General features: G+C 33.7%; 31 protein-coding genes, 2 long non-coding RNA genes and 1 other non-coding gene across 64 annotated transcripts; 18 read left to right on the top strand and 16 right to left on the bottom strand.

Moving 5' to 3' along the window:
- The first annotated feature begins 2,710 nt into the window (after positions 1 to 2,710).
- LOC18100052 (probable galacturonosyltransferase 7) lies at positions 2,711 to 9,804 on the top strand. Of its 4 annotated transcripts, none has more exons than XR_008059498.1 (10): positions 2,711 to 3,320; positions 3,518 to 3,558; positions 3,709 to 3,777; positions 4,664 to 4,721; positions 4,846 to 4,895; positions 4,992 to 5,290; positions 6,927 to 7,284; positions 7,372 to 7,917; positions 8,327 to 9,063; positions 9,339 to 9,804. XR_008059498.1 is itself a non-coding variant. In XM_024604188.2 (9 exons), the coding sequence occupies exons 1-9, from the start codon at positions 3,176 to 3,178 to the stop codon at positions 8,603 to 8,605; spliced, it is 1,845 nt and encodes a 614-aa protein (XP_024459956.1). In that variant the 5' UTR covers positions 2,711 to 3,175; the 3' UTR covers positions 8,606 to 9,301. The 4 variants fall into 4 exon arrangements, 1 of the variants encoding a protein (XP_024459956.1); XR_008059497.1 differs by having other exon boundaries at positions 9,335 to 9,804; XR_002982582.2 differs by lacking the exon at positions 9,339 to 9,804 and adding an exon at positions 9,220 to 9,301.
- A 3,592-nt stretch (positions 9,805 to 13,396) lies between these two features.
- Positions 13,397 to 17,368, bottom strand: LOC18100050 (protein SCARECROW). The gene is made up of 2 exons (XM_006381232.3): positions 14,581 to 17,368; positions 13,397 to 14,087 (listed from the first exon to the last, which is right to left on the bottom strand). The coding sequence occupies exons 1-2, from the start codon at positions 16,626 to 16,628 to the stop codon at positions 13,592 to 13,594; spliced, it is 2,544 nt and encodes an 847-aa protein (XP_006381294.2). The 5' UTR covers positions 16,629 to 17,368; the 3' UTR covers positions 13,397 to 13,591.
- Positions 17,369 to 33,848: 16,480 nt separating this feature from the next.
- LOC18100049 (bifunctional protein FolD 1, mitochondrial) lies at positions 33,849 to 36,176 on the top strand. The gene is made up of 5 exons (XM_006381231.3): positions 33,849 to 34,152; positions 34,235 to 34,563; positions 35,097 to 35,333; positions 35,452 to 35,619; positions 35,849 to 36,176. Exons 1-5 carry the CDS (start codon positions 33,969 to 33,971, stop codon positions 36,017 to 36,019), a joined length of 1,089 nt encoding a protein of 362 aa, XP_006381293.3. The 5' UTR covers positions 33,849 to 33,968; the 3' UTR covers positions 36,020 to 36,176.
- A 5,050-nt stretch (positions 36,177 to 41,226) lies between these two features.
- Positions 41,227 to 48,208, top strand: LOC18100047 (ethanolamine-phosphate cytidylyltransferase). Its single transcript, XM_024604077.2, has 8 exons — positions 41,227 to 41,978; positions 42,062 to 42,243; positions 42,656 to 42,727; positions 43,855 to 43,922; positions 46,358 to 46,478; positions 47,483 to 47,548; positions 47,633 to 47,755; positions 47,938 to 48,208. Exons 1-8 carry the CDS (start codon positions 41,408 to 41,410, stop codon positions 48,007 to 48,009), a joined length of 1,275 nt encoding a protein of 424 aa, XP_024459845.1. The 5' UTR covers positions 41,227 to 41,407; the 3' UTR covers positions 48,010 to 48,208.
- Positions 48,209 to 48,807: 599 nt separating this feature from the next.
- Positions 48,808 to 49,973, bottom strand: LOC18100046 (protein LURP-one-related 5). The gene is made up of 2 exons (XM_006381228.3): positions 49,409 to 49,973; positions 48,808 to 49,292 (listed from the first exon to the last, which is right to left on the bottom strand). Exons 1-2 carry the CDS (start codon positions 49,706 to 49,708, stop codon positions 48,885 to 48,887), a joined length of 708 nt encoding a protein of 235 aa, XP_006381290.2. The 5' UTR covers positions 49,709 to 49,973; the 3' UTR covers positions 48,808 to 48,884.
- A 13,071-nt stretch (positions 49,974 to 63,044) lies between these two features.
- LOC18100045 (uncharacterized) lies at positions 63,045 to 65,367 on the bottom strand. Of its 3 annotated transcripts, none has more exons than XM_024603592.2 (3): positions 64,993 to 65,262; positions 64,664 to 64,905; positions 63,045 to 63,353 (listed from the first exon to the last, which is right to left on the bottom strand). In XM_024603592.2, exons 1-3 carry the CDS (start codon positions 65,117 to 65,119, stop codon positions 63,303 to 63,305), a joined length of 420 nt encoding a protein of 139 aa, XP_024459360.2. In that variant the 5' UTR covers positions 65,120 to 65,262; the 3' UTR covers positions 63,045 to 63,302. The 3 variants fall into 3 exon arrangements, with proteins under 3 accessions (XP_024459360.2, XP_024459361.1, XP_006381289.1); XM_024603593.2 differs by lacking the exon at positions 63,045 to 63,353 and adding an exon at positions 63,886 to 64,240 and having other exon boundaries at positions 64,993 to 65,259; XM_006381227.3 differs by lacking the exon at positions 63,045 to 63,353 and having other exon boundaries at positions 64,504 to 64,905; positions 64,993 to 65,367.
- A 321-nt stretch (positions 65,368 to 65,688) lies between these two features.
- On the bottom strand, positions 65,689 to 70,155 carry LOC18100044 (probable serine/threonine-protein kinase PBL8). Its single transcript, XM_024603591.2, has 6 exons — positions 69,559 to 70,155; positions 68,980 to 69,329; positions 68,725 to 68,860; positions 67,677 to 67,813; positions 67,439 to 67,562; positions 65,689 to 66,436 (listed from the first exon to the last, which is right to left on the bottom strand). The coding sequence occupies exons 1-6, from the start codon at positions 69,608 to 69,610 to the stop codon at positions 65,952 to 65,954; spliced, it is 1,284 nt and encodes a 427-aa protein (XP_024459359.1). The 5' UTR covers positions 69,611 to 70,155; the 3' UTR covers positions 65,689 to 65,951.
- Positions 70,156 to 71,814: 1,659 nt separating this feature from the next.
- On the top strand, positions 71,815 to 73,038 carry LOC18100043 (50S ribosomal protein L17, chloroplastic). Its single transcript, XM_006381225.3, has 2 exons — positions 71,815 to 72,184; positions 72,513 to 73,038. The coding sequence occupies exons 1-2, from the start codon at positions 71,920 to 71,922 to the stop codon at positions 72,920 to 72,922; spliced, it is 675 nt and encodes a 224-aa protein (XP_006381287.1). The 5' UTR covers positions 71,815 to 71,919; the 3' UTR covers positions 72,923 to 73,038.
- Positions 73,039 to 89,167: 16,129 nt separating this feature from the next.
- Positions 89,168 to 90,849, top strand: LOC18100042 (protein LURP-one-related 8). Its single transcript, XM_006381224.3, has 2 exons — positions 89,168 to 89,805; positions 89,922 to 90,849. The coding sequence occupies exons 1-2, from the start codon at positions 89,518 to 89,520 to the stop codon at positions 90,288 to 90,290; spliced, it is 657 nt and encodes a 218-aa protein (XP_006381286.1). The 5' UTR covers positions 89,168 to 89,517; the 3' UTR covers positions 90,291 to 90,849.
- Positions 90,850 to 92,703: 1,854 nt separating this feature from the next.
- LOC127905491 (uncharacterized) lies at positions 92,704 to 94,884 on the bottom strand. Its single transcript, XR_008059586.1, has 2 exons — positions 94,457 to 94,884; positions 92,704 to 93,267 (listed from the first exon to the last, which is right to left on the bottom strand). It is a non-coding gene; the product is annotated as an uncharacterized LOC127905491 (long non-coding RNA).
- A 4,253-nt stretch (positions 94,885 to 99,137) lies between these two features.
- Positions 99,138 to 103,853, top strand: LOC18100041 (2,3-bisphosphoglycerate-independent phosphoglycerate mutase). Its single transcript, XM_006381223.3, has 9 exons — positions 99,138 to 99,481; positions 99,623 to 99,750; positions 99,887 to 100,037; positions 100,142 to 100,345; positions 101,097 to 101,521; positions 102,050 to 102,242; positions 102,323 to 102,418; positions 103,157 to 103,312; positions 103,435 to 103,853. Exons 1-9 carry the CDS (start codon positions 99,317 to 99,319, stop codon positions 103,597 to 103,599), a joined length of 1,683 nt encoding a protein of 560 aa, XP_006381285.2. The 5' UTR covers positions 99,138 to 99,316; the 3' UTR covers positions 103,600 to 103,853.
- A 1,024-nt stretch (positions 103,854 to 104,877) lies between these two features.
- On the top strand, positions 104,878 to 107,226 carry LOC18100040 (cyclin-dependent kinase B1-2). The gene is made up of 4 exons (XM_052453515.1): positions 104,878 to 105,801; positions 105,892 to 105,961; positions 106,107 to 106,245; positions 106,813 to 107,226. Exons 1-4 carry the CDS (start codon positions 105,135 to 105,137, stop codon positions 106,903 to 106,905), a joined length of 969 nt encoding a protein of 322 aa, XP_052309475.1. The 5' UTR covers positions 104,878 to 105,134; the 3' UTR covers positions 106,906 to 107,226.
- A 619-nt stretch (positions 107,227 to 107,845) lies between these two features.
- LOC18100039 (serine/threonine-protein phosphatase PP1) lies at positions 107,846 to 110,057 on the bottom strand. 2 transcript variants are annotated; one of them, XM_024603578.2, is made up of 3 exons: positions 109,437 to 110,057; positions 108,566 to 109,143; positions 107,846 to 108,453 (listed from the first exon to the last, which is right to left on the bottom strand). In XM_024603578.2, the coding sequence occupies exons 1-3, from the start codon at positions 109,654 to 109,656 to the stop codon at positions 108,277 to 108,279; spliced, it is 975 nt and encodes a 324-aa protein (XP_024459346.2). In that variant the 5' UTR covers positions 109,657 to 110,057; the 3' UTR covers positions 107,846 to 108,276. The 2 variants fall into 2 exon arrangements, with proteins under 2 accessions (XP_024459346.2, XP_006381283.3); XM_006381221.3 differs by having other exon boundaries at positions 108,566 to 109,125; positions 109,437 to 110,054.
- Positions 110,058 to 113,768: 3,711 nt separating this feature from the next.
- LOC18100038 (uncharacterized) lies at positions 113,769 to 118,783 on the bottom strand. Of its 3 annotated transcripts, none has more exons than XM_006381220.3 (8): positions 117,690 to 118,783; positions 116,858 to 117,005; positions 116,569 to 116,719; positions 116,340 to 116,465; positions 116,170 to 116,250; positions 115,668 to 115,860; positions 115,316 to 115,586; positions 113,769 to 114,281 (listed from the first exon to the last, which is right to left on the bottom strand). In XM_006381220.3, exons 1-8 carry the CDS (start codon positions 117,888 to 117,890, stop codon positions 114,037 to 114,039), a joined length of 1,416 nt encoding a protein of 471 aa, XP_006381282.1. In that variant the 5' UTR covers positions 117,891 to 118,783; the 3' UTR covers positions 113,769 to 114,036. The 3 variants fall into 3 exon arrangements, with proteins under 3 accessions (XP_006381282.1, XP_052310178.1, XP_052310179.1); XM_052454219.1 differs by having other exon boundaries at positions 114,206 to 114,745; XM_052454218.1 differs by lacking the exon at positions 115,668 to 115,860 and having other exon boundaries at positions 115,316 to 115,644.
- Positions 118,784 to 122,631: 3,848 nt separating this feature from the next.
- LOC18100036 (uncharacterized) lies at positions 122,632 to 123,252 on the top strand. Its single transcript, XM_006381218.3, has one exon. It carries the CDS (start codon positions 122,632 to 122,634, stop codon positions 123,250 to 123,252), a length of 621 nt encoding a protein of 206 aa, XP_006381280.3.
- A 6,349-nt stretch (positions 123,253 to 129,601) lies between these two features.
- On the top strand, positions 129,602 to 130,213 carry LOC18100035 (uncharacterized). Its single transcript, XM_024604805.2, has one exon. It carries the CDS (start codon positions 129,602 to 129,604, stop codon positions 130,211 to 130,213), a length of 612 nt encoding a protein of 203 aa, XP_024460573.1.
- A 4,018-nt stretch (positions 130,214 to 134,231) lies between these two features.
- On the bottom strand, positions 134,232 to 135,771 carry LOC18100034 (cyclin-dependent protein kinase inhibitor SMR11). Of its 2 annotated transcripts, none has more exons than XM_024603171.2 (2): positions 135,550 to 135,771; positions 134,232 to 135,242 (listed from the first exon to the last, which is right to left on the bottom strand). In XM_024603171.2, exon 2 carries the CDS (start codon positions 135,232 to 135,234, stop codon positions 134,590 to 134,592), a length of 645 nt encoding a protein of 214 aa, XP_024458939.1. In that variant the 5' UTR covers positions 135,235 to 135,242; positions 135,550 to 135,771; the 3' UTR covers positions 134,232 to 134,589. The 2 variants fall into 2 exon arrangements, with proteins under 2 accessions (XP_024458939.1, XP_006381278.1); XM_006381216.3 differs by having other exon boundaries at positions 134,232 to 135,246; positions 135,550 to 135,766.
- A 3,389-nt stretch (positions 135,772 to 139,160) lies between these two features.
- Positions 139,161 to 140,227, top strand: LOC18100033 (calcium-binding protein CML42). Its single transcript, XM_006381215.3, has one exon. The coding sequence runs from the start codon at positions 139,415 to 139,417 to the stop codon at positions 140,003 to 140,005; it is 591 nt and encodes a 196-aa protein (XP_006381277.2). The 5' UTR covers positions 139,161 to 139,414; the 3' UTR covers positions 140,006 to 140,227.
- A 3,252-nt stretch (positions 140,228 to 143,479) lies between these two features.
- On the top strand, positions 143,480 to 145,833 carry LOC18100032 (uncharacterized). Its single transcript, XM_024603513.2, has 2 exons — positions 143,480 to 144,520; positions 145,243 to 145,833. The coding sequence occupies exons 1-2, from the start codon at positions 143,979 to 143,981 to the stop codon at positions 145,736 to 145,738; spliced, it is 1,038 nt and encodes a 345-aa protein (XP_024459281.1). The 5' UTR covers positions 143,480 to 143,978; the 3' UTR covers positions 145,739 to 145,833.
- Positions 145,834 to 152,387: 6,554 nt separating this feature from the next.
- Positions 152,388 to 157,600, top strand: LOC18100030 (protein PIN-LIKES 6). Of its 2 annotated transcripts, none has more exons than XM_024603495.2 (10): positions 152,388 to 153,652; positions 153,759 to 153,829; positions 153,935 to 154,059; positions 154,244 to 154,365; positions 154,737 to 154,922; positions 155,374 to 155,448; positions 156,011 to 156,111; positions 156,600 to 156,652; positions 156,805 to 156,993; positions 157,354 to 157,600. In XM_024603495.2, the coding sequence occupies exons 1-10, from the start codon at positions 153,467 to 153,469 to the stop codon at positions 157,473 to 157,475; spliced, it is 1,230 nt and encodes a 409-aa protein (XP_024459263.1). In that variant the 5' UTR covers positions 152,388 to 153,466; the 3' UTR covers positions 157,476 to 157,600. The 2 variants fall into 2 exon arrangements, with proteins under 2 accessions (XP_024459263.1, XP_006381274.1); XM_006381212.3 differs by having other exon boundaries at positions 152,391 to 153,652; positions 153,759 to 153,838.
- Positions 157,601 to 160,415: 2,815 nt separating this feature from the next.
- Positions 160,416 to 164,163, bottom strand: LOC18100029 (uncharacterized). Of its 2 annotated transcripts, none has more exons than XM_052453937.1 (2): positions 163,687 to 164,163; positions 160,416 to 163,554 (listed from the first exon to the last, which is right to left on the bottom strand). In XM_052453937.1, the coding sequence occupies exon 2, from the start codon at positions 162,412 to 162,414 to the stop codon at positions 160,723 to 160,725; it is 1,692 nt and encodes a 563-aa protein (XP_052309897.1). In that variant the 5' UTR covers positions 162,415 to 163,554; positions 163,687 to 164,163; the 3' UTR covers positions 160,416 to 160,722. The 2 variants fall into 2 exon arrangements, with proteins under 2 accessions (XP_052309897.1, XP_024459787.2); XM_024604019.2 differs by having other exon boundaries at positions 160,416 to 162,414.
- A 6,844-nt stretch (positions 164,164 to 171,007) lies between these two features.
- On the top strand, positions 171,008 to 176,218 carry LOC18100028 (uncharacterized). Of its 3 annotated transcripts, none has more exons than XM_024603357.2 (11): positions 171,008 to 171,488; positions 171,599 to 171,898; positions 172,597 to 172,663; positions 172,752 to 172,811; positions 172,900 to 172,978; positions 173,206 to 173,251; positions 173,336 to 173,434; positions 173,583 to 173,651; positions 173,762 to 174,086; positions 174,732 to 174,826; positions 174,935 to 176,218. In XM_024603357.2, exons 2-11 carry the CDS (start codon positions 171,611 to 171,613, stop codon positions 175,991 to 175,993), a joined length of 2,187 nt encoding a protein of 728 aa, XP_024459125.1. In that variant the 5' UTR covers positions 171,008 to 171,488; positions 171,599 to 171,610; the 3' UTR covers positions 175,994 to 176,218. The 3 variants fall into 3 exon arrangements, with proteins under 3 accessions (XP_024459125.1, XP_024459124.1, XP_024459123.1); XM_024603356.2 differs by having other exon boundaries at positions 171,010 to 171,488; positions 171,604 to 171,898; positions 174,693 to 174,826; XM_024603355.2 differs by having other exon boundaries at positions 171,010 to 171,488; positions 174,693 to 174,826.
- Positions 176,219 to 176,739: 521 nt separating this feature from the next.
- Positions 176,740 to 180,636, top strand: LOC18100027 (uncharacterized). Its single transcript, XM_024603089.2, has 6 exons — positions 176,740 to 177,249; positions 177,848 to 178,015; positions 178,116 to 178,235; positions 178,775 to 178,951; positions 179,377 to 179,541; positions 179,775 to 180,636. The coding sequence occupies exons 1-6, from the start codon at positions 177,001 to 177,003 to the stop codon at positions 180,426 to 180,428; spliced, it is 1,533 nt and encodes a 510-aa protein (XP_024458857.2). The 5' UTR covers positions 176,740 to 177,000; the 3' UTR covers positions 180,429 to 180,636.
- Positions 180,637 to 185,061: 4,425 nt separating this feature from the next.
- On the bottom strand, positions 185,062 to 192,580 carry LOC18100026 (uncharacterized). 4 transcript variants are annotated; one of them, XM_024604219.2, is made up of 9 exons: positions 192,128 to 192,580; positions 191,340 to 192,056; positions 188,922 to 189,007; positions 188,628 to 188,796; positions 188,189 to 188,277; positions 187,166 to 187,330; positions 186,929 to 187,006; positions 185,685 to 185,788; positions 185,062 to 185,547 (listed from the first exon to the last, which is right to left on the bottom strand). In XM_024604219.2, exons 2-9 carry the CDS (start codon positions 192,028 to 192,030, stop codon positions 185,442 to 185,444), a joined length of 1,488 nt encoding a protein of 495 aa, XP_024459987.1. In that variant the 5' UTR covers positions 192,031 to 192,056; positions 192,128 to 192,580; the 3' UTR covers positions 185,062 to 185,441. The 4 variants fall into 4 exon arrangements, with proteins under 4 accessions (XP_024459987.1, XP_024459989.1, XP_024459988.1 ...); XM_024604221.2 differs by having other exon boundaries at positions 191,340 to 192,022; positions 192,128 to 192,579; XM_024604220.2 differs by having other exon boundaries at positions 188,922 to 188,998; positions 192,128 to 192,578.
- Positions 192,581 to 198,411: 5,831 nt separating this feature from the next.
- LOC18100024 (uncharacterized) lies at positions 198,412 to 200,826 on the top strand. 3 transcript variants are annotated; one of them, XM_006381207.3, is made up of 2 exons: positions 198,412 to 198,932; positions 199,556 to 200,826. In XM_006381207.3, exon 2 carries the CDS (start codon positions 199,561 to 199,563, stop codon positions 200,509 to 200,511), a length of 951 nt encoding a protein of 316 aa, XP_006381269.2. In that variant the 5' UTR covers positions 198,412 to 198,932; positions 199,556 to 199,560; the 3' UTR covers positions 200,512 to 200,826. The 3 variants fall into 3 exon arrangements, with proteins under 3 accessions (XP_006381269.2, XP_052310250.1, XP_024458554.2); XM_052454290.1 differs by having other exon boundaries at positions 199,294 to 200,826; XM_024602786.2 differs by having other exon boundaries at positions 198,413 to 198,932; positions 199,578 to 200,826.
- Positions 200,827 to 202,272: 1,446 nt separating this feature from the next.
- On the top strand, positions 202,273 to 204,974 carry LOC18100023 (uncharacterized). 3 transcript variants are annotated; one of them, XM_024602659.2, is made up of 2 exons: positions 202,273 to 203,631; positions 204,747 to 204,974. In XM_024602659.2, exon 1 carries the CDS (start codon positions 202,509 to 202,511, stop codon positions 203,595 to 203,597), a length of 1,089 nt encoding a protein of 362 aa, XP_024458427.2. In that variant the 5' UTR covers positions 202,273 to 202,508; the 3' UTR covers positions 203,598 to 203,631; positions 204,747 to 204,974. The 3 variants fall into 3 exon arrangements, with proteins under 3 accessions (XP_024458427.2, XP_024458426.2, XP_006381268.3); XM_024602658.2 differs by having other exon boundaries at positions 204,553 to 204,974; XM_006381206.3 differs by having other exon boundaries at positions 204,478 to 204,974.
- Positions 204,975 to 210,150: 5,176 nt separating this feature from the next.
- LOC18100022 (KH domain-containing protein At2g38610) lies at positions 210,151 to 215,801 on the top strand. Of its 6 annotated transcripts, none has more exons than XR_002982238.2 (8): positions 210,283 to 210,477; positions 210,641 to 210,729; positions 211,814 to 211,965; positions 213,820 to 213,945; positions 214,072 to 214,188; positions 214,356 to 214,499; positions 214,768 to 214,868; positions 215,198 to 215,345. XR_002982238.2 is itself a non-coding variant. In XM_024602661.2 (8 exons), exons 1-8 carry the CDS (start codon positions 210,398 to 210,400, stop codon positions 215,200 to 215,202), a joined length of 759 nt encoding a protein of 252 aa, XP_024458429.1. In that variant the 5' UTR covers positions 210,283 to 210,397; the 3' UTR covers positions 215,203 to 215,801. The 6 variants fall into 6 exon arrangements, 5 of the variants coding, with proteins under 5 accessions (XP_024458428.1, XP_006381266.1, XP_024458429.1 ...); XM_024602661.2 differs by having other exon boundaries at positions 214,775 to 214,820; positions 215,198 to 215,801; XM_024602662.2 differs by having other exon boundaries at positions 214,775 to 214,868.
- Positions 215,802 to 217,831: 2,030 nt separating this feature from the next.
- Positions 217,832 to 217,915, bottom strand: TRNAY-GUA (transfer RNA tyrosine (anticodon GUA)). Its single transcript is given in 2 exon segments — positions 217,832 to 217,867; positions 217,879 to 217,915. It is a non-coding gene; the product is annotated as a tRNA-Tyr (tRNA).
- A 758-nt stretch (positions 217,916 to 218,673) lies between these two features.
- LOC18100021 (protein RETICULATA-RELATED 3, chloroplastic) lies at positions 218,674 to 220,468 on the top strand. The gene is made up of 2 exons (XM_006381200.3): positions 218,674 to 218,972; positions 219,063 to 220,468. The coding sequence occupies exon 2, from the start codon at positions 219,070 to 219,072 to the stop codon at positions 220,141 to 220,143; it is 1,074 nt and encodes a 357-aa protein (XP_006381262.1). The 5' UTR covers positions 218,674 to 218,972; positions 219,063 to 219,069; the 3' UTR covers positions 220,144 to 220,468.
- Positions 220,469 to 221,485: 1,017 nt separating this feature from the next.
- LOC18100020 (putative zinc transporter At3g08650) lies at positions 221,486 to 227,255 on the bottom strand. Of its 2 annotated transcripts, none has more exons than XM_024604796.2 (6): positions 227,003 to 227,255; positions 225,790 to 226,454; positions 225,035 to 225,319; positions 224,052 to 224,180; positions 223,803 to 223,900; positions 221,486 to 222,579 (listed from the first exon to the last, which is right to left on the bottom strand). In XM_024604796.2, the coding sequence occupies exons 2-6, from the start codon at positions 226,279 to 226,281 to the stop codon at positions 221,766 to 221,768; spliced, it is 1,818 nt and encodes a 605-aa protein (XP_024460564.2). In that variant the 5' UTR covers positions 226,282 to 226,454; positions 227,003 to 227,255; the 3' UTR covers positions 221,486 to 221,765. The 2 variants fall into 2 exon arrangements, with proteins under 2 accessions (XP_024460564.2, XP_006381261.3); XM_006381199.3 differs by having other exon boundaries at positions 225,790 to 226,449.
- Positions 227,256 to 229,211: 1,956 nt separating this feature from the next.
- On the bottom strand, positions 229,212 to 238,535 carry LOC18100019 (probable LRR receptor-like serine/threonine-protein kinase At1g06840). Of its 4 annotated transcripts, none has more exons than XM_024603148.2 (21): positions 238,260 to 238,535; positions 237,817 to 237,919; positions 237,336 to 237,486; positions 237,109 to 237,180; positions 236,913 to 236,984; positions 236,358 to 236,501; positions 236,194 to 236,265; positions 236,014 to 236,085; positions 235,684 to 235,758; positions 235,304 to 235,372; positions 235,118 to 235,183; positions 234,848 to 234,919; positions 234,635 to 234,721; positions 234,434 to 234,502; positions 233,365 to 233,882; positions 232,442 to 232,600; positions 232,067 to 232,347; positions 231,366 to 231,417; positions 230,736 to 230,986; positions 230,042 to 230,176; positions 229,212 to 229,833 (listed from the first exon to the last, which is right to left on the bottom strand). In XM_024603148.2, the coding sequence occupies exons 2-21, from the start codon at positions 237,908 to 237,910 to the stop codon at positions 229,468 to 229,470; spliced, it is 2,877 nt and encodes a 958-aa protein (XP_024458916.2). In that variant the 5' UTR covers positions 237,911 to 237,919; positions 238,260 to 238,535; the 3' UTR covers positions 229,212 to 229,467. The 4 variants fall into 4 exon arrangements, with proteins under 4 accessions (XP_024458916.2, XP_052309434.1, XP_006381260.3 ...); XM_052453474.1 differs by lacking the exon at positions 238,260 to 238,535 and adding an exon at positions 238,116 to 238,157; XM_006381198.3 differs by lacking the exon at positions 237,817 to 237,919.
- Positions 238,536 to 257,083: 18,548 nt separating this feature from the next.
- Positions 257,084 to 257,534, bottom strand: LOC127905496 (uncharacterized). The gene is made up of 2 exons (XR_008059597.1): positions 257,430 to 257,534; positions 257,084 to 257,345 (listed from the first exon to the last, which is right to left on the bottom strand). It is a non-coding gene; the product is annotated as an uncharacterized LOC127905496 (long non-coding RNA).
- Positions 257,535 to 259,484: 1,950 nt separating this feature from the next.
- LOC127903883 (acid phosphatase 1-like) lies at positions 259,485 to 265,519 on the bottom strand. Of its 2 annotated transcripts, XM_002308228.4 has the most exons (4): positions 265,377 to 265,519; positions 264,964 to 265,285; positions 264,667 to 264,879; positions 259,485 to 259,796 (listed from the first exon to the last, which is right to left on the bottom strand). In XM_002308228.4, the coding sequence occupies exons 2-4, from the start codon at positions 265,239 to 265,241 to the stop codon at positions 259,619 to 259,621; spliced, it is 669 nt and encodes a 222-aa protein (XP_002308264.3). In that variant the 5' UTR covers positions 265,242 to 265,285; positions 265,377 to 265,519; the 3' UTR covers positions 259,485 to 259,618. The 2 variants fall into 2 exon arrangements, with proteins under 2 accessions (XP_002308264.3, XP_024459069.2); XM_024603301.2 differs by having other exon boundaries at positions 264,964 to 265,513.
- Positions 265,520 to 274,083: 8,564 nt separating this feature from the next.
- Positions 274,084 to 277,480, bottom strand: LOC7484640 (proteasome subunit alpha type-6). Its single transcript, XM_002308227.4, has 9 exons — positions 277,298 to 277,480; positions 277,117 to 277,211; positions 276,930 to 277,011; positions 276,699 to 276,795; positions 276,412 to 276,470; positions 276,139 to 276,221; positions 275,473 to 275,568; positions 274,874 to 274,933; positions 274,084 to 274,487 (listed from the first exon to the last, which is right to left on the bottom strand). The coding sequence occupies exons 1-9, from the start codon at positions 277,371 to 277,373 to the stop codon at positions 274,395 to 274,397; spliced, it is 741 nt and encodes a 246-aa protein (XP_002308263.1). The 5' UTR covers positions 277,374 to 277,480; the 3' UTR covers positions 274,084 to 274,394.
- Between the last annotated feature and the right edge of the window lie 5,125 nt (positions 277,481 to 282,605).

Genomic DNA, 282,605 nt, shown 5'->3' with positions numbered 1-282,605 from the left:
CCACACATAAAAATTCCACATCGAGGTCAAAGAATTACACCTTAGATAATCTTGTTGCTACCCGTCCTCCCAACATTATTGTGGGGTATTGATTCCAACCTCATCACACCTTGAAAAATAAATCTCCATAGACATCATACCATCAGGTTCACTATATAATAATGCAAACCTTAACACTTGAGGTATTCATCACAATACATTTACAAATTAATAGTACATTAAAAGTTATTTACAAAATAATAATTCATTTGGGATTCAAAAATGACATTCATGATTTGCTGGAGTCGACTAAAAGTTACTGGAAACTAACTAGAACAATGGAGACATGTAATTGCCACACGTGGATGTATGACATGGATTGTGGAGAACAATAACATGTTTCGATGAAGGGAAAAAACATGTGAGTTAATGGACCAAACGCGCCTCCTCTCCCTCATCTTGCTTACACAAGTGGTGTAGCCCACCACTGCTCGAGGTGGGAGATCAATGTCAAGTTTTGGATTATTTTCTTCATTCTCTTTATGGATTATGCTATTGTTGTTGTCTACCATTATTTGTTTCAAGTGAAGAGAAAAAAGGATTATGGTGGTTTTTTATGGGTAGTGGTTATAGTGTGAATAATTCCTATCGGTGGTGATGGTTGACATGGAAGATAAGTTGTTGCTATGATGGGTTGGATGGTGCTCCTAATCATGGAAATGGCTAGTTATGAAAGTGGAGAGAGGTCTATGGAGTTTCTGCATTGTTGTCAGAGATTGATGGGAAAATAAGGAAAGGGTGGTGACTGGTTCTATTTAGAGTGAGTTTGTTTGATTTTTCTTTCTTTTTTTAAAAAAAAGTAATTATGAAGGATTTTTTTAGGAAAGAGTTTGTTTTATTTTTCTTATTTGTTTTTCCTTTGTCCCTTTTCCTTTTTAGGTCTATATTTCTCTATGACTGATTTATCTTGGGTATTTCTAATATATTTTTCTTTTGTGCACCCTGGACCTTAATTTATAGTGTTGGGTTCCTATTAAATTGGAAAAATAAAATATAGGTAAATTTTTATATTCTTTCATTCTTAAATAAGAATCTCTAATTTGGAAATTTTTCATTCACAAATTATTTTTTCTCCCCTTCCTACAAGTGCAAAATCTCTTCCAACATTTTTTAAGGTTTTGTTTTACCCTTTATTTTATGAAAGATGATCCTTATTTATAATTTTCTTTATTTATGTGATCTTTCATTATATTATTTATTTTATTAAATATGTTTAACTTATCTTTGGTATTTATAGTGTGTTTTTCTTTTATGTACTTGAGACCCTATTTTATAGTGTTAGGGACAAATAGAAAAAAGTAAAAAATACATAAATTTTTATATTCTTTCCTTTTTGAACGAGGATCTCTAATATGGAAATTTTATGATCAAAGCTTTTCTTACTCTTGCAACCCTCTTTCTATATTTTTTCTAGTTTAGCTTGAATCTCTATTGAATGAAAGATAATCCTTATTTATTTATTTTTTTTATTTATGTGATCTTTCATTATATTATTTGATCTTTGGTCCCCTTTTCTTCTTTGCTCATCATTTCACCACCTAATATTTTTTTAAAAAAAAAACTTACATGAAATAAAATAAATAAAAGTGTCAAAAGTCATGAAATTATCATATTATTTTTGTAAATTGAATTGACATACATAATCAATTCCTTATTACACACACACACTCACACTAGTTTACAGGCTCGCATAACACTACAAGTCAGATCAGAATTCTTTTAAACATAAAAAAAATATTCAGGTTATAAGAAACTATTTAACAATGTTATTAAATTTGGCACAATGATTCAACTTTGAAACCTCTCAACTCGACTTCTAAAGTTTAAAACTAAACCATGTGGGAGTTCCCTCAACATGACTTGGTAGACTTGACAGGTCCAGCGGCAACCTGAATAACAAGTAAAAAACATGGTTTAATTAAAAAAAAGATTTAAGATGATATTTTTTTAATATTGAGACAGTGACACGTTGGATCAACTCGAACATCGTGGGTTAACCCATCAAATCCACGATTCGAGTATGGACTCCACCAGGTTTGATCATAGCTCGGGTTTAAAATTAAACCGTATGGGAGTTGCTCCAATGTAACCTGATCGACTTAGCAAGTCCAAAAACAACCCAGATGATAAGTAAAAAATATGGTTTGGCTTTAAAAGAAATTTCAATATGATATTTTTATATATAAATAGTGAGACAACGATATATTAGATCGATCCGGGTCTTTTGGCTTAACCTAACTCACAATCCAGATCATGGACTCTTCTAAATTTCATAACTTATTAAAAAAAACTATTTTTTATTTAATTATACAATATAAAAAATATACACTCATAAAATTAAGTACAAATCAAATGTTAAGATGTTTGTTTGAAACTATGATAGTTTTATATAAAATAAACCAAAATTAATTATGAAAATTAATTAAATATTAAAAAATAAAATTTAAAAAATAAGAGCTCAATTCAAATCCAATATTAAAGGAAATAACAAGAAAAAAAATTAAAAAAAAAACAGACAAAGAAAAAAAGAAAAAACCATGCCAAGCGAGTGTCTGGGCCTTAGAAAAAGCCTTTATTATAATGACTTGACAAAACAAATAAAAGGGGGAACTAACAATAATAAAGGATGGAGGAAAGGAAGGTAAAACGATGCGTACGAGGACGAAAGTAGTAGCAGTAGATACTAAATAGGTAGAGGAAAAGAAAAAAAAAAAGAAGTTAGTTTGAGAAACTGTGTCACGTGCAAATTTCCAACTGCGTGTGTGTTCTCACTATCTCTCTCTCTGTCTCTCTCTCTCTCTCTCTCTCTCTGCTGTATCCAGAAGAGATCCTTCGCATTGTGGAGTTGTAGTTTGTTTCTGTATTTGGAAACAAAAGGAGGAAGAAGAAGAGGTTGAAGAGGAGATGCGGTGCACAACGATAATAATAATGGCTTGATGAAGTTTTTAATAATGTGAATGATTTGTTGATTGCGATGGAAGGAAAAACCCTGAAATTTGAATCCTGCTTACTGACATTACACTGCAGCAGCAGCAGCAATTAGATTAGACTAGACTAGATAGGAGAGGTGACAGGAAGAAAGGACAGAAGAGAATCTCCTCGGACGGAGAGGAGGGAGGGAGGAAGGAAGGAGGAGATGAAAGGCTATCATAATAATCACAATCAAGGGAAAAGGCGATGGAGGTGTCTGGTGATAGGCGTGCTGTTCCTGGTGCTGCTTTCAATGCTCGTTCCTCTCGTCTTCTTGCTTGGCCTTTACCACAACGGCTTTCACTCCACCGGTAACTCTTTTCAATATCAACATCTCTCTTTCCCCCTCAGATCCAGATTTTTTTTATTTAATTTTAATTTCGAATCGAACTGATGCATAATACATACGCACTTTACTTTTTACTAAATACACGGCAACCAGATCTCTTTCTATTTCCCGTTAAATCAAATCAATTATTCCATCATGTCATTTTGTCTTCCTCCGCAGGACACCCCTCTGATCCACAAACTTCTTCTTCTGCTTCGTATGTATGTATTTCTTCTATTCAAACTTACTCTTTTAGTTTAATTTAATTATTAGGGTTCTCATTGATATTACCTTTTATTTTCCCCCATATTTGTTTGAATATTGTTTTCATTTGACGGACTGATTTTATTTTTATTTGTCTGTTACTGTAGACAGATCAGTCAAACCACGTGAAGCAACTTATCGAGAATTTTGCGCCATCTCTTCCTAATATTCATCAAGTAATGTCCTTCAGATTTTTTTTTTCCTTGCTAAACTTTGGAACCATGCTCCGATTTATGACCAGCCTTGGTCTACTTGAAAACTGCTTTGCACTCTACTTGTGGAACTTAATTGAGACTGGTAGTTGTTCGGGTTGGCTTCTAAACATGTAATTTAGGTGGTTGAACCTCTCATTGCATTTTTATAGATTATCTAGTAATATTTATGTAGAGGACATAATTCTGTTTCCATACTGAGTAGTTTGTGTGCCTTTCAATCTGTCTGATTTCCTACATTTCTTTTAGCTTTCAGATCGGTTCCTGTTCTCTGTTATGCTTGTCCTCCTAGAATATCTCATTATTCATATTAGTGTAAGCTTGATGCATTTTGTTACCTATTTCACGTTTGTTCCCCTTATTCAAGTTCAATGGCACTAAAAAAGTTGATATTTCAGTTTTGTTAAATCAAGAGATCTGCAGTTCTACCGAAGTAGCTTGGATGAGAAGAAAATGTTTTTAGTAGGGATATAGTGTAGAAGAGTTCGAGAGACTGTTTGGATAATCTTTTGAAAAACAGTGGTGGAAGCTAAAAATGGATGTGTGTATTTTCTGCCCTATGTCATGATATAGGCAAACTTTGAGTAGCAGAATAGATGCTAGTCTTGTAGTGATTTATTTGGGAGTTGGATTAGGGATTAAAGTGAGCAGACTAGAGATTGATTAGCAAATGTTTCATAGTGGGATAAAATTTTCAAACCTGGAATTTTGTTTTGTTAGTGGAATCAGCCTATGAAAATTTGATAAACATATGATCTGATTTAAACTTATTAACTTTTTTAGCTTAACTACAGGTATCTAAATCTGTTTTTAATCCACTGTTTTTCTTTTATTTTGTATTTTATCCCAGGTTATAAACTTTACAAGTGGAGCAGAAAATAAGACCACAAGTTCAGGTTCTATTCATGGTAGTCAATGAAACGAAGATCTTGTTGAGCTCTTTTCTCTAAAAGTTTCTTTTATAATTGTTGATGCCCTATTATATGACTTAATGTTAAAAAAAGGCTTATTCTCCTTTCCAATGACTAACAGGTGCTCCTGCGGTACCCCCAGCTGTACCTCAACCACCTCTCAGGAGAAATGTACGTATGCACACATCAGAGTGTTTTCCTGAAAATGTTATTCATTTTGTAATGCTTTTAAAGCCTCTGGAGTTTGTTTTTAATATGCTGTGGCAGAATGCTGTAACTACTGGTACAGATGAAATCACCAAGCACAAAAGAAGTGCATTTGAGGAAAGTGAAAAATGTGAGCTCAGATTTGGAGGCTATTGCCATTGGTGTGACGAGCATAGAGAAAGTATGAAGGATTTTATGGTGAATAAATTGAAGGACCAGCTTTTTGTGGCTAGAGCATATTATCCTACTATTGCAAAGCTTCTATCTCAAGAGAAGTTAACTAATGAAATGAGACAAAATATTCAAGAACTGGAGCGTATTCTTAGTGAAAGCTCAACTGATGCTGATCTTCCACCACAGTAAGTCACTTTAAGTTTCATATGACTTTTATCTTCCATTAGCGTGACTTCAATGATGTGAGGAAGTAAAGATATCCATTCTTACCATTTTTTATCTATCATTATTTCCATTTTAAGTACATAATAAACGTCATCTAGTGGAATGAAGCTTATTATGTGAAGCTAAATGTCTCGATCCATACAACAAAGGATGTTTGTTGACTCTTCCATTGCTGCTTGTCTCCTCCTGGTATTAGAAGTATCAGATCATTATTCTTTGCTCTTCCTGGACATCAGACTATGCCTGTTTTATGCAAAATTAGTGTTTTCCACATTTTCTTGGCTCATAGAAATTTATGTCTGTGTTCCTATCTGCTCTTGACTCCTCTTTAACGTGTTTTTCCTTCACTAGCAAAGTACATATTGTACTTATGGTTCTACTCTTTAGCATTACTGGCTTCCTGATTGTCTATAATAAAATTGTAGCGCCAGTGGTAAGCATTTGGGATGTCATGAACATGTGCATGGAGTTAATGTCTTGAGACTGGGACAAGAACTGGGGGTTCTTACTGCTTGTGCACATGTTGAGCTGCTGGTGTTCCTTGTCCTAAATATGGATGCTTAAGGCTTTGTGTCCATTCTCACCAATGGTTATCATTCCTCCTTGAAAAGCTTTAGCCATTTGCTTTTGGGGGGCTCGGTTGCCATTGGGTTCAAGTTTGTCCTGTAGCATGATGCTGTGGTCAATGCCAGATGTAATCCATAGCAGTACCCAAAAAGCTTCCATCCCATGGCACATTTATCCTCTTTTCTTTCATTTTTTGGGTTTTAGTTCTTACATCTTGATGCAGCCTATGGATTTAGCTGTGACAGTACGTGAATATTTAAGCAAGGCAAGTTTGTGATAGCAGTAAAGTTTTTTGAAAGATCAGTGATAGCTATGTGTAGGAAATATAAAGTCTCACTCCCTGTCATTTCTCACCTGGTTAAAATTGGAATTTTATGTCTTATATCCTAGTCCTTTAGGAATAGGAATATTTCAAGCTTATAAACATGCTTGTATTCTTTCAAATCTAGCACAGAGACTTGTAAAAAAGGTGTAGCCTATTGATTTATGCTTATTGAGAGTGTGATGGAACTTTCATTCAAGGATCGATGATTCCATGATCCTTACTATTTGATGCTTAGGTTTTCATTCAAGGAGTGGTTCCTTGAACCTACTGGTGTGAGAGTAGTAGTTTTCCTCCTTTTTTCCCCTTTATTCTGCATAATCAAACCTGTGTTCAATTTCCAAGTCCCAAAGTCTCCAAACTCCACAACCTAACCCAAACAACAAGTATCTGCTTGTCCTGCTCCACTTTTTTAGCAGCACTGACATAGAGAGGAGATAAAAAGGCAAGAAACGTAGGGTCTACAAAACACTATATGTCAAACAATACTACAAATGCTGAAGCAGAAGTTGATAAAGATCTGTTGAGCTTGTTGTTCCAGGAAGGTGCTGGTGTTCTCACACATGTTGCTATATGACCTCATTGTTGCTTGCTTTCTCCTTTGATGTGGACTGTCACTCATTCTTAATTTATCTTTGCTAGTGTAACAGATACTGCTTAACAAATTTACATCCTGCTCAAGCACACTAATTTACCTGTTTCATCAGAATTCAGAAGAACTTACAGAAGATGGAAAATGTGATAGCCAAAGCTAAAACATTCCCTGTGGATTGTAACAACGTTGACAAGAAATTGAGACAGATACTTGATCTAACCGAGGAAGAAACTAACTTTCACATGAAGCAGAGTGCTTTCCTTTATCAACTTGCAGTGCAGACCATGCCAAAGGGTCTCCACTGCCTCTCTATGAGACTGCTCGTGGAATATTTTAAATCTTCTGTACATGATAAGGAGCTCCCTCTGTCTGAAAGATATTCAAATCCATCGTTGCAACACTATGTTATATTGTCCACAAATGTACTTGCTGCTTCAGTTGTAATCAACTCCACTGCTGTGCATGCAAGAGTACGTTGCAAGTATTCTCCCATGTACTCCTTAATTTTTTTTTTAAATTGAATTCAAGTTATCTAATTGTTGACCTTCATGCTTCAGGAAAGTGGGAATCTGGTTTTTCATGTTCTGACAGATGGACTGAATTATTTTGCAATGAAACTATGGTTCCTAAGAAATACTTACAAGGAAGCTGCTGTCCAAGTTTTGAATGTTGAAAATGTTACCCTGAAATATCATGATAAAGAGGCTCTGAAAAGCATGTCTCTGCCTTTGGAGTATCGTGTGTCTTTCCATACTGTTAATAATCCACCAGCCACTCATTTAAGAACAGAATATGTATCTGTTTTTTCTCATACTCACTATCTCATTCCTAGTATATTTGAGAAGTTGAAGAGAGTTGTAGTTCTGGATGATGATGTTGTAGTCCAGCGGGACTTGTCTGACCTATGGAACATCGACATGGGAGGGAAAGTAAATGGTGCTTTACAGTTATGTTCAGTGCAGTTGGGTCAGCTAAGAAATTTTCTGGGAAAAGGCAGTTTTGATGAAAACTCATGTGCTTGGATGTCCGGATTAAATGTTATTGATCTGGTTAGGTGGAGAGAGCTAGATCTTACTAAAACTTATTGGAAGCTGGGACAAGAGGTGAGTGATTTAACGCTGCCTAATATGTTTTATGAGAAATTACTTTTGTGAGTATTTTGTTGTTTGGCAGTTCTAATCATATATGAGGAAACTAGCTGCATAGTATCATATGAGATGGTAAACCAACCCTCCTTTGACCCAACGCATCCACCATAGAGCTATAGCAACTTTGGCAAAAGGATTTGGTTGACCAGTATGATTTGTAATCGTATCCAAGGAAATTACCTGTACAGTAAAATATGAAACCTTAATCCTATGCATCACACCACAGTGCTTTAACAACCTTGGCAAAAGGATTTTTGTTGACCAGTATGATTTCTGTATTTTTATCGAATATTTTAGTTATTATAATGAGATTTGACCGTTTACATCTCATTTGTTTTCCTACGTTACAAACATGGAAAACCAGGTAAGCAAGGGAACAGGATCTGCTGAAGCCGTTGCATTGAGCACAAGCTTGCTTACCTTTCAAGACCTAGTATATCCTCTTGATGGTGTATGGGCTTTGTCTGGACTGGGTCATGACTATGGGATTGATGTCCAAGCCATTAAGAAGGCTGCAGTGTTGCACTTTAATGGACAAATGAAACCATGGCTTGAGCTAGGAATTCCCAAGTATAAACAGTACTGGAAGAGGTTTCTCAACCGAGATGATCTATTCTTGGGTGAGTGCAATGTGAATCCATAATAAGCCAGTGGTCTAATCACAGTCGTAGTTTGTGGAGAACATTCATGAAGCATGAATTTCCAGATGTTTGTTAATTGATGCTCGTAATTTTTCTGAGCTTAAATTCCAGAAAGATATTGGGTTGCAACAAATTATAGCCTTCTGTTTTTTTGGTAAATAAATGGACGAATATTTTTTCAAGTTTCTAGCAAGCAGAAGGGAGTGGACACCTTGGGGGCAGCTCTAGTTGCCAGGAATGGAGAATTTGGAATATGAAATGCAATTTATTGGACATTGTAGTGAATGGCAGGAAGAACTGCTCTGCTTCTTATTTGTTAAGTTGTACGTGGGAGTCAAATGCATGGCAATATTACTGTACACGAAAAGGGCCCAGATGTATGCTAATTTCAAGAAGATTGGAATAGCCATTTGTTTTGTAAACGGTGGTCGAGAAAGCAGGTTGTCTTGTGCCCATCAAAGTAAGTTGTTCTTTTCTCAAGTTGTTTGTTGCTTGATTTAGAAGTGCGATTAATTAATTGTGATGAGAAAATTAGAGGGATGATTTTTTTTTTTTAACTTTTTGTATCGATATTTCTCTTCATGTATTAACTGAATTGGCATTGCCGAAACTGTAGCTTGTCAATTGAGGACCTGGCATGTAATTGGACATTGCTTAGTGTCGGCAACAAATATTTCAGATACCAAGCATTCTTGTTACCGTGCTGACATAAACTTTCTTAAATTCCTAAGGCAGAGTGAGCATGGTATAGTAATATATCCACTTCATAGGGATGTTCCCAAAACCCAGAAGTTGGAGGATGACAGACTGGCTATAAAGTGTCTCCTGCGTAAATTCTTCTTTATCTTGTGATGTGATTGACTGGTATGCTAGAAAGTTTGCGTTTCCATGCACAAAGTTGTGAATGCCAGTAGTTGGAGACTGAATAAGACAGTTGCAATTGAGAAGAACAGGTATACAAGGAAGATGGATGCCTGTTTGAGATGCAACGGTTATGGGTACATTACAATTACACTTATAAATTACATCACAAATAAAAAAAAATAAAAAATAAAAACCCGATGGGTGTGGGAGATTCACTGTGGAGGTAGGGAGAAAACACCGGATTGTAATAATGTTTCATGGTGTTTTCTTTCTTTTTTCTGGCCCTTTGGGATTTTTTATTTTGGTCTTTTAATGTCTTTTCTTCTATTTGTTCCTTTGATGATGTGTTTATTTGAGATTATGCTTACTAGTATTTTTAGCTGCCTGGATTAGGAGATCTTGTGGTGTCAAAAAAAAATAATCCATCACTAGATTGATACTTTGTGTAGCAAAATTAAATGAAAATTTATTGATATAAATAAAAGAATTAAATCTATGGGACCGAATTTGAACAATAGACAAATATACAACTCTTTTTTCTTTGCTAAAATGAGAGACTAAAATGCATGGGCAGGGAAAAGGTTTAGATATTTTTTTGTCATGATTTTTTTTTTTCAATTCAATCCTTTTACGTTGAGCATATTTAGAATTAAGCTTAATATATTTTTTTGTTGCCTACGAATGAATCTTGCAATGTCGAGCAAAAATTTCATGATGCTTAATTTTATAAAATAAAAATTGATTTTATTGATCTAAAACAATTAAGACTTGGAAGATCAATTTTAAATTAAAAAAATACAAAGGATTAAATTTCAAATTGAAAACAATTAAGGCTTTCACATTGGAAAAATTGTTGGTACGTGCATTTCATGCACCAACATGTTAAGGAAGCTATTGTGTTCTGGTGTCATTAGCGGCTTCCTTCATCAATGTTGGAATGCCACTTTCCTTAGTAATGTTGAAAGCGTCTCAGTGAGGTCATTCAGGTAGGGTGGCACGTGTAATTGATGGAGGTGTGTAGTGGCTCCTATTTCTTTTTTTCTTTTCCTATCTTTTCTCTCTCATCTCTTAGTTTTCATGCCCATTCTCTCTTAAATAGCAAGCAAAAGGTCCTATCATTTTATATTTATGTCAAAAGTAGTCATATTTTTTTTTTATTATTATTTGTTTTTATTGAATACTTATTTTCAATTTCGTCACTTGTTATTAGGTTGATTGATAACTGGTTTTCATGGTTTTTTCTGACATTACCTTTCCTGGGGCTTGAAATGCTAGCTCTAGTTGACTTCAGTTTGTCTAGGTTATTTTTTAAAATTGACTTTTTTTTCAATTTTATCTTTTTACATTGAAGATCAAGCTTCATAATTTTTTCCACCTTTCTTTTCTACGAGGTTATCTTTATTAAATTACATGGGTCACAAGTTTGGTAGGTTATCCTAAGTTGACTTCGAGTTTTTTTTGTCACCTTAAAAAAAGATTTTTTTTTCAATTTTCCCCTTCAACAATGAGTTTATTTGAGAATTAAGCTTTATAATTTTTTTAATTTGCTTTCTATAAGGTTATCTTAATCTCACGATCTGGGTCACAGGTTTGGTAGACTTACCTGAAGTGACTTGGGTTGGTTTTTTTATCCTTTTTTAACATCATTTTTTTAATTTTATCCTTCATCATTGACTTGGTTAGGAATTAAGCTTTATATATTTTTTTTTGTTTCAATGGTGTTATTTCATTCTCATGAGTCAAGTTGCGTATTTGGCGATTTAACTTGAGTTGACTCGAATTTTTTATCCTTTTTATTAATGAGATGTTTTTTTCTCGTTTCGCCCTTCACCATTTTGTTGATTAGTCTTTTTTTATTATTATTCTTAGATGACTTAAAATTTTGTTTTAGATATTATTTTATTAAATTGTATTTAATTTTTGCTTTGTTATCAAGTAAAATTATAGACTTTTTCATAATTTTGGCAAAATAGTTTTTCATACTATTGACAAGAGTTCATTTTATGCAGGTAATTATTGATATATATTTTTAAATTTATTGTCATTACACTTTTTTTAGTCATGTTATTCAATTAACCAAGCTCAATAAACCTTATCGAGTCTATGACTCAAGTTTCTGATTTTTCTTCTAAAAAATCTTGTTCTAAGTTAAAAAAAAATGGTCTGGCTCACGGCATAACGTGGTCACCAATCTAGCAATAAGCTATCAAATGTGTGAAGGGTATTGATTTGGTTTTAATAGTGTGATATTAATGTGATGGTATAATGATTGGGTTTTATCGGTGGTGGTGGTAGTTAGTGTAATCAAGGTTGTCAATTTCATTATGTTATGTCTAGAATAGTCGATATATCTCATACCATTTAAAAAAAATAGAATAACTCAAAGAAAATTTCATCTCGCTCTGAATCTCGATCCATTCTGGATTTCTCAACCAAATTCTAGACGAGATGTTCCAGTTTCATTTCGTCCGTTCTATTTTATGAAGTGTTTTTTTTAGAAAAAAATCTATGTTTTTCCCCTAATGTTATACTTTAACACTTGGTTTATTAGAGATTGAACTTCATAATTTGTTGTGGTTTGCTTTCTTTGTAGTTATCTTAGTCTCATTACATATGTCATGGGTTTGACAGGTTAACACAATTGACTCGAGTTTTTTTTTATCTATTTGTTAATTAATATTTTTTAAAGATTCATCATTCAACATCTTCAATATTTGGTTTATTATGAATTAGGTTTTGTCATTTATTTTAGTTTGTATTCTATAAAGTTATCTTAGTCTCGTGACTTGGGTTTTGCCAGTTAACATGGATAGACTTTGGTCGTTTTATTGTGTCCTTTTTTTAGACTAATTTCTTTTCAATTTCATCATTCAACAATGGATTTATTGGTAATTGAGTTTCATAATTTGTTTTGATTTAGTTTATCTGGGTTATCATGGTATCATAACTCGAGTCGTGATATGAAATGTTGACCCGGGTCGATCCAATATGTTGTCGTCTCAATATTTTGAAAAGGGATGTTATCTTGAATTTTTTTCAGTCAAACGATATTGTTATCAGTTATCAGGTTGTCTTCGGATATGTTTAGTTAATCGGGTCATATTGGATCAAGTTCTACACGGTTGAAATTTATTTTTCACTAGAAAAACAATAGTTATGCTTGGATGTTTCTTTTTACATTAAAAAAATTGATCTGATTCGTAACATAGCGTAAGTCAACAATCTAGTAGTTACTAAATATGAAAGTTTAAATTTTAAAATTATATTTAAATACTTGACATTGTATTTGAAATTTAAATTATATAATTTCAAGTTAATTTATCTTTAAATTTAAATTAAAATTATATATGCTGAATTAGTATTTTGAATTTTTCTTATATATATAACACAATCTAAAACGGCACGTTAAAATACTTTAAAATCAAAATATAAAACGCGAACCGGAAAAAACTTTGGGTGTAATGGGGGTAATAATGTTGGGTAAGCATTGGTGCGTTTCTACTTCAGAATCTCAATCTGGCCCTAATATCAGAACTCAAGGTTAATCATGTTGGAAAGTACTTGAACTTAGACTACCTTGTCAGGTTGCGTCAATAAGTTATCATTTTTTATTTGGTTTTTCACGCGGGGGGGGCGGCTAGATGCAAGGGAAACCTTGATCCAATTGAATTTCACCAAATCCTTCAGTCCCATATTAAGCCATTTTACTTCTTTCTTTCTTTTTTTTATCGTTTTACCTTCTACGAAGTTCAAAAGGGTGACATTTAGCCCAATTAGAGCCAGCCCAAATACAGCCCTTGTCTCCTCCTCTCTTTTTTTCCCTTTCATTTTCATGATATATTTAATCTGTGTGGGAATTCATTGCTTTTTTTTTTTAGCTTGTATGCATAAACGAGGGTAACTAGGATTATACACAAAAGGGAAATCGATGGGAAAAAAAATGCATCTGCTTTACATGTAGTCCAAGGAAGGAAAGGAGGAAAAGGGATAGAAAGAAAGAAAGAAAAAATTAGACAAAACACAAATCCCCTAGTGAACCAATGGGATGGAAACGAAAAGGAGGGCTTTTAATTCATGCTCTATGGTAACAACATCGAAAAGTAGGCAACCAAGACCAGCTATGGCTAGGCTGTGACAAAGCGGTGGTGGTGGTGGTGGTGGTTGATGGTGGTAGTAGCAGTTTCAATACTAACATGGAAAGGTCTCCAGGCTGAAGCGGTGAGCAAGCAAAGGTCTTTCCACCCAAGCTTGAGGGTGCCCTTATCCTCTGCTAATGTATAACCATCAGAGGGAAACATGCCAAGTAGCAAATTGGCCTGGTTAGCAGCATTTCCAGCAAGAGAGATGCATTTGAACCCAGACTGTTGAAGCTTTTCCCTCCAGTTGTGGAACTTGACATCCCCACTTCTGGAAGGCCCTCCCACAGCCAATACATTGCGTATCTCTCTCGATAGCAACTGCTGTTCCACTACATGCCTCTCCTCGCTCTCTTCCCCGTAGCTTGCTCCCAAGGAGTCGAACAGTGCGGAATAGTAATGTACGGCCTCCACAAACCTTCCCAGGAAGGATCCCGCATGGCTCAGGTCCTGTTCCACCACTGTCACTACTTTTGGTGCCAACCTGCAACAAAATCCACCCGCCCCATCCCATTAGCAACTGCGAGCATGGTGCATTTAGAACCATTATTGCTATATATGTAGTGCGTGCATTGGTTTATTATTAACAAACTAACCTAGCTCATGGATACTGGAACAATGGCTGGCTATTTTATGTAACAAAATATATACATGGATATCATCAAATCATGGACTTCTCAATGCAAATTCAATATATATAATATGGTGATATGTATGTGAATCCATAATCCAATATTTCCAAAAAAATCATACTCCAAGAAAGGGAATAAGTTTGTAGTTATTATCATTAGCATCTACCCTTTTGATATGAAAAGAAAACTTAATTAGCTGATCAGCCGCTACAATTTACAGTCACTGCTATGAGTCAAAAAGAAATGCTTTTTTTTTTTGTATAAGAAAAGAAAGGAGGAGAGACTTTATTTGTTATGGGATCTTGTGAGTTGTGAATAGTAAAAGATGATGAAGCACATATTTACCTTTGCAGCAGATAAAGCATATTTGTATCGGAACCAGTGACATCGTAGAGCGAGTGTTGCAACCAGTGGACGGCAACAGCCTCACTCTTGCTAACATTAAGCCTCTCTGGGTTCAAATTTCCAACTTTTTCGGCCACTGGAATGAACTCGAAGGGAAGTCCCAGTTTGTTTGCAAAGTCAGACAAACGTTTCCCAGTTGCTTCAAGAGCCTCCGTGGAAGTCCCCAGCCCCGTCAAGCGGACATATGGTGGTCCACCGGGCCTAGATGCTAGGATATGAAATAGGCCAGGCCACTGCAAACCTTGCATGATGTCCAGATCTATGATGTGAACTCTCTCTTCCCTTTCAAAAGCTTCTTGAATCGCTTGGTTTGCTGTGAAATGAGAGAACTTGACAAAAGGGCTAATTCCATTGAACACCTGAAAGGCCGAAGCCATCTTCTGGGTATGGCTTTGAGGCATCGAAGGAAGCGTCGCGTATATCCCCAAGCATGAGCTGACCAGCCTCGCTGACATAGCCTCTGAGAAGTACGCAGCCACACGCTGCGCTGAAGTTCCGAAAGGCGTGGACAGCTCCGAGATCTCAAGTAGCATCTTGTTAGCTTCCTCAAAATTATCAGCTGAGACAGCCTCCGCGCATTGGAGGAGCAAGGTCAGAAGGTGCAAGCCTTCTTCGTTTCTCTTTTGCTGCCGCATCTCCTCTTTCTTATCTCGGCTGGCAGCTACTGATGAAGAGGGAGGAGGTGTGCTACTGGCTACTTGTGTCTCCGCAGATGATGATTTTTCCTGCTGCTGATCTTGTGCTTGTTGTGGAGGATGTCCTTGATTTAATGCTAGAATAGTTGGTGTAACATTGGAAGTTGAAGATGGACTCTCTTGCTGTTGCTGATCATGAACAAGGTGGGCTTGTGGCTGCTGGTGTTGCTGTTGGATGTTTGGTTGGCAAATGAGAGGTGGCGTCGGCCCCCAGTTAGAGTAGTGACTTACAACATGTGAAGAAACTGGAGGAAGAGCGGAATTGGAGACATGATCAAGATCAAGAGAGAGGCCGGAAGGGGCATGCCCTTGAATATAATTCCTCTGAAACGGCAATGGCACTGCTGCTGCCTCCTTATTCCTTCTCCTCTCCACCGGGTAAATATTGGCCGGGATTATCGGGTCTGTCAGGGACCGGAGCCTGTACTCGAGAAGGGAGGCTAGATTGGGGTTGCAAGGGTAGATAATCTCCCTCACATTCTGAATGAGCTGAGGAACGGACACGTTGGTGGAACTGTGGAGCAGGTCCTTTATGATGCCATCAATCCAGGCAGTGGCGGGTGCGGCATCTTCCATAGAAGGAGGCGTAGGGGTAGAAGCAGAGCTGGTAGTGATAAGGCCGGGTGGAGGGACGGCGTTCGAACGGACAATGTTTCTTTCTCTTTCAGGAGGGAACAAGGGCAGACCAGAGAAACCACATACGGCTGGGAGTTGGGATTGGTTGTCATTACAGCTAGTGGCTAAGTTGGTCGATGGCGTAGAGGATAAAAACCCAGAAACGGACACAGAAGCAGACCCGGCTGATGTAATAGCTGTCAAGTTCGTGGAAGAAGGTAACATAGAAGTCATAGTGGAGTAGTTGAGGAGTGGATATAAGATTGGGTTGAGGTTATTAGGGTTAATATTGTTGTTAGAACAACTAGTAAAAGAAGAGGCACCGATACCTCTAGTCATACCAATAACATCATCATTATTATTGTCTGATATTGAAAGTGAATAGACGTTGGTGTTACCACGAGATAACCTCTGATTTAGAGGAGTCATTGTTGATTGCACTTCCATCATCTCCGAAGCCATCCTCTTCCTCACCATCCTTCCAGTTGCTGCTTCTATTACTGGTATTGTCGTTGCTTGGTTGCCGCCGTTGGTAAGCAAGGAGGCACTTGTCAATGAAGCAGTACTGGCGTTGTCGATGTTGCTGCAGCTGCCACCGCTATTATCAATGGTGATGTTATTGATACTAATGTTGTCGTTGCTAAGTCTACCGAGTAAATACGAGGCCGCTGCTGCCATGTTGAAGCAACACTATGCTGGTAGTGTGAGGAAGAGGCTCCAGATTATGAGAAGATGCACCCTGAATAAGCCTCAACTGGCTGTCCTTGATCTTCATGGATATAAATAAAGGAGGAGAAAGAAAGTCGCTGGTATTCGTGTGTAGGTGGGGATTCCAAATCTTGCTATAAGCTAGCGCCTAAAAACACAAACACGACCTCCGAAAACTTTTTGGTGGTATAAATTCCTTCGATCTACTACTAGAATTTAAAATGGTATGTGTGGCGTAGCCTTGCCTTTTGGATGCTTCTGATGAGTCTTCTCGTAACTGAGAAATATTGAAAGGGTAACTTATTTGAGAGTGGTAGGAGGGAGTGCGCGCGCGCGTGTGCGAGGTGGTGTCGCTGCTCCTTCGCTGCTAGTGGCAACGGGGAATGTGGGTGGGCAATTGCGGATGGCATTTAGCAAGGTGTCTTATATATACGACTACTTGTATGCAGAGAGAGAGAGAGAGAGAGAGAGGAGAGGGAATGCTCATAAATTTCTAGCTTAGGCAGCCATGTTGTGTTTCTTATTAATTTCAAGGGATTTAATAATGTTAATTAATCCTGTAATTAATGCAAGAAAGAGCAAGAACATAGAGGGGAGACACAGGGACATGTAACAAAACAAAGGCAAAAGCAGAGCAAGCAAGGGCATGTTGGAGATGATGGGATCTGTTCGTAGTTCGTCGTTGCTTGTTTGACATTTTCACAATCACATCCCCACCAACGGCTATTTCAATGATCTTAGAAATCAAGACCGCCACCACCCCCAGACCAATGCATGCCCAATCTCTTCCCTTCCTCTTTTATTACTATTAATATTTTATTTTGTTTTGTTTTGTTTCTGTCAACCAGAGTATCAAACCACGTTTTACCAGTGGCCGCTCTCTTACTTCCCTTCCCCCTTTGGATTTTCCCTAAAGTGTAGTCAATTTTATATACCTATATATTTAGAGTCTATCTATTTATTTAATATTGTGATTGTAGTTTTTATTTTAATAGTTTTTTGATTAAAAATATATTGAAATATTATTTTTTAAAAAAATTATTTTTAATATTAGTATATCAAAATAATATGATAATACCAAAAAATAATTTCAAGTAAAGAAAAAAATAAAATAAAAATTTAATTAAAAAAAATATTTTTAAAATACAAAAACAAGTAATGTTTTAGTGATCTAATAATACTAAAAAATAATTTGAAATAAAAAAAAATTAATTAAAAAAAAACATTTTAAAAATATAAAAACAAGTAATTTTTTAATGGAAAAGCAAGACTCATGGCAAATCTTCTTTTTCTTGTTTTTTTTTTTTGGAAAATCTGACACAACAGATATTTTATCGATTGTTTATTATTCAAAATTTTTTTGAATATGTATAGCAAAGTTGTAAGAAAACTTGTAAAAACTCATTATTTTATTACAACTCTTTAAATGAGAATAAAAAATATTAAAAAAATAATAAAATAGGTATTTGGGAATCTGGTAATTGTTATTTTTCAAAGTGTTTTTTTCTAGGAAATGAATCAAAATAATAATTTTTTTATTTTTTAAATATAATTTTTTTATATTACCACATCAAAATGATCGAAAAACAATAATTTTTTTATCTCATAGGCGCCTTAGAGATTAATTTCTTAATAACACTTGCCTAGTTAAATAAGAAATAATAAATTCTAGAAAAAAATTATCAATCAAATAAATATTATAATATAAATAATTAATTTTAAAATTATGAAAAATGCTCCCCGCGTCAAAATTCACAAAAATTAGCAAATTATTTGTGAAACTCTCCAAACTCAAAATTAAACGAGCCACTTTTCTTCTCTTTTTTTGCAAATTTATGAGAAAAGCCCACAAAATTAATAATCAGTAGATTAGAGAGTTCTTTACATTTACACAGAGTTCCAAAAAACAACAGTGATCTCTTGATTTTATTGAGCTAATCAATTACATAATTTCCATAAATGTATGATTATTATTGCTATTTCCACAAATTGAATTACATTGTGGACTCAGAAATATTTATTTATTGTGGACCGTAGTAGTTGAGATGCATTAATAACAGTCGTGCTCCTTCTCTTCGGCCTTTACATAATTTCCATAAATGTGTGATCTCTTTTTATTTTTTTTTTTATTTTATTGTAGGTTTTTTATGATAATCATCTAAATTATTTTTAAACCGCCGGTTAATTAAATCACTTTATAACAATTCACATACAAATTAATTTTAAACTTAAGTTAAGATAACAATTCACATACAAATTAATTTTAAACTCAAGTTAAGAAAAAAGCAATTTCCTCCTTATAATTTTCTTATAAGTCAACAAGGTTGTTTTTTGACTGGTTAAGTTGACTGGATCATGTTGGAATAATTTTAATATAATTTAATTTTAAATATAAACTCAATAAAAATCAAATTGAAAAATTTTAAAATTAATTGTCGCATCATATTTAGTATCAGTATCAAATAATTTTTTATAGTATAAATATTTTATTTCTTGTTAAAAATAAATTTATGATCATATCCATATTGCAACGCCAGGCTGCAAACTAGCAGTGGCTAACTAGTTGGCTGTTTTCTATATATGGAGTAATATTGCAATAGAAAAACGAGAGAGAAGAAATTAGAGTTGAAAATTTAGTGTTTTTATTCTTTCCTGGTTTAAGCTGGTTGATAGGTATTTGACTTCGAATGTCATTCTCAAATAAATATATGTAAAACCTTTGAACCTTAATTGACTTTTAGATTGTTTGAGTTAGAGTTTCAACTCTCTTTTTTTAATTTAAATTTTATTTTTAATATTTTTATATCATTTTAACTAGTTAATATAAAAATTAAATTTAAAAAAATAAAAAATATTATTTTAATATGTTTTTAAATAAAAAACACTTTAGAAATAAATATACTCCCTCAAGAAACACATGCATCACCGACCACAGACATTACATTCCAATTTCGAGATCATAGGGCATGTAATTAATATAAATAAAACACTCCTCCCTGGCTAGGCGGCTAGGTGGCATTATTTATACACTTGTAGGGGATGTTTTGTCAATGCAATGCTTATGTGAGAGACCTTTTTCTCCGCCCTCATTGCACCATCATTTCAGCCTTTGGTAATAATAATAATAATAAAAACAAATAGAAATTAAGCAGTTACACGCCCGAAATCTAAATTAGCAGCGGAATAAGTAAGTTTTCGGAAGGAGGGGGGAGGGGGACAGCCTCAAAGGTCAACAACTCTTTTCGAAAGGGTCAAAAACTAGAACGAATCCTCGTAGACATCCTTTGACCAGGAGGGTGCACGGTCCCTAACATTTCCTAGACCTTTTCCCTTTGCAAAAGCTTCTGCCTTTTTGGTGTTACAGAGAAAACAACTGGTTCCATAATTCTGCATATAATTTTTTTTTTATAATAGTATTTTTTAAGAATTATTCTTAACATCAGTACATCAAAATGATATGAAAACACTAAAAAATATTAATTTAAATAAAAAAATTAATTTTTTTCAAAAACACTTTTGAAATGCAAATATTTATACAAGGAAGGAATTGGGAAAATTAGTATCAGCCTAAATAATTTTTTTATAGTATAAATATTTTAATCACGTTAAATATTTTAAAAAACTGTAAAATTTTAATAATTTTATACAATGAAGGAGTTGGGAAAATTTTCCTTGCAGGAGCGGGGGCTCCTGCCAACTCCCCTGCCTCCGCCACTGTGTCCATGTTATATTGTTTTCCATTTGGAGAAAAAAGGCAAAATGAAAATCGTGTTCAAATTAAACTTGTTTTCTATGATATTTTTTACATTTAAATAAGTAAATGCTATTGTCACTTTTTTTAACATAAATAGACACCATTTCAAGTGAATGCATAGATAAATATAGATTCATTTTACATGTTTTGTTAAATAAATAAATTCAATAAATCTCAAATGCTTGCTTATGGAACCTAAAAAATGCCACACGTGTATAAATTAACTGCATGTTAAAATTCAAACTTATATAAAAAGCTCACAAATAAATATAAAACTAACATATTTGAAATATAAACTTAATATGAATATTCTAAACAAGTAAATTAAATACATGACAAGTTAAAATCCAAATTACTATCCCAAACATATAATTAAATATAAAACTAAAATATTCCCAAAACAAAACTAATACAAACATTGCAAATAATTAACTTAAACATCAATAATTAACAAGCTTATTCTAAGCTTTTATGCCAAATCTTCCTCCTAATAAAAGACATTTTCACAAACATTTTTCTCTAATTCGGATCTTTAAACTTTTCAAGAGCTGTGATGTAAGAAGCATTAGACACGTCATCAAAATTCTCCAATACATCCGTACACTCATCAATTGGAAATGGATTAGACAAAAGACTTGTAGCTTTGCTGGGCATTTCTTCGTATTTTTTTTGCTTTATCTAAATCTCGTCATCTTCTGGATGTTTCCTTCTTCATTCCCATCATAAAACTTTTTTCATTCAGTGACATGAACCCCTCAGCTAAAAAATTCTTTTTTTTATTATTATTATTTTTATTACAGACATGCTTTAATATGCCATTTAGAAATAATCATTTTCGATTAGGTTTTTTTTTTTAAAAGCAATTAAATCAAATTTTTTATAAAAAAAACAGAAACTGAATTGAAACCGGTTCAAACCGACTGGTTTCAGTTCGGTTCGGTTTTTTATGATAAAAATCGGTTCAAACCAGTTTGGCTTGGTTTTTCCGGTTTGGCTTGGTTTTTTCAATTTAGCTCGGTTTTTTATCGGTTTGGCTCGGTTTTTTTTCGGTTTGGGTTCGGTTTGGTTTTTTTGGTTTTAGGCTATAAAACCAAAACCGAACCGAACCGACCGGTTTTTTTAAATTTTTAATCGGTTTAATCGATTTTTTTTCACGGTTCGGTTTTTTTAATTATTTTTTTTTCTGATTTTCTTGATTTTTCAGTTATTTTACTCGGTTCTAATGCCATCCAAAGGTGGGTAGCTACTCTTTATAATCAAATCACGGAAAAAAAAATCCATCAACTCAAGATCCTATTAGCGATCATATATTTATGTGTGGGTTAAGGTGCACAGTAAATCTAAGAAAATCACTCATTCTAGTACTATTCTATACTATGCATGTTAACTTTAGAGTTTTTATGGATTGGATGCATTAATGCAAATTCTTTTTGTATTTTGGATTTCTTCATTAGAGCTAAAGGGTAACTAAGCAGATGAACGACAAACGAGTCCAATTATCATTGACTTGTTAAATATTTGACTAAGCATCTCATAATTGCGATATCCTTTTAATTTGTATGTGATGAAGTCCTTATGTTTATGCAATTTAGATTAGATGCATTGCATGAAGTATGCACAAGTTTAAAATAAAAGATATTACTATTAAAGTTTATCGAAGAAAATAAAATAAGATATTCATTATCATCTTAAATATTTATCAAACATCCTCGGTAATAAGTATTTAATTTCACCTTAAACAACATGTAACTTCATTTTAATTTAACAACCCATAAAATTGATGATGTTTTATGGCGTGTTTGGGGTCCCTTAAAATTCAATTTTTTTTGCTAAAAAATAAAATAAAATATATATATATATATATATTCAGATCATTTTAATGTGTTAATCTCAAAATTTCTAAATAAAAAACACTTTAAATCATAACCATTACTATAATCTTAAACAGACCATAATCTTTGATGGTTGTAATTTTCTTGCAACCTATTTGCTCTATATTTTGCCCGCTGGCTAAACATAATTCCTCATCTATTTAATGTCAATTTGTTAGCTTAAAAGCTCGGTGGTGTATCAATTGGATCCTTGAGAAGTCTCCTGTATAAAATTGTTACAAAAAACATCCTTATTATTTTCAGACCATTTCATATATTTCCTCATTTAAACACCAAATAAAAATACCATAGTGACGAGAGTTATTATATTAATTATCAGTTGTATTTTTATTTTTATCACCTTCAACAACCTTGAAAAATGTAATAATAGACACATCTCAACAATAGAACCACTCATGACAATCTAAAAATAAATAAAAAATATCTTTTCAAAACACACTATTAACAACCACCAAAATGGCTGCCAAAAACAGCCTCACAACGTACAGCCCTTAAAAACCACTAATTTTTTCTTCTTTTCGTCAATTTGTAAAAATACATTATTTGAACACAAACTCTCTCTCTATTCTTAGAAAAATAGAATAGATTTCCATTACTAAACAGGCTCTTTAACTTGATGTTCCTTCTCCATGTCAAAAGCCTAGCACCAAAAAATTGATTTCTAAGTGCTTTTCAAGCCGAAATATATTAAAATAATATTTTTTATTTTTTAAAAAATTATTTTTAAAATAAATGCATCAAGACGATCTAAAACATATCAAAAAATAAATTTTAACAAAATATTTTTTGAATTTTAGAAAACACAGTTTGTACCACATTCCCAAACGCTCTTGTGTGAATACACAAGTTTACCTTCAACCTTTCAGTTTTTTTTCTTCTTTTTTTAGCATTTCAACCTTCAAATTTATTCCCAATAAACATGTTTTTTTCCCTCTCTTCTAAATATCAATTTAAAATGTCAAATTAAATAATTTTTTTACGTTTTATTTCAACATTATGGCCTCAATTAAAATAATGAGGCTAACATCCAAGGCAACTAGCTACCATTCTTTTACTACAAAAGACGTATAGTATTCATGATATTCATATTTAGGATTTCACAAATAATTTATTTAACACGTTTATAGCTAATAACTTAAAAATCTCTCGACTCTCTTACTTATTTTTCATTTCATAAAATAGTATTATTGGTAGGATGTAACTTGCAAGGCAATATATTCCTCTGTACCTCGTCACCAATAAGAAAACCTTGTAACAAACAAAAAAAATCCTATTTTTTCCTCTATGTCTTGCTATTATCTAACAAATAAATGTAATATTCTGCTTAACAATGCGGGTCTCATAGTGATAGAAGCAGTTTACTTATTGTGTATAATAACTAGATCCTGACTCATATGATAAAAACAAACCTACATCGATCCTACATACAATACAATTGGATACATACTATAGTGCAATGCGTAATCAAATCCTCAACCTTGTTCCTTCTACTAATATACTTAAAAATATGATAGAAATTATTTTTTAAAATATATTAAAATAATATTTTTGATACTAGGATATTAAAAAAATTTAAAAATATAAAAAAATAATTTAAAATTAAAAAATTTAAAAATACGATGGGATTACAATGTCAAATAAGATTCTATATATTATAAGCGTGTTTAACGTTGTGTTTTGAACGTTATTTGTCACGAATTTAATTTTTATTTTGTTAATTTTTTTTTAATGTTTATAAATTTTTTTATATGTTAATATTAAAAATAAATTTTAAAAAATAAAAAAATTTAATACATTAATACCTATCACCTGCCAATACGTACTGCTCATTGAATGAGAGTTTCTCACGGTAATGGATGTACCTGCTCTCGGTTCAACTGGTACAATATTAATGATGACAGCTGCCAGCTGGCTTGTTTTTCTTTTTTGCAGGGAAGGAAGGGAGGATAGATACATGTTGAATCAGTAGCAAAAACTGCAAGGAGAAGTTCTTTGCACGTAAAAATTAAAATGCAAAAGCGAAGAAAAAAAATAAGACGCGTCGTCTCTCAGTATTAAAATGAAAACGAATATTGAAAAGGGAAAGAAGCAAGCATGTTTGGGTTGGGCGGTTGGGCGGTGGGGCGGGGCGGGGCGGGAGGGGCAGGTGATGTAATTAAGAGGAATAGGGTAGGTAAAGCTGGTAGCGTTGGAGTCGAGGACATATCAGTTCCCAGAAATGAAACGTAGTTTTTGACATTTTGCTTTCATCTGCATCAGGACGATCTGTACTCGTCAGCTTTTCACTTCTTCTTCTTTTATTTATTTATTATTATTTAATACTATCATCATCAATCGCTTTGTATATACATACATCCATCCATCCAGAGAGGAGCTGGCTTTTATTTTATTTTCTCGGGTGAAGGGAAGGAAAATTGAATTAGCTTGGGTCTACAAAAGTAGAACAACACCATTCATCGGTTATGGCAGCAGAAGCAATAGTAATAACAGATGGATTTTGTAGCCATCGACATGGACAGTACGTAGCAGCGAATCATAAGGGAACAGATCAATTGTCAAAGAACACATTTTACGAGAAATAGTTAATTATAACTGTACTCCTAGTCCTAGCCAGCTAGTAGAGAAAAAGGTATCCTACGTGCTTTACTTCAAGTATTATACCACCACCACCGCCACCACCGTAGACTATGGGAGGAATAGGACGTGGGTTGGGGGTTTTTAAAGTTTCTAGGGTTGTAAAAGTCGAACGTCTTTTAGGGGATGCTCCCTTTTAGCTGAGAGAGAGAGAGAGAGACAAAAGCAGAGATGGAGGAGGAAGACACAGAAGTCTTCTCCTCTCTCCTCTCTCCTCTCCAATGGCTGGCTACAATTGCGAACCACAACACGTGAGGCAGAGAGAGAGAGAGAGAGACAAAAGCAGAGATGGAGGAGGAAGACACAGAAGTCTTCTCCTCTCTCCTCTCTCCTCTCCAATGGCTGGCTACAATTGCGAACCACAACGCGTGAGGCAGAGAGAGAGAGAGAGAGAGAGAGATGGCTCGCCCTTCGAGGCTCCAAAATATGATATACTTACTTAGATCTCCACCGCATCAGTCATTATCATTTTCATTTCAAACCTTCTGATATATTTTGGTTTTACTTGCCATCATATATATATTTTAAGCCTTCCCATCAGATCAGAGCCTGGCAGCCAAAGGTAAAGGTTGTGGTCCCTTTTCTTCTGTCTCATTACCTTCGATCTGTTTCCATATATTTTCCATAGGATATGCTTCCTCCCCTTTTCTTCAATATTTCTTAAAAAACAGCGAGTGCATGCCTCCCAAATTTAGCAGCAGCGGCAGCTGCGTTATTACTATTTGTGAACAAGTCAAGTGATGTACTCTCCATCCCTCGGATTAATGTTAAATTATCACTTTCAGGTATTATTAATGTGATTTTCATAAGGTAAAGGTTTTCGGCAACTTTGGGCTGCCCTGAGTTTATGAAAAATTTAATTTTTTTAAGTTTAAAATTAATTTTTTATATATTTTTGAAACGTTTGATACGCTATATCATAAATAAATTTTTTAAATATATATATATATATATTATTTTAATATATTTTAAAATAATAAATATTTTTAAAAATAATTATAATATTAAAGACTAAGGTGTCCTATTCTGACCAGCAGTTTGTTTCTTTATATTCTTGTTTGGGCTTATGGCCCTGTACTTGTTCCCCAGCCTTATTCGTATTTGAAGTTCTTTATTGTTCGCTTTTTTGCATGATCTTTTTAAATTATTATTTCTATTTAAAATATATTTTTAAATAATTTTAATATGTTTATATTAAGAATAAAAATATAAAAATATTATTTTAATATATTTTTAATTAAAAATTATTTTTAAAAAACACTTTGTACTATAATACTAAATATACAATTAACTCACGAACTGGATTTTATTATAAAAAAATTCATTTAATTTCTAGGAGCCACAAATTAACAGACGGTGATTTTTTTTATGAGAATGAATTAACAAATCATTTCTATTTCTATAACCAAGTGTAAATATTACTAAATAGAAAAAATGAATTTAAGTCTCAAATTAAAAAACCAAATAAAACGAGACAACTAAAAATAAATAAATAAAAAAAGAAAGCTAACATTAATGGGATGGAGAGAGTAATTATGTATCACACAAGAATTGCCTCGGGCTCGAATGTCACGAACCCCACCACTATTTGAATTCTTTTTTTTCCCTCTTCTTCTTCCTCTTGATTTACACATATCTATCAAAACAATAATCCACAGAACAGGAGCATTTGTTTGTTTTGTTTCCCTTGACTCTAAATTAATTAAGAAATTGAGATGCTAGATAACTGGGAATTGATGTGTTTATCATGTCCAGATTCAGTCAGATTCGATGGGGTCAACGTACCATCAAGCTAAAAGCCTTTAAATTAATCGAAGAACTGTTTAAAAATACAGCTTTCACAGAGAAGAACTCATAATTGATATTCAAAGGGTCCACCAGGACGAAATCCGTGGATTGTGTCTTGTGTTTAGTTCTGGTAATGGACTCGCGAAAGGTACGAGATATAATGGATGGGATGCAACCAAACACTTGTATACTTTTAAGCATAAATATCGAATAATGACCAAATTATTGACACCCCCTCCTTTTTCTTTTTTTCTTCTTTTCCTCTTGGTTTTTTCTACCCAGTACTTGGCAGCCGGATCTCAGTGGAGAAGAGGAGCTAGGGACTGTGGGATATTGTAGCTGCATGCAGGTGGGCATGGATTGTATTTGGGAAGGGTGGCAAGCGGCGGACATGGTTTAGACAGGAATGACCATGTCTTGTGGTGATTTGAGACGTGATGGCAGGCAGGAAGATCGTAGATCATGCATCCACATGATCAATCGAGGAGGAGATAAATTATTCGCATTACGTTAAAATTAATGTATATTCATACACAGAAAGGATAATCAGTGTTGATAGGAAAAGGACGGAAGAACTCCCACCAAACATTCGAGCTTTACAACAAAACAACGGCATAACTATAAAATTAACAGGGAAAAGTGGATACGGCTCACAGCATACGTTAAATTCTCTCTTGCATGCCGATCCTTTTTAAGTACATTAATAATATATATAAACCAGCTAGCCCAGCCACCATGAATGCATCCATCCATTGATTTAATTTGTATCGCCATGTTCTTGCTGGATCTCCATGTCTCGGTGTTCGATCCAGGTGCAGGAAATCAATCATAAATCCATGCAATAATATTGATCATAGAACAACAATTTGATTACGAGACAATACACAATCCATCCCTCTTGGTTGTATTCGCATGCCTTTAACTGAGTATAGCAAAATGATGATGATCACTTTCCTCTTGGATCGATCTGTTCATACATAGTCATAACTAGCTAATCTTACATGATAGTATTACATATATAATTCACTTATAATCATCCAAAAAACACCAATCATTCATTCAACGAGTCTCTCGTATATTCAATTATAAATGGATATTCTCGTGCATTGATATATATATATATATATATATATATATATATATATATATATATATATATCAGCTTCTCGCAACAAAAAAAGAAAAAAAAAAACAAAGAAGCTTAAGGAACTATATATTATAAATCAAAACCTACCAATAAACTCAAAGAATATAACAAGTCAAAATAAATGATTTGATGCAAGTGGAGAAGTGATTTATATCAATTCACAAAAAGAAATCAGCGATTTTAATCATGATTTGTTATTTTCTTCTTGTAATGGTCCGATCGTTTTATTCTTAATATTCATGAGTTGATTGTAGTTTATCATTAATGTTACCAGAAAAACAGGTATCGATCGATGGATAAGGGTTTAATTTGAAGCCTGGAATATTCACATGAAGATAAATTAATACTAACAAATATAAACGTACGTAGTAATAAATTGAAAGTAAGTACTGTATATGCTTTAATTTTGTGCCCTAGCTAAGGAAGATCTTAAAAATACAATATTGGAATAGGCCCTCGGTTTATATATATATCAAACATAGTTACAGAGAGCCTTAAAATTCATTCACATTTTTGACCTATAGGAATTATCTTGTGAAATCTTAGCAGGAAGACTCCAGTCTAAGTAGTGTTTGATTTGTCCTTCAGTTCCCCAAGTACAAATAAAATGCGGAAGCTTATGGTTTATAAACGATTTTTTTTCATGAGAATGAAATATTGATACTAAAAAAAATACAAATACATTTCTATTTTTATATATTTAGAGAGAAATTAATTGCTTTTTGGTGTTGCCCAAAATATGTTAGATGATTAGACAAGTGAGCATCATATTTGTTTGGTTTATAATCATGCAATGTAAAATATCATGGTAAATTTAAAATCATAACAAAAGACTGGCATGCTTACTATCATCACTTATTTTTTACCTCTTGTTTTCAAAAAAAATGAAAAAAATATAAACAAATAACAAGATTCTCGAAAAATATGTTTTTAATGCGATTTGGCCAATTTCTAATCATTTCAAAATTTTCGATCATTTTGCTTATTGTTTTCGTATTGGTAATTGTTTTTAAAAAAATTAAAAATTAAAACAAAAGGAAGAGAAGGAAAAATCAATCAAATAAAAAGAAAAAAAATAGTGATTAAAATGTAATTGGAAAAATAATAAGGATTAGTTTAGTTTAAAAATAATAAGTGTAAAGAAAAAAAAGGAAAAGCAAGGTTGTCTCATAAGAGAGGAACTCTTTAAAAAAATTTAAAGGTTTTTTGAGGTAATACCTTTCATTTTAAAGGGAGTGAAGATGCACCACCCACACAGTACCATGAAGAGGGGAAGGGGATATACCTATTCTAGTAGGTCACTTGCCAATTAGGTCACCAGAGCGTCTCCATCACACACCACCGTATACAGCCACACGTCACCCCGTGCACTAACACTGACATCTCCAATTCTAGCAACTCCAACTAACTCTAGCTACTATAGAAGGTTGAGTTTTTTAGCACTCAACATCTTGAATTCATTTTTTGTATGGATTGTGCTTATATTGTTGATAATTGTTGTGTATTTTTTAATGGTGTTTGAGATGATTTGAGAAGATAAATGTTTGTCTTAGATTGTGGATGGCAATTTGATAAACTTTGATTTAGTTTGTGTTTATATATTTTGGGTTAAGTGGGCGAGTTATGTTAACCTAAAGAGATTTCCTGCAAGAATTCTTGCTTAAACTTTATTTCTGAAACAGAATATATATACATAGAATTGTACAACCTTACTAGTTGTGTTTGGAAAGAAATCAACTATTATCCTATAACAATCGAGATTTACATAAATAGGAGATATATTTGAATATGATAGCTATAGTTTCCTATTATATATAGATTTGTACAACTCACGCCAACACTCCCCCTCAAGTTGGTGTAAAATTGTCTTTGATACCCAGCTTGTCAAGTGAGCTGTGAAAGTTTTTGTTGGAGACAGCTTTTGTAAGCATATCAGCAAGTTGATCCTCTGGCCTGACGAAGGAAAAACAAATCACCTTTTCTTCAAGATTCTGTTTAATAAAATGCCAGTCTATCTCAATGTGTTTTGTCTTGTCATGCTGGATTGGGTTCTGAGATATTTCAATTGCGGCCTTATTATCACAATACAAATTCATTTCTGAGTTAGGAGCAAAGCCCATTTATGAGAGTAGTCTTCTAAGCCATAGAAGCTCACAAAGCCCCTTCGCCATACCTCTAAACTCGGCTTCAGCACTTGACAGTGCTACCACTTTCTATTTCTTACTCCTCCACGTAACCAAGTTACCTCCGACAAACGTGAAGTATCCTGATATAGATTTTCTGTCAGACAAGTTTCCTACCCAGTCAGCATTCGTATAACCTTCAATGTCTAAGTGACCATTCTTGGAAAATATAAGCCCCTTCCCTGGAGCTGATTTCAAGTACCGAATAATTTGAACAACTGTATCCATATGGTTTTTACTAGGACAATGCATAAATTGACTGACTACGCTCACAACATACGAAATGTCTGGACGAGTATGAGATAAATAAATTAGCTTACCCATCAGTCATTGATACCTCTCTTTATTGGTTGGTTCTTGATCAGAGGATTCCCCAAGTTTCTGATTCTGAACTGTTGGAGTATCCACTGGCTTGCAATCAAGCATTCCTACTTCAGTAAGTAGATCAAGTACATACTTTCTTTGTGATAGAAAGATGCCTCGTCTTGATCTAGCCACTTCGATTCCAAGGAAATACTTAAGTCCACCGAAGTTCTTCATTTCAAAATCTGTAGCCAACTGCTTCTACAGTTTGCAGATTTCTTCTGTATCATCTCCTGTAATTATCATGTCATCTACATAAATTATCAAGGCAATTATCTTACCTTGTCGTCGTTTTAGAAAGAGAGTATGATATGAGTTGCTTTGTTGAAAACCATACTTTCTCATAGCCATGCTAAAACGACTAAACCATGCACGTAGTGAATGTTTCAATCCATATAAAGCCCGTTGTAACCTGCAGACAATTCCAGGGGAGGATGTCATATAACCCGGTGGGATATCCATATATACTTCCTCATTGAGATCTCCATGAAGAAAGACATTCTTCACGTCAAATTGATGTAAGGGCCAATCTAGATTTGCAGCCAATGACAATTTTCCATGTGCATGTGAACCAACTCGAAACCATCGTATACGTAGAAAATTCAATTATAGTCCACATCAAAGCTATCTTTATTTGAAATTCTACTTTCTTGAGATATTATATATTAGAGCCCCAACTGATTATAATTGATTCAACTTATCAATCAACGGTCAAAGATAACATTTATATTCCTATTTGGATTGTAAGGAATAGGCATGACCATAGATAAGATATAAATTTTGGCTTCATACTTTACTGAAGGCAAGTTGTAAATTGTTAGAATGACTGACCAACAAGAATAGAGTGCGACAAATAATCCAAATAAATTAAATCCATTTGTATATAAGCTAATATGTATATTCTTTAATCCCATTAAAAATTGAGGATGCATCATATTAAACTGTTTCTAAGCTTTACCATCAAAATGATGTAATATGACTCCATCCATCTCATCATATGAATGATGTCATGTTATGTGCAGTCTTTAGAACATAAATAACCTTTGTAACATAAAAATAATTGAGAAGTATCTTAATTTTTTATATGCGATAAATGTATTTTCTCTATCATTATTGGGTTTATACCATACATACTGAAAAGTTTTGCACTTTATAAAATTTGTATATTCACCGTTGTACAACATGAAGTTTGGACATATTATTTTTTTGGTATCCTAAGCCAAGAGGTTTCATCATGGGTTTTGCTGTATAGAAGTCATCTTTCAGCCTATTACCTTCAGGTAACATTCATTTCTCCCATTTCAAGATCCTATCATAATCGGCATCACTCGACCTATAACTTGACTTGATCGTGAACACCTGTGTAATGACTAACAATTTACTGTGATTTGTATACTCATTCCATCATGTTTCATCATAATCTTTAAAAAATTTAAAAAACCTAGCTCTATTTATATTTGGTTCTTCATCTAAAGAGATGTTACGTTAACCTTTTCTGAATAATCTTGTTTTACTTTCATTGCGTCCATCACCATCCTCCTATAAAGATTATTATTATCATTCATAAACCATATATGTTACTAGAACTAGAAGTTACTTCAACCATCTTTTCTAATATGATTTCGTAAGGCACATATGGTTTTTCATGTGCGAACCAACATATGTATTTCTTAACGAATTATTTTTTAAGTATATGCATCATCACAACATCTTGATGATGAAACTTTTTATTCTTACACTTCACATATGAACATATAATTTCACCCTCAGTAATATTCTTCTAATTAGAAAGTAAGAAATTAATAAAATCTTCAACACCTTTAAGATAATCTTAGTTATACAACTTTTCAAAAGAATCTCAGTACATCTAAAAATGATCACCAATCACTTTTGAAACATATATAGAATATTGATGACAACATTTATTAATACTGTAAGTATCAATTCAAAATTTAAACAATTATTCAAAATAAATTCATAATCCAATAACTAATTATCATTTCTACATAAACTCAATTTTGCGTTAAAATGTGAACTAAAAAAAAATAGCAAAACAAAATTAGTACATAACTAATTATCCATTGTTTGTTCAATTCAAACTTATTCAACCTAAATTAATACTTTTAATTATTATCAATTCAAAAAAAAAAATTCAATTTCCCAAGTTTCCTTAAATTTTCAACTTGACAATAAAATCAGCAAAATAAAATTGGTATCTATTTAATAACTCATCATTTCTTCAATTATAACACACCTAATTTATTAAATCAAATTTAATTTCATCAAATGAAAAATGAAATCAATTTCTCCCAATTCCCAAACAAACTCTAACATACAAATTATATATTAATACAACAAAATTCTCTATGAAAAAACTGTAAAACACTGATATATACAAGTAAACTACAAATAGTACAAGTTTTATTTTAATAAATTAACCTAAAATACAAATGAGTTAAAAAAAGGTTGGTTTACCTACTTGATATAGCGAGGCTTCACAAGAAATTGAACCAAAAGAGAGAATGTTCACACTATTTATAGATTTAGGATGACATCGGGGGTTTGGGTGGCTGGATTTGTGAGGATTATGGCCTGAGTTGTGAGAAAATAGAGGAAGGGCCTACTGTTTTTTTATGTCAGGAAGAAGAAAAGGATGAAGAAGATGAGAGGAGGGACTATCGAGTTTTATTTTATTTATTTTTTCCGAGTGAATTTCCGTCAGAATCGTTGACAAAATATTTATTATTTTTTTAGTTTCTCTATTCCATCAAAAATCTCTTTAGTAATTATAGATAAAAATTATTCATTGCTCTTTATGTCAGAAATTATAGACGGAATATTTTTTGTTAGAGTTTTTTTTGTTATTTGTCAATTTTCTGGTAATGATTTTGATAAATTGTTTGATAATAGCTTAGAAACTTTAGGTTTAGTGTATATTTAGATTCTTCATTTTATTTTATTTAGGATTCTTCTAACTAGAAATTGGTCCAACTCCAACTTACGGGATGAATTATCATTACAAATCACATGAACGCTAAGTGGAGTACAAATAATGCCAGATTGCTAATCTTTCAAGGTTGCAGGTGATCAGGTTGGTAAATCCTCTCTCCCTGCAAACTCTAAAAAAAAAAAAGGATAAACACAAGAGAAAAGAGAGAGAGAGAGCTCAAATCTCTGTAAAGGAAAAGGAGAACTATCATCTCACAAACAAAACAAAAACAAAACCACCTTGGCATGCATGCAATCAGTACTGAGCTGTACTGGACTGGATATATACTCAAGTTTGGGAATATGGGCCTCAAGCAGCAGTAGTATTGGAGTGGGAAATTGCCCATGAGCCCAGAACTCTATTTTCCTAGACCCTGGAGAAGAAAAGCCCAGTTGGAATCACTGGCTGCAGCAGTAGTGGGTGACATGTCAGTCAGTCAGTCACAAGCTAGCTTTTCTTCTAACAAAAAGATTGATCGTCGACATCAAAGTGAAAATGAGGTTTAGGGTTTAGGTTGAAGCTCATCTCAGCTGAGAGTGGAAGAAGAAGAGAAGACGACGATGATGATAGTGAGGAGGACAAGTGTTATTACTAACATTATCGGCCAAAGAGTAAATAACAATTGCTTTACATCATCATCATCATCAATAAGCAGCAGCCCAATTCTTAAGTTTCCTTCATCTCTACTCTCTCTTGATCTCCCTGACATTTGGCCTCCATCATCCCCAGCAATTAAGAACTGTTGTTAGTCATTTTCCCTAACTTTTTCAATAACTAGCTAGAAAGAAATTAAATCTCTATTAATTCTGTTATTTTAAATACACAGGCACAGCTAATGACCACCCTTCTTCTGCTCTTGTAATTGATGGCAAGTTGATTGCGGATGAAATAAGGTTCAGAATTGCTGAACAGGTTAGGAGGATGAAGGATTCCGTTGGAAAAATTCCTGGCTTGGCTGTAATTCTTGTGGGCGACCGAAGGGACTCTCTTACATATGTTCGCAACAAGGTTAAAGCTTGCGAGGATGCTGGAATCAAGTCTCTTGTCACACAGTTCCCGCAAGATTGTAAACAAGATGATGTTATTCATGCCTTGTCCGCTTTTAACGAGGACCCATCTATTCATGGTATTCTTGTGCAGCTTCCTCTGCCCCAAGTAATTTCCACTCACCATCATTTTAATGCTTTGGCTGTTTTATGGTTTCACTCCTGACTTTGGTGCGAATACATGGATCCCACAATTATCCCTATATTTGGCTTCCCTTCCCTGTGACTGAAAATCTTAGTAATATTTTGAGGTTCATTATCATCTAGAAATGCCAGATTATGGTGCCAATACATGTTGCTTTGTCCTTTCATATTTCCCATGTCAAAGTAATTTGTTTTGAAGAGTAAGCGGTCTACTACTTTGAAGTTTGTACCTTGGAATGATGATGATGATGATGATCTCCATGTTACACCTTAATGCATTTTGCTGTAAGATATTTGATTAGGTATACAAAATTCCTCACAACAGCATAATGAATTTATTCTTACTATGGGATATCTAATACCAGACATTAGCATTTTATGGTAGTTGGTCATGTTAGCTACTCATATATAGCATTGAAATAGTTCAGGATTTGATGCAAGCCTATTTGAGAAGTTGGTGTTCTATGGATGACTTAAAACATTTGTACTATGGGCCAGCATTTGGACGAGGGGAAGATTTTGAATGTGCTCAAGTTAGAAAAGGATGTAGATGGCTTCCATCCACTCAATATGGGGAACCTTGCAATGAGAGGAAGGGAACCGTTGTTCATCCCATGCACTCCAAAGGGTTGCATTGAGCTATTAATCAGGTCAAGTGTCGAAATCATGGGGAAGAATGCCGTGGTTATTGGGAGAAGCAACATAGTTGGACTGCCCATATCCTTGCTGTTGCAGGTACCCCATGTTTGCTATAATTAAATCCTCGTCTTAATCAGCACTTTCACTGTTTCTTTTTGGGATAAATAATTACTTGCACTGTTTTATTAATAGGTTCATTGAAAATGTTTTGTAGAGGCATCACGCGACTGTCACCATTGTACATGCATTCACAAAGAATCCAGAGCAGATTGCAAGGGAAGCAGACATTGTTGTTACTGCTACTGGAGTGCCCAATCTGGTCCGTGGCAATTGGTTAAAGCCTGGTGCTGTTGTTATTGATGTAGGAACTTTCCCAGTGGAGGTAAATATTCCAACTTCTTTCTGTTTGCATTTTGTCAAAGGCTAGCGTATATTTTCAATGGACGAACAACATTTTGTGGTTAAACCATTCTAAAGAAACAACCATTAATAAGTTTTTTCATTAATTTTGACAACCAAATGGGACAAGGCCAGTAATTGATGTGCAATTCATTGGGGGGAGGCAGTTGTTTTTATAGAGGTTTTACAGATTTGGACATATTGGTGGGCAGGACCCCAGCTGTGAGAATGGTTACCGTCTCATTGGAGATGTTTGCTATGAAGAAGCATCGAAGGTGGCATCAGCCATTACTCCCGTGCCTGGAGGAGTTGGACCCATGACAATCGCTATGCTTCTCTCAAATACTCTGGATTCTGCCAAGCGGGCTTATGACTTCACTTGACCACTTAGTTTATTCTTGCGTTGCCTTTCTATCATCATATTTGTTTTAACCACTATGAATGATATTTTGAGGAAAGGTTAATCAAGACACTCATACTGGCTGGTTGCATCATTTCAAGCTTAACCACGTGCCATTCAAACGTGATTTCTTTTTTTCAGCTTAAGAGGAAGCAAAGATTGTCTCCAGTCTTTTAGCAAGTGGCCTGTTTTTTTTTTCCCTCTGTCAAAGATGGATAGATCCACTTCATAAACAAAGAATTCAAGATTGTCTTCTACGTATTTGTTGGGACCCAATCTTGCAGTAAAGAATCTAAAGATATTGATCAGAATCAAGATTCCCACTTATGGCCCTTTGTGCCCTTGTCTCTTCTAGACCCGTGCTCATTCTGACAGCACCTGCTACACATTTGCAGAGACACTTGCCACCATATGGAAGGATGGAACTCTTTTGAGGTGTGTTTGGTTACGATTTGCAGCTTCAATGACCGCCTCAGCATCACCTTCTAGAATAACCTTCTGAATTCCTATTTCTGCTACACACAACACAACCGCTTCATCCAATTCTCAAGCTTCAACCATAATAGTGTTTGATGTATATTTTCATGTGTTTATCTCAATTAAAAAAGGACTTCAAAATTAAAAATTGGAGTTTTAAGTTAACTAGTTTAAACTTGGAATTTAGTTCTAGATCTACTTATATAATTTCAAATTTTTATTATAGAATTACATGAATATTAATATGAATAAATTTACTTTCACAAACAATAATTCAACTAGAGAAATAATTACATAATAACTAAAATAACTTGAATGTGAATGTAACGCAAACTCAATAACTTAGTAAATGAATAGTGTTATATTTATAGAGAGATTTATATTCTCATTACATCCACGAATTGGAACTCCTGGATAATGGAATATCTTTTTGATATTTCTGGTTTGTGGAGTTGAAATTACTAGTCTGCTGATTACAAAGAAAATTGCAAGCCTACTTAATTATCGCCTATTATTATATCGTCTATAGAGTTATCACCTATAGAATTATTGCCAACAAGTTATTGCTTATTAGTTATTAGCCTATAATTATATGCCTACTTGATAAACATGTTTTGAAGATACTATGAACTTAATTGAAATGCAATACAATTATTGTTTTTAAGTTGTTTATTGTTTATTTTCATCTTCCTTACCGTATGTCTTATATAGTCGAGTGATATCAACAGTTACTAACCTCTTATTTACTATATATCAATTGCTAGTAACTTTCATCTTCTAGAGTTGCTTCCATGATCTTACTGTCACATGAGTTATTATTGCCTTTTAATTTACATGGTTTATTGTAATTGTTCACGTTTTGCTTATGTTTACATTCTTTTTTATATACTCTTGTTTTCTAAGTTTTATTTGATTATCCAATTATTAAATAATTATTTTTTAACCTTATCTATATATATTATGGTAAAACAAGTAGGATCATAAATCAAATAGTCATTGCCCCTGGATATATGCAGTAATCTCATTTGGTGCAGCAAGCATCCCTTAACAAGTTCATAATAATGTCTCGGGAAATGACAATTAACATAACCTATTTGACCAGGGAAAGCCATTGTAGAAATGTCTTAATTCACTATGGATTATAATATTGGATTCATGGTTATCCTTTAAAAAAATTATATATAACTATTTTTTTAGGGTAAATTGATCTTTTCGCTAGGTTTATTTATTATTTTAGATTTGTTTATGGATATCTCGATCTTTTCATAATTTTTTGCACATTGCAATTATTCTATTACTCTTAAAAGCAAAAAAAAAAAAAATCAACTTTAGTCCAGAGGCTTTTTCAAAAAACAAAATTTACTTTAACCATGCACAACGTAACTACTCTATTATCCTTGAAATAAAAAAAAATCTTAGGCTTGGATTTAGGGGCATGTTTGTGATTTCACAATTTTTTTTTTTACAATAATCATGTGGTTCCAGGGTGATTTGATAATTTAATTGATAAAAAAAAACTGCTAGTGTTTTTCGATTCGCAACGGCAGGGGCTACTTTCCTAGGCAGCGTGCGTGGCTTAATTCCGAGTGGTTTGGTGACGGTTGACTTTCTTCTTTTTCACCCCTTCTTTTCTCTTGTTTTATTTGGTTTTCGTGCTTGCCCTTGCAACATTTCACAACAATCCTTTAATCTTTTTTTCCTTAGGATTTGATCCTTGTTTTTTGTTTTTTTAATTTCACCCTCTATTTTTTTTTATTTTAGAATTGGTCATCATTATTTTTATTACTATTTATTTTATTTGGGATAATTTTTAGAATTGATTTTTTTTTTACAATTTCATCCTCCTTCACTATATTTACATATCATATTTTACCATCATTCTTTTGATTGCTATTTTTTAACCTTGACAGGTTTTTAAAATTGAATTTTTTTTATTTCATTATTCAACATTAAATTGAGCTTCTTGATTGATCCAGAGTCTATAATTTAATGGGTTATGAATTTGAGAGATTAACCAAGGTTTAGGAGATTTGTTATGGTTCATTTGTTGTTGTTGTTATTGTTTTTTTTTCTTTTTTTTAAACTCATATTTTTTAATTTTATCATTTGACATTTGATTTAATTGGATATTGGGCCTATTATACATTCTTTTTTCTCTTTGTATAGGGTTTTCACTATTTTTAAAAATAATTTGGGTCTTTTTATATTTTGTTCTTTATTGGATTTAATTTTTTTAAGAGTTTTTTTAATTAAATTAAATTAATTGCTCAATATTTATTTTTAAAAATATGTCATCCAGTATGTCATCATCTTTAATTATTTTAACATTTTTTTAAGGATACAAAAAATATTTAACCAACAGCATAGCGTGAGGTAAAAAATCATTTATTTTTTCCTCTTTTTAAGATCATGTTTTTTCGGTTTTATCTTTTAGTATTTAATTTATTTAGAGATTAAGCTTTTTTTTTTTTGTTTCTATATGATTTTTCATTAATGAAAATGACTTGGGTTATTTCGGATCTTTTCTTAATCTTATTATTAAATTAATCTGACTTAATAGATCCAGTTATGTCAATTACCCGAGTCTTGAATTTTTCTTTCGTCTTTAAAAACACTGATTTGAACTGCGTCATAGCTTAGGCCATCATTTTAGGTTTGCTCAAGTTATTTTTATAGATCTCTTTTAATTGAAAGGTTTTTTTTTTCATTTCAGGTCTTAATATTTGGTTAATTTGAATTGGAGATCCTAATTTGTTTCGAATTTGATTCCATGGTCTTGTCATGGGCTTATGCCTCAAATTGAGAGTCTCGCGGGTTAAATATAGTTGACCTTGATCGATCTAATGTATTAATATTTCAACACACACACACACGAGAAGAATGGATGGCAATTTTGTGAGGTCATGTGCAAGCATATCAATACAAGTTAGTGTAGTCTTGGATTACACCTTGTTGTGTTTTAAAAGTGTTTGAAAAAAATTAATTTTTTTTAATTAATTTTTTTTGGTGTTTTTAGATTATTTTGATGTGTTGATGTTAAAAATAATTTTTTAAAAATAAAAAATAATTTTTTAATATACTTTTGAACAAAATTCACTTTAAAAAATAACTACTATTATATTTCCAAATACATTAAAAAATAAGATGAATAGTTATGGATGCATCCTCACCGCTCGCATGTCTGGCAAACTTATAAACTAAAGTAGGTTGTGATATATTTTTGTCTGTGAGTATTGTTTTTTAAAATATTTTTTATTTAAAAATATATTAAATTAATTTTTTTTATTTTTTTAAATTTTTTTTTGATATTAACATTTTAAAATAATATAAAAAAAATAATTTAAATAAAAAATAAAAAATTTAAAACACAATATCTTGCGCCGGCAGACAAATTGTCCGAAATCAGATAATGTCGTCAATGCCCCGCATGCCTTCTTACCTTTTTTTTAAATGCCGAATATGAAGTATCCCAAATAAACCTGGTAGTTTCCAGATATGCACGTGGAGAAGTTTCCGTGTGACAACATAAATGTCATGGGCGAGACCTTTCCATCATTCTGGAAGGAGTGGTAAAATAGTCAGTAACTCACCTGGTCAGACTCGTAACGTCGATGAGGTAGTATCAGCTGTGGAAGGACCAGCAATGCTAAAAGGTACCTGCTAGGACAAAATAAATAATTAGACCTGTATACGAAAACAAAACCAGGAAACCAGAAATTAGCAACAAGTCTGTGATAATGGAGCGGATCTCGGAGGAAAGGCGAGAAACGTCGTCGGGGAGAGGGGCGAAAGGGTATTTGTCGTCATAAGATGCCAGGAATTTTCTGGTTATCGGCACCAGACCTTCCGTTGATGCCATTTCTGATCTCAAATTACTCAAAGTTTCCGATTTGAATCAAATACCAATTTAAATATACTGGAGTGATCAAGACGGAACAGACGCGGCGGTCCTCCAGTAAGTATTAGAAAATCTGAAATTCAACAGAAAATTAATTAATTAACTGAATTCAAGTCCACGTTGCTGCACCATTTTTATTTATCAAAAACCGTCGGTCTCCTCTCTCTCTCTCTCTGATGCCCAAGTATATTTAAATTTCCTTCTCTTTTTTTTCCCTTTTTATTATTTTTCAGTTTTATGTTGAGAAAAAAAGAGAAAATTTGAGAAATTTAAAAAGCAGGCGTTGCTTTGCCTTCAATTCTCTGCCATTGCAAGTTGTTTCGGAGGATCGGAACACGTTTGAAACGAGTTTTTTAAAATTTAAATTTATTTTTTATATTTTTAAATTGTTTACATTAAAAATAACTTTTTTTACAATAAAAAATATTATTATAATATATTAAAAAAAACTCTTAAAAACAATCACCATATTCTCTCATTGCGTTTCATTTATTCAACATTATTCCTATGCTTTGAGGGTATGATTTGTGGGCTAATAGGACGCCTTTTGGATTTGTTGAGGTAAGAATGGAAGAAAGCTCAGAGTCCAATAGGGAAAAAGACGAAAACGACGACGTTAAGAGAGAGGAATGGAATAAGAGAAGATACGGCATATGTAAGCGTGTTTGAATTCGTGGTAAAGTAACTTTTCAGATTGCCTTTCATTTTAAATTTATTTTTGATATTAATATTTAAAAAATCTAAAAACATAAAATTAATTATTTTTTTTAAAAATCACGATTAAACTACATAGACAAACATAATATAATTAAAACAAATGGGGAAGCCCAGCCGAGCAAGGGCAAAAAGACCAAATAAATGATAAATCTGGCCGAGGCTGCCAAAGCATACATAGGTGTGGGAAGATGGAATAAAACAGCAAGAGAGAGACGTTAGAATAACAAGCACAAACTATCTCTCTCCTTTTCATTTTGGAAAACAAGCAAAAAGAAAGGAATGGGTGGTGGTGGTGGTGATTCAGACATTGCACCGCATCCCGAGAAGATAAAGATTGTGGCCACATGCCTGGTGGTTTCCGTTGGCATATCCCTCTTAGGCTTCTATCTCAAGTCCGGCGCCGAATGGAGGTCTAATTGGTCATTATCTTTAAACAAGAAAAAGAAGAAGCCAATCCGAGTTTACATGGACGGATGTTTCGACATGATGCACTACGGCCACTGCAACGCCCTCCGCCAAGCACGCGCCCTTGGAGATCAATTGGTGGTCGGCGTTGTTAGCGACGCTGAAATCATAGCCAATAAAGGTCCTCCAGTGACACCTCTCCACGAGAGGATGATTATGGTAAATGCAGTGAAATGGGTGGATGAGGTGATTTCCGATGCGCCGTATGCTATCACCGAAGAGTTCATGAAGAAGCTTTTTGATGAATATAATATTGATTATATTATTCACGGAGATGATCCTTGCGTTCTCCCTGACGGCACCGATGCTTATGCGCTCGCTAAGAAAGCTGGCCGTTACAAACAGATTAAGCGCACTGAAGGCGTCTCCAGCACTGATATCGTTGGTAAATGATTAATTAATTTTATTTATTTATTTATTAAGGGTTTCAACTTTCAGGATATAAGATCAAATTTCATTCTTGAACAGGTCGCATGCTTCTGTGTACCCGAGAGAGATCGATTAGTGACAGTCACAATCATTCATCATTGCAGAGGCAGTTTAGCCATGGAAACAGCCAGAAATTTGAAGCAGGTGGATCCGGAACTGGAACTCGGGTTTCTCATTTCCTTCCTACTTCACGCAGAATTGTTCAATTCTCCAATGGCAAGGTATTTATGATCAATCTACTGCTCATTTTCACTTTAATGTTAAATGATTCCTTATTTGTGTATTCCTACTGCCAAGTCCCCCTAAACCTTGTGCCTTTTCCTGTGTGTGTGGAATCTCAAGTTCCCAAAGTAAGTGGGCATCTGTGCGTTTCGTGGTTGTGTGACTTTTATGCATGTTACAAGTGCTAGGACCTTGTCACCTGTTACCCACCATTTATTCAGATAATCACAGCTGTTCTAGTTGCTATTCAATCCATGTTTGTTTGAACCCAATCGTAAAAGTGGACTGCTTTACTGCTTATGGTGAAGTAAGACTTATTTTCAATTAATTTTAACATGAATTTCTGTTTTCTTAGTGTGAATACCATTTACAATGTCATTTCTTGACCACTTTTCATGCATGTGATTCCAGGGGCCAGGGGACGATGCTCGCATAGTTTATATTGATGGTGCATTTGATCTCTTCCATGCTGGACATGTCGAGGTAGGTTATGCTTTTCCTTTATCCTTGCATGTCCGTGCCTTTAAAGATTCAAATGACTGATTTTTTTAAACTTTGAACTTTCTTTCTTCTGTTCTTAAGGAATTAGTTCAATCTACCTCTGATTCCTACGCTTTCTAGTTACTCTTTCACAATCACGTGTGAAGTGCACCTTTTTATTACTCATTTGTACTTGCTGTTGTTATTTGACTTGTGCATGCTTGTGATCATCCTCTAACTAGTTTAAGACAAATGGGAGGATAGATGAGCTACTTCATGTCAGACTTACACTGGGGATTGGGATTGAGCATTATCTTCTTTTCAATGATGGTGGATATATCGAAGAATCGAATTCAAGATGATATTGGTTGCTGATCACCATAGTCTTAAATGATGAAACCGATATAAGGATACTTTTAATCTAGACTCTGGGAGAGATACTGGAACTCAATGTCTTAAATTAGAAGCTCTAAAGCTGTCAATATATGCGTGCAAGTTTCATATGGCAAGAAATAGAACATGGTGAAAATGGTTCAGAGGTTAGTAAAATTTGATCTGTTTTGCTATATTTATCAATTGTTTACACAGAAGGCTGATGTCGGTAAGGGATGTGGCACACAGAATGGAGAAGGGTTGATGAATTGGAAAATAGAATCTTCTTGTTATTTAATGTTCGCCTATTCATGACCATATTGTTTTAAGACAACTATCAAGTGAAATTATGATCTGTGGAACCAAGTGTTGGGTTTGGGAAACAGAGGGGTAATGTGTTCAAAAGCAAGTGCAGCATGGCTGGAACCTTAATAGATGAGTGACAAAGAAAAGACAGAATAAAGAGCTTAATACATGTTAAAAACTATAAGCTTCGCCGATTTGGTGCTGAAACAAGGGAACATCCTTATGCCTTGGGCTTGTCGTCACTAAACTTAATAAATAAATGAGAAAAACTGGAGTAGCTTATGACAAGTAGACTGGAAAGAAAGATATGTTACTTACTAGCAGGTATAGTCCTGAATTGTATGATATGGTGCGAAGAGTTTGTCCACTTCGTTCCATCTGGCTGAACTTAGTTGGCTTAAGTGATTGCTTTGTGCTTCCATGAGAAAAATAAATTTATTTCTGCTGTTTAGATTCTCAGGCTTGCTCGAACGCTGGGAGATTTTCTACTTGTTGGAATACACAATGATCAGATCGTCAGGTAGCTCTCTTCGTGATCAGTTAACTTTACACTTTATTTTCCTACTTCCTGGTTTTGTCTTTGCTTTCCCTGGAATTTACTTTGCTGCATGCAGATTATATTATGTGTTATATACTAATATGAAAAAGAAAAAAGAAAGTATTCTGCTTCGAGCACTAGAAAATAGCCTGCCTCTATTATTATTCTAGGTATATTTATGTTCATGGCATTTATATAAACATTTCTTTGGTGACACTGATGAATACACCAGGAATATCCCTCCGTGCCTGGGATAAAAAGGAAAAATTTAAGTTGAATGAGACTTGCCTAACAATTCTAAACCAGAAAGAATGATTTTCTGCACTATGTAAGATGTTGAGATAAGAATGAACTAGGAAAAGATGCTAATGATACTTTTATTCTTGATTTATATTCTTCTTTTAGTAGTCAAGATTTGAATGGGAAATGCTTTGCAGGTTATTTTATTAACATTTGCTTGTGAACACTGGTTAATATATGTTTCCCACTTGCCCTGAACAAGAACCATGGAAGCTGCATGAAAATTTCAAAACCTGGAAAAAAACAACATTCTGGACTGTAAAAGCAACTGAGATGACTTGGAACGAGGATCAAATAAGTCTATTGTGTCAAGAAACCATTAGTGAGATTCATGTTCTTTATTCAACATTTTTTTGAAAGATCATAGGAACAAAGTGGGCAGTAACACAGAAGAAAACAGGATCCACTTTTATGATCACAAATCTAACTCTAGTATTGCTGCTTTCTAACCACGAATTTCAACCAAATTAGTGGTAAACTAAATCTTAGTTGGAGTAGTAGTAGGATTTGACATATTTGGAAGAAATTCTTAAAGTGCTAGAATTCAACTGGAGTGGATCAATCAGCTCGAAAGTAACTTCCAAATTTTCCACAGCACCCCTCTCTAAATGCATCAGAGTTCTAAGGCTTTAAGGACAACTTTAGTTCTTAAGAAGTGGAGCCCACAAGAAATGAAGAAGCAAGGGAAACTTCCCAACACTACCCTTTCCATATATTTGTCAGATTCACAAGTTATGGAGCAGTTTTAGTTTTCAAGAAGTTGGCCCCATCAACATTCTTCATAAATTCAATTTTTTTTGGTGTGCTTCACAATTTTATGAAATTCAAGGGTTTTAAATTTCTCCATCCAATCCCAGAACAAATCAACTTTAACAACCATGAGAATGAGTGAACAATGATATATTGTATAATTCTTCACATATTTGTGTTTTGCAAGCAGATATGCAGTTTTTCAGTTTCAAAAAGCCAGGGTTTCTTGGCTATTGTTCTAGGTTTTCACATTTCTCACATCTTTTTCATAGGCATTAAACATGTGAGATTCTGATCAGGCACACGCCGCACACCATTCACAATGATCATCCAAATGACATTGATTTTATAGCTTGTAGATATAAAAGACATTAGCTTACATCCATGCTTGACTGTGCGAGGAAGGCACCATGGCATGATATGTGCTTCTCTTATGTGAATGGGCGAAAGTCCAGCTGTAGGCTAATGCATCTGAAATATACTACTGGCATGTGCTTGGCAAAGGGAAACATTGTAGTTGTAAGGTTTATGCAAAACACAGTGAATGGTAAATGCTCATAAACCATATGTTTGCCAATCTAGCGAGCTGACTTTGTCCGGCCACTTCTATCATAATGAACACTGTTTTTATTAATTGTCCATTAGATTCCCAATCACTTCTATTGCTCTTGTACTCCTTCTAGATCATGTCTTACGCAGAAACTTGCACATAATTGGATTATTAAATTTATTCTACGTTTAGGCCCTGGTCACTTTTGATAAGTCTACATTAGGCTATAGTTCTGACTTTTATTTGAGTCAAGCACTTGCTCTAGAAAGCTGAATTTGGTTTCTCACTGAGATCTACTTTGCAGATATTTAGCATCAAGGAAGAATACGGGGTTTTGTGGAATAAACCTTTGGAAGCTGTATATTCTCAGAATCATATGGTTCTTAGGAATGTAATTGTACATGTTACCATTCAGAGAATTTTGGAAAACCTTGTGCTTCAATGGCTCATCAAAGCTTCTCTTTAAATGGCTGCTTGATTTAAAGTGTAGCTATAATGGTGCATTGAATAGTAGTGCTACTTAGATAGAAATTGATTGACCTCACGCTTCAGTAGCTCATTAAAAGTTCTCTTTGGAAATCATCATATTTATGTATAGCATCTGATGCTGAACTTTTCTCCAAAGAGCTACAATAATATTATGTAATTTGATAGTAGTTTAATTTCACACTCTCTGCAAGGGAACAATGACGAATTTTACCTTTCTATTCATCATTTTTTAAGCTTTGATTAGTTTAATAATTGAGGGTATTCATCATTTTTAAGCTTTGATTAGTTTAATAATTGAGGGTGTTTTTTTCCTGGACTGGTTCTGCAGTGCTAAAAGAGGAGCACACCGTCCTATTATGAATCTTCATGAAAGAAGCTTAAGTGTGTTGGCATGTCGATATGTGGATGAGGTGATTATAGGTGCTCCATGGGAAATATCCAAAGACATGGTTAGTATGCTATTAAATTTATTCTTTGTCCTTGTTTTTCCATCTGTCCAGTAAATAAGTGATCTTTTTTTTCTGTTTCTTTCATCTTTATTAACTGCCGATTATTTTTTCTTGTCATTGCTGACTTTGTCACTAAGCTTTTTAAAATCCCAGATGATATACATATCACTGTTATTGGCTTATGACAATAATGCCACAAATAATGGACATATTTTGTAAATAAGCAGTAACTCACACGAGTGCAATCTTCTTATTGTTGCCTTAGCATAGGCTGGGTTTTTTGGTGGTCTGATAGCATGTAGTAGCTGGCTATTTCTCTTCCTGTCTGACTTGTATTTTAAATTCTTAGTGGAACTTGAGCTGGCAAGGATAGAGAGGGAATCCTGACTCTTGTTTTTCCCCTCTTCTTCTTTTCTATAAAGATTTTGAATGGAAGCTCTCTTTCTAATGTGAGTGGAATTCAAACATAGGTGATAGGTGTTACCAACTAAACTAACAGGCATCCATGACTTCTTTGGCGAACCTCTGTGGATTATTTCAGTGCAAATAAGTAAAAGTAAGACAAAGACACTCCTCTCTTCCTCAGGAAGGGGGAAAGGCCATTATGAAGCATTGCCCTGCTTGGTAATGATGTAGACACTTACATTAAATGTTATATAGCTTGAGCTCATCGTATTTTCTAGTCTTGAACTTTGTTTACTCTGTCATCTTGTCTTTGCTGTCCTGAGGGAAGCTGGCCTCAAACTGTTTTGAACTTGCACAATTGACTCCTAGAAGTTCTCAGATTGTTCAATCATAATTCTTGATGCATCACGCTTAAGAAAGGTGTTGCTCAGGTAGTCGCTAGCAGTGTTAAGAGAGATGTGTGAGGCCTGTTATGATTGTCATCCTATATTCGATTCTTTTTTATTATAATTATTGTTATTTTTTTAACCTTTTTGATTTCTTGTTTAGTCTTTTTATCTGATTTTTCTTGGCATAATAAAAATTATTGGTGACTGCAGATCACAACCTTCAACATCTCATCAGTTGTTCATGGGACAGTTGCAGAGAACGATGACTTTCAGAAGGTAAATCGTAGTTGTATAGCAAGAAGCCTAGTAGCACTGAGTAAACACATTCACTTGCTAATTATGATGTTGCTGACTTCGCAGGAACAAGACAATCCATACGCTGTGCCAATCAGTATGGGTATCTTCAAAGTTTTGGATAGCCCTTTGGATATTACAACTACCACGATAATTAGGAGGATTGTATCAAATCATGAAGCATATCAGGTTCACCTAAACCCCCTACCATACTATTTTATGTTGACAAATTGTAGATGAGTCTTTTGCATAGGGAGGCATGCTCATAAAACCATTGGTTGATCATTTTGGAGCTATAGGGATTAGATACTTATTTAGTGCACACTTCTTTTTCCGGTTCAAGCTCACAGAAGTGCATCTTTTGTATGCAGAAACGTAATCAGAAGAAGGCAGAAAGTGAGAAGAGATATTACGAGGATAAAACTTATGTCGCTGGTGATTGAGTCTACACCAAGCCGCAACCGCATGGCTTGTTGACTGCACGTTTGTTTAGTTAGTAATACCGCTATAATGGAGTTACTTGAGTGCTAACATCACACACAACCCCATGAGGTTGTGATTTGTGGTTTAGATCTCACATATTTTTTATTTTTATTTTTATTAATATCAAAATTGAGGAGCTGGATTGTTAAGTGTTTTCAAGAGATCCACTTGGGTATTTATTTGGGGTACTCTCGGTTTCACACTCATATAGGTCGATGGATCATATTTATCAAGCTGGTCTCACGTGAATTTGGGCATACACCAAAAGCAATTAATAATAGTTTTTATCTGTAAACATTATTATGCCCTTCTTAGGAGCGATCGTGTATATGTTGCCCTTGTGGTGCGCGGACGCCTTGGGACTTTAAACTATGAAATTCTTTTTATTTCTCTCATTTGGTTCTTTTGCTAGTCTAGCAGTTGTAAGTTAATAATCTAGCCTTGAAGAGAATTTCTCATGTCAGGAGTTTTTGCCAAATTTGTAAGAGGAATCGAGGGTATGAAAAGCATTTTTCTGCACCAATTTTCGGTAGCTAGACTGGGCTTCGAATTGACCCGTCAGTTTGGGTGTTTCTTTCTTTCTTTCTTTTCTTCTCTCTTGCATGCGAGCAAAGATTAGAAGCCAATTTTAGCCATTAACATCAAACACGCATATATAAGCATGCAAGAAAATCATGATCACTGGATGAAAACAAATCTTAATCTGAAGTTATTGTCCCAAGAAAAGAACATGAAGGTGAAATGCTTCAAGAGTAAAGTTGTTTTTAATTCAGTGTTTTAATTGTTTTTTTTTTATATATATAAATGAAATTACAAGATGGGTTCAATTAATTAATTAAGAACACATAACAGGAGAAAAAGGCTTGCTGCTGATGCGATCTAATACAATTACAAAGGCCATGATAAGGTGTGAATCGAAACCAGGTTGGACCACCAAGCTAAACACATCATCGCTCAGTAAAATCGTAGTGTTGTTCACTCTCTTCCTGAATATCTTTGCCACTACTTCCCCAGTAGAAGCCTTGACGATCTTGCAATCCCTCGATCTAAACGATCCCTCAATCTTGAAATTTGGCGTGTTTTGATGGTGACGACCTAATTGTGCTCCCATGAAGATCTCTGCAGCATGTTTGTGGCCAGCAGAGTGGAAGAGCACTGATGGGCTCCTCATTGAGAATACTCTGGTCTTTTCGCACCCATCTTCTCCTATGTAAGCATTCCACTGATACTGCATGCTTAGCATCTGTTAACATCAGCAACATTAATTGGATCAGATCAGGAGTTGACATATATAGAAAATTAAGTTTTAGTTAGAATTCACTGAAATCAATAACTCCTAATCTGTGTGTGTATACGTACCTTGGGTTTCAAGGAAAGCAAGGCATTGCCAACTCCATCCATGAGGACAAGACCATAACCATTCTTCCTGGAATAATTATCAACTCTAAAAACTAATGTTCCGTGCGGATCAAAAACGGTGAATCCGTCTGTACCCTGGAAGCTCATGCTGGATCTCTTCCATACAGTGAGCACAGACGGAGGTGGTAATAACGGATGATGTTTATCATGATCATGAAGTGGCCGCCTGCTGTCGTTGTGATCTTTCAACAACGAATGGCCGTGGCATCTACTTTGATCAGAAGGATGAATCCTGGACATGGTGTGATCTGTTTCAAATTGATTAGACTTAGAGAATATATAGTATTTGATAACTAAGGATTGCAGAAGGTGAAGAGACCAATGCAATATTATGCAAATATGAAGTTATTGCGCAAATGGGAATTGTCCTCTGTTTTATACTGAAACTTGGGGGCAACAATAAGTAGGTGGAAATTAAACAAAAGGCCTTCGTCTCGGATGTGCGTCTACCTCAGTGGCTTACACAACCACTCTCTTCGGAGGGTCCATACCTTTATGTATAAAATGTACATGCTACTATATATATTTGCCATGGCTGACTTAGTTTTTGATCCCCCATTCGTCTCTTAATTTATTACCATTAAAGTAAATAATTGATAAACAGTCCTCATTGTGGTGTAGCAACTGTAGATGAAAACGAAAATGATGAAAACCAATATTTATGTTGAAAGGGCTTCTAGCTATGGCTATCATTGATCTCTTTCTCATGTTAGGGCAAGCTCTCCCTTCATGATTGAAGTGGTTGCCTTCCTGCCTTCCTGCCTGCCTAGCTCCTGTTCCTTTATTAATTAGTTTCCATGGTCGAAAATGTCGACTTGACATGCATAATTATTCTGTTCTGGGACTGTTACAATGCCGTGAGGTGCATTTAACCGAAATAATCATTTCTCTTTTTCCCACAGTACTGTACAGGGAGGGCATCATAAGCAATATCTGCTGATAATTAATCTTCATCTATATATCCTACGTGGGGCAGAAACAAGCTATAATGGCTTTCTACATTTCATAATTAATTAAGCTGGCTTGCTGCTCTAAGTCCATGCATGGTGCCCGTGGCGACCCATTACTTTGTCGTGATAATGAAAATATTGCCCTCCCTCGTCACAGAAACATGTGAATATCTATCAACTTGTAATTGTCCGATTGATCTAGAGTCCTAGGAAGATTACTAGCTAGCTATATAAACACAACAAAGAATTCGTGGGTTTTGTTTTAGTCGGAAGTCGGAACCAACGTGTTCACTTCTCTGTCTTGTTGCCGTCTGTCCTGATTCATAGAATCCAGGAGTTTGACGGAACTGGTTTCGATGATATTAGCCACATGAAAACAAGTTCGAATAAGAACAAAGGAGGATTGGAATAATAAAAGACGTGTGTTCGTCGATTGAAGGATGGTTCAATCGTACATATAATAACAATTTGAATACTGGTATTAGTGCTAGTAAAGTATTGTTTTTACACTTAATTAGTCAAGCAACTTGGTTTAGTGCCCCATGTTTTGAGTCACGGAAGCACTAATTAAGTGATTGAAACATTAAAACAAAAAAGCTTTTAATAAGGATAAATTAAGTGAATAGGAATTAGATTAGATGTAAGTGAATGGAAACTCAAATCTCTCGAGACAAGAGAATGTTTCTGAAAATATAAAAATCTCTCTGTCGTAAGAATTTATTTGGCAATGAAGAACAAGATGCAATTAAATATTTTAAAAATAAATAAATAATTAATAGTAGGTAATTGCATGCATCCGGTTAATCCAAACTTGGGGCGGCTGCTTTTATGTATATTCTGATTCCTGAGCAGTTTCCGATGTTCCCAGCAAGACAATAGATTAGAGGTGTGTTGAATCATCCAGTTGAGAAGAAGAAGAAGAAGAAGATCAAATTAAGTTAATTTGATCAAGAAATAAAACTGAACCTAGTAAATTAGAATATGTATATTATTTATTTAAATCAGCTATAAAATGAGAAAAGTCTATCTATTTCTTATAATTATTGATTTAAAACAGCTATAAAGGGATGGAAATACTGTGATGTAGAGTGTTTTTTTAATTGTTTTTTATTTAAAAATATATTAAAATAATATATTTTTAAATTTTTTAAAAAATTATTAACACATCAAAATAATAAAAAATATTAAATAAATTAATATTAAATAAAAAACAAAATTTTATAAAATATTGTTTGAACTGCGTTCCAGCGTATTAATTTGAATATGAACAGAGCTAGCTTTTACATCGCATGCCAAATGATCTGCAGTGAAACTAAAAATTACGAGAGTTGCACCTTTGATTCTTTGAAAGTTGGATGTGACATACATACATATATATATATATATATATATAACTGCTATGATGGCCTTTCTCGACGTCATTGTCTCATTTGACTCGCTGCCAGAAAAAAAAACAAGGGTGACACTTGCAATATCCTTCTGGCCCCTACCTAAGTTTTTAATGAGTTCATCCAGCATGTGAAGGCTAGCTGACCGAGCAATGGAAATGCTTATTTTTGTGTTTTATAACTATTTTTGAAGATTTTTTTATTTTATTTTATTTTTAATGTTTTCAAAATATTTTAATATGTTGTTATTAAAAATTAATTTAAAAAATAAAAAAAATTATTTTGATGCATTTCTAAAATAAAAACACTTTGAAAAACAATGACTACTACAATACTAAACAACCTCTGAAATTACAGTAACTTTTTATGGATAATTAGTGATATTATTTGAGTTATTGTAACATGTTTTTTTATATTTAATTATATGATAATAAAAATAAATATTTATAAAAAATATGAAAAAAATAACATTAATAAATAGAAAATATATGTAAAAACTACATATATTTGATCTGAAAAGGAATAAAAAACATATACTATTGATAAAAAGTCTAATTTTTTTATTCATATATTTATTTTTTGTTTTGACAATGATTTTTTTTTAAGTGAAAACTTATTATGATCATGGAAGCAAGTCTCAATTAAAAAAATTATAAATCGATTATTTGTATGCATCCATATGTAAAAAATATTAAGAACAATATATTTGAAGAAATTATATAAAATCTATAATAAAAACAATATTTTATTCCCATTAAATATTAATGAGTAAATTATTTTAAAAATTAGGCTAATACATAATTATTTATAAAACAATCAATAATAGAGTTATTTATGCAAAACATAAAATCTAAGTTACTAAAACATAAAATGAAGTTTAGGAATGAGACATAAAACTCTAAAAAGAGAAGGTCCAAAAATGAAAAGTAAAAACTTTAGGGAGTAAACTAAACTTTTCCAAGCTCCATGAGCAGTTAAAAAGAAAAAAGGGCTGCCTTTTTATTTATGTATTTAACCTTTTCAATCGATAAAATCAAATTCCATTTCTTAAAATCAAGTAATAATTAAATGGCAGGACACATTGCAAACCAAAATAAATTATTAGACTTTATGGGATGATGAAATCATATATAAAATAAAAAAATCCAGCGATAAAAGGGGCAAACATAGCTTCACTGAGGCAGTCCAAAAACTACAACTGTCTAATAATTGAATGGAAAAAAAACCATCTTTTTAGTTTTTTCTATAATATATAATTATAATTATAATACAATGATGCAAGTGAGCTAGCTAAGCAAGCCTCTTGGTGGATTAATATATATGTAATTAAGGAGCCTGGCCTATAATAAATATATTATATAGTCTATATTTAGGTAGCAGTGCTGCTTACATCATCCTTGCTAAACCCCCCCATTGATTCCAGGAAGTCAGAAGAAATTAACCTAAGCTAGCTATATATATAGTGGACCACGTAGGTATCAAATAACGTAGTGAGGTATATTTTATCCCCATAACATCTTCAGCTCAGCTCTTGAGAGATCGACACAGGATAGATAACCTTTTCATCATGCATGAATGGATAGAGCAACTCAAGTTTTATCCTTTTCTTGGCCTCCTTTTTCATGCCTTTTTCTGCTGACTTTAGGCAAGCGTGGGGATGAGTGGTGCTAGTGGTATTCAAGTAAGCAGAGTGTACTTTCCCAAGCAGATGTGCTGCTCTATCTCTTCTAAAATAATAGCCATTATCGGTTCTAGGAAGACGCACGATCCGCCTGAGTTAGTTCATTTCTAGCTGGGGAAGTATAAATTATACATGACGATTAAAGGTCTTTCTCTTGGCTTTAGTTTGATGCAGTCCTACAGAAAAGCAATTGATATGCGACCACTTCCACATTATCTTCAGCTATTTGATATATACTTCGATCTCCGTTATCCCCATGCTAGCGTTGCTTGCTGTGACGAGACATAAAGAGCAGAAACAGTAGATAGATCTAAAATTGTATTTTGTTGAAGAGATAAAAGATAAAGATATAAAAATGGATATGTTTTGAGATAATTTTAAAATGAGTTTTTGTATTTTCAAAGCAGGAGGTATAAAGAAAACATGTTTTTAAAGATAATATTTATTATTTTCTAAAATATTATCGTAAAAAACTCTTAATTTTAAATTTGTCTAATTAAAACATGTAAGGATAAAAATTGTTATTATTATAGTTGTAAAACCCAACTCAAGGGCCGATCTGTGGCAAGGCCCGGGTCACTAGTTAAGACCCAGATTGATCCGAGTCAGCGTGAGAATAAAAATAGTTGTTATCATAGTTCTAAAATCCAATTTGGAGATCGACTCAGGGCAAGACTCAGCTCACGAAAGGGGTTGACCTTTGACCCAAGTCAAGATAAGGACAAGAACGATTATTATCATAATTTTAAAATCTGACCCGGGAGTCGACCCAGGTAAGGCTCGGGTCACGTGTCATAAGGGTTAACCCGGGTTGATCCAGATTAACATACAAATAAAAGTGGTTATAATCTTAGTTTTAAAACTCAATTCGAGAGTCAACCCGGGATAAGGCTCGAGTCACGGATCAGGAGGGTCAACTCATGTTGACAAGGCTTAATGTAAAGATAAAGTTGTTATTATCGTAATTTTAAAACCCAACTCAAGGGTCGACCGGGGCAAAGGCCAGATCACGGGTCGGAAGGGTCACCTCGGGTTGATCCGAGTCGGTGTATTGATAAAAGTGATTTTTATCATAGTTTTAAAATCTGACTCGAGAGCTGACCTAAGATAATGTTCAGGTCACAAGCCGGGACAGTCAACCAGGTTGACCCAAGATTTTGTTAAAAAATAATCAAAGAACCTTGGGTTTTTGACCTTATCCAAAAAAGTCAATGTGTTTTTTACCTGTGTTTTATCCCAGGTTGACTTGAGTTTTTGACCGAGTCAAGTCAAGTCAATATTTTCTCTATTTTTTCTTAAACTCGAACCATTCCAGGTACGGAGTCTACCCGGTTTCGGGTTAACCTGCCAGGTCAATCCTGGTTTTATAATTAAAGTTATTATAATATTATTAATTTCAACACTCAATATAAACTAAAGTAAAAAAAAATATGTATCTAATTATTTTTTTAAATATGTAAGTTTGACAATAATACATATTAAAGATAAAATATATTTTCTCATATTTTATTCTTTCTTATCTACTATAACCAAATAGGATATAGAGACAAATATTTTGTCTTGTATATCAATACCAAACACAATTTTATCTTCATCTTCTTTTTTATTTTGTCTCATCTGTTTTCACTTTCTTTGTCTCTTTTTTCTTGGGACAATAACCAAACATTATCTAAAAAATTATAAGACTAATGAGTTTTAACTTAATGGATAATAGAGAGTTTGAATATCTTATTTGCAATGAAAAAAAGTACTTTATAGTATGTTGACTAGGTTAAATGTAAGGATAAAGTTGTTGTTATCATAGTTTTAAAACCCGACTCGAGGGTCAACACGGGTTGACTTGAGTCGGTGTATTAATAAAAACGGTTATTATCATAGTTTTAAAATTTAACTCAAGAGTTAACCAAGACAAGGTTCAAGTCATAGGTCGGGAGGGTTAACCAGGTTGACCCAGGTTTTTTAAAAATAATAATCAAAGAACTTTGTTTTGACTAGATTTGTTTTTCAAAAAAGTCAATAGGTTTTTTGCCTATATTTATCCCAGATTGACTTGAGTTTTTGACCGGTTCAGGTCAAGTTAATACTTTCTCTATTTTTTCTTAAAGTCGAACCAATTCAAGCACCCAGTCAACTTGATTTCGGGTTAACCCGTTAGGTCAGTCATGGTTTTATAACTAATTATTTTTTAAAATATGTAAGCTTGACAACAATATATGTTAAGGGTAAAATATATTTATTCATATTTTATTCTTTTTTTAAGCCTTTTAAAATATCTCCCTCTCACTTTCTATCGTCGTCCATGTATAAAGATAAGTTTAGATGTCATCATTTATTCCCAAGAGAAAAAATAAAATACAAACTTTCAAACTTTGTAAAACCTAAAAAATGCCACCACTAACAAACCTCTTGAAAAATAAAAAATGTCACCATTAATAAAGTTATGAAACATTCAGACAAAACAAAAATTGGAAGAAATTTTTAATTTATGTCATTTCTATAGTGATTTACCATTTCCTTTTATTTGTTTATATAATTGATATGAATATTGATCCAAAAATATCAATTACTCTTTTAAATGAAGAAATCATATTTTATACCTTTAAGTTTGCCCTTGTTGAAGAAAAATATTTAATCTACCACTAAATCAACTAATTAATCAACTACTTTTTTGGTTGGTGATTCATAATTGATGTGAACCCCGTGAATATAGAGATTTAGAAATTTATAGTCAAATTAATAATTTTCAAGAAAGCTAAATTTAGAATTATGACAGAGCTTGACATTACGATAATTTATACTGAGACACCAAGACTATAGAAATTGAAACCCCGCCCAAAGCCTTTAAAAAGACATGAAAAAAAAAGTATAAAAGACACCATGAAACATGATTAATTCTTTGATAAGTTAGAGTAGTTCAATGAAGAACCAAATTAAGAGAATTTCCTCTCTCACACACAATAGATTATTCTGAAATCAAAGTCTGTAAAAAAAACTAAATACAAGCTAAATAACCCTATTTATAATAGGTAAAAAAACCTATTCTAAACAAGGCTGAAAAAATAATAAAAGAGTTCTAAATAAAATAGAAAAAAGAATCCTAAATCAATTAGAAAACTAATACAATTCTCACATGGTAGAATTTAGACCTTATCACAAAACCTTTTTGATGTTTGCTCGCTATGAAATTTTAATCATATATAAAACAAGACCTCTAAAATCTTCTAATAAAATTTTAGCTTGATCAAATGGTCTAATAAAAAAAATATGTTTTTAGTATACAATTGTGCATGAGAAAAAATAAGCCTATAGCTCCCAAAATTAATTAGCCCATAAGTAAATGGATCAAGCCCTTTTTATATATAAATTAAATTGATTAAGGACTAATTATCACTTGTTGAAGATGTAGCCTTCCTAAAACTCATATTGGCCTAAATACTCTGAATAAGCTCATTGAATGCGTCTTTAAGTTTTTTTCTCTTGATCTTGTAATTGGTTTAACTGGAACTTCTAATAGATCATGTGGTGTACTTTGGATTGCATCGTCCCCTCTCTTCCTAAAAAAAGTTGATTTTGAATCATCACCTACATTAAATAAAGATATTTCAGAAATATTAAAAGTAGCACTAACACTATACTCACCTAGTAGATTCACTTTATAAGCATTGTCATTAATTATTTCAAGGATTTGGATTGGACCATCTCCTCTCGATATCAACTTAGATCTCCTACATTCAAGAAACCTTTCATTGTACATATACACCCAAACTCAATCATCTGGTTAAAAGATTACCTTTTTTAACCCTTTTTAGATTTTTTTAGGATCCCGAACACACAATGAAAACGATAAATTTAAAATAATATTTGGGAGTTACTAGGATCACGTTAGATAGATCTAGAATTGTTTAAAGATTTATTACCTGAAAATCTGATCTTCACTGGTTTTGAATAATTCTTTAAAGGCTGGGTTGTTGCAGACCACAAGTCGTCTAATTATCCGGCCTCCAACAGTAATCCACATGAATCACTTGCAAGAAATCTTCTAAATTCCTATTTAGGAGATAGGATTGTTATGCCTAGAATGCTAACTTTTTATTTTATAACTTACATATTTTTTCTGTTTAACAGACAACCTCACATGAATAAAAGGCATACCTTTATATTTATAGGGATTCCTAAAAACCCTATAAATGACAAAATATCTATTTTCCTCTTAAATAATATCTATATATTATTTAAGGATAATTTTAGAAATATAGTCAATCAAGCCCCTACTTGATTATTCTAGAACTAGAATTATAATCTCTGAATTAAATACGTTCTAGTGCTTAATTTCTAAAATTATTTTCAATCAAGTTATACTTGATTAATCATCCCGATTTAATTTCTGGCTAATGATTCTTAATGTGTGTGACCCATTAGGTTCCTAATATGTTGTCCTAAATATAAATTATAATTCTAAATAAATAGAATTAAATAAATCAAACAATTTTATTTATTATCAATTTAATAATTGATTAATTTACATTTGAAAATCAAGTGCCGTCAACAATGTGTCATGATCCCCTAAATATTAAAAAAGTCATAAGTGGTTTAACTTAATCTTTTAGTGATCAGTTTCTCAATGTAATTATTATCCTTTCATCAATAATATTCTGATTTAGACATTTTAGTATGGAGTGTGTCTGCTATGTCAAATCATATTTGTTCATAACATTATAGTCATTGATAATTTGAATAAGATTTGAAACTCTTTTCAAATCTCATTCCACCTTGCGCAAGAATTTGATAATCAATATTATTTGAGAACATGTGGAACATTTTCTCTAATTCACCAAGGGTGATGAATCATCTCTTGATCACTCAAATACCTTTATATAGTTTATGTTATATTTAATGTCTGTCTATTTGTTACATTTACCAAAATAACATGTAACGAGATCAAAACATAACACTCCCTATATAAGATAACTTAGTGATCTTAAGTTTTAGTAACCCCAAAGTGTCTCATTAAACCGACCCCATAAACTTCATGAACAAGCAAGGCATATAACAATTAAGTACACACAATCTTTTTTTCTTTAAACTAATAACCATCAAACCTATAAAATTTATCAAATGCAAATTCTCACATGCTTTATAAATCTGGCTAAAACCAATATCATTATTATATAAATCTTTCACATACTCAAATCATAATAATTTAGATTTAAAGTTGAAAGAAGTACATACCTTCTTGATAGTGCATCAACCACAATACTTTCATTACTTTGCTTATATTTTATCATAAATGGGAACATTTCTATGAACTCAACTCACTTGGCAAGCATACTAGGAATCTTATCAGGGAAAATATCCTTATAATCTTGTAATAAAGAAACACAAACACTAAAAATACAAAGATCAAGTTCATTAGTGTTAAAATATGCCTTATTATACATAAATAAAATCAGAGGCATGCTAGAAAAATAAACATTCTTAATCTCATTCCCTTTTATATGAAAACTATCTTGTTTTTTTTGTCACTCTCTTCTTTTCTTACTCTTTATTTTTTTTCTTTTTTTTTCTCTCTTCTCTCTTAGCTAAAACCATATTTTTCTCTACATTGACTAAATTTTTTCTCTCAATGCTTCTATTTTTTTCAATCTTTCTTATACCTTTACATGGTTTTTCTATATTTTTTGCTTCACCTTTCTTTTTCAGCTTCAATTGGTCTTCATAAACCTACATAAGCGACAATGGTACAAGTATGAAAGTCTTTCCATCCTTTTCAAGATAATATATGTTCTTAACCCATTATGTTTGACCTTCCTATGAAATTTCCAAGGACTACTCAATAATAAATGAGCAATATGCATAGGAACCACATTACATAAAACCTCATCTTTATTTTTTCCAACAAAAAAAATCAGAACCTGTTTAGTAACTCTTACTTCTCCATATTCATTCAATCATTGAAGTTTATAAAATCTTTCATGTTTATCATCTCTAATTGTTATTGCATAGCCAAATAATCTTATTTGGATTATTCTTATCTTTCGGCGGTAATTATCCGCTTTTGATTGACATCATCAAGATATGAAAATCACATTAGTGGTAAGAGAAATATATCCTCACACACTCCCTCATGTGTTTACACTCAATAGATGTCACTCCTCTCGTGTTTCATATAAATTTTGGCTTTTCACTATAATAAGCTTATCCTTTTACTTTTTAGCACTCAATCTCAAAGATTTCAGTTCTTTAAGGAACTAATCAGAAAAATTAACTTAGTAGTGTAATTTAAAATAATATATAGGCTAAAAGAGCAATAAAAACAAAAAAATATTAATACAAAACTATGAATATGAAATCACAAATAGAATAATTAATTCATGCAAAATATGAACGATACAAAAAGATTAAAAAAAATATTATAAGAATAAGAAAAGTAATGTAATAAGACTTAAATAACCCAAATTAAGCAAATACACTATATTTGTTATGATTTATTGTTTTTGTAATTTTCAGAATTAATCTAAGAAAATATGTCTAAATAATCCCGAAATCATGTTAAGTCACTAAGATATCTTAAAAATCAAGAATTTTCATATTTGAATTGTTGAATCCAAGATTTGATGAAAACCCTATTTTTGACGGCTAAACCCTAATTTTTTTTCCTTTGACCGATTTCTTTTATCTTTTTTTTTAATTGTAAACAACCATATCACAAATAATCTTTCTTTTTTAATTTTTGTTTTGTACATATAAGGTTCTAGATGATGACAATGAAGAAATAACATGGAAATTAAAAGATAAAGGGATATAACCTAATTTTAAAACCTTGCTTTAATACCAACTAATGCAAACGCTATGGATATAGAGATCCGAAAACCCACAGTCAAATTGACCTTTTCCAAGGAAGCTAAATTCAAGCTTGTGATTGAGCTTAACACACCGATAACTTGCACCTAGGCACCTAGACTATATAAACCTAACCCTCACTCAATGCATATGAGGATAAAATATCTAGTCCATTCACCAAAAATATCTCATATGATTGAGGCCATATAATAGTTTAAATATAAAAAAAATACAAATTTCTTGATTGGACTAGTGGGTCTCATCATCCACATTCTTCTCCATCATCACCATTTTTTAAGTCATTGGCATCCACCACCTAAACAACTTGATTGGGCTCCTTCTCCATCAATGGTTAATCTCTTTGCATCCTTTTGACTAGATCTTCCTTTATATTTCTTAGAACATCTCTAATATCTTCATCAAGTTCCTTAACTAAATACTCATTTTTAGAGATAATGACAACATGTCTATGAAATATCTCCTTAAGTTCGAGCATGAGAGTAGGGTGAAAGACTTGAAAAAAGTCCATTACCAACTATTTGGAAAAAATAAAAAGGTGAAGCTTGTTCATCACTTTAACCGGTTTTTCATTCATGACCTCCTTCAAGGCATCAGTCCTATCAAACATATTTAAGAACACATCTAGAACATCCCTTATAACATGAAAATGAGATGACTTTGCTCAAGCTTCACCAGCTTCACTCCTAACCACAATAAGAATCAACTTTAGCTCCCCAATCATTTTTTTTTTTTTATCACTAATATAGACTTTTTATCTGTTTGAAGCTTCACAACCAATACATCCTTTTTCCTATAAGGATTTGGTGAAAACCTTTTAGATAGTCCTCGATTGATTCTCTAGATCTGCTAGAGTCCCTTATAACCTATATTATCTAACCTTATAGTCATCAACACTTGGCCATTCTCCTATAACATCTATATCACTTAGACCATTTCCCTACACTCAGACTCTCAATATCAATCATTGTGGTTCTACAATAAGACCATCTAAAACAAAGATTGGTAAGGCATAAAAAACAATAACAATAATAAAAATAATGACTTGGGAAAAGTTGAGTGCAAACTCATAATAAAGGCTATTTAGGAAGTGATCCATATCTAATGAGTAAGTTTCCCTACATCTTTATCTATGTCTCTAGGGAATTGAGAGAGAAACTTCAATATCTCAATGTTGAGCATTATTGTTAACTATTATAATGTGGGATTCTCCTCAAATCGTACAAAATGGTAACAGTTGTAACATATGGTAATGGTATTGGATCTTATCTAGCATTCGAGGAAACACCAAGCCCCTATACGAAAGGCTATTAAGAAAAGGTAGAAAGAGTCTCATCATCAAACCCAGGAACCCTTCTTTCTTTTCTAAAACTTAGCTGCCAATATGGACATTACTTCTCTAAAATCCATAGAACTTATCGTGTCGATAAGATCAATTCATATTTTTATTTCTTTTTATTTAAGGCAAGCTATCAATAGTGGAACAAGAACTATACTTCTTAGATGAAGTGGAATCTCTAAATCAGCGTTATATGAGGTCATGTCTCTTTTGGGGACTTCTCTTTGGCCTAGGTTTTCAAATTTAAATTTAAAAAATCATCAAATAAGATAAATAAAAAGAAAGGCTTGAGTGTATTACCCATTAAAGTACACTCAGAGTTAAAGGATTAATTTTATACTGAGAATTGCAGGTCCACAATTAGTTGCACAACAACTTCTCTATCAAGGTCAAAGTGGGCTTATCATTGTATAATCCAACTAAGGTTCTCTAAAAGCATAAACAACCTTAAATATATTAAGGGTTGACTATACAAACACCCTTTTAAGATCAATAATGAGCCACGTGTTCCTCCACTCATTTGCAAGATTTATCTTTCTCTTAATTACTCCTTTAATGAGACTTTTTGCTTAGAGAAAAAAAATATATAAATCCATGTCATTTCTTGAGTCTTATTAGTACATGCAATCAATTGATGGGAGTGCTTGAAAACCCTTGATAAGGGTTTTTCATCATGCCGCATCATGTAATTTTTTAAAGTATTCATGGTAACCCATCTATTCTAGTGTAACTAACTAGCATAAAGGTTGTAATGGTGAAAAAGCCTTTTCATAAACCCTAATAAAGGGAATATATATCCTTATCTGAACACGAAAAGGGGAGATGTAATCTTTTACCCTCTATTTAGGCCCTAATAGACTAGACATTGTTTTTCTCAACCTATAACGTTTTTTTTTCTATGTTGACTCTTTGTTAATATGCCTAACATTTAGCTATCTAAATCATGGACACCTCATTCGAGTATTGTCCTCTAGTTGGTCTTAAGGCTATTTTAGCACCCTTTATTGCCTTTTAGTTTTAATTGGGGGTTCCCTAGCCCTACCTAGGTTTTAGGACTCTCCCACTAGAGGCCTCCATTTAGGGTAGTTCTTGATCAAAAAACTACTTAAGAATATACCATACTTAAAGAGTTTTAAGAATGTGATTTAGGGAGTTACTTGATAGAGAATGAGTATCGATCATCAAAAAAATAAACAACCATCTAAAATCCTTTTAAAAAAAACTTAAACAATGGCTAAAACGGCACCAAAATGATCCATACAATGAACAAAACCACTCAAGATCTCTTTGTGAGTTCCTAAATGAATATTTGGTGTTTTAAAACAATTATAAATGGTAGAAATTGGTGGCATTAGTGGTGTAATAAGAATAACATTCTCTCATTGAAAATCACCTAGAGAGAGAAAATTAATGAAAGTAGTGAAAATAAAGAAGAAGGCCGACGTATGGTTTTATATAGACATGCCAACATGGGAGACCATGTTAGCATTGTTTAGCTTACTAGACAACTTAGTTCAATTATCCCTCGACAAGTGTGTCGCTGTTAGGAAATGTAGTAGAGGGATGACATGCAATTAGAATTTTTGAAGTCATCAACCCTTGGCCTTCACTTATATGCTCACACACCAACCTTTTGGTTTCCAACACATGTTTTGTCATAATGACACATCTAAGGAAATGAAACAAAAAACCAGTTAAAAGAACAACAAAGTGTGATCAGGGGACACATATAAAAAGACTAACGAGGATTACCTCAAATCCATATAAATGAGATAAGAGAGTGCAATAGAAAAACACGCGTCATCCTCGAATATAAAATAAGACATGACATATCCCACAACAAGTAAAACCTTGATGCTAGCCATACTATAAAGATTTGAAAGGGCAATTGATGGGTCTAGGGTCTACACCCCAACCAAATGGCCCATATCCTAGAGCTCATGATAAGGCCTGCAAGGAACACGGGCACAAAGCTATAATAGGCCATGAAGCTCACTCAGGCATCCAAAACCCAAAACACCCACCATCGAATTAAACTTGTGGTGTTCATATAGCCCAACACAACAAAACCCTCAAATAGAATACTCATAAAGATCCTAGATAAATCTAGCCCTGGATGGGACGAATACCCTGAAACCAACTGTTGCTTTTGAATGCACCACCCTTTAGTTAAACCTGGTCAACTTGCCACCAACCATATAGATAAAATATACATGCATTAAATAAAGATACTCATATTAGAAACATGTCCTCTAAAGATTGGTTATGTTATCATCACCAACAATAAATAGCCAACAAAATCTAGAACCGAGATGAGATAACTTTTACAGTGGCATATTGTTACTCTAGTCTTCATCTCTAAGTAGTCCAAAATTATAGAAAACAAGCACATTAATCATCATATCCTTGCATGGACACATTCAGATAATTCCAAGGCTATATAAACAGCTTTTAACCCGGGGGCTCTTTCCTTCATAAAGATCTCCTTAATAATCAACTTTTTCGTAGAAAAATGACATCTTCTTTCTTTTCAAGCTTTGCTCTTTAAGCTTTCCACTGCAAACACATACAACATAACCTTCTAAAGATCATTTCCTCCACCATTAACATTAGCTTAAACATCAGAAGGTTCTCTTAAATTCTAGAAAACTTGTTTTTGTAGGTGTTCTAGTTGCCCAAGCTCATAACCTTTTATGTCTTTCAGTCCATCATGGCCTTGGAAAGCAGCTTTAAGAGGACCATAATCTTTGTGAGGTTTTCAACGAACTCATCACATCCCATATAATTTTAATGCTTAAATTACTATATGTACACTAAAGTAATTAATCAACATGATCATGAACAGCAGGTATCAATTGGTGTACTCGTACAAACATTATATGCGTTAAGCCATGGACAGGTTTTGATGCATATGAAAAGCAGTAGCTAGACAGTAGCACATGAGGTACAATTGCAGGTCTTAGGTACAAAAGCACAAACCCCATAAGGCTTGTTAGGAAGTTGGCAATCGATGCCGAAACAGCAAGGCATAGTGGCACAGTTGGTGGTTGCTGCCCCAGCACAGCACTTGCATAGCAAACACAGCTGGAAAGGTGCTAGCCTTCTTCTCCACAAATCATCATCATGATCATCTCCCTTTCTTCCAATTAGCCTGTACTCTGCGGGCTCCATAGGCCGGAATTCTCCGGCTGTTAATGATGTGTTTACTGGAGATGGCTGAACTGCATAATAGTTACTGTCAAACGTTAACTCCGTGTCATTATCGAGTCAAAATAAAGTTTGAAAATCTTTCTCAGAAATCAACTTACCAGGACTGATGATCAACTGGCCTGGGATAAACAAAAATATCACCAATACTGCTAGTTTCATGGAATAATTCATCTCAGTAATTATACACGACGGACAGGCTAGAATGCTTGCACGCTGTACATACATAGGCGGACAGAAACTCAGAGTGAAAAGAGTTAAAATTAGGGAATCAAATTTTGTGGTGCAGAGGTGTGGAGAAGAGTTAGTGGGTCATTGAAATGGATATTTTTTTTCTTTCTATTATACGGTATCATGCACTGCCGTGATGGAGACAAAAGGGGTTTAACCATTACAACGAATCACCAGGCCTCACAGAAGAAAGCTTTCAAGTCAACACTGGCTGATTGTGATGCCTGGCCCCAGATATGAAACCATCCAAAGAGGGGCTAAAGAGGTTGTGATAAGCACCATATTTTCAAATTAATCACGTTTTTTGGGGTCCATGTAATATTTAAAATTATGCAGAACCATGATGGATTGATGTTAGGACTGTGAGGCTAATTATTCATATTAGTCTCCCTGCCTGAAGTTAGAATGCTCATTGGTTCTTCCCAGCGTCTAGTATCTGTTGAGGCATCCAAATACAAAACAGTCCGAGAGGGAAAATCATGTCAATAATCAAGTTATAGTTTTGGTGAAAAAGGACTCTTATGTCAACAGTATTTCCACTCGCATACCTCCTCAACCTACTGATAGATAGAATGTAAAGCTTGATATAACCTGAAGAAGAAAAACTGTTTTCATCTGGCAATTCTCATTGATATGCAAACTATGCTCGAAAATTGATACAAGCAACAAGTGAGCAAGCAAAAACTAACAGCTGGTTGGGGATCGAGATGATAGAATGTACATCAGGTACAAGGAAGCAAATTCACTCATGATTTAACAATCAGAACTTGTCATTTAGAAAGATGGATGGGGATGAAAAGGCACACCAAATACATAAAAGGCAATATGCTTATCTGACCCTGCAAGCTGCAGGGCCACCTGGGGAGCAATTTGGATTAGGAGACCGACAACTAGAACCAGGTCCAACATTGTTGGTGAATCTATGACGCATCCGGTAATCAGGTACCCCTCCCATTGCAAATGCAACAGCACCACCGGTTAAGGCTGGGGTCAGTGATGATGAAACTTCACTGCATTGTAGAGGTTCCAAAGTTTCAACCACATCACTCATCAAGGGCCTTGCTTTTGGATTCTGGCTCAAACAGTAATATGCCAGGCTGCAGGCTTTCTGGGCTGCCCTTACAGAGTACTGGTTCTCTAATCTGGGGTCAATTATTTGCAGCAACTTTCTCTTATCATTCAATTTTGGACGGGCCCAATCCACCAAGCTCTGCTCCTTGCTGGGTCTGGTTTTGTCAACTGACTTCCTTCCTGTCAATAGTTCCAGAAGAACAACTCCAAAACTGTACACATCGCTTCTTGCAGTCAGGTGGCCTGCATGCAATATAAACATTTTCAGAAAAGCAAGCACGAATACATACACATACCCAAAGGCAATTTGGTACCTCTGCGGTTATCGTGAAATCAAGTTGATGCATGGCACAGCAATCATTAGTTCATCATACCATAAACCATAAAAGACTTTAAAATGTGAATCGTGTGAAAAGTGACTCCAAAATTCAAATGGCAGAGAAAAGAAGTGGCTGTCCATAAGCAAGTCATTTGTCAATATTAAGGATGCAACAGATGAGGAATTACTACAGCTTCAAAATTCCACACTTCATTGATTCCGAGAGACAATAGCAGTTGGCTATGTTGAGCCTTTTCCCCTTGAAATTCATATCATAAAGATAAAACAAGTTCATTCTAGCTTCTGTCAATAAAAAATAGTTTACTCTGGCCTGGCCATCAACCTACCAGAACCCTCATTTATCCAGGCATTGAGCTGGCTGTGCCAAAAAGTCAAATCAGGTATAGGCAGAGTTATGAACACATAGACATGCAGGATTTCCTTTCATATTATTTATTATTACAAGCTAACATTGAAAGTACTTGAATCATTTTTTCGTCATTAATTAGGGATTTTGAATGCTCACAACTATTTTTGTATTGCCAGGCATATACTACTATCACCAAACTTCAGGCATTTTACATTGTCAGATGTTCAATATGCCACCCTTCTTTTTCATCTCAATTGTGTACTTTTCATATTCCTACACCTTTATTCAACTGAACTGAAAATCTACATCATAGCCTTTAGAATTCCAAGTGAGAAAATATCCATTTCCTACACCAGCATTGCCATCCAGTCCCTTAATTATCTAGTCATTACCAGGCAGCCCTTGGAACTGATTTTTCACCAAACATAAAACACATCCTAATCAATTCTGAGTTTAAGCTTTTTCTGGAAAGACGTATTTAGTCTCTTACAAAACCATACCATAGAATTAAAAGGGCAGAAAAATCAAGAATTTTAGAGATTGTAGAGGGTCTTACCAGTCATTACATATTCAGGGGCAGCATAACCATAGGTACCCATCACTCGAGTTGATACATGAGTCTCGTCGCCTTGCGGTCCAGCTTTTGCAAGCCCAAAATCAGAAAGCTTGGCAGTATAATCCTGTGAATACGTAGGCAACTAGTATTAGCATTAGTAACAGGCAAGGACTGTCCCTGTATCAAGAAACCATACAGGAAATATCTTAGATAATGACGTATGAGAAACCCCACTTACAGAGTCCAGTAATATATTAGAAGTTTTGAAGTCCCTATATATAACTGGTCTTTCTGCATTGTGAAGAAAAGCAAGCCCTTTAGCCGCTCCAAGTGCTATCATCATTCTTGTGGCCCAAGATAATGGAACTGTTGCTTCTAAATACCTCGGAAAAGTTCATAGCAACTCAAGTTAACAAAAACATTGAGGTTACAGATTCTAATGCTGAGCATGATTATATAAATGTTCTCACCAGAACTAACGAGAAAATCCAGTTGGGACCAACACTCAGCAATAAATCATCATCAAAATGCAAAATTACAGATTGTAGAAGATGATAGATCATCTATGTTTTTTCATCAATCACTGTTTAGTAAAATGTTTTCATCCTTATGGTAGATGTTTTCCAAAGAGTCTAGTATCTTCTCCTAAAGAATTGAAAATCCCAACAAATATAATTTTTGAAACAATTTGCATCATATTCCCCAAACAAATTGAAACACATGAAAGTTTATAATACAGTGGATTTAGAACTCTTCGATGAGAGAACCTCCCGTAAAACAATAAATCGAGTTAACGACCCTAATTGGGAAGCTACAGATATAGTGGCATATTCTCAAAATAGTAGACTTATGCGTGATGCCATTTCAAATAACTATTGTCAGTCTATACATAGAACAAGAAACTCTTGTAATTTGGCAGGCAACCATAAAAACGATGTTCATCTTTGTTGAATTGGAACACATGAAAGGTGCAAGAACTAGGAGTGTATATTTCAAATAAAAGCAGCCCACGGTCTTGAATACAGGTGGTTATGACAGTAGGATATTATCCTTCCAATTATTGCTATAAAACATCAAAAGAATGAAGAGCAGGAAAAGAATGCATCTTTTAGCAGAAAGATGTAATCTTTGATCATTGCAGAAAAATTCAACCATACCATATTGTCACTTACAGCAGTAACAATTTCCTTTTCAATCATAATGGAGCATTATGTACCATTAACAGCTGTAATTGGTAACAACAAATGCAATAATCGAAGAGGAACATAAGGCAAAAGAAGGCATACTTCGAAATAGATGATTCTCAAGGCTTCCTCGGAACATAAACTCATAAACAAGTAACCTGTGATCATCCTCGCAACAATACCCAATCAACTTCACCAAATTAGGATGCCTAAGCTGCCCCAGAAAGTTTACTTCGGTCTGGTAAGACAACAGAACAAGAAACAAGCACTATTCAATAAACGTGAAAGACATGAAAGCGAAAAGGATTAAGGAGGCTTAAGTGGAACAATGTCAAAGCAAATTAAGAAGAAACATACAAGCCATTCACGATGGCCTTGAAGACCCTCTTTATTGAGAACCTTGACAGCAACTGGAAGAGATTTGAGGCCAACCCTGACATTCTCATCAATGTAGCCTTTATAAACAGTTCCAAATCCACCTTCCCCAAGAATGTAATCAGAGCGAAAACTCTTGGTAATTGTCTCAAGCTCATACAAAGTGAAGGCTATAACATGAGTATAAAGAAGGGCATTCTTTCTTGAGTCCTCAAAGTTGCGTGGAGTTGAAGTAGGATCACTCAGATCTGAAACTGACCTACTATGCTTCTTGTCTGACTGACCGTTTTTAATTGATGCTGATGATGAAATTATGTGAAGCTGTTGTTGAACTGCATACCCATCAAATCCACACTCACATAAATAACAAAGATTATAATTTTCATTTTATAGAAGCATAAAGATTCAAGCTTTAATTAAATTCAATGAAAAAATCTAAAAAATTCCAGGCTTTGCCAAGGAAACCTTATATAGGCAGTAAGCAAAATGGAGAAATAATAAAGAGTAAAATGGGGGAGGGAGAGGTAGATCTGGGGTGGAAACCGAGAAGGGAAATTAAACCTTGAGCAGTGGAGACAACGGCAGACTCTTCTCTAGTGCCGCAGTTTCCCATCTTGATTACTACTGCTAGCACTATAAATGATATGACAGTGACTTTGAAGAGTTAGTAGCGGGGGTAGAGCAGAAGCTGAAGTAGCAGCAGGTGCTGGTGGAATGGCTGTCCTGATAAAGCAGCAGCCTACTTGTTTCATTCTTGGCTCTTTTTTTTTTCCAGCTTCCCCCTTGACACACTATTTTTTCTCTCTCACTGTTACCAGTGTTTTATTAGTTTATAAAAAATAAAAAATAAAAAGGAAACATTGAAATATTGAAATATTAAGCAGCCCATAGTACTAATCTTTATTATTACATTACAATATTACATGCTGAAAAAGAGAAAGAGAAAAGAGTAGCTAAAGAGGAGGCCAAAGCGTCCTTCGACTACGCTACAACTGGACCTGGTTTACTAAAATAAGGAGTAATAGTTCTTAGAAAAGGAAATTCCTATCCCAAAAAGGGGAAAAGGGGGTCTCTCTCTTTTGTATATTAGAGATGGAGATCGGACAGTGGGTGGAGTGAGGGTCTGTGAATCTCCTCCACCCTTATTTGCTATTGCAAAGGTGTGTCGGACCAGTTAGTCAGTCAGTCACGAACTCTCCTTGATGCTTTTTATTCAACTATAATTTACACTTTGTGTTTTTCTTTTTTAATTAACGGGGCGTCAACTAATCACACGGATTCTGAAGTTAATGATCATGTAAGCTCTTAGTGGTCATCATAATAACAACCACAGGGCTCGAATCTAAAATCAAAGGGAGAACAAATCTCTTAATTCCAAATTTTTTGCTGCTAATGAAATGTTTTGAATAGTTGATTCAAGTGTTTTTTTAGAAAATATATTAAAATAATATTTTTTATTTTTAAAAAATTATTTTTGATATTAGTATATTAAAATAATATAAAAACATACAAAATTTTAATTTAAAATATAAAAAAAAACTAAAAATAGTTTTAAAATATAAAAACAAATATAATTTACTGTTAAGGTTGCTAACCTTATTTAAATTACGTTTGGTCCTTTTCAAAGCGAGCTTATCTTGTAACAAATCATTGTAACGACAACCATTTAGATCATACTATATGCTATGCTAACTTAATAATTGAGTCCTTTTATTTTGGTTCAAAAATCTTATTTAAAAATACATCTAAATTAAGATAGTATAGTTGGAATTATGAGAGGCATATTGAAAACATCCTACTTATACAAAGTGAGGAACAATGAAACAGTAAAAACAAATGATTAATCATTAATAACAACAAAAGTTTTATTGCTTTAAAGTGTTTCAATAAGTAAGTACTTTTCTTTGTTTTAATTTAAAAATAAATATTTTTACTATTAGTATGCATGCTAGGATTTTGATTTAATATCAATTTTCAAGTTTGAATATACGCTTAATATACATGTTATAATTCTATTATTATATTTGTGTTGAAAATATATTTGCCATGAGTTTTTATTTTGCATATTTATAGATTTGAACTTGTTATGTTTTGAATGTTTTTTTTTATGATAAATTAAAAATCTTTACTTACCAGTGTAATACAATTAATACTATGAAAACAATTTGTCATGTATCATTTTATTAGTATCTTAGTAATCAAACTTAATTTACAATTCGAGTGACTTAAATTCCAGGCTAATCAAACCAACTAAATCATGGGTTTAGTCAAAACTCAATCAACTCGGCTAATCTAGTTAATGATTCAATCAGAATTTAACTAAATAAAAAATAAAAAATAAAAAAAATGACTTCATATATCTACATAAGAGTTATGTTCAATTTATTCTTATATATTTAATTACATTAAGTATATTTATCTTTTTATTAGACTTTTACAGTCAAAACTAATCAGAATACATTATGTAATTTTACATGACTAAGTTTAAATCTTATAATTTTAAAGTATCTTTCATTAATAAATAGAGAATAAAAAACTATATTTGGAATACTAAATAGGGTTTGATAAACAAAAAAATAATTCTGAGTTTTTTATAAATTATATGTGTAAGCTATTCCACACTTGGAAAGTTTTGAAGAAAAAAAATCCTAACGTCTCCTTTTTTAAAATTAATGAAGGATATTTTGTATATATAAATATGAACTTATCCCTTGCAAGTCAAAAAAACAATTATTATTATTATTATTATTTAAAGAAAACCCTCCAAATAAAGACCAGATCCCGAAAGGTAAAATGAAGAGTCAGCCCAGCCCAGTTGGAGTTAAGTAAAATCTTATCCATCCATTTATCTAATCCGATCTTTCCTGGAATTGAAAACCTTGAGAGAGAAGAGGGAGCAGTCCAAGCAGTGGTAGAAGAGAAATGGCATTATCAGTGGCCATGGCAGTGGATGCTACTGCTAGTACTAGTAATAGATGGAGTATGGCTTCTCTCTGGTCCGCACTTCCTTCTTCTTCAAAGAGTGCCGCATCCACAATGCGATTTCCATCATCTCGTTGCCAATGCCCCCGGCAAAGCATCAGCCTCTCTCGCACTCGCCGCCAACAACAACAACAACGACGACCACTCCTTACGCGCTCTTTCACTGCTCTTAACCCCCTCTCCTCCTCGTCTCTTGGTTTCTCCGGTAATTTATATACTGTTCCTTCCTTATTTACATATTTATTTATTTATTCGTATCAGGTTTGATTATAATTTATTTTAGGGATTTATTTCTGCCTCAAAATATACTATCCATAATAATAATAATAATAATCTCGTTCATTTGGGCCCCAGACAGACTATCTAATTGCAATTATGCTTTATTTTCGTTTCCTTATTTTATTTATTATTTACTAGACTGGGATTTTTTTTTTTTGTCTTAAAGTTCTGCCATTTTTTAGGTTACTACTTCTAACTAAGCAAATTCCCCATGCGTTTTACTTTCACTTACATGTTCTACGCATTTCTTGCAGACAACTCTACTTTCGGACATGCCTTCCCTTCTGTTGATAATGGCTCTCGCTTTTTTGCCATGAGGCATGGCAGGCGAGTTCCCAAGCTCAATCGGCCACCAGACCAGCGTCGGGCACTTCTTAGAGGCCTCACAACTCAGCTCCTTAAACACGGTCGTATCAAGACCACAAGGGCACGTGCCAGTGCTATGAGGAAGTATGTTGACAAGATGATCACTTTGGCTAAGGATGGGTCTCTCCATAAAAGGAGACAGGCCCTGGGCTTCATCTATGAAAAGCAGATTGTCCATGCCTTATTTGCGGAGGTACCAGACAGGTACGGGGAACGAAATGGTGGATATACCAGAATTATTAGAACTTTACCAAGGCGAGGGGATAATGCACCCATGGCATACATTGAACTTGTCTAGGTGTTTTCTTTTCTCAAAACTTGTGCTTTACTTTCTGCTGAATCATGTGCCTGTATTGATATTTACAATTTTTGAGATAGAACTGTGTGCAGTGAAGATGTTGCATTCTGATTTTACTGTTTGCTTTATCTAGTAAATGGTCTATAGGTATTACTCCTTCTACTGAATCCTCTAACTCAGCCACTCAACACCTGCATGGGATTTGCGAATGTTGTTTTTCTCAACACCCTTCTCTGTTGAAATAGCATAGAGGGGACAATCCCTCGCAAAGCGATTCCCACACAAATAAAGTGGTATAAATTCAGCTCTGAACCCGGCCTTTCGCCTGTGCTTTTGATTGCCCATTGCCAGCTGAATGCTTAGGTTCCCCCACCAAATTTCTTCCTTTTAATCTCTTCCTTATCTTTGAATTTCGATAAAACTCCAGACACTCTTGCATTCCCCTCGCTGACCCTTTTATTAAAACCCACTAGTTCATCGAGAGCTACAATGGCAGAGGACAAGTCTTTCACTTTTTGTCGTCTCAACTCAGCTTGTCCCGGCATAAAGTTGGGCAACTAGTCTTCTTTTGACATTTTCTTGATGTCAAGAATTAGAGAACTGAACACCTTCACGTACTCCCGAATGGACTAATCCTGCTTTAATTTCTTCAGTTCCTCCCATGCCAACCAGGAAGTGCAGGAAACGATCCCTTGTCTCAATCTTAAGACGTCAACGTTCAAATCCTCCTTTGTTCTTGTTCTCCACTACAACTTTGCATTACCCGTAAGATACATTACAATGATGTCGATTTACTCACTCATATTGATCTTGGCCATGCAGAAAAATTGTTTCATGCTCCAAAGGAAGTTTTCAAGTTCCTTGTAACTTCTCACCCCACTGAAAGGTCTTGGTTGGCATGGTAAATAGCGTGGATAGAAGTTAGGGTTATCATGCTCTAAAGTTATAAACCTAAATTTAGAAGGAAAAAAAAAACACTAGTGTTTTATAAAATATAAATAATAGTTTGAATATTCTCAAATTAAACTAGATCTTATTATTTATATTAGTTCTAGATTTAAAATCCTTTGGATTTCTAATTAAAACTTACATAACTAATAAAATTCATCTAACATTAGGATTAGGATTTCTAACTAGTAAAATTATAATTAAATTAAAAGTACTAATTTTAATATGAAAAAAGAATTCAAATACAACAAGGTAAATAAAAATAATTTTGCACGGTAACTTTCAAGTCGTATTTGCAGGCCTTCCTGTTCTCTAATTGTTATGAAATTTTAACCTAATGGGTAACATGACCTTTAAAATTTTCTGTTAAAATTTCAGTTCAATCCAATGGTTAAATTAAGAGTTATGCATATTTTACTAAATTACTTCTTAAACTCTTAAACATCTTGAAACCTGGAAAATCTTAACAATTGAGGAAATAATACAATAATCATTATTATGTCAAGAATAATGAAGAAATTTCACCATGTTAGTCTCCTCTACTTTCAAAAAACTTGCCATCGAGTTAATTGTCAGAAATTGAAATCGATTACTATAAATAAATAGATACTTTGAATATAACATTGTCAATAATGTATGCATGAGATAACTTGTTCTAAATATTTTAAATTCAATTTGAGCAAAGATATATTCATATAGAATTTTTGAATCTAGGAAAATCTTTTTAGGACTAAAAAAAATCAACCTCATATAAAATTATTTTTTTGAGATGATGACAACTTTAGCTGACGTGTTTGGTCATCCCTAAACACATTAATGTGTTGACTATAAGTTGATTTGATAATTTTAAAATATTGATTCAACATGAATAAGTTTGGTTTGGATGACACATCCATACTTAAGTCCTTTTTTATGTCAATTCCAGACTCATGAGCAATTCCAATAACTTGTTTTTTTTTTTTTAGTGCTTCAAGACCTTAAGAGTCATTACATGATACTACTTTAGAAGCTTTTTTGATTTCTTCCTCACCGTTAGTAGATGAAACATTAACAAATAGAGTAGTATTTGCAACAATATTGTTGTTGTCACTGTTGTGATACTGTCTATTTTAAAGAGACAACATCTCCTTCATAGTTTTTTTCATTGCTATTTTAGAATGTTGAACAAAAAACAAACAATAACAATCTAATTGCTTATGTACCTAATATAAAATATTTCATAAACATCTTATATAAACTTCAAAATTATTGATTGTCTCAAATCTTGCCAAAATGGAACTAAAAGCTTACCAATACGAGTTCTAAATTCTAGAAATTCAAACCATTATTCTCTAGCATCATGAGAAAGTTTAAGTGCAATAAGTCCTGTATTTTGATGATAAGGAACCTTGTTGAAATAAAAGTAAACTTTCAACTTTGTCAACCATTTAATAAATTTTTTCTTCGAAAATCTCTCATAATAGAAGGACATCAAATTCAGGAATAGATTTGAGGTTGGACCTACTTTGAGGTAAGTCTCTAGGCAAGTTCCTCTCCTCTTCATGATCCTTGTTTGCGTTACCCATTAGCCAAGTTAGATTTGTCATGGCTTGCTCCAAACGATCCATTCTTTGTTTTCGAACTAGCGTCAAATGATTTAATTTCTGCTCTTAAGCTCGCATAACACCTTGGAAGGCCTTCACTCATGTATCACGGAGTGGGTTGCTACTGTCTCCGTCCATCAAAGATGTTAGCATGCTTTGATACCAATTGACGCAGCGTATAGCGTTGATAAAAAGCTAGAGTTCTTAAGTTCTAAGGTTACAGAGCTAAATTGTAGAGAAATTTGGAGAACACTCTATAATGTTTTAAAAAATTCAAATAATAGTTTAATTATTTTAAAAAATAAACTAGACGTTTCAATTTATATTAGTTCCAAATCTAAAATACTTTCGGAAATGGTTTCTCATTAAAAGTTATCTAACTGATATAAAACAATTATCTCAGAAGTTCACGAACCAGATATACAAAGCCAAGTTTGAAAAAAAGTTCATAAAAAAACCCAAAAGCATCTGATATGAAGCATGAAGTTATTGTTTTCATGTTTTAATTATTTTTCTAGTTAATTTTGGATTTAAGTATTTGTTTTCTAAGCTTAGAATTTTTAATTTAATTATTATTTTACTATTTAAGAATACTAATGCTAGATGGATTCTCTCAGTTAGGAAAGTTTTAATTAAGAATCATTTCCTATAAAAGATTTTAGGACTAATATAAATAGAGATATTCAATTTATTATATGGAGAGAAAAAAACTATTATTCAAATTTAATAAAAATACCAGAGAATTCTCTAGATTTCTCTACATTTAGGTTTGTAACCTTAGAGCTTAAGAACTCTAATTTTATCTTTGTTATACACTTCTCGCATGGTATCAGAGTGGGTTAACATTCGAATTGATGACAAATTGTGAAGAGAATTGTGGAGAAGTTGGTGACAACCATCTTTGTGACGATGATTAGGGGATGCAAGCTATTTGGGATCAACAAGATTGTTATTCCGTAGCAATAACAACTCTAAAAGGGCGAATGCAAACTAGGTTTGACGACATCAATGCCAAATTTGATGATCTTACAAATAGAATTGAGGCACCAGGGTTGTGTGCAAACATGAACAGGGGAAGAAGAGAGGCAAGTGCTGAGAATGATGCCCGTGGCTAACTTGTCATTGAACCAATTTGTGCAAATCCTCGTGGTCAGTATGACGACGGGAATTCATCTAATGATGAAGATCTATTTTGGCTCATGTGAGGTATAAATAAGAATCGCAAAGAGAAGAGAAAAGTGCTTAAAGACTTGCCTCGAAGCTGACCTTATTTTAGATCCATTCCTAAATTTCCATCTAGACAACCACTGGTCTTTGCGAAAGGTATTGGTGAAGATGAACTTGATGGAGGCCATGAGACCTTATCAGATCAAGACAAACAACCATAATCCGAGAGACAAAAATCGATCAACGTGAGCAAGAACGTTTTAATGATGAGGATTGAACCTAATATGGATAATGAAAGAGATCTATGTGATGAAGATCTTGCAAACAAGGACATGGCAGACCAAATAATTTTTGACAAGTCTTCTGAAAATGTTATGGAAGATTATTTTGGTGTTCCTTTAGATATAATGGTTAAAGTATTGGAGGACATAAATGATGTTGAACTCAAGTTTAAAGTAGAAAAATGTGGGAAGGAACTACATGAACAAAAAGTATAACATTAAATATGAATTTTTTCTTATTATACATGCATCATAAATTCAATTTTGAAGCTCATGGGTTAAAAACATGCTACTTCGTGAATAAGTTAGCTACAATATTGTATTCAAAGTATTTGTTCCTTGGAGCGGAAGATTTTAATTTTTGATATATAACTTGAGGACGAGTTTTTCTCAAGTTGGTGAGATTGTCGTAGAACAAATTATACCAGAAGTTTACGGACCAGATTGACAAGACCAAGACTGAAAAGAAGTTCGCAAGGAAACATAAAAACTTATAATATGAAGCCTGAAGTTACTATTTTATTGTTTTAATTATTTTCCTAATTAATTTTGGCTTTTAATTATTTGTTTTTTTAATTTAGCTTAAAATTTTTAATTTAATTATTATTTTACTATTTCAAAATTCTAATGCTAAATAGATTCTATTAGTTAAAAAAGTTTTAATTATAAATCATTTTCTATAAAAGATTTTAAAACTAATATAAATAGAGATGTTTAGTTTATTATATGGAGATCAAGACTATTATTCAAATTCAATAAAAATAATAGAAATTTTCTCTACAGTTTGGTCTATAATCTTAGAGCTTGAGAACCCTAGTTCCATCTTCCCAATACGCTACATCATTAGCTATTAGAATTCATTTAGCGTTAGGATTCTTAAATAGTAAAATTCTAATAAAATTAAAAGTTATAATCTAAATAGGAAAAGAATCAAAATACAAAGTAAATAAAGATAATCTTGCATAATAACTTATGGGCCTTAGTTAAAAACATTTTCAATATCTGATCATCATGAAATTTTAACCTAATAGAAAATAAAATACTTAAAATCTTTTATTAAAATTTCAATTTGATCTAAAAGTCGGATTAAAATTTCAGTTTGCTTTATCTAATTATATTTTAAACTCTTTAAAACCTAAAAAAAATTAATAATTGAGGAAATAATACAATAAATATTATTATACAAAAAAATAATGAAGAAATTTCACCACGTAATTGGTTTGGGCAATTTAGGCTCAGAAGTGCTTACCCCAACAAAAGAGCGGCTTTAAGATAACAATTGTTTCCTCTGCGATTTGTGATCTGACTCTTTTCTGCCGCCAAATCAATATACAAACTTTTGATCCTTTCAGTGCTTTCGATGGCTTGGAGCAACCTTTGTTCTCTGGAACCAACCCTATCAAACTTTGAAGTCGTGTCAGTCTCTCTTCAATGGTTTTCATCATTGGCATAAGAATTTGGGTTGCACTGTTTTAGAAACAACCATGCTTTGATATCACTTGTCAAAGGGTCAAATGTTTCGCTCAAATTTCAGCTCCTATGCAGTAGCCTATCACCCATGGTCTGGACTGTTTTCTCCCTCAACTAGCCATGTTTGTAACTACCAAAACTTCTTGCAACTCTGCTGCAATTGCCACCCACAAATCCATTATCTAACTGCCAGCCCTTACTGCTTGCTCTGCTTTGTTTTCTGTCAGCTTAGGAAGTCCATTGTCCAAGCCCCACATCCATGCCAGACCAAGAACCCATGACTCGCACGAACCATTGCACGCTGCCTTTCAAATTCTGCCATTGTTAACGCGGCTGCTAGCACCCCCTGGCATTGTCAAGGCAGTCTGCTCATGTTGTGCACCTTTTGCCATTTGACCCCCTAACAAAATTGTTCTTTCAATGCTGTAGTAATCCATTAAAAACGAAACCCACCAACTAAAACCTTCTATTTGTATTGCATTTCAACCGTTCAAAAGAATAGATAAATTTGAAATTGCAAAGTGATGAATCATTTTGTACCATATCTATTAACAGCAGTTTTTGCAGAATGGGAAAGCATTTGCAGGAATGTTATGGATTTTGAACAATAAATTAGTTTACACTTCTACTTGAAAAGCTTCATTGCATAACAAAACAGAACTGCTAAGTACAGAATAGGAAAGCTACCCTTTTCCAAACTGGAAACTCTTAGAAGACTTTGCTGAGAGAGAGGAGGAGAATTTTATTTTTTATCAAATCGAGGAGAGAATGGATCTAAGTATTTTGAAGCTTATCTCCGTAGCATTCATAAGAAAAAGTAAGTCTGACTGTGAATGCATTTTATAAAGAATGAGAGTTTTGTTTTTTGTTTCCTCTTTATTAGGTTTACATGCATATAAAAAAAAGTTAGAACAGAACCGATTTCCATTTCATTACCACGCAACTTGGCCTCCTTTTCAAGTCGAGTGTTGCTGGCAGCTGTTTAAGCAACTGCTGCTAGCATTCCTCTGTAATTTTATACCATCATACTTTCAAAGTGTATGTTCTTTTTTTCTCCCCAAAGGGAGGACCTTATCATGCCAGCTAATTTCCTCAATCACTGCCCTCAGCTGGTGCAAATTTAAAACTTTTTAAAAGATGTCCTTTCAGAATATGTCTATCATTATCAGTCTACTCATCTATCCTGACATTCTTAGTTCTTCATTTGGCCATTGATTATTAGAATCATTTCTCTGTTTGAAGTCTTTCCCCACCTGCACCATTTAAACATCTGTGGTCATTTGAATCATCATTCGTTTTAGGCTCTTCTGGGTTTGTGAATTTTTTCATAACTATGAGATTCTTAATTTGTCAGTGCCTTTGATCTTCTTTCCCTCTTCTGCACCACTCTCCTCCTTAGGCCGTGTAATTTTATACTCTGTTTCTTGATCTCATACCAGCATGTGCACGCATCTTTTTGTAACCATCCCTTGTAATTCTACAACCAAATTATACTTAAGGGACCTCATATTTGTAAATTTTCGTTTGCCTTTGTTTTTTTTTTTGGTCTAATGAAGGACCTGATTATGTCAACAAGTTTTATGATCAAAAATCAATTGTTTTCTATTTTTGAATTACGTGGGATCTCTTCCTTTCCTTTTTTTTTTTTTTTTTTTTTTTTTTATTTCAATGAGATCCATAATTAATGTTTCTATAAATATATTCATTAAAGTTTTCCATCTAGTTCAAGTCAACTATAATCTTTCTAATTTTATTTGGATCCGTAGGTTATGGATGATGATCACTATTTATGTTTTAATCTATCAGTTTTTTTGTTTTATTTAATTTTCTATTATTTTGATCCTTTTTTTCCTTATCATTTCACACCCTAATCTTTTTTTTTTAACTTGGCACGTAAAATAAAATAAGGAAAAGTGTTAAAAAAAGTTAAATGACCATAAATTTATTGAATTGAATCGAAAAGATATTTTTTTGGGAATTTTTATATTGTTTTAAAAAATATGTTAGAAAATGGGGTTCAAAATAGATTATGACATTCCCCATCCTTTCTTCTAAGGTTTTTAGTTGCCGAGTTAGTATATCCTTAAGATATTATTAGCATATTTTAGTGTAAGATTAGGCTGAATCATGTCTAGTACTAATCACATATTTATGGCTAATTTGCTAAACCATATGTTAGCAATATGATAGATGTTTGTCATTGTTGTCCAAAGAATGATCTTTTCTTATCCTAAAACTTATTTTCTTGGTATGGTACATGATTTAGCTTTGTTTTGCTTCGTTTATATGTTCAGATGTTACATCTTTCTGAACTAGGTCTTGGTTAGTTGACATTGCCACCATCTTCTTTCAAAATCGAGGAGATGTTGGAAATCACTAGCCAATTTATCTTTCACGTTATTAAGTTTGGATGACTTATGTTGTGGTTGATGTTTACATCATTCATTGTTAGTACACCTTTTAAGCCTAAAAATATTGGACTTTTGTTGCTCTATATTTTCATATTTTCCCTTCACTTTAAGTCTTCTCTCTTAAGTATAATTGTATGACAAGTGAGACACATGTATTATTTTTACTCTTTCACCTCACTATGATCGTTATACCTTACTACGATCTTATTATTATCATTGACTAACTCCAACCTTTATCATGGTTGGTCGGACCTAATCTATTATATTTCTTCTTTAGCATAAAGTCCTTTTAATTTGGTTTAGTCACTATTATCGTTACCTTAAAGGATGGGTCGTTATTACCTTGATCTTTTTTTTCCAAGAAGCGAAAGTGGCCAGCTTTTGATGCCTTTGAGATTTAATTCTTAAATATAACATAATTATAAGTATCATATCTTTATAAGTCATGCCACTTATAATATTTCTTCTTTTTTATTTGCTCGATAGTAAAGATTGTGTGATTGCTTAAGAATTTGGTTTATCCTCCCTACATCAATTGGTCAAATATCTTATTGGCTTTCTTGATGTTGAATAAGTACTTTTTATTTTCATATGTCATTTTGGTCACTTTTGTTTCTTCATCAATAGGCTTGTTACCATTTTTTAGCTTTATTAATACAATGAACTCAAATAATTTTTCCTCTTTTAAGTTTAATAAACAATATTAGTTGTTACTAAAATTCTTTAAACTCCTTGTTAGAGTCTGAATCAACCATTGAATGAGCTATCGTAATCTCGTTTAAGTAGTCAACTAGGTATGTTCCTTATGTGGCTTCTTTTCTACTCATTTGCTTTATATATTTTCATATCAGATAGCATCATCTGTAAGGTATACAAGTCTGAATACTTGGTTCCTACAAATTGATTTCTAATATTTCATTATATCCTTTATAAAACTTATTTAATATACTCTTGCTCTATTATGGTGTCTTCACACTTGGTTTTCAAAGTCTTAAAATGAAAGGCATAGCTTTTTATATACTCTCATGGGTCTTCGACTATCTTAACTAAGTCAACTAGTTTTACATTTGTTTTAATTATATAAAAATGCTCTTGAAAATAAGTCTTTACTTCTTCCCAACTATTAATAAAGTTAGGTGGAAGTATAAAAAAAACTAGTAAAAGGTAGTCTTAGTTAGTGACAAACCAAATAACCTTGGTTTTACAAAGGGATTATTAGCACCATAGCTACACCTATAACCAAATTTAATGATGTGTTTCCTTGACTAATAGTCCTCATTAGAAACCTTTTGAAGTCAACTATCATAATTCCTTTAGGAATTGGATGCAAATTGTTAACTTATTCAAGATATGGATGATTATATGCAGGCTTGGTTGTACATCTAACATTTAGCCCTATTTTTCTTAAGTATTGAGCTAACTTAATCCTATAAATTCTCCCGTTTACTTGTTAGTTGACAACAAGTCCTTAACATATAGAAAAAATAAGATTGTCTTGTTAAAAGGTAGTCAATGGAGCACCAAGCTACCCAAAATGGTTAGGCCATATAATTAACATGGGTAGGTGGTACCTAACGAGTGATCTTGTCTAATTGGACTAAACTTATTATGGTGCTTTTTGTATGGGTATATGATACCAAGGATATGACCAGGTACTTCCATACATCCTTATTAGAGCATTTGTTATCAAAGTATTCCTAAGAAATTGACCAAAAAAAGTGCTTGGTTGACTTTGCTTGAGCTCATTCTTGATTTGATTGAGTTGACCTATTATAGCCTATATGATCTTGTTGACTATCATAATATTATTAAGATAAGTTGTGTTAGGTGTATTTTTCATTTCCAAGTTGATAGCCTTTAAATAAGTATTAGATACATTTAAATTATGAGAAAAGGATGTACCTTTAGAAGAGTTACCTCTAGTTAACTGGAGTTTATCCAAACTGGTTATGACCATCTCTGATCATGCCATTATGCCTAAAAAGGCAATAACCATAAGGTTATGTTAAAGTCATTAAAATACCAATGTACCCACTAGTAGTTTGTAGACACAATGACGTTAAAAAAGATGAAAGCGTTGTGGGCTATTAAGGACATTATGGTTTTTTTCACCATCTTAGTTCTTTATTGATATTGATGTAAAGAATTAGATGATGAAGAATCATCTTGTGACATATATGATAAAGGCTACTCTATTAGCCTTTATATTTGAGAGTTGTTTATAGAGGTGAGCAAAAAAACTAAAAAAACCGATTAAACCGAGAAAATCGAAAAAAAAAATAACCGAAAAAACCGAACCGTGAAAAAAACCGATTAAAATTTTGAAAAAACCGACCGATTCGATTCGGTTTCGGTTTTATAAACCAAACCGAAAATGATCACCCCTAGTTGTTTATAGATTTTTATGGCTAGAGAAATGGCCTCTATCAGTTATGAGGACGGACAGGTCATTAATCATTATAGCCATGTTTTTATTAGTTTGGTCTTTAGCGTGATTACTAATATATTGTTTTTTTAACAAATTAAATGCCTTAGACTTTCTAATTTGTTGATCAATGGATTATTAGATTAATATGTTACCTATTGTTCATTCATTCTTTCCAAATAAAAATAAATATATTTATTAATTTAATCTCAAGTAAAGACATGTACCAACCTCACAAATCAATATGTGAAATTCTTAACTTAGTTTAACATGTTAAAATGTAAAGGGGCGTAACGCCAAGAAATCTACAAGCTAAGTAAAAGTACAAAAAATAAAAGCAATAAAAATAAAAGAAAGCTATAAAAGAAAAAAATATAAATTGCAATACATAAAAAAAAAGGCGATAAATTACATAAACATTGTATATACAGGGTAACTCTTGTGTTTATTTTTAGTGGCTAGAAAACCTATTTATAATATTAGAAAGATTGTGTTTCCATAAAATATAAATTTTAGCCATGTATAAAGGTTTATTGCAGATAGGATTTTACAATTAGAATCATAGTATAATTAATATTTTTCATTTGTGCGCCTCCTCCTAACACTGGTATGTGTTAGAAGCTAGTTATACTAACAATACTTACTGGTTTTGATCGTCAATCGATAATTTAAATCCTTATCTTTGGTCGATAATTGATCTCAATCATCTTCATTAATTTGCTAAATTACACATAAAAAACAAATATTGTTTTTGAATTAATCAATACATGACTGTTTATTTGTAGTAGAAGCATCTCCATGTCAATCCTTCTCTCTCAGAGCTAATGGCTTTACTACATTCACTCCAAGTAAAAAGTATCTTTCCATCGTTCTTAGAATTTTTCTCGAGTGTATAAAGCGTAGATTTCTCTTTGTTTTGTTGCGGCTGAGATTGCATCCTTGCATGTCCTCACAACTTTGGAATAAGATGGGAATTAAAAGGAATATCAGCTTCCTGTGGGTTTGTGGTAATTAAACTGCAGAAAAGGTAAAGGTAATCTTATGCTTTATGCGCTGCCATTCGTGAATGAATTGTATGCAGAAGGAATCATTTTACAGGTGTGACAGCTAACGTGGTTCAATACTTTGGCTTTTCTCTATTTGGAGAGGAAATTAAGCATGTGGACAGAAAAGGATGGATGCACAATTCATGGCAGATTGGTGATCTTTTGATTCGGGGTTCAACAACAAGAATGAAATGAATCTGAATGTCGAGAACTCTCGAAATTCCCCATTATTGTTTTGCAATTTATTGTTGCGGAAGCTTGAGTGTATGCATGCCGCAACATTTAGTAAAATAAATAAAATCCAAAAATTAATAGCACAGAAAATAATGAAAAACTAAAAACCAATGTATTATAGGCCTAATTCATGGGTCTTCCCAGCCTCCACCATTAATTGCCGACAAACCTCATATATAGGGAATAAGAGACATGTTGAATAATCTAGAAAAAAACTTAGCTAAATCCAATAATTAGATAAAAATTTATAATTATTTTTGTTAGATAGCATATTTAACACGTACCTCAATATTTTTTATTAAGCTTTTATTTGTTTAAAAAGCCTATTTAACACGTCATATTAATATAATTTATGGGTCTTTCCAATCTCTGGAAAAAGTTTAGCCTGATTCAATAATGGAATAAATTTTTTTGATTGTTTTTGTTTTTTACAAAGCTTCCATTTGTTTATCTAGCTAGTTTATAGTGAACATTTTTCGTGAATGCATTGTGCCACGATGCTCCTATAATTTTTTAGTTTAACGTGGGTGTCCGGGCCAGCCTGCGCGTATCTCGACTAATCTCACAGGCTCTGAAGTTAACGACCATGTAAACCTCTAGTACTGGTCATCATATGAGCAACCACATGACTCGAACCTGAGACCACACGATGCTCCTATAATTAATTAGAAAGAAGGTGGTTCTTATTATCAGAAGTTGTGAACGCCCATGAAAAGATGCGCATCACTATCTATCCATTTATTTAGGTTAGCATGAAATTAGAAAAGTAGGAGTGACAGGAGGTGATTGGAGAATTAGCTAGGAATATATAGAGGATGCTTTCATTGATTAAGACAAAGTAGAGAAGCACAGGGAATTTTAGGAAGATGAGATTAAAAAAAAAAAGGAAAAAAAGAAGAAGATGGTGTTTTCTTGTTTGATTATGAAATGGTAGCGAATAGGAATCGAATCATCTCTCTGTCTTTTTACGTAGTGGTGGCTATGGGGAGGGGATATTTCTATATTATTATGAGGAGGAGTGCAATGGCGGCATGGTTCTCCCTCCACTAAAAACTGAATACCACCACTACAAGTCGTTGTAGCTAGCTAGTTGCACATCGCTATCAAGGCATAACCCTTAAGCGTGTCTTCTCTCCTCTTTCCTCCATTTCAACGCCTCCCTTCATCGCACTAAAGACCCCTTTTTCTTCTTCTTTTTATGGCCATAAAAAGTTAGAAACTCCTCCTGTTCATCGCCCATGTAGCATCGACTACAAAGAAAGCAAGAGTACTGTAAAGTATATATGAACTGATATCTTGAGCAGGCATCTCAAGCATGCTCTAGTCAAAACCCTAATAATCACATGCATTGCATTGTCATGAATAGCCGAGATGCGCCTGGCCCTACTTAGCCGAAACCGAGAGGCTACCGTCCAAGACAATTGAGAGTAATGTTTTTATACATATATATACGTACGTGGGGTATATCAGAATATGCACCATGTCCGCAGGTACTATTTTGTCGCGCATCCTCGTCCACAAGCTTGTGAATTGGAATCAGAAGGAGATGGATCCTCTTTCATGTGACCTTTGACAGAGCCTGTTATCGATTTTTAATGGCGCCATGGGATATCAGAAGCCTCGTGTCCTTTCGATGCTGGATCCTGATAATATATCAAAAGGCGATGAGGACTGAGGATAAGGACCTTAGAGTTTAAAATAGAATTCGCAAGGCCATCCTCTTTCTCCCCTCTGCCAGCCAATGCGTGTCTAGATTGCACAACTCCAACTAAAATCGAGAGACAAATCTCGACAATATGTCGTTGTAAGCTTGAATTAATCAGAACCTATCCATATAATTAAAGAGTTTTAGTGTATTATCTACATCTACATCGATCCTAAATTAATAATAATAAGCTGAGGAAAGTATCTACATAAAGAAATCAAATAAAAACAAAAGGGTCAGAGGTATTCCCCATAGAAAAATGGCTCCAGGGCGACCTGATGGAGTAGCATAAACCGCCCCCAGCCAATGGGATTGTTATGATTGTGACGTAAACTCTAATTAAAGATTAGATTAGCTTAGACTATTGATAATTCCCATACGTTGTCGTGGAGGTTTTTTTTTTTTCAAATTAATCCTTATTTATTAATTATACAATAAGTATAGAAAGCAGCTAATGGTCATGGAAGAGAAATGTGTTTTTTTTTTTTGTTCAAAATTGTTTTTTCTAATTGTTTTTTTAATTCTCGACAACAAAACCATTTATTTATTAGCAGTTATCGAATAAAAAGCAATAACAACCAACCAGAAAAAAATATTATGAAAAACCATAAAGATATGAATTAAAATTAAGGGGAAAAAATACTTTTAAACAAAAATAATTTTCTTATCCATGTGTCTTTTTTTTTCATTCTGATGAATATTTTTTTATGGGAAGTATTATTTTTTTGAGCAAAAAATTATTATACTCGTCAAAGAAAGTTTCAATTAAAAAAATTAAATTATCATGAATCGATTATTTTTACGCATCTATATCAGAAAATCTAAGATCAATAAATTTGAAAGGATATATAAAAAAATTTATAATAAAAAATAAGTAAAAAATATTTTATTCCCATTCAATATTAATAAGCAAATTATTTTAAAAATTCTATATATATTAGGCTAATACATAATTATTCATAAAGTAAATGATAATATTATCATAAAAAACCCTAATCTTCTTAAAAACAATGATGTAATTGAACAATCACTTAAATATTATTTTACTAAATTGATTTAAAAAGATTTTTTTTTGTCAGAATTTAAAATAAAGAAATATCTAAAAAAAAGCTAGGCGCGTTTGGACCAAGTAAATATTCCAAACCTGGGAGGCCAGACCCACATGCCTATTTTTTTCTTTTCAACTATCGAACAACATCATTCACCCTCAATTTTTTTATATATAGCAGATGATGTGTCGTTTGCTAAGGGGCATATGATATGTCATCTTCTATTTGATTTTTTAACCACCTTTGATAACTAAAAGGTCGAGATTGAAGTTTTTAGACCTTAAAAATTTGATTTTCAACATGTTTTCATTTGAGAAATACTCCAAAAACATCACATAAATTTTAATAATCCTATTTCAAATACCAAAAAAGCCTATAATCACTCTAAAATTCCAAGATCCAATCGAATAAAAAACAACTTTAGGGGTCTCAGTTTATTTTTTATTTTATGACTTGTTTAAAGAAAAATCACCTTTATTAAACCCCGTTTTTAAATATAAATTCATTAACAATAAGATTGGTTTTTCGGTGACTAGAATGTGGTCGACAAAGTATTTTATCTCCTCTTCTTTTTTAAGGCGACTCTCTCTCTCTCTCTCTCCCCCTTCCTCTCTCCTTAAAATCTAAGGATCAAAACTTAAAATAAATAAAATTTGAGACTGAAGTGTGAAACCCTCAAAACAAGAGAACTAAAAATTAAAAAAATGAAGACTTTAAGGATCAAACTATAGCTTTTTTCTCCTTGTGGACAATAAAAAGGTTTTTTTCATGTGTTAAATTTGATCCTTATTGTTTTAATTTTTTAAATTGAGAAAATTAATTTTAATTTGCAACATCGATGATCAATTTAATTTCAAGATAGTTTTTTTATTTTATAAATACAACATAGCACGTCTAATGAAATAAATAGAGATTTGAAACTTTATGAATATAACGTGGAAGAATGAAACAAAAAAAATAATTGAGTGACCATATTTAAATAGTTTTTCAATAACAAAAAAGGAAAAAGAGGCTGACCCGGTTCCATTGTAACAATTCATTGTACAATTGAGTTAGGTGTCGTATAAAAATCAAAATAAATTACCATTATTTTTTAGTATTTTAATAATTATTATTATTATTATTTGACTTGGTACAAGTAGAACACCCAAAAGAAATATCTTTGGGAAGAGTACGGGTGTCACTCGTAGCACCGCTCATTAGTCCTCAGCCACAAGTTTACCATATTGATTTTGTTTATATATTATATATAGGCATGTATGTATGTATGTATGTATAGTATAGTATAGTATAGTATTTGTTTGTGTACTTGCTTGCTTGGTATTTCATGAGTGATGATTATTATTTAATTGGCTTAGAAGAAAAGAGAGCGTGGGGCTGCAATTGTTAAAGAAGGAATTCTTATCATTGGTGTTGATCTACAATTAATTAATTAATTAATGATTATATCAAGCCCATTACTTACCACCAACCCCATCGGTCTTCTACTTTTAATTTTTTTTAAAGTGGTAAATAACTTCGTAATCTCTCTTGCTAATAACGATCCAATGAATGAAAGTTGTAATTTTGTGCATTTAGGGTATTAGCTAAACCCAAAAATGTTTTTCTAGCAATATTTAGTTAGGAGCTCAAAGATTTACTATTTATTTTTATATTTTAAAATCGTTTTTAAAATTTTTTATTATTATTTTAAATTAATATTTTTTTAGTATTTTGAGATTATTTTAATACATTGATTAAAAATATTTTAAAAATAATCACAATCATTCTAAATTCATAAACCTAATATAAAAACTGATTTATAATAGTAAAAACTTAGTTGATAAGCACAAACTAATCAACACCCTACATTTTTTTTAAATAATAATAATAATAATAATAGGTAGGGGGGGTGCTTTTCGTCCTCTCAAGGGTGGGGTGGGGAGGCGCACTCTTGGACTTTCTTTTCACAATCGTGCGCCTTTAGGTGTGATAATCTTATTCTTTGTCAAGGCATCCTTTATAATATTTTTCGATTTGTTTGGAGACCTCGGAACCATTAATTAGCCGTAGGAATATTAACCTTTCAAGCCTCACCCCTTGGCTGCCTCTTGATCTTGTTACTACTACTACTACTATATATATATAAGGGTGAGTGTTGAATATCAACTTGCCATAAACAACTCAAAGAAGAGAAACACGCCCCTCTTCCTCACTCTCCTTTTCCTCTCCTCTCCTCTCCAGGACAGGGTAAAGTTGTAAGGCTGGAATCGATTACTCCCCGCTTAAGTACAGCGATGACAAAAGTGTACCCTAACGTTGCTCCCACCGCCGCCGCCACCAATGAGAAGCAGCGCCAGCTGCTCAAGCTGAAGTCCTCTAATAATGCCTTAGACGCCGATCACGCGGTTGTTTTAACCGTGTGGAAGAAGTCTTTGTTGTTCAATTGCAATGGCTTTACAGTCTTTGATAGCAAGGGCAACCTTTTGTTTAGGGTTGACAACTATATGGCCACTTCCGGTAGTAATGGTGAGATCGTTCTTATGGATGCTGCTGGCAAGCCTCTCCTCACCATGCGACGCAAGGTATATTATATATATATATTCATATACCAGCTTGAATAATATTAATGGGTTGGTTACTTAGGCAATTATATTAATTAATGGTCTTACTCGTTTTTATCTGATGTAATTAATAACAGAGGTTGAGCTTAGGAGATAGTTGGCTGGTGTATGATGGAGAAACAGCCATCAACCCCGAGTTTTCTGTGAAGAAGCATGTTAGCATCCTCAACAAAAAGTGTTTAGCTCATGTTAGCCAAGCCGCAGGTAGTAACAAGAACGTTATGTATGAGATAGAGGGATCGTATACACAAAGATGCTGTGCGGTGTATGATGAGAAGAAGAGAAGGGTGGCTGAGATCAAGCAGAAAGAGAGAGTTGGTGGGGTGGCTTTTGGTGTAGACGTATTCCGCCTCCTTGTTGGCCCAGAAATTGACAGCTCTATGGCCATGGCTATTGTCATCGTCCTCGACCAGATGTTTGGTTCAACCAGACGATTTTCTACCTAATTATAACCAGCTAGCTATGACACTTGCCTCCTACATATAAAGGGAATTAAAGGGTATATATAAACCGCACAGTGCATAATTAATTAGCAATTAAGGAATGGATCATCCCATTCTGATTTTGAATTTTGATCTGCTGCTTGAACACTATGGGAACTGGAAAGTGAATAATTGTAACACCACCTCCTCCCTGGCGGCCTTTTCCTTCATCGATTATAGCCCTTCTTGCATCCAAATCCCCACCTTTTATTTTCTTCTTCTATTTTCTTTTTACCGGTATGTCGAGCTTGGTTTTTTCCTTTTAAATAAAAAGCCAAAGCTTCATGTGGGGATGTAAGTATCTATTTCAATAGAAAAACAAACTACAATAATTTGCTGTCTCATCTTTTTTTTTTCCTGTCTTGTTGGGCAAAGGGTGGAGATTAAGTGGGGGTGATGATGATCATCTGCTGTGGTTTATTTTTCTAATTTCCCATGTAATTTTAGTTTTCCTTTGTGAGAATAAAAGTAAAATTATATATATAGAACAATCAAATAAAAATTAGTAGTTACATTTTGAGAATCTCGGTATATTATATTTATGTTGCTGTTTTAATGCTTGATATTTGAGCAAACTCTAACTTTGATCATTGTAATTAAAAGTATATACTTGTGAAGAGTTGAGTGAAATTAGGGGTCTCATGTGAGCTTAGCCCCTCAGCTATAAGGGTATGGGTTTAGGCCATCAACTTGCGGGTTCGAAGGTCTACTGGGTGGCCTGACATGGACTGGTATAAGGTGCGGGTTTGTCCTTCAACCTGCAGTTTAGCATATTGTCTTCTCAGTGTGATTAAGAAGATATACTCGATTTTTATAGTTTTTTGAGTTTAGATCTTGAAATCGAAAGAATTTATTAAAAAAAATTTAATTGCATCAAAATAATATAGAGAATATCTGCTTAAGATCATCTAATTAAGATTTTTAATTTTAGTAGACACGTAAACTCCTTGTTATCGAATAAAAAAATAGTCTAACAAATTATCATTTAATGAACAAATCCCATAGGAGGGTATGTCATCCAATGCCTGATTAGAATCTAGTTCCATACTAGCTAGCTTTATTGCCCGCGCCCCACTATACTTCGCAGTGTTTTACACTGGTTTCTGCAATCTGACATTTTTTTTTTAAAAAAAAAAAAGGTGTAAGCCTGTAATGTTCAATAAGGGAGTGATAGTTTTAGTTGGCATAGAGCCTTTCAATATACTAAATTCGTGAATCGTTATTACAACAATAGCTTAGTATAGAAGCATTAAGAAACATGTTTGAAACAGAGAACTAAGCAAGACAAAAAGGCTGCATGGATTCTAACCAAACTAATGTTATCCTAGTATTTACACGGGTTTTTTAGCATATGCTGTCCACCAACATTGAAAGAGTTGTGGCAGCCTACATAGTTAGCGGCAAAATGGAATCCTGGAGGACATCGTAGTTGCCAAATGGCTTCACTACTTCTGCAAAAGATAGTTGGAGTTGGTTCTAAACACCAATGACAGAGGAAATAGAAGGAAACAATATCTGAATATTGAAGAACTTGAGATGTGGGCTGAACAGAAAGAAAAGAATGCAGTCACGGCTAAAATTTTTTAATCTGTTGCAAAATATGACTGAAATGTATGTGCATGGCTTGAAAAAAAACCAGAAAACTATTTGGGAGATAGCTTATGATAGTCATCTAGTTATTTGGGTTTTTTTGCATAGGACCATGCAGTCATGGAGCTGAGTTATTGTATGAACCATCGTATGTGATGCTCTAGACATAGTCAATATGCATTAAAGAAAAAAAAAACATAGAAAGGATGCCATATTTAAACATCAACCAAACAATGTGCAGGACCAATATGAAAAAATAAGGAGAAAAAATATGAACTCGAGAGTACGCTCATTGTGATAGTCACAGAGGTGTCAATTGTAGCCTTTAGAGCAATCAAGGTTCTTGGCTTTTTCAAAGAGCTTAAATAGTTAGTGCCAAAAAATCAAACACAGAGTGCTAACCCAAGGAGGTGGCAGCTGAAATAACTCATTCTAAAGTCGACAGTAAAAATCTACATAGATGAAAGTTCACAAAGTGGTTGAAGGTATTTTACATCTTGGAGTTTCCACCATTTTAAAGGACTGTTGTCGTAATATTGTATGTGTAAAAGATAAATTTTTCTGGTTCCTTAAAATTTTTTTGGCATTGCTACATGGAACCATTACGTTTACAGTAAATACATATGAATCTTAAATGTTGAAACTAAGCTTCCATAATCTCAATTAAACATCACAAACCTTTGTGTTCATGCAAAGATGCCTCATAGACAATTCTAGTCTAACGCATAAGAACTAACAAAAAGGTTTTTTTTTATAAGAGAGAGAGTGAGAGAGATGTGAGCAGTACTAGAATCAATCGTGATAAAGTTCTATGAAGATCACTTCAAAAAATACAACAACCTCTCAAATCCATGATATAATTAAACCTGGAAAAGCAGTTTAAATTTTAGGTTATCCTTAAACCAAACAAACAAAGAACCTAATCCAAAGCTACCGAGAAGGCAACATCGCACCCAACACTTGATACACAACATCAATTTCATTTTGAAAACTAAAAAGCATAACAACATCTCCGCAACTTCAAAGCAAGAAAAAAGTGCGAAGAGCATAAGAGAAGTAGAATATATAGTTGCAAAAAAGATCCTGCAATCACAACAACGACGTAAAAGAAACAATGCATGAAAAATCAAGAAAGCATTGTACTTTGTACATGATCTCAACAAGCTTTTCAAAATAACAATCCTCTATGAATTTGTCTAGTGTGAAATGATATAAGCCAAAGAGAAACAGAATCACAAAGCAAACCTTTAAAAATAGAAAAGGTAGCAGTATCAAGATCAATTTTTCGAAACTCTAAACAAGATCTTTCTAAAAACAGTCATAACCTCTCAAAGGCGTGATGCAATTGAGCCTGGAAAAAGATTCAAAAAATCAAGTTATTCAAAGGCCTTAAACTAGCACCAAACCAAATAAACAAAGAAATCATGACGGCTTTAAGCAACATGCAACGTTGTATTGAGCATATGACACACAACCTATATCTCATTTTTTGTTAAAAAAAAACCATAACATCTCCCTAAATGCAAAAAGACAAGCACAAAGCAAATTCATCTAGAACAAACATACAACTGCAGGACTCCAAAGCAAAAGAGACAACACAATCTTACCTAAATAAACAGCAGAAGCCATTTGAGAAACCAAAGGAAAATCCCGTAAACAAAAACACAGGGATGTAAATGAAAAATCAAAAGATAGCACAAACAAACAAATAAAAAGCTCAAGCTATCCAAAACATCAAAGGCAAAGCTCGTAAACAACGACCCCTTACATATAATTGAAAAACAAAAAAAAAAGACAATAGTCATAAATTCAAAAGGATGAACCTTGTAACATCAATTTCCATCTCTAAGAAAAGAGCATAGACAACACATACACCTAAGAAAAACCAATGACTTCAATAGTAAAAATTGCAAAATACAATCAAAACCAAGCGAAGTCAAAATGATAGAAAAAACCAACACCAAACCAAGTTGACTTCATAGACTATCGTGAATGTCAATAAGAAATCAAGCAAGAGTACTAAAGACTATATCATAGACTATCGTGAAAAAACACGTAAAGAAAGCACCTCCAAGTAGTGAAAGGAAGACCATAAAACTCCACTAACCTCCGATATAGATCAAAGGAAACGGAAAATAAAGCGACAGTGGCAAACAAAAAACAGAGACAATATTTCCAAAGAAAAAGGAAAGATTCAATAATTGTTCTCACAACAACAGAACCAAATACAAATGATGATCAAAAACGATCACGGAAGAGTTAGAGCACGAATCTAAATGAAAAATCAAAATTAAATCAAACCATTGCAACGGAGAAGGAAAATTCACGTTCATAAAAAGCAAAACACAAACTTCAAAAAGCCAATAGAGGAAGAAAATCTCTCCCTTTAAAAGCCATTTTATAGGCAAAATAACGAGTGTCCAAGCCATAAAAATGCATCAAACCAAGACAAAAATAAAAGACAGTGAAACAGAGAAAGACATCATTATAAAAATAATTAAACCAGCCTAAAATCAAACCATAATAAAGGAGAAACTTACCCGGTTACAATCCCCTCCCCTCAAAGCCTCTACTCTCATAGGAGAAGTGTTGGAACCCGACCCTCCCAATCAAGATTGAACTAAAAACTCCAAGCAAGAGAGTAGCAACTCTCTCAATATCGCACAATAGTGTGCGTATTAAATGCACAACGATGCCTCCCTAGCTAAGTCGCATAGCAGGGCACCAAACACAACTGCAATAAGAGAAGCATGGCCCATAATTGTCGATCAAAAGAGTGAAAGACTGTTGAACAACTGTAATCAAAAACCCACCTAAAACCCAGTTGCCAGGAATAAATTGCAAGAGACTAAACTCGATGCCCCTCACAGTACACACACTTAAAACCCAACCCAACTAGAATCAAAGCCCAATAAGTTATGCATCCGCCTGACTATCCTATACACTCGCTCTTTGTACATATCATATAATAATCAGACAGAAGTTGAAGATGGAAACAAATAGAAATGTCTGAATCCAAAGTGGTTTTGAGTCTGCATGCACAGCAGAATGAACAATGAATTAGTCTGCATCCACAGTAGTATTAAAGTTTCACTGTGTAATATTTATTAATATCAAAATTAAAAATATTATTTTTCATTTATGTATTTAGCATATCAAAGTTAGGAATATTGAGTCATTTTCAATATAATACTCATCAATACTAAAATTAAAAATATTATTTTCAGTTTAATATTTTTTAACACTGTAGTAAAGAATGTTGAAGCTATATGACAAACCTCAATGGAGTTCATTTCATGGACCTTTCTTTTAACAATTAGATTTCAACCACTAACAAGGATTTAACTTATCATAGTAAACTTGTTATCACCCATATAAATAAATCACATGTAGATTATATGCGATAGATTATTATTAATTTAAGATAAACCTAATAATGCAACTTACCTCATGTAAGATACTTTAAGATAATAATATTTTTTCTTTACCATAACCAGTTCATTATCTTAGATTTCTGAAGACTAGTTAGGATTTTCTATTAACTATAATACCAGCAAATCTTTTTCATAAAGTTAAGACATTTCCCCTCTCTTGCACATACAAAGAGATGATTTAAGGTAATGGTGTCTCCCCTCTAACATAACAAGTCCCTTACGTTAAATCTCTAAACACCAGCAATACAACTTATTCCAGATATAATGTTTTGGGATGATAGTATCTTCCCTGTAGTGTAACTAATCTCTTCCCTTAATTGTTTGAAGATTAGTTAGAGTTTTTCAATAACTATAATATAAGATGATAACTTCTCTTCACAAAATCAAAGCCCCCAACCCCCCCCCCCAAAACACACACACACACACACACATAAAGATCATTTATTCTCTTAGAAAAAAGAGTAGACCGACACAATGTCGGGTGTGACAACGCTGAGTTTAGAAAATATGTTTTAGAGGTTCTTTGTGGTTTTTCAAAATACAAGTTTTTCACTATTTTTTAAATTAAAAAAAATGAGCAATACATTTTTTTTTCCTTTTATATACAAGCACTTTTTAGCAATGTAAAAGATTAAAATTAGTTTTTATATATTTTCACAAAGATTCTTTTAGTTAACAATATAATTTTTAATTTGAATGAAATAAAATTAATATTCTACAATTAGATTATTAATATGTGTGAAAAATATTTGTAATCTTGACGTATTTTTTTATAAAAAAAAATATGTTCTTTTTTATAATAAATGAACCTATTTTTCAATTTTCTATTCAAAAAAGAAAATAAAACTAGGAAAAGGAAAAGGAAAAGAAAATCGATTCTATGTTTACTAAACACACCCATATATTTTATACATATATTAGCGTAAGAATATGTATAACTTTTTAAAGCAATAATAAAAATGAATTTGGTTTCCATGTGTAAAAATGGCCTTGTCTAGCTAAAGATTTTATTGTGAAGGGTGTTTGGGAGTGGTTGTTATTTTTCAAATAATTTTTTATGCTGAAATATATTAAAATAATATTTTTTTTATTTTTTAAAATCAGTACATCAAAATGATACAAAACATATAAAAATTTTAATTTTTTACAAAAAAAAATAAATTTTTTTAAAAACACAATTTGCAAAACGGAAAACTGCGTGGAATGAGCAAATTTACTTTACCTTTTTGTTTTTATAAAACGAGAGCCATATCTTGTTTTGAAAATGAAATATGGTACAATTTTTTGCATGTGGTTGGAGTTTAACAAAGAATATAAATTAAAAAGAAATTCTCAGTGTCAAGGAACATTAATAAATACTTAAAACGAAAACAATAGAAAATGCGCCGGGGGTAGGCGAACAAAAAGGGTAGCCTGTTTGTTAGGTGTGGAGTGTGGGTGGGGTAGGTAAGGCTTTCTATTCGATCTAAAGAAACTTTGTTTTATTTTTCTTCCACGACAAAGAATAACTAATTATAAGGTCAGAAGATCAAGCAAATTAAAATGGCAGTTTCTTTCTATTTTTTTTACTTTTCTTTTAAAAATAAATAGGTCAATTATTTGTTTTGAAGTTAAGACTCGAGGAATGATGATAATATTGCATTTAGTGTAAAATAGACAATAATTTTGAGGGTTCTGAAAATAAAAGTGGAAGGATTGGGAAGAAGAATAAAAAGCTTAATGTTGATCTCACGTCTCGTTTTATATGTAAGATATTTAAAGTGAGAGTTGATAGATTAATTAAGTTCCAAGAATGTTAAATCTTTCACAATGTCAATTATTTTAGAAAAATATTGAGAGAATATTAAATTAAATATAATTATCATCTAAAGAGATACATTAATTAAAAGAGGAAGATTGCAATAACATGTTCTAAGTGTTTGTTGTGAGTGAATGATTCATGCTTTACCTATTTCTAGGAGTAATACTTTCATGGTCAAGAATCTTAAAGATAAGCATATCTATATTAAATTTTTTATTATAAAAGTTGTTAATTCTACTTGAATTGCAAATAAGATACTGTTTATTATTAATGTTGATCCAAACATATTTAAAGAAGCACTCAATACAATTTTAGAGGAAAATTCTGATATCAAAATATAGGGGAGGTTTTTTTTTTGTAACTATTCTTTATTTTTTTGGGTTTAAATTTTGAAATTAGTATTTAGAAGCATTTATTAATTTTTTAAAAAAATATATTAAACTAACGTGAGAGATGCATTTTTAAAATTATTTAATGAAGGATCTAGTCTATACTAACATGTAAATTAATTTGTCACATAAAAGAAATACCTGTAAGACCCGGTTTTATCTTAATAATAATAAAAAAACCAATAAGGGCCGGGACATGCATTGAAAAGCAGGAGTATAATAAAAGGGATAATAAAGAATATTCCATTTCTCGACGATCAAGCCTGAGTAGTTAAATTAAAATATCGTTGGGAATGTTGATTTTTTTTAAAAATTTAAATTAATATTTTTTTTAGTATTCTTTAATTATTTTAATATGTTAATATAAAAATAAAAAATAAAAAATATTTTAATATATTTTTAAAATAAAAACATTTTAAAAAATAACTTTTATTTCACTCCTAAATATCTGAAACCATAGAAGGAAAAGGAAAAACATCTCGAGAAGAATCGCGTGGCCGCCTGATGCACGTGCAAGTAGAGAGCGATTGGTTTCAGATATTTATGATTTAGTCCCTGAAATCTCAATGTGATTATAACATAGTTCCTCATATTTTAAAATATGTAAATTAGCTCCTTAACCGTTATTTTAGAAAAAGATATGTTGAATTCTTTTACATATCAAATGTAATCTTCGATATTTTAAAATCGATAGAGAAAACTCCAATAATGTGGGTTTTAGAGGGGAAAAAAACAAGTTTTGCTAAAAAAAATTAGCAATAAGAGTTGTGAAAAAATAATAATAATAATTTTAGATTTACAATTCAATTAGCTAAAATGTAAATCTGAACAAATTTTATTGAACCAACCATTTAATTGATGAATCAAACTAATATTAAAAAAAAATAAGTGCAAAATTCAAGCCAAACAAATTATCAAGAAAAAGATAATTAACTCACCTAACAAATTTGTGTAAAAACCCATAATTTTATTATATTTAGATTAAAGAACTCAACTTGTTTTATTGCCTAACGAGAAAGTTGATTGTAATTTTTTTTCTTATTTTTTTTGAGATTATTTCATTTTTTTTCCCATCAATGTTGAATTATTTTAATTTTGGTGTCCTAGAATTAAATATAAGGTACCGAGCTATAATCAGGGACTAAGTTATAAGTTATCAAATATAAAGTACCGAGTTGTAGTCAGTCTTAAACTTTTGAGACTACAGAATATCTTACCCAGCCTGCCAACTACGACTACCATTTTCTGTCAGAAAAGATCACGGGAGATGTAACCAAAGGCGAAAAGCCAGGTGTAACCCTTGTTTGCTAACCCTAGAAAGTAGAAAAGCAGCGATATAAACGGCGTTTTAAATTGATTAATGTACCGCGCCGTTTGAAAACACGGTACAGGTAATAATTCATAAAAAAAATATTTTGTTATTTAAAATTAATTTTTTATATTTTTATTGTTTTAAAAACTTTTTCGTTTGCTAATTTTAAAAATAACTTTTAAAATTATATTTACAAACAAAAAATATCTTAAAAATTAATCACTACCGACTGTTAAACACCGTCTATTATGATAGCAAGAGTGGTATTGGATGTATAAATAGAACCAACGGCCACAGAAGAGGTTTTTGTCAAACCATCGCCACCCACTCAGATCCAACTTCAGTTTCGGAAAGAAAAGCCTCGGTTTCTTCTCTTCCTCTTCATCCTCCATTGCTAGCTGCCTCTATCTGTGTTAATTAAATTGATCGAATCAATCGAATCAGAAGCCGGAATTTATAAAGAAATGGGGAGCGCAGGACAGAACGCATGGAAATTGGCGGATCATCCTAAGCTTCCAAAGGGAAAGACTATCGCTATGGTGGTTTTGGATGGTTGGGGTGAGGCTAAACCCGATCAGTATAACTGTATCCATGTCGCCGATACTCCTACCATGGATTCCTTCAAAACTGTACTATTTTTTCTCTTTTTTTTGTTGTCGTTAATAATGTAATCTAATCTTAAAAAACGTTTCCCCCCTTAATTATCACCTATTATTCTAATATTTAATAATAGTTTAAACAATAACTGTGTGTTCCTGTTGCTTGGATAGACTGCCCCTGAAAGATGGAGATTGATTAAGGCTCATGGTACTGCTGTTGGGCTTCCAAGTGAGGATGACATGGGCAACAGTGAAGTTGGTCACAACGCTCTTGGTGCTGGTCGCATCTTTGCTCAGGGGTAACTAACTTACTTCTCTTTTCCTATTTCTATTCCAATAGTTTCTTATGCAGATGGTTCATTCTCTTAAAGAGTTTAAGAATAAAATACGATAACTAATATAACATGTTTTATGTTTATTTACTTGGGAATGTAGAGCGAAGCTTGTTGATCTTGCTCTTGCCTCTGGAAAAATCTATGACGGAGAGGGATTTAATTACATTAAACAATCTTTCGACAATGGCACGTTGCATCTCATTGGACTATTGAGCGATGGTGGAGTTCACTCAAGGCTTGATCAGTTGCAGGTAAGATTTGGTTTTTATTACTCATCATTGTGCTTGCTTTGTTCTCCTGAAATCATGTAGTGTTTTCCCTGATACCTTTTTCCTTGTCCTTTCTCTTTCTGCAGTTGTTGCTGAAAGGTGCTGCTGAACGCGGTGCTAAAAGAATCCGTGTTCACTTTCTTACTGATGGCCGTGATGTTTTAGACGGGTCAAGTGTTGGCTTTGTGGAGACTCTTGAGAAAGACCTGTCAAATTTACGTGAGAAAGCTGTTGATGCACAAATTGCATCTGGTGGTGGGCGCATGTATGTCACAATGGACCGCTATGAGGTATGGCTGTAAATTTTTTTCTTAATTAAGGGGAAGAATTCCAGTGATGCTTCCCATTTATGGTCTATTCTCGTATGAATTGCTGTTTTTTTCCTGCTTCATTTTTGTAACTTAATTTCTATGGAAACTCATCACTAAGTATATATTTCACACCATCGGGGCCCTATTCCCCTCCAAAAGAGTTGCGGCTTGGACAGAGGAGAAATGACACCTAGGACCTAGTCAAACAAGATTTTGGGGAGGAATGAAGAATCATTCTTAGCCACTTTGGTCTTTTTGGGTGGCAACCAGTGGCTTATAGCTGGTATATTAATGACGTGCCTGCATACCAATCTGATGCAAATTAAGATTTCCTTATAAGATGAAGGTAAAGAGGTAGAAAGAAACTAAAAATTATGTGGATGGAAGCGGCATCAACTACCAAAGGATTAAACTATCTTTTTATTGAGGAGGATTTATTTTATGATCATGCTGAATGGTTCAACAGTGTAGCCAACCCTGAATAGTTTGAAAATAAGGCTTTGTTGTTGTTGTTGATAAGATGAAGGTAATGGATATCCTTCCTTTATAAGTTAGGAAGAGGATAGTAATTACCTTCTTGGTGATGTCAATTATAAGTAACTTGCATAAATTACAAACGTGATCTTTTCCTTGAATGTTGTTATAGATATCAGTTTGTGCTCCTTTAGAGTTATAGATTTAGCTTTATTCCTTTATGCATGCCTGAACCCTTTCTGCAAATCTTCTGCAGAATGATTGGAATGTGGTGAAACGAGGATGGGATGCCCAAGTACTTGGTGAAGCCCCATACAAGTTTAGAAGTGCTGTTGAAGCCGTCGAGAAACTGAGAGCAGAACCCAAGGCGAATGACCAGTACTTACCTCCTTTTGTCATTGTTGATGAGAGTGGAAATCCCGTGGGACCAATTAAGGATGGTGATGCTGTTGTCACTTTCAACTTCCGAGCAGATCGCATGACTATGCTTGCTAAGGCTCTTGAATATGCGGATTTTGACAAATTTGATCGGGTTCGAGTCCCTAAAATTCATTATGCTGGAATGCTTCAATATGATGGTGAGTTGAAGCTTCCAAGCCAATACCTCGTTACTCCTCCTGAGATAGAAAGGACATCTGGTGAATACTTGGTGCATAATGGTGTTCGCACCTTTGCTTGCAGGTGAGCTAGCACCATTGATATCTTGATCTGTGAATACTCTTTGCGTGCATCACACAGCCTGTGTTCTTTTTCTTGTTTCTGTATCTCTGGGCATCCCTTGCTCTTTTAATTGTTCTGGATTGCAAGTAGATTTATCATAAATTGACAACTTAACTCATTTCAGAGCCATATTTTGGCAGAATGATGAAACACTAGTCAGTAAATTTATTCATTGAGGGTGGCCTCTAGTGTAGGCCTGCAACTTATAGGTTTGTACGTTCTGTCAATACTTATTCGCTGGTTTCCCCCTAGTACACTTTTGCTTTGGCATAGGACACTTGGATATTTACAAAGGTATTAGGCATAAAAGATTCTTTAGGTGGATAGTATTTGTTCTGCAACTTTTTACACTTTTGCTTCAACTTGATTTATCAACTGTTTGTTCAAGTATGATTGAGAATAAAATCAATTTCCCCTATTTGACTCCATCTTCTGCAAAATTCAAGTCCTTGTTATTTTCTTACACATGATTGGCTTTTTGTACAACAGTGAGACTGTTAAATTTGGCCATGTCACTTTCTTTTGGAATGGAAATCGTTCTGGTTATTTCAATGAAGAAATGGAGGAATACGTGGAGATTCCAAGTGATGTTGGAATTACATTCAATGTCCAACCTAAGATGAAGGCATTAGAGATTGCTGAAAAGGCAAGGGACGCCATCCTTAGTGGCAAATTTGACCAGGTAATTAATGCCACATGTCATGTGATGGATGAGGTCTCATTTCAAATAGAAATATTGACTGATATGTTGTGCGTGTTTAGGTTCGTGTCAATCTACCAAATGGTGACATGGTGGGACATACAGGAGACATTGAGGCCACTGTAGTGGCATGCAAGGCTGCTGATGGTGCTGTTCAGGTACAACTTCATTGCTGTTAGATCTTATTATTTTTGTTCTGAACTTTATTGCTGTTGATCTATGTTAACCATTATTTCAGACTAACTTACAAACTGGTCCTTTCGGTGTGACAAATTCCTGAGTAGTGAAAATCTTAATTAGGTGTTGAGATTTGCAGTTGATTGGGGTAGGGTATGTTGTCATGCATTCGTGTTGATGCTTTTATTCTTATTAATTCTGTTCTCTCATCATTTGGTTGGTGACCATGAATTAGTGTACTCAGGAAATACCATTAGGTGATTTGTGTTTCATCAGATTAAAGCTAACACAATTAAATGAAACAATATTTACGAGAACCAGTACACACAGCAAACATTGTATCACTTGGAAAATGGTTGGAAGTGATTGTGTTGCTGCCATTTTCATTTTAGACTGGACCTCGTGACGGTCGAATAAAAAGTTCTGGTGCAATTTACAGATGTGAATTGCAAAGCCGCCTCCCAGTTTTGTAACATGCAATAACTAAGGCAGAGCCGTAGATGCATGGAAAGGGTAAAATATGAATGGTTAAAAGGTTATACACAATGCTTAGATAGGGATGTGCACATAAATAATTGATTGTTTTGCCCATTCTGGTCAGGTAGCATGTGTATTTTCCATGAGTAAGTTGTATAATCTCTGTTCAAGACTCTGGATTCCTTCCTAATTCCTGGCATGTTGATGCCTTCTGGCTGACAAGAGATACTTTCTTAATGTAGACGATCATCGATGCTATAGAGCAAGTTGGTGGAATCTATGTAATTACTGCTGATCATGGCAATGCTGAAGACATGGTTAAGAGGGACAAGTCTGGTAAACCCCTTTTGGATAAAAGTGGCAAACTCCAGATACTCACTTCTCACACTCTTGAACCAGTAAGTAACATTGCTTTTTATTTTCTCCATTGAAGGACTAGAAGCATGGTGCTTGCTTCTTATTCTCCATTTTCTTGAATTGATAAGAGTCAACATATTTAATTCGCATACTTCCTGTGTAGGTGCCTATTGCAATTGGAGGCCCTGGATTGAAAGCTGGTGTCAGGTTCCGCAATGATGTTCCCACTGGTGGACTTGCCAATGTAGCAGCAACTGTGATCAATCTTCATGGATTTGAGGCTCCTAACGACTATGAGCCCACCCTCATTGAAGTTGTCGATAACTAGAAGTGATGTTTACTCAAAACCCACCAGTTTTCCTTGAATTTTGACTGTTAGCAACTATAATTGCGGAAACCTGTTGAGTACAGTGTATTATCCGGTTAAATAAGTTCTATTTATTTTTGACTCTGGACGCTGGGCTAGCGGACTTTACCATTCTCAGTGCAGAGTGAACATTTCAATTTCTACTCCGTCGGTGTAATGACAGAATTGTATTTCAAATGGCCATTTAATAGTTGGCGTACTATTTTCTTCCTGTATGTGATGTTTTTCATCCAGTTGCCCTTGAGTTGCGAGAGGATCTTCTTTTTACACTATGTCGGAAACCCGAGGACTCAAGAGGATGGATATGGAAAGTATAGGATTTCAAATCCTAGCAGGAAAAGGAGGAGGAGGGAAACAGATGCTCAATTTAAAGGGAGTAATCAGAATTCCATTCTCAATCTCATAGATACAGTTGTATTCTTGATGAAAGTTAATGCACAGCTTGGAGGGAGGTCTTTCATTAAAAGGTTTCTTGAATTTGTTTAATCTTAGATAGTTACTATCTTTATTTGTTACTAAGGGGTTTAATATACGAGGGAGAAGTAAGCTTACCAGCTGGACTTTTCCTAGTAGAGGCGGGCCAGAGAATTGAGCTTAATACGTAAATCTACTTTGGAAAGAGAAGGGCTGGTTGTTTGTGCTTTAGGCATTGGTTCTTTCTCCAGTTTCTCACTTAGAGCTTGTTTCTACATTAGTTCATTCCATCAAAGCTTTTATAAGACCAAATTGGAAGGGTTGAGCATTCTTGTAAAAATTTTAACCTTTTTGTAAAAAAAAAGATTGAAATTGTATAAAAGAAAGGAGTAGGGGTGAACTTTAGGAACAAATTAGGAGGGAAGCACCATATTTCGGTTTTTTTTTTTAAAAAAAAATCTTGAATTCTTTCTTGAAATCTATGTGTTTTATTTGTGTCTCTCTCATTTGAAAGAATTTCCTACAATATCACCATTCTCTCCCTACAATGTAATTTCTCAAACCATAAAGATAAAAAAAAAAAAAAAAAAAAACTGAACATTATAATTGTAAAAAAAGAAGGGGGGTTAATTGAGAAAATGGTTTGGACATGGAAGCTCCACCTCGAAATGGGTCCCAAGTGGCAAGAAAGGTAATTAATTTTCTTGCTTTTGTTTGTCAATTATTAAATCAACAATGAGAATATAAAAATATATAAAAAAAAAAGAAAAAGGAAAAAGGAGAGACTAGAGAGGTGGTTGGGTGTATAATTACCATGTTGGAGCTCCACCGATATGGAGACACGCTCCGATCCGTTGGATTGGATCTGATCCAACCAACCAGCCCAGCCTCCCTCCTTTTCTTCCTAATTTGAATTTCAAAATAAAGCACACAGGTTTCTCATTCCGATTCCATAAAACAAACAGAGGGAAATAACCGTTGTTAGTCCAAAGAACTCATTCTATCGTATCTAGGTTTTGCTCCCTCCTCTGCCCTCCCCTCCCCTACAGATTGGATCGGATCATCAACAGAAAAGAAAAGAAATGGAAAAGTATGAGAAACTGGAGAAGGTAGGCGAAGGCACATACGGCAAAGTGTACAAAGCCAAAGACAAAGTAACAGGGCAAATAGTCGCCCTCAAGAAAACACGACTTGAAATGGACGAAGAAGGCGTTCCTCCTACCGCTCTTCGCGAGGTTTCTCTCCTTCAAATGCTCTCTCAATCTCTCTACGTCGTCCGCCTCCTCTCCGTCGAACACGTTGACGCCAATAGCACCAACTCCAATCTTGATGACTCCAATCCCTCTAAGCGCAACCACAACAACAACAACAAATCCAATCTCTACTTGGTTTTCGAATATCTCGACACGGATCTCAAGAAATTCATCGATTCTCACCGCAAAGGTGCCAACCCTAGGCCTCTCTCGCCTTCGCTGATACAGAGTTTTCTCTTCCAGCTTTGCAAGGGAGTTGCTCACTGTCACAGCCACGGTGTGCTTCACCGCGATCTCAAGCCTCAGAATCTGCTTCTTGATCAGGAGAAAGGGATTCTTAAGATTGCTGATTTGGGATTAGGTCGTGCTTTTACCGTGCCTCTTAAGAGTTATACCCACGAGATTGTTACTCTTTGGTATAGGGCTCCCGAGGTGTTGCTTGGTTCCACTCATTATTCCACTGGCGTCGATATGTGGTCCGTCGGTTGCATCTTCGGTACTATTACTAATCTAATCTAATATCAACTTTTTAAATTTTTAATTTTTTTTTGGTATTCCTTGAAAGTATTTGTCTTTGTTGTTGCAGCTGAAATGTCAAGAAGGCAAGCTCTGTTTCCCGGTGACTCAGAGTTTCAACAGTTGCTTCATATTTTCAGGTATTCAATGTTGCGCTTTTTATTTATGGATAAAAAGAATGGCTGATGTAACTTTCCAACCAAACCAACACCACATAGTATTTAGTGTATTAATTAATTGGATTCTATAAGTTATGTATGCTAATTGCTACCACTTAATTGGAAGGTTGCTGGGAACACCGACTGAAGAGCAGTGGCCAGGAGTTACTGCTCTCAGAGATTGGCATGTCTATCCGAAATGGGAGCCTCAAAACCTTGCACGGGTTGTCCAGTCACTGGGACCTGAAGGGGTGGACCTCTTATCGGTAACTACTACTACTACTACTACTACTACTACTACTACTACTACTACATTTCTTTTTCAATTGTAAGCTTCTAGTTCTATGGATGGGAAAGCGCAACTAAAAATCTAGATTGTCTTGTTGGGTTGAATTGACTGTTAACGTGTCACTCACCATATCTTCTGCACTGGAATTGTTTTCGCCCTGATCTCTCATGCTTCGTTTTTTAAATTGGTTTATAGACAATTGTGATTTTGCATGTCTAGTTTGCTGTGCTAGAACTAGTTCCCCAATCCAAAGACTTGGAATATCTACCGTCGAGTAGGGTTTTTTTTTTCTTCCTGAATTTAGGGCATGGATGAAGTCAGTTTTATGTTTCATAATTATCAAAGTATGGTTTACAGTAAAGCAAAGCAACTAGGACTCGGCGGGCTACAGCGTGTTAAGGATTATACTAGTTTAGATTTTGTTCACAATTGGCTTATGTTGGCATTCCATCGTCATGCTCGCGCTAACATTTTGCTTCTTCTTGGTTTGCCATTATTACCTCTATATTGGATTGCTTATATAATTTTGTTTTGGATAATGCAGAAGATGCTCAAGTATGATCCAGCTGAAAGGATCTCGGCCAAAGCAGCCATGGATCATCCCTATTTCGACAGCCTTGACAAGTCTCAATTCTGAAGCTGATTACCTGGCTATAAGATTTTGGGAGAGTAGCTTCCATCATGCATTTTATAGGAGCGCTTCACCGTGGTGAAGCTTTTCTTAAAAGATGTTTGGTTCATCCTCTCGGTGATGTAACATTTGAACTTTGTCATCACGCATATGATGTTTGCAATTTATGTTAACAATCTCTATGGCATGCCAAGTTTGCAAAATTTCAATTGTTTTAAGAATGAAATTGATCCCTGGTGAACTGCTGATCAAGATGATTTAGAACTGTTCTGTAAGAAATCAAGTGTAGAGTATTCACTGGTATATGTGAGTGGCGATTCATTCTCATACTGTTCGAGCTTCTTTCCATGTTTTATATAATAATCAAATGTTCATTGCTGAAAGGAGGTGTTTGAAATATAATGGGCATTCATGCATTCTACACCTCTTGGAAGGAACATGATAAAAGAAATTTAAAAAGAGAATATCGAATACAATATCATCTCCTGGCAGCATAATTGGATAGATCTGCGCCAAGAATGTAACAAGCAGGTTATGAATTATGCGGGACAATCAGATTTGAAGAAAGAAAAAAAGAGAGGGATAAGTAGAACTCATATTAAATTTTAGTAGTAGGTTGATGACATGATTATTTGATCTGATTATTTATAACACTTTGAAGGTATACCACTACTCCTCTGCGATTTTTTATTGGTTTCAGAAGGATACTTTGTTTTTCACACTCCTTTTCTTTACAAGTCACTCTCTTTTGGGGAGAAGACTCACTAACTCTTTCTTTCTCTCTGTTTTCGTTTTCTTTTCTAACAAAAAATCACCTGTAATCACAAAGTTTATCTTAGCCATTGAGATTTTGGTTTGTAACAATAAACAAAGAAAAGATTTAGTATTAAGAGGATGGGTTTATACTCCATTAAGTAAAATATTAAAAAAAAAAAAAAACCATAAATAAAGCCGAATAATAAAGCTCATATAAAACGAAACAACATAGGTTTGGATGTATCTAATTTCTTAATTAAAAAAAAAAAAGTGACGGTTTAAGTTATTCTCCATTTTCTACTATCAAATATATATAGGTGTGAACTATATCTTAGGGTTGGTGTCCTCGCCGGCAAACTTAAGAACATCCATACATGCAGGACGCAGCATGAAGCAGTTGCGTAGAGAAGATTCTATATACATTTCTATTTGATAGTGACTGATCAGTCTCAGTCAGCATGGATATTACTCCTCATGGGAGGACGCCAAAGCTTGTTTCATTTTGAAGCTGATTCTGTACAATGAGAGAAGAGGCATAGTACTGGCCAGAAAGTCTGTAGTGGATGATAGATATCTCCTCCTTCGTTGGGCTTCTGACATTTCCCCACCTTCACTTGCGAACTATTCAGGATGCCCTTCTCTACCTCTCCATGGCTTCAGAATCTGAAATGAGCAGAGCAAACTCGCATCAACCCACATAAATGCACCTGCATTGTTGAACTCTCCACAGTAGTTTGGTGCTGAGAATATGGTAACCAGCTGTCTGTCTGCGAAGAATTCATAGCCATCCTCAACAACCTGTCAATCATTTCCCATGGAAGAACATTTTAGCTTATTTATTACATCATTCCTAGTGCAAATATTAGGGCGGAAAGGAAGGCAACAACTTGAACTGAAGAAATAGGAAGACCTGGTGGGCTCGGCATATGAGATCGAGGTCATGTTTCTTTAAGAACTCAGCGACCTTATCGGCTCCAAAGGTGTAGGAGACACCCCTATCATTATCACCCCAGCCCTTGATGTTTCTATCAGGATCTGCCCAAAGGAGGTCACACAGAATACCCTGGTCTGGCACATCTGCTGGCCTTTCTATAGCTCTGATCTGATCCAAGTTATCCATTTCTGGTGAGAGTCCACCATGCATGCATAGGATTTTGTCATCGACAACTGCAGCCACCGGTAAACAATTGAAGCAGTCTGTGAAAATCTTCCATAGACGGACACTGAAACGACGCTTGCACTCATCATAAAATCCATATATTCTGTTGATAGAAGCACATTCATGGTTCCCTCGAAGAAGGAAAAAGTTGTCTGGGAACTTGATCTTGTAGGCAAGGAGAAGGCATATAGTCTCTATACTTTGTTTTCCTCTATCTACGTAGTCTCCAAGAAATAGATAATTGGAATCTGGTGGAAACCCACCATACTCAAACAATCGCAAGAGATCTGGATATTGGCCATGTATATCACCTGCATACAACCAAAACACTAATAACAAAATGCATCAAGCATGAAACTGCAGGAATATTGGCATGTGATTCTGGGAGTCCAAAAGGCTGTCATTTGCAGGTCACTTGGCTGAATGTTGTCTTATTTCTATGAGATAACCTTGCATCTATGTAATGTACATGAAAGATTGAAATGGAAGATAAGAATTAAAAATACAGTTAATTATAAAGATGGAACAAAATTAAGCATGTAATTATGAAAAGGGCAAGCAAATTGATACATTGCATAAAAAGTGAAATGGGCTGAAGAAAGTAATAAGAAAATGTACGCACCACAGATATTGATGGGAGCTTCCAATTCAAGAAGAACAGGTTGTGCAAGAAAGACTTGCTTGGCGGTGACACAAAGTTGGCGGATTTCAGGTTCAGTCAGCTGGATGCGTTTCCCTCTATCACTCCTTGCTTCCAACAGCCTGAGTATAAGCCCTTCCAATCCATTCATTCCAACCCTTTCTTCCTTCCTTCCCTTCTCCCTCCTTTTATCAACTAACATTCGCCTCCAACACAATATATATTATCTAGGGAATTACGAGAATGGAAAGAAGTGAGCAAAAACTAACTATCCCGTCATTATTGATAATAAAGCACATGAAAAGAAAGATTCTCATCTTCATGGATGACAGACAGTTGGCTAAAGAAGCGCAAGAGTTAAAGACATATTTGGGGTGAAGAAACAGCTCCTCCATACATTTAGTTTCTACTCTGTGATGACAATGCCACCTGCTGCCTATCTGTTGGGGAAGGCAAAATGCAATCCACTAAATTAGGCAACTTTCTTCTTTCAATTAATGCATTTCTCTTTGATTGGACTTCTTTCCATTTAATGTTTACCCACGTTCACAAACTCATTTGATAATAAATAACAATCTTCCAAGGCATCATGCAGCCCCGTCTCTTCTTCTTCTTCTTCTTCTTTTGAGAGTAGTTAAATGAGCACGACCACCTTATGGACATCGTGGGTACCCACTACCCACACTGCACCAAGAGGGTTGGACTTGTGGCAAGCAATTCATTTAAAAAACGAAGTCCATTAATATCAATTAAACGTTGACAAACTCAATCTTCCTTGGCCTTACTAGCTAGTGAACGCCAAGCTCTTGAACTTGAGACCAGGGGTACGGTGCTCATGCTAAAAAGTAAAGCCTGCTGTTGTAACCATTCTTTAGAGCTTATAAATCTCTTAAGCACATACCACCACCATTCACATCACATCACTTGACAGACCTGATGCTTTATGCTTACACTGGTGTTTGTATACATACGAGAACGTTGCGAAGCATGTGAGTTGGATCATGCTCGTTTTTTTCAATCAATTCGACCCATTTTCTTGCTTCGGACTTTGCCCATTTGTCGTCGATTCTTGAGATGAGATGAGGTCTGCACTCTGCACTGTTTAGAGACAGTTTCTTGTCAATGAAATCGTCCCTCTATAAACTATTGAACTACCAAAGAAATCTAACTAGGGAATTGCAAACGGCGATTCTCAAAATATCTTAATTAATGTATTCGTTAAATTATTTGATTTTCAAATAAATTTATTTTAATTTAGATAGTTAAATACACAAATATATATATTAATTTTTAAAAATCGGTTATCTCTAGTAATGTATTTTACTAATATTTAATACAATTAATTATGTATTTCATATAGAAAGAAAAATAATATAACAAATATTTTTAGAAGTGATTTTTTAATAAAAATAAAATAATAAAAAGTAGAAAGATATATGTGAAGGAAGATAATTATAATTATAATTCCACTTTCCTACTTTTTATGGAAAAAAAAAAACTAAGTTCGAAGGATGAATTATCTATATTACAAATGGTCTATGCTTTAGTGTTGACAGTTTGAGCATCATAAAATATTTATTATCCTATGGTGTTGCATGAACAACTATTTTTATTAAAAAAAATTCATAGCAGCTATTATCTATTTCTCTTTTAAAGTATAAGAATTGGAAGTTAACTTTGTATAAAAGCTTTAGTATCTCTTATAATTATAATATTATGAGAACAACAACTTATATTTTCATGGAAAATAAAATGTATTTATCATAAAATTAAGGACTTGTTAATTCATCTACCCTTATACCCTTATGTATTAATATTTGTTTGGTATTGTAGTTGCTGTTGTGGTTGTGGTTTTAAAAAAAACCGTTTAATAAAAAGTGTTTTTTGTGAGGTTTGTTTTTAATTTTGATGTGTTTGGTTAAAACTGCGGTTGAAATTATAGTTAAAAAAAACAGTTTGTTGTGTTTGGTTAATATGTTTTTTGTACGAGGTTTGATTGTAAAATTACTAAAAATAACATTATAATTATACATATATATATAATGACAAAATATTGTTGTTTTATAATTATAATTACATAACAAAATGAGTAATCCTTGTACATTAATAAAAGTTTTTTATTGTCCCTTCAAGCTATTTGCAATTTCATCACGTACAAAATCCATACGTGAAGGCTTCTGTGATCTTTGAAAAGCTGAGTGAGGTACAATATCAGGTAAAAATTCATCTGGAATGAAATTGGGATTGCGATCATACTCGGAAAAAACATCATCTTGCGATCACCTTCTAATATAGTTATGCAGTGCAATTGATCCAACTACAATCTCAACTTGCATTTTATATGAATAAGCATATATATTTTGCAAAATTCTCCACCTCTATTTCCATATCCCAAAAAAACATTTCATTATGTTGCGTAATGATGAGTGTGCATGGTTAAACACTTCTTCACGACCACTTGGTTGTCTACAACGTCTAAATACTTGTAAGTAATTCCTCTCGATTTTATAAGGATCCAAATACCCATACTTATTAAAATATTTAGTATCAATTAAATAATATTTCCCTGCAAATAATTTATTACAAAACTTGTATAAGTAATCTAGGAATTCATTTTCTAGCAACGTCGTAATCCATTTTCATAGATGGCCTCAAGCCACACAGTCAATCCCATCATTAGTTTTTATCATAACATGCGTACACTGTACACACACACACACGCAGGATCGAAGGTAATAAAATTCTTTTGAGTAATGGATTATTACCTTTGATTCTACATTTATCTGTGTATAATTGGAATATGAGGTCAACTAGAATATAACATTCCTTAAATACAATTGGATCAAAAGAGCCTAGCGGCGGAAGATTGAAATGTAAAATTAAAAAATAATTGGGACCAAATAATACTTAAACTGAGACCTTAGAGATCAAATTGATTTTTCCACACAATTTAATATTGGAATTTATGTTTTCTAATTTATTTTTATCTTTATTTTTCTAATTATTTTTTAATAATCACTTTAAATTCTTTCTTATAAAATTATTCTTTAATAGGAACTCAAAATTTTCAAAGACATTTAACGCATACAAATGTAAACTAAAAGAAGCAAATACAAACACATAAAATGGTGTTAAAATAACAAAGGATACAATTAAAATAAATAAAGTTGAATGATATAAAAAAGGGCATTGTTCCTTGGGCTATGGTTATCAAAATCAGTAGCTGACCGGTAAAATCGTAAAATCATATGACTTTATAAGACAATATATATATATATAATGTGCAAAATCGGACTAAAAACTCGAAAAACTAGTAAAATCAGTAAACTCAGTCAAAATCATGATTTTACTATCGATTTTACAAGTTTAAAAAAATTATAAATACTCTTCCAATCAACTCACATTTCTCCTCAATCAAACCAAAAAAACCCTAGCACAACGCTCTCTCTCTCTTAAACCACCCGACACTACCATATCTCTCTCAAAACACCTTTTTTTTTTTTTTTTTTTAACTTTGTCTCCTTCTCCTTCCTCTATGTTTCTTGTTTCATGGAATAGTTGTTAAATCGCGGTTCCAAATGAATCAACAACCACAACATCATAGCTAGACCTAACACTCAACCACATATTGGTTGCAACCCACCCTCTCTTAGCCAACTCAATGGAGTGGAAAGAAAGGTACAAGATAGGAATAATTGTGCACTTAATTTGTTTTTCTTTATTATAATTAGTCACTTTATGATTTGATAGTTGACATCTTGAAAACTCATATATGCTTACTAACTTCATTATATACATGTACATATATAGTGTCAATTATCATGTAATTTCTTGAAAGTCACTAATAATTCTAGTTATTCTCATTTCTTGTCTTGTTGCTTTCCTTTCCTTTTTTCTTTCTTATCAATGTTTTCGCCTATGTAGTCATTCAATTGCACACCAAATAGGAAACACAAATTAATGGAGTTTAATTTCAATAAGCCGTGAGAGTAATTTTATGCTATTAATTCTTAAGATTTTCATAGATCATTGTCTTAATAGAAAGATAAGACACTTGTCTTGATGAGTCTTTGTTTTACAATTAATTCGAAGAACAGAAGTAGAAGTTATAGTATATGATGGTACAAAATACTCTTATAGTTAGTGACTTTGAATAGCTTTTAGAGCTCAAAATTAATCAAATTCAAATGAATAGAACCAGAAATTATGTTACATTGATATTTACTATTTCTAATTTTACATGCCATGTTAACAAAAAAAAAAATTACTGCCAACCGTCCCTGTTCTACCAGCATCAGTAGCAGCAACTGATAATTAACAAGCAAACATTTTGTTTACTCAGCAAATACAAATGAATGTTACAAAAAATTCTTGTCCGGACATTTTAACCTATGAATATCAACCACGCAGCCTATTTACTAATGTACAAACTGCTACATGACAATCCAAGTATATCTACGGAATCAATAATTCTGATGCAATCTAATGATACAGTGCACTAAAGATATGTAGCACAGTCATGACAACATCCTCTACTTTGCAGTTTCCAAGTTCCTAAATCAAAACAATGAAAAACTTATCTTTAGTTTGACCACACATGAACTAGACCATGCCTATTACCGGTGTAGATTTCATTGCGATCTTCATCGTAGAAAAGGGCAGTGATGTCTTCCAAGGCTTCTGCAACTGTGCTTTTCATCAGGGAGCAGCTCTGCTTTGAGCTTCCAGTACTGCTGCAGCACTCCTCATCCTTGGGACTGCCATTGGTGGCATTTATTTTAGCTAGGCATTTTCCTGTCAGGATATTGCTGATATTGATAGAACCACCTGAGTCAAGAATCAGATAGTGAGATTTGATAATTGCCCAATCAGGTGTTCTCTTCACAGCATCACAATTAAGGCAACTGCCAAAAGATCTTAAACGAACAAAGGTCCAACAGCTTATTGGTCTTTCCACAAAAGCAGTTCATGCAGAAACATCATCAAAGGGCATAGGTAGACCGCTTAGGTTGTCCTCATGGACACCACGCAGACCAAAATATTTACATTCAGGTGTCAGGAACACAAGTGTTCCAAATTCTTCATGATTATTTGTTCCTCTTGCCAACAGTGTGTTAGTAGTTTTAAGTTGATACAGCATCGTGCCATCTATACATGCTTTTATGATCAGGATTTGTTCTTTAGAGTATATCAGAGCTCTTGATGATATCAGATCTAACTCTTAACCAAGTCAATTAAATTCCATAGTTAATGTGGACTGGTTAAAGCATCAAAGTCACTCAAAACAGTGTCTGAAATAACAAAGTAAATTGAATAGTTGGAAACAAGACAGCAGTTCAGAAAAGTCACTTCATTACAGTTAGCCAAAGTCCCAACTCAAACAAAGTTAGTCACATTAGATGATAAAATTTCGCATAATCTCTTGGATCAGTTCTAAGCAGCTTATTTAATTAACACAAACTAAGGCACGGAATTCACATGGAATTCTAAATTATTGTAAACTCGCTTGAAATGTTTGGGCCCACAACTGTTTGAGAACACGTTTTATTTCTCGTGGACAACCTGAAAGTATCTGACAGCATTCTAGCTGTTAATAGGCATTACAGCTAGAATTGACAGAGATAAACTGTAAAAAACTATCTGCTTAAAATTGAACAACTAAAAACCTAAATGTTCTATGGGCAAACTCCAGTATAATATGTTCGGTTTTATGTTTAGTAATTGCTTTCTATAAAATTAAGATTGATTTTTTCTCCAAGAGAAGAGGATTTAAGCAGGATTCTAGGCCTCATGCAGCATCAGCCATAAGTATTTAAGCATTAGTTAGTATTTGCTAACCAAAAGGTTGATGAAAAAATTACCATTTCCTTCCATCCACTGGTCATCAGATTCAGCCTTGCAGTATGAAATGATAAGATCCTGGTCACTTGTTATGTATGTGTTATTTGTGTTACAGTCAGGACGCCATAAGAGATGATCCTCAAATGAAGTAACAAGCTCTCCACGAAAATTCCAAACAGCAACAGTTCTATTTCTGAATGTTAAGAACAACTGGTTTTCATACAGGAAGATAAATGCTGATGGTGTCAAGAACTCAGTTCTGCTAACTTCCCTAATACCGGTATGTCGAACCTGCATAAGGAAGATATAATTACTGGAGCAGACAACAAGCCAAGCTGAAAGATAGACGCTGAAAAAAGACAGATAACTCACATCAAGAATCTGGAGATTCTCATTTTCCTGCTTGACAAGAAGCTTTTCATTAAATTGCTCGATGAAGTCCACCTTCTTATTTCGATGAAGCAGATGATGGAAATCTTTGAGAATTGTGCCATCTTCTATTGACAAAATCTTAAGAGGAACATAGCTGCTTGATCTATTCAAAATCAATAACATGATGCCTGGACTGATGCAGAAGAAGCCAGACATAAGCAAACTTAAAAGGTACTTACAAAGCAGAACAAACAAATCAAGAGCCAGCATGCTGATCACATTTCAGAAGTAAAGGTAGACAATATGCATAGTATTATATGTGAAAGTTAAGTGAATGACCATACAAATCGACTGCCATGATGAGTATATTCTATTGCCATGCATCTACACTAACAAAAGGCTAAAAGGAAAAGGCTTCCATCATAATAACAGCATCTTATAATTAATAAGGTAATGATGTGTCTTGAGCATGTGTGCGTGCAATGAGAGAGAGAGAGAGTACCTGATCTTGATTTCTTGTACATCTTTATCTGATATAGAGTACAGCATAGTGTAGTTTTTTAGGTCAAAAACCTTGTACATACTGATGATAAATAACAATAGAAAAAATGTTAGGGGTGATAATTGGAGCACACATTTGGTGATCTCATAGCAGATGGACTGAAAAGGCACCTATCTTGTGCTGAGTATGTTAGCACCTTTCCATTGACATCATCAAACTCTACAAAACCTGGCCACTTCAAGGATTCAGACTCAAACAGAGCAAAACCTGCATCTGGATTACCCCTTCGAATGTACCTAACCATTTAAATACAAGGCATCCATCACACAATTAGGATACATGGATTATGTAAGGCTTGAAGTTGACAAAGAAGAGTGAAAAATAGAAGTGTAGACACACTCAATTCTTGTTGATCTGCATTTCAAGGAGCTGAAGTTGTCTGATGCATAGACAGAAACAGTGATGACAGAATCATTGTTTTTATTGTAGAACAAGCTTAGAATGACTTCATCAGGACTCGCATTCAAAAAACATATCCTATGATTTGTCACTGCATTTTAACAGTCAGCAGATAAGGTTTGATGCAATCATAGTCTTTAGCAATAAAAAAAGATCTCAAATGCAAATGAATTTCTTAAAAATAAAGGTTAAAACTTCTTTCTCATATCAGAGCTATGTCTGTCACTACCTCTACTAAAAGCAGCACACACACCAGAATGTGCAAGAGCAAAGATGATGTCTTGTGCGGCGACAATCTCAATAACTTTTGTTCTCTTCATCAAAAAAGGTAGTACCACTGAACAATGGCCCTTCGGATCATGAGTATCGTATTCTTCCTGAGGAAGAATAAATCAAACATTTAAAATCCTTTTTGGAAAAAGGAAACACTGAACATGCTACTACAATCACTATTCCAAGTATTAAAAAGGAAAAGAATACAAAGGGGTTTGTCATGCACATCCGTTTTGATGTTAAAATAAGGCTAAAAGATGTTATATCACATTTTATCATTTGCAACTTGCTTTGTATGCCTGAGAAATGATGAATCAGCCTATCCATCAAAGAATTCGGTACAATATATAAAGTATTTACCGCAAAAATTCACATCTGTCGGACCCATAGGTAGAGGATGATTAAGTAGAAAACAACATGAATCAGCCATTTGCTCACTAGGGTTTTCTAAAATTGATGTCATTGTTATTCTATGGGTTTTCATTTCTTTTACGCGAAAAATAAATCAATAAATATAAGAAAATCCAAAGCCGGAAGAGCTTCTTCTTTTTCTTTTTCTTTCTTCATCTCCTACATGTCCATAGTAAATACCAAAGTAGTGTCACTAACAATATTAATTAAGAACCCTAAAAACGATCTGCCAACCATTTTCATCAGCAAACTAAGAAAAATAAATTTAAGCTCATTGAAAAGGAAAATGAAAAGGAAAAGGAAATTAAATTGTAAAATAAATCCCAAAAAGAGCAAATTAAATTGGAAAATAAATTGAATAATAAAAAGACTAATACCATCAAACGCATATTGCGAAATCTCTCTTGGGCATTGGTGATGCTGAAAGAACGATCTGGTTTAGAAGAAATCTCTCTTCTTTGAAGCTTTTTAACACTGTTTAAGAACCCATCAGAACGACCCCGTTTCTTCGCTGCTAATATCCTTCTCCCTGAGCACGGCCTTGGATTCGCTGCTGATATCCTCCTCCCTTCCATCATCTTCTCTTTCTTTATTTTTATTTTTCCACGCGCGCGCACGTACGCACAGAGAGATTCAAATTCGCAACAGTTTTTACCAACCTCTCTTCTTTTCAAATTTGAATTGATTTTATTAAAAATAAGAAGAATAACATTAAAACCCTAATTTCCAGAAACTAATAGGCTAGCCAGCTAGCTCTCTTTCTCCTCCTCCTTCAGTATCTTGCTTCTGAAGTGGAACACCAAACCCTAGAGAATGAGTATTCACAACAACAATAATAGTAATAATAGAAGAAATACAAATTGATCTCTCTCCGTCTCTTTTCTCTCTCACTGTGATAATAGCATAAACGACAAGGAGGAAAGATTGTGAGAATGAGAAAGAAGACAGAGGATGAATAGGAAATCGAGTTTTTCAATTCTCAACACCCCACTTCTTACCCATGCGATGCATATATCCATGACTCCTCTACGTGATATATTAAATGGTATTTTTAAAAATAAAATATTGAGAATATAATATATTAAATTGATATGTTTCAAGAAGGTTAATCAGCAAAATCCATAATTTTAGATTATAAAAGTGTAATAACTCTAAATTTGTTATTCAAGAAAAACTTAATCAATCACAATCTAATTTGTTCCTTCTCTGTTCTATGAAAACATCATCACCAACCATTAGTCATCCCCTTCTTCATTCTTTCTGTCACCAGCTAGATCCCATCTCTCCCTCATAATTCATTGTCCAAACTGCAGAACCAGTCTCTTTAAGAAAAAAAGGAATAAATCAAGACCAGAAAAAGGATACAGACATTGGTAAAACTATAGTATCTAGTAATAGATCGAAACTCATCATCCACTCAGGTTGTTCTCCCTGATTACTGTAGTTTCATCGCCCTTATTGGTGTCTTTGTGCTACCTTTCAAGTACAAATTTTACTTTACCTTCTTTTTTTTTTAATGTAACGCGCTAACTTTTTATGACTATTTTAAATATAAAATAACATTTTAAATTATTGAAAATCAAGGATTTTATATATATATATATATATACACACACAATTAACTTCAATATTGTATTTCAATCCTCGTTACATTATCAAATTTTAAGAAGTTTTTTTATACTTAAATGATATCAAATTATCGACATAAACATGAATATTTTCAAAATCATTTCACAATTCTTGATCCAACCTTCTTGAATTATATTTTATTATCCCAACATCATCTCTACGAGATTTTCCACATATCATATAGTATAGATGTTAAACTCAACATTATAAAAACAATTGGCTGATAAGGAAAATTTACATTAAAGTTTAAAAACCATGTTATATTTATTAAATAAACCTTAACAAGCTATTACATAAATACTATAAATAACATCTCATAGTTCACAAGAATAAATCTATAAATATATTTATTTACAATCCAGAATCATAATTTATCGAAATTATTTTTCTAGTCTCAAAACATCTTTATTTTAAATTTATCAAAAAAAATTATCCATCGAAACTTGTTACTAGTTTCGTCAATGTTATGAGTTTTAAACAAAAATTCATAATTATTATTTCAACTTCAAGAACACTTTAAAATTTATTTATGAAGGTCATCTCCTCCACTAAATATCACGTTTATTTATTTTTATTTCATCTTGAGTTTTCATTACTTTATTTTTTGTTCTATATTTACGCTGGGGTTTACAACTCATTTCATAACCAGGTAAATTTTTCAATATTTCACCAATATTGTGAAATTTTAATGGGGTCTTATAACCGGAAAGCTTTATCTCCTTTTTATTTTTAATGTCAAAAGTAAATATTTAATAATTAAAAATCTCATCCCAACTATTTACTTTCATTTTTATTTTCTCAGTAAAATTTTTTGATTGGGAGTTTACATTTAACTTATTTATATTGAAATTACTTGTATGCAAATGGTGTTATTTTTTTTTTATGCTCGTTACTAATAGGGATAAAGTCAAGGCTTAAGAGAGCATCAATGGCGACAAGAGGATTGATTGGTTTAATGACTGGTTTTATGTATGCTTATTGCTTATCAGAACTCTGCTAGGAGATTTATAGGGTTTTTCCCTAATGGGGTAAGGTTACTCGTCGCTAGAAACGAGGTTTTAGCGGTTAAAGATTTTTAACTTTTCTGAGTTTTTTTAAAGAAATTTAGTATCTTTGTTATGTTTTGAATCACTTCGAATGATGATGATCAATAACAAGTGGTTGGATTGGTAAGAGGAATAATAAAGGTAATCAAATTTTCCCTCGGAATATCTTCCTTGTAAATATTTATAATTTTAATAAAATTAATTGAATTTTTTTCTTTATCCCCTCTAATTTACAATTTGGCCCCCCTAACTATTTTTTCTTGCTCCGCCCCTGCCTAGACGTGTTCCGGCAAGCCAATATTTTCTCATTATCATGGGCATCATTGATGTTTAGGCCTCCAAGGATCGTCATTTTTGGAAAGCTGGCAGGGGCGGGGGCCTCTGTAAGAAAATGCCATTCCCTTGTAAAAATTTATAATTTTAATAAAAGTAATTGAATTTTTTTCTTTGCCCCCTCTAATTTATAATTTGGCCCCCCTAACTATTTTTTCTTGCTCCGTCCCTGCCTAGACGTGTTCCGGCAAGCCGATATTTTCTCATTATCATGGGCACCATTGATGTTTAGGCCTCCATGGATCGTCATTTTTGGAAAGCTGAGCAGAAGAAATGTGACAATAGCTGGTGATGCTATGCACCCCATGACTCCTGACCTAGGACAAGATTGTGGTTCATTATTAGAAAATGGTGTGTTATTGGGCGGACACGTAGGCAACTCAGTTATCAACAATGGAGGACTTGTTCCAGGAGACATGTCTAAAGCCATAGACAATTAGGTGAAGGAAAGGCGATGGCATGCCGCTTTGCTTGTAACAACATTGTATTTTTTTTTCTTATGTCTTCAAGGTAGATATTAATATGTAATTTGTATATATTATTTTTTATTTCAACGATAAAATTGTTATGTGGGAATTATTATTGACTGCATTGATAAGATTCGATGTATAATCTAATACTAATTAAAATAGTAAAAATAATGTATAATTCGTATTAGACCGTCATGATAGAAATTAATGTCAAATATATATAATTCCCTATTTAAGGGATACGCTTGCATGTGCACATATTCTTCTCTTATTGTTGATTTTATTTCCAAAGTGTTTTTTTTCCCCTCTTAAGTTGCGAATTGTCCCTTTTAACACTGCGGGGATACCTCGCTTGTCCTTCAGCTTATTCACCAATTATGATAAGCTAAATCCATGAATATACACCTGAAAGAAAATTAAAAAAGAAAAAGAAAGAAAGAGTTGCCCAGAAAATTGCATGTTCATGGAAACTAAGTAATTCATGATATATAGCACAGTAGTCTATTTACCCTACATGCAGTAAATTGTATCACCATGCGCTTCTGATTGTCACAAAATATGCATTATCTTGACGGCAAGACGGACACCAGTAAACCCTGGAAAAGGTGCAAATAGAGGTGATGTTTGGAAATACGGTTTAAATAATATTTTATAAAAATTAATTTTTTAATTTAAATTTAATTTTTTTTATATTTTTAGATTGTTTTGATGTATTAATATTAAAAATAAATTTTAGAAAATAAAAAAAATATTATTTTTATTTATTTTCAAATAAAAATACTATAAAAACTTTTACACCCCGTTCCGCTGATACCAAACTCTGACCTTTTGTTTTTCCCCTGCTTCTTGTGGGTCAAAGAATGGATTAACCTAACCCCGGTGGCCTAATCCAGAATCCGCACCACTCTACGCTTAGCATTTATGGCATAGAGCTTGGCTTAGCTGCCAATGTGGTTTTCAACTCCTGCCTAACCAACAGTACTTTACACCATCATTTAAGTGTGGGTGTTTATGGCACACTGTACTCTCTCTTTTTTATTTACCTAACACGCCCTCTACAAAAATTATCACGCTTTTTTTTTTTAATTAATATTAATATCTATATCAGCTTATATATACCTCGATTAATTTTATAAATCTTGAAGTTAATAATTATATAAACCTTCAATAACCTTCGTATTAGTAACCATATAATTCAAATCTAACATTACAAGAAAAATAAATCTTCTAAATTTAAATTCTTACCACCAAACACCCTACCAAACCTCCTATTGCTTGATGGATGCGCGCTTTGAATTATTACTGGGCACTGCTGATAGCATCTATTATCTAGACTTTCTCTCCTTTGATTTTACTACTTGGATCATATTCTCAAATCGGGTTTTACACTCTTTTTTTTTAATTTAATTAAATAGATTATCGTTGTCGAATATATATATATATATATAAAGAAAAAACTCAAGAGAATTTTACTTTTTTTTTAATAATACCCCTTCATGCTAAATTCATAACCAACCACGAGGTTGATTTAATCTAGAAACTATGAACATACAAAAACTCCACAAAATTGAGTCAAATTATGCATCCATCAAATCCCTTTTGATTTTTTTTTTACCATTATTTTAGCCATTTTGCTATATAAAACAAAAACAAAAAAAGACAGAAATAATAATAATAATAATAACAACAACAATAATAATAAACAAACAAACAACTCATTGCACATTTTTTTTTTAAAAAATTAACCTGTTGTAACTATAAATACGGCATACCCACCCCTGGAATTACAAATCCAAAGCACATGGAAACAAAAGGGGAAATTTAGAAGGGAAAAACAAAAGATGGATGTGGAATCATCAAAAGCTATTGCAATGATACCTGAATCTCCGAAGAAACACAGACGCAGAAACGTTTGTTTAGGGGTGACAGTTGCAGTGAACCTCGTCATCTCTCTGGTCTTGCTGATCTTGGGATTAACGGTGTTCAAGCCCAAACAACTGACAACCACCGTGGATTCCACCTCCATAAGTGACCTGAAGGTTTCTTTAGATACAGCCAGGCTAAGAGTTCGTGTAAACGTGAGTCTTGACATGGATCTCTCAATCAAGAATCCAAACAAAGTGAGTGCCAAGTACAAGGACAGCTCTGCTTTCTTGAATTATAGAGGTCAAGTTGTTGGTGAAGTTCCAATCCCTGCAGGTAAGATTTCAGCAGACTCAACAAAACCCATGAACGTAACTCTTACGCTTGTGGCAGATCGGTTGTTGTCTGATTCACAGCTTTTTTCCGATGCCATGGCTGGTGCTATTCCCTTTAATATTTTGACCAAGATTTCTGGAAAAGTAAGCATTTTCAATCTGTTTAAAGTAAAATTCACTTGCACCGTTAGGTGTGATCTTGTTGTTTTTGTTTCTAATAGCACTATTGGGGATCAAAAGTGCAAGTATAAGACAAAATTGTAGGACCGCTTTTGTTATTTCTTTGCTTCTTCTCTCTTGGGAGTCCTATTTTAGATTATAGTGGGAGGTTTTCTGTTTCTTTGTATTAATAATTCTCAGATGTATTTGATAAATCTCTTGTTTATTGATAGAGATGATTCTGTATTAATAGAGGAACATATTAATGTGATTCTGATTGCTGTTGGATTGGCCAGATGCAGGTATAGTTCTTGACTGTGTCTTATGTTTGTTCATGGGAAAGTATTCAAGGCAATTGTTTCTCTTTACACACTCACACCCATCTGCAGCTTTCTGGAGAAGCCTCGTTCATTTTTGCGTGTTTGTTCAGAACAAAACATTGACCTAATCAACATTTATTCTGTAGGAACACATGACTTCGGTTTAGGAGGCCCTGCTGATGTTAAAAACAAATACTATTTTAATATATTTATAAATAAAAATTACTTTTAAAAATAACATTTACCAAATTTCCAAGCAGACATTTTGTTAGAAGCTGAATGTTCGTAGAAGCATTTGATTATACAGTACAATTCACCTGCCGAGACCATGCATATGTGTAAACTGTTCATCATCGAGACATCCTCTGGCCTTCAAGGCGCATAACTCAAAGTAATAAATTATTTAACTACTTAAAAGTGAAAAGGTTTGAAAATCATAAAGCACCTACCAAAAAAACAATTCTAAATCAAAAAGTAATTAACGAAGGGGAAGCAAGCATGGATTCAAAGGCGGAGCCAAAAGATGAAATTAGGGGGGGGGCAAGATTTCAGTTGTGTTATTATTTTAACTAAAATCATATAAATTAGCTAGAAAAATAATTACCCCCTGTCTCCGCCCCTGATAGATCAATACAAGAATTTCATTACTTCACACTTAATGTAACAGTCTCAAATTATAAATTCAAAATATATTATATATATTCATAGTTATTAAATTTCATACTTACTATATATATATATATATATTTTACTTCACTTATTATAACAATCTCAAATTATAAATTCAAAATATATGATATATATTCGTAATTACTAAATTTCATATATATATATATATATATATTTCCCAAAATTTCGGCAGAGTTTCCTTTGTATTCTTTAGATACCAAGTTATCGACTCAATCATTTCTCAACCTGTAACATCAATCACAATATTCGTCTCATCATTTGGACTTCAAAAACTCAAGCATATTTCAATATCTCAATTCTATTTTCTATAGAACACTATAATAAAATTAATAAATTCTTAACATGCATCATCTCTTTTTTTAAGTATTTGTGCTCAAATATATATATACAACTAACCACAATTCAACTTAATAATAATAATAACATTATAAATTACATCATACACAAGATAACAAGTTAAACATTACAATTTTAGATATGGAAGTATATTACAACAAAATATTAATTCTTCCAATTACATTAATCACATAACAAAATTATATATCCAAGCATCTACTTTCCAGATCGAGGGTGCGATGTATCTAAAAACATAATCGCATTAAACATGATTAAAACAATTGCACATTTCAATAAGTAATTGATTAAGGACTAATTATTCATATACATTAAAGTGACTTTCATATCATAGAATAAATTGTCTTATTTTCTTTTTGAAGTTTCTAATTTCATAAATTCTCTTCTAGACATAGGGATAACTCTACTAAATTAAAAATATCAAGAGTGTCTCCCATAAACCAGCATATTTAACTTCAAAGATTTACAATTAATCTATTTTACATCGAGTGATTATCCCATTAATTTGTAAATTAATTTTCTTTACATGGCCATTCAACCAGACATAAATTCCAGTAATCAAGAAATGATCTTCAAGGCTTGCCCATTTAACAGGGTATTATTTCCAGTAACTGCCCATTCACCAGGGCATTATTTCCAAAAACCAGGAAATAATTTTCAAGGCTTGCCCATTCACCAGGGCATTATTTCTAGTAACTAAGAAATAATTTTTCAAGGCTTGCCCATTCGCCATGGCATTATTTCCAGTAACTGCCTATTCACATTATTTCCAGTAACCAGAAAATAATTTTTCAAGGCTTGCTCATTCGCTAGGGCATTATCCAGTAACCAGAAAATAATTTTTCAAGGCTTGCCCATTCACCAGGGTATTATTTCCAGTAACCAGCACTAGAATTTACAATTTATAAAATTCCTTCTACAATAATAAAAAAAATATAAACTAATTAATTACTCCAAGGTATCGAACACCTACCTGGTGTCTGTGCGCGTGAAGAGGTCCCTTGTTGCTGATTAGGTCCTGCAGCCTTCTCTGTATCAACAAAAATTACTTTGTCATTGTTCATTCATTCGAACCGGTAAAATTCTAATACCCATTATATATTCTTTGATTAAATCCAACACCCTTAATTAAGTTTAATTGACTTTTAATTCAAGGAGGACAAAACCCTCCTTTTTGAAACATTTACTTATTTTTTCACAAAAGTCCCTATACAATTTAACCTATCAACATCAATTATCTTCAATTTGGTAAGATTCCTCAATAATATTATTTAAACTCTATTCTCTAATTTTTCTTCTCTATTTAGCCAAAAACTCCTCAAATATCATTTAAACTCCATTCTCTAATTTTTTTTCTCCATTTAGCCAAAAACTCCTCAATAATATCATTTAAACTCCATTCTCTAATTTTTCTTCTCTATTTAGCCAAAAACAACCTAGGGAAGGAAGTGAAGATTTTTCTTTTCTCTTTGAAAAATTCTTACTCCATTCATATAATAATACTTATAAACCTTCATCTTTTCATATTTTCCAAACAATTGTATTAAACCTCAAATCCCCTAAATTATTCCTCTTTTGGCCAAATATTCAATTAAAATGAGAAAAATAATTTTTGTTTCTTTTACTTAAAATTAAACACTTACCCAATCATAATTCATGCTTTCTAACATGTTTCAAACATAATTTGCATCATTCCTATAAATTATAACATAAATCCACAACTTCACATAATCATAATTTTGCATAATCCTTCATCAAACATAAAATTAAAGGAATTAATCATTTGGAGCATGTTATTTACCTCACTTTGATAAGGATTTAAGGAAAGAATGCAAGAAAAATCAAGTTTTCTTCTTCTCCCTCTTTAAACCCTAGCTTGAAATCCTTCATCCAATGCACTCACCACCTTAAAATCAACCCCCTCTTGATATTTAATTAAGTTAATCACTCTAATCAATCATTTTAATTAGTGAAATCAATGAGAATTTAAGTAGAAAAATCACACAATTCTTCCCCCTCTCTTTGTTTAGAACTCACGGCTAAAAGAGAAAAAATGGAGCATTTATAGTCTAATTTTTACCTATTTACACATTGACTCTCATTTCTTCTCATTTCTATTTTTGTCACTCAACTCTTCTTTTTACTTAATTCTCACCATAACATCTTATATTTTATTCTATTGTATCCAATTACAATACTTGAAATCCTTTTATTTAATCTAGTCGGTACTTTATTTATTTTATTCAGATTATAATTTAACGGGTTTTCACACTTATCACCTTGATAGATGATTCGGCGCATTTATTTTTGCATTTCAAAAATATTTTAAAAAAAAATTAAATTTTTTTATTTATTTTAAATTAATTTTTTTTTGGTGTTTTCCTATCATTTTGATCCGTTGATATCAAAAATGATTTTAAAAAAATAAAAAAAATATATTTTTAATACTTTTCCGAGTGAAAAACATTTTAAAAAATAACCACAACCACACTTCCAAACACAGTGACGGAGCCACGTAGGAGCAAAGGGGCAATTGCCCCCTTAATTTTTTTTAAATATTTTTTATATTAGAATATTAATATAATAATATGGTGAGGGGTTGATACACAGTTATTATTGTCGACTTGTGTCTTAATATAATAAATAATATATATATATAATATATGTGCAGCACCCCAGCTCATTTCTCATTTCCCCAAATTTTTCCCTTTTCTTTTCTGTTTTTTCCGCTAACTATTCAAGAGCTTTTCTACTCTCTTTTTTAGCCGCTCTCTTCCTTATACAAATTTTCTTTCAAGTCCAGTTAAGCAACTTTAGGTAAATTTTTTTCATTTTTTTATTTGTTTCATTATTTAATTTTAGTTTTTATTTTTTTATAGTTAGTTATTGAAAATATTAGGGTTTATAATAATTTAGAGGTTTTGATATATATAATATTTTGAATCAATTAAAGATGAATGGTAGTGAATTAGACTGCAAGATTTTGAACAATAGGCATTGATTTGATTGTTTTGAATTAATTAAAGGTTAATTCATTTCCAATTGAATTAGTTGCTATATGGAACTAAACTTTTTCTCGAGATGAACAAGCAAACATTCAAATTGTTGTCAGTAAGTAAAGATTGATATTTGCATAATTAAAATTATTTTAGCTTGAGATTGGTTCTTTTTATGATGTTAATTTCCTTGTGCCTTCCTATAAAATAATCAGGACAGATGATTAAATAATTCATATTTTATTTGTTTTTATTTCTCATTTTTGTTTTCATCAAACAATTTGTGTTTTGCTGGAGAAGAATTAACACGTGCGTGCAAGCCTGATTTTAATTAGTGCATGTTGGTTTTTTCTTAAAAAAGGAAAGAAAACAACAATTTATTTGTTTTTAAAAATGATTTGTCATGATAAATTTAGACTATCAATCCTGATCCATATCCATGCATTTGCATTATGTACAGCATGCATGGTAATGGGGGTGTGAAATGAATTTTGATGAATTGATGTGTATTTTACTATGAATTTCATATGGAAGATTTACAATTATTATGTAACTCAACTGAAATTTGTTATTATGAAAACTCAAAGAGAACAATTAAAATGTAAGTTTTCTTATTTTAAACGTATTTTTAAATTAATTTTGCTTTATATGAGTTAGTATACTTGTTTCGAATTGATTTCTAATGCATGTCTATATAATATAATATTTATTAATAATTTACCCCCTCATTTAAAAAATTCTTGCTCTGCCACTGCCAAAACACACTCGAAGAAGCTTTCTCCGCCAAGAAAAGGAAGTTCGATTCAAAGCCTATTAAGTCTAGACCCCGTTTGTTTGCTAGAAAGTAGTTTTTTTTTTGAAAGTGAATTTCCGGGAAAGTGAATTATTTTCTGATGTTTGGCAGTGTAATGAAAAATAAGTTGGAAAATATTTTCCAGTGTTTGGTTATGTCATGAAAAATGAGTTGGAAAATAACTTATTAATGTTTTATTTTTCTCAAGTTTATTAAAATAATGAGGAACAAATCTTACAAATTAAAAAGTTGATGAGAATGAAATTGAAAAAAAAAATAATTTCATAAATTATCTCAAATAAAATAAATAATAATCAAAATAATTGAGATCAAATCTAAAAAATAAAAAAAATAAAAGATGAAGAAATTAAAATAATAATAATTAACATTTCATAAATTATTTCAAATAAAATAAGTAACAATTAAAATAATGAGAACCAAATTTGATACATAAAAAATTTCAATAAAAAAATGATAAGGAAAAAGCAAATAACAATTATAAAAATGAGGACCAAAGTTAATATAAAATTTAAATTTTAAGAGATGAAATTAAAAAATAAATATTCAAAACAAAATATATATAGCAATTAAAAGTTTGAGGATCGAATTTGATATAATCAACAAATAATATGATATTTCTAAATTTTTCACAATTTGCAGAAACTGTTCCGTCCAAATTTTTCAGGAAAACACTTTCCTGAAAATCAAGTTAAAATTTTTTTTACTGGAAAGTGTTTTTTGTTAATCAACTTTTTTAATAGCAAACAAAAACAAAAAAATTTGAAAAGTAATATTTTTTAAAATAAATTTTAAAAAACAAATATAGCATTGGATGCGTTACGCATATAGAAAAAGCAGAGAAATGGGATTAAAGAGGCTCTCTTCAAATCTCAAAATAGGACCTTAGGTAACGGTGACTGGCTGAGCCAAGAAAGATAGGTCTGAAACTCTATCGGGCACAGCTTTCTTGATCTTGCTTTTTGACTAACTGAATAGGCTCTTGTTTATCCTTTCTTCTCTAATGAGATTTCGACTTAGCCCTCTCCCCTTGCTTGCTCTCATAAGCGTTCTTTTAGGCTGAGAGAGAGAGAGGAGAGCGTGATGGAGAAAATTAATAAAAGCCCAACCCCCAACACCCTGTGCAAATCTTCAATCAAACAGTATTAATTAGGTTGGATAGCTGGCACATCCCTGCATTTATACCTCCTCCTCACCTGTCCTGTCTGTGCTCTGCACAGCTCTCCGGATTCCCTTGCCCTCTTTGAAAATCTCAAACAACTAGCCAAACCCTCCAGGCATCAATGATAGAAACTAATGACCGAGGACATGATCCCAAGGCCAGGAGAAGAAGGTGTTTCATTGTTGGTGGGGTAATTCTCCTCTTGCTGCTGCTGCTATTCATTATTGTTCTCATCCTTGCCCTGACAGTTTTCAAGCCTAAAGAGCCCAGAACCGAGCTGCTATCGGCTACCCTCGAAGGCATCTCTCCTCGCATCTCATTCTCTCCTGTTAGTATCCAACTTAACATCTTCCTCAATCTCACACTCCTCGTCAAAAATCCTAACCATGCCAGCTTCAAGCATGGCCCTGGAAAGAGCTACCTTCTATATCAAGGCGACCAGGTGGGAGAGGCTGACTTGTGCCCGGGCCTGATACCCTCTAAGGGGACTCAGACACTTCCTTCCCAGCTTACCATAGAGGTGGATGAGATGGCAACTCATATTTCAGCTTTAATCAGTGATGTTCTGCAAGGGCAGCTTGTTATTGAAACACGAACGAGAATTCCTGGCAGGGTCTCCTTCCTGAAGATATTCAAAAAGCATGCTGTTGCTACTTCTGATTGCCGACTCGCTATTGCTATTCCTTCCATGAAGATTCAAAGCCAAGAATGCGAGAGCAAGACTAAGTTATGATGAAACCAACAAAAGTTTGGACTGTAGCATGCATGCCTACCATGCTTCTTCAGTTTTGATTTCCGCATCATATGGCACCGGAATTAGGAAGGAAGCAGGCCACTCGGTTAGTTTTTCTGTTCACCAGTTTAAACTCTGTCAGAGAAGATAGATTATTTTATTGTTCTGTTCTGTGTAGATTTTGAGTGTCTTTTCCCAGCCACTTCTGGATAGTAGATTGTAGAGACTATAAAAATCTTTATATTACAAGTATATATGCAAACAATTAACAAAAATCGAAATGGTGTGGAAAATTACTACAAGCACTGTAGATTACTATAAATTCACGTTTTTTTTCTTGTTCTTTGAAAAAGTTTCCACTTCGGTCACTAAATAAATTGTTTTTCAATTTAATCCTTTTGGGTTATGTTGGTGGGGGAATTGGGCTCAATATTGAGGTGTCAAAATAACAACCTGATCCTTTATTTCACAAAAAAAAAAAAAAAAAAATCAGTTTTACTGCTTTACAAAAAACATTTGGGGGCATAATCAAGTAGGAGACAACAATGCAAGGGGTTTTTTTATATTTTTTTAACTATGCAAAACGCGTCTTTTAACCATTCTTTGCTTAAAAAAAATTTCCAATATCATTTTGTGTCCCTTAAGTTTTACAATTTAGGATTTTGATTCTAAACTTTATTTTTATCATATTTCACTCATCATTGGGTGTCCAAATTCTGACAACAAAAATCTCCTTCTTGTGTAGCTAGTGAGGCATTCGAATCTAGCCTCTCTTTTTTTTTTTTTCTTCTAATTTTGTTTATTTTTTAAAATTTAATTAATATCCTTTATATATATATATATATATATATATATATATATATTGTTTTGCATTGATTTATTTATTTACATCTAAATTAATACCCTCTCTATCTAATTTTTAAATTATTTGGTTCACCTTTTTTAAATAGTAGTTCTTTAAAAAAAATATTTAGTATTTTAATAATATTGCGAGGAGATTATTATAATTTATTTTTATTTTTTTAATTGATATAAATAAATTGTATTTGCATGATGTATTTATAAAAATAATAAATATTTGTTCTTGATAAGAAAAAATAATATCTAAGGTAAGAAAATTAAAAGGAAAAGTAGGATTAAATAATTGCATACTTACAATCATTTGTTTTTATAGGAAAGATTAGCTTTTCATTTTGATATTTAATTAATATTAATAATTCTTTCAGTTTATTAATTTATATATTTTTAAATTTATTTCATTATGTTTAAACAACATCTTTATATTTCTCAATTAAAAAAAGTTATGATACAATAAAACATATCTACAATATTAGCACATTTTTTACCATATTAAAAACTAACTTAAGATTTGAGATTCTATATGTTAAAAAATATACCGTTATTTTATTTTATTTATTAAGGGTAGAATAATATTTTTATTTTCTTTTTAGTTTAGCTTACATATAATATCTTTATATTTAAGTTAAATTTATTTTTTTAATTATTGTTATCATCTAGTATAAATGAAATCCCAACCTCCTTTTATATTTATATTTTATTTTATTTTATTTTATTAGATTGTTTAACACTATTCACGACATAATGTTAAGACTTTTTTATATTTATTTTTATTTTATTAAAAGTATCCATCAGCTTTTTTATTCAAGATAGTTTTTTTTTATATATATAGCACAGCCGCATGCATTGAACGCATCTATCCGGGCTTAAAAGTTGAAGCCTGAAATTTAATTGTCAATCTTTGAAGCGATTACGATGCTTCAAACTTGGTGCCGATGTGGCTACAAAGTTGAAATTTACGATGAATTGGCAATTCTGAGGCAAAATCCATGTAGAAACGGCGACTCGTCTAACTAAAACTCTCTTCACTTCAGTTCTTAGCATCTGGAACACTTTTGCTACTGCCACAGGCAAAAATTTCTTTGCATTCACTATCTATCAGTCACTTTCATATACAAATCCAAAAGAAAGTCTGGTACACTGGAAAATATGGATTGGAGAAGACTTGAAAAATATCTGTTTTTTTTTTTTTTTCTGTGTTTAGAGTGTATTGGAATGAATAATTTATGTTATTTTGTGTTTAATAGATATTGAACAAGACACGGCCAATCTAGGGCTTGAACAGATTCAAATTTTTTTTTTTTAAAAAAAATAATCTAACTTAATCTAGTAAAAAAGCAAAGTCAACCCGAGATTAAATACATATAAAAAAACCGTTACGAGATTGCTTTGATCTTTGATTTTAGTTTTTAATTCAAGTCAATTTTTTCAACCCGTGACTTAAGTTTTGCCCAGAGTTGACTCTCGAGTCAGATTTTAAAACTATTATAATAATAATAATAATAATAATAATAATAATTTTTATTCTTAAGTTAACTTGAATTAATCCAGGTTAATCCTCCCAACTCGTAACTCCCAACTCGTGACTCAAGCCTCGCCCTGAGTCAACCCCTTGAATTTTAAAATTATTATAATAATTATTTTATCCCTATAACTCTTCTGCAGATAGTCAGACAAGTTTCTCCAACTCCTTTTAATAGAATAAATATTTCTCCACTAAAACAAGCCTGAATAGAACAAAAATTAATTTTTGTACTGTCTAAAAATACACCAAACAACTTTACAAAAAAATTATCCTATGATCATCTTTATCCAGCTTACCAAACACTGCCTATTAGATAGTTTTTGTGTTTGCAGTACTGTCTCTATCACCTTTAGTTTCCGACCATGAACACCTAAAGATCAGGTTTCAATCGAAAATCTTGATCCGGATTTCCTATAACGATGGCATGTATAACATGTCCAATGTTCCACTACTTCAATGCTTACTTACAACCCTGATAAAGAACCCACAAACTCAAGTGAAAGAAAACAAACCCATAGCCATGTCAAAAAAAAAACAAACCAAAAAAAAAAACCGAACCAATGTTAGCTCCAAATTAGTGGGGTATCAATCAATGTATCCTTCTGTTTCTTCATGCAATTATCACGACCATATCATTATCAAACCACGAATATTGGGGGGGTTGCTAAAAAACAGATGCCAACAGTTCCTCAGCAATGAATATCCTGCTTGGACTTTACACAAAAAACTTGGCAAAGAACATGTAGATGTGCACAGACAACTCAAACACATGCACATCCACAGCTGCCTCCCATAATCCATACAGTTTTCAAACTCATTATCGACTTAACATATGAGCAGTTTGTAGCTAGCATTTAGTAATTGTTATTAGCATTCAAACTTTACCTATTCAATCACAAAAATTTATATCTCAAAGTCATGCCACATAATCAAAACTTGATCAGAAATAAGTATCTCATTCCATTTTAAATAGAAGTGAATACTGCCTTGTTTCAGCATAGTTCATTCTTCTAAGAGGCGAATGCATAAATTTGGAGAAATACAAAAGGAAAGTAGAAGGATATTGTAATCACTATGAAAGCACCTAGCAACATGATAGCACTTGCGTTTCCTACTTTCTAACATTTTGATGTGATTTCTTATCTACTTTGAGAAATCAGAGAAGCTAATCAAGACTGGATCTCATTCGTTTATTGTGGAGCACAAAATGCCGAAACCATTCTGAATAGGTAAACGTTGATCTCTCTATCCTATGTAATGCAAATTAGCAAAGTAAACATGTAAAGTAAATAGTATGTAACCTATTGTGGAGCACAAAATGCCAAAACCATTAGAAACTTGAAAGACATGGAAAGAGTAAATTAGCAGAGTAGCTTATCAATGCACAAGTGTCTAAAAAGTAGGTTAATGAGCCAGCAATTCAGTGGTATTGTTCGTGAAAGCAAGAGCAATGAGATTTCAGATACAAGCTCACCTTTGTCCATCAATACTTCATAAAAATAAAGTGCCAGAATGTGCGGCATTTTATATCTTGCCTAAAAAACGACATCTGAATCATCATGTAATGCTTTTGCACCATTCATTTTGGCACAAGGTTAAATTAAGTCCAGCAAAAAGCTAGCCAACAAAGACAAATGAAGGCATTCATTTTTATTAACTCAACAAGCCACATAATGAGATACATGTAATGTACCTCCATGGGTAGAGAAATAATATAAAGAAGTGCACTTGCTGCTGTCTAAGTAAAGAACAGTTGCTAATTTCCAAAAGTAAATGAGCGTCAAGAATTCCTATACAATGCTACTACTACACTGTGATCTTGGTCAGAGGAAATCATCCCTAGTTAAATAATATCTGTATAGACCACAAGTTATGACTTAGAGGCACATATGTTAACAGCTTTCATACAAAATACAAAATGAATTCTTATAAAATTAGTTGGCGGCGCAGCATCCTACCATCAGCAGATCAGATAAGCACAATTGAATCACTTTTAGAATTCAAGCTTTCTGCATAATCCCAAATCAATAATCCTCGATTTACCTTTTTGCTTCAGAGGAGCGCCGGGACAAGTATCAGGAACTCTGGTTAGTTTAGGAGCTGCAGGAGGTGTTGTGCAATCATCAGAACCGCATTCCAATTTTGACATTTCTTCAAGAGCACCTTCAGTTTGCTTCAAAACAATAGCTTCCAAAAGACTTTCATACACAGATTCAAACATCTCTTCATCCGATAAGAACTCCACATCATCACCAAAACTCCCATTTCTGAAGGCTCTAAGGGAAGAAGTAAAATTAAGCCGGCATGCAACACTGGCCCTAGCTTCATCGTAGTATTTCTTACACTGAGGAGCCAAGGCGTTGTCTTCATGACTCGGAGCGAATGGGTCAAAAACACCATCTTGGGGTGTTCGCGGGCTGCTAAAATTGTCAAAAAGGTCCTCATTTCTGTTGGTTTTAGAAGTGAAGGAGAGAACTTTGGGCAGTTTTTTAACTAAAGTGACTGAAAAGAGTGGAATATCCCCACTCTCTTTGCTGGAATCAGGAGTGATTGGACCTAGAGATGGCTCAACATTGGCCTTGTTAGCTTGCTCATCTTGGGTTTTGTTTGTTTTGTCCGTACAAGATTCAGAATCCATGAGAATATCTGTCTAAGAAGAGCAAAAATAAAAATCAGTGACAACTACTAATTAGCTAATTATCCAACAATAATAATAATTAGAGAGGGAAGGAGGGAGGGAGGGAGAAAAGGTTGCTTCACAACTCCTAAAGAAAACCTTATGCACTAAATTGTATACATCCTAATTAAAACCCTAGATAATTATTCATTAAACCATGCCTTCACATGCACCGAAGTCGGTTATTTTCCACCAGAGAAAGAAACAAAGAAACGAATGAATTGCAGTGAAATGTGTAGAATATGAGAGAGATTAGAAATTGAAATAAGGGCTTACCTGAGTTCGATTGAAAGAGGAAATTGTGTGAATTTTTGTAGCACCGGAGGCGGCGGCGAGAGGGGGAGGGAGTGTAGCAGTTTGAAGAGGAGGAAAGTAGGAAAACGGCAAGCTTTTTTTTTTTTTTTTTAAAGAAGTTTTTACAGCTTCACCGAGTCAGTCGTTTTCGCGTTCCTAGGGCTTTGTCTAATCTATGAAAACACAAGCAGGGGTTGAGTTTGGGTTGATGAGTTGAGTTTGTGAACGTGCGCGAGTGCGTGTGCGTGTGCGTGTGTGGACAAGAAGATATCTGGAAGGAGCTCCGGTATTCGTGCGTGGGTGTCTTTTGCTATCATTATTGCATCATCATCAATGAACTGGAATTGAACCCACGTCCGTCTCAACACTCGTGAATTATACCTTAGTCTAGTTATTTATACAAATTAATAAAACTAATTAAACAGTTTGTTCTTTATTTTAAACATGTATCCTTCCTGGTTATAAATAATAATAATAATAATAATAATAATAATAATAAATTCTTCTTTCTTTATAACATTTTTATCTTACCTTTTTATCCTCTACTTTTTCTATTTTTTTTCGAAAAAAATATATAAAATAACATCAAAAATGAAAAATCAAGTATGTGTAAAAAAATGAAAAATAAAAAAGGCCTTTCCTATTTTTGCACAAAAAACACTTCATTTCATCCAAAACAATTCCACACATATTTGATCCCTTTGCTTTTAAAATTTTATGTTTATATCATAAATTTTATTTTTTTTCACGTTTTAATCTTTTAGTTTTGAGAAAATGGTCGATTGACCATAGTTCGGCCACAATACAAATTTATTTTAGTGTTAATAGATTCATCTTGATGAAAGGAGTGCTATTAAAATGTTTTTAGAACTTTCATCCATCAAAAAAAAATAGTTTGAGGGTTTGAGGTTAGAAATTGATTTATTGAGGTTATTTAGGTGTTGTTTTGGTATATTAGATGGAAAAAACATTTAAATTTGAGTTTTTAAAATCCTAAAACTCAATCTTTTTATTTTCTTGATTTTTAGACGATGTATCATTTGCCATTACAAATAATGTGCCACATTTCTTTTTTTTATATTTTAGAATAGGGTGGACACCATTAAAAAAAAAAAAAGGAAAGAAGTCTAGGCATGCAAGCTTGGCCTCTTTTGATACATCCCTTTAGTTTTTTAATAAGATTTTTTTTTAAAAAAATTTAATTAAAATTCACTATAAATAAAATAATTAAAATATTATTCTATTAAATATCATTTAATTTTGTGTTTGTTTTCAAATAAGATTGTAGCTTTATATAGTAATATTAACAATAATTTTGTTAATTAGTATGTATGAATCTAATATAAGTTTTTAAATGTATGAATCTAATATTAACAATAATGAAAATATATTTTTTTATTTTCTTACATAATTTTTCTAAATTAATTATTTTTTCTTCAATTGCATACAAAATATCGAGACATAATTTTTTTTTATTGAAACTTGGTTTTGAGATCATAATAAGTTTTCTTTATTAAAAAACTTTATTAAAAAAAAACAATGCCTTGATAAAAAAAATATATTTTCATTAAAACAAAAAAAAATCATTAATTAGGAAACGAAGTCTTAATTGAAGATATGCATTTATTTGCATGTTAAAGAGTTATTGAAATTCTTTCAAAAATTATTTTAATTACCTTGATTTTCTTATTAAAAACATGACACCAATAAAAACTATTTTGATAAAGAAAACTTAAAAATAAGAAAAATAATTCATTGAATAAAAGATATATTTTTCAAAGAACCCAATTGTTGTTTTTTTCATGTACAAATGCTTATTTTATTTATAAAAAATAAATAAAATAGATTTTGAAAACTGTCTCCTGAAACAGCCACGAAGAGCAAAATAAAAGAGATAGTGCGCGCGCACTACTCTGTCAATGCGCAAGTGGAGGCACACGTCAGATGAAATGAAACGGTCTCCTTTTAGCTACGTTGACCCGTTACGCTGCTGGACCACTCAAAGACCGACCCACCCACCCCACGAAAAAACTCTACAACCATTTTTTGTTTTTTTAGTTTAACGTGGGTGTCCGGACCAGCTTGCGTGTACCTCAACTAATCCCACGGGCCCTGAAGTTAACGACTATGTAAGCCTCCAGTGGCCATTATATGAGCAACCACAGGGCTCGAATCTGATATTAAAAAAAATAAATCTCTTAATTCTAAATTTTTATCATTGAATCATCATCTAGATGGATACTCTACAACCTGATGATACAGTTCCCTGTTTTGCTTGATGATTTGAAATTAAAATCATTTTCCAAATTCAGTGGCTGAGGCTGACTCTTTTTTTCTCTCATTTATTTTGAGAAAAGCAATTTGCAGAGAGAATATTTGTTATGTGTGCACCACAACAGCCCACGTGTGTTGGGAATGCATCCACCAATGGGACGAAGAGCCTTTTTCGTGAATTGCAGGCTCAATGACTTTGAAATTTCCCATGCCATGCAATGAATTTTGTGTGGTTTCTAATTTGCGTAGTGATGAAGTTTGAAAATTCAAAATGCTCATGAACGTGAGTTTGTTAAATGTTTGGATTCAGAATGATTAGATGTTAATGTTTTATTCTTTAAAGGTCTAGAAGTTGATGATTATTGATAGAAGATTTAATGCTGCTAAAATAGTTTTCTTCTTATGAGATTTAAAAATTATTCAACGATAAAATCATTATTTTTTAATAAAAATTATAATAAATAAAAGATTAAGTTTTAAAGTTTTAAGAATAAAAATATTTTGTTCTTAGTTATGTATGATAAATGTTCGGTAAGAATAAGAATACAAATAGAGAATATATATATATATATATATATATATATATATCATTAGACTCGGGTATATTTAGATTCAATGTGTAACTGAATCCAAAAATATTGAGTCTGGAAATAATATCATGGTAAAATTTAATATGATTCAATATTAAAAATTATTATATCTCTGATTTAGTTGCAAAGAGAGATTAAAGTTTCAAATCTTTTCTTCAAAAAACTTGAACTTTAAAAAATAACTAGTTATATATAAAAAAAGATAAAATAGCATATTCTAGTGATAATTAATTTAGTATCTATGGTGATATTACAAATTCTGTGTCCCATTAATTTTTAACTTTAACTGCTTTATTACAATACAAACTAAAACACCTACATATTTCACTATAGATACTTATATATTATTTTAATTCTCGTATTTTTATTTACATCTTTCTATGCCTATATTTTTATTGATTATCTTGGTTATTGGTTATTTTTAAACTAACTAAGTTAATTAAATTATATTGCGATAATTTTCATACAATTTAATTTAAAATTCAAGTTAGGTAGATAATTATATTGAGAAGTTATAAGATTGATTTATTGGGTTAAATTTAAAAATACTATCAAGAAATTTCTTACAACCTAAACTTTTTTTTTTATTATTTTTTGGTCTGATCCATAGCATAAGATAAACGGGTTATCTAATTATTATGGGTTGTATAGTCTTGCCTATTGAAAAACAAAAAAAAAAAAGATATTTCAAAAAGAAAAAGAAAAAGAGAGAGGGTACGACTTAGAAATTGCGTAGACTTCCCCTGGGCATAATAAAGAACAATTTTATGAATTGGAATTGAAGTTCTAGACTTCCAGGAAATGGTCAGGAGTCATTACTGGTTGGCCAAACAACCTCGCCGCCGCCAAACGCGCTTTGTCGCTCACCATTTCGACAATAAAATCACTCAATGACAAGGCAGTAGAGCTATCCTCTCCCCTCCTCAGGCCTTCAAGTTTCTGTTGCTGCAATAGAAACAACCCAAGAATATATAAAACAAGCCATGGAAGCAGCAGCAGCAGCAGCAACCTTCACTGGTCACAAGAGAAGCTCCTCCTTTAGTCTCCGTTGCCCCAGTCTCAATTTCCTTCGCCTCCGCCGCATCTTTGATCTTTTCGACAAGAATGGCGATGGCATGATCACCATCGAGGAAATTAGTCAGGCACTCAGCCTTCTTGGCCTCGAGGCTGACTTCTCTGACCTTGAATTCACCATCAAATCTCACATCAAGCCTGGCAGCTCTGGCCTTTCTTTCGAAGATTTTGTCTCCCTTCATCAATCATTGGACAGCAGTTTCTTTGGTTACGATAATATTGCATCCGAGGAGGAGGCTGCAAATGATATCGGAGATCAGGCTAGGATGAGACAGGAGGAATCTGATTTGTCAGAGGCATTCAAGGTTTTTGACGAGGATGGGGATGGTTACATATCAGCACACGAATTGCAAGTCGTGTTGAGGAAGTTGGGATTGCCTGAAGCCAAAGAGATTGACAGAATTCATCAGATGATCACCTCTGTCGACCGTAACCAAGATGGTCGTGTTGATTTCTTTGAATTCAAGGACATGATGAGGAGCGTTCTTGTTAGGAGCTGATCTTGACGATTCATCTTCACGATCTTAATCCTCTCTGAACTTCCTTTTTTATTTTTGTTTCGTTTCTTTTTGCTATCTTTTCTGTTGTCAATTAGTCCTATGATTTCCATATGCATGAACTAGAAACGTGAATCAATCACTGGCATGTCGTCCCAATGGTGTTCAGACTTCATGTTTGTATATGTTAATAATGAATGTGCCATGGTTGGTTTTGACGTTTCAGGATTTATTTCACTATTCCTATGCAGCTTATCTTTTAGATCCCATCATGCCTAAGCAAATTTCTCTCTCGGCCTTGCATCTTCTAAGATGAAGTTTAGGCACACGTAGAGAGACAGCCAAGTTTTATTTGTTTAATGCCCAGAGCATCGGGTCCTGTTCGAAATGCAGCTTTAAGCTGACCGCTTGGATGACTTTGTCAAAGATTTACAACCAATGACATTTATGAATTGATTCATACAATTCCTGTTTAAAAAATAAAAAAAGGGGGGGGGGGGGGGGGGGGGGTTTGACCTTTCCAGAAGGGGATATGCAACAGCGATCTTCAATTTTTGACCTGTTTCTTGTGAAGCAATCCAATTGTTTTATCATAGTTTTTCACCATAATATATATTAATTATAAGAAAGAGACTAGTAGCTTGACAAAGTCGAAATAAAATAATAATAATTAAATTAAGTTGGACATTATGATTGTTATATCTTGATCTTTTAAATGACTTGGGATGATCCCACGAATACGAATGGTCCATTACAAGATTTAAAATGAAAACATTGAAAGAAGTATTGAGTGGTCTGGTTGTATAAATTTTAGCCAAAGACTGAATTTAAGGATTCTTTGGAGCATCAAACAAAGGTCTTAATATATATTTAATCTATATGCAAGAAGGGCTTAATCCACCTTTATTTGAGCTATGAAGTTTCAACACCAAGACTGTTAATTTAGTATCAGTTTTAACCAACCTTGTTATTTGATGTTTCCATGTTTTTAATGGATTTCTAACTAGTTTTGGATTTTCTATTATATATGGGAACATTAATTATTTTCTTTAAATATTAGGATTTATTATTTTTATTTTATTTCCTTGCCAGGTGAGGAGAAAACACGACAAAAAAAAAAAAAAAACAAAAGAATCCAAGTTGATGTAGGAAACACATGTGACGACAAGGTTTCCTTGTTGTGCAAGGAGAATAATTCAGCAACTTAATTGTGTTTTTTAATATTGAAAGGATATTAAAAGGTTGCAAAGAAAAGCATTAAAGATAATATCATTTTCCTTTCAAAAAAATGATAAATACAATGCTCATATCAAAATCCTATTCAAACTTGGAAACCAAATGGGCAACAACTTCTCCTTTAATTTCTAGGATTATTTAGCAGCATTATCGACTATAAATAAGTTTTGTATTAGACCTATAATGTTTTCTTTTTTCCTTCTCTTCTCACGATATATAAAGACTTATGAGCTTTATTTTTATTTTATCAGCTGCAACTTCAAGCTTGTTTAGGCTTAATTAATACTTTGTTTTCATCTAAGATCAAATGCTTGCTTGGATCAAGGTTGAAGTTTACTAGAAAAGGTTTTAGTTAGTTTTTGTAAGTGGGTCAATTCAACCTATAAAGGTAGATCCATTAGGGTTAATTTCTCATAACTATTTAAACATATGTAAGCCTAAAATTCAACATCTTTAACGAATAAAACTTTTGGACTTTTCAGTTTTAAAGTGTAAGAGAGATTCTTGTATTCTTTGGTTCTTGAACGAATTGAATCTGACTTATCGAAGTTTGATTGGCTTCGTGGCGTCATTCGACTTCATTCCAATAGTGTTGGTGTCTTGGGACATGTTTTATTGTGTCACACTCCTATCAGATCTCTTTTGGCCTTTTGATATCATATCTCAATCTTAATTGTGGGTTGCGTGACAACGTAATCATGAGATCTTTAAATTTTGACTTGTTTCTTGTCAAGCAATCCAATATTGTTTTATCATAGATTTTCACCATAATATTTATTAATTATAAGAAAGAGACTAGTAGCCTGATAAAGTCGAAATAAATTAAAATTTATTAAATTAATTTATTAATATAGTTAACACGATAGTATGATTGTTATATCATGATATTTTAAATGATTTGGGAACACAAGAAAAGTGATGTGGATCAGCCCATAAATATTAAAGACCTATTATACATTCTAAATAGATTCATCACAAGATTCAAAATAAAAAATATTGAAAGAAGTATTGAATGAACTAATTGTACAAGTTTTGGTCAAGACTGAATTTGAGGATTCATGAAGCATCAAATAGAGGCCTTAATACATTTAATCTATGTGCAAGAGGGGTCAAATTCACCCTTATTTGGGCCATGGAGTTTCAACATCAAGACTATCAATTTTGTATCAGTTTCAACCATCTTTGTTATATGATGTTTTTATGAGTTTTGTGGATTCCTAACTAGTTTTGAATTTTTTTTATTATAGACGGAACATTAATTATTTTCTTTAAATATTAAGATTTATTATTTTTATTTTTATTCAATTCTAGAAGAATTTCAAGTATGGAAATGGATTTGAGGTAGATAATAAATCCCTTGTTCAACTTTAAGATTCTATATCAGATGAGATATAATCATTGGTGATTGGTGTGTTTGTGTTGGGCTTGCTTGCTTGCTTATGTTTTCAGAAAAACATGAAGCAAATGCAGGACTGCAGGAAAAAACTAGGGAGATTGTCTGTGATTTCTAGGACACAAAAACTAAGATTCCTGAAGCAAATATAAATGAGAAGATGCCAGTAATAAAACAACAGGATGGAGCCATGCATCCATGCTAGCTCCATTTGGAAAACGTCATCAAACCACCTCAATTCCAGGGTTCATTTGATTAATTTCTCCGGTCAATTTGGTTAGATCAAGGAACGAATAAGACAGTCAACAAAGAGACTTTAGGTCCACAAAACGTAGTCTCGAAGTCTCCAACATCACACACACGGCAAATGGGGCAGTTGAATTCAGCGTTTTTATTACACAATTCTGCACCGAGCACCAGGGGTGGGATCCGCCATCTCTTGGAAACTCTCCGACGACATCGTACCTTGTTTCAGCGTACAAATCATCTTCAATCAGCATTATAGTCTCACATTAATTCATACGAAAAATGATGATATGCTGCCAAGTGTCAATGCTAGATGATGTGAAACCAGACCAGAGTCTCCCTTGTCCTTACTTGTAACATGATGCTATGATGTGTCGCTAATTAAGAGATTGCAAATAACTATTATGAGAATCAGATTATTTGTTGCTTGTTATCACTGAATTCTTAATAATTAAATGCTGAAATTGATATGTTGAATGCTAAAAATTACTGATTTTTTTTTTATCTGAGTCGTTTTGATTTGTTAATATTAAAAATAAATTAAAAAATAATAATGGGTTAAGAGGTCATTATCTACAACGACAATGGAAAACAAGACACAACCAAATCTGCAAACGTAAGATGGGATGGTTCTTCTGAGAAGCGAATATTGAATCACGGAGGTTGTGGGATTTTGAGGTTTGTTAAACCAGAAAAAACACAAGCCCGAGTGTTCCAACCCTCAACACATGAATTTATTAGAATAACAGAGCCTAAAATGATGATATAACCATTGGCGCTGTCTGATATGGACCAGGGCTATATTTAGATATTCACTCTTCAACCAAAACCCATACCAAGAAGGTTAAAGCTTATAGCTAATTCGCAAGATTTCTTAGATTAAATCAAATCTACCCTGGCTTAGTCACCTCCATGCACATGGGTTTCCATCCTCCAAACCAACAGCCTCTGATCTTTATGATCTGTATTGATTTGTTTTCTATTATAGCTTCAAGGTTATTATCATCATAAATATCTGTAAAGAATCTTATGCATCGCAATTATCTCAAGAATCTTGTTCAGCTCTAGTTTTGGGCCTAGGGGTATTTGCTGATCAGTAACATGGCAAATATCACATACAGAGATCCAGAGCTGGAAGAGAGTTTCTCCTTCAGTGGCTGCTATGACTTCAACTCACCATTCCAATCAATCTTCTTCGATGAGAGCGACGACGAGAGCTACATTGAAATAGCCCTTGAACCCTCCCTGAAAAATGGTCATGGAGGTATTAATTGCTGGGCTGATGAGGAAATGGAGCTCCGTATATCATTTTCATCTAGTGCTCCCTTCCAAGAACTCTCCACCAAAAAAATCAGTAATGAGCATGAGTCTGCGGCCACAATGCCATCGTCTCCATCATCAACAACATTCACAATGAGCTCTTCTTCTCCTTCCATGGAGAGTGGTCAACGGGATGCACAAATGGGGTCCAAGGCTTCTTCTTCTACTTGTAGAGCCCAAAAGGCCATTAAAAAGAAGGTGCAGTTCCCTAAAGTGAACAGTTTTCTCAATATGTTAAAGCCCAGTTTGACGGTATCATCCGAGGCCGATGATGGAAATGGCCGTCCGGCTAACAACAATCATTTGGAGCTTGTAAGCAGCAGGTATTTTCTATATTTTCTCATTTTCATTCTGTCTTTCTTTTCTTTTTTTCTTTTTTTTTGAGATGCAACAACAAATTGTGCCCCCCCTTTTTTTTCCCCAAGAAATGGTCGTGTTCAATATCAGAATTTAGAAAACAAAATGGCCCACAATCACTAATTTTATGTGGATGGGCCGTGGGTGGTCCATTTCAGATTTTGAGTTTTAGGCTAATCACATGTCCTAATTTAGCCCATGATCTCCTCTGTTACAATTGACAGCGTTAGAAGTATGGTGTATTTAAAAAGTGTTTTTAACTCTTTTTTTTTTATTCAAAATTAATTTTTTTATAATTTTAAATTATTTTAATATGATGATGATAAAAATAAATCTTTTAAAATAAAAAAAAATTATCTTAAAATATTTTCAAATAAAAAATATTTTGAAAAGAAACCATTACTATAATTCCAAACACTGAAATAACAAAAATAAAGTGTAGATTTAGTTTCTCAAATATTTATGTTTGATTCTTGAATTTTATCAAGCTAGAAAATTTAGATATCTTCCATCAATCGGTAAAACCAGTTTTAAATGGCTGAAACACATGTAACTAATCAATACAATGGGTATAGATTGTATTGACAAATAATTTAAATTTATTTATATGTGATTATTATAGGCATTGAATATAATAATTATCACTGATCACTGGCCGTGTTGATTTCCTGTTTCAAATCTATCATAGCACCATGAAAGGATCAAAGGCAACGGCCATGAGCAGTAATGGGATCGTGATGAAGTTCTTGATCAAATTTCGAACCTTGAAGATTCGAACTCTGCTTGCATCATTTATGAAGTCCTGCCAAGTGATTAACTCCCCCCAAGAGCCGAGGAATACTGGGACACACCAGAAGCTAATGAATCCATTTGATAAATGGTTTGCGCCAGGAAGTAGCAGCAGCAACGTCTACTCAAACAACCTCTTTGGAGACGGTGAGAGGTCAGGAGTATTGGAGATGAAAATGGATACAGTTAGAGCAGTTGTGGAAACGATGAGTAGCAGCAGCAGCATTGGTCGCGAAGATAGAAAATTTAGAAGTTGCCCAAGCCCTACAAAATCCTCCCCAGTTCATCAAGAACTCTCAAGTGATGATCAGAATCATAAAATATGTGCTAAAGATAACTCAATTCAGGCGGCTATTGCTCATTGTAAGAGATCATTTGGTCCAAAAATTGTCTGATTTTGTCTTCTTTAAATTTGTCCTAGAGGCATGTTGGAATTTATGTATCTTTGTGAGAATTTTACCCTTGTTTTGACCTCCCAACGTTAATGGTCTCTCGTGGAGTTTAAGAGTGTGTTTGGTAGCGAGGTTGCGTCTGTATTTTTAACAAAACACAGATGCAACCCATTTGGTAAAGAAAAAAAACAATTTACTATTCATGGGACCCACGGCATTTCAGTGTCCAAAACACAGGAGAAAAAAAAGCAGACGAATGTTGCTTCCTGCGCCCTTCATGCTAATTAATTAGCACGAACAATGTAGCATGGCTACACTGTTCCGGTTGGACCGGTTCCTGCCAGACCGGTTCCGGTTCAAAGCTCAAAAATACATTGAACCAGGTTCGACCCAGTAAAATAAAAAATAAAAATTATTTTTTATTTTTTAATTGTGTTTTATTCAAAAAAACTAGTGTTTAACATTATTCAATGACACTGCATAAATTAGACAGAGATCGTTTGATGACGTAACATTTATAGAATTTGATCGCAATTCCAATTTATTCCTAATTATATTTTACCTGATGTTGTTGCGTGCTTAAAAAACAAAAAATATTGTAGTCCTTGTCGTATGTATTTCTTACGTGATGGAATTGTAGATAGTTTAATGGAACAATAAAAAATATTTTATATAAAATATTATTTATTTCATGATGTAATAACAATAGTTAAATCTACAATATTTAAATTAAAAACCATCAATATTAATATATTTTTTTAAAATTATTTTATAACCTCAATTTCAAAAGCATTATTAACCAAACACATTAAACTACCTTTTTTTTTCAACCTCAATTTCAACCACAGTTTTAACCAAACATATATTTTTTCAAACCAACCTCAACTAAAAGTACTTTTTATAAAATAACTTTTTTCAAACCACAAGCACAACAACAACCGCAATACCAAACACACCCTAAGTCTTGTATATACCCATTTTCTTCCGAGAAAAATTTGAGATTATACCCGCTAGATTTATTTTTTGGCAGATCATGCCAACTTATTAAATAATAATAATAATTTAACCCAGTCATACCATTAGTTTTTGTGTCTCCACGAATACACACACAAGTATTATCTAGTGATAACTTTGAGGGTATAACTCAACTGATTAAATTTTAGGTTTGCTTTTCAAAGGTCACCAGTTCGAGTGCCACAAATCTTAGGGTCACTAGAGGTTTATATTGTCGTTAACTTCAAAGTTTCGGGGAATTAATCGAGATGCACGTAAGTTGACTCGGATAGCCACAGTTAAAAAAAAGAGTATTACCTAGCCATTGATGAGCTTGGCGACACTTATAATTATTTTGTGTTGTAATGATGATAATTTAACTCATTTTAGTTATTATTATTCCGATAATAATTATAACTAAAATGAGTTTAATTTTTGGATTTTACCAAATATTACGGATAATATCAAAAGAATTCAAAAACAAATTAATGAATAAAATAAGTGCAATTTTTGTAAGATAAATAAAAACGAATGGTGCTTTTCAGGATCCCACAAAAATGCTGGGGGATCCTAAGAGGTATCGGACTATGGTAAAAAAATAATTAGTAATTAAAATTTTAGAAAGCAGATGATAGAAATGAATAAAGGTCAATTCTTGAATATAAGTAATCGTTATTTTGAACGAGTGTTTTGGGGGGAAGTACTGAAATCTTTTCCAAACATAAGTAAATTCCTGAATCCTAATTAATTCTAGATAATGCAGACCAAAATTCATTGATTCTAATAGATTTTAGGTATTTATTGAGATTAATTAGGTGACCAATTACACCTAGAAAATAAACTAATGGTGGCGACTCTTTTATTTTTCCCTTTTCTTGTCTGCGACGGTTCCACGTGCCCTCGGGTCCGGGCATGTTATCACAAGTTGCACATCTTAATGTTGCAAATATTAATTAGTTTTTTGGGTATTAATAATTACATGAACGTACGACTTTAAGCTGGATTAGTATTTAATCCTTAACTTAAAGAAAAATGCTACGAGTAAATCCAAGTTAGAATGACAACCTTGTAATCTTGGTACTTAAGACCAAGGTTATTAAAATCTTGTTTTTAACTCGTAAAATCGTACGATTTTAAGAGTTAGTGTATGTTATTGTGTTAAATCGGTTTATAAACTCGAAAAATGGTAAAATCATAGCAAAATCGTATAAAAACATTGAAATCTGCTGAAAACGTTTAAAATCGTGTTTTTGAACCCTGTTTTACGTGTTTAAAAGGAATATATATATACACTACAGTTTGCACTACAGTAAGTCAATAACAACACCAAAAAGTAAAAAACCGTCTCCCAGCGCCTCTCTTTCTCAATGTCCTTCTAGTTCCAGTTTTCCAATCCAAACTTTCAATTTTCAAATTCAAAACAAATTATCTCTGCAACATTTAAGTAAGTTACCATCCATTTCCATCTCTCCGTAACTTACCAATTTCCAAATTCCACTTTTATACAATCTACCTCTCTTTCCATCTCTTCAATTTCCATCTGAGTATGTCTCTAGAATATATGCATCTGCTGGTAGATGGGCTAATGTCTCTAGAATGAGAGTGAAGATGAAACAGGGAGGACTTGTGAAATAACCAGGATCCAGTTGGGTAGTTTTGAGGGGAAAGAAACATGAGTTTCTTTCTGCAGACAGATCCCATCCTCTAAGTGAGAGAATATATGAAAAGCTGGACTGGTTGGGAAAAAAGTTGAAGGAATTTGGTTATATTCCTGATAAAAAATTTGCTCTACATGATGTCGAGGATCAGCAGAAGGAAGTGATGTTGTCTTTTCACAGTGAGAAGCTTGCTATTGCGTTTGTGCTAGTTAGCACCGTGGAGGGTAGCACAATAACAGTCATGAAGAATCTTCGTGTATCTGAGGATTGTCACTCTGTTATTGAGCTTATGTCAAAGATTGTAGGACGCAAGATTGTTGTCAGAGATTCTGGCTGCTTTCACCACTTCAAGAATGGCATTTGTTCTTGCAGTGATTATTGGTAGCACTATTAGGGTTTTTTCCTTGTTAAATCTGCTGGATCAATGTGCTGATTTGGGATGCCTATAGGCACATTAAAGCATCTTCATGATGACCAAAACAAACATTTTGAAGAGGAAAAGAATAGAATTACGCAGATAAATTTTAAGATTTTATATGAATTTTTATTTGAATTGTGTATTTTAAAATGCTTGAACTATGCATGAATTTTTATTTGAAGCATGTATTTTAAGGTGCTTGAACTATATATGAAAAAAAATTCCTTACGATTTTACAATCCGATTTTATTTTGCATTTTCCGTGAAGTGTCAAAAATGCGTTTTTGACAACCTTGCTTAAGGCTGAGCTAACTTGAATTATCCTGCCAAACTCGCGATTCAAGTTATGATTGGTATAACCCGTTTAAAAAAGAAAACGATGAAAATCATAAATTTTAATTTTTTAAAAAAAGCCAATGTCAACCCGTTATATCTTTTTCAACTCGTGACTTTAGTCATTAGACTAAAAATATCTTATCTGAAAAATTTATGAAATTTAATTCTCAATCAATCAAATATTGAAGGATGAAATTGAAAAAAAAAATAATGTACAAAAGAATTTAAAATAAAAAATTAAAATTAAAAAAATAAGTATCAGAAATACAAATAAATTTTTTTATTTAAGGGAGGGGTGCAGTCTTAAATTTAAATACCGCGGCTAATAAATCCAACGCTAATAAAAAGGGTGGAAAATGCATTCAACGGAGATAACATTGAAGTGAACAACTTAGAGAAAGGAAGCATATATTATATTGCCGCTTGTGTACTTCCTTATTGTTATTAGACTTCAATCATCTCGTGACTCTACCAAATCACCAACTTATTTTATCTTTCTTTTGTAACAAAAATGTGTTCTATACCAAATTATCAATAAAATTTTCATGGTTTTGATTTTAAAATTCTTATTTACTTTATGGGATTACCTATCTATATGTCTCGTTCAAACAACCTTTTCTTGGAAGGTATGTGACGAGGTCCTAAAATCCAAGATGCTTAGAAATAAAGCTGATGTGTTAGATAATCAGTTAATCTCTTAATTCAAATAATCTAATTTATTTTTTTAGCCAAGGTATCTAATGACTTGATATGAAAAACTTAGGTGGTTGGTAATTGATAACTAATGGTATCTGGTAAGCTAAAGTGACTTGTAGCTTGTACCTGTAAAATATATCATTTGATGGATATCGAGACTCTTATATGTTTAAATCAATAACTTTATATAGAGAGAAAGTACAATGATATTTTAGAAAGATAGATTCTAAAAATATGTATACTGAAAATGTTAAGAAAGAGAAGATTTTGAACCTTGAGTTTAAAGGATTCATGATATATTTATAACTCATGAGTCTTGTCTTTTTGTGAAGAGAATAGACTAAAGTGTAATTTCATCTTTGTGATATTTTGAGTTGTATTTTACTCAAAATAATATGTATTGGATCAATATAAAATACTAAGAGACCCTCGTGGGGTCTTAAAAAAAAAAGAAATTGCCAATAATCAACTATAAAAAAAGAGACACCAATATCATATTCAAGACGAGAAGAAAGAAAAGCCACCTGGAGACTAACTATTACTCCATCATGGATACTGATCCACCACCGGAAAGAGCTTACCGAGACGATTCTAACACTACTACGAAAGACTACATGATGACAACGAAAGAGATCGCATGCGCCACCAGAGCAACGACCCCGAAAGCTAACCAAATAAAATATCATGAAGTATCATGCTTATATTAAGGCAATTTACTTAATTTAATTCGAAACCATTTTTAATGAAAAGCTAAATTGAACAAAGAATGATAAATAAAAAGTCTTGAGATAACCCAAGTCCTTTTCAAAATTAGTGAAAAATCCTATAGAAAGAAAATAAAAAAAAAATAGCAAAGTCCAATCTCCAATCAAATATAATACTTAAGGATGAAACTGAAAAAACATAAGTTTAGAAAAGAAAAAAAAATGCACCCGAACAAATCTCTTAAATCTTGGTTAATCTTTCAAATTTATAACCCGTTAAATCCTAGACTTGAGGTTAATAAAGAATATCAATTTAATATTGAGGATGAAGTTACAAAACAAATATTAATTTAAAGAATTTACAAAAGTAAAAAAAATAGCAATAAAAAATGAAGGAGGATGAAATTATAAAAAAATCAATTTTAAAAATGATCTAAAATAAAATAAATAGAAATTAAAAGAATGAGGACCAAATCTGACAAATAAAAAAAATAAAAAAGATGAAATTGAAAAAAAAATCAATTTCATAAATTAATTCAAATAAAAAAATATTAATTAAAAGAACACAAACCAAATCCGAAAGAAAAAATAAGTGGAAAGTGATATTTTAAAGGTCATACATGAAAATCAAGAAATAAAGAAAAAAAAAAGCTAACAAGAGGGAATTACACCATCTACGTCGTTCAAGGAGCCCTATCATGATGATTTAAAAAACACCAAGGAATGATGTTTTTGGCCAGCTACCGCACGTGTCGCTTGAACATAACAATGTTGCTTACTTGTTGGCGCATACAATACATGTGCTAGCTGCTTTTTTTCTTTTACATGCGCACACACTAGATTGCTACTCAGACCACAGACCACTTGATTGTAAAAAAAAAAGAGATGAAAATGCAAATAAGTCCTTTGGGCAAGCTTAAGAAATTTTAATTTTAAAATCAATGTAGTCATTTAAGTGTGTGGTGAAAATTTATTTGAAGGAAAATTAAGTAATTATACCGCGCAAAAAATATGAAAAGAATAAATTGTTTTCGACCGTCTTCGATCAATGTTATAATGGTCAATAAACTTGTGAAAAGACTCTATTATTTCCAAACAAATCAATAATTTAATTTTTTTTTTAGAATGATAAAATAGTAATTTTATTGTTTCAATTCAAAATAAATCAAGACATTTCTGCAATACTTTTCCCATTAACCTTAATGTTTTTGTTAATTTTATTTATTTCGTGTACAGATAGGTGCAGATCCTACAGTAACTGAACTGACTAACTGTCTAAATTGCTACGTAACGTATACGATGTAGAGTTCATAGACAATTTTATTTAGTTGTTTCCTTGCAGCTTCCTCACGCTGGCAGTGGAGAGGAAATGCGTGGATTATTCCACTCGACAGAGGCCCACCCCCTCCCTGTTTCTCCTGGATTTAGTCCATTCTTGGCCATGAAAGGTGGAAGATATCAACGATTAAGCAAATAGTTGGAGAAAATATAATTAAGGTGGGACTTTGAATCTCCAGCTCTTCGTTCTTTATTCTTGTAATTTCACCTTCTTGAAATAAAATTAATAATTTAGCTACAGTTGATACAATTCGAACCTGATCACAAGATACCTCATAAAAAATTAAAACTAATTTAAATTAAAATTTACGGATTAAGTTATTAAAAGGGTTGCTGTTTACATTTTAACAAGGCATATATGGTAATTAATTAATCTCATCCACGATATCATTTTTAATGGGGGTATTTGGGACTGCCATTTAACCGTATTTTTCATGAATTTTATATTTTTTTAAGTTAAATTTTTAATATTTTTTAACTTACGATAGTGAGGAACCCGTAAAAGATACATGCATGTCCTTTGAAACCTTTCGTAGAGAAAACCTTGGAAAGTCTGTGATATCCATGGAACTTCCAGTTACCATTAAGAAAGCGCTCAAACGCTATGCATACACACCCTGTGATATGCTACAACTTTGCTCAAATTGTGGATGACTGCGTTCATCAGTTCGGTTCTTAATTAAGGAAGCAAGAATCTAAGTATGAGAGGTGGACACGTACGGCGCTTGTTGTAGGAGTACGGGAAAGGGACACTCGATTTGCAGCTCAGCATTGAAAGTGAAGGGGGAGGGTAGCTGATAAAATGAGTGGAGATGGGAGAAACGCACAGAGAGTTGATTGCCCAAACAAAGACATGTTGGAAGATGCATCCAATATTTGTGTAGTTAGCTAGATATCACAAGCACATGCAGCTCTGTTCTTTATCACCATGTATCTTAAATCTTAATTTAAAACACCAGATGTTGACCACGAAGTTTCCAATGTCCCTATCAAATTGGCAGAAGCTGGTGATAAACAGTTAGCAGAGATGCGTGTTGCTCATTGCAGGCTCGTGTTCTGGCTCTCGGTGTGGAGACGAGCAAGGGGCCTCCTCGTTTCTTTCTTTCTTTCTTGTCGAAGATTGTTATTATTATGGCTGGCTAGTTATATCCAAATTTAAATTGGAATGAGAATAGCAAAGAGCCAGTGATTGGGCTTGGCTCTTTGCTAGCTTTTTCCTTCGCCTTTTTTCTTTGTTTTTTTTTAATACTTTTAAGAAAATCTATCAGATTCACTTACTTTTTACTTTTTCACTTTTGATATAATTTTTAAATACCATTATAAATTCTTCGATCGTTTTAAATTCATAAGGTTAATTTTGTCGTCTTCAATTTCTCTCTTCCACTACTGTTACTGTTAGAGTTACCGTTTAAAATAAGTTTGTTAATATAATGGAGTATCCTTCATTTTCATTATTGAGTTTTGCAGAGGATTCTTCTGAATGTGTTAGGGATTTAGTCTAAATGACATTTATATTATCTTGTTAAAGGACTGCCTGAGCAGACTTGGTGAACGAGTGAAGCGATTGGCTTCTTTCAAGAAAGAGGCCATGGAGAGATTCTTATCAGCTATGGTACCCGTGGGAAACCAGGCCGGAGGACAGTCGCTCTTAAACACCATCAAAATTGCTGTTCTGCCTATAGCCAAAGTTTTTACCATGTGCTTCTTGGGATTTCTTATGGCCTCCAAGTATGTTAACATCTTGCCAGCTAGTGGAAGGAAACTCTTAAATGGGGTAATTTAAACCAAATTTGGTTTAATTTAATTTAGTTTTATATGATTAAAGTGGTGCTCTAGATAATGCACGTAGCACTAACTGGTTGCTTTAATTATATACGCAGCTGGTTTTTTCGCTTCTGCTACCTTGCTTGATATTTTCTCAACTTGGCCAAGCTGTCACTTTAGAGAAAATGTTGGAGTGGTGATTGTTGCTTGTTTTTCTTTTCTTTTCCTATATCTGCAGAATGGTAATAGGGTTTCTGTTGTTCTTATAGCTGCTACGTATTCTATATTTCAGGTGGTTTATTCCCATGAATGTTGTTCTTGGCTCCATATCTGGCTCAATAATAGGTTTTGTTGTTGCATCCATTGTCCGGCCACCTTACCCATTCTTCAAGTTTTCAATCATACAAATCGGAATTGGTGAGCCACTTCATTTTCGAAATCCTGATATGCTCATTATTTTGTCTGCTGCTTGGGCAGTCAAATGCATCTGCAAGTCACAAAAACAAACGTGTATTCTAAATTCTAGTCTCTTTATATTTCTGCTGGTGTCCATGCTTTTCAGACCATGGTTTGTAACAGTGAAATGCATCCTTCCATGCAGGGAATATTGGGAATGTGCCACTTGTCTTGATTGCAGCTCTATGTAGAGATACATCCAACCCTTTTGGCGACTCAGAAAAATGTAGCACAGATGGGACTGCCTACATCTCATTTGGCCAGTGGGTAAGTATCAAGCATCTATTAGTCTATTGTTATTGCCTGTACTTGACGACTGGGGCTGCATAACTTTATGGTACTTGTGTTGTTAATGAATTAGCATGCATACACTCTTATATATATATATATATATATATATATATATATATATATATATATATATATATTATGCTTCAGGTAGTTTTCTTGCTGAAATAAGCTTGGGTTTCTCTCATTACTAACTCGTACTGTGATTGTTTACTCTCTCTTTTGACTATCTCACCCAACAAACTTGAAGTTAAAAAATCAGGGAAGAAGTTTTTTAACCGTCAAACATGTCTTTTTTTGTTTTTTTTCCCATAAAGTTGACTGGTTAGGCTCTGGTTGATGCATGCCAGGTTGGTGCAATCATTTTATACACATATGTATTTAACATGTTGGCGCCTCCACCGGAAGTTACCTTCGATATTGAGGATGCGAATCTTTCCATCAAGAGCCCAGCAAAAGATGCTCCCCCTGAGCAAGTCCCATTGCTTCTCCAGGAGGATGCACCAGAAGAATTGGATGCGCTAAAGAGAGGGAAGGTAAGAATCAAGTTATGCGTGCATGTTATGAATCTCTGATAAATAGCTGGCATTTAAACTTCCGGGTCATGATTATTATCTTATTGATAAATAGACATGCTGTGCCAAAGGTATCTATTGTTTTGTGTCAATTAAACTGCAGTCTGCTCTTAAGTTTCTAGGTTCTTAGCAAGGAAATGGTACTAAGATGAATGTCAACACAACTCTTCACAATATCGAAGCTCATTGTTCTTGGTATTTACGACTTTTTACTGGGTTGTAAAGTGTTTTTAAGACAATATCACCACTCTTGGTTTTTGTTTGAGATTTCTCAAAGTTGTGACCCAGCACCATAAATTTTGAAGAGAACACAGAAAAACTGTTTTCTCCTAATTCACTTAATGGTGGTGTTTTATCGTACCTTTATTTCCTCTTCATAGACTTGGGTTTCATTATCTCTTGCGTTTTGCAGATTAAACAATTTCTGGTCTTTCTCTATGTCAAATTGAAGCTCAAGCAAATTCTTCAGCCCCCTATCATTGCTTCTGTAAGTTCACTTTCGTCTTTAACCTTTTGTTTTGGTATATTTTTGGTGATATCTTAGGTGATGTTGTGAAACTGTAACATGAGATTCCGGATACATATTAGAATTGCAAAATCTGTTCTTTGACTGTAAGAATGCTGGTGAAAACTGTGCCGGCACTTGGTTTCATAGAATTTTGTGTTGAAGCACTTTATATGGATGAAAAGCAACTAAGCCCGAACATGATTGTGTTGATACCTTTATTCTTCCACTTGTTGGACAGGCCAAACGATGCAGAGTGCTATCACCTTTATAATTCACCATCCTTTCTGTTCACTGGGCAAAGTTCTAAGCTCGCACATTTTAACTCAATTTTCGCTTTAGATGTCAGCTGGCTTAGTAAAGTTACTTGGTTCTTATCAAAAGCCTTGGATTTACCCCTTAAAACCAGCAGAGTGCATTATATTAAAAAAGAAGAAGAAGAAACAAATAAAGAAAAGGAAAGGAAACAACAAAGAGAAGACAATTTTTATTGTTCTTCCTCTTTCAACTTTCCTTTTAATTGATATGCTCTTGTTTTCTGCAGATCCTAGCTATGTTCCTTGGCGCAGTACCATTTTTGAAGCGATCGATCTTTACAACTGATGCTCCACTTTTCTTTTTCACTGACAGCTGTATGATTCTCGGGTATGCCTGCCTCTTATACCAAGCGTTTCTTATTATTTGAATTGATTCAAGAACTAGAAAATGAGTAGTATTGATACTAAACTTTTGAGATAAACGGGACCAATTTTTTGCTATCCTAACTGGCATGATCATCAAATTGGATCTTCTTGTAACTGAATGGCTTATGTAATTAGTCATGCTGATGCATTCTGAACAGCATGTGTCATATTCAATACATGCGAACTCCACAAACAGGGCAGAGTTACCTTACAATCCCTGCCAATTTGATAGAAATAGAACATCTTGTACAAACTCGCTTCTGTATATTTTGAAAACGAAGCTTGACTTGCATGTATGGTGTTTGGTTTCTCTTCGAGCAGTCAAGGTGGATTTATTTATAGTGCGGAGACATCAGTAGTGATTTATTCTTTCCAAGTTACTTCTGCATTGCATGATGAAGATGCTTCTAATTGGTTTTGCTGATGCCTTATACTGCTTCTGGTTCTCAGGGAGGCCATGATTCCATGCATTTTGTTGGCACTAGGAGGCAATCTCATTGATGGTGAGTTAATTCCCTAACAATTTTTTGTTACTTTATTGTGCCATCGCATTATCTGTATTCGAAGTAATGGCCTTTTAGTTTTGTTGAAAAATTATATTATCAGCTTAAACACTTTGTGGATTTCAAGTGAAAGCTCTTTTGTTTCACTGCAGGACCGGGAAGTTCTAAACTTGGTTTTCGGACAACTGCCGCTATTATTTTTGGTCGGTTAGTTTTGGTGCCTCCTGCTGGACTTGGCATAGTTACATTGGCTGATAAGCTTGGCTTCCTCCCTCCTGGTGATAAGATGTTCAAGTTTGTCCTGCTTCTGCAACATACAATGCCTACATCTGTCCTTTCTGGTAAGACTCACCTATGCATTTTCAATCAAAACGCAAACTTTCAAGTAATCAGAAAATTAGCATTTCATAATCAATCTTGTTGTTCGGAACAGTATTTCACATTGCCTTCATTGAAACTGTTCGTGATATGCAAGAGAGAAAAAAAAAAGAAACAAGTAATATTTTTCTGTTCTGGTATATGAAATGCTATATTTAACTTGGTTGGGAAATGGGGCAAAGGTAAAATATGGAAGATCTTCCCTTCAAATGTCAGACAGCCAAATAATTCATTTGAAAGCAGGGATTAGACATCAATGTTATTATTATTGGGTTGATATGGAAGATTAGCATCTCTTTACTTAATTAGTCCCCTGTCTCTAGGTGCCGTGGCCAATCTAAGAGGCTGTGGAAGAGAAGCTGCTGCTGTTCTATTCTGGGTTCATATTTTTGCTATTTTTTCAATGGCTGGATGGATTGTCCTTTATCTCAACTTACTGTTCTGAAATCGCTGCGTTAAGTATGTGTTTCTTAACGGTTGGCCGAGTTAACAAACGAAGCTTTGTTTGTAAGTGCTGCAGAAGGTGCTGTAGAATATATATATTAAGCTTCAGTATGATTCCTTTTTTTATCCATCAGCTGCCATATCATTTATCACGTCCCGGCTGCAGTAGTTTCAAGCAAAGCTAAAATAGTTAGTTACACCTTTCAATAAGAAAACAATGCTCAGGTTCTCTGGAAAAAGAAGAATGCTCAGCAGTTCAGGTTGGGTTTTATTCCCATCCTTCGCTTGTGCCATGCGAAAATGAATTTTGATAAGCACATGAATATTAACAAAACACTAATTGTTCTTGGAAAAACAATGTTCATTTATAGAGAAGTTATTGTACACTAGAATAGGGTAATTAGGGTTTTTCAGGAATATAGTGGTCGGGTTTTGACCCATAAATTATATCCGACTTAATTTTTGATATTTTATAAAATATAAACTCGATTCATTTAATTTTTTTTACACCCGGGTGAGTTGAATATATTGGGTTAGGATAAAATTTTTGTGGATATTACATATATTCGCGGATAGAGCATCTTAATTCTCTTATCCTTTGACAATCTTAAAAAAAATATCAGGTTGCAACTGGTAGAACTAAATAAGACCTTTAAAATACATATATTAAAGATAACATAAAAACTATCACAATTTCTACATAAAAAAACAAAAATCATAGTCAAGCATTTTATCCAACAATTAGGCTGCAATATGATACAAAGGATATACTAGTAGAAAGAGACTATAAAATGATTTTGGGTTTGTGATTTAACTAGAAAAATAAAAATTCAATCTGGATTATTAAAATTTTCATTTGTTTTTTTCATGGTCTCTTGGTTACCAAACAAAAAAAAATTGAAATTGAAAAATATACTATCACTTCATCATATCAATTAAACAAATATAATTTTTTTTAGAGTGAGGAATAAAGAGAAGAGAAAGAGATTAAGAGAATGATTGGTAATTGTGAGTATGAAGGTGAGAGAGGAAAAAAATGGAGAGATAAGGGAAAATATTGTTTACACCAAGGACTTGGGTTACTCACATTGGGTTATACAAGTTGTGTCAAGTTGAACGAGTTTTAAAAATTTCAACCCGCACCCAACCCATGATATCCATTTATTAGATTTCTTGACATGTCGCTATCATCTGTAAAATCTACATTATTCAATTTGGACAGGTTGAGTTGGGTCAAATAATGCAAATATTAAAGATGAACATGTTTTTTTTAACACCCCTAAGTGTATTGACAATTTTGCTCTTCCCACACAAAATCTTTAAACTAGATATTGGGGTAGTTTGGTGTTTAACAAAGCTCATTAGTTACTATCAGATTAATCAAGGACAACTCACTCTTTTCACATTTTTAAAACACAGTAAAATGAGTAAATCATCAATAAAAGCAAAAAAACTAAAAGTGACTGGTGTGAGGGAGGCGCTTGTGGTCTTTCGGCAGGCGTGTGCGACAATTTCCAACTAACAAAAATTTCCTTGTGTTGTTGGAATTGTCATGACATCTTCTTCCTGTTGAGGCAGCATATGGTGTCAGTGGTAGGGCAATTTGTCATTGATGATGCTTTCCTTTTCTCCATCTTTTTTCTCTCATCCATTTAAAAATCATGCTAGTCATTTAAAATTTCAGAGTTGTTCTCTTATTTGTTAAGATTTCAACCTTGATTCTTGTTCATTTAATTTCTAAGTTTTGTTCTTGGTTTTTTTGTAAAATTTTGACCTATTTTCAATTTCATCATTCAATCCTAATTTGTGATATGTTATTTTTTTTCTAATTTGGTTCTCATTCTTTTAATTTTTTTGGTTCTTTTGTTAAATTAATTTTTCTTTTTAATTTCACCATTCAATAAAAAAATTTATATTTGTCCTCTAATTTAGTTTTTTAATTCAATTTTGATCCTCATTCTTTTAATTGTTATTTTTTTTTGTTTTAGATCATTTTGTGTAATTGAATTTTTTTTTTATTTTATCCTTCAACATTTGATTGGTTGAGAATTGAGCTTTGTATTTTTCTAAATAGGCTACTTTTGGCCTAATGACCTAGGTCATGATTTTGAAAAGTTAATGCGGGTTGACATTGTTTTTTTAGACTTATTTTCTTTTTTGATTTCATCAATCGACTTTGTTTTTTTTTTTTTTTAAAAAAAAAGGGATTTGTGATTTTTTTTTACATTTTATTCTATATTCGGTTATCCTAATCTCATGACCTAAGCCACGGATTTAACAGATTAACCCAGGTTGGCTTGAATTTTTTGGAGTCACTTTTTTAAAAACAGAATTATAATCTTTTTTTTTTCTTCCTTTAAAATTTGGTTCTTTTTTAAATTAACCTTCATCATCTTTCTTGTTTTGGCTTTTATTGGCTATCCTATTAGCACAACACGAGTTGTGAGATTTGGCAATCTTACCTAGTTTTGATTTTTTTTTTTTTCAGTTTCATACTTCTACAATTGGTTTGTTAAAAATCAGGCTCTATGATTATTTTTTCATTTGCTTTCTGTTAGGTTATCTCACCTTTATCACTTAGGTTATTACGTAGGTTACAAGTTTGTTATGTTAATTCTAGTTAATGCGGTTTAATTTTTTTTATTTTAATTGTTCTTTTATAATTAATTGAGTGAGAATTAAATTCTATATTTTTTTTCAAGTTATTGAGGTCACTTTTTATTTGATTTATATATTATTATTGCTTATTTTTTTTTATTTAATTAAATAAAATCAACTGATTCAACGAATATATGACCTAAATTATAGACTTGTTTTGTTCTTTGAAACATGTTTACTACAGCTTAACATTTATATATATATATATATAAAGGAGAGGAACATGTTTACTCCGTAGCACGAGTATACAAACCCTAAACGAAAGGAACACGGGGACAGGAGATTCAATAACATGCAAGTATGACCTTGCCAGGCCCTCATTTTTTTTTATTTGTTTGTTTATTTTTCGAGTAATAAGTTCGAGTCATTAGCGTATCGAATGGCATATTATGTTGCCCAATCAGCAACTAAAAAGATCAAATCTTCATCGGACTTCCAGAAACCTAACCAGTTCCACTCCCCAGTCGTCCATATTAGAGGCAAGGCATGATCATGCTTTCCGACCACACATTAGATCCATTCAAGATAAGTGGGAAAAAAAAAAACAATAAATATCTTAGGCACTAAACACGTTCAGGCACAGAAAATCGTCAGAAAAAAGACCACCATCTTCTCCTCCCATTGCCCCTTTGGTTGAGTTGGGAAGAGCCAGAAACTTGAATTTGATGCAGGCCTCTCCCAGAGAAATTGCAATGACCATTTGCCCGTCTTCCTTGAGGATTGCCCCACCACATCACAAAGACAATACCCAAAAGGCTAACAAGGGGGGCAGCAGCAAGCAAAAGCCATCTCCTTCCACTGCCCTCTCTGCCAGAGCTATTTAAGGGCGGGCCCACATCTAGGAATCCCCTCCCTCTTTGACCATGTTCAAGAGGTTCATCTGAGACATCCGATGAACTGTCCTCGCTAACTTCCTGCCGCTGAATACCATGCATCTCCATTCTGGTACTAGAGTTTTGCCGACCCTCCTCATAGTCTTTATCATCGGTTGGAAATTCATACCTGCAGAGAGGACATGAATTTCGTGCACTCAGCCAAGGCAATATACAGTAAGGGTGGTATAGGTGAAGGCAGGGAAGCTTGTTAACTTCAGTGCCAATTGGCAAAAGATCCTTGCAGATTGCACAAGCTAAACCATCATGCTTCTCATGTTCCTCATTGATGATCACAAGTGGTAGATTATTCACAAAAGACACAGCTGCAGGAGGTGCTCCTCTCCTTCCAATATCAGAACGAGCAAGAGCTTCAAGCAAATCCCCAAAGCCTGTGGCATAATCTCCGAACTCAGAATTCCACATGTGTCGTGGTAATTCTGATTCTTCCAAGTTAGCTAAGAAGCCATGGTTATATGCTTGTCTACTTTGCCTGGTTCTCCGGCGATTCATGCCCTCAAATTCCGGTGAACGAAACTGCCTGCGCCAACTAACAGGGCCATTACCTTCGCTAGGACTTGAAATAAACATATTTCGAAGTCGAGCTCCAGCTTCTACCGATCCAATTGTGTCTTCCTCAATATCAGCCTCTTCCCATTCCTCATCTTCTTCATCCTCTTCCTCTTCTAGGTCATCAGAGTTCCATTGGTGGAGACCAGCATGCATTGGATCTATGTCAGTATCGCTGTCAAAATTGCTTCCCTCATCTGCTTGAATAAACATTTCTGTGTCCAGGACACTATGTCCATCCACAGAAGCATCAGAGTCTTCACCATACACACTTGAAGAAATGGCATCACTCTCACTGTGAAAAACCCGGTACCTACTGGATCTGAAATTAATTTCACTCTCCCCATAAAGAGAATCCACATTATCAAAACTCTCACTTTCAGAATCTGAAAAAAGATGCTGCCATCTTCGAGAACTACTTGGAGTTGTACGAGAGCTCGTACGCTGTAACAACCTAGCAGAACTATCACCATCTATAGATCGATCCTCATTCCCATAAATGGTGTTGTGGTTTTGCCTAGCCAAATTAATCACCTGAGAAAATTGTTGTGAGAAAAGGGTGTCAATCGATTCAGAGCTGCTGTACCTGGTTCTTCTTCCTCTGTGAAGCCTCCTCAAATGAGAATCTCGAGTAGGGGTCTCAAGATCTTCAAGCAGCAAAAATTTACAGTGCCCACATATACTAATCTCAAGATCATCATTATCAGGTACAAGAATACTTCGGCACAGAGCACATAATGCTGAGTGGCTAGGATGGTCAGCTACAAAACCACCATTAACATGGATATGAGCAGTGGACAGGGGCACGTCCTGTGAAGTTCTTTGCAAAACCCTATCCATCTGAAAGTATACCAAGGAAAAGAAAATTGTTCAAAGACATGAGAGATAAGCAGGATCTCAAGGGCAGTTAGTTATCATAATATGCACACCAATTTTTTGGATAGACATTGTGGGAACAAAAACTGAGGATTGGAATTTTTTTAAGGGTTTCAAGAATTTGTAGTTTGTTATAAAATCAGATAGCACCCCTTTATGGATTTCAATATCTTAGCCCACAGTGGATTCTAGTTTTTTTTTCCCCTTCAATTCCCTCTGCTTGTTCTCCATCAGCAACTCTTTGCAGTACAGCATAAGAATCAATGAATTGACTACCAAATTAACTATCCACCTTAATCCCTCGTGCTAATGTTGATCGAAAACAAATATAACAAATTCACCTTGAACGAAGGCCTGAACAAGAAACTAAAACCATGCACAATTATTTTCCTCAAGAGATAATGTCGCTGGTTTCAAAAAGAAAAGGGGGAAACCAATATTGTTGCCTTGTTGGAAGAATAGTCCTGTGAAAGAAATACCCAAAGATGACTGAGTGCTTCTATGCAGATGACTCCAATGACAACCACCTATCATACTAGACCCCGCAGAGATTTTCTCAATAAAAATAAGGTGTATTCAAAGAGCATATGAAACCAGACCCAAGCACCCTCTTATCTTAGGATAATAATCACAATAATAACACAAAAGCTTCCATGCTTTGACTTCCACTGAGTAACCTCTAACAAACACCAAATCACCACCAGCAGGATAAGATGAGAAGGTTTAGCTAAGTAGTTGTTCACAAACTCATATAAATCTGTTGAACTGAATGAAACTCGATTAGAATGACCAAATCCCAAGAGGCGATGAGCTGGAAACTTGAGAACGGAGAGGGCATATGCATTGGAAATCTTCAAAGTAGTTGCTCGTTAAAGACCTCGCCTCCAAATCCAATAAGCAAAGCCCATATTCTCTCATCAGTTACAAAAGCAAGCATGCCAAGATTAATAGGGGGTTGCAGCACCACTCAAAATATTTTAGCTCGATTATTGCACACTGAATACAATAGCCATTAGCTAGGTAATGTGAATTTTGGTTGCATACGAATTCAACCAGCTAAGGAAGACATACCGCAATTTTTTTTTTCTTCTACAATTATCAATACTGCAGTCAGTAATTCACAGACAAACAAATAGATGAAACTGAAAAACTATGAGATTAATTGCAAATAATAATAATAACAATAGCAATAAATAACTGGGAAATTGTTGAAAAAGGAAAATTTTAAGAAATTACCGGAAAAATCAAGAAAGTGGAAAGAAACCGATCTTGACAGCAGTGACTCCAACTGCAAGAGATAAAGCAGAACACTCCCTTCTTCAAATAAGAATGGGAAGAATCCAACAACACCACATAACAGCAATTATATATATATGGAGCAAGAAGTGGCAAAAATGGATCTAAAAAAGAAGAGAAAGAGAGAGACTTTTTGGTAGAGCAAGCAAGACGGGAAATTCCAACAAGACAAGACAAGACAACCACCGCAACTACACTGAAAATTCCAACAACAATAACAACAAACCTCTTTTCTTAGGGGGTGATTAAAACTCCAATAGGGAGAAAGGAGGACATTTTCTTAGAAATTGATAGAGAGAGTAGAAAAGGAAAGGAACGAAGAGGAGAAGAAAGGGAAAGGAGGCGCGTGAAATTTCTCTCTCTTATGATCATGGTGAAGATTTTAAACAGAGAGGAAGCAGACTAATAAACAACCAAACTACTCCTGACCTCACCTCGCTTGACTGACTATAAAAATTAAAGGGAAATTACAATCTAGTCCCCAACTTATTATATCTTTCATGTGTCAGTCCCCAATGTATGCCTTCTTTTTCTAAAAGGAATAATTACAAACAAAAAAAGAAAAACCTCGGTACTTTTATCTTAATATAATTTTTCTTTTGTACTTTTATAAATTATATTTATGATTAAAAAAAAATTAAAAAAAAAACAAAGAATGTAAAAGTGTTATTGAATGTGTAAATTACATGATAAAAAATGAAAATATAAAAGAAAATTAAAATTTAGATCAAACTATAAGAATTTTTTTGTAATTATTTTTCTAAAATATAAACTCAACTTGATATGTTTTTAACAAAATAATTCTGGCTTCTCGTTTTTTTGAAGTAATCCTCTAAAATATAAAATTTAGATTTTTTAAATATTATTATTTAACAAAGTGATTCTCATCTTTTAAATATGTCAAAAAAAAATATTAAATATATCATGAGAAGCAAGTGAATCTAACCATTTTAAATTATTGAGATAATTATAAAAAACAAAACTTCAGGTACTAAAAATGCATTTTCCTTTCTAAAACTTCACGCTCCAGCCAGCTCCGCTTCCCATCACTTTTTTTTCCCTGCTTTTTTTAAAGCTTTGGATTTTTTTATTTTAAATTGATTTTTTTATATTTTTAAATTATTTTAATATAGTAATATAAAAACATTTAAAAAATAAAATATATACATATTATCTTAATATATTTTTAAACAAAAAAAATACTTTAAAATAAACACCCTCTATCTTCTTTGTCAGTAAAAATTTTAAATTCAATCACACGCGCCACGGCTGACATGAGTCAATGGGTTGGGCCGGGCCCTTTTTCGTTTTTCTTAGTCGCGGCCACGACTGGCATTCCTGTTTTTTTTTTTTTTTTTTTTTTTCAGGTTAATTATCTGATCTTTGATGCTTTAAATCTCAATTTCTAACTTGCCAACTACTCGTGCATTACCACGGTTTTTTTATTTAATTTCTTTTATATTTTTTTACTCGATTATAATTATAATTTACCATATGATAAGACTTTATGTTTTATAATAATAAACACACAAATACCTAACTTGTATAAAAAAGTTCTAATGCAGGGAAATATTCACATACATAAGAAAAACTAAACATCCGTTTATGCTAATTGCATATATTATATGATAACTAATTTTATTATAATAAAAAAATCCGTATATTATATACTATACTAGCATGTTGGCATGATTTGAAGAAGTGGTAGCAATAGTTTGTTTAGTAGAGTGTTAAGATAAAGCTATACCATCATATGTGAATAAATATCTTGTTTAAGAATGAATATTACATAAATTAAACAAATAAATAACATTAGCATATCCAAACAATCGACTATTTTAAAAATTATAATTCCATATCATTTGCTCCAAAAAAAAATGAAATACATATTTAACATCACACCAATGTCTTCATGTCAATTCTAAATAATATTTTACCAATAAGTTAGCAAAAAATATTATATTTGATTTTGTATAGTTAGCAAGACACATTAATGCATCAATTGTACTAAGATATAGAATTTTAGGACCAAAAATCTCTTCATTATCTTCTTAAGAATGAAAAAGATCATTCTTTATATCAATGAATCAAACTACCATTACCATCAGGGAGTTTAATAGATGTGCTTTATTCTTACAATGATGTTTTAACACTTTTGTATAAGGGGATTGATGAGAAAAAAATATTATATTTAATAAATGCTTGATATATAGGCCGAGATAAAATTTTATCTTTCCAAGATTTTTTAATTTAATTTTTTTTATTAAGATATGAAACTATTTCTACAAGCTTTTCATGAGTTCTTATAATATTCAAATCATCACCATACGTAGTAATAGTAAATCCAACTTTTGATTTCCTAATAAAAACACATTTTGTCTAATAAGATTATTGACATATTTTTCTTTAAAAAGATATGTTTTAAGACAATTGTATCATATTCATCCTGATTATTTTAATCCATACAATGATTTTTGTAATTTAATTGAATACATTTCTTGAGGTTTGAGTTGTATGTTTCAAGATTTTTAGTCCTTCAAGAAATTTAATTGAATACATTGTTTTATCATATTGACAATTAACAAAACATGTTATGAAAATAATTCTAGTCAATGATTCAAGATATTTAATAATTGAGGAGATTCAATTCCAACATAAATTCATAGTTTTTTTTTATAGATGTAATTTTGTATTTTATGGTGAGGTAATTGGAATAAATATTGCACAAGCAAAAACTCTCAAATAGAATATATCTTGTTTTTGGTCAAAAACTATTTGTAATAAGAAGTATTTATGGTAAACAATTGGCTTAGTTCAAATTAGTGTTGTGGTATTTATGTAATATAGCAAATCCCTAAGAACTTGACAACATGGTTCTTATGAATAATGGTCTAATAGTTAATTACAAATGTTTAATTAAAGATTCTGCTAAACCATTTTATATATGCACATTAGCCATAAAATGCTCAATGATAATTTCAATTTCAATTGACTTGTAATATTCATTAAATAACAAAGATGTAAGTTATACTGTATTATTAAGATGAATTTTCTTAATTGTATAATCCAAAAAATTATGCTCTCAATTAGAGTATCTATATAAAAAGTCTTGAAAAATGTGCAATAGTTTGAGTAGATACAAATAAACATATCACCAATATGTTGACTAGTAATCATTTTCTATTGATCACAGGTTGCATGTGAAAATTTATTTGATAAAAAAAAAATCTTTTAATTTTTTAATGGATCTTCATTTAAAATTTCAGTAATTATTCTCATTATTATAACACCAGTTGACCTAGACAATCATGTTAAAACATAAAAGTCTTTGAATTAAATAACTTTTTATTAATCAAAATATTGAATTCTTTTGGATTAATATATGTATAGTATAATCCTGAAAAGAACGATGACAACTTTTCCACTATATATTTCTTGCTTGAGACAAGCAATGTAATATAAAGAAATCATGTACCAATCTCATTCATGGCCTCAATATGATAACCATTACAATGTATATTTTTAAAACTAAGTAGATTTTTTTGTGATATTCTAGAAAATAACGTGTCGCTTATAAATAATTTTGCTTCTTTAAGGGACATGGCATGTGCTATATTTTAGCCTTCAATTATATTTTCAACACCAAATATTGTATTAACATTTGCATCAACTAATTTAAGTTGAGAAAAATATATTTTATCTTTGATGATGGTGTGTGTTGTTGCAATATCTTCCACACATGAATTCTCACCATTGACTCCAAATAAGTTCATATTTATTTAAAAAAAATAAATAAGAATTATAAATACAAAACAAGAGTTTTATTTTAGTTATTTATTTAAAAAGATAATACTTTGCATGAAATACAATATACCAAATTGAAAGATAACACACTAAAAGTTAAAACTATCCTACCAAAAAAACATACTAGATAACTTTTTTAATATATAAAATATTAACCAAGATGAATTTTTTTATTTTTTATGAAACGATTATTTGTTTCCATCAACATTTTCAAAGAAGTCAAAAGCATCAAAGTGTATCCCAACAATTATTTTATGTATTTTTTTAGGGTTTATTTTGTGAATCTCTCTTCTTTCCACACTTCTCATTATTTCTTGACTTCTTAAAATTCTAAGTTGTTATGAACACCATGAAACTCAAAGTTATTATAGCCACAAATGGCCACTCTCACAGTCATAACTATGACCACATCCACGACCATGCTCACGATAATAAGATATTATAGTATTCACTTCAAGGGATGGCTCTAAATGAATTGATCTTAATTGATAATTTTTTTTTAATCAAAAGCAGCAAGAAAACATGATATCAAATTAGGATATTTCATAGAACTATGCTTATGGTATTCTTGTTGTAGGAGCATATTAGAAGCGTGAAAAATAGTTTTAGTTTTCTCCAGCAAGCCTTCCTTAGCCATATTTCTTTGTATAATTTTAATTGAGAATTAATTCAAAATACTTTGATTTTATAATCTTGCAACTACAAGTAAATCCATTCACAACGAGCTCATGAAATTATTATTTTCTTATGATGATCACTCCTTTCTTTTAAATTTCATAGCATCTTGATAAATTTCAGCATTAACAGTCCATAGAAAACAATTTTTACTAGATATATCAAAGCAGCAAACTCAAGCTTTGTGAGATTTAACATTACCGAGCTAGTAGATGATAATTTTTTTTAATAGTTATCAATTATAGTAATGTGTCAGACTGGCAAAAATATAAATCATATCATAAAAACATTGTGTAATAATAAGATCTAAGATAATTGAGAAAATTTTAATTTAAAAACAATAAGAATTAAAAGTTAGGTGAAGATTACGAATTTGAACCACATGAACAAATATTTTCTTTATCCAAGCACACATCTTCATTATTAAGGGTCTGTTTGGTATTGTGGTAGCAGCTGTGGTTCAAAATGCTTTTTACTTAGAAATGCATTAAAATGATGTTTTTTTTATTTTTTAAAAATTATTTTTGAAATCAGTATATCAGAACAATCTAAAAACATAAAAAAAAATTAAAATTTAAAAGCACGTGGCAACCGCATTCCCAAACGGACTCGAAAAGTCACATATGCAAAAACACTACAAGACATATAACAACAATACATTTAAACTATATATAATATTCTTCATGAATAAAGCCATATTTGAGAGACTTAATATAACGAATATTTGTCTTCTTCGAGAGATGAAAGAAATCATATAAATTTATCTTAACCGGGAGACTAAAAATCACAAGAACTTGTTTTGACACCAATCTTACAAACAAAATGAAATTAAGATTGGTTTAAAATTGAGTATAAAATCAACCAAGAAAAGACAACTATTAATGTCAAAATCCAACGCAGTATGAATTGATAGGTTATGAAAAGCTCGCGAAGACTCTGTCTTTAATGCTACTGATTGGTCTTCCTGTCAGATTATTTCAAAAGAGCTTTTGATCAGCAGCATGAATTTGAAAGTTGCAGCCTCCTCCTTCTAGCTCTCATCAAATCAGGATACAGGTACACCTCCACTATTGCTGCCGATGATATGACAACCTCCCCCACCGGGAATCTTAAGGATAAATCTTGACGGGGGCTTCTGATCCTATTTCTTGAGAAGGAGCCCGTGGTGTGATCATGGCAGACATGAACGGCACGGTGATCAACGCTGAATGTGCTCATCGACCACTACAACATGCTTTAGATGCCACGGTTGTTGAAGATTTTGCACCCCGGGAAGCTTACACACAGCTCACTCCTGCCAACAAGTGTTCTTTGATGGTAATGCCTAGTTGTTAATTGATGTCGTTTGCAACAAGCACCGAGGCTCACTCCATCCTTCTAGACACTGTCAGGAATATCAGAACTCCTAGTTTTATTATCTCTTTTCATTTTATGGAGAGGTTTTGTAATTAAGATGTCTTAATATAACATGAAAAGTCTTAATAGATCACATTGATACTCTTGTCTGTTGGGTTTGAGATAATTCGGAAGATCTCAACGAATTCCTTTTTAATTCAACCTGTCTATGTTAAAAGAAAGAAAGAAAGAAAGAAGGAAAAAAAATCTATTGAGAATTCGATGAACATGCAAAGATGATAGAGTATATAAAAAGATAGTGTTTGGTATGCTGTAAAATAATGAACTTAGATATGATAATTTTTTTTGTGAGATTGTTTGATACATCTTCGGATAATACAAAAATATATTTTTTCATGTTCAAGGTTGTTCAAATGCAGAAATTTTAGTCTCACTGAAAAAAAAATAGGACAAGTTTGTCTAATTTTCTACATAAGAGTGAATCTAGTTGATCCGAGTCAACATAAAATAAAAATAATTAATATTATAGTTTTAAAACCCAACTAAGAACTGATTCGAGGCAAAACTTGAGTCACTAGTCGAGTTGACAATTGATCCAGGTAAGCGTTAGGATAAAAATAATTATTATCATAATTTTAAACTCATACCGGAGGTCGACTCAAGGCCAAACCAAGATCACGAGTCGAGTTGACCATTGACTCAGGTCAATGTAAGGATAAAAATTATTATTATTATAGTTTTAAAACTCGACTCAGGGGTCGACTCGAGGCTAGATACAAGTCCAGTTGACCATTAACTTGTGTCAATGTAAAGATGTAAATGATTATTATGATAGTTTTAAAATTCGACTCGGGAGTCGACTTAGGAACATGCTCAGGTCACAGGTCGGGTTGACCATAGACCCGAGTCAATATAAGGATAAAAATATTTATTATCATAATTTTAAAACCTTACTCGGGGATTGAACCAAGACCAAGTTTGGGTCATGAGCCAAGTTGACCGTTGACTGGAGTAAACATAAAGATAAAATGGTTATTATCATAGTTTTAAAATCCAATTAGAGGGTCAACTCGAGACAAGACCCAAGTTTTATAAGTTGGGATGGTCAAAGGTTGAGTTAGCAGTTTTAGTCCATCGTCTTTTATGCTTGCTTGGAATTAAGATTGAGGTTGATTCTTATTAAAACTTGAAATTTTTTTTTAGTATTTTAAATTGATTTGATTTATTAATATTAAAAATAAATTTTAAAAAATAAAAAAAATATTATTTTAATATATTTTTAATATTATTACTTTTAAAACAGTAATAAATAAATAAAATCAGGACAAATGAGGAAAACAATAGTATAGTCGCTTTTATTAGCTGATTCGTTTCTTGTCTGGTTGTGTTCTGGCCCTTCTGGGTAACCCCACACGCACTCTCTCTCTGTCTCACTCTGGTTATTGCAAAGCAGAAGCTTTCGAAAAGCCTTCATTTCTTCATCTTTATTATTATTATTATTATTATTACTATTACAATATATTTATCCTGTCATTACTCTTTGATGGTAAGATTATCCTATATTCACCTGCCAAATGCCACCTTTGCTTGCATACACCAAGATTTCATTTAAAACAATCAGCAAAAAACAGCTATCGATTAAGGGGTTTTTATGCCTTTACCCTGCCTGAAAATACTGCATCTCTCTCACTAAAATGGAAAAAAACTAAACCCCATTTGTTTCCTAGCTGTACCTCTTCAATGTACCCCCTTTTCCATTCTCATTTCTCACTGTTTCTCCGGCTGCTTTTCCTTCTATAAAGCTCAAACAATCACACCTCAACCAAACTCCATTGCCATTTTGCACTTGCTTTTTCACGTTTTCAGGCAGAAAAGAAACCTGGGTTGTTGTTCTTGTCAAACTTGAGGTGGGTTTTTATGATTATTTTACTGTAAAGGTGTCCTCTTTGAAATGAGTAAACACAAAGGTACAAAATTGACAATGTGGGTTTGTTTCTTTTTTGGTTTTGTTGGCTAGAAAAGTACAAAAATGAAGAGTAGGAGAATGTTTAGAGAGGGACACAGGAGGAGTCCTAGGATATCTGCTTTGGATGTGTGGAAGGCTCAGCCACTGAGTAGGACCACTGTTGCTAAAAAAACTAGGCTTAGTAGGAGCATTACAAGCACTAGTACCAGTACTGTTGCTAAGGTACAAGACAAGGAGTTGGAGCAGCAAAAGGAGAACCAACCTGAGGGTCCAGCCTGTAGGACAAGGGCAAAGAAAAAGAGGAAGCTTAAACCACTTCAAGATGTGGCTTCTACTCCCAATGCTCAACAGGTTTTACTTCTCTGCCTGCCTCCATTCCTTTTTTACTTTTATTTGTTCATTTATTTATTCAAGGTTGTTGGAGTGGTGGGGTAATAACAATCAGCTTCATCAAATTCATTGTTTTATGGAAATAATAATCAGTGATGAGTATTTTTGCTGGTTTCCTGCTCACTATAATTTGAGTTGTTCACGCCCAATTGTTCTTTTATTTGGGATCTAACTTCTAAGCTGTTGGGTGGGTTTTAAAGAGGGCTCCTAATATGGGTGAAAGTGGATGACTATTACATAAATTCATGAGAAGAATTTGTGTTGTGCAGTTGGAAATAGCAGTTGATTGACCCCACCCAACATTTCAGCTCAAGTGCAGCATATGGGTTTACATGATCATCACTATCTTTTTTGCTTTCATTGTAATTCTTAAGGCAGTGGGGCTCCTTCAGGATTTTTTCTCTTCTCTCTTCTATTCCTTTCATTCTTCTTTGTCCAAACCTCCAAAGGGAATTGTTTACATTGTGTTCAAATTGAAAAAGCCTTCCACTTTACCATGACATGCAGAACCTGTTCCTATAGATTGGTAGTAACTAACCAGTAATTTGTGGTTGTCATTATGTGCTTGAGCTTGCCGTTGCCTCTTGGTCTCTCCTCGTGGCTCAAGAGGTTGTATAGATTGATAGAAAGTCTTCATTGTTCCCTGAGTTTGGTTTCAGGAGCCCAAGTCAAGTGATGAATCAGATGAAAGAGAACTAAGTCAAAAAGATCATCCAATCAATAGTGGTAAGCCTTTTTGCTCCGTTAAAATGTAATTGCAAACTGCAGATTTCAGTGACACTGACATCGTATTTCACATTCCTTATTGGACCAGATGAAGCCATTTTGCAGAAAAAAGATGGCCCAAAACAGAAAGGACAAGCTCATTCTCCAGGTTACCTTCCTTCTTCTTTTTTTAATTAAATTTGTAATCAGATCTCCAAGTTTCTCTGTTTGTGACTCTAGTTGTTCTCCTGGATCAGATCAACCATCTAGTTTTTCATGTACATCATGGGTGCCAGAAAAACGAATACTTGAGCATATCGTTGACATATTACAGAGGTGGATATTTTTCTGAAGTATTTATATCATTTAAGTTACTGAGGAATTCTTGTATGCATCAAGTACTTAACATCATCAGTAATTCGCAATTATAGTTTCCTTTCTCGTGTCTTTTGCAATTGGTGCAATGACACAGCTGTTGAAGTTCTTGCTGAGGGGTCCATTGCAGGTTGAAAACAGTTTCCTTTCTTGTTCTGACTTTTGTTTCTTATTTTTCCATCTCTTAGGAGAGATACCCATGAAATATTTGCAGAACCAGTTGACCCAAATGAGGTTGGTAATGATCAGAAGTTTCCTTACTTATCAAGAATGTTATCCTTTCTTGTTCATTGTATTTATGGAATCGCTGCTAATAAGGTTGAGGAGTATTATGAAATCATCCAAGAGCCTATGGATTTCGGCACCATGAGGGCTAAACTTCATGAAGGAATGTATAAAAGTCTTGAACAATTTGAGGTTTGCTCCTTTATCAAGCATTAATTCTCTATTTATGATTTTGAAGGTACAATTGTTTTACAGTGTTGATGTGTGAACCATGTAGCTTCCAGACAAGAAACTGCTATTCTTCCCTTTTCTGATTACAAAATTTTTAATTGTTATGCAGCATGATGTGTTTCTAATATCCGGAAATGCAATGCACTTCAATTCCTCTTCCACCATTTATTTCAGACAGGTATGATTATCTACTACCTGTCAAACAACTCAATCATATTCAAAGAATTCTGTGTAGATAAATTATGAATTTTTGACCTCCAACTGAACGTCAAAGCTTGGTTTTTACAGGCTCGTGCCATAGCTGAATTAGCTAAGAAGGTTTTCCATGTTCTGAAAACTGATCCTGATAATTTTGAACTGGAATTCTCGGGGACAAGACGACGAAGTGGTAGAAGGCCCCAACATGAAGTCAAGGGTTCAACTTATAGCCCATCCCTTAAGGTTGCGAGGAGTTCAAAATCCAGCAATACCAATACTGCAGTTCATGTATCCCCGAAACCCACCCCATGTTTAACAAGTTGTTCATCAAGTCTAAAAAGAGCGATCCGAGTGAACTCTGCATGCTTGGGCATCACTACGCATTCTGATGCAAGAGATGATGAAGTACTTTTTGGTAAGAAGTGAATTCTGTTCTGACCACCTCAAAATCAAATTTCTTAAGGTCTTGTTTTAGGGAAGGGCAGATCCAACATGCACAAAGTATGTTAAAGGTTAATCTAGAAATTTCAGAAATTGCTTTGGAAAATGCTGTTTATAGAGCCACATAGTCTATGGAGTTCTCCATATGTGATTTGTCCATTTTTTAATATATGGAATCCATATCATTAAAGGTAGGAACTCTCTTTTTGTCCAGAAGGAGCTCTCCTTGTGGGTTGTCATACACTTAACTGACTTGCATTCACTAAATTAAAGGGATTCACTAGGTTAATGATTTTATCCTCTTGACATGAGATCATAGTTGGATCTGCTCCACAAGGGAAAAGGCTAGATTGTTCCCACTACACAATTGGTTGTTTAGATTGTGCAATTTTGAAGGTTTCAAACTCTCAAGAATAATGAACCTGTGGTCTGTGAGGCTCTTCAATGTGGATTGTACACAAATGGATGGAGCCATAGGCTCTAACAATAGGGACACAGAAATGCAGAAAATTTTCGTTCTCTTCATGAAGTTGAATTGTGCAAATTTCATAACATGTTTTAATTAGCTCTTCTTCAACAGGTTCTGGAGATGGTAAAAGATTTGGTTTTTCTGAAACAGATAGGCGCTCTACATATAAGCCATGGATGTCGTTCCTTGATGAGAGCTATCCAATTATTTCATCAATTTATAGTAATTCAAAGCCACTAGTGCACGTAAGTGACTTACCTGAGAGAACAGTTCTGTTTTCTATCTATGCTTCCTGATATCATGAATTAGTAGATACTTCATGAGAGATGACACTATGTTCTCTCATGGTGTAGGTGAATCAGCAGGAAATTGCCTATCATAAAAGCTTATTCTTGTTTGTTAAAGACGTAGGACCAACTGCCCAAATGGTTGCCAAACGCAAGTTAGATGGATGGCCGACTACCGCTGCCAATTTTCCAACTCCAGGTTCAAACTTTTGGCTTCAGTCTCCAAACTGTCAAACTTCTGCGGCATCAACCTCTGCTCAGTGTCCACCTACTCTTGATGCTACAATCACAGCTGCATGCCAAAATGTAAGCCGGGGTGACAGAATAGACATGTTTGATGTCGATAAAGGAGGTGTTGCTTATGCTGGTAACGACTTTGGCATTCATGGAACTTCAGAGAAAGTGGCACCAAATGGTAATTGTTACAGTAACTTTGGTTCCATTAGCAGTGATGCTTCCTTTTGTAATGACACGGATGTTGCCAGTGTCTCAAGGAATGAAAAGCCTCGCCAAAATCAAAATAGAGGCCTTCAACAGGGTTCATATTCTCCTGTCGCTGATGCCAGAGATCTGAATCTTTTAGCTGCTGGTTCAAGTAAAAAGGATAATGGATCGGCAATGCATAAACTGGAGAGAAGCAAGATGGATAACAAATCACAACCATCGGATTCAGGTTTCAAGGGTGTTAGGTCAAATGCTTTGGAAAGCAGGTTGAGTGATACTTACAGTTTATCACCATCTTCATGGCCCCTAAAGACCACTGGCATGTCAAGTTTTAATCGACATATTGGCAATACACATAGTCCAAGTACACAATGTCTGAGAGGTGACGATCAAGCCCCAGCTGCTCAAGTTCCAAATCATGGACTTGGCAGTTCGTCCGAGACAATTCAGGACTTGAAACCTAGCGAACAATTGACACCTGTTTCTGGCCATTTCATCTTTGATCTGCCATTTTTTAAGACACAGCTTGACCAGATAAATTCTCCGGAGCAGAATAGATTTTTGCAGCATGGTTCAGGTATGCAGGGATCTTTTCCGAACAGAATAGGTGAGACTTACAATGATAGCCGTCCACACTCCTCGTTGAATACTCAGCATACTAACTTGGCTCTGCAGCTGTAACATAATGGCACTAAAACATGAAGAACTCATTGGCAGGAAACATGTTTTACTTCTTGTGCATATAATGCTAAGGCCTTGCATCAAAAAAGGGTCCTTTGTTGTAAAAGAAGGCAGTGATTGCAGCCTCGTAGGAATTGCTTTGTAATTAACTATGATTATACATTGGTTGTTAAGAAAGACGTAAAGCAAATCTCGTAGTTTATCAAGCAAGCATCCATTTCATCCTTGGTTTGAACTTGGATTAATCTTATGGCAAGATAAAGAACTTGAGAATATGCTGTCAAAAACTAGAATCCAATCTCGGGGCTCCGGTCTGAACTAGTAACTTTTACAATAATAAAAAAAAAGGGCTGCATAAACAAAGTATAAAGAGAAGGCAAGCCCGTCAACGAAGAAATAAGATAGGTGAGACTCGAACAAAAAATCATAACTGGAAAGTTGCGCTGATAGACAGGCAGGCAAACAGTTGGACTAGTTTCTTCTTACAAGTGTGAGTTTTCTTGAAAAAAGCAAAGGGAGAAGATGAATCTTAAGCCTCCCACATTAAGTGTTCAAAATATGTAGCACAGTCATACATCATTTTATTTTATTTTTAACCTAACAGTATCTTTGGACCAGCAGTAGATCAAGATTAAATTCCATTCCTACAATTTTTATATGGGGTATCCACACCCGAACTAGGGCATTCACAAAACTAAGTAGACTAAGTAATTGTATATTTGGAAGGAGCATAGCCGCCAGTCAATGCAAACCATTGGATCATGATAACATGAAAATATATGTAAGTGTATCTTAAGAGGATACAAGTGGTGTCACATTAGCATTCCTCATGGTAAATGTCTTGTATAAAAAACAAAGTAAAGGTTCGTTGGACAAATCCAAAAACAGAGAGACGGTTGTGGGCTGTGGTGATCTTCCTCTTCCTTGATCACCACCTCTACTTGTCATCGTGGCGGTGGGGGTGGCTGTAACGGCCAAGAACAAGTTATTATCATTAATAAAAAGAGATGGCATATAGGAGAAGACATGGAATTACCAGGACATCAACATTCAAAGAAGAGATTCATCACCCACCAGAACAAGACAACCACCATGAAAACATCAACAAAAATACTAATATCAATGACGACACTTTTCTTATAACATCTTCTTCATCTTCATCTCTGGCTGCTCAGGCTATTAGGGCATCTGCTGCTCATCGTGAATCATCCCTTTCTTCTGCATATGCTGGAGATTCTATCCCTCGGAGATCTAAGGTCTTCTTTATGTCTTTTTTTTTCGTGTTATCAAGAACCCAATTTCGTTCTTTTGTTTCTGTTTCATTTAGGATTTTTATCTGTCAAAAATGAACATGGATCTCGTCTTATCTGCATCTCTAAATTGATCTTATCAATATATTTTCAATCCATGATTACATACTGAATTGGTTTTGATCACTGCTTCAGTTTTGTATCCTTTATTTTTATGCATATTAAATGTTGACAATGAATTTGCAGTTATTCAATAATGTTAGAAACGTTGAAGATTTTATAGTATTTTTCGCTAGGATTCAATAAATTTGATATGCTTTTAGTCTCTAAGCTTTCCTTCTTGGTTTGGCAAAAATTCAGGAATTGATAATATATACTTAGGGTTAGGGGATTTCAAACTAGATAATCATGCATCCAGAGCCTAAATCTTTGAGTTTTTTTTGACTGGATTTATGCCCTTGTTGGCATGATTGTACATATTGGAGTCTAGAACGATTACTATAGAAAGATGACGGAATTGGTTTGCATGTCTTTGCATTACTAGCTTTACTGCACATAATTCGTACCCTGTAAATTTGATGAGGCATGATGCCTGAACATCTAGGTGTTTGATGCATACGAGGACAAACCGGGAACAAATGATTCGAAAGGGTTTTGGGGTGTCCTTGCTCGGAAAGCAAAAGCGATTCTCGAGGACGATAATATGTCTCAACAATTTGAAACACCAGAAAGATCAAGGTTCCAGATGCCAGATTCCTCTGCAGGTGGTCAGGTGATTACCAAATTAACATTTGAGTCCCACTTATTGCAGTGAAGAAAATCGGAGAATAAAAGGGCAAGTGTCATCAATTGATTGTTGTAATATTTTACAGTATTCATACCGGACACCTGAGGGCTTTAGGAAAATGGATAATCCTGCAATACGAAAGGGCTTGGATAAGATTACATCTTCCCTTAATCAAATTGGTGACACCTTTGAAAAGGCTTTCGAGGTAAGATGTTTTGCTTCCTTTGCAACTCTAGGCAAACTTATCCATTGTGTTCACTGTACAACCTGTTTTAGTTCCTGATCCTACTTGATGAGCTCATTGATTGCATATCTATATCTTGAGCAAAGCATCTAAAGGGTTTTTCTTTCCCTACTTTCTTCCATTTTTAACCTGTGGACAATCCTCTAACATGGCCATTGATGTTTAGGTTCCATTTCTATTGCTGAGATTATGGTAGTAAACCCAAGTCTCTATTAAAAATAACGGTTAGCAATTAAATTGAATGTTGTTAATTAGTGATCAGATTTTCTGTGAGAAGGAGAGTTTGAATTGATCCAATGTCAGATTTTTTTCTACTCTTCTTCTTTTCTGAAATACTGAATTAATAAGGTAGATTCCAGAAGAACTGATAAAATAAGTTCTAATGATGCTAACAAGTATGTTTGCAGATTTGCATTTCTGGATGAATCCGTCATACATTTAAAACTTATCAATTATATAAATTATATTTTATTGCTTCAATATCTCTACTTATTTTCCAGGAAGGTCGCACTATTGTGGAAAATAAGACAGCAGATATCATCCAAGAAACTCGCAAACTGCAAATAAGGCGAAAAGGTCCCGACGCATACAATCAAAGTCCTGGTGCAAATAGTTCATGGATGCAACAACAGACACAACCTCTGAACCATGAAAATCAACTGAAGGCATCTCGCGACGTAAGGTGGCAACTTTGTATTTGTGGGTCACTGGTTCATGTGGAAAAGTTTTAAATGCATTAATTTGGAAATCGAATAAGATTTAAGCTCTCAACTAACCTATTTAATGCTGCTATGCAGCATGTCACTAAATATGGAGGTCTCTATATACAAGATAGATTATTGTGGCTGTGTGAAGAATATGATTTTTTTTTGGTCCCCATTTGTCGACTTAGATTTTAGCCTATGGCTTGGCCAAAGTAAGGCTTTCTGTAATCGCGGTTGTGAACTGACTCGGTTTGCAGCAATTTTAGAATATGTTAAGAACAGGATAGGAATCGTATCATCAGTATTCACTCCAAATTATTAGCTTCAGCAAAAGACAGTTGTGAGCCTATTTTCAATCTCCTAACTGGTGAAATGAATGATTAGCCTTCTGTTCACAGGTTGCAATGGCTACTGCTGCCAAAGCAAAACTTCTTCTTCGGGAACTAAAAACGGTTAAAGCAGACCTGGCTTTTGCTAAACAAAGATGTTCACAGCTGGAAGAAGAGAATAAAATGCTTCGGGAGAGCCGTGAAAAGGGCAGCAATGTTGACGATGATGATCTGGTAATGCACTCTTGTACTTCATTGTGTTTTTATCTCACAAGGTTCTCTGTGTAGGACCAATGCATGCTGTTCGACCTAATTTTGTAATCTATGCTCTCTTTGTATTGTTTTCCGCTAGCTTCTGTATCTGCAGGATGCTTTGATGAATCTTTCTTCTTTAGCTGTTTTAAACTGGAGGAGACAATTGTGACAGTCTATTGATTACTATTTGATTTACATATTTGCTATGGCAGATCCGCCTTCAACTGGAGACACTTTTGGCTGAGAAAGCTCGTCTAGCACATGAGAATTCTGTGTATGCTCGCGAGAACCGCTTTCTGAGAGAGATTGTTGAATACCACCAACTTACAATGCAGGATGTTGTTTATTTGGACGAAGGCAGTGAAGAAGTTACCGAAGTCTATCCCTTTACGAAGATGCTTTCTGTTTCTCCACCTTCGCCCACCTCACCTTCTGACACCACATTAAGTTCACTATTGGAAAAGGAAATCTATCCCGTCCCTGACCTCCCGCAAGAAACACAGGAGGTTTCAGAAAGTGATGTCCCACCAAATGCAGGTATACCGGCACTCAAGGAAGAAGAAGAAGAAGAAGATACAGGAAGCGATGCCCCCCAAGGTGCAGGTTTACCTGCACTGAAGGAAGTAGAAGATGCAAGAAGCGATGCCCCCCCAAGTGCAGGAGTTCCTGCACTCAAGGAAGTAGAAGATACAAGAAGTGATGCCTCCCCAGGTGTTGGTATCCCTGTACTTGAGGAAAAAGAAGAGGAAAAAGGGATCCCTTCAAACAAGGAAGAAGAAGAAGAAGAAAAATGTACTTCAAAGTCTGCAGTGCATGAGGAGGAAAAAGCTAAAACACCCTCAGCATCGTATGGCGTAAATAAGTAGTCCTATTCATCTCTGGCATGCGGTAGTCTTGACTCAGATTGGGTTTCTTACCGTTTATTTCTTGGTTGTGTTTGATAAAGCCAAGGTTTTTGGGGGAGATTTTTTTTCTTGGGCAAACATTCTTTAATGTTTTATGAATGTAATTGTTTATGCAATTGCGTATTTGTTATCAAATAAAAAGTCTGATTTTCCTTTTCCAGATAACAAACTTGAAATTAGAAAATTGTTTGATCTATGAAATATTAAAATCAAGTGGTTGCTGTGCATCACAGGGTCCATCATCTACTAATGGCTCTCGGCAGGTCAGCAATAATTCTGTGCCCTGTCCCCGTGCGCTTGAATGTTCGTATAGTTCTGTTTATTTTTGTATTTTAAAAGTATATATAAAAAATTTAAATTTTTTTATTTTAAATTAATATTTTTTTATGTTTTTAGATCATTTTGATGTGCTGGTATAAAAAAAATTTTAAAAAATAAAAAAATATTATTTTAATACATTTCTAAATAAAAAACAATTATAATTACAATCTCAAATATGCATAGAATGAGGTTACGCTCACATGCTATGCGGGCTTTGTCAATTCACCAATTTTAGAGAGAAAAAACCAGATTTTGGCCTAGACAATGAGTTAGTCGATGAGTTAGTTGGTCTACCTTGAATGTAATGTTGTTATGTTAATATTTATACAATGGTATCTATAATTTATTTTAATCAAACTTGGTTTTAATTAAATAATGATTAAACCTTCCAACTCGATTTGATCACATTAATTCAATTCCCACTTAATTTAAAATATGCACTTTAAGTTGGTGAGAAAAAAAATCATTATAATGATAATAGCACATAGAAGCTTTAGTCAATTTCTTTAAGCGCATACTTCAAATTTTAAATTCACAATCAAAATTATTCTCATTGCTAAGAATCACGTTGATAATGTTGAACATATTTTTTAGTCAATTTTTTTTATATGATCCATTGTGAAGCATAATTAAGGTAACTAGTTAAAAAAACCTAAAACTCCTTGGAAAACTTTTTTTTTTTTTTTGAATTCAAGGAAACTCCATCCTCTAGAAAGCGCACTTTGTAGGTCCAGGTGAGCGAGTAAAACTCCGGTTGTCCCAAGTTCTTACAAGAGGTGCATGTCTTGACTCGAACTCGAGACCTGCTGTACAGATCTCAAGCCTTTTGTCATCGCGCCACGCCCTTTGGGGACTCCTTGAAAAACACTATAGCTCCAAAATGTAATAATTGTGTTTTTGCCTCTCCACTCATAAACCTTAACATTGGCTTCTCAAGACATTTAAGTCTTTTTACGTGACCCATTTATCATTATCAAATTGTCCAAGAACAAATAAGTCTTTTCCCTTCTTGATTGCACAATGAAATAACCAAAATATTTTTAGAAACAAAAAATTTAAATCTAGCATCTAGGAGCATTTTTGTATTTTTATAATGGTATTTCTATTATTATAATATCAACTAAGGGGTAATTTAATATTTGACCAAATATAAAAAATAATAAACAATTAAAATGCATAGTAAAATAACAAAAATACTCTTAAAAGCAAAAGATTTAAACTTAAAGTTGGCTTTTTGGTCTTTTCATAATAGTTTTTGAGTGATTATTAAATCAGCTCAAGGGGAATTTAACATTTGAATAAATAAAATTAAAAAAAAAAAGAACAGGCACATGCGAGGCACCTGAAGGTCGAGTGGGAGACGCCTACACCCTTCAGATGGCGCGTGTGGAGTCTCAAGGCCTCCAAAAATGTCAATCCACCATGTTGTTGTAAGTGTCACAATATCATGTTCTCTTTAGAGTGGCACATGTCGTCATTGGTGGTTCAGCTAGTTGTAAATTGATTTTTTTTCTTTTCTCTCTCTTTCCCTGAAAATTATAGCTTGACCCTCTTTATTGTATGTATTTCAACTCTAGTCCTTATTCTTTTGATTTCTAATTTTTATTCTTGGCATTTTTGTATAAGTTTCTTTGTTTGCAATTTCGTCCACAAATTCCAATTTGACATGTATTGTTTTTTCCAAGTTAGTCCTTATTCTTTGGTTTTAAATTTTTTTCCTTTGTCCTTTTCTAAAAGTTTTATTTGTTTTCAATTTCATTCTTGAATCCAAATTTATGGTATTATATTTTTAAATTGTCCTTATTATTTTGATTTCTAATATTTTTTGGCCCTGTTATAAAAGTTTAATTTATTTTCAATTTCATCATTCGATCTAAATTTATGATATATTATTTTTACTGATTTGGTCCTCTTTATTTTTTTATTTTTTTAAAGTGATTTTTCTTTTCAATTTCACCCTTCAATCAAAATTTTATTTTTATTTTCTAATGTCAATTTTGATCCTCATTCTTTTGATTTTTGTTTTGTTCCTTTTGCTAAATTGTTTTTTCTTTTCAATTTCACCATTCAACCCAATATAAAATTTATTTTGTATTCCAGTTTTGATCCTCATTCTTTTAATCACTATTTTTATCATTCTTTTGTATAATTGAAATTATTTTTTAGGAATTGGGTTTATGGTTTTTCAAATAGGATATTTCGGATCTAATGACCTGGATCACGAGTTTGAAAAGTTAATAAGGGTTAATATTTATTTTTTAAAATAAATCAGCTTTATAATTCTCTTTATTCATTTTTTTAGGTTATTCCAATCTCATAATCTAGGCTACAAATTTGACAGGATATCCTGGGTTGACTCAACCTTTATTACTGGGGTTACAGGTTTGTTGTGTTAACTCAGATTTGGATTGACTAGGGCTAGTTTTTCTTAGGGGTGAGCAAAAAAACCGGAAAACCGAGAAAACCGAGAAAACCGGAAAAAACCGAATCGTAAAAAAAAACCGATTAAACCGATTAGAAAATCACAAAATATTTCCGGTTTGGTTCGGTTTCGGTTTTTAAAATTTGAAACCGAACCGAACCGGTCCGATTCAACTAAGCTGGCTCTTGAAAAAAAAAAGAGTATAAATAGCATATTTTCTAACCCTAACCTAAACTTAAATCACTATTCTCACTTTCTCAGCCGCCGCCTATCCCTTCTCTCTGCCTCTCATCTCTCAAAAGTTTTGTGCATTGTCTTCTTCTCCATGCTCTCTGCTTCTCATCTCTCATCTCTCAAATCTGTCTCCTTCTCCTCCATGTTCTCTGTCTCTCATCTCTCATCTCAGACGGCGCGGGAATATGCAAAGAAAGGTTTAAGAATTCCAGTCTTGAGGCTATCCTATTACAAAATTTTGTAAGTAGTGTTTGAAATCGCTTCTTGAGGCTATCCTAGGCTTTCATCTAGTTCCAACGATTCCTACTTCTAACCACTCTTATTTCACACTTTTCAGGAAATTCCAAAACCCAGGAAGAAAGGACACTAAATCAAGATCTATTCTAATTGAAGGGGTGTAACGGCACCCTAAGCTCATTGAGCTTGAAGAACAGGAAAGAGCGGACTAGCTAACCTAACTGCAAAAAAAGCAGTCACAGCCAGGGATATCTTTTTTGTTTTGTTTTGTGTATTTTTTTACTGGGTTTAACTTCTGGGCAAGGATCTATCAAAACAAAAATTGAAGTTGATTTTCTGGAAAATGGAAGCAAGTACAAAACAGAAGTGTTGAAAAATGTTGTCGATAAAAAGCCCAGAAAAAACTCAACCGGAGTAATTTCGGTTTGAACCGGTTTTCGGTTCGGTTCGGTTCCAAAACTAAAAAAAAAAAAAATCGGTTTGGTTGTTTATTTTGGTCCAAAACCGGACCGAACCGAAAATGCTCAGCCCTAGTTTTCTTATGTCCCTTTTTTATCCCGTTTTATTCTTCTGTATTTAATGGGCTATAAATTGAGTTGCATCTTTTTTTTTTTTTTGAAAAAAAAAACTTTCCTTAGGTTATCCTAATCAATTTTCTTTTTAAAATTTTATCCATCTAATATCATTTTTTATTTTTATTTTTTTTAATTAAAATAAAATCAACTTATTTAATTCAATCGGTCTAAAAACCTAGCCTCCACTTTTTCTTCAATTTTTAAAACACTTACACGCTTTTTTCTTTTGCGATCACCTCGAAAAGAAAAAAAAAACACTCTTTTACACGCTTTACCTTAAAAAAAAATGGAGTTAGTTTTGAGAGTGTTGGAACAACTTCACAGATTGCCTTGCGTAGAACCAACCATTGAAGTTTCCTTGCAATCATCGACATACCCTTGCTTTCTTATTATCCCAGAATTTCTGATTGCATTTTGCACTAACCAGAACTTGCCTTCTAATACTAGTTCATGAAGTAATGTTTGTGGCAACCACCTCCAACAAGTCTAGACCGACTCAGAGACTCATTTCATCCTCCAAAGGGGCATGGCAGCATGCACCAGTTACGCAGGGATTCAATTTTTGCCAGAACTGCAAGGCAGCTTTTACAGACATGAAAGAATACCATAGATTAAGCATTAAGAAAAAAAATATATCGAGATATTGCTTTCACTTCTTGCACAGTCGCGGCTGATGACTGGCAGGACACGAGATAGAGATGGTGCAAGGCCAACGTAAGCCACCAACACGAAGCAGGAAGCTAAACACTCCAAACTAGACACCAACCAGGTTCCTATGTTTAGAAATAAGCCCAAGCGCTCCAAATAGTAAACGCATCCATCCATTCCTTGAGAATTAAGAGTATATACAATTTTCAGAAAATAACAAGGAAAACTTTCATTGACAGCAAATGAAAATGATATGTATATATATATATATATATTGTTAATCATTTGAGGAACTGTGTCTTCAAAAGCCATTAGATACATTCATCCTTCCCCGATACAACAAAAGAACGGGCAGCCAATTCAAGTTCCACTAATCTTTGGTTTGATTTTCTTGGGTAAGTAACCACTGAACAAGCCAGGGCCAAATACAGTCACATATACGTGTATGGATGAGATGATGATCAGGAAAAGGCAGTTTTCGGTATGTGTTTGGAGCTCCCAAGCAGAAAAACTCGCTGGTCTCTACAGTAGACACCTCTAGAATATCTGGAATAATAAACTAGTTGAGCCATCACTGAACGATCTGAGATCTGCAGGTTTGACCAAAGCCCTGCACAAGGGGCACGTCCCTTCCCTCTCAAACCTGTAAACCGACTCTCAGTTCAGATAAAACACAAATGAATTAACTACTGCTGGCTAACTGATTTCAGCAAGAGCAAATTATGTTCAAATAACAAACAGAAAATGAAATGCTGGTTGTATTAGGTCATATAAACTGACCATTCTGATACACAATCCTCGCAAAATATGTGTTTACATCGAAGTAGTATAGGTGCGTGCATCTTTTCCTGGCATATGGCACACAGATCTCCTGCTGCATTGACCTGCATTACAGCATTGATGACTTAGAATGCATGGAAAACTATCCCATGTACTTGTCAAGAACCACTAATGAAATCTAGAGAGAGTGAGAGCTGAACATGTCGAAGTTTCTGCACACAATGAGTCAGAGACCAATCGTTGAACAATTTTCTATGTGACATCTCATTGCACGTACGAGAAAAGAAGGATCATGAAAGATTAAAAAAATGTGTACACAGTAAGTTAAAGAGCAATTATTTTGTTAATGCCACAAAATAATCACAAATCCATTGTATTAATCTGAGGAAATGATGAAACACAAGATATAGAATTATTCATCTCAAGCTATCATTGGATCATAAAGCAGGTTTGCTATTGTATAAAAAGGCGCCAACTATTTGCAATCAAACAGCTAGGAAAAGTGAGAAAGCTCCTGTTTTCAGCTTATTCCTCCCCGACATGCAGTGGCAGAGCTAAGAGTTTTTCTATGGGAGGGAAAATAAATTAAAAGAGAAAAGAAAAGAAAAGAGACGTCTACCAGGCTTGTAAAAATAGAATTATAATTATGTGCATAAAAGGAAAACCTGTAAATCCCTAAACAATTTTATGAAAAAAGCATAAAAAAATAACATGTAGGACATAAAATTGAACTATCTTAGGTTTTGGGTGAAAGAGAATAATTATATATTTCATGTTCTTGGCTTTAATTAAACAATTAGTAAATGGGACTCAACTATGCACAAAAAGTGTACAATATAACTTATAAGAGATCAAGGAAAAGGGAGTAGGGGGAGAGTGGGTATCATTAAAATGAAGAGGGGTGGTGTATTGGTGATGTGGCATTTTATTAATGGAAATATTAAAATTGCAAGACTTTTTAGGGTCTTAGTTAATTACCCGTCTTAGGCTGATCCATCGATGCACTTTCTATTGATGGCTCTCTCTGCTATTTTTATTTTTTTTTTGCTTTTCATTTTGCCATAGTATAAACATGGGTTCTTTATTTCATCAAAGCATAAATGAGTGTGGACTGTTTACTATATCTTTGGGTCCTATGAAAAACCCCAAAAGAAGGAAACCAAATAACTGCAGATTTACACCTAGATATGTGCAAATGTTCCAAGAGGGGCCCTGATCTAAGAGAAAAGAGAAATCAACAGTACCTGCTCTGATGTTGCATATGCCCCATAGTGCACCTCTTTACGTGATAATGCCTTCAAAGCAGCACAGAAAGATTGTACCTGCAATTTACCAACCAAAATGAGAGTGATTGGAGAAATGATAACACAGGCTAAGAAGGGACAGGCCATTCAGCTTGCTCAATATTTTCCTAACCAAATGTAGGCAAAAGGAGGCAACAGATGCAGGAAACAAAAACAATAAAATCACGAAACTTGTACCTTCTCAACAACAGATGTGAGCTTGAAAGTTAGATACAACCCAGTCATGAGTGACGAAAAGAGGCTGCCATATTCTTTGTTCAAAAAGAAACGATACCAGACTGGTGTAGGCAATAAGGCACGGTACAGCAGCATCAGGTACTCAACCAAAGTAAGCATTTGACCCTAGAAAAAATTACCATGGTCAGAAAATAAGGTAAATTAATAAATGCTCAGGTATATGCCAAAAACTTCTTGAAGAGAATGACAGAAAGAAAGTTGATTGAGACCTCTGTCCGATTAGTAGACATGCCAAACCCCAACCAGCTTCAATATTCAGTCTTTTTAAAAGAAATCAAAACTGACATGGAGAAATTTCTTCCATATTCTTGGCATAATAATGTTTGTTGCATTATTTTATTAATGGTTAAGATTTTTAGATTTCGAAGAGTTTAATGAGTCTAAAATGCAGTTTGATAAATCAAACATAACTTTTAATCCAACTGTTATCAAACTGAAATTTTAACAAAAGCTTTTGAAGGCCCTGTTTCTTGCGAGGTTAATATTTCATGATGATTGGAGATCAAGAAGGGCTTCAAATAAGGCTCGGAAGTTACCGTGCGGGATTGTCTCTATTTACCTTGTAGTATTTGGATTCTTTGTCCTATTTAGATCGAGACTTTTAATTTAACTAGCACTTTAATATTTAAAAATCCTAATGCTAGATGGATTCATAAGTTTTAATTAGTAATCTTACCTATAAAAGATTTTAGTTTTAATTAGGAATCATTTCCCATAACAAGTTTTAGTTTTAATTAGGAATCATTTCCCATAAAAGATTTTGGGAATAATATAAATAGGAGTGTCTAGTTTATTTTGAGAAGAAAACTATTATTCAGATTTTAATAAAATATCAGTGAGTTTTTTCTAAATTTCTCTACAACTTAAGTCTGTAACCTTAGGGCTTGAGAACCCTAGCTTCTATCAATGTTATACGCTGCGTCAAAAACCCAAACCGAACATACATTCTATATGATATCTCACCTGTTTACGATAATTTCGGCCTCTACTGTTCTTGTAAGAAATTAACAGAATACATTTGAATACCATTGCTGCCTGCCGGACCAAAGTATCTGGAAAAGAAAAACAATAAAAAGAAGAAAATAATTGCACACTAATTAAAGGGGTTCAAAACATTCCATCCACATATGAGAACATAATAGGAAACTGCACTTAATTAAGGTGAAAAACTTTTGAGGAAGTCATGAGAAATAATTGATATTCCTAAGGGCTGAGAGAGGTCCTCTGCGTGTAGGTGTTTTTCTACATATTCCATGCAAAAATTAACAAATGCATGAGGTATGAGATAAAGTGCCATCACTACATTTTTCGGCTTTATTTTTTACAACATTACAGCATAAAGTGCATCTTTAGTCAATCAGAAGTAGAGAAATATGTCAATAACTTGCAAACAGTAACTTACCATTCACCATGATGATGAAAATAGCATGCCAGAAAGGAGGTATAGATTTGGGGGGAAGCATAATTAATGGGTACAGAAGATCATCATTTTGATACCACCAGTAAACACCGACCACATGAATCGCGAATGCAAGAGAGATGCCAACAAGCATAGAGACTTTCCTCTCACCCTGCATAGGCCAACAGTTGCTAAGCTCAATAATCATAATCTAATCCAACTAAGAGATGCTCGAATTCTCACTAAGCACAAGTCCCTATAGAAAAGCTCAGAAAATGTTCAGTAAGAATTAAATACCTTCAGAGCTGTTTGTTTTCGTAGAATATCATTAGACTTGAACATGACAACAGCAATCCAAATTGTAACAAAGAAACCTGCAAGTCCTTGTATATAGAGCAATGTCACAAAAATTTTAAAATTAAAAGTAAGAAGTAAAAACTTAAGGAAAAAGACTAGAATTCAACATGCTCAAAATTCTATAAGAATTTTTTCCTCTAAAAAAAGTCAAGAGACAAACAACTAGGGATGTGATTAGCGAGCAGCAATCCATATTCTTTGGTTTTGGTCTTTTGTGAATGAAAATTTTATTTTCCTTTTTCCTACCATAAGAAATCATGAAAAAATATGTCAGTTTAAACTTATTATTGAATTGGGCAATGAACAGGTAATAGACAGATTTTTGTTTTGTGGTGGAAAAGCTTACTTCAAGAACGTTCATTTCTCAAGAGCACTCCAAATTCAACCATGGTTTTAAGTGTTGGATTATCTTCCTCTTATTTTAAATCCCTGGATTTTGTGTTGTGTCCTCTTAATTTTCAATCCCCCTCCTCTTGTTCTTACTTTCTATAATTCTTTGTTTGGTTAACAAAAGTTCTGGAGTCAGATCATCTGCCTAATCTAGAGGATCTTAAAACAAATAAGCACCAATCCGCCCTACAAGTACAAGGAACAGTTGGAGAAAAATGGACGGTGACATTCAAGACGAAAGGAATAGAATATAGTTAAAGAAAAAAAAGACCAATATTCACATGCATTTACACACAGAATGAAGGTGAGGCTGTTGTTAGAATATCAAGGGTGACAAGAATTGAAATGGTGGTCATTCTATAAATCAACAATGAATTACTCTAAAGCATAACAAACTAGCAAGTTAGCACCATAGACATTTCTTCTCTAGTTAAAATCTTCAGTCTTAATGCCTGAGAAGTATGAAACACGAGACAGTAAAGAGTTCAGTTGAAGAGGATTGAGATTTATTCAACTGGGATGTAATTAGATTGAAACAAAAAGTGAGGTTTGCAACATTGATGCAGCTTTTTGCTTCCTAGAGACCATCCCTGTCCTTTTGTTCTTTGCTTTAAAGAACTTTCTAAAAATAACGTTAATTAAAAACTAAATACCCAGGCAATTGGTAAAGCTGACCATTCCAACAAAAAATCCCTGATTAATTTACATTCCATCTCTGATGAAAGTATGCAGCCTAAACAAATTATCTATTCACTGACAGCTGTAGAAAAAAACATACCATGCTCCCAATTCGAATCACTAAAACAAAATATGGTTCCCCTGCATGCTTCACGTGTTCAGTAACCGTAATTTGTACGAGATTTTAGGGAATCCAAAGCTGTTCATGATGAAAACACCACAATATCAACCCAAGAAGAATCCACCCAATATCATAGAAATGTAATCCAATCCAGCTCCATGGAATGATAAATCTACAGCTCCAATTAAGAAGGTCAATTCTTTAAGATCTCTCTCTTCCAACCATATTTTAATATTTGACTTTCTTCCTCCCCCTCCTAGTCCCTGTACTTAAGTTTTTCTTCCCTTCTCCCATCCTCTCCTCTCACAATGACTTCCTATAATTCTTCATTTGGTTAACACTAGGTAATGGATTGGATCAACTACCTAATCCAATCATCACCTCAAAACAGCAAAAAGCCAATTGCATACAAAGGACAAGGGCCAATTGGAGAAAGAAATTTGAGATGAAAGAAAAGAACATACAAAATTTGGTAAGCCAAATGAATCTATTTGACCTTACAGCAAGATTCACAAATATGCAAATTTAGATTTCAACATCTGGTGAGAGTGTGTGAAACTGTTTTGTGAAGAGCAGTGATGACAAGGATGAAAAACGAGGTTATTTTGTACATGGATAATGGATCACTCTGAAGAGCAAGATACTGACAGGTCAGTGCAATAGAAATGTTCTTCTCTAGTTAAAAGATTCATCATAAATTACATGAGAATGTAACTAGGAGGAATTCAGTGGAAAAGAGTTGAGTCATAATCAGAAACAAAAAGAGTAGTTAGCAACACCCAGGCAGTAATGGCAAGCAAAACAAAATAAATAACCTCCAGAAAACCACCAGTGCTGTTTTTTTATTTGCTTCATAAAAACTCGCTCAAACACATGCTGATTGACCAGGAAACCATTTGCAAGCTACTCATCCCTCCAAAATAACCATAGACTAATATCCATCCCATCTTAGTGGAAGTCTTCCAGTACATAAACAATATATCTATTAACTAACAGTTTTTGCCAAGAATATGGTAGGAATTGCTTATCCAAAATATGGTTCCTCCACATGCTTCAAGCGTCCAGTTTTTTTTACATTATTGAATTCCACTCTAGAAATTTTAAAAAATAATAATAATAAAAGGCCAAACCACTGATTTTAAGTTAATAAAGCAATATACAAAAAATACCTTGCAAATGCTGGCGAATGAAGACAACCAATAGAAGCAAAGAAAAAGGAAGCACTTGCTCAATCCACCTGGCAGCTTGCTGGATATCATATCTCTGGTATGTTGAATCCCTCCCATTACCCCCAGCCCCATCAGCAGCTTCCCCATCCCCACCCACACTCGAACTCTGATGACTACCGGCACCACCAGTGGCATCTCCCCCTCCTCCTTCATGATCACTTCTCAAATCACCCTGAAGAACATCTGCACCCATCGTTTGCTGCTGTCCCAACACCTCATTCTGCCCTCCACCAACTTGCCCCACAACCAATCCACCAGAACTATCCCTGTCATGTTCATGTTCCCCCGACCCAATTATCCTAATCGCAACCTCCCCATTATTAGAGACCACCGCAGCCGACGAACCATCAAGTCTAGTAGAACCAAGTCCTCCTCCACCAGGAATCAAAGACTCTGTTTCTTGGTGAGATGAACGAGTAGTTCTTAACAGACCAGAATACTCTAATAAAAGAGAAATAGGCGCTTGAAGAATACTAGAAGCTGATAACATTCCATATCTCCTCGACGAAGAAGGTGAAGAATTGTTACTGCTATTACTATTTCCTCCGCCTCTGCCTCTGTACGGATCAGAAATATTCCCTGACCCTTCCATTATCGTATCAGCAGTAGATGATGCCCTAGCCCTAACCATCACATATATTTTATATTATTATCACCCTGTCAAGTTAAGAAATTAAAAACAAAAATTGATCGAAATTGTAGAGAAGAGGACAAGGGAATAACACTACCTACGAAAGCGAAACTCCGTCGAGGAAGAGAAAAGGGGGTTAGAAATAAGGAGGATATGAGATTCGAGGTGGCATTCGAGAAACCCTAACCCTAATAAATATGGGGGGTTGAAGGGAGGTCAATGAACGAAGAGAAAAGGAAAAGGTCAACGACAAAGAAAGCGTCGTAACTTGACTATTGTATCGCCATTAAAGGGAGAATCGATCAAACAATCAATCGGATTTTTCTTCTTCTTCTTTATCTGGAACAAAATTGAATAAACAAAAAGAAAGTAGGTTTTTAATTTATTTATTTTCCCTCTTCCTCCCTTCTCTTGTTTCTCTCTCTATGTTGATGGTGATGCATACACAGAGAGGAGTGAGGGAGAGGGAGAGGGAGAGGGAGAGGGAGAGAGAAAATGGAGAAGGGCAAATACGACAAAGGAATTGTTGCTGATAGCCAAGGGATGAGTAGGGTTGGTCTTTTCTTTCATTTTCTATTCGACAAAGTAGTTTAATGTTTCGATTAAGAATTATTTTTAAATTAAAATTATAAAATAATTGAAAAAAATATATATTAATATTGATAGTTTTTTATTGAAAAATTGTATATTTAACTACTGCTATTATATCATGAAATAAACAATACTTTATATAAAGTATTTTTTATTGTTCCATTAAACTATTTGTAATTCTATCACGTATGAAATTCATCCAACAAGAACTACAGTTTTCATGACTTCCTGAGCGTGCAACAACATCAGGTAAAGTATCATCAGAAACAAAATTGGGATTGCGATCAAATTCTGTAAATGTTACGTCATCATGCGATCACCTTCTAATATAATTATGTAGTGTCATTGAATAATGGTAAACATTAGTTTCTCAAATAAAACACAATATCTGAGAAATATTTTTGGATTTTTTTTACTGGGTCGGACCCAGACACCTGGCATTTAGGTTTGGGCCGGACCCGGCTCGGCCATGAACAGTGGAGAAGCTCTTCATTGTTCACGTGAACAGTAGAGCATGTAGAAGACGAAGGTGAAGGAGAAGGGGAATGGGAAGGGAAAGAGGAGTGGCTGGCGGTGGAAACGGCGAAGGTCGGTGGTGAGTTGAGGGAGTTACTGTCCATTGTGCTCTGTTTCTGGTCTTCTTCTTCGGACAGTGGTGAATGCAGAATACGAAGGAGAATGAGAAGGGGAAGAGGAAGAGCAGCGACTGGCAATGGAAAAGGCAGAGGCTGGTGGTGAGCTGCTCTCCACTGTTCACGTGAACAGTAGAGAATACAGAAGACGAAGAAGAAAACAAAAGGAAAGGAGAAGGAGAAGGGGAAAAGGAAGAGCAGAGGCTGGCGATGAGCTGAGGGAGCTGCTCTCCATTGTGCTCTGTTTATGTTCCAGCCGCCGCCTTCTTCTTCTTCTTTGGCGCCTCTATAAAATACTGTGTTTATAAACACAGTTGCAATAAACAGGAAACGTAGCATTGTGAAAAGCATGCAGTTTCTGCTTCAACAAAACTGAGTTTTGAACACAAATAATGGTGGGGCCCGTGCATGAAAATTGCAACTCGTTTTGTAACCAAACAATATGTTGCAACTGTTAAATAAAAATGTTGCCGCAAATGCTGAGCCAAACGAGCTCGTAATAAGGTGTCTGCTTCGCGATATATTTCCTTGGCAGATAGTCACGAGTCAGAACATGTTTATTTTCAATAAAAACATTTAAACGTTGCTAATATATTTTAATCCCTAAAGTTAAGAAATACACGCAGCTAAAGAATTTGATAAATGTGTTCTAGAAAAATCTTGGATATTTTTAACTTAATTATATGGCACTAATATTTATTATATAAAAAGTAATAATTTTAATCTCTTTGAAAACACTAATTCTCTCGTAAAAACATTTCTTTTCTTATTAATATCTTTAATTTAAAAAGAAAATCTAAAGATTATTTATATATCTTTTATTTGATTAACATAAACTAATTTAAGAGGGGAATTCATTCATCCCCTCCTGACAAAATATTGTTCATTTTAACCGTGCTTTTCTTTAAGATTTTTTTAAGATTTTATTTTTTGATATTAAATTTATTTATTCTAGTCGCATAACTCGGTTATGGGTCAGAAAATTTAACTAGGGTTTTTTATGTCTTTTTTTAGTTGTTTTTTTTCCTCAATTTCATCCTCCAATATTTGATTGATTTGAAATTGGGCTTCATAATTTTTTTCAGTTTACTTTCTATAAAATTATCATGGTCTCATTACTTAGATCACGGGTTTAGAAGTTAACCTAAGTTGACTTAGGTTATTTTTCTTATCTTTTTTAATTTTATCCTTCAACATTGAGCTTGCTTATCCCGGTCTCAAGACTCGAGTCGTGGATTTGGCGGATTAACTCAGGTTTTTTCATCTTTTTAGTTGAATTTTCTTTCCAATTTCATTTTTCAACATTTCATTGATTTGGAATTAGGCTTTATATTTTTTTATTTATTTTCTATGAGATTATCTCGGTCTCATTATCTGGGTTATGAGTTTGGTGGGGTAACTCGGGTTGACTCATGTCATTTATTTTGTATTTTTAAAAATTATTCTTTAAAATTTTATCCTTCAACATTAGGTTAATTGGGAATTGATCCTCATAATTTGTTTCGAATTGCTTTCCACGGGAATATCCCAATCACATGACATGGGTTACATCTTTGACAGTTTAACCTAAGTTGACTCGAGTTGTTTGTTTTTTGTTTTTTTTTAATCTCATCCTTTAATATTGGGTTGACAGAGAATTGAGTTTCATAATTTATCTCAATTTGCTTTTTATAGGGTTATCCTAGTCTCATGATACTTGTCGCAAATTTGGCAAGTTAACCCAAGTTAACCGAGGTTGATTCAATATGTTTTTTATCTCAATATTTTTTAAAAAATAGTCTTGATTTGTTTTTAGTCAAACTATGTTTTTAACAATCATCCGGGTTATCTTTGGACCATTAAAGTTAAGTCAACCCAACACGATTAAATTTTTTTATATTAGAAAAAATATTACCAACACGTAGACATTGGTTTACATGGAAAAAACATTGATTTGACCCGCAATGTTGCATCAGTGATCTAGTAAAAACTAAAAGTACTTAAAATACATAAAAAAAATTATGACAATCTAAAATAAGGATAAAAAAAATACATATTTAACTAAAACTCCTATCTCATCTATGTGCTAAATTATTTTAAAAAAATTTCACCATAATAGTTGTCATTAGACACCATTTTGTCACTATTCCAATAGCAAATTTCAATTCTAAAATAATAGCACATAATAACATAGCTTTCAAACCCGATCTGAAGGTCGACTCGAGGTAAGTTTTAAGTCAGGGGTCAAGTGGGTTGACCCAAATCAACCTTTTTTTTATATAAACATAAAAAAATAACATCACTTTCAAAAGAAAAAAACAGAAGTTAAAAGGTTTTGAATGAGTTTCCCAAAGGCTAATTGGGTTGTGGATCAACCTTTTTTTCTACAGGATCGTATCGGGTCAATCCTCTTCCTATTTCTATTGAAACATAACTCGGCCTAGGCCCCAGATCACTCGGTTCACTAGTCAAATTGTTGAGTCGGGTCAGGTTTTTAAATAAGCGATATGTCAGGTTATTTCAATCTCATTACCTTCAATTAACCTATTTTTTTATTTTATAAATATGTAAAAATGACATTATGTTTTTTTTAAAAAAAGAAAAAGGTCAATGGGTCTTTACTAGGTTTTCCTAGGGCTAATTGGTTGTTTAGAACTATAACTCGAGTTATTAGATTTTTGTTCTTTCATTAAAATGCACTTGTAACGCCTAAATATTTTATGAGAAATTTAGCATGGACTAAAGCATAGTGCAAGCCCCTATCTAATAAATAACTAATACTCCATTATTAATGGATAACTGAGGGAGGGTAAAATTACGAATGCAAGTTGCATTGCAAAACTTTTGATTGTGATTGATTAAAGACTTGTTTTGTTTGGATTGCTTGTTGGGGTATTTTTACTTATTAATATCATTTTAAAAAAATAATAGTCAAATAACATAAGTAGAAAAAAATTAGCAAAATATCACGGTTTATTATATGTTATGACTGAGAACACAACATTTAAAGTTGTAGCTAGTTAGAAATGCAGTATTTCAAAAAAATTATTAAATGAGCGGACATAAATTACAATAAGGAGAGAGGAGAAAAAGAAAAAAGAAAGATATCCCAAAAGCACATCAAAGCTTCAATTACGACACCTCTAATACTATAAAAAAGATCTTGACGAGATAAATCCAACGACACTAACAAGGTCACCAACGACGACTGGAATGTGGCATACTATTCATCCAAAGGCAAGTGAGCAATTACAATAAGAAGATATGAGAGAGAGAAAAGAAAGAAATAAGGAAATAATAAAATAAAAGACCATGAAGATACATAGAATATTCGATTATGACATCACTGGTATCATAAAAATGATTTTAAAGAGATGAATCCAACAACACTAAGGAAGGTCACCAACGACGACTGGAATGTGGCATACTATTCATCCAAAGGCAAGTGAGCAATTACAATAAGGAGATATGAGAGAGAGAAAAGAAAGAAATAAGGAAATAATAAAATAAAAGACCATGAAGATACATAGAATATTCGATTATGACATCACTGGTATCATAAAAATGATTTTAAAGAGATGAATCCAACAACACTAAGAAAGGTCACCAATAATGACCGGAGTGAGTCATTTGCAGTGAGTAGATCACTTGTCTTTGGATGAAGAGTGTTCTACTTGTTGAGTGTGACCTAGTCAAGTCATTATTGGTGACCTTCCTTGATGTTATTGGATGTGTCTTGATGATGTTATAATCAAAGTTTTTTTTTCTTTTCCCTCTCATACCTCGTATCTCCGTGTGATAACTTTAAAAAGTAGCGTTTCTTAATCGTGATGTGTACTAAGCTATGATATTTCACAATTTTTTTTAATTATGTTATTTTACTAAATTTTTATTTATAAACAGTGCTTTTTTTAAAAAAAATCAACTTGTTGTCTCACAAGAGTCCTCGAAGGGTACAAGTTACCAAAAATAGCCCGTGAGGCAGCCCCTGGTATTTTGTGCACAGATGACAGATTTTGCACATCCATGTGCTTCAAAGGCGTGCTTTAGCATGCGTGGTCCAATATGGAGAGTATGGTTTGCAGGATCCAATGAGCTGGAATGACAATATTTAATTTAATCAATTAAGTTCCAGAACTTCAAAAATTTGTTTTATGTTCGTGATATTAAGGAGTTAAGAGCTAGGATTGGTTTGGATTTTTAATTAAGTTGTTGAGAAAGATCAACGATGTCATTTATACCAATCTATTTATGTCATTGTGATTTTTTTTAAGAAATAATATTTTTATTTTTTTTAGATCATTCTGATTTATTAATTATAAAAAAATAATTTAATATATTTTTAAATAAAAAAATATTTTAAAAAACAATTCATACCGAGCTTTCTAATACCCCACGTAACTAAATCATGATTGCAATGAGCCAGTAGTCCACTCCATTTGTGCCATCTTCAACCTTTCAAGATAAACTTTTCACGCCGGTTTATGCTGCTTTACCTACAAGATTTGCTTGAAAATGAAAGATAATCATCCTTTCAAATTCAGCGATAGATTTTTATAGAACCAATTAGCAGCAGTAAAACACACACACGTGTATCTGTAAATATTTCAAGATATAAATAATCTTTTCTAATGATAAAAATTTGGAATCAAGAGATTTAATTTTCTATAGTCTCAGGTTTGAACTCTGTGGTTGCTAATATAATGGTCACTAGAAACTTATATGATCGTTAATTTTAGAGTCCGTAAGTTTAGTCGAAATGCGCGCAAATTGACTCCAATATTTATGTTAATAATAATAAAAAATATATTTCAAGATAGGTGACTTTCTTGAGAGTCTAGACTACCTTTCTATTCGGAAATTGATTTAAGAAAATACCTTTATTTAATTTAATTTAATTTTGTCTCATTGAATTAACCTCCGGTTTGTTTATTCAATTCACATTTCTTACTTTCTTGTTTGCCCTTTCAATCTGACCTTCAAGTTGAAGACACAGAGGGCTTTGTTTGTGGGTGGTAGCCGCAACAATCCCATGGGCATAATAGTAACAACACAAAGAACAATCATGTGAGGGGTTTAGCAAATGTTTTACACACCTGTAAATCAAAATAATTAAGATTATCATTATTATTATCGCTGCTAAATGTTTCTTTTCCCCTATTATCTGCTGGTATTTTACTATTTCTAGTGTTTATCAGCCATTGCGTTCGTTCTTTTAGTTTTTAAGTTTTATGGTGGCAGCACTAGGTGTACTGGTAGAAAAAATAGTAGAAAATTTCTATCCTTAAATTCTCTCTCCAGTCCACACTGGTTCATCTCCATCATCATCTACAGAGCTTCTTTCCTTCCTGTCTTTTCCTCTTATAATCTCTACTCTCTCTTTTTTCACCCGCCCTACTCTTTTCTCCATATATATATATATATATATGTAAGAGTAAAAGGAGAGGGAGGGCAGTGTAGGGGTCAGTTCCAAAAGCAAAATAAATTATTTTGTTGTGTTACTCTCTTGATTCAACCATAATGCAGATGGGTTTAGGTTAAAAAGGTCCCTCCTTTTAAATCTTCTTGCCTAGAGTTAATCATGATTTATTATCTCAAGATTCTTGCTTGGCTAATGTGAATCTTCAGCAGCTTGGTTTTGGAGAAGAAAAACCTCTAATTTTTGTCAAGTGAAAAACCCATTTGGAATTCTGAATCCAGGTACTAAAAAGTCTCTATCGTTGCTTTCGGTTTTTCTTTGGAATGTGTATTATTTGACAGTCATTTTATTAGCCCACATGATTTGATTAATTCTAAGACTTTTAATTAGTTGCTGTAATTGTGAAGATTGGCTCTTTAATTTCGACTCTTATTGAGAAAATGCTGCGAAGATTCGCAAAGTTCTGTGTTTAATTTGGGCCTATAAGAGAGCGTCTTGTACAAGCAATTCCAAAAGAGAGAAAAAATTAAAATATAAAGGGTTTTCTACCGTTAACCTTTCAGAACTGCTTTATACTCTCTACTTGGCGAATCTGGGGTTCTTTTATACAGTATCCGTTGTTTCCATTTTTTATTTTTATAGATATAGAAAAGGAGAGATATATATATAGATAGACGTGTCACCCACCAACTATGGAGTTGCAAGTTTGAGGCTTTGTAGTCGTTGAATTTTCTTTGGAAGAACCTAGCTGCAATATCTCTTCAAGTTAGAGTTTTTAGTTTCTGGTTTGGATTTGGGGTATTGTTAAGGAGAAGATTGTGAGGGCTGGCTTCGTGGTTGGTTTTACTTTTGGGTTTTGCAACGTTTTTTGAGTGTTATTCTGCTGAATTCTAACATCTCAAAGCATCGATGGGGCTTCTTCGAAGTCGCGCGATGCTTTCTCTTCTTACATTGATCCTCTGGTTGCCGAGGTTTAATGCTCAATCAACAAACAGTGCCCGTGCCCTTGATGCTCTCCTCCAAGATTATGCTTATAGGGCATTTGTTCTACCTAGGACTGGCATTCCGTATGATGGGATTGTTCCTTCGAATTTGACTGGGATTAAGATTGCTGCCATGAGGCTCAGGAGTGGTAGCTTGAAAAGTAGAGGTGTTCGGATGTACAAAGAGTTTGGGATTCCAGAAGGAGTAGTGGTGCAGCCATATGTGGAGAGGGTTGTTTTAGTCTACCAAAATTTGGGCAATTGGTCTCGGAGATATTATCCGCTGCCTGGTTATACTTACATTGCTCCAGTGTTGGGCCTTCTTGCTTACGATGCTTCAAATTTATCTGCTACGAATTTGCCTGAATTGGACATCATGGCATCTGGTAACCCCCTAAATATCTCATTCCTGAATGTTCGTTCAGCTCCAGATGGGTCTATTGCAAAGTGCGTGTGGTTTGATTTACATGGCTTTCCGAGTTTGAGCAATGTGACGTCTGGAAATGTATGTTCGACAATCCAGCAAGGGCATTTTTCAATAGTTGTTGAGTCTCTTGCCCCTTCTCCAGCACCAGTGTCTCCAACTCCATCTCCTCCAAACGTGGGTCCTGGGCCAAGTGGAGGGGGAAAGAAGAAGAACTCTAAAAAAGTGTGGCCAATTATCGGGTCTGTTCTAGGTGGATTATTGCTGTTAGTGCTTTTGTCATTCCTCATATTGTGGGCACAGAAATTGAAGCAGAGGAAGAAAGTGCAACAGATGGAGAGGGCTGCAGAGGTGGGGGAATCCCTGCAGATGACAATGGTCGGGGAAACGAAAGCACCAGCAGCAATGGTGACTCGAACACAACCGACCCTTGAGAATGAATATGTGCCATAACTCCTCCCGCTTGTACAAGTCGTCCCACCTTTCCACACACATTCTTATTCAAGCTTCATTCCTGTATTCAGAAATTCTTCCGTTCACACCTTTTTTTGGTGGTCTCTTCTTCATCGCCTTGTTTGGTTCTGGTAGGCTTTTCATTGTAGTGTGGGTAGTATAGGATTTTTGTGTAAATCTGTTATCACCCACAAACCCTCCATAGTTTTATGATTCATTGTGGTGTGGATTATAGCCAAAAGTAATTTTATTATTTGATGAATTTAGTTTTCTCATTGACAAGGAATAAAACTTTTTGTGGTGCCTTTCTTTATAGATAGATTGTTTTCTGTGTGTTCCTCTGATAATGCAGCACATGGATTACCACTTACCAGTGACCTGAGGTGAAGCTTGGTTTTAACAAGCAACGGCTTCAGTCATCCCAATTGAGTCCCTTACTTTTTTAGCCAATATCAGAGGTTTGAGTCTGTCGGTGAACTTCATTTTCAACTCTTAATTTCTAACCTCACAGCAGATCAAGAAAACTTACCTTACACTGATTGCATTTGTGTGTTCTTATGAGAGTAGTGAAAGATAATTTTCTCCCATCATCATCATGAAAATGGGTTTGGCTCATTTGATATGTTGAAAAATGTTCCCTTGATAATTTTAAACGCTTAGCGTTTGCTTTACCAAGAACAGATTTCTCCAAGTTGTGAGTTCAGCCAACCAAGTGAAGGAAAATATAGAATGAAAAGGCAGTCTTATTCATCACTTGAAATCATCACCAAGTTACATGTCATTACAGCTTGAATTGTATGCAAACAAGAAAAGATAGGGCAAGTTGTCATATTTTTATATTACCGGGAATCAGAGAAATTGTAGTTGGAGGCTTGAAGCCCTACACTTACTGCTTCTGGTGGAGGTTTCTACCCATGAAAGAGACAGATGAGAGACTGTAACTCTCTTGCATTTATACCATTAAAATTTGAGCTCTGCATTACCTTCACATGACCCTCAGTCAACTCAAAACCAATGCATTTTCAGATTTACAGTCTGTCCTTGTCTGTCTACACTGTTAATGACCTTGGAGTTTTTCAGATTATAATTAAATTAAGCAATCTTCTTCCAGACAGCAGATGGCAAAGGAATCCTTTCTTCCTATGATCAGCAGCTGTTTAGCCACGGGCCGTCCAAATTTATGTTATCTTTGCTTTTATAGTGGAAGCACTGTGCTTGTCTTTAGTCCAATGCCTACCAGATGATATCAAAGAATTATTCGCCGTGTCTTCTGTTTCCAAAAGCAAGTTTTATCAATTTCATCACTAGTTTTTCAAGAGATTTATTCCAAAATGACCATGTATCTACTGTGGTGTTGTTCTTCCAAAACTCATCTGTTCATGAATTTAAGAATTAGAAATTCTAAATAGGGCTTCTGATGTTTTTTATGCTTCACATTACAATCTCTTAAATATATGATTTACAGAATATGAATTTGATTTTTTTTATTTCGGTATCCTCACATTAATTTTTTAAAGAAACTTGTCTCGTTCGAGGTTCGTGACTGCCCTTTCTAATAAATATGTTTCTAAAAATCAAACTTGTATTTTTATTTTTATAAAGATATAGCTGTGTTTTAATCACTAGACCAACACTTTATTGATATAATATTACAACCTCTTAAAATATGATTTTCAGAATATGAATGGATTTACATTCTTTTTAAAATTATAACTAAAAATACTTTTTAATTTTTTTTTTTACATCACAAAAACTATATCAATGATAAATAAACTTTAAAAACAATCAATTTAATATATTTTTTTAAATAAAAACAATTTAAAAACCATTTCAACCGCAAAAAATAATCAAACTAGTTACATGAAAGCAGTCAGCAGAAGGAACTGTGGAGAGAGGACCAGGTGTCGCAGCCGGAGGCCACTCCTATTCTCATAAAAGGAAAGCCAAATCACCATCCTCTCTCTGCACAACTCACGAAATCCTTTGCAATCTCACTGATGTCGTCGTCTACCAAAATTCTCTTACTCTTTTTTATTGTGGGTCCCATCCTATCAACAGCCAAAACCCCACACGTCATCCATTTCCGATCTCCCAACCTCTACCCCGAAAGCCTTACCTACGATCCCTCGGCACAGCACTTCATCGTCGGCTCCCTCCACCACCGCACTATCAACTCTGTCTCCGACGCCGGCGTCACCGAAACCATCATCTCCGACCCCTCCCTCCCTCCCAGCACCAGCATCCTCGGTCTCGCGGTGGATAAACTCAACAACCGCCTCCTCGCTGTCATCCACTCCTTCGACTCTCTCCATCCCTTCAACGGCCTCGCCGCTTACGATCTCCGTTCCCGCCAGCGCCTCTTCCTCTCCCTCCTTCCTTCTACCCCCTCCGACGAAGACGGCCGCAGCCCCATGGCCAACGCTGTCGCTTTCGATTTCAAGGGCAACGCTTACGTCACAAACTCCGAGGGGAACTTTATTTGGAAGGTCAGCCCGGAAGGAGAGGCCTCGATTTTCTCAACATCTCCGGTATTTACGCAGTTTCCCGTGGACCGCGACTCACCGTTGAGTTCCTTCGGGTTGAACGGGATTGCTTACGTCAGCAAGGGGTATTTGCTGGTGGTGCAGACCAATACGGGCAAGTTGTTCAAGGTTGATGCCGATGACGGCACGGCAAGGAATGTTTTGTTGAGCGAGGATTTGCCGGAGGGCGATGGGATTGCGATAAGGGGAGACGGTGTCGTTTTGGTTGTGTCGAATAAGAAGCTGTGGTTCTTGAAGAGTGATGATAGTTGGGGAGAGGGAGTGGTTTATGACAAAATTGACCTTGATGGGGAGAGGTTTCCTACCTCGGTTGTGGTGGGGAGAGAGGATAGGGCGTATGTGTTATATGGGTGTGTGGTGGAGGGTCTAAGTGGGAAGGGAGGGAGGGAGTTGTTTGATATAGAGGAGGTGAGGTCGGAGAAGGAGAGTGAAGATGAGAAAATTTGGGTGTATGTGTTGATAGGATTAGGCTTGGCAATTTTTTTTATTTGGAGGTTTCAAATGAAGCAGCTTATCAGAAACATGGACAAGAAGGCCAACTGAGAGTGCTTATGCTCTTGCTTGCTAACAGGAAGGGGTAATAATAGTTTGTTTATTTGCTTGTTTCATACTGTTGATGATTTCAAGATCATTAAGTGTTATATTTTGGCAATGTTGATGAGTGTTTCTTGCTAGTAGAAAGATTATGGTAATTGTTTGTGCATAAAGGAGATCCAGATGAGGGACACAAGTATTGGTTCTGTTTCCCTTTCTTCTTCTTTATTTACAAGTATAATTGCGCAGTCAATTCGTAATCATGAGCTTCTCTGCTCTGCGGTCTGTTAGCTAGTTCATTAATGACATTAGTGCAAGGTGCAGGCGTTCTGTTATTTTCTTTCAAAGCTTTTCTTAGTTCTTAGATTTTGATAAATCTCAAAAGTAAGGGGAAGATACATGTCAAATAGTTGTCCTGAAAGAGCAGCAGAATTAGCATTAGCATTAGCATTTTCCTTCCTATCGAGATTGGACTGGGAGAATTCGAGAGCTTGTCTGTAAAGTTTCAAATGCTGATAAAGCTTGTCTCTTGTTCCGGTGGAGGATGCAACAATGGCTTGGAGTGCATATAGGAAGAATTTCTTATTTGAATCCCTCTTGCTACTCTTTTTGGACAATTCGGAGAGCGTATGGGGTAGATTTTGTGGGGAAGTAATGTAGATGTGTCTCATCTTAGATGGGTGGTTTTTCCTACTCTAGACAGGCCTTTGCTTGGGCATTCTGCCATTTCTGTAAAGGTTGGATAACTCCTGGTTTTAGAAGGGTGATTTTGGGTGTTAACAATGAACTTTGGCTGCTGCTGAGCATTATTAATGACATTGTCTTTAAATTCTGTTTGGTGAACCTGAGCTTTTTCTTTTTTCCATTTTGACACTGTCAATTTTCATAGGTTTCCATTGCTTTCACTGCCCAAAAATTGGAGAATCTTATTTGTTGATTTCATGCTTCTGCTTCTGTTGTTGAGATATCAAATGGTGTGCTGCTGACGACTTCATGGGTGGGCTACCATATCGTGAAGCTTTTATCATACTGCTTAAGGAGGGTGATGTGATCACGACAAGCTCTTATATGACCCTCCATTTACCTATGCTCTCTTGTGGCCATTCACTAAAACTCTTCGATCATCAACTTTTTATGATATCATGATATCCAATGCAGGAAGCCTTTCCTATGGACTCCTGAAGAAGAAATAAAGTGCACATTCGACATCCCAGAAGTCCTACGGGCAGCATCAGTTTGATCTTCCTTTTGTTTTGATTTGTATGTGAATTTCCGTCGAGCAAGCGAGCTCATAAGACAGATTGCAGACTCCTTATCCTGTGCTCTTAACTCTTGTTGGCTTTTTGCATCTTCCTTGGTATTAATATCCATATCACTTTTTATCTTTTTGCTTGTGTTTGCTTCTCGACTGCAATCATGGAGGATCAACTCAATATTCACCGCTCATGAATGGCTTGTGTCTGTGAGATGCATCCCTGGAGTTGAGAAGTTTTCATAGGAATTCCAGGTCAAATATTTTAAGTGGAGCATCAAATTATTAAAGTCGAGGACAATTAAGAATCAACAGACGGCATCGTCCTTGTTTAGTAAAATACGAGCCAAGGTATATATATGCTACCCTACAAGTAATTAAAGATTCTAAGTTAATTTCAAGCAAAGATGATAGCATTTTTTGATATCATGTTATCATAATAATGGAAAGATGATGTTTATATTCAATAATGACTCCAAATATGTATTAACTAATATATTGAAAACAAATTTGTAAATGTTAATTGTTAATTAAAGATGAGAGTGGGAAGTTAATTTTTCTAGTGACAAATAAAAGATAAATATAAATATATTCTCTGTTATCCATTTCTTTTTATATATATTTTTTATTTATCTTGAAGACTTGTTATGGTTTTTAAGTGCGTTATATAAAATCATTATTAAAATATAGTTTTATTGTAAATAAAATAAATATACACAATAAAATAAATATCCTTTGTATTTATATTATCGAATAAAATTTTGTTATTCATGTATTTTTTATTTTTTACTTTTACAAAAACATGCCTTTTTAATTAAAAGCAAAGTTTTTAAAATAAAAATTTATCATGGTTTCAATAAAAAAACAAAAATATCATTTATTGATATTTTGCACACTACTATATAAAGAATAAAAGAAAATGATTAATTTTATAAAATTGTATGAAAAACTTACAATAAAAATAATAAAATAAATATTTTATTATATTTGAATATTCCTAACCATATTTTAAAAAAATCAATTGCATATTACATTCGTGTATAATTAGTATTCATAAAAAAAATGATATAACCATAAAAAAAACTACATTCTTATTCAAAAGTTATTGCAAAACTGAACAATTTTGTAAATATTATCTTAATAATTTTATTTATAAAAATTAAAAGAAGAAAATAGAAGTGGATGGTACAAGATTCCCTTTAAAAATAGGCAAGACAATATTGAGTTTAGAAAGTGAAACTCATGCGCTTAGCCTAAAAGCAAAAAACCTAGGCGTGCTTGGAAGCCAAGCCACCATACCTGGTTATCGTTTTTTTTTAAAAAAAATGGTCATATGACACATTGTTCCTAAAAAAACAATTACATACAATGGGCAATACACCATTAATTATTGTATGGACAAACAATGTATCATTCATTGGTTTGTTTTCTAATCACCATCATGTTCGAGTTTTTACATCTTAAAAATTCAATTTTTAACTTATTTTCACCTAAAAATATATCAAGAACACCTTAAAAACCTTAATAAACCTGTTTTTAACCATCAAACACCATCTAATCACTTTAAGAATAAATGATTAAACCAAATCTAAAGTAATTTTACGAGCTTTGGTCTGCTTTTTCTTTAACATGTTTAAAGAGAAAAACTACCTTCATTGAACTCCTCTTTTTAAAATGAACACACTAGCACCAAAATCGGTTTTTTTATTATCGAAATGTGATCGACCAGACTCTTCTCTCTTTTTTTTTTCGGTGACTTTCTCTTTCCTCTTTCAATATCCAATGATTGAAATATAAAAAGAATAAAGTTTATGATCAGAATGTAAAATCCTAAAATAACAAGGACCAAATAATGAAAAAATTAAAACTTTCATGTATGAAACTAGAGTTTTTTGCGCATTTTGAACAATGAAAATGGAAAGACCTCTTTTTTTGTGTTAAATTTAGTCCTAGTTCTTTTAGTCTTTATTTTGTAATATAACTTAAAATTCTATTTTATAATTTTGATCTTTACCTGATTTTACAGAGTTTGAACGATTTCAATTTGAATTTATCAATTTTCGAGTTTTTAAAGTGATTTTGCATACAAAAGTATATGTTGACTCATAAATCTTATGATTTTACAAGTCAATTCATGATTTTAACAACATCACCCTGAAAAATGATTCTTGATATTTGTGTATTTAATTTTGTGCATGTCAATATTATCAATATTTATGCACTTGATTTATATTTTGTATAAGTCACAAATTATTTTTTTGGTAATAACATTCTCATAAAAAAAATTAATAACTAAAAAAGGACAAAAAACAAAAAAAATTGCTTTATTATTTTTGTAATATTTTGAGAATTAGTTATAATAATTTAGATTGAGTCAATACGATCCCATCAAGATCCATTCAATAATAGCAATAGCTTTTTTGTTTATTTTTGAAAAATTAATTAAAGTAAATGGGCCAAAGCCCAATTTAATTTTTATCATCTTTATAGGTTCAATGCTCATTTTAAAAATGATCAAACTGACGAGTTTCTTTTATAAAAGGGGTCGATGTAAAAGATTTTCGCAAAAGACAAATCTTCTTTTAAGAGTCGACAAGAAAAAAAATTCATGAATGGCCTAAGTGATAAGTCTTTTTCTCAAGGGATTGATGGCAAAATTAGTTTGCGAACAGTCCAAACGACTAGTCTTCTTCTTTAAAGGACTGTAAAGATTTTGCACATGACTAAATTGACATGTCTTCCTTTTTAAAGGACTTAAAAAATCGTGGGGAAAAATGCATGAAAAAAGCCCTAGATGTTGTGTCATAATCCGTCGAATCAATGATCTGCACCAAGGATTTAATTGGGTGTGTTAAAAAAGAGCTCAGGCCAACACACAGGTTTTTTTTAAAAAATATTTTTAAGGGTCGGACAAAAATAAATCAGGTGACATGTCACTTGCTGAAGCAAACGACGTGTCACATATCTGCCCATAATCTGGCCACCACGGTGGTGGTTGGAAAATTAAAGCAAATGTATTTTTGTCTAAAAATCCAATTTTTAACCCATTAAAAAAACACCTTATAAATACTCTCACAACACCTAGAAACCAACTTATCAATCTAAAAAACTCAAAAAATAGCCCCAAACACATGAAATCAAACTAGGTTAGATTTTTTTTCCTCAACTTTGATCTACTTTTGAGGTAATGTTGAGGTTTGAAACAACTACCATTCAACTTTTTTTATAAAATGAAACTCGTGAATACCAATATCAACCAATTTGCCGGTTGAAATATGTGAAAACAACGACTTTCTTTCTCTATGCCATAATTTGACAAAAACTTCTCTCTCCTTAAAAAATCAATGAATGAAAAATAATAAAAATAAAAGTATGTACCAAAATTGAATTAAAAAACACATAAGGGTCTGAATATGTGTAATTTAATAAATCAGGAGTTAAAGTGTATAGTGTACTCCAACTTTAAACACAAGATCCATTTTCGACACCTTCCCTAAATTGGTCCCCAGTCTTTTAATTTTTTACCTAGCCGATAAATTTGAAGTAATTGGGCGTTAATCTTGTAATTAAAGGACATAATAAAAAAAAGTCAGGGATCAAAATAAAAAAAAAAACACTGCTCTAGTGCACATTGTATTGTGAGTGTGTGAATAGTATTTTCACTGTTGAAGCACAACCTTCCGCGAGTGTGTTTGGTATTGTGGTAGCTTTTGTGGTTGTGATTTGAAAAAAGTTGTTTTTATAAAAAATATTTTTGGTTGAGGTTGGTTTGATATTTATATATGTTTGGTTAAAACTGTGGTTGAAATTGAGGTTGAATAAAAAGTAGTTTAATGTGTTTAGTTAAACATACTTTTCAAATTGTGGTTATAAAATAACTAAAAAAGATATATATTAATTTTGATGTTTTTAATTTAAATATTGTAGATTTAACTATCACTATTACATTATTAAATAAATAATATTTTATATCAAATATTTTTTATTGTTCCATTAACTTATGTACAATTTCATCACGTATGAAATTCATCTGATAAGGACTACAGTTTCAATGGTTTTTTGAGCGTGCAACAAAATCAGGTAAAATATCATCAGAAACAAAATTGAAATTGGGATCAAATTCTGCAAATGCTACGTCATCCTGCGATCTCCTTCCAATTTATGTAGTGTTATTGAATAATATTAAATACTAGTTTTTGAGTAAAATATAATTAAAAAAAATTAATTTTTTTTTGGGTCAGACGTGGTCCAATAAACACTGGTAAGTGAATTAATTCACTTAGCAGTGTTTACTTCTTGAAGTGAGCACTGTGCTCAATGAATTAATTCACTCTGGACATATGGCAACAGGCCGGCAATGAAAAGTGAGAAGCAGCAATTTTTTGCATAACCAAAATTGACGGTAAGAACTCAACTTATAGTGGGACCTATCTCTAAAATCTGCATTCAAATATTTATCAAACAACTATAAATTATAATTGGAATATAACACAGTTTGAACCACGATACCAAACACAGGACTCATAATTTGTTTACTTGCTATGAAAATATCCTCTAACGGGGTCGATGTAAACGACGTAGTTTGCATAAAGTGGAGGAGCGCAATCTTATTTCTCACACTCCACCTGCTCAGGACAGGGTTGGCGACATCATGATCAAAATGGCACTGGCTTCTCTACTTGGTGTGGGACCTTCTTGTAGATATTAATGGATTTTCTACTCGGTGAGGGAACCTTTTTATAGATATCAATGGGTTCTTTGCATGGCTAACACGTGTCGGTCACAACCGCAGGAAAACCTTACACAGTTGACGGTGCCTCCAAAAACCTAAGAAAATTTCCCACTTTCATTAACAGTAAAATCTCTCCCCATTCGGTTTTTGCTTTTCTTGTCCACCGCCAAAATTCCTGCCATCTTCGAGTGTACACCACTTACCTTATACAGCTATAAAGATTTCACTTATTTGCCTGACTTTGTTTAAGGGGCACGGGATATTTTTCTTTCTTTATTTATTTACATCGATTTTCTTACAACCATGTGATGATTCTTACGTATTAAAACTGTTTATTTTATGTCCGAATTGGACGATGACTCATAAAATCCTTGGTTTTATTAGTTTAATTTAAGGTCTGAGTTTGTACGGCTAAAAATGATTCAAGAGGGAGTTAGTAGCTTTGACCATGAGCCAGTTTCTCAATTATTACTACAAAGGAAGGCGTTAATAAAGAGAAAAATATATGTGATATGGTAAATAAAAACATTTTGTCTTTACGTTCTGCAAAATTTCACTAGATAGTTTTGTTGCCTAACCCTTTTGTTTTTGTTTTTGTTTTTGTTTTTTATAGCATTAATTATTTTGTTTTTGTTGGGGGAGATTATTACAAAACTCACTCCTTTATTGATGGTGTTGTGTTTCTCCCTTTTCTTCTGCAACAACCACAGCTAAAACTAAAACCCCCCTGCCTTTCGTTGCCTTTTCTATTTTCCAGTCTTAATATTCTTTTGTTTGTTCAGAAGAAAAAAAAAAAATTCTCCACAAAAGCAAACCAAAAACCCCATGTCAGGTTTGTATAATCCCAACTTTTCACCTGCAAGAGCTGCTTCTCCTCAGATTAGAAGCACCCCAGATGTTGACAGGTATGCAAGCTTAGTGATTTCTTTCTGTAAACCACATCATTTCTTTTTTACAAAAGACTTGGTCTTTTTTACTGATTTTGTTCAAGTTTTTGTTGTTTATCAATCTTTGTGTAGAGACTTCTATTTTCTTTTATCTGTTTTAATTGTTACTTACCCTTTGCAGCCAGTACTTATCAGAGTTATTAGCAGAACATCAAAAGCTTGGACCTTTCATGCAAGTTCTTCCAACATGTAGCCGGCTGTTAAATCAAGGTTAGTTCTTAGTCTTTCATTTTTGGATCTAGGTTTTTCTAGATTTTCTTGGGTTTATTTTCTCCTTTTAAACTACCATGTTCTTAATTTCAGCACTGTGGTTTTTCAATGTGCTTCTCTGGGCGTTTAGATGTGTTTGATTGTTCTTACCAAGTGATTTTCAGTGTTGTTTTCTTCGATTTGTATCGAATGTGTACTTTGTTTTTTATTGTTCCATTTCTGATTGTGGGGAGTAGTCATTTGGTATTCAACAATTTAACATCTTTAGTTGGGTTCAGGCAGCATTGTGGCGTGAACTTGTACACCATTTGAAAGGCCTTGTAACTAGCCAGGTGGGTGGATTTGTCCAGAGTGCATGAAAATAGGGAAATAATTACTGTATAAAAGGGTTAGCTTGAACTAATTATAGGCGTTTTTCATTGAATCACTGATTCTATGTGATCATGAGAGAAAAAAAGTTAATGAAAACCAGTGTCATACAATTTTTTTATGCCAGCAGTTTACGGCATTTTGGGATATAGCTTTGATGGCACAAAAGTTTTATAGTAGCTTGTATTAGAGATTAAATTATGTGCGCTATCTGGGTTTGGCAAATTCGAGTGCTTTTAAGTTCCACATGCAAAAAGTTTTTAACTGGTTTGCAGTGAGTCGGCAGAGGAAATTGTGAATGGCTCATGAAACACGTGAATAGATGTTTTCTATCGGCACCCTCACTGATTTGAAGTATAAATTTTTGTAACTTTTCCACCAATTTTTTTTTTCTGTTATTAACCTTGTATTTGGGTCTGAGATACAACTTAAGTGTTGCAGCCTTGAAGAGAGGTGCTTGTAGGACTCTGCGCAAATGTGGCCTAGGTTTAATTTGCTCATGGTTCTGGACCTAAATGACCTTGTAGAATATTTTGCTTGTGTTTGGTTTGGTATATTTTGCCCTTCTTTTTCTCACTTTTGCTTCTTGTTCCAGCCATTTTTGCTCTGTTACCCTTCTTTATTTTTTTCTCGGGACTTCAATTCTTCATTTAGTGTTGTTTTGTTTAAGATTGCTCTGGGTCTGCCTTTCAAGTAAATGCTCTTTTATGTGTAGAAATTTTCCGGGTATCAGGAATGATGTCCAACCAAGGCTTTGGAGACTTCGACAGACTACGGCATAGAAGTCCCAGCCCCATGGCTTCTTCAAACCTCTTGTCTAATGTTGGTGGGACAGGTTTAAGTGGTTGGAATGGCATTCCTCAGGAGGTAATTGCTTCTTTTGATTTTAATTTGTATTCCATTTTTTCCCCTACGGTCCTTCCTGCTTGCAGTTCTCTATTTGCATTCCACTTGTTAACCTGGGCCTGCCTGTAGTTTGAAATTTTGGGTAGATGAGGTTTGGATTTTCATTTTCTAACTGATTTTTTACTACAACTTTTTGTGAGAAACAATCTCTACATTTTAATAGCATTGCAAGATGCTTAAATGCCACCAATCAGTAGCTTTTCCTGAAGGATTGTTGAAGAATATAAAGAGGCATTCCTACTGGCGTTTGAGTTTTCCTTTTTCCATGCATATTTAACTATAGCTTTTTGTTTGTATTGTTTTGAGCATTTTAAATGCTACCAAGAAGAGGTTATCCAAGTGCATTAGTGACTAGTTTGATAACTGCTTTTTCTTGAGAAATAAAAAATAGAGACATGCACTTGCTGGCTGTTTCAATGTAGTACTTTATTATTAGTAGTTTCTTTGTTAGTATGTTCTTACCCATAAGCTAAAGAAACTTCTTCTTAAACTGTACAGCACAGATGTTCCTCCTTCACCTTTAGCGAAGCTCCTAGTTCAATAATCTTTACCTGGAGAACTTTAAATACTTGTTTTTTACTTTATGCTAGACAATTTTAAATCCTTGCTAGTTTTAAGTTCCGTAATCTGAACAATTTCACCAGGTGCTATGCCAAATACATTCTGAGTATTTGGCCATGCATTCAAAATCATCTTGCGAAACATTTACTTCTACAGTGTGAGGTTGGAATTAGATTCAAGCTTTTCACATAAGAAAAGGGACCCAGCTCATAGTCTGTACCATGTCATGCCTAAAAGCCCCGAGCTCATCTTACATAGACTTTGACATCATATATTCTGGGTATATGTATAGTTAAAATGCTTAGAGACACCATGGTTGGGATGTTACTTCTTAATGTAAAGACTCGGGTCAATACATTTACATGTTGCTCCAACTTTACTAGCACTTGCAAAATCCGTCTCAAAATTTTTCCTCAATTGGTTGATGATCCAAATGACAACACTTGTGGGTCCCAACTTTTTCCTTTTTAATGATGGTAGAAATGTATAAGATGATGGATTCCATTGTGAAAGCAGTTCATTGAGAATACAGCTAAATTCTAGATAAATGACAACTGATTTCTAGCTGTCATGCTATTAAAGTCAATTCCATTGTGAAACCGGTTACCTGAAAATACATTTCAAATTAAGACACGCTCCCAGCTGTTATACTATTGTAATCACAAGATCATGCTGCCTATGCAAAGTGTGGTTATTTGAGAAAGGAAAATCCAGCATGCTTAAAATGTCAAATGTTCTGTTAAATAATTGGTTATATTGTGATCGCTTATGTGTCAACACTCTTCTCTTTTGTACATCTGTTTTCACAAAGTAGCTTTTATCTCGATATTCTTGATCTGAACGATGATTCCTTCTCTAAATCCCAACTTTCCTTGGTTTGTAGTATAATTAAAAAAAGTGAGGATAGCCAATAGGTCTTAGCATAATTTTGGTAAGAGGTTTCCTGACTATTTGATTATATAACCTCGGGGACTGTAACAGGTTGACAACAAGTGTCATTACTTTAAAATGTTGTGTTAATAACTGAGCTGCTGCCTTTTCTTTCCCATATTTCTCTATTATAATTGGCAGTATGATAACTAGTGTTATGGGTTTACTACTGATATGATGACTTGGTAAAATGAGAAGCTTCAGATTGAAGAGGTTATAATATTGTCTAGTTCTATTTATATTTATTTGTTAAAATATTTTGGATGTCAATCCTTTGTGCTTCCACTGCTATGGTACACTAATATAGCTAAATCATTCATGCAGAGATTAAGTGGACCTCCTGGAATGACTATGGACTGGCAAGGTGCACCTGCAAGCCCTAGTTCATACACTGTGAAGAGAATTTTGCGTTTGGAAATTCCAGTAGATACCTATCCAAATGTATGTACTGTAAGTCATACCACTTTCCGGTGTTATCCTGTTAAATTTAATTGGTTGAGCATATCTTCACAATTCCCTTTAATGAAATAGAATTGCTGAAGTGTTTATATTTGATGGCTGCTTCTTTATTGTTAGTTCAATTTTGTTGGGCGACTTCTGGGACCCAGAGGCAATTCGCTGAAACGGGTGGAAGCTACCACAGGTTGCCGGGTGTACATTAGAGGGAAAGGATCAATTAAGGATCCAGACAAGGTAGTATACACACGCCTCACTGTAGTGCTATTGAAACCTGCTTTTTTTAATGACGGTACAGCCAAAACTGATTGATACGACAAAGCAAACTTATGAGTAGAATCTTGTCTTTTTTTATGCCATTTTAAGTATTTTCCTAATCATTTTTATCTTATTCCATCTGAAAGGAAGAGAAGCTAAGGGGAAGACCGGGCTATGAGCACCTGAACGATCCACTTCACATCTTAATTGAGGCTGACTTACCTGCCAACATCGTTGACATAAGACTCAGGCAGGCACAAGAAATCATAGAAGAACTGCTCAAACCTGTGGTATCCGTTTCCATTCTTGAATCTTCTGTTTATAAGTTTTATGAAATTCTAAATTTTTTGAAGCTGGCGATCTTTTTGTATGCTTTGTGATGCGATATAGTTTTTCACTGTAAATCTAAGAATGGGAGCCTGCCCAAGGTGTCAGTCTGCCTGGGAACAACTTTGAAGGCAAATAACTTGGGAGTTGTGTGTTTAATGATAATATAGGTTTTCAGTTCATATTTGAGATTTGTAAAATGAATTGATATTACTACTCTTGTATCTGAAGGAACCAGGTGCTAGCATTTGATGTTAAAAAAGTGAAGAGGAGCTTTCTTGAAGGTTGAAACACAAAGCTTTTAGTTGGAGCCCTATTCTGTTTTTGAAACCGTATGCCTTTCTTGAAACAGGAAACAAGCCGTCATTGTATTGCAATTTTTTTTTTCAATAACCAGTAGAATCTATCGTTTCTAGAATTTGTTTCCCTTCATGCCTTCCAAGATATTAGGATGGAAATAAGTGAAAAATGAGCATCCACCAATGGCATTCTGGCTTATGATCTCTGTTTAGTTCCTCTGACACCCAAGTAGTAGTGATAGGCTCTACCCAGTCTTTATGTTCTGCTCATGCATTTCATTCTCCCTGCTCCATTAGTTGATTAAAATTTGAAAAGCATTTCCTTTCCCTTACTTCTGTAAAATATTCCTTTTTCCGTGCAGGATGAGTCACAAGATTTTATTAAGAGGCAGCAGCTACGTGAGCTAGCAATGCTAAATTCAAATTTCAGAGAAGAGAGTCCAGGACCAAGTGGCAGTGTCTCTCCTTTCAATACAAGTGGAATGAAACGTGCGAAAACAGGGCGTTGATGAGATCTTATGTGTACTCCTGTCTGAATTGGTTTATATCAGAAACTCATGCCCAGAGTATGCCATCCAACACTTCTCAATTCAGATATTAGGCTAACGGTCTTGCTGGTGAGCGTTCTGGTGGTGGTTTGTTTTACATTTTGTTTCTTCTTTCTCCCAAGACAAAAAATGATAACATTAAATGAACAAAAAAGGGAAAAGAAAAACAAAAGAAAAGGAAGAAGAATTACATAGTTGGTTCTTGAGTTAGGTTTGCGAAGGTCAGTTTTTTGTGTAAAACTTAATATATTCATTGCATTTATTCTTGTGTTAGTAACCTGGAGGAATGTGAAATATATATATATACATGAATGGTGTAAGTGTTAGGTCTTCTAAGACATTGGATCTGAGTTTTGTAGGTGTCAATTTTTTATTAATGGACTTTATATTTGGAATGATGCAGAACAAAATTAGCAAACCATTTGGTAGTATCTCTAAATAATAACTCAAGGTAGATGTGTATGATATCATCGCAGAAAGGGATGATGAGATTGACCGATTCTTTTGTTTTTTTTGTGTGGACATTGTTAATTCATGGTGAATTGAGATGCAATGACTGGAAAATAAAAGGAAAGGAAACAGGTTGGCTACGCCACAATTACGTACAAATGTGGAATGTCTTGTTCCATCTTAAGATAAATCCATGAATTTGCTGGTTGGTTTATGTTACTTTCATTGGCATGGGATTCCCAGCTGGGGCATTCTCTTTATAAAATGATAATCAGTCAATCCTTTTGGTTTGAAAACCTCAATAACGAGTCTTTATATTTTCATATTTTGTTTGTAACACTAGAAAAAAGCATGAACTTTAGGCCTTTTTATTATACTTATGGTTGAAGATGACAGGCTTGAAACTTGTCTTTTGTTGTGTTCTCGAGTCCTGGCACTCCCATGTGCCAGCTCTCCTGTAGTTAAATAGATGTTTTGCATCACATCCAGGGTAGATCCTCCTTGTTTGCCGGTCATACTATAACTCCGTGTGTGTGTGTGTTGTGTAAAATGCAGGATTTTTGTCTTGTAATACTTGGGATGAGAGGTGATTCTTCTGTCTGTAACATGTGTTGGACTGTTCTAAGCAGATTCTTACATTTTCTTCTTGTTTTTGTTTTGATGCAACCATCCAAGCTCCTGTTGTTTCTACGACATGGGCACGATGCTGTAGTCACCTCTGAGATTCATTTCAATACACGTTGCATTGCATTAGATGGGGTGAGTGGAGAGCTCGGGATGCTTTAGACCCACAGGTTTTAGCTGTCTGTCGATTTAGGGATGGAATCGAGTATCCTGTAAGAAATTGCATGTCAATATTCATCAATATTTATTATCCGAATACTATTTCATGTTTAACACCAAATAAAATGATAGCATAATTTTATATATATATATATATATTTATTTTGTCATAAGCTTAAAAATTAAGAATTAAAATATATAAAAAGCATGCAATCCTTGCCAGAATTTAAGGAGAAAACAACAAATCAGTCAAATCTCAGGCTATAAATATATAACAGCCGTAACAACCATCACAGCAAGAAGTTTCCAAAAGTCGTTACATAACGGGCAATTTTTGTGACGTAAGGACATACCTGATTCCCAATACTACACCGCAGGTTTTCGTTACTATTTTTTTTATATTTTAAAAATATATTTTAAAAAATTAATATTTTTTCATTCAAATTAAAATTTTAAAGTTTTTAAATAGGTTGATGCTAGAAATAATTAAATAAAAAAAATATTATTTTAATATATTTTCAAATAAAAAATACTTTTAAAAATAAAAACATTTTCGGTAAGAATCTGTTCAAAACAAAGGTAAAGGAAGAACGTCTGGTGTAGATGATGAACAGAGGTAAACTACTACGATCAATGTTTTTTTTTTTTTTTATAATGAATGATAAATAAAATTAGTGCAATATGTTTTTGAGCTCGTTTGGTCGTGGCTTCCTACTCCAGCACTCTAGTTTAGTTTTTATTTTTATTATTATTAGGAATGTTCTCAGAAGTAATTAAGATGCCGTTGAGAATACAGTACAAACTGTATTTCATAAAAAATAATTTTTTTATTTAAAATAATTTTTTATATTTTATACTAGCATATTAAAACGATTTAAAAATATAAAAAATTTATATTTTTAAATCGTTTTAATATGCTGGTATAAAATATAAATTTTAAAAAACAAAAATATTATTTTGATACATTTCCAAGATAAAAGTACTTTGAAAAGCAACCGCTACTACAATATCAAATACTATCTAAGAAGCCTATGAAATATGTTTGTTTTTGCGTTCAAAAAATATCTTTAAAAATATATATTTTAATAATTTTAGATTGTGTTTGATATGCAAATGTAAAAAAAAAACTTTTAAAATAAAATAAAATATCTTAATACATTTTCAAATAAAAAATATTTTGAAAAAAGAGTCTAAAATTATAAAATAAAAATAAATTCCGACCTGCCGGATTCGAACCAGCGACCTAAGGATTACAGCAACAACTACAGTCCTCCGCTCTACCAACTGAGCTAAGGTCGGATGCTTGTTGCTTGATTCAATATAACCACATTAATTAAGAATGACAAGCAGAGCATGTACAGAAGAGACAAATACACGTGGCATCCCAGATTCTGGCACCCGTGATAAAAGGGGAGGAGAATATTGTGATTGGCTGTGGCTGGGGGGCGGCCGGCAGTCACGATCCCCAACCACCCCCTATTAAATGAATATTTATTAAAAACTAGACATGAACAAAAAAAACCTCTAAAAGAAATTATAATTGATCATGCATGTTAAATGTATTTTAATCACGATGAAATTTGGCGTATAATACATTTTTGTTTCTTTGCTTTGCTTAACTAGCCTCTACTCGAATTTAAAATGAAATTAGTATTAATTTTTATATCCATGTAATAATATATAATCACCATAAATATCTTATTAGTTGATTAACAAATCAATTGATAAAGATTAAAGTTGAGATATCTAATTGTAAAATAGAAAAAGTTGATATTACTTAATTTATCATCATGCCAAACAAAACAAAATCCCCCAATTTAAAGTACAAAAGTAAAAATGTGTTTGAGGGTATGGTTGAAAGGTATTTTTAAATTGTTTTAAATTCATTTTTTTAAATTATTTTGATATTTTCTGTTAAAAATAAATTTTAAAATATATTATTTTAATATACTTTTAAATCAAAATTACTTTAAAAAATAATAAACATGAAATTCCCGTACAATAACAAGCATCTCCTCACAGCGCCAAGTCCTACTAGGGTTTTAGCCTTCGCATCATCATCATAGACGACATAAATAAATATGTAAAATCCGTACCTCCCTCTCTCTCTCTCTATACATATATATATATATATACATATATATATATATATACATATATATATATATATTTCTCTCTCAGTCTCTCTACTCCAACAGGCAGCGGCGACAACAACAACGTTCCCTCTCCGACTGCAGCGTTCTCCTCCTCTCTCTTTTTTTTTGTTTTTGTTTTCCCTTCCACTCCATCTATCACTTTACTATCAGTATAAATAAATCGAGCCCCTTCTGATTCGATCGTCGTCTTCGAGTCCCAGGTACATTTTCTTAAAATCTTTAATCAGCACTCTTAGATCTGTAAAATCATTGTTTTCATCCTCTGTTAATCCATCTTTTTTTTTATTCAGTTAAAAAATGGCAACGGCAGCAGCCCAGCTCCGATTCTCGACATTTGCAAGGCAATACGCTGCTAATTTCACCAAACAAAACAACCCTAGATTCCCAAATCCCAATTCTCCTTCTCTCTCTTTCCCTTTCTCCACCCCTCTTAATCCCTCCCTCCGCCTCCTCCATTCCAAACCACCCCACCTTTCCAATGCCGGTGGAGGCTTCGGTGGCAGTGGCGGAGATGGTGGAAACTGGAGTGGCGGCGGCGGCGGAGCTGGTGATTCGAGTTCTGACAATTCATCATCGTCCGCGGCGGGGTTTGGGGTTCTGGGTCTTTTTCTAAATGGGTGGAGATCGCGGGTCGCGGCGGATCCGCAGTTCCCTTTTAAGGTATTGATGGAGGAAGTAGTTGGGGTGTCTGCTTGTGTTCTTGGTGATATGGCATCGCGGCCGAATTTTGGTCTTGACGAGTTGGATTTTGTTTTTTCGACCCTGGTTGTTGGTTGTATACTGAATTTTACCTTGATGTATTTGCTTGCGCCTACTGCGGCTGCTACTAGTCAGACATTGCCTGCAATTTTCGCCAATTGTCCGACAAGTCATATGTTTGAACCGGGTGCATATGGTTTGATGAACAGGCTTGGTACTTTTGTTTATAAAGGAACTATTTTTGCTGCTGTTGGTTTTGCCGCGGGTTTGGTAGGGACTGCGCTATCAAATGGGTTGATTAAGATGAGGAAGAAGATGGATCCCACTTTTGAGACGCCGAATAAGGCACCTCCCACTGTTTTGAATGCATTGACCTGGGCAATTCATATGGGGTTTAGTAGTAATTTGAGGTACCAGACGCTGAATGGGGCTGAGTTTTTGTTGGAGAAAGGACTTTCTCCCTTGGCGTTTAAGACATCGGTCGTGGTTCTTAGGTGCTTGAATAATGTTCTTGGTGGGATGTCGTTTGTGATATTGGCGAGGATGACGGGTTCTCAGAGCGTTGAAGAACCAAAACTGGTTGATGTTGATGTCGGGCTGGCTGCTCCAGAGAAGGAGAAACTGCTTGATGGAGGAGACGAATTGCAGAGCAATCAGTCGACTTTCAAGTGATAAACTTTTTTTGCAGAGCAATCAGTAGACCTTCAAGTGATAAAACTTTTTCAACTTTCATGGTTGGTTGTGATTTGGGAAGGTTTACTCTTGGTATCCTCAATCCATATTGTTTATATCAATAAAGTTTGCAATGGAGTCTGTCTAGTGTTAATGGAAATCTTGGATGTTAAATGATTTGGGGGATTTTATTTAATGATGCTGGCCAAACTGAATGTGAACAAGCTGCTGCTTGTATTCCCCTTTAAAATTTCGTTCTTCAGGATTTTTCAGCTTAAATATCAAAGTATCACTTCAGTTATAGAGGTTGAGAGTGATTGAATCATATATATCGATTTTTTATTTCGTTTTTTGTTTTGCTGGTTCATCTTCATATTTGTGTGTGTTTCACCATCGGGCAAAGGAAAGCTTCAAGCCTATAACGAAGTAAGGAGAACATATTTGATGGAGAGGGGAACTAACGTGGATGGTATTCGTTCTTGGCTTTAGCAATAGCTAAGTTGGTGGGTTAGTGGGGCAAGAAGTTCTGGACCTTTAATGGTGTTGTTGGTGAGAGAGGGAAATAAATTCCTTTTGTGCGTTCATAATGGGAAGTCCTTTTTTCTTTTTCTTTTGTTTTTTCACAACACTACTTTTCAATCTGCTTCTCTCTCTCTCTCTCTTTGTTACGTCAAAAGTTAGGCCTAACCCATCGTATTGGATGGTTTTGATTGACAAAATAAACATCGGTGAAATTGGGAAATTTTGGCAAACACAAGGATGTCTCAGGGCGACTAATTTACAGTATTCATATTCTAGATTAAAAGTAAAACTTCATAAGTTATGAATATGCCTATCTGCCGACAGAATTACAGCACACGCCCTCAAACAAAAACACTAGTAAGTTTCTCTAATCAACCCTAGTCAAGTTTCATCAAGTTTTGATTCCCTATTTGGTGCGTGGGATGGGACACCTCAGAACTTTGCAGCTGTCAAACCATAAATTGGGAATTAAGAACGAAGGATCGCCTAGCAAGACGGCAGACGCTAGCTCACAGCACTCTCGAAACCATTTTCAGACTGGTTTATGCGTCTAATCATGTTGGTACAGGGGTGTTTGAAAAATTAATAATTATTTTTTAAAAAATATTTTTAAATTTTAATCTAAAAACACCAAAAAATATATATTAAAATATAATCACAATTATGCCAACAAGTTTTGATAGGAATGTTTAGGATAATGTCCCTTGATTGTTGATAATAGCGAAGGGAAGATTTAGACTAGAGTGCTCGTCCCTCCTCCCTCACACTTGCTCGCGTCTACCCATAGAAGCTTTCTTGTAGTAACTTTTTAGCAAGTAAATGGTCTCTCAAACTCAGACTACTGTACTCAGCAAACTCCACAAACATTCATCTCCTCTCGGAGGATAATTCAAATAGGAATAAAAATGAAAAATAAATTATTGTACAATGCGAGGGAGAATACATTCTCCACCAGATGTTTCCTCTGTATCTCCTCTTTTCCGCATATTCTACTCTACAAGTTATCTATGCATGCTTGTGTATATCATAGGCGCCGACATGCTAATCGCAGCATATGCATTGCACCTCTGTAACTGATTATCACAGGAGATCATCTCATCTCATCTCACAGCCTCCGGGGCAGAATTGCAGTAAGGTGTGTGCAAGCAAACCAACTTTGTACACATCAAACAGAGACTAGCAAACCCCACCCCAATTGCTAGCCCAAAACCCCCCTTCCGAGCATCCAACCTTACTCCTCTTCTAATTATGTTTCCAAAGCTAGGGAGCAATCCACCACATGCAAAGACCATTACATGATCCAGACCACTGTAGTCAATTCCTGCAAGTATCGCTCCTATAGCAGATATTGGACCCACAAATCCAATTAAAGTTGCTGCTGCTAGGGCACTATGCCAGCTATCAGTAGCCCCAAAGATGCAACTAGCAACAGCTGCACCCCGAGGGAGTCCATGTAGAGATACAGGAAGGACCATGTGCCGACCAAGTCCATAAGCTTTTGGTGCAGCCACTCCTAAAGCCAGCCCCTCTGCCAATGCATGAAAGGCAACTGCTCCACATGACAAGAATGACTGGAGGGTGTGAACACTCACCGAAAAGCCATTTGCTGTAGGTAAATTATTCACTGATGCCTTTTTGCGACCTGCAAGTTTCAAAATGCTACAGCTTGAAACATGGACAAATGCTGCTCCCAGGGCAAGCAAAAATATGAGGGAGAAGAACCCCATCTTTGAAGACACGAGTAGCTGGAGAGGTCGCCAGGCGGCAAGGATAAAGGCAATGCCAGATGCTGCACCCATGAGAAGGGCATGCTGAAGATGGAATGCAAGAGCAAATACAACAAGAATGAAGCCACCAAGCAATGGCCCAAGACCAAAAAGCAATGAAACAAAGAAGCCTGAAGCATCCTCTGAACTGCAATATACAGGAATGAAATTAATAAATACAAGTAAATGGAAGATGAGCAAAACATGCAAAATCAACATAAAAACCAAAGTGGGGAGGTTGCATTTAGGATTGGCATCTCATAATCTGACAAACTTCTAGGCAAGAAAGTGTTTCTTTGATGGAGGGAGGGAATATACATTCTGTTTATGGTACGGGCCAACTTTGGTTAATGAAAAAAAACCCCAATCATGCAGATCAAGGCTGCGTTACAAGAACTAAATGCAAAACTGCACGCATGAATAGAGGTGTTGTCAACGGTGCAAGACCAAATCTCAGTGAACCAACCAACATGTTATCCAGGAAGGAAGAATTCATGCAGATTAATCAAGTATAAAGAAAATAATGGAAAAGATAAGGGATTAATAATGGATAGAACATAAGGATGATTCACCCGAATTCCTTCTTCATTCATTCATTGTTTGTTAAAATTTCTTAGCTGTCTTTTCTCTTTGTCCATTCTATTATATACATAGCAGCAGTACAAAGGAAGTTCCTACAGAATAGGAATTCCTGACATCCATTACACGTCGCCTCTAGAAAAACTAAGAAAACAAAATATAAACATAACATAAAACACTGCGTTGAACTTAAACATCAGTAAATAAAATGCTGCGTTGAGTAGATTGAATGTGCGAAGGTCAAAAAGCATTCCCTCAGTCTCTTCTCATTCAATTTGAAATCAATTCCCAGTAATCACTTTCACTTGCAACAGTCAACTGTAAGCCTAGAAAGGATTACATGTGCAATGAAAGATTTTAAAGCATGCTTGGTGGAAAAGGTTTCAGATGACCTAAATGTTCCATGCAATCAAGATGACCTGGTTGGGTTTAGTAACTATATGTCGCCAAAAGCAGTTGTTTGCATCATTTTCAATTCATTTAAATGACAAATCCCAAGAGAGATGATTTTCCTTATTAACATTAAGGTGGAGAAGCTGAATGTCATTACTATGTCAAGAGCTGCAATATAACATAAGATGCACCAAAGCAGGTATCACATATGACAATCAAGACAGTAAGATATTATGGGCTTCAAAAGGGGATACCAGTTATTAGATACCATGGCTGTGATCTAATATCAGTATGTGTATGTCAAGGTGACTTGTGACACCATGGGAAACTTAACCAATAACGCAATTTTACCACTTCAGAACATGCATTCTCAGAAAAGTTAAGTTCGTAGCAACTCACTTGTAGTCATGGCTGAAATTCTCAAAAGCAGTGCTGAGAGCTTCCATAAATGCTACAGAAATTGTAGCTGCTGATGCCACTTGAGGAGGAGAGGCTTCCTGTAATACAAAAATCAAGAAGAATTTAGCATTCTCTATGATAAAACAAAAGTAGACACATAAAAATGATGAAACGAAATTCATTTTGAACTTATTTGAAACTATTTTGACATTTAGGATTCAAGGTTCCCTATCTCTATCAGCAAATTACCTTGAAAGCATCAGGAAGCACCTCGGAAACCACCATCCAGATCATACATCCAGCAGCAAAGCCCGTGCAGAAAGGAAGGAACTTGCTAAATGCACCAGCACACATGAAAGCAGGAACAGCTACGATGGGCTGTAAAAGTAAATGATTAATAATCAAGAATGCCGACAATAATCATACTAACACAATATTGTTGACCCTGTAACCATATTATTTGGATATATTTTGTTACTTCACAGAAAATGTCTTGCTGCTAGTATTTTCATGATCTGAATATAAGCTTGGATAGGTAGCAAGATCTCAAGTCTTACACAATCAAGAGCTAAATAAACCCTGAAAAGGGCTCTCAATTTTTTTCCTTAAATGTGAAAGATCAAATTTGCTTCACCCTGCAAAGCAAAATAAATGGCCTTACAAAAATGTAGAGTCTTGCTCCACTCATACATAAAGGTTCCACATACTTGTCAGCATGAATTCCTCACCCTCAACCAGGAACCTTCTAAGATTAGCCAGATCTCTTTCTTGAAATGGCCCTTAGACTGGGGTTGGTGTTCTTGCCCAACCCGTAATCTGATCCCCATTTTCCAAACATGAAGAAAGGACCACAGTAGAGCAAACTAATCAAAGAGGTTGGATTTGAACAGAACACTTCCAAACCACAAGCAGTTAATACGATCAAGATCTGTCCAACAGAGGTAAAATTATTGCCAACAACAAATTTCAAACATGAAACTGATTTTAACTATGGTGGGTCCTCCAAGCTCTTACCAATCTAGCAGAAACATCATTAGGAAGCATACAAAACTAGAAGAGATGAGGAAGTTCTCCAAATCTTATCCTGATAATAAATGCACGGCACTTTTAAAAATGTTGCTTCTATGATTTGCTTTTTTCTTGTTCATTTACCTGTACTGATTCATAGGTCTCACAGAGTGATCTCTTGAGGTGAGTTATACACATGTACTTTGTGAAGTATAATGCATTACCTGAGGCAAGGATGTAATTACGCTCCATAGCATTGCATTTTGTGGAGAAACACCCTTTGATGCAAGCATCATACTCACTGCTAACCCCTCCGGTATGTTGTGCACGGCTATGGCCAAAGTTACCAAAAGTCCTTGAGAAAAGCCTTTAGAGCCAGCAAAAGAGACACCAACACCAGAACCCTCCCCAAATGAATGAAGAGTCATAATTCCAATAACAAGAACAACTTTAGTTGCATCAGCACCTCTAATGTCCAACATGCTTACTTCCCCATATTGTTCAAGAAACTGAAACAAGAAATCATATAGCATAATGAGATATCAACAATATGGAACATGCATGAATACACACATGTAAATTATACATGCACATATGAAAATCCAAACAAACATAAATTGAAGCCACAACATAAAATCAATAAACATATAAGAATAAAATTGTTTGCTAACTTTCAACAAATGGATGTATAAACTCTCTTCAGGGGTTTCCTAGCTTGACACCTTGTCAAAGTTCCCAAATAAAGTGCCATAAAAGAGAAAGGAATAGGAACCTTATCGTACAACTACTGAATGCATGTTCTCATCACTACCCAAATAGGAAAAACAACCAAACATACACGCCATTTATGAAACATTGAAAGAGGAACAGATGCATCCCAACCCATAATCAAGTAAGAGTAAGAACCCAGAAGCACAAATCAGTTTTAGCTGGAAAAAGAAGAAAACTTCATATTAAATGTGATATGCTGACCCATTACCTTCTTACACAGCAAAATGAAAATTCCACCAGATAAAATCCCAATCACAACCCAACTGCCAGCACCATGGCTTTGCCCTTCCTGTATGAGGTCAAAGCTAGCAGCCAACATCACACCAGCAGCCATCCCACCACACAACCCTTCCCACTGAGGGTCTAGCTCCACAAAAAAGAATGGGACAGCACCTAAACCAGTGGCAGCAGCCATGGCCAATGTAAATAATGCAACTGTAGATATCGAAACTCTGTTATAACCACCCTTCCCCTCCTTCATCCCACCACTTGTACCCTCAAAATCAACTGCATTCTCTGTACCACTGCCATCTATAACATTGTTCCTCACATTTTTATGAGGAGCCGATCTTAACCTTTCAGAATTATCACTATCAGATTCTGCTGAAATGCATGCAATGAACACTAGAGAGAGCAGAAAAAATAGGAAAACTTGCTTTAATATGAACCTCGTGGTTCTTTGTTCGCAACCCAAAAACATTTCACTTCCTTAACCTGCACACCTAACTCCTATACAAATTTGGCAATTATACTATTAAAATCTCATTCCAGAGAATTCTGAATATAATCAATTAAGCTTTCAGATTGACTTGAGCAATGAGGTAGACACAACAATACTGTCCGAGTGGTGCCAGGAACTTGCTTGATGCTACCCTAAGTTCAAAAGAAATTCATAAGCAAATGATATGATATGAATCACAAATACTTACTCATCAAATTACACCATAAATTCAGATAAAGAGGGAAAAAGAAATAAAACAATTGAGGTGGCCTTCTAAACCCTTTCAGCAGAAAATCCTTGAAAAAGCATAAAAAGTACAGCATTATGATGAGTTCATGATCACATTCAAGGATCTAAAGAATTCAAAATGGTAAAACAGCTGAAATTATAGACATCTAAATGTGCCCTCTTGATCCTCTCTAGTCAACAATTTGATCCTCTCAAGTCAACAATCCAAGAGCACGACAGTATCAATGTAAAGTAAAAAACTTTTCGAAATCCTTAAGAACCCATTTGGATTCTGTGGTGTCACAGGTCAAAAAGATGAAAATTTTCGAATTTTATACAAAATTCCCAATTGGGACTTTGATTGTGAAGTGGAAGTTTCCAACTTTTTAAAAAAAAAAAACAGAAACCCTAAAATTCTTGAATAAAATAAAGAACCCTCAATTCACGATCAGATAGAGGAAAAGAAACTTACCCCGATTGATGAAAAGCGGGCTCAATTCGAAGAAATGGGTCAAGCAAGTGTTATTGAATTCTTGATACAGATACGGAGACAGAAAATAGAACTACAGAAGGGGACAAGTATAATTCCTAAAAAATGAAAGAATGGAATTGCAGAAATAATTTATGAGTAAATGAGAGAGAGCACGTTGTTTTCTATATCGAAACCAGCAAAGCCTCCAACAGAAAATAAGTCAGTGAGTGGTGAGGCTCCGGGGTGTCCGGGAAAATATGCATCATTATTTTTTAAAATGTTTTTTATATAAAAATATATAAAAATAATGTTTTATTTTTTATTTTTTAAAATTTATTTTTAATATTAATATATTAACATATTAAAATATTTCAAAAACATAAAATGAAAATTATTTAAAGTAAAAAAATTAAAATTATTAAAAACTTCCGGTTAAAATATAAAGCCAAACATGTTCTAATAAATAAATAATACTTTTGTTTTATGACATCACCGGTCCTGCTTGATTTAAAAAAAAACCCATTTGGGAATTGCCATAGCCACACAGCATTTCATATTTGTTTGGTTGTTTGTAAAATACCTAAACTAGGAACTATTTTTTAAAAAAGATTTAAATTGTTTTAATATGTTTTTTTAAATTAATATTTTTTTGATATTTTCAAATAATTTTGATATGTTAATATCAAAAATAATTTTTTAAAAATAAAAAATAATATTATTTTAATGTATTTTAGAGCAAAAAACACTTTGAAAAGCAATCATAACTACACTTCTAAACACCCCCAAGTAAAAATAGAAAGTTGGGGTGCAATAGTAGTAACGCTTACCTATAATTCAGATTTTTTTATATTTATATTTTATTTATTACTTGTTAGGTAAAAAATGTAGATATTTATAAATTATTCATTGAGTTTTCAGTATTTATTATCTAATTATTATTTATGATTTAATAAAAAATAAAATAGTTAATATATATATATATATATTAATTATAAATAATAAATATTATACATATATGGATGTTTTATGTCGTGATGTATATATATTATATTGTATTAAAAATCTAAATGTTTTATAAATATATCAATACAATATAAATATATATTTTAAATTAGATTCGGATGAATTTTGAGTTGGATTTGATAATATATGTTTTATTAATTATTTATTAAATAAAATAACTATCTAAAAATTATTTTTTATTCAGAACGGTCGGGTATGCTTGAGATTAAATTCTCATCCTAATATAAAGACTCATCGAAATATAAAACCTTGGTTTATTACGACTCTCTCCTCTACTCTCACCCCATTAACAATTAATTTAACAGAAGAAACCAAGAGACAACTTGGAACAAGAGACAGGCTAAAGCTAAACAACATCCATGCATGTAAAACGGCAGACATCCGAGAAATAAAGCCACTTGCAAAGCCCTCTCTCTCTCTCTCTCTCTCTCTATATATATATATATATATATATATATATATATATTCAATAAAAATCTTATACTAAATAATGGAATTGATAAGAAAACAAAAAATTAACTAAAAAATATAAAACAAACATCAAAAAATTCCAACCCTACTCTTTGAATAATATTTAATCAGTCTGTTAAATTTGCAATTTGAATTATAAACTTTATTTGATAGATTTAAATTTTTTTATAATACTATAAAAAAACATAAAAAAATAATTTGAATTAGTAGCCTAAGATAAATACGTTTGTTTGTATTAAAAGTGTAAGATGTATATTTCTTTTTTCCTAATTTTTTGGGTTTGAATCTTCGCATGGATTCTAAAGAATTTTTTTAAAATATATTAAATGGATGTAGACGTGTTCAGGGGAAAGAGTATAAATTAATATAATAATATACCATGAAATTAAAAAAGAAGAAGAAGAAGAAGAAGAGGAAGAGAAGGGCTGTTTTTACACAGGGTGCCTGTTTACAATCCTCTGCATAATTATAACCAATTGGCAGCCAGTACAGTGAAGGACTCTTGTCTGAACCCAAAAAGAGAAGAAAGCACGCTTGGTTGACAAAGAGGCCAATCAATTCATCTACTTTCACTTTTCATGATTGGAAGAAGGCTTTCTTTTTCAATGTTTTCGATTCATCTGCTTTCACATTTCAGTTGGCTAAGCCAATTTTTTCAAAATTATACTAAATTGGTGAATTCTTCAAGAAAATAAAATTGAATTGCATTACCAAATACGTAAATATTATGTGAATTATTTAAGTGGTTAAAAAAAATAATTTCAGGGGAAGAACACATGATGGAAGATTCCTTATTTAGTAACAGAGAGTATCAGCTATTCTTTGCAAATTCTATCAACTATGAAATGTATCAACAACTCTCATGCAATAGCTGCAACTATCCTCTTCACTTTGTCTCGTGTTGCATAAGATAGGGCATCACACCCCCGCTTTACACCTAGCTAAACTGCTCATTGTGGCTTTCTTTGATGTTAGTGAGGCGTGATGGTGGGAACAACACCGCTGGTAAGATCACTTCCCAGAAGACTTGAACTCCCGTATGGATCTCGGCTTGAGTAAAATGAAGACGATGATGCTGACTTGCCAGAATATGTGGGAGTGGATTTGCCAGAATATGTGGGAGTGGATTCTGTATAGATGGCATCAGTTTCTGGCATCATTTTGAGTATGGTTTCCAGTTCCCTGACCACATCCTGCATTGACGGTCGCTTGTCTTGCTTGTCATGGCAACAGTCGAGTGCCAAAACCACAAATCTCTCCACACATTCAGATGGATAAGCACCCATTCTGTTGTCTATGATAGAGAACATAATGCCTGACTGATAAGCCATGTTTACCTGAAACCAAAGTACATATATCAGGATTAGCACCGGTATATATCTCAATTCCCATTTTCCCGCCTTTTGCTGTTAAATCATAAACGAGAAGTTATTCAATCAAAATATGCTGTAATTGAAACTTTCACGTATCGCTGGATAAAGTTGTGACTGCTATGTTAATGAGAAGAGAGCCCAAGACCCCTGAAAGATGAGTCCATTTAAGTACCTCACGAACAATGTTTTTGCCATGTGATATTGGCTGCATGCCAGTCAGGAGCTCCAAAAACACAATCCCGAGGCTATAGACATCACTCTTGTCCGTCAACTTATGGGTCAAAAAATATTCTGGATCAAGGTATCCCTGCATGTGCAATGGCGATCAAGAGAGTTATTCAAATGAAGTAGATGAATGATGCTTCGTAGCATCTATTGATGGTAGACGAGTTGCATCCAAGGATTTGCTGGCGATTCTTATGATTCAGTTTCTATCTATCCAAAGGTATGAAACAAGTTACAAAGCTTAAATTTCTGGGCCATCGAGACATGACAAGTTTCTTGAACCGGATAGTTAGATATTGGGATAACAAATTATATTTGTTACTAGAAGTTATCAGCCCACAAACATGCTAACCTGAATGTTCAGTAAAGGTATCTTCAGGGTATACCACAAAGGTTTTTGGAATCTGTTAGTTATTACTTTAGCAATTTCTTCACTTTATTTATAAGTAGTCCTCTTGGCATATAGATAAGAGAACAAGATGGAAATTTTGCGAGTGAAACACCAGGATCAGAAAACCTCGCAGAATTCATTTTCTTCACATCAATAATAGCTTGCACATTCACTATGTCATCATGCATACTCTTTCCCTTATTCCCTAAGTTTTTCTGAGAAAGTGAGCATAATATGGAGTCAAACTTACTGGAGTTCCCCTTACTACTGTTGATACATGATTAGGAAGATTCCCTTCATCATCCAGCACAGGAGCAAGAAGTGAGAGTCCAAAGTCAGCAACTTTAGCATTAAGTATAGAGTCCAGGAGTATGTTAGTGGCCTTGATATCCCGGTGGAATACTGGAGGCTGTGCTTCGGTATGGAGGTAAAGAATTCCCTTAGCTGAACCCAACGCAATGCTTAACCTTGTACCAAATTTCAAAGTTCCCTTACCCTTATCTGCATAACACAGTGAACATCAACTTTGTTGAGCATTCAAGATGTCAATTCTTAAACCGATGACTAACAGATAGTGTATTGAGAAGATCCTAAAACATTGAGTAAAAAACGAATGATACTGGAAACTATTTTATGTGCTACATGTACGATTGCTTGAGTTTACAGTCCATTTGTGAAATATGATGATCCATTATTAGTCCTTCGTAACAGGTTAACAACACGAGTTGCTCAGCTATGAACCTATTACTCAAAATCAGCAATTAGAGATACATGATTATATGATCTAAAAGTTTGTAAAACTATTGTAAACATTCTGTATAGAATATTATGGAGACATGAAATAGATTAAAGAGCTATAACATTAGAAGATTTTCCATACCAGAAAGCCAGTCCCGCAAGGTACCATTTGGCATGAACTCGTACACAAGCATCTGTTCATGAACCACAAACAACCAGGTGAATTTTACAGTTTTGATGCTAAAAGAAAATCAAATCCCTTCACTTCCTTAAGCAAGGATTAGCACTATCAATTTCTAGAAGATGGTAGAGTCAACTCTCAGTTTATTTGCAATAGCAAGGCATGAGTCAGAAAAGCAAGCACATCTAATTGCTAGACTATGACCATAAGCCATCTAAAGTATAGCATCTCTATCCTGATTTTTTGTCAAACCAATGTGGACTCTTCGCAGATGGTAATGCTGTTGGTCTTTGTAAATTAAACAATAAGGGACAGAAAAGAACATCTTGCCTGTTTTTTAAAGTCTGATTTACTATGACAAAGGAAAGACATCTTGCAAGTATTACTCAGGAAGAATGAAATGGAATAAGCCAAAAGGTCCTTTCCAAGAACCTTGGATGCTTTCTTCTAAGGAAAAAAGTAAAAATAAGAATGAAATAAAACTTTTCTGCTTGGATATATATTTGCATGGCTGAACAACCATAAAAGTCTAGTTCTTAGAACAGAACAACAAATAAGGCTTTCTGTTTGATCTTTGAAGAAAAAAGGTCACAAAAACACTTGCAAAGTTGCAAACCAGAATGATCTAAAATGAGATTTAATGTCAGCACCATAATAATTACCTGCTCCTCTTCATCACAATATCCAACCAGTGAAACTAGATTTCTGTGATGCAACCTCGACAGCAATTTAATCTCAGTCAAAAATTCTTTTTGGCCTTGTAATGATCCTTCTTCAGAACGCTTTATGGCCACAATTGAGTTATCAGAAAGAATGCCTCTATAAACCTTTCCATAACCTCCTCGACCAACTTGAGTTGAGCTGTTGAAGTTGTCAGTAGCCAGGGCCATTTCCTTAAAAGTGAAGCCTTTCACACCATCAATTTTCATGGATGCCTTGGATGCTGCAAACCAAAAAAATAAAAATAAATGACACCTTTTCCAGGGATAGCCAGACATACAAACTATTAAATGAATCAATCACAGTAAGAAACTTACATAAATGTCTTCTTGACAGCTTTCTAAGGTTTCTAGCATATCTTCCTGCAATAAGAAATGTGAGAACTGAAGATATTGCAATGGCACAGGCAATAGCACCTAATATAATGGCTACCAAAACTCCTTTGCTGATACTCTTTCCTTTTCGGTCGAAGTGCACTGTTGGCAAAAGAAAAGTATGAAACAAACATATTAATCAGAGGCAAACTAATGTAATAATCAAACAAAGGCATAAATTTCAGTGCCAATAGGAAATCTAGACCATATTGCCCAAGGCATGTAGCCTTACTGGCTGTCCACATCAAAGAGTTCACAGATTTGCTAGGCATTGCATATGAGAGAAGAATATGCACTACCAATGGATGGGAACCATAGTTGGTGCTAAAGCAGCAGTGGAACTTTTTACTTCATAAATTTTGCAATTTTGAATACAAATGTGTCAAACTTAGATAAGTTAGCTTTAAATCGTCATACTTCCCTATTTTGGAGAGGCACGAACAATTTTCATGCAACTGCATTAAAGTCAACTAGATAATTTGAACAAATGGAATTATCAACAAAGAAACAATTTTACCTTGTAAAAAATAGTAAAGTTTCTGACATGTCATGACATGTTACTTCAAATATAACTAAAAAGTTTAAGGCTTACGACATGCTAATTTACTTATAAAAAAGAAGTGCATATTTTGCAAAGAAACTACTATGAAAAGAAGCCAATTATTTCCAGTACTTGTATTTGAGGAAAGAAATAAATCAAGATGCCTCACTTGTTTCTCAAATACGTACTAATTCTTGGTGCACAAACAATAGAAATAACCAAGTTTGGTAGACAATCAGAGCACATAATCCAATTCAGCATCATTTGAAGAAGAATAAAAAAAGATAACAAAGTCTAAAAAGAAGTAGAAACTTTGAATACATACTCCCTGCATAAGGTCCCACTAGAGTGAAGTTGAGAAGTTCATACGGTCCAAAGAAACCGTCACCAGGAAACTGCCATGATGTGAATATACCTCTTATTCGCCGAACCTCGGATACATTAAATGTGTTGGAGTGCATATTATTAGCTGGAGGAAAAAGATTTAAATGCATCCTTAGACGAGGGCCTTCTTCCCAGAAATAGGAATCGATTGCGAGTTGATAAGGGTTCAGGTTAAGAGAACTAGTCACATATAACTCAAATGGAAGAACATATGGATCAAAATAAGAGAAACTGGGGCTTTTAAGTCTATATCCAACTTTTAGAGGGGAGGCACAAAAGCATGGTAGAGGTGAAGCTGGGACATATTCAAAGAAATTATCTATTGGGCATGCTTGAACAGGACATGTCATCGTAGATTTCCTTGACCTCTCAGCATTCCTATCTCCTCCAGCTTCAGACCCACAGAACTGGGTTATGTTGGCTATGTTTGCACTTTTACAAATAGGATTGCCTCCAAGCCTAAACAAAAACTGCTAAAATGATCAGAATATAACTGATGGAAATAATTTTTTCTTTTCAAAATAGTATTTCTCAACGCCATCATCATGTTGGTATTTTTGAGTTACTTCTGAAGATAAGAATAATCAAATCAAAGAATATAAATCAACATCTCTTAGTAACTATCACCATCTCCAAATCCTGACAGCTAGTACCATTGGAAAACCAACCTGCAGGCTCCAATTCTGGACCCTGGATTTTGTATATGAAGCCTTCTATACAAAACCTGAGTGCATGGAGAAGAATGTTTCATTGTTGGTTTTGCAGATCTTAAACAAAAGCTGGAAACACCAAATAGTAGGGTGGACATTGGAAGATGCATGTCCATCTAATAGACAAATTTTAATACATCCATATATTTGACAAACTCAAGTGATTCTCTTATTATTTCTTCCGATGGTCTATAAGGTTACGACATATTTTTAATTGGCACACTTAACTGTATCAGATAAGCAAGTGTATGAAACAGACCATTAAAAAGAAGGGCATACACTACTTCACAAAAATACTACCTTAAGGTGACATTATCTGGTGGATTCAATGCCCCTGAAATGGTCGAGAGTGAATTGTTCCTAAGATCACTGCATTTGAGAAGTGAACAGGACGATTAGTTAGTATTATTCCAATACTATAAAGTTTGCAGTGGGTCTTGTATACTGAAGTTCATGCTGAAAATTAATGATTTTAATTGCATTTCTTCTTTCAATTCTTACATTGTAAGTCTAGCGCTTTTAGTGAAGGTCACGTTCTGCCAGATGTCAGTTGGCACAGAACCATTCAACAGATTATTTTCAAGTGACCTGCAGTATACAATCATTTAGAATATTATATTTTGTGTGCATAGGCTTCGCAAATGAGAGCGTCTAACTTGAACCATTAATCTTTTCAAGAATAAAAATAAGTAGAATAAGTAGATAGAATCTCACAGTCTCTGAAGAAAAGGAAGATTTGAAAAACTTCCAGGTATAGATCCACTAAGATGGTTCTCTGACAAATCACTGCAGTTGACAAGAATTTTCAAACACAAAAATACCTTCATCACAAACTAGTTAAGTCATCCATTGGTAGCGAAGTATAATAACTTCCAATCTTCCACTTATAACATGGTTTTACAAACATAGAATATTACAAATGCAAATCTATACAACCTACAATTTGCTAATTTTCTTTCCCCTTTTCAACATGGTTTTACTTACATAGTTCTCATAGAATCAGAAAGTTTGGAAGGTACAGATCCACTAAGGTTGTTCTCACTCAGATCCCTGCAAGCCAAATTAGATAATGCAAGTACCATAAGTGCATGTAATGGAAAAATAGATATGGAAGTCAAATAAAATGGAATTGATAGAATGAGAATACTACCAAATGTAGAAACTACTTACAAATAGTATAGGTTTGGTATGCTGCTAAGATCAGGTATAGCACCATGCAAGCTACAATTTCTGAGACTTCTACCTTGTCAAAGAGGATTACAAATTAAAAAAACAGTAACATCAGCACTTTTTTTGTGTATATTTATGCAACACAAGTTTGTCATTTGATTCATGTTTATATAAACACAAAAGCAAAGCCCTTAAGCATCCCAATCACAAGAGTAAAACATGAGTTCATGAATATGAAAAATTAGTTATTTTTTAAATTAGAAAACCTGCACAATCAGTATTCATGTCAGAGAATTCATATAGCAAGCACTAAGAGTGTGAAGATTCCTCCTCTGAATGTGAAACAGCTATGGAGGCTGGCATGGTTTTTTAAGACTTACAGTTTTGCTAATCTGGAAAGGTTGCCATAAGTAGCTGGAATTCCCGACCCGTTAAAGTTGTTGTTGTCGAGTTGACTGTAGGGAGGAAAATAAAGGAACGGTGAACAAAATTTACTCAAAGCAACACACACAGGGACTCAAACAAACACACAAAAACACAAACATGCTGCAGCTTAATTTAATGAATTTTTACTAGGATCAAGGCCACCACTATTAAGAAAATCTAATCAGATGCATATACATGAAATATAAATATCACATTATAAGAGAAATGATTAAATGTGATAATGACCCAGGTAACATTCTAGACAATGTGAAAGGAGCACCTACATTATCCGTATCTCTGGCAACTTTGATAGTTCTGGTGGAAGATATCCAGATAAGTTATTATTATCCAAAAGCCTGCAGAGATTGTTTCACATGTTCTCAATCAAGGGAAACATTGCATATGGATCACAAAAATATGTAGACAGTGGAACAAAAAGGGAAACCAATGCAATATTAACTCACAAGTGAAAGAGAGTTGATAGTTTGTAAAGCTCAGGTGGAATTTGACCACTGATTGAGTTGTTATTCAAGTGGCTGCAAGTATCACATGTAAGACGATTACATATGCAAATAGAAGCTAACCTCTTCACAACTCAAATAAGGATTTAGCTTGAAGTTACACTTACAGGTGTCTAACACTGCTCATGTTAGCAAATGATTTTGGTAGTGGTCCTGAAATGTTGTTCTGATCTACTTGAAGTCTATCTAGTTTTGATAAATAGCTTAACTCATCAGGTAAAGAGCCTGATAATTTGTTTCCATTCAAGAGCCTGCATTGATAATACATCACAAGAGGTTAAATTAATTCCAAGCATGCTACTGGTGCAGATTCGTTTTTAAGATATCCGTTTCTATAAACAGTAACTGTGAGATTTGTTGACACCCTTTAATAGTATTGACTTCATTAAATTTTTGCATCACAGGTTTCAGAAAATAACACCACCAGTTGGATAGTATTTTATCCTTTTTTCAGAAAGGATAAAAGAAATAACAAACTTGCTTGAAACATCCTCTATATTTAGGTACGAAAATTCTTTGAAGCTTCAGGACAAAAGACAGCTCAGATAGAAATTTAAGACACTTCTTGAATTTATAATTAATCAGTTCCTAAGGATAACCATGACAAGAAGCAGAAGGAAAACAACCCACTTACAAAGTGAAATAACATGAAACCAACTTACAGGAGTTTCAAAGATGAAAGACTTCCTATCTCTCTTGGTATGCTGCCAGTCAATTCATTCCACATAAAATCCCTTTTAATATCACAACAGAAGAAAAGGGGTCTTATATAGAATCACCAGATGAGGATTAGCAAGACATGTTCAGATTCTCGAAGTAAATTCCCAAGAAATATGGTTAATATATATTGCAACTCACAATATTTTCAGTTGAGAAAGCTGGCCAAGCTCAGGTGCTAAAGATCCAGAAAGATTCATATTCATAAGCTGACTGCACCAAATCTAACAAACAGTAAGTATTCATATCCAAAGTTTTGATTGTATTACTCGTTATATTCTGTAAAACAAAGAAATTCATGACTTTATTCATCAAAACCAGAAGGTATAGAAATAATTAACAACAAAAAGAAAATGCATAGAACATACAGCTCTTGCACATGCAAGTAACCATCAGTCCCAGTTGAGTCAGAACAAAAAACACCAGTCCAATTGAAGGCACATGGATCTCCCTTGTTCCAATTACTGAGATGCTTCATAGGATCAATCAAACTGTTCTTGACTGCTAGCAATGCATTAACTGCAAAAATGCACAATATTGAGAACATGAGACTAGAGCAGTAGTCAACCAGCTCTACCTATCGTTACCAAAAAATTGTGAATCACAATGACACATTCAAAGAGGAAGTGTAATCGTTTGCAAGAAATTTATTTGCCTTATTTTTATTTTCTAATTGTTTGCTTATTCTCCAACTAGTTAAACATAATTTTAATTAACAGTTCAAAGCACAACGCATTTCTACCCTTCTAAAAACCTCAAAGAATACATATGATTGGACCCATTTTGTCTACGTAATCATTATATATCTATTCAAGTAAAAGTCAAGTTGAGGGGGGGCATTAAATTCACCTTCTGAGGGACTTGAAACTTGAGCAACCGTGAGTAGCACCAAGTAACAATATGACAGCACAAAAACACATTCACAAGTTCTCAGCTGCAACATCTTCGTGCCCTACGTAAGCACCAAACAAGCTAAAATAACTAAAAATTGCAAATTCATTTCCAGTTATCCCTCAAATTACAAAGATAAATAGACAACAAGATACAATCTTTTCACCCAGATAAGCATCCCAGGGAAAGAGAAAAGGAAAGTCCAAAAAGATTCAAGCCAAGTTTGCAGATTTAATGTCCCCAAATATCCAGCTTACCAAACAAGGAAAATAGTCAAACCCCATAACTTAGTAGCTAATAACGAACCAAGTACCCAGCCAGGAGTAAAAGTCTAAAAACATTCAAAATTCTCACTGGCAAAAGAAAAGGAAGAAGAAAGGAAGACCAAAAAGGGAGCTTACTGGAAAACAAGTCAAGTATGAATGGCCTCTAGTGGGATTGCTGTTGACATTCAAATTATAAGATAAGCTTTGAATCCTTAGAAGCACAGAATCAAAAGTTGTAGAATTCTGCAACACTGCAAGCAAAGCTTGATTGGGTGGAAAAATATAGCAAAAAGTCTTGTTGATGGGTAAGAATGATAATAAATGGAACCTAGTTTGGGCAATAGAAAACGATATATGTGTGAGATGGCATTGTCATCATGGTTGGTTCATCCATTTTAGCAGGCAAGAGAAGACAGTGACAACATGCAACCTTGACACGGTTTGTATTAGTGAACATGTCTTGTAAATCCGTTGCACGTTTTATTGCTTTAATTTATTAATAAAAATTTATTTATTTTTAATATTTATCAAATATTTCATTAATAAAAATAATATTTAATTAATAAATTTAGCGTAAAAATAAAGTTTTTAGAACAAAAAAACCTTTGCAATAGAAATTATAAAGTTTTTATAATTATGAGATTCTTATTGCATTAAAGCATTGTTTCTAAATGTTCTTAATCAATACTCTATTAAGACTGAATATTAATTAGAACCGTTGAGACTAATACATATTATGTTTTTTTCTTTATGAAATGAAACAATTGTTCTTATAAGTTAAAGAATAAGGGATACTTGGGTCCCTGTTTATTTGCTGGAAAGTAGTTTCTTTTTGGAAAGTGAATTCCGAAAAAGTAAATTATTTTCCGATGTTTGGTGGTGTAATGAAAAATAAGTTGGAAAACACTTTCCAGTATTTGGTTATGTCATGGAAAATGAGTTGGAAAATAACTTATTTATGTTTTATTTTTTCAAGTTTATTAAAATAATGAGGAACAAATCTTACAAATTAAAAAGTTGAATGAGAATGAAATTAAAAAAATATAATTTCATATATTATTTCAAATAAAATAAATAATAATCAAAATAATAGAGATCAAATCTAACAAAAAAAATTGAAAGATGAATAAATTAAAATAATAATAATTACCATTTCATTAATTATTTTAAATAAAATAAGTAACAATCAAAAAAATGAGGACCAAATTTGATTAATTAAAATTTTCAATTAAAAAATGATAAGAGAAAAGCAAATAACAATTATAAAAATGAGGACCAAAGTTAATATAAAAATCAAATTCTAAAGGATGAAATTGAAAAAAAAAATTCAAAACAAAATATATATAGCAATCAAAAGTTTGAGGACCAAATTCGATATAATCAGCAAATAATATGATATTTTTAAATTTTTCACAACTTCCGAAAAGTGTTTTCCGCCCAAAATAGAAAGAAAACACTTTTCTAAAAACCAAGTTAAATTTTTCTTTGACTGGAAGTGTTTTTCGTTGATCAACTTTTATAATGATAAACAAACACAGAAAAATTTGAAAAATAGTTTCTAAAAAATCATTTTTCATCAAACAAACAAGATCTTAAAATTAATATGCAAGTATTTATCAAATGATATACACGTTAAACTAACTTGCATAAAAATTTTATATGAAAAAATTATTTGTATTTATAAATAAACTCACATAACTATTACACATCATCGTACGAATAAAAAGTAAAAAAATAGACCCAGTGATTATAATACATAATTGAGTATAAAAAGTAACAATACCCATTTATTTATTTATTTATTTATTGTAATAAAACATGGTGGGCTCTATCCATTTCCATGGTTTAATCTCTGATGGCGACAGCCGTGGACTTTTTAGGCACAGCAGCCTCTAGGGCTGAGAAAATGGAGAACGAGAAACATTTGACTCGCAAGGAACCCTTCCTTGAACCAGAGAAAGGCCTCAACGAACAGGGGCTGGTTCTGCAGTCTTCGTTTTATTTTCTTGATGTGCTCAATCTATGCTTTTCTTTCCTTGCATTTCTTCTTCTGTTAGTCACTGCTCCTGCTGAGTGCAAGACGGTAAGTTATAAATATTGATGGTCACTGAAAATTTATTTATCGTTAATTTCACGTAAAAAATAAAAATAAAAATTTATTGACGTCATAAGATTTTTTTTAGATATTTTCATGTAAAAAGAATTAAAATAAAAATAAAAATTTTAGAATCTAAAAACTTAGACATTGACTTTTTAATTATTGAAGGTGATAAAAACATTATCTAGAAAATAACATATCATCCGCTTTTCTTTAAAAAAAAGTAATGAAAAGGACGACATCGTCATCCTGACCTTAAACAAAAAAAATAAAATAAAATAATTAATTAAATATGCAAACCTACCCGTCCAAACCTAAGCCAACATGAGCTTTTTCATGCATGGCTAAACACGCAAGCGTAATTTGCCAGGCTCAATAGTGCATGATCCCTTTTTTTTTTTTTTTTTTTTAACTTCTCATTAATATCTAAATTTTAATTAATATATTCTCTTTTATTTTTAATTTTTAAAAAAACTTTTTTAAATAACAATTAATCTTTTAGCTGTTTATCTAATTTAATGACCAAAGAAAATTTATTATTTTGTCTTCAAATATTTTTCTCTTATATTTTATATAAGTAAAATGTATTTTTATATAAAAATAAAAATCATTTGTTTTTAGAAACTAAAAATAACCTTTAAGATAAAATAAAAAATAAAAATATCTGGGGTAAAATATCTAGCAAACAGTTGTTCTTTGCTGTTGCCAAATAGTCAATGTGAAAATTTTATTTGATTTGGCTGAACAAAAAAAGTCAACCTACTTCTATGTGAAATCGTGAATGTGATAATATTCCAATCATGGCTGACAAGGATCCCTCAACCACACCTTTCGCTTGCTTCTGAAAATTCATTACTTAATCAATAAAGGTCGTTTTCTGTCTGTTATATACTGTCTGTTATATATATATATATATATATATATATATATATATATATATATATATAGAGAGAGAGAGGGAGATGCACTATTCATTAATTTGAGGCCCACACAAACCATGCATAACTTTTAGTTAAAACCAAGAAAGCTAAAACGACTGTTCACTCTTTTGTTTTTTATATCATTTAATATTGGAGTAGTGTATTGATAAAATTGTTTTTGCCAAAAAAAAAAAAACTTATTACGCATGCAATTAGAGCTTCTCCATCCATTCATTTTCTTTGAAACAATTCAAATAAGTTCTGAAGCAGTTGGAGCAGTGTAATGGCTGAAGCGTGTTGGGCACGCGCCACTGGGTGGGTGTCGCCCGTGCCATTCGGGTGGTGCATATAACCTTAGAACAAAACCAAAAGCCGTCTTATGGGGTGTCTTTTGATGCACCTCACCACCCTAGACACGTGTGCCGAGGAGGCTCACGGAAGAGCTCCGGGAGGGGTTTTTTCTCTCCCTTCCTCTCTCATCCTAGAAAATTGTGTTGCCCATTACAAAAAAAAAAACATGGGTTAAGCATGATTCAGACAAAAAAAAGTGTGTCAAACATGATTTTCATACCCAAGTAACATGGGTCTACCATGTTTCCAGCCCCAAGTAAAAGTGGGTCAGTCACATTTTCCAGACCCAAGCAAACATGGGTCAGACACCTTTGCTAGACCCAAGCAAACTTGGGTCAGACACATTTGATTATAAGATGTATTTTAACTATTTAACAGTGGGTGTGGAAACCACACCAACCAATTAGACCCAAGTCATTTGGGTATGGCACCGTTACCAGACTCAAGTGCCAGACCAAAGGTCCTCGACTCTAATAGACCCATGTGACTAGGGTCTAGCACCCCCTACGCCAGACTCAATTACCTCTCCATCCTTTTGTTTTCTTCTATTATTTCTCTTTGGTCATTAAAGTTTTAAATTTTAAAACACCCACTTTGATGTTTTCAAAACTTTCCAATTTGAAAAATAGCTAAAAAAGTCTTTACTAATACTATTTGAGAACTTATTCTTACAAAGTATCTGTATTGGGGTGACAAAATCTTTTATCATAGTCGTCAAACCTTGGATCATTAGATTATCAGGTGTTTAAGTTATTTTTTTATTAAAATAATATTTTCTTTATTTTCAATACAACCACCCCATACCCAAGAGTCTTAGGTTTGACAACCACATCAGACCCTATCGACTTGAGTCTGGCAAACACGCCAAACTCAATTGCCTTAGGTCAAGCATGTAACGTGGGTCTGACATTGTTGTCAGACCTAAGTAAACATGAATGCCCCCCATTATTATAGAAAATTATATATAAAAAAAAACTTATGTGGAAGAACAAAAATACTCATATATGCAAAACTTATTTTTTTTGTTTTTTGGTGCAAGACCCAGGCACAGGTCCACACCATGGTCACCAGACCCAAATCACTTGGGTCTGGCATGATCGCGAGACCAAATCTCTGGGTTTGAATTGGCGCGAGATCTAAGGCTCTTAAATCTAGCATGTCCGTCAGACCCAAGGTTCTTGAATCTGGATTAGTGCCACACCCAAGTCTCTTGGGTCTGGTATGGTTGTCATTATCTACGGTATTCATTAATTTGAGGCCCACACATACCATGCATAACTTAGTTTTAGTTAACAAAAAAACTAGTATTTGGAACCCGTTTAGTTGCGAGTAGGATAAAAAACATATAATTACATTAAACAAAATATAAATGTTATTATTTTTATTTGGATAAGATGAAATATTTAAATGAAAATTAAAAATTCCATCAAATTAAATTAATCAATCATCATAAGTATTAATTAATAAATAAAAATTGATGTGATTTGTTTGACCATACGAGCAAACATTAATCTAATTGCCCCTTCCAAATGGTGATCTAGTAAAAAAAAATTAATGTTGTCATTGTTTTAGTCTTACCTAACCCTAGCTTAAACGTGAAATAAAAAACTGCCAAAGAATTAAATAAAAAAAAAACTGAGAGAGTGAAATGAAAAGAGGACAACGCACAGTATTAACCCTGGTTAGCACGTGAAATTTACAACTCAGGCAATGGACACTACCATAATGAGTTAACCCGGTTGAATAATTTGTCTTTCTTTTTCATTCCTTTATTCTCTTTTTGGTTGGACCGTCATTGAATTTTAATTGACAACAAATCAAATTAATTCTAGAAATAAATTGAAGAGTTATATAAAAATCAAAGCTAAATCTTTAAAAATATGTTATATTATATAGACTTGGTCAACTTTAATTAACTGATAAAAGTTAGAACCCATATCAAAACATGATCTCAATTAGGCATAATTTTTTAAAGCATAATTTATCTTGCACCTAAATAAAACATAATTTTTTTTTTAAAAAAAAAGCAGCACAAAAGAGCCCAAGCACGCTAGGCCATTAAGCGTCTAGGCCTATTTAAAAAAGAGCCTAGGCATATGAGCATGATGGCCTGGGCCCACTCACATGGGCCTTATATTTTTTGAATTTTTTTAACGGGTGAATGACGTGTTGTTCGCCCTTAATATTTTTTTAAAAAAGTCAATCAACATGTCGCGTGTATGCTCAAATTTTGCCCACCACAATGCTACTTGAAAAATCAAGGCAGGCCTATTTTTGCCAAAAACAAATCTCATTTTATAACCCATTTTAACAAAAAAAAAAAAAAAAACTCATAACCACCCTCACAACACTTAATTAGAAATCAATTTATCAATCTAAGAAACCCAAAAAACAGCCCTAAAACATGAAATCAATCAGGGTAGATTTTCTTCCTCGATTTTGATCTATTTTTTTAGTTAATATTGAGGTTTAAAATAACCACCTTTCAACTCCTTTCATCAAATAAAATCTGTAGACACTAATATCAACCAATTTAGTGGTTGGAATATTCAGAAACAACGATATCTTTTTCTGCCGGAATCTAGCGAAACTTTCTCTATTTCAAAAACAAAGAACTAAAAGAAGAAGTAGAAGTTGTGTATCAAAATTGAATTTAGAAAAATATAAATAGCCGAAAAGGTTTAATTTTAGAAATTGAGGAACTAAAGTGTACTTTTATGCCAACTTTAAACACACCACCTATTTTCAGCACCTTTTCTAAGTTGGTCCTCCGTCTTTCAATTCTTTTCTTAGCTAACAAATTTGAAGCAATTGGGTACTAATTTTGCAATTAAAGGACACAACCAAAGGAAAAAAAAGTTAAGGAACCAAAGTGAGAAAAATAAAAAAACACTGCTCCAGTATTATAAGTGTGTGTACAGTATTTTGCACCGTTCTAGAACACCCTTCCGTTTTAGTTTATGTTGTTATTATAATAATAATAATAAAATAAATAAATAAAAAAAAGGGAAAGCTTTCAATACTGTAATCGGGTTTTGAATAAGTCATTTGAGGCAAAGCCCAATTGATCATAAAAGCCCGCAAGAAACAAAATCTTTTACATAGGAAGTCCAATCCAGTGTTGACATGACTGATGAATATGGCGCTAGTATTTTTCTTGGAAATAACGGATCCTGAGGTGGCAAACATGTCTTCTTGAAGCCATCTCCTCTGCTATTACTGATTCAATTGATAATCTTGCGTTGTAGTGTTCAGTACTACTCTTTACTGATCAGTGGAGCTATTATGCTGCTGCCAATATACAAAAATATATTCTGTCTCATGGACTAATTGGAAAGTCAGGGATGATGTGATCATTTTCAACAGAAAGGCTGCAGATGGTTGGGATCGATGTCGACGCATGCACGCTGTACATGCTTTGATTAAGAAACGTGTATCTCTTGGCTCGAGAATCAATCTTAAGCACCATGCATGGAAGTTTAGGAGCATCTTAAACTCAAATAAAATGGCTGCTGATCAAATAGTTCTTCACAGCTTTCAGTTTCATTCATGCATGCAAATGGAGAAGCAAACACCTGCATGTGCTGATTCATGTGCATAAAATGGATTTACCGTGACTGTGCATGTGAATTTACCACAGCTTGGTTAGATTTCTCGTGCCACCTTGATCAAATGCTTATACCAATGTTGCAGGTTTTCAATATCGTCAATGTAGGCAATATCTTTTCATTATTTTTTTCTCTTCTTCTTATGTTATTTCTTCTTATCCACATCACTGCCTCCCATGCTTGTGTGTAACATAACCCCAAAAAAATTTCTATCCAAGTTCTTGAAACCCTAATTTTGTGCTAATTAATACTAGCTAATCAGCACAAGGTTACACACAAGCTAATTAATGCGGCGTCGATGTTTTGGGTAAGCATTTTTTGTTTTTCTGCTGCTTCTTGTTGAGAAGAGATATATAATTGCTTATTGTGCTGTGTGACTGTGGGCATCGCCGAGAGACGTTCTTTTCAAAATTCCATTTCTTGTGTTTTTCCAAAGTTTTCTTCCTCAATTTCCCTGATTTCGGGTTTTCACCAAATGCACAGTTATGTCAGGTTTTGAAATCATGATGGTTATGATTTCCAACTTTAAAAAGATTCTAACCACTGCCTAGTTTGGTTTTTAAATTTGGTTATTAGTTAATTATATTATGTAAAATATGAAAACTATAAATTAAGTAATATTGGCCCTTTATATATGTCATTTATTTCTATAAAAAAATTAATACATTAATGAAGTTTAAGGAGAGAAAAGAAGAGAATTTCTTTTAGATAGGATCGAAACATTAGATCAAATTAATTTCTTATTATATATTTGATTTTTATTATGTTTTTCTAAACCAATTAAAAGTTTGTGTTGCAAGCTTTAATTTAAGAAGTATATTGATTTTTTTTCGTTAAGAAGTAAAACTAAAAAAAAGCAAGGAAATTATATTCATGATAAATCAATATATACTTATCAAAGTTCCTTAAATTGTTTAAAATTTGATGATGATGATGATGATGATGATGATGATGATGATGATGATGATGATGATGATGATGAAATGTAGACTTCATCATTATCAAACACTAAAAATATGAAGACAACAAATAAGATTAATTCTAGAAGTAAATTGAAGAGTAATATAAGAATCAAAGCTAAATTTTTAAAAATATGTTATATTATATAGATCCAATCAACTTTAATTAACTAATAAAATTTAAAATCTAGATCAAAACATGATCTTAATTAGACATAATTTTTGTAAGCATAATTTATCTTGCACCTAAATAAAACATAAAAATATTGCAAAAAAAATAGCACAAAAGAGCCTAAGCATGCTGGGCCATTAAGCGTCTGAGTTATTTAAAAAAGAGCCCAGGCACATGAGCCTGGTAGCCCGGGCCCACTCATCAAGGTCTTATATTTTTTTAATCTTTTTAAGGGATGGATGATTTGTTGTCCGTCATTATTTTTTTTAAATTTAAGTTTTAAAATTTGAGTGATAAAAAAAAATATTTTTTTTTCCCCGATCAATTTAGTCCATAATTCCAAAAAAAATATATATATATTTGATCAATCTTCAAATTCAATCCCAAAAACTTTAATTATTTTAAATTTTAACGAACATGCCACAAAAGTTTTCCTCTCCTCGACACCGCGCAATCTGTTTGAATTGATTTGATTTTGGTGTTAAACTCTCATTCATTCAACATGAGCTTGGATACGGAAGAAAATGTTTTCATCATCAGATTTAAATTTCATTGGAAAAACCAACAAGAACTTAGTACAATCATCATGAAAGCTGACATGAGATCTTGCTCCAGTAGTAGAAATAATGGAAACCGGTCCCCAAACATCATAATATATCAAATCCAAAGAAAAATTATATTTTAAATGGCAAATTATAGCCTTTTGCCTTTTGACAATCTGAAACATACAAAGTGTTTTTTATTTGCTTCAACAGGAACCAGTTTTAGTAATTCTCAAACCTGCGCCATTGCCAACTTGAATTTATTCTGCGCCATCATAGACTGGCTCGCTATTATGCTGCCCTCGGCTACCATGATTACAGGTGGAGTGATTACCATGATGATAACCATACCCTCCTTCACGAAAACCTCCACGACTTCGAGGTGTAAATGTAGTTTGCTGGCGAGTAGACACGTTAAGAGATCCATTAATGCCAATAAAGGAAGCTGTGTTTTTGACAGTAATCCATGATTCAGTTATTAATAACAATATGAATAGAGCTAATCCTTTCCAGCAATAACAGTCGTGACCAAGGAGTCATAATCATGGCCAAGCCCAGCAAGAATATATGTGATTATATCATCAAATGAAGGTCTCGCCAGTAACAGTCAATTCATCTGTGATCTTCCTTATGCTAAGGAAACAATCTGTGGCTATTTGAGATCTATTAACATTCATCTTCGCCTCTTGTTCTTGTCTTAAGTTCAGTGAGATTATGATATCTTGGCCTTTCCAAACGCTGGAGAGTATAATTAATAGAGAAATTGTATGAGAAAAAGGAAAAACAAACCTCCTCGAGCCATGTTCCTTTTTTTCTGCGAAATTTCGTTGAATGAATCCAACATTTTCCCTCTTAAGCGAAGCTTTGTAACGGTACTACGTCCACGTTTTATTTGCGACGTTGTAAAAAGGTCGACGTACGGCGTTTTTAGCCAACTTTCTTCCTCGACCTGAGAGCCCGTCCATGTTTCAGATGATCACTGTTTGCTGCAGCAGTCTCTTCGTCTTCCTCCTTTTCTTATCAAAACCAGGCTTGCAATGGAAGTCTTTCGCTCTGCCTCTCTATATGTTGAACACCAAGGAGGCAGCAGAGGAGCTCGAAATGTTGAGATAGGAAAAGGTTTGTGCTTAGAATAATTATTGGATAGCTTACCTTATATACTCCATATACAAGGGCATTGTACACTACTAAAAAATAGAGTAATTAGCAACGGACTGTTCCGTTGTAAATAATACTAAAATCCGTTGCTAAAATAATTTAGCAACGGAATCAGCAACGGCAAAAATCGAATGCAGATTTATCGTTGCTGATTTTTTAGCAACGGATTTATCCGTTGCTGATTTGGCAGCAACGGAAAATCCGTTTCTAATTGTCAGCAACGGAAAATTCATTGCAAAACTAGCAAAGAATTATCCGTTGCTCATTTTAGCAACGGATAAATCCGTTGCTAGTTTTGTGAATCAGCAACGAATTCTCCGTTGCTGATTCATGCGTCAGTTGCAATCACCAACGGAGAATCCGTTGGTGATTGCATTTGTTTTTATTAAATTAATTTTTATTTATTTATTAAAATGACTTTTAATTTATTTATTTAATTATTTATGGATATTTTAAAAGTTGTAGAATATATATAACCACCATAAATTAATTAATATTAAAAATAATTCTATCATTAATAAAAAACAAAATAAAAATAATATTCATATTATAAAAATTTAGTTAAACTTGCATTAATACATTTAAGTTCAAATACACTAAAAAAAAAAACAACAAAAGATACAATCATGGTGCTGGTTGCGAAGACGAACCATGATATTGTGGATCGACACGAGATTGATCAGGATATAAAGGCCGAGGTGTAAGTCGAAAAATTGGTTGAGATGTGGGACCCATAGGTGTCATTATCTGAGAAGCCATAGGTGGCGGTATTGATGGAGTCAAAGGTGGTGGCATACCTTGATCAATATTTGATGTCCCACCATGGTATCCAAGATTGTTCACAAGATATTCTTTCATGGAATCCATCTGCCGTTTCATTTCAAGAATAAAATCATCTTTTTTCTTTATCTCCTCTTCTTTATCCTTTATCTCCTTTTGCAATGCTCGATACGATGAACTAGAATATGATGACGCCACCGAGTAGGAATGTGATGAAGAGCTTGTACTAACTTTTGATTTTGGCATACGAGGTGCACCATATACCCTACCCTTTGTAACTCCTCCTGAAGCCACACACCAAGCTGCTCCATCAAATGAAGGATGATTTTCCCGATCAGTTCCATACTTTGAAATCATCTCCATTTTATAATTTTCCTACAAATAAAATACATGCAACAATAAATTAATTTGAATGTTGAATAATACTTAAGTTATATTAAGAAATAATCAAATAAAAATACATACAACCACTTTTTTAGACTTGTTGTCGACGAAGCTACCAGATTGCTTAGTACTTTGATGCAAAGCTGAAAAGACATCATCCCATGGAGGTTCTTTTCCACCAGCTTCCTCTTGCTTTCAAGATTAATAAATATTATAAAAGATAAATATACAAATTTTAATTTATTATCTTAAGCATAAAAAAAAATCCTTACCATGTTAGCTCGATATGATGCAAATGACACTGTTCCTCCAGAATGAGTGCTTATTTTGCCATCTGTTTTGGTTAATCGATTCCTCCTAGCAGATTCAGATCTCCTTTGAAATTCAGGGGTGGACCAAACATCTTTGATCATTTGATTCCAGTCATCATTGTTTATCCAGGCAGGACCTTTATCAAGACAAACTATAATATTTGTAGTGTTTTCTTTTGACATGGTTTTCTTGCGAGCTCGTGTCAATTGTTGATTCAAAGCTATCCTAGCCTTATCTTCCTAAATATTACGAACAATCGACTCATCTTCCTCAGGAAAGGAATATTTTTTCTACCAAATAATATATATACCAAGTAAAAAGAGTGCACAAAATTTCAAATTATATAATAATTAATCATATTGTGTTATCTTGTTCAGAATTTGCAAGATGATGTAATAACTAAAGAAATTAAATGATATTAAAGAGTAAACAAGAAATAAGAACAAATTATAACACAAATCAGTCATAGCTATTCAGTTGATAATTTTCATAATTCTACATTAAAGTGATCAAAATTGAAAAGAATATTATGGCAATTAGTGTTGGTTCTTACCTTAAACTCTTTAAAGAGTTCATCCCTGCACATTGGATCTACTTTTTCCTAAGAGTGCCATGCTCCCTTAAAATTGGACCTCAAAATATCTCTGATTGCATGGCCACACGATGCGTTATTGAACCTGAAAATATATAATAACAAACTTATATTAAACAAATAATTACACAATAATAAGTAATTTTTTTTCATACTTTAAAATATAACCTTAATAAGTTAGTTATTAAAAGTTTGAACTTACTCTGTTGTTCCATACAAACAAAGCTCTTTTTTTCTTGTTATTGGATCTATTGGCATGTCAAAACCCTTCCTTTTAACACTTTGATCATAATTGTATGGAGAAGATGTTGAACCGTGATATGATGGAACACCATCTTGATCCTCATCACATACACCTCTCTCATCACATACACCTCTCTCATTACTACCGTCTCCCTCATCTTCATTTCTAATGTTCACATCATCATCATTACCATCAACTCTCTCATAACTCCCATATAAATTATGTCCTCCATAAACAAGTTGGTTATCTCGAGAGAAACCTCCTTGAGTTTGAAGCAAATCTTGAAAACGAAAGCCCTCACAATATTGATATGCATCAACCCTCCCATAATCATGTTGAGGAGGATGTGTACTCCCCAAAGTAGGTATATAATACTCATTTGCGTTCTGATACACAGGTTGATGAAATGTGAATCCTTTGTTATTATGCCTTGATGTAGTTTGAAATGACTTGGATGAAGTGGACTTGTCACTCCTTGATGTGGACCTGTCACTCCTAGAATCTAATATGGATCCTCGTCGAGGCATGCTAAAAACCAGAAAAAATAACTAACATTTAATATGAATATATACAACATAACAATAAATTAGCTCATAGTTAAACTATCAGGAACAAAAAATTCACAGATATTTTCCCAAGACTGCCATAACTAGAATGAAAACAAACTGTTAAATCTCATTTTTTTTCCAATTCATTACAAACAATATCTAGTTTATGATGTTCAAAATCAGTATGGATTGTCCACTTAATAGTCATCACTCTGAAAAATATTATACTTCAAATAAAATAATTACTGTAACAAAACCAAATATATAAATATCATCAAGACAATTTCATTAAGCATTCCTTGCAATGACAAAACTTAGCCATGAAGTTTAAATTGTGAAAAGCCAATTAACACAAACAATAATAAAAATAAAAATCTAAATAATTAATTAAGCAGAAATCAAAATTTATGAGTATGTTTACCTTAATGTTTGGTCCTATAAATCAAAACATTGAGTAGGAAGAACCCTTTCTTTCACGCTTCAGCATCTGTAAGCAAGAAAATGAATCACAAAATAAAATATAACATCAGAATCACAATTTAAAGATTGATAGTTAAAAGGTTATAAATGGTTTCAAAGGTGAATGAAAATGATTTATGTAATGTGATGCATAACACACACTTGAATAAAATAATAATAAAAAACATTGAAAGCCTAAATATTGTCAAATAATATGAAATCATTCATACATATAATAAAGATAATTCATTACATATACTACAAAATATAATTAACTTGTGCTACTCATTATTATCATCATTCCTAACCATCACCACCATAACAATCATCATCATCATCATCTTCTTCTTCTTCTTCTTCACCATCACCATCACCATCATCATCTTCTTCTTCTTCTTCATCATCTTTGTTTCCCCAATTCATGTCAAGTTGAATCAATTCATGTTGCCCGATTTCTTCATAATAAGATGATTCAACAAGTATATTTGGATCATCAAGTGTTTGAGTAAGAAGGACACGACATGGTTGAGAAATCTCATCTGATTGATCAACATCAAATGATCTCACATTGTTGGCATCTTCAATAAATTCACTCATGTCAACATTATAATGACTTCTAGCAGTTGTCTTAATAACCGTCCACCATTCAGATGATTTATTACCAGGTGGATATGTATAGTAGACTTGTTGACATTGTTGTGCTAACACAAAATCTTCATTTCCGTGTAGTCGAGATGTATGCTTGATTTCAACCAAACCATTCGAAGGATGCACTATAATCCCTCGTTTTGTATCATACCAATTACATTTAAACATAAATAACTTGCACTTACTCCCCAAGTATTTTAGCCGAACAACTTCTTTAAGCATGCCATAATAATCACGTTCATTATCATCATAGCAACTTCCTTTCACACAAACTCCACTATTCATTGTCTTTTTAAAACGACCATAACGTTGAGTATGAAATTTAAAACCATTCACATAGTACCCATTATAACATTTCACTGAAGTTGAAGGGCCCATAGCAAGTCCTAAAGAGCTGATTTTCAATTCCGTTAGATTGGTATTCCACCTAGCATAATAGTTAACTCCATAAGAAATAATGATTTAAAAGAGATTAATAATATTTTTAAAGTAGCTAATTGACATAAAATATAAATTAATTTTATTAAAATACTTACATTATTTTTTAACCAATTTGGAAAGATCGCTTCGCATAATTTTTCAATTTCACCATCACTCGCATGTGGTTGTTGTGACTTTAGCTCTTGTCGACATTGCCTAAAATTTTAAAATGTAAAAGTTAATAATAAATTATTATAAATTTAGTACAAAATAATATTTCAAACTTACTCTAAATAAGGCTTCAGTTCTTGACAATTGAATATCACATAGTTATGCGCAATTTGCATTTCAGCATGTGACAACTGCCTTTTATAAAATCTTTTGGATAATTTTTTCCCTGGATAGGAAAAAATAGAGAGACATCCATCTACACTTCTAAGGCCACCATCATCATTCCGTGGAACTCGATTCCAAATTGTTTGAACGTCATCACCAAAATAATGAGATGCAAAATTGGTAATTTCATCAATCAAGTATGCTTCACATATGGAACCCTCAACTTTAGCTTTATTGGTCACTTTCTTCTTCAAATAAAACATATACCTATATCATTTCTGTCAATTAGTTTATTTTTTAAAAATAAAAAGTGAATAAAATTAACATAGTATGAAAACATACCGTTCAAATGGATACATCCATCGATATTGAACTGGTCCACCAACTTTTGCCTCGTAAGGTAGATGTATCGTCAAGTGTTCCATGGAGTCAAAGAAGGATGGAGGAAAAATCCTTTCAAGTTTGCAAATTATTTCAATTATATTCATCTGCATTAACTCCATGTGCTGGACATTTAAATTTGTTGAACAAATATCTCGAAAAAATACGGACAGTTCAGTTAATGCCTCCCACAGTGGCCTAGGTAAGTAAGGTCGGAAAGCGGTTGGAAGAAGTCTTTGAATGAAGACATGACAATCATGGCTCTTCATCCCCGAAACCTTACATTGTGCCTCTTTCACACATCGTGAAATGCTTGAAGCATAACCATCAGGAAATGATAATTCCTTCATCCATGACAAAACTTCTTGTTGTTTTTTCTTGTGTAGACAATAAGTGCCTTTAGGTTTGTAAACCCGACCACTCATATCTTGTTGCAAATGTAAATTTGGCTTCTGACAATACAATTCAATATCCAACCTAGCCTTTAAATTGTCCTTGCTTCTATTCGGACAATCCATTACTGTATAAAAAATATTGTCAAAGACATTTTTCTCAATATGCATGACATTAAGATTATGACGAATCAAATTTGGATGCCAATATGGAAGCTCCCAGAAAATGCTCTTCTTCACCCAATTGTGTTTAACACCAAAGCCAGGAATTTTAACATTATATGATGAACCTCCATTATGTCCCTCAGTATACTTGAACACTTCGTTTAACATTTCCAAACTAGATGGATGAGGTAAAGGAGGGAGCCTTTCAATTACTCCTTTCAAAAACTTATCAGATTGAAATCTATATGGGTGGTTCATGGGTAGGAATCGTCGATGACAATCAAAAAATGTAGTTTTCCCTCCATTTTTTAATCTAAAAGCCTTGCTATGCTCCATACAAGACAGTTTTCCATGAGTACTCCACCCCGATAACATGCCATATGCTGGAAAGTCACTAATGGTCCACATTAAAGCTGCCCTTAATTGAAAATTTTCCTTTCTGTATACATCATATGTTTCAACACCAACAGACCACAAATTCTTTAACTCATCAATCAAAGGTCTTAGGAAAACATCAAGCTTTTTACCCGGATTCTTTGGCCCAGGAATCATCATTGTCAAAAACATGAATGGTCTAGTCATGCACTTCCACGGAGGCAAATTATAAACAGTCACAATTACTGGCCAACAAGAGTATGTATTTGAAGACATGTCAAATGGACAAAACCCATCAGTGCACAACCCTAACCGAATATTTCTCGGATCTGATGCAAAGCTTAAGTGGACACGATTAAACTCCTTCCATGCCTCCCCATCAGATGGGTGCACCATAACCCCATTATCAGAATTATGAAAATGATGCCATGTCATATCTTTGGCATGATATGGAGACATGAACAGTCTCTGAAGCCTTGGTGTCAAGGGAAAGTATCGGAGTTGCTTCTCCGCCTTATTGGAACCTTTACTAGTTGGATTTCTATGTTTGTATCGTGAACTTCCACAAAAATCACAATTTATTTTCATTGCATCTGCCCCATAGTACAACATACAGTAATTAGGACACACATCATATTTCTCATAACCAAGTCCAAGTGGCCGTATAAATTTCTTGGCATCATAAAAATTTGAAACCAAATTTTCATCATTAGGCATGCAACTTTTTGTAAAGTCAATAAAATTGTTGAAGGCATTCTGAGTCAAATTTAAAGTTGACTTCATATTAAGCAATTGTACACAAGCAGATAATTTGGATTGCTTGGTACACCCATCCCACAACGGCTCCTCCGCAGCTTTCAAAAGCTTAAAAAATTTAGTTGCCTCCGGATTTGGAATTTCCCCTGCTACCACAGGACTAGACACATTATCATTATAGAATGCATCACCAACCCCCACTGCATCCATAACCAGATTCCTATATGGATTCTCTAGACAAACATCATTCACAACATGACTCATTCCAATCGATGAAGGTCCAGCCAATATTGGTTCTGCGACATAAGGCTCCCCATGTACAGTCCAATTTTCATAACAAGGTAAACAACTTTTTGTCAATAGATGTTTACAAACATCGTCTTCCTTTAAAAACTTTTGATTTTTGCACCTCACACAAGGACATTTAATTTTTCCCCCAGATATATTTTTATCAATTGAAAATGCAAAATTGATAAATCTTCTAACACCGGTAATGTATTCAGGACGAAGGCGACCATCCATAAGACGACGATACATCCACGATCGATCATCCATGTTAATCTAATTAACATGACAACACCAATAAGTATTTTTCGAAATAAGCATACTTCTTTAACTACTAGGTACTTAAACAATCTTTTAAAATAAAATATGTTCGGTTAGTATTTTATATTTTCATTTATATTTTCTAACTAGTGACAAAAGTAGACTTTTAGATTATGTTCGGTTAGTATTTTATACAGAATACATGGATAAAGAAAAAAAATATTTAGTTGAACAAATATTAAATAAATTTATCTTTATAATAGTTTTGGAGTTCATTTTTTTTATTGGTCCTTCTAACTTTTGTTACCACCTCAAGTAGTTTTTTTTTTAATTTGGATCCTTTTATTTTTATTGGATCCATCAAACTTTTTATTTTTATTCAGATATTTTTTTGCTCAAATAAGAAATGGTAAATGAAATCAGAAACATGCGAGGTAATACAAGATTAAAGAATTTTTTTTATTTTTTTAAAAAGATGAAAATGCAATATAAAAAAAAACATAATTTATTATGGCTTACAATAGTTACTCACATTTGTATCTTTGTCTCTTATCATATACATTGTATCTATCTTTTATGTCGTAGTGAAATAATAATTATAATACTGGTGGATGAAAATATAAATACATTTGTTTTATAAATTCTTTAGGCACAATCCAATTTAGTTGATTACAAGTTCTACACGGACGAGCAATAATTATTGTTAATATTTATGGTTAAGGTAATGGAGGTGTGAATATATTTATGTTAAACCTCTTTCTATGAAATACTTATTATTTATATTTTGTTGTGTAATCAAAGTTTATAGTTAAACATGTAAATTAACTATTAGTCTCTTGGATGAGGATTTGTTTTTGTGTTATGACATATTTTTTTTAAAAAAATATCAAATTAATATTTTTATATTTTTAAATAATTTTAATATAACAATGTTAAAAAAATTATAAAAATTATTTTAATATAATTTCAATTAAAAATCACATGACATTATTTAATTTGCATGGGTATACATGTTTTCCACGCGTAATTATAATTGCAATCACCGAATTTAAAGAATACTTACTTTTCCGTAAAACTCCTAAAAGTGCTTTTGCATTTTCCAAAGTGTTGAATAACAATTTAAACATTTCTTTCAAACATCAATATCTCTCACCCATTTCTCCCATCTCTCCCTCAAAATCCGATCAACAGAATTCAATATCAAATTCAACAGATTTCAAGCTGTTTTTACTGCCGGGGTTTCTTTTTTCTTATTTTATCAATTATGTTGTGCATATAGTAAAAGGAATCAACTTTTCCATCATTGTAATGTAAGTATTGTTATTTACTACACACCTAAATGTGTAATCGTGTTTCTGAGAGTTTGATTGTACTCAATATCAGATTTAATGAAAGAAAATCATTCCATTAGTTTTCTTATACAAACTGTCAATATTGTCCCAATGAAAGGCAAAGTTCCAACTACTTGAAAAGATTACAATAGGCATGCCCAACAGAAAATTTACGCACGATATAATTAAGCAACCATGTAAAAATGGAGCAAAATAGACTTACCTAAGCCCCAAGAATCAATGGCACAAGGTGGAGGTTTTCTTATTGCAACCCAATCAGATTTAGCCAACTCTATTGGATTATATTGTGATCCAATAAGCCATTCATATTGCTGGAAAAATAAAAAACATAAACAGTATGTTACACCCATCAAGTTATAACAATTGCTAGTCTTTAAAACAAATTAGTGCTTTGCTCTCTAATCCTTTATCCTTTGTGTGATTGGAAATAGATCTACAACAGAGATTAGTGCATATTTCAATTTTGAAAGCAAATAAGACAACATTGCATTAGACAGATTTCAATCCAACTTGGAAAGAGAGAATACAAGATGCACCCTTCATTAATAACCAACAAAAGCCTAGGACAATTTTAACACAAAAGGACTGAAACAGCAAGAAAGAAGAAAGAAAGAATTGCCACTTGGCAAGGGTGAGAATTCTGCTATCTTACAGCTTCACAAGCAAAACTTGAGAGAAATTAATGACTCAGGATGCAGATATACCATCCCTCTTCAGCAATTCCTACAAAAGCAGATATCAAAAGATTAGTGCATAGCAACCGATGCAATTTCTTCAACCTATTCATCTTTACATCACAACATATACCAGTTTGGTAGCAGCAACTGACAGATGTTGTCTTTCTTTTTTCTCACGTCGACAATCTCCACACCAGCTGGAAAAATCGTTTTGATGTTTCTTCAACTCTCGAAAAACACCACTGAAAAGTATTAAAAACAGCAAAGAAAAAAATTAAGGACAGACAATTCAGCAAACAGCTTGAACTTCCATGCTACCAAAGCACCAAACCACTTAGAGCAAAATAAGATAAAGTTTGCAGCTCTCATGCAAGAAAGCATTACACTGTAAACAAAAATTAACTTCCTCTATATTTCTGCTCATCTAAACCATGAAGCGCATTGTCTTATCCTCTAAGCCTCAACATGTGGCATTTAGAGTGTTTGTTTTATAGTTATTTCATAAGGTAGAATTAGAAAATTAGCTAGTATTATACCTCTGATTTCAAGGTTTGCATTTCAATCCTGGTCAATGCAGTAACTGTATTGGGAAGGAATCATGAATGGATGTTAAAAGGAAGCCTGATAATTAAATTCTATGAGATTCCATACTAGTTCAAAACTATGTCACCACTGAGACAAAGAAGTTGTACCTAAAGTGGAGCCCTTTTATGCAAAAGAGGGGATGCTAAGTGCAGAACAAAGGAGAGGAAAAAGATACCTTCTGCACCATATAACCAAGTTGACCCGGTGCCCAGAAATAGTCACTCTTGCACCATGCCGATGGCGACCACGATGAAGAACTGCTCGTCCCGGAATGTGGGCATAATCAAAAACCTCCTATTCAGAATAAGGTGAATAAAAAACCCCAAATCACATAAAGCTCTAGTTACCTAAAATTTTTGGGGGTTTTCATAAATTTATGAACCGTAACCCTAAAAATTAATTTAGGGGTTTTCATAAATTTTCACTTAAACGTGCATATTTAGGATATAAATCATGGTAAAAACATTTCAAAAACCTTATATTATCGAATTAATAGCCTAAAACCATTATTCAAAGTTTCGGGAAAAAATATTTTTACTTGTGTTCTTCAGTTACAGGTGAGGGAGATAGATCAACACGACAGAATAACACCTAAGATTGGGAAAGTTAGGTTAGAACTGTTTAGTGTAACTTAAATTGCAACAAAGAAAACAAAAACCATAAATTAATTACCTAAGCTATCGAAGAAAACAGTGCAAAACCTAACCCGTTTACAGAGAAAGGGTAAAACAGGATGTTCGATGGTGATGATGATGGGTCTAGTGCGATGTTGCCATGGGTCTCTGTTTTTTTTTGGTTTGCGGAGAAATATTGCAACTGTTAAGATGAAGGAGAAGAAGATGAAGAAAACAAAATAGGGTTGCTGAAGACGAATGCGAAGATGATGAACAGTTTCGGATAAAGGAAGATGAAATCGATAAAGAAAGGGTGATTTTTGAACAGTTAGGAATCAATGTTATTAGGGACGAAGAAGGATACTGGAAGAATGGAAGTAAATTAATTTTCAGCGTAATTGGTGTTTTGGATCTGTATTTCGGTGTGGGGGGAGAGAGTCAAAATAAACGGTTCAGATTTTATGTAATCAACGATCTACATAATTTTAGTTTTATATTAACATTTTATTTTTTTTCAATTAGCAACGGAAAATCCGTTGCTAAATTCAACGTAAATTTTGCAACGGATTATCCGTTGCTAAAGTCCGTTGCTAATATTAAAAAAATAATATATGTGTAATCCGTTGCAAATCCGTTAGTGAATTTAGCAACGGAATTATCCGTTGCTAAATTCCGTTGCTAATACCCCTGTTTTTAGTAGTCTACAGAATTTATATACTCCATGTAAATACAAGGGCATTTAGTTTTCAACACGAAACTGGTTTTGACATGGTAAAACTTCATTTAATTCTGAAGTCCATGCCCCACGTTTGCTTGTTTTACCTTTATATATTTGTGGTTTCAGGCTTTCTTACTGGGATTTCTAGTTTTGGTTTTTTGCAATTTCTGAAAACATGATTAATGTTCTCATCATGATTACGTTTGATCATTTTTGAAGCACTAATCTTTGTTCAAATACTGCTCAGAGGCTAATAAAAGTAACTTCATTTGCTAAAATCTTGTGCCATTTATTTCACTTTATTATGTTTTGTTTCATCTGCGAACATAATAATAATGCTACAAGTCTTGTCTCGTGATCATTTCCGGAGAAAACACACTGCAACAAGAATTCCACTGAATCTCAGGGAACAAAATACATTAGATTTGGTAGCTTGAAAGTGCGGTTCCCCAAACACTCTCCTTGCAGATCACTCCATTGGTCACCAACGTTCCCCCATATCCTGTAACCTTCCTTTTCTAATCGCCTTCTTATTTCTGACTTGTATGCCAAAGCGTTTTGTCCTTTGAATCCTGCCGTCCTGTGGAGATTGAGACAACAAAAGGATTAGGAATCTCGGGTATATCATGAGCCATTTAAACAGTTATTACTCTGTATTATGCTGACATTCAATCATGCACACATCTGTTTCCCATTTTCAATCCTGCCGACATGGAATTTGAACATTCATGGCTCATCCACACAACTTCTCTTGGAAAGGCAAGTTTTTGGCATTAGGTGGTGGTGGGCCTAGTTTCCTTTTCCAATTTGGATAGGCTTCTTGACTGTAGATTGAGCTAATTAAGGGGTTTCCTAGCCTATGATTCTGATGGAACAGGAGTGCTTCCTTGCATTGATGTTGATTCGAATGGCATCTGAAAATATGCGCGGTTAATTGGCATGATATTAACTTCAAAATATTGTTGGAATATTGCCAATTATGTAGCTGTCATTGTCAAAGAAGATGGCTGCCATGTGAGAGTCAAAGATGGCTGCTGGTGCAGCATTTGCAGCCCCTTGACATTGTCAAAGAAGGAGGCTACAATGGTGGGTTGTTGGTGGCAGCCAACAACCATTGTCTAATGTCAAAGTTTGGTAAGTTTGGCAGCCACCATTGTTGACAAATGAGCAAGAGGAGCTGTCATTGAAGCCTATAAATAGACACCAAGAGTGCATCACAAAATGAGAGAGAGAGCAAGAACAAAAGAGAGAAGAAGAGAGAAAGAAAGAGAAGGGCTGCCACCAGCAGCCCTGCTGCTGTATGCAGCTGCTGCCCTATGTAGCAATGAGAGATGGGAGTTGAGTGGATGTGATCCTCCTCCGTGTGTTGTATTCTTTCTCTATCTCTAATAATATTGATCTCTCCCGTGGATGTAGGCAATTTGTCGAACCACGTTAAATATTGTGTGCTAGTGTGCTTAGCCTCCTTTGAGCAATGATCATGAACACTACCGTTCCGTAGGGGGAGCAGAATCCCCAACAATTGGTATCAGAGCCACCACTAGTGGTTTCTCCCACCAACAAATTGGTATCAGAGCTTATGGTTTAAAGTGGTGTTTGATTTTTGCTCAAAAATAAAAGTTGTCAAAATTGTGTTTTGACCATACCACTGTGTAGAGAAGGAAGAGACGAAGCCACTGGTGAAAACGATGCAAAATTCTGACGTGGGACATGCCTACACGCGCCAACACGCGCCGGAGAGGAGGCTGCCCACGCGCACCAACGCGCCACACGCGAGCCACGCATCTTCTTCGCCCGAATGGCAAACCCGACCCAAATACCAGATGACCCGACCCACAAGACTGACCCGGATAAGGATGACATCAGCATGACATAATTGTGACGTCAGCATGCACAGTTGGCATGCCATGTCAGTGACCAGTCAGTTGACACGTTAGCATAGTGGGACCCACCAGACACGTCATCAGCCACGAGCCGAGATCAGTTGAGCCGAGCTTAGAGGAGCCGAGCCGAGTGGAGCCGAGCCGCGAGCCGGGGGATAGGATCCAGTGTAGTTGATCCTACGTGCAACCGGATTTGAGATTGAATCTGAGCCGCTCATCAGACCAGAATTGTTTTGATCAAATCTTAGCCGTCGGAAATGCGATTTGGACGATTCCAGACTTGTTTCCAGCTAATTTGATCGTTCCGGATGTAATGGTATGGTCCGATCGTTGAGATTGTGACCAGAAATGGTGGTGGTGAATTAACAAAAGGAGATTGCCCGATCAGGAGGCATCTGAAGGTAATCATAGTGGTCGATGGAGATGATGAAGAAGAAGGTGCACATGTTTACCCAATTACATGTGTTGAACTGCTAAATAGAGAGATTTTTTATTTACCGAATGAAGGCAAAATTGGGACACTCTGGACACCCGATCATGTGGATGATTTGAGGTGGAGAGTGGAAATTAATGAAGACCAATCTTGACGAATCTAAGCAGTGGTAGTCTCGCCAGATGTTGAGAAATCAGGTATAAAACCAGGATATTCCAGATCGCTTGTAAAGGAAAGCTGCAACAAAGCTATCAAATGGTTGTATATACGGAAAGACAGTACGATGGATAAATATGGCGTAAGAAGTTCTGTCTAGGAGATTGGGTTTTAAGCGAGACCGGTGTGACCCCTCCAATCTTTCCTGGGAACTTGCTTAGTTGAAGGATTATCCATATGGTACTATTTTCGTATATATAGCAGTTTGAAATGAAACGGTTGAAGACTAGCAAGACAACGACACAAGGGAACAGTTGAGTTCCGTATGTTTAAAGATTTGATGGAGTGGTGATTTCTCCAAAGAAGTTAGATTTAGTGATTGTGATTTCTCGAGGGTAGAATTGATGAAGACCCTGATAATGGAAGAGAAATACAGCAAGGAGATAAAGATTGGCACCCTATTTTAACTTGAACAGGTATTGTGACAGGATGAGCTGCTGTCAAACATAAGCAAGAAATAGGGAGAAATCTAGAGAACAGAAATTACACGAGGGCACACGGAGATTGTGCAAGAGTACCCGTGATCCAACGAGGTACTGTAATGAGACAACATGTGCAAGGAGAAGAAGTGTTCCCAGATGAAGCTCAGAGCAGAGACTATGTGTGAAGGTTGTACAACAAGAAGTCTCTTATGCTCTTGATGAAGACAACAGGCGAAGACCTTTCCAATACATACAAGGATGGAAAGAGAGCTGTTGCAGAGGCACCTAATTGAGGGGGTGCAAACGCCTGTGATAAAAGGCGACCGCCTATGATGAAAGACGAAGACACCAAAGAGAGTTGGTGTAGGTGGAGCTGTCAAGCAGAAAGGCACAGAAGCTCCAAACATAGAAATCGAGGTGGAGGATTGCGAGAAGTATACCGCAACTTTCTCTTTCTATGTAATCAGTGGCAGTTATCTCTCTCATAGTCCACATGGTGGTAGAGAATTTTAGAGCCACTTTGATACATCCCAGCTGAAGGAGGATGTGACCGCCTATGAAAGCCGAAGACACCTTAAAGAAGGTGTGAGGGTCGTGATATGAGCCCAAGATCAGACCGTCGTATGACGACAAGCGGAGACACCTCAGACAGAAGGTGTGTGGGCCACAATATGAGCCCAAGTTCAGACCGCCCTATGACAACGGGCGAAGACACCTTAGAGAAGGTGTGAGGGCCATGAAAGGAGCCCAGTTCAGAACGCCTCAAAGCCAATATAATGGCTAGATATGAGTGGACAGGTGTATAGCCAATGAAGTGGTTATGATGAGTATGGATACAAATGCAGGATTGACTTTCATGCTCCTAGGCTAAAGATCAATGAGTTAGATAACATTTGCCTTGGACAATAAGTGGATGACTTGTGGAGCATTAAGATGCGACTGCTAGGAATGAGCAGAAGACATGCGCAGGTTCCGGGAACAAGTTGACTCTTGTCAAGGTGGTAAGCTCAGTAATGGCATTGTAATACTCAGAGTATGAAGACAGATATGGATCAACCTTTAATGGGCTGCCCCCATGGTTAAAGGTGGAGAGCTACCTGGACTCTTTGAACTAAGACCGGGAGACTCACGGAGAAGTAAGGCGTGGTTCCTAGAATGGAACAGAGGGCAGACGCAACTCCAGGATGAGTAGACTCTTGGAAGAGTGGTGAGCTCGTGATCACATTAAAATACTCTATGACTGTCGCACTTGGAAATAGAAATTTCCGTTTGGAGGGGTGTTGTAAGCCTTGATGTGAGGCTTGATAAATCATTCCAGAACGAGCATGGATGATAAGCTTGAAGGGGAATGTTGTCCCAAAGACAAGCGTTAACACTCTTCAGATGTGATGTGACAGACCATCTGGTTGTAGTGATCCTTTTGTGTGAGAAAAGGTGTGCTTTGGTGACTCTGGTGATTGAAAGGTTTGGCAAGTACCTGTAAACTTGGCCAAAGATGTTCTCAGAATAGTAAGCTTGGAAGAGCTGCAGGATGCAAGCATGTGCTGAAGAAGCAAGAAGACAATTGCTCACATAAATGGCAAAGGGGGTGATTGTTGGAATATTGCCAATTATGTAGCTGTCATTATCAAAGAAGATGGCTGCCATGTGAGAGTCAAAGATGGCTGCTGGTGCAGCATTTGCAGCCCCTTGACATTGTCAAAGAAGGAGGCTACAATGGTGGGTTGTGGTGGCAGCCAACAACCATTGTCTAATGTCAAAGTTTGGTAAGTTTGGCAGCCACCATTGTTGACAAAGGAGCAAGAGGAGCTGTCATTGAAGCCTATAAATAGACACCAAGAGTGCAGCACAAAATGAGAGAGAGAGCAAGAACAAAAGAGAGAAGAAGAGAGAAAGAAAGAGAAGGGCTGCCACCAGCAACCCTGCTGCTGTATGCAGCTGCTGCCCTATGTAGCAATGAGAGATGGGAGTTGAGTGGATGTGATCCTCCTCCGTGTGTTGTATTCTTTCTCTATCTCTAATAATATTAATCTCTCCCGTGGATGTAGGTAATTTGCCGAACCACGTTAAATATTGTGTGCTAGTGTGCTTAGCCTCCTTTGAGCAATGATCATGAACACTACCGTTTCGCAGGGAGAGCAGAATCCCCAACAATTGGTATCAGAGCCACCACTAGTGGTTTCTCCCACCAACACATATCAACTGCAAAGTCAACACTACAAATAATAGCAACCAAGCAGTTTTAAAAGACGTGATCATTGAGAGGAAATATGGCGAGGAAGCCTGATATGCTATGTTCTCAAATCAATGTATATCAGGTATCCTTCCACGTGATTTCCGATTTAGTAATCATTTTGAAGGAGAATATATGTTATGTTCAAGTCTAGAGAGAACTATCCACTCAGGCTAATCATTTGCCTCATTGAAAATATATTTATTACGTAGATTTTTCCGACCTGGACGTTTCGTAGTGTGTGGTTAATTATATCATCTTACTTCAAGATTAGTCGCTCATAGCCGATGAAGCCCTGATCATGCAGATTATCACTAGTGACTTGGCCAAGTGTTTCCTGGTCCCTTCCAGTGATCAGGAATACTTTAAAACCATTTTGAACCAGGTTGTTAAACAATCCAAGAACAGCAGGAATTGCTTGGCATCCTCCCTTTAATGCCCATGCCTTGAAACCAGCTGGATCGAATGGGTCACACCTACAGGACAGGACACAAACACCATTGATTAATAAGCGTATATATACCAATGGACAAAGAATATATAGGACCATGCACACATACCCATATCTCTTTTCCCTGTAGTAGAGGAGATTAGAGATGCAGGTGTCGTCAACATCTAGGATCCAAGCATCCATGCCATCATTGGAGGGATCTATCTCATTAATATAACTCAAAACTTGGTCAACAATCAAGTCAAGGTCCCTGTCATACTGTCCTCCACGCATGTAAGCTTCAACGTACCTCAAGCATTGAGAAGGGACCGTGCGCCACGCACGCACATTGTTAGCCTCCACATCCAACCTCCAGCTCAGATAATAGGAAGCGCCTTCTGGTATCATGCCGCCTCGCGGATAAGCCCGAACCCCAGTTTCCTTTGAAAAAACTGCCAGCCACAAAAATAAATACCATTTAATGAGGAGATTTGTCACATTATAGTGATCCTAGCTTACGTACTTGAAAATAAAGATGGTAACCTATGATGAGGTGGCCTTGCAACCAAAACACAGTCAGGCAGGATGAGGGAAATTATGGCTACGTAAAGAGAGGAAACGTGAGGGTATATTTATGGTAAACGTGAAAAGAAGTGTTGGGGTTAGAAAATTAGAGTATCACAAAGATGATGACATTTGGCTTATGGGAAGTAATAACGTAAGGAAGAGGTTTAATATTATTTCTCAAGCGTCCTTTCCTCGTGGAAACTGCTGAGAAATGAGGGATGGAAACTGGAAAGGTCTTTTGCCTACCTGATTTGACTAGGCTCCAGCTGTTTACTTAACTACTGATTGTTATTTTTTTATTTTTTAAAAATTATTTTTAATATAATATATATAAAAAAATTAATTTTAAATAAAATAAATAAATTTTAATTTTTATAAAAACAAAATTCACTCTTGTTGTCATGCGGCTTGACTTGTTCTCGGAGTGAAGGAGACTCTCAAATCTGAATTTAAAGTTCAGCTTTACACTATGGTTTTGGAGGAAGAACAAGGAATATCGATAGAAACTAAACCATGCATTTGTATTTTTCTTTCTTCTGACAAGTCATGTATGATTTTGAACCAATAAAGGTAGGAATATTTGTCCAGTCATAGATATTACATTATGATTTAAGATTACAAAGAAACATTCATTCTTGAATAATTTTAATATTGTGACGAGGGTGGTTGTTTTTTAAAGTTTTTTTATTTAAAAATTTATTAAAATAATATATTTTATTATTTTTCATACCCGTACGTCAAAACGATGTAAAAATATTGAAAAAATTAATTTAAAGCAAAAAAAAATTGAAATTTTTTCAAGAACAATTTTAAAACGCAAAAACAAACAGGTTTTTAAGGATAAGTACTAGGACTACTAGTACAATTTCAATTTGATAATTTCATTTTGGGTGTCCTAATCAAATACCAGTACTGGTTCAAATTGAAGACGGAGAAAAATAGTGCTTTGAAAAATGATGAAGGGCTAATATCTTATTTTCCTGGTAGAAGGTTAATTGAACCTTCCAATAAATCTAAAACTACATGAATTACAAAGAAAGTTCGGGGTGACTTCACAGCCTGCCATGAACATGCACAAGGGGACTTGGAATCTGGGATGTTCAGCCCCAGACACAGTGCCCTGAGCCGACAGATCATCGGATGATCACAGATCACAGTGCCCTGAGCAGACAAATTAATAATTTGTTTTTGAATTTATGTATTTCTCAATCTAAAGGAGTAGAACTTCAATTTTCTAACCTTTTTTTTTTTTAATAAATGAATATAAACGCAGTTTTATATATATATATATATATATATATATATATATATATATATATATATATATATATATATATATATATATATATATATATGACACTTGAATATATCTGCCCCGCAAAGAAAATGCCAGTATAAGCCTTGGAAGTATCATAGTCATTTCAATGGGACCAATGCACATTTCAAAGAAGCTTCATCTTGTCTTGCTTGCTAGGTTTGTAGTGGAAAGCAAACAAAATTTATTTAAACATGCAATTGATAGATGATACAGTACTGAAAATAACACCACTGCAAATTATATATCTTCCATTATTTTTAGATATTAAGTATAATATACTCCGGTAATCCTCGGTGATCTTTCTTAATATATTAGATTTATTTTATTGGTGATATTAATAATATTATAATTATTAGAATTTTGATGTCATCGAAATATTTTCTCTTCCCTGCACATTTAATATTGTTTCATGAAAGTGATCTGAGTAGCGATAAGATATAAGTATAACATTTTAGACTTTTATAAACTGTGACATTTCTTTTTAGAAAAAGTGATAATATGTAAAAATAGAAAAAAAGAAAAAGACAACGTGAAGAAAGACCCAAGTAGGAAGCATGTGGATGCGGTTGATGTCAGAGAGCAGACAGATTTTGGTAATGAGGAGGAAAAGGGCAGGGTCGTTCTGGCCCCAATTGCGCCACCAGATTGGAAGGGTAATCAACCGCCATGGAACCGTCACAAGTTCAGAGCATGAGAATATACATTGACCAGTGAGTCAGTGACAGTGATTTGATGATGATGATGATCCATATGCACTACTACGTACATGGCCTCAGGTTGAGAAAGACGTGACAAATAACAATTATACCTTTTGAGAAAACCAGCAATGGCGTCATATATTAGAGTTCAAATCACTGTCAGCTGACACAAACGAAATTCCTTCCTTTTGCTCACCTGTGGAGACCTAACCACGATTCAGAGGAGACATTGGTAGCTTTTAGAGGTGACCGAATGGCAGATTATGTGAAATCATATATTAGATTATAATCTTAATATGGGATTTCATGATGGATTCCACTAATCCAATAACTCAGTTAGATATATTCTTGGTCTTTTGTCGGTAAACCCTTTCTAGTAGGATTTTAAACAAAATACAAAAAACTTAAAGAATATCGTAATTCTGATATGGAATTTCAAGATGGCCCCATGATTCATGTGTTTTCTATATATATATATATATATTATCCAGCATAGAAATTTGGTTGCTAGAAGATATAAATATATAATAGAAGACGTACGGTGCCTAAAGTCATCCAGCCCACTCACATGCATGAGTCATCAAATGACAGAAACTGCACTAATGGGAGTCTGCAATGCTACCTAATTATCACAATCATCCCATTGCTCTTTAGCTTTCTATTTATTTATTTATTTTCCTTAGGTGTTGGATATTTTAATATATCATATGGAATGGTACCTCAGCGCTGCTGCCACCGAAGCGTGTAGTGGAAGGGGCCGCAATCTGCATCCACACAGCCGGTGCAATTAAGCTTATTTTCTCTTTCAGGAGATCAGAGGGTGCTGGAGCTGGCTCATCATGAGAGCAGTAGAACGCTTCTTGAACTACTGAGAATGACAGAACACAGCATAGGAAAATTGTTTAGTGCAATTCAGCTGTTCAAAAACCATTCCTGTCTTCAGCGAAGCAGTTAAATAGCTGTCCAAATCAAAACAAACAAATATGATTATCCTGTTTTAAACAAGCAAGGATAATGTTCTTAAGAATAGAAGGTCCAGTGATTAGAGTGCAAATTGACCATGGAGACTTAAGATTTAGCCTGTTCTATCTGAAATTTTTCCGTGGCTGTGCCACACAATGTTTGCCTGACTAGTCAGAGTGGACATAGATGGAGTATATATCCTCAAGAAAAATATAGTTATGCATATATATCCAGTCAAATGGAAAACAAAAATAATAACAAGCTTTGATTTTCGACAAGAATGTCTTAGGTTCAGACCAGACTTGTATTCTTTGTTCTTTGATTTCCATTCCTTGGGTTAAGCTACATTAATTAAAAGCTGATGTAGAAGCATCCTCTTACTCTTGAAGTGAAAACCCTAATAGTGAAATCCATGATGAAGTGCCCATAGAAAAGTATTATAGATCTAGTGGAGCAGCCAACATACAGAAAAGATTGTTATGTTTACAACAAAGATGCAATGATTTAGTGGATATATAAAAAATAAATTTGCTCACTGCTATTATTGTAGGTTTTTGGCAGCAACTGATAGCTTGTTTCTATATCAGTTGGTATAATAGCTAGAATAGCATCTGATAATTTGTTCATACATCAAAAGTCTTAGCAGTGAGCTTAATTAACAACAGCAATTGATGATAAAGAGAAAAAAAAAAAACCTGATGATAACATGCTAGTTTTATTCTCTATGGATATGAATTATTCCCAACTCTTCATCGATTAGTTGGCTTGTAGGAAGAACATGAATAGTCTAATGGTAGCATAAACCTTGCAGGAGGTCAACAAAAAGAAATAATGCAAGACTGCACGACCATGCACACTGTGAATAACTAGCTGCCATCCGGCCCAGAGGATCTAGATTGGTTGTGCTCTGCATAATCCATGAACAAATAGATTGAAAATAAATAAAGCTAACAGTTCTTTAGGAAAAAATCTCAGGAGTGCACCACACATTAAATTACATTGCCATTAGGCTTAATATTCGGTTACTAAATTCCCATGTTGAAATAGAAAACAATCTCAAAAAAGAAAAAAAAAATTCTGTTGAGCAAACTTCATGTTTTCTCAAGGATTATATTTATAAAAATTCCATCAACCAAAAGTATTTGGCGTCGCTGGAGAATAAACTGCTATATATATATATATATATAGTGCTAATTGATAATAAAACATCCAAGATAAAAAAAAAAAAAAAAGGGAGAAAAAAAAAAGGAAAACCTTAATTAGCACTAAACCTGAACCTAAATAACAAAAGACATGCTACTAAAACTTGAGATACATAGTGAGACTCATCTTCTTCTCTTGCAAATTGTTGAGTTTTAGCAAGAAATTAACAAACTAAGAAGAAAAAAATGAAAAGAAATTAAAGAAAAACAAGAACAATTAACGACACAAAGATTTCTAGCGACTCTAACAGGGATATCTCTACGTACCTCTCATCTCTTCCCTTCAAGAAAGAACTTTCAACAACCTTTCATTGGTAACTAGGATGAACATGATCAATGTTATTGCTTCCAAAGGAAACAAGATTGCCAAGTCTAGTTGTTGACACTTCATTGAAATTTCTTCAACCTCGCCGTTGAAATCAAACTCTATTGTCAAGTTGTATGTGTAAACTAAGCCGATTCTCGAGTCTATAATCACGTTGAATGCATAGAGGGTAGGATGACTCGCTACTCCAAGGCTGAAACTACAAGTAACTCCATCATAAAAGTCAAATGGGGCACACAAACTTTTCATCGACACAAGGTGACTACTCACATATGGAGACTTCTCCATGTCAACTAATATCACCAAAAAAGGTGATACAGTCGAGCTTGCAGAAACTTAAAAATCTAAGTCAAGCGAGGATCTGAAACTACTAGATAAGGGTATGACCTAGAAAAACTATGTGGATGGCCTAACATATGCTTTTATGGTCCAACGAGATAGGTCTAGGTCCAAGAGAAGGTCTGGTCATGTCAGGCTAGGTTAGCACTTTAAAACTAAAATAACAAAGGGTCTAACTGTTAGATCGAACTTAAATTTTTCTAAATGATTCTACAAGTAATAGAAAGTTATAATATCACTTATTAGATCGTTAAATCTTCTAGAATTAGGCCTAGAAGTTGTTGTTTAGACCAATTTTATTATTTTCCTAGGATTTCTCATACTTATTATTTTTATTTTGGATTTTATTTTAGTTTCCTTAGTTTTTTTGGATTTTAGGTTGTTTCCTAGTAGAGTTGGGTTTTCCTAATCTATTTAAAGGTCTTGTAAACCTCTTGAAGAGACAACCACCATATATTTAAAATTTAGAGAATAAAATTGTGAATTTAGGGTTCACATCTGCAACCTTTTTTCTCATTAAAATTCTTGTGTTTTTATGCTATTGTTATCCTATTAGATTTTACATGTATCGAGTTGGTATCAGAGCCCAACAATCTTAGGTTTTATATTGCTTATTTGCTGTAATTTCATGGATAATTGTTTGATGTTAACAACCATGATAGGAAGAGGTCATAGAGCAAAGTGTGGCCAAGAATGAATGAGAAAGCTCCCATTCAGGAGAGAAATGTCAGAAGCTTGTCATGGAGAACATGCAGAGGCAGATCACAAAATTGACTTGTAGGCTAGAAGAGAGAGAGAGCAAGTGCTAATCAAAGGAGAACCTCATGACAAGGAAGAGATCAAATCTAGGGATTTCAAGTTTCATATTAAATCCCCTGAGTTTGTTGGAACCTTACAAGCAAAAGAGTTTATAGATTGGTTGAATCAAGTAAAGAGAATTTTTTTTTTCATATAAAAAGGTTATTGAGTGGACGCTAGTTAAATTAATCACAATTAGATTAAAGGGTTGGGCATCTTCTTGGTAAGAACAATTGAAGAAGACACAAGAAAGACAAGAAAAATCAAAAATAAATGAGTGGGACAAGATGGAGATGAAGAAAAGTGAGAACTTTTTTCCTTTTGGCTATTCCCAAACTCTAATTAGAGGCTTCAAATGTTGAAACAAGGAGGTGAATCAATCAATGAATACACTGTTGATTTCTACTAGTTAGTAGCTGAGAATAATTTGGAAAAAATAGAAAAACAGTTAGCGACAAGGTATTTGAGAAGTCTATAACAATCCATACATAATGTATTGTGTCTCTAGATTTTATGGACAACTTCTAAGGCTTTTCAAAGGGCCTTGATAGTTAAGAAGTAGTAGGCTATTAGGTCTGTTAATAGAGATTTTTTAGCAGATTAGAATAATAGAGATAAAGGGCATAATAATAATCAAAGGGATACTACCATACAATCTATGCCAGCTCAATAAAATCAACATATGACGGGTTAAAGTTTTGGCTTTAAAATTTGTTGCTTTAAATATGGTGAACTAGGGCATTAGGCTAGCGAATGTAACAAAGTAGAGAGTCTTTATAAAAACAATTTTTGATAGAGAAGCTATCAAATATGGATCTTAAGTATGATGATGACTCGAGCAGTGATGGGGATATTTTTCATGGAGATGTGTTAAAATAATTAAGATGAAACACAAAAAGGAGGCTAGAATTCTGAATGATCTGCATATTATGAGTGCTTAGTCTTAACCTAAATATAAATAAAGTATATATAGGTTAAACTGAAAGTACTATTCAACCCTTACTAAATAAGACTACACAAATATTATTTAACAGGTGATATTGCCCTTGTTATTAAAAATATTATATTAATGCTCAAGGGTGATTCAAAAAAGAATTGGCGGCGTATAACTATCTTTCATTCTATATGCATTACCAAAGACAAGTTCTGTAACTTGATTATAATTAATGGTAGCTTTGAGAATATAATGTCTGTGAAGGCAATAAATGAAGCTTCAACTGAAAACTAAAAATCATCCTAAGCAATATAAGCTAATATAGATGAATAAAGGCACTAAGGTAATTATTGATAAATGTTGCTTTGTTTCCTTTTTTATGGGATAAAAATATTTTGATAGTCTTTAGTGTGATGTGGTGTCAATGGATGCGTGTCACATTCTACTGGGGAAGCCATGTTAGTTTGATAGGAGTAATGATGGTAGAAAAAATACATAAACCTTAAACATCAAAGGAAAATGTATAGAATTTACACCTATAAAGGAAAGGTGGAGATGAGGACTAAAAAAAAGAATATGTTGTCTTTATCATATTTTATGGCAGAGATATAGGTGAACGAGTAATATATGCCATAGTTCCTAGTAGCGGAACGGTTGGAGAGGAGGATGATGTTGTCGACAACTTTGAGAAAGTACAGGGTATGATAATAGAATTTGCATATTTGATCCTAGACAAGTTACCCCAAGGATTGCCACCCATGCAATATATCCAGAACTAAATTGATTTGATTGCCACCCATACCTTCCAAACATACTAGTTTATAAACTTATCCCTAAAGAAGCTAAAGAGTTGCAAAGACAAGTGATGGAGTTGTTAGAGAAGGGATATATTTAGGAAATTCTTTGGAATTATACTGAACAGTCGATCCTCACCTCTCCTTTATTTTAGCAACTTATCCTGACCTCGCCAAGATCTCCCCGGCAACGATGAGTCCATATGCAATACCAATTCTTCTAGTCTTAAAAATATGATAGTTTATGGTGTATGTGTATGGATACTTAAGTCATTAACTAGATCACAATTAAATATAGATTTCTAATACTAAGGCTAGATGACATGATAGATCAGTTAAGGTTCCAGATTGTGTTTGAAGGTTGATATTAAAAGTGGTTACCATCAAATAAGAATCAAGCTAAGAGATGACTGAAAAAAGCTTTCAAAACACAACAAGAGGTTTACGCATATGGCCTTTTCTTATGCATCCACTCCATAAGGCCCTTCAAGTCAGGTCACCAGAACTTTTGGCAGCAGCTTGTGATTTGTAATCGATCAAAACAGACTCAAAATAAGCTTTGAAATGGGCTTTGAATCCAAACTTCTGCACCCAAGTCGCCTATAAAAAACATCATTATGCTAAGCAAGAAGCACAAATCAATCAAATATGTGGCACACAAGGAGGGGAATCAATAAAATTGCAAAAGCTAGAGCACTCAATCGACCTCCGAATATGGTGGCATGGCTATGCTGAAGATATTGATACATTGGCTGAAAACGGTGAAAGATAACACCTTTTGATCTCAGGAGAAGGCCTTGTACATGATGAGAAAACGCTTCACTCAGGCATAGACCAGAACCGGGAAATGTTAATCGTATTCCCAGTTAAGTGATCAGGTTATCGGACACGCTCTTCATTTCCTGGTTACAGGATACACAGCTCCAGGGGTTCCCGTTCAACCACATGTTATTTGTTCTAACTTAAGTTAATCGTCTTTGTCAACTGTCATCTAACTAGAGCCAAACATCCCACCATGCCATGGTTGTTTATCCCCAAATTTCATTGGAAAACACCATTGAAAGTTCAACTAATCCTTGAAGTATCACGTTGAAGAACAAGTACGAAACATGGATACAAATAGACTCGTGAAATAAGTTTTGATATTTTCTAGTTCTTTACACTAGAACCCAGGTGACAGAATAACTAATAGAGCTGTAGCATGCTGGCTTCCGAGATAACAACTAGACCCAGCAAGAAAACACCTAACTGCATTGGTTCACTAATTTATCTACTGGCAAATTTCCAAAGATCCATAAACAAGCCGGCCATCTACAGAACACCAAGCAATCGAGATATCACATAATCCCAAGCTTACATATGCAAATAGTTTAGACCAAGTACAAGGTTCTCTAAACCGCAGCCATTTAGCCCATTATCATTTCTTGGAAAACAGCTGACAGAGACAACTGCAGAAATGGCAATAATGGTAACATGTTTTGGCAATTTAACTGAAATCTGGGAATACAATTCAAAACAATCTTCCTTTTCCCTGCCAAATACAAGATTAATTATGCATATGTTTTGATAACTTCAAATGAAAGCATAACCATTTCCTCCAAGCGCCTCTGTTTACTCCATAAATCAGTCACGTTCACTAATGGCAGTTAAATGTTCATCAATTTCCTCAGTGGACAGCACTCTGAAAATACGATCACCTGTTCTCACAACTCCCACCTGGCAAAAAACCAAACACTGACTGTTATAAACCATTTTACTTGTACAGGTAAATTGATTAAACGGCATTTCCATGCCATATTCTAAAGGTCAGCATATGTAGCACACACTGCACAAGGGGCATCTCATAGGCAACTGGGAAAAAAAAAGGAAAAGGTACTTGGCCCATATTCCGAATTCTATTGGAAAGTCAACAGCAGGAAAGCCACCTTAACAGAAATGGAAATGCCAGAGATCAGTCATAGGCCACATGTCGGAGAAGACAAATTACACTGAAGTTTCTTTATTTTTTAAGTTTCAGCCTTCACGGGATATTTAATTTCGATCATTTAATATTAGTGGTCGAGTATCACTAACAGCTGGAAGTTTAAAGTGAGACATCAAACCTCTATCTCAGTAGCCTTGAAATCCTCTTGAAGAACAGATTGCAGAGCAGAAATAGCAGTCTGCACAACAAAACCAATATGCAGTATTAGGATATAAAAAATGTTATTTCTGGAAAAAACAAAAAACCCATTACAAATAATCTAAAAGTAGCTTTGCACCAATTCATGAAATAATCAAACAAAAACCAGTAACATTTATCCTCTATTTTATTTTCTAGTTCTATACTCAGAATCCTCTCATAGCCAATAATCAAACAAAAACCAGTAACATTTATCCTCTATTTTATTTTCTAGTTCTATACTCAGAATCCTCTCATAGCCCAGGAAATCAAATAATGCAGAACAAAAATCATGTGAGAGAAAATAAACACACAATAGTTATACCCTTGAAATTCCTTAACACCATGAGGACAAATTAAAAGTTGTTGGGTAGTGCGTTTTATATGGCCCAAACAATTCCATGCATATTAAACCACATTCAAACCCAGATAGAAAATAAACACACAATAGTTGACATGCATGGCCAATCATAAGTTAAAAAAAAAATATACAGTCCTTCAGCACGTCATTTCCAGGAAATAGGAAATAGGCATAAGTACCTGCACAGTTTCCTCATAGGAGAGAGAAGGGTCATTTTTCATTTTCTTTTCCAGGAAATTGATAGCCTCTTGTTCTTTCAATCCAGCACTTGTAGCCTGCAACATGAGTGTAAAGTTACGTTCCTCAAGCAAAACGCATCCTTAGAATTATGTACAATGCAAAGCTAAAATAAATCAATATGCGATCAATAAATTCTCATATTCAAAAACAATCATTTCAGGAGTTGCATCATACACCATTAAGTGATCATATCATGAAAACAGGTAGTTTCATGAATGTAATATCTGCACTGTTCATTGGCTGCCAAATCTAGTAAACATACTTAGAAGGCAAATTAATTGACCTAGCTAAACAACAAATAACAAAAGTTGCTCGATTTTAGGGAGTGGAGTACTTGAAAAACATAGATCACCACAAAAGGCAATAGACATTGTCATGTGAAATTCAAAAGCATACATGCTAAATTATCTGATATTTTTTATCCTGAGGATATAGCTTAAGCATGTCTTTAAAGAAATATTTATCTCAACTTCATCCAAGTTTCTTTGGTTATATGATCATGGGATTCACAGATGCTTTCATTATACAATAGAGAAACAGCACACTTAGAATAAAACATCAATAATGTAATGCATTTTCGAGAAAAGAACAAGATTGCCAATTACCTTGTGACCAAAATAGTGTCCAGCTGGATCACACTTGTAAAGTTGAGGCCCGTTCTCTTCATCAATACCCAAAATCATAGCAACTTCACAGAAAAAGATACGGTAAAGGTGTCAAAATAAATAAATATAAGAATAAGACCAGCAGCATCAATTAGCTTGTATAAATGTCCACAAAAAAACACTCAGATACACCTTATAAATAGCACATTGCGTGAAGATGTAAATCATCTTAAGAACTACAACAGAACAAAAAACAAAAACAAGAGCCCATACCAACTCCAAGAGGTCTCATATATGCATGCTGAGTATAAACTTGTGATTTGTCTGCGATCCTACATATGCAGAAAAATTTTAAATTCAATATTATACGGATGGAAAACAAACATGGTTAGAGAAGAAGTCGTCAGTTAAAACTAGAGAATGAGCTTATTGGCAGGAAAAGTTAAGATGAAACCTAAACTTGCTATCAGTAACCCAAACAGAAAAGGATCCATCCCACATATCGAAAAACTCAAACATAATCAAATATAGGTATAGGATCATGGAAAACACAAACATACCATCTGGCTAATGCATCGACAGGCATTTCATACCCATATCTGAACCTAAACTCCGCCGCTTCATTCCTTGCTTGTTGGACTAAGTTCCTTGCATCAGCTAAAAAATCCAAACAAAAAGAAACTTCTTATCATGCTGAAACCGAAAAACAATATATATCACCAATTACTTGAATGCCACAATTATTATTTTTTTCTCTAAGAAAGAAAAGGAGGAAAGCAAAAGAAGTAGACCAGTCATGCCGGTGGCGAGTAGACCAAGAAACTTGGTAATAGAGAAAAGGTGAGTAACACTAGTCTGATCCAAAAGCTTGTCCTGATCCCTCATTCAAAAAACAATTAGCAAAAAAAACAAAAACCCTAGATCAAGGCAGTTAATCAAATTAAAAAATAAAAATAGGAAAAAGAGTGATTGACTCACCGGAACCTTCTTTTGAGTAACAACACAGACAGAATCGCTGCCGCGAACTCCAATGGAAGTGGTGGAAGCAGCCTTCACTGCCTTGAACGCATACTCTGCACAGAAAATCTCAATATCCATTCAACTAAAACCGAGAGAGAGATAGCAAATTTCAATAACAGTAATCGAAGACAGTACATACCGACTTGAAAGAGGCGACCTTCAGGGGAGAATATAGTGATATGCCGATCATATCCACCTCCGCTTCCTCTACTCATTCTCTCTTTTTCTTTTTCTTTTTCTTTTTAAGAGTTTTCTGCGTCTGGTTCTGCTGGAAGAAGGAAAGAGTTTTAATAGAGATATTACTGACTCGCTGGAGAAGAAACCTTGGAAGGCTAAAGTCGTTATGTTCACCCTGTATTTTCTTAAATTAGTCAGTTTAGTCTCTTTTTAGACTATTCGTTCAATTGAGCCCCATATTTTATTATTACAGTCAGTTGAGGCCCTATTTGTAACTTCCTATACCTTATGTGGAATTTTATTTATTTATTTTTCCCGTATAAAATTAAATTATAGTTCCGAGTTAAGACTTAAGCGATAAGAATTTGGATAGAAGCTGCATATTGGACTCAATAAATTAATTAGAAAACATTGGGGTTCAATTGAACTAACAGCTTGATTTATTTTACTAAACAGCATCGTTTTATTCTGTAAGAACATGCGGGTTGGAGCCCTAGGCAAACCTCAAATGTAATGTGTCAATTATAATCACAATTACAATATATAAATAATTACTACTGTTTTTTTTTATAGCAAAGTTAGATGGTAAACAAATCTATATTGAACTATTATCTCGAAAACAAATCTAAATAATTATCTTTATTGAATTATTATCTCCAAAACAAATCTAATTACATCAATCATAGTTTTTTTTTTTTTGGTTCGAATGTAATAGCCTAGATTTTTCTCCGCTTTCCTTTTCTAAACAACTTTCTCTCTCTCTTTCATAATCGAAAGATAAAAATATAGTAAAAATAAAGTTTGAGAATCAAAACGAACAAACCTAAAACTATTAGGACCACATATATAAAAAAAAAATCTTCAAGGAACAAAGTGTAAAAAAACAAAAATTACAGGGACCAAGTAAACAAAAACTAGAAAAATAGGGGGACAAATATGAAAAAACTTAAAATGTAAAAGGACCAATATTTAAAACTATAAGGATTAAATATGAAAAATCTAAAAACTTCAAGGGTCAAAGCGTAAAAGATTATAGCTACAGTTGTTTACCATGTTTTTTTTTGTATTATTTACTAGATTATTTATTCACGCTACCTTGTGGATCAAATCAAATTTTTTAAAGTATTTTAAAAAAAGAAGCATTGCTAACGTGTTTTCAAAAAGGAAAAAACTAAAACCATGTAAGTATTGATCCATGTGATTCCATCAACTTGGCAAGTCTAAAGGTAATCTAAATAACTAAAAAATATATATAATTTAACTAAAAAGAAGATTTCAAGACAATCTTTTTTAAAAAAAATATTGAGATGATAACATATTAGATCAACTCGAGTCAACTCAGATTAATATGTAAAATTTTCACTCATGTTATAAAACCATGATAACCTCATAGAAAGTAAATAAAAATATATATAGTAGCTCAATTGTCAATCAACTCAATTTTAAATAATAAAATTGAAAAAAAATCAATTAAAAACAAAACATGAAGACCATATACCACCCTTGTGAAAGTGATATAAAAAATATTTAACCCATTTTTCATGTTTTGTTTGTTTTCTAGTTTTTTGAAAATTTAATTAAAAAAACATAAAAATCTAATTTAACCTTTGTAAAAGTAATATCAAAGACTTTTATATTACTTTTACAAAAGGTTAAATTATATTTTTATGTTTCTTTTCCTTTTATTAAATATTTTATATAGTTTTAATGCTCTATTGTTTTTTTTTATTAAATATTTATAACTTAAAAAATTGAGTTTTAATGTTATTGCAATCCATGTTGGTATTCACATTGTGACAACACATCCTTTTTATCGGTATGCTGTTGGGCCTAGTATGCTGGCCCATACATTTTGCACAAATGCTTTTCTCAAATGGTCCAGCAATTTGATAGTAAGTGATCATCTTCATGCTTCAGTTATTAGTTTTTATTGGAGGGTTCTCCTGCCATGGCCCATCTAAGGATTCAGTATATATGGTTGGTCCGTGGTGGGGTTCATATCCTAACAAATGATTTATAATGCTTCAAATTTAAGGAAAGAAAAAGGGAAGAACTAAGAAATATCGCATGCTTCGGATGGTATGATATCAATGAATATATTTAGTAATTAACTTGTTAATTGTTCATGCTTCAGATCAGATTTAAATTCTTTTTTGTCAACACAAAAAAGAACATACAATTTAATAAAATAAATTAAGAATTATATCTATCAATAAATATATAATTTTAATAAAAGATACTTTACCGCACTATGAATGGAACTCTTCAAAAAAAATTATTTAACTATACAACAATAAAGTTATTTCTTGAAAAAAAATATTTCAACAAATCATTTAAGCGAATTCTAAATCAGCATAATATTAAATAATGAATTTAAAAGAAAAAAAACTCCCTGACCAAATTAGAAAAAAGGGTATACAATTGCAATTCACTAATAAATTTAGCACATTCTTTGTATTTATTTTTAATGTTTTCCTCAGAATACAGCTAGTAGATTTGCATAGTCATGAAGATTTAAAAGGGAAAATAAAAAATATAGATTCATGAAGTTCAGTAAGCAGCTCCATGCTAACATGACACTCAGGAGCTCCATGCTTGCTCTTGTTTTAAGTGATCGTCTTGCCACACCTAGCTAGGGTTATGAAATTTAGCTTTTAGGGTTTTTGGGGGAAGAAATCCAAATTAGGTCACGGGCAAACAAATGAACTACTTACTATCCCTGTGTTTTTCTTTCAACATCAGGAAAAAGGGAGGAAAGTAGAAATGTAGAAGAAAGGTCAGTGTGATGTTATTTCACGTGAGATTCTCTGTGCAAAGACGTAGAGTTGTAAAGAATTCAGATGTTCTTGATCCTCTTAATTTCTTTTGACTTTGTTTCTCTCTTTTCTTTTTCTTTTTCCTTTTCCCCTCATGGAACAGAAGACGCTGAAGGTGGCTGGCTGCTTGTAATGAGAGCATAGTTTTGAAATCCGATCCGGTCTGGAGAGTTGATCTGGAGCTGAAACGGGGCCGGGTTGAAAAAAAATAAAAAAAGAAAAAACCTGGTGTGATCCGGTAGACAGGTCGACTCAACGGGTTGACCCGGCAACCCGGTCAAAAACCCGGTTACAACCCGTTAACTTTTGTTTTTTTACTAAAACGACATCGTTTTGATTTTTAAAAAAATTGACCCAAGTGACCCGGTCAAAACCCGAAACCTGGACTTTGGACCGGGCCGGATCTAAAAACTATGAATTAGAGGATTGTTTTTTTTGTTTGGAAATAGATTGAAATAATATATTTTTTTATTTTTTTAAATTTATTTTTAATTTAGCATATTAAAATGATATGAAAATATAAAAATATATTTTTAAAAAAATTAAAAAAAATTAATTTTTTTCAAAAATATTTTTAAAACACAAAAATAATAGTGAACTTTCACTTCCAGCATCAATTTAGGGTATTGTTAACTTTCCAAATTTTAGGTTGTTTTTTTTTTACAAAAAAAAAAAGAAAGAAAGAAAGAAAAAAAAAGAAACTATCGTTTGTTGCTGTCGGTATAGCCTAAAAGGGTAGAAGTAGATGATAGCTGTTATGGTTGTATAATTGATTTTCTTGGCATCTTTGATACATTTGAACAACATGTGAGGTTAGGTCCGTGACCAATAGCTCCGCTAAAAAGCCAATTTAAATTTAAATTGAAGATTTGTTTTTTAATTGAAATACATTACTAATTGCATTACATCATCAATATTCATTATAATTATCAAATATTAGATAATAATTATCCTCCAGCTTGGCCACCACCGTTTAATAAGATGAAAATTTTGCAATTGGAAAGGTGATTTTTTTATTCTTATTTTAAAAAGTGCCCAAGATTTATTTTAATTTTATTGATGATTTCTTTTTATTTTTATTAAATGAATGACATGGGACGACAATTGTTTTGTTGTAATAACATTTAAATTTTTACTCTTTTTATGTATAAAAATATTGTCATATAAATAATAAATAATAAAACTTTAGTGGCTCTTTACGGGATAGGATTAAGTGTCTTTATCTATGTTTACCTCTCAGATTTTTTACTTGATATTTAGTTAAAAAAATATATAATTGTGATAATATTGATATTTATTAATGTACAAAAATCTCAATAAATTTTAGTAAATCTTGAATTTACAATGTAATTAAATCCTCACAACCACCTCACGCTAACCTCATCATATAAATTCGCAACATTTATAAGGGTGGGACCATTGTAATTGTCTAAAGACTCCACTCTTCCCAAATATCATCATATTGTTATGTCCCTTGGAAAAGCAATTCTATCATTAGCTACAAAAGAAAAGGATCATGGCATTTGAGCCTAGAAAATATCATGATATAAGTTTATTAATTATTTATTTTATTACAGTGAAATTACATTACAAGCCCTTGAAAAAGGGATGGTCAGATTGATCATGTGAGATTTTCTATCGATCTTATTATAGAACTGTAAATAAATTACTATGAATATGAATTTTTACAGTGAAATTACTATTTTTTTTTAACAATAGATATTTTTATATTAAGGGTAATTTAGTATTCTTTTTTAGTGGCTCATTAAAATTGTTAATAGGTATATGTTTTTTTTTTGAAAACATTTAATAGTCAAATGACTTATTTACTCTCACCGTAGAAAAAATTTAGAACTATTGACCAATAATTTTTTTATTTTTTTGTTTCTTAGAATACAATAAAAAATATATTTTCCTTTAAAAATAGATAAAAAAATAAATCATACGGCTAATGGCATTTTAGTCCTTTCACAAAGGGTTTTTTTGGTAAATTTTCAAACTCATGGAGTACATTTTGATCTTTTTATGTTGAATAATTAATTTTTTATTCAAAAAAACTGATGGCACATGCTCATCATGCACTAGCACGTGAGAGATATCCGTGTCTTTTAGAGGCCAGCGCGACACCTCTTGGTGGTCAAATCTAACCTTTTTTTATGTTACTAGAAGTGCCACCACATCCTCTTTCTTCATGTGTGGCGTGTGACAAAGATTAATGAATGACTTGTCACCGGTAGTTGTTTCTTTTTTTTTTTCAATCATTCTCTTTGCTTTTTGTATTTTAATTTCATTCTTTATTCTTTTGATTTTTATTCTTGGTTTTTGTTTTATAAAAGTTTTGTTTGTTTTTAATTTAGTCATTCAATTACACCTTATCATATATTATTTTTTTCAATTCGGTTCCTATTCTTTTGATTTTTAATATTTTTCTTGGCTTTTCCATTATATTTTTAT

The sequence above is a fragment of the Populus trichocarpa genome, chromosome 6 (genome assembly GCF_000002775.5).
Source record: "Populus trichocarpa isolate Nisqually-1 chromosome 6, P.trichocarpa_v4.1, whole genome shotgun sequence".
In the NCBI taxonomy this organism is placed as follows: Eukaryota; Viridiplantae; Streptophyta; class Magnoliopsida; order Malpighiales; family Salicaceae; genus Populus; species Populus trichocarpa.
This window is presented reverse-complemented; position numbering and strand designations above follow the sequence as displayed.

Coding starts and splice junctions, on each gene's coding strand:
- LOC18100033 (XM_006381215.3), top strand. CDS start 139,415: ATGGAAGCAGCAGCAGCAGCAGCAACCTTCACTGGTCACAAGAGAAGC.
- LOC7484640 (XM_002308227.4), bottom strand. CDS start 277,373: ATGAGTAGAGGAAGCGGAGGTGGATATGATCGGCATATCACTATATTC. Junction 277,012..277,116: donor TTACTCAAAAGAAGGTTCCG/GTGAGTCAATCA, acceptor ATGAGGGATCAG/GACAAGCTTTTGGATCAGAC. Junction 275,569..276,138: donor GACACTATTTTGGTCACAAG/GTAATTGGCAAT, acceptor CTCATGTTGCAG/GCTACAAGTGCTGGATTGAA.
- LOC18100022 (XM_024602660.2), top strand. CDS start 210,398: ATGTCAGGTTTGTATAATCCCAACTTTTCACCTGCAAGAGCTGCTTCT. Junction 210,730..211,813: donor TAGCCGGCTGTTAAATCAAG/GTTAGTTCTTAG, acceptor TTTTATGTGTAG/AAATTTTCCGGGTATCAGGA. Junction 214,189..214,355: donor CAATTAAGGATCCAGACAAG/GTAGTATACACA, acceptor TCCATCTGAAAG/GAAGAGAAGCTAAGGGGAAG.
- LOC18100050 (XM_006381232.3), bottom strand. CDS start 16,628: ATGGCAGCAGCGGCCTCGTATTTACTCGGTAGACTTAGCAACGACAAC. Junction 14,088..14,580: donor ATGCTTTATCTGCTGCAAAG/GTAAATATGTGC, acceptor ATTTTGTTGCAG/GTTGGCACCAAAAGTAGTGA.
- LOC18100046 (XM_006381228.3), bottom strand. CDS start 49,708: ATGTCCAGGATTCATCCTTCTGATCAAAGTAGATGCCACGGCCATTCG. Junction 49,293..49,408: donor TGCTTTCCTTGAAACCCAAG/GTACGTATACAC, acceptor TGATGTTAACAG/ATGCTAAGCATGCAGTATCA.
- LOC18100030 (XM_006381212.3), top strand. CDS start 153,467: ATGGAGAGATTCTTATCAGCTATGGTACCCGTGGGAAACCAGGCCGGA. Junction 154,366..154,736: donor ACATCTCATTTGGCCAGTGG/GTAAGTATCAAG, acceptor GATGCATGCCAG/GTTGGTGCAATCATTTTATA. Junction 155,449..156,010: donor AGCCCCCTATCATTGCTTCT/GTAAGTTCACTT, acceptor TGTTTTCTGCAG/ATCCTAGCTATGTTCCTTGG.
- LOC18100035 (XM_024604805.2), top strand. CDS start 129,602: ATGATAGAAACTAATGACCGAGGACATGATCCCAAGGCCAGGAGAAGA.
- LOC18100039 (XM_024603578.2), bottom strand. CDS start 109,656: ATGTTAGTTGATAAAAGGAGGGAGAAGGGAAGGAAGGAAGAAAGGGTT. Junction 109,144..109,436: donor AGCTCCCATCAATATCTGTG/GTGCGTACATTT, acceptor TTTTGTTATTAG/TGTTTTGGTTGTATGCAGGT. Junction 108,454..108,565: donor TCATATGCCGAGCCCACCAG/GTCTTCCTATTT, acceptor AATGATTGACAG/GTTGTTGAGGATGGCTATGA.
- LOC18100026 (XM_024604219.2), bottom strand. CDS start 192,030: ATGGTTAGGGCTAGGGCATCATCTACTGCTGATACGATAATGGAAGGG. Junction 188,797..188,921: donor GAAAACAAACAGCTCTGAAG/GTATTTAATTCT, acceptor TGGCCTATGCAG/GGTGAGAGGAAAGTCTCTAT. Junction 185,789..186,928: donor CATATGCAACATCAGAGCAG/GTACTGTTGATT, acceptor GCTGTAATGCAG/GTCAATGCAGCAGGAGATCT.
- LOC18100038 (XM_006381220.3), bottom strand. CDS start 117,890: ATGATGGAAGGGAGGAGGATATCAGCAGCGAATCCAAGGCCGTGCTCA. Junction 116,720..116,857: donor GTGTGCTGCTTTTAGTAGAG/GTAGTGACAGAC, acceptor GTTAAAATGCAG/TGACAAATCATAGGATATGT. Junction 116,251..116,339: donor ACATACTCAGCACAAGATAG/GTGCCTTTTCAG, acceptor ATTTATCATCAG/TATGTACAAGGTTTTTGACC.
- LOC18100044 (XM_024603591.2), bottom strand. CDS start 69,610: ATGGGAAACTGCGGCACTAGAGAAGAGTCTGCCGTTGTCTCCACTGCT. Junction 69,330..69,558: donor CGTTGTCTCCACTGCTCAAG/GTTTAATTTCCC, acceptor ATGGGTATGCAG/TTCAACAACAGCTTCACATA. Junction 67,563..67,676: donor CTAATATATTACTGGACTCT/GTAAGTGGGGTT, acceptor ACGTATTCACAG/GATTATACTGCCAAGCTTTC.
- LOC127903883 (XM_002308228.4), bottom strand. CDS start 265,241: ATGATACCAGAAGGCGCTTCCTATTATCTGAGCTGGAGGTTGGATGTG. Junction 264,880..264,963: donor TACAGGGAAAAGAGATATGG/GTATGTGTGCAT, acceptor CCTGTCCTGTAG/GTGTGACCCATTCGATCCAG. Junction 259,797..264,666: donor TATGAGCGACTAATCTTGAA/GTAAGATGATAT, acceptor CAATCTCCACAG/GACGGCAGGATTCAAAGGAC.
- LOC18100042 (XM_006381224.3), top strand. CDS start 89,518: ATGACAAAAGTGTACCCTAACGTTGCTCCCACCGCCGCCGCCACCAAT. Junction 89,806..89,921: donor TCCTCACCATGCGACGCAAG/GTATATTATATA, acceptor AATTAATAACAG/AGGTTGAGCTTAGGAGATAG.
- LOC18100047 (XM_024604077.2), top strand. CDS start 41,408: ATGGGTGGTGGTGGTGGTGATTCAGACATTGCACCGCATCCCGAGAAG. Junction 43,923..46,357: donor CACAATGATCAGATCGTCAG/GTAGCTCTCTTC, acceptor CTGGTTCTGCAG/TGCTAAAAGAGGAGCACACC. Junction 47,756..47,937: donor CAAATCATGAAGCATATCAG/GTTCACCTAAAC, acceptor TTTTGTATGCAG/AAACGTAATCAGAAGAAGGC.
- LOC18100052 (XM_024604188.2), top strand. CDS start 3,176: ATGAAAGGCTATCATAATAATCACAATCAAGGGAAAAGGCGATGGAGG. Junction 5,291..6,926: donor GATGCTGATCTTCCACCACA/GTAAGTCACTTT, acceptor CTGTTTCATCAG/AATTCAGAAGAACTTACAGA. Junction 7,918..8,326: donor ATTGGAAGCTGGGACAAGAG/GTGAGTGATTTA, acceptor ATGGAAAACCAG/GTAAGCAAGGGAACAGGATC.
- LOC18100036 (XM_006381218.3), top strand. CDS start 122,632: ATGGATGTGGAATCATCAAAAGCTATTGCAATGATACCTGAATCTCCG.
- LOC18100041 (XM_006381223.3), top strand. CDS start 99,317: ATGGGGAGCGCAGGACAGAACGCATGGAAATTGGCGGATCATCCTAAG. Junction 99,482..99,622: donor CCATGGATTCCTTCAAAACT/GTACTATTTTTT, acceptor TTGCTTGGATAG/ACTGCCCCTGAAAGATGGAG. Junction 101,522..102,049: donor GTTCGCACCTTTGCTTGCAG/GTGAGCTAGCAC, acceptor TTTGTACAACAG/TGAGACTGTTAAATTTGGCC.
- LOC18100034 (XM_024603171.2), bottom strand. CDS start 135,234: ATGGATTCTGAATCTTGTACGGACAAAACAAACAAAACCCAAGATGAG.
- LOC18100023 (XM_024602659.2), top strand. CDS start 202,509: ATGTCGTCGTCTACCAAAATTCTCTTACTCTTTTTTATTGTGGGTCCC.
- LOC18100021 (XM_006381200.3), top strand. CDS start 219,070: ATGGCAACGGCAGCAGCCCAGCTCCGATTCTCGACATTTGCAAGGCAA.
- LOC18100019 (XM_052453474.1), bottom strand. CDS start 238,142: ATGGGGTTTGACTATTTTCCTTGTTTG. Junction 230,987..231,365: donor CTTGCGGGACTGGCTTTCTG/GTATGGAAAATC, acceptor TGTGTTATGCAG/ATAAGGGTAAGGGAACTTTG. Junction 230,177..230,735: donor CAGTAGTAAGGGGAACTCCA/GTAAGTTTGACT, acceptor TTGCACATGCAG/GGATACCTTGATCCAGAATA.
- LOC18100043 (XM_006381225.3), top strand. CDS start 71,920: ATGGCATTATCAGTGGCCATGGCAGTGGATGCTACTGCTAGTACTAGT. Junction 72,185..72,512: donor CTCGTCTCTTGGTTTCTCCG/GTAATTTATATA, acceptor CATTTCTTGCAG/ACAACTCTACTTTCGGACAT.
- LOC18100028 (XM_024603356.2), top strand. CDS start 171,611: ATGAAGAGTAGGAGAATGTTTAGAGAGGGACACAGGAGGAGTCCTAGG. Junction 172,812..172,899: donor AGGACAAGCTCATTCTCCAG/GTTACCTTCCTT, acceptor CTCCTGGATCAG/ATCAACCATCTAGTTTTTCA. Junction 173,252..173,335: donor AACCAGTTGACCCAAATGAG/GTTGGTAATGAT, acceptor GCTGCTAATAAG/GTTGAGGAGTATTATGAAAT.
- LOC18100049 (XM_006381231.3), top strand. CDS start 33,969: ATGATGATAGTGAGGAGGACAAGTGTTATTACTAACATTATCGGCCAA. Junction 34,153..34,234: donor CCCAGCAATTAAGAACTGTT/GTTAGTCATTTT, acceptor TTAAATACACAG/GCACAGCTAATGACCACCCT. Junction 35,620..35,848: donor TAGGAACTTTCCCAGTGGAG/GTAAATATTCCA, acceptor ATTGGTGGGCAG/GACCCCAGCTGTGAGAATGG.
- LOC18100020 (XM_024604796.2), bottom strand. CDS start 226,281: ATGTTTTTGGGTTGCGAACAAAGAACCACGAGGTTCATATTAAAGCAA. Junction 225,320..225,789: donor TCATTTTGCTGTGTAAGAAG/GTAATGGGTCAG, acceptor TTCTTGTTTCAG/TTTCTTGAACAATATGGGGA. Junction 223,901..224,051: donor TGCTTCCTGATGCTTTCAAG/GTAATTTGCTGA, acceptor TTTGTATTACAG/GAAGCCTCTCCTCCTCAAGT.
- LOC18100024 (XM_006381207.3), top strand. CDS start 199,561: ATGGGGCTTCTTCGAAGTCGCGCGATGCTTTCTCTTCTTACATTGATC.
- LOC18100032 (XM_024603513.2), top strand. CDS start 143,979: ATGGCAAATATCACATACAGAGATCCAGAGCTGGAAGAGAGTTTCTCC. Junction 144,521..145,242: donor TTGGAGCTTGTAAGCAGCAG/GTATTTTCTATA, acceptor AATCTATCATAG/CACCATGAAAGGATCAAAGG.
- LOC18100040 (XM_052453515.1), top strand. CDS start 105,135: ATGGAAAAGTATGAGAAACTGGAGAAGGTAGGCGAAGGCACATACGGC. Junction 105,962..106,106: donor CAGTTGCTTCATATTTTCAG/GTATTCAATGTT, acceptor CTTAATTGGAAG/GTTGCTGGGAACACCGACTG. Junction 106,246..106,812: donor AAGGGGTGGACCTCTTATCG/GTAACTACTACT, acceptor TGGATAATGCAG/AAGATGCTCAAGTATGATCC.
- LOC18100029 (XM_052453937.1), bottom strand. CDS start 162,414: ATGGATAGGGTTTTGCAAAGAACTTCACAGGACGTGCCCCTGTCCACT.
- LOC18100045 (XM_006381227.3), bottom strand. CDS start 65,119: ATGTATGTACAGCGTGCAAGCATTCTAGCCTGTCCGTCGTGTATAATT. Junction 64,906..64,992: donor CCAGTTGATCATCAGTCCTG/GTAAGTTGATTT, acceptor ACTATTATGCAG/TTCAGCCATCTCCAGTAAAC.
- LOC18100027 (XM_024603089.2), top strand. CDS start 177,001: ATGGCATATAGGAGAAGACATGGAATTACCAGGACATCAACATTCAAA. Junction 178,236..178,774: donor CCTTTGAAAAGGCTTTCGAG/GTAAGATGTTTT, acceptor CTTATTTTCCAG/GAAGGTCGCACTATTGTGGA. Junction 179,542..179,774: donor ATGTTGACGATGATGATCTG/GTAATGCACTCT, acceptor TTGCTATGGCAG/ATCCGCCTTCAACTGGAGAC.